The 221,673-nt window shown below is 33.2% G+C and overlaps 4 protein-coding genes across 15 annotated transcripts; 3 read left to right on the forward strand and 1 right to left on the reverse strand.

Moving 5' to 3' along the window:
• Window positions 1–2,815: 2,815 nt before the first annotated feature.
• LOC143249497 (angiogenic factor with G patch and FHA domains 1-like) lies at window positions 2,816–36,993 on the forward strand. 5 transcript variants are annotated; one of them, XM_076499427.1, is made up of 9 exons: window positions 2,888–3,050; window positions 3,395–3,455; window positions 3,932–4,321; window positions 8,017–8,063; window positions 11,548–11,667; window positions 17,568–17,843; window positions 20,034–20,250; window positions 21,174–21,328; window positions 36,853–36,993. In XM_076499427.1, exons 3-9 carry the CDS (start codon window positions 3,955–3,957, stop codon window positions 36,976–36,978), a joined length of 1,308 nt encoding a protein of 435 aa, XP_076355542.1. In that variant the 5' UTR covers window positions 2,888–3,050; window positions 3,395–3,455; window positions 3,932–3,954; the 3' UTR covers window positions 36,979–36,993. The 5 variants fall into 5 exon arrangements, with proteins under 5 accessions (XP_076355541.1, XP_076355546.1, XP_076355542.1 ...); XM_076499429.1 differs by having other exon boundaries at window positions 3,998–4,321; XM_076499426.1 differs by having other exon boundaries at window positions 2,816–3,455.
• A 5,735-nt stretch (window positions 36,994–42,728) lies between these two features.
• Window positions 42,729–58,182, forward strand: LOC143249499 (G patch domain-containing protein 11-like). Of its 2 annotated transcripts, XM_076499437.1 has the most exons (7): window positions 42,752–42,913; window positions 45,483–45,577; window positions 46,014–46,099; window positions 47,711–47,844; window positions 51,186–51,285; window positions 53,780–53,966; window positions 56,998–58,182. In XM_076499437.1, exons 4-6 carry the CDS (start codon window positions 47,837–47,839, stop codon window positions 53,921–53,923), a joined length of 252 nt encoding a protein of 83 aa, XP_076355552.1. In that variant the 5' UTR covers window positions 42,752–42,913; window positions 45,483–45,577; window positions 46,014–46,099; window positions 47,711–47,836; the 3' UTR covers window positions 53,924–53,966; window positions 56,998–58,182. The 2 variants fall into 2 exon arrangements, with proteins under 2 accessions (XP_076355551.1, XP_076355552.1); XM_076499436.1 differs by lacking the exon at window positions 45,483–45,577 and having other exon boundaries at window positions 42,729–42,913.
• Window positions 58,183–59,994: 1,812 nt separating this feature from the next.
• LOC143249498 (follistatin-like) lies at window positions 59,995–131,511 on the forward strand. 4 transcript variants are annotated; one of them, XM_076499432.1, is made up of 6 exons: window positions 59,998–60,162; window positions 100,456–100,644; window positions 111,735–111,953; window positions 120,757–120,981; window positions 123,183–123,416; window positions 129,578–131,511. In XM_076499432.1, the coding sequence occupies exons 1-6, from the start codon at window positions 60,096–60,098 to the stop codon at window positions 129,583–129,585; spliced, it is 942 nt and encodes a 313-aa protein (XP_076355547.1). In that variant the 5' UTR covers window positions 59,998–60,095; the 3' UTR covers window positions 129,586–131,511. The 4 variants fall into 4 exon arrangements, with proteins under 4 accessions (XP_076355550.1, XP_076355547.1, XP_076355548.1 ...); XM_076499433.1 differs by having other exon boundaries at window positions 100,459–100,644; XM_076499435.1 differs by lacking the exon at window positions 120,757–120,981 and having other exon boundaries at window positions 59,995–60,162; window positions 100,459–100,644.
• A 15,620-nt stretch (window positions 131,512–147,131) lies between these two features.
• Window positions 147,132–202,753, reverse strand: LOC143249500 (SHC-transforming protein 1-like). Of its 4 annotated transcripts, none has more exons than XM_076499442.1 (12): window positions 201,815–202,743; window positions 184,269–184,320; window positions 183,533–183,603; window positions 181,573–181,633; window positions 177,856–177,975; window positions 177,416–177,469; window positions 174,326–174,504; window positions 168,565–168,703; window positions 167,674–167,845; window positions 161,090–161,206; window positions 155,315–155,628; window positions 147,132–150,765 (listed from the first exon to the last, which is right to left on the reverse strand). In XM_076499442.1, the coding sequence occupies exons 1-12, from the start codon at window positions 201,838–201,840 to the stop codon at window positions 150,628–150,630; spliced, it is 1,443 nt and encodes a 480-aa protein (XP_076355557.1). In that variant the 5' UTR covers window positions 201,841–202,743; the 3' UTR covers window positions 147,132–150,627. The 4 variants fall into 4 exon arrangements, with proteins under 4 accessions (XP_076355557.1, XP_076355555.1, XP_076355556.1 ...); XM_076499440.1 differs by lacking the exon at window positions 201,815–202,743 and adding an exon at window positions 185,420–185,547; XM_076499441.1 differs by lacking the exon at window positions 201,815–202,743 and adding an exon at window positions 185,050–185,096.
• Window positions 202,754–221,673: the final 18,920 nt, after the last annotated feature.

The following is a 221,673-nucleotide window of genomic DNA, read 5'->3' on the forward strand; positions in this document are numbered from 1 at the left end:
CTTGGTAGCTCAAAAGGTAAGAGTTGCGAAGCTCTTTAAACTATATTTTCGAACTCTTTACCTTAACATTGCTGACGCCAGTCGCCCTAAACTTGTATTAATCGAGTATCTATCGTTCAGTATCTAATGGACATCTCTTATATTAAAACTTTAGTACATAGCTCAGAAAGTAAAGGTCAAAAAACTAATTCAGTTATTTAATCTCATAATCCAAAAACCATCCTAACTTTCAATAATTAAATGATAATCGTGCAATGTGGAACATAAATTGTACTTTATAGTATCATCCAATAACTAGGAATGCTACTTTGTTTCAATCATTAGTTTCTCGAAAATAGGACTGTCCCACTTTTTCTTGGGGTTTAATTGCTGCCATGGAAACTAGCAAGTTCTAGTTTGCAATTCCACAGACTATCAGAATTGAGTCTCGGATAGATCTGGCATTTTCTCATTTGATGCATTCAAAGCGTCAGTATAAGTACTCTCAGCTATTCCGTCTTCATCTTTAAGTCAGGAATGTGATAGAATACTGATTTCATCTTCAAATAAACGTTCGTCGATTAGTACACACTTGAAACACTCGTGTATTATTTTGCACATTATAGAAGTGTGCTCAAAGTGGAAGTCCATAAATCATGTCTAGAGGGAACAAGATTTCTTAGCTGAAGATTAGTATTCCAATATACAACTTGATGATCTCTTTAATCTGCGGTTCGCGATTCGAATTTCCATCACACGAAACATAGTCGCCATTTCAGGCGTGGAGACATCATAATGTCATGGTCAATCCCACTATTCGTTGGTAAGAGAGTATCTTAAAGGATGGTGGTGGGTAGTGATGACTAGCTGCCTTCCCTCTAGTCTTACATTACTAAATTAGGGACGGCTGGTACGGATAGCCCTCGTGTAGCTTTGTGCGAAATTCAAAAACAAACAAAATCAGTGTCGAATCAGTGTTGAATCCAGAACTTCGATCTGGAAGTTGTGTGTCTGTATGTGTAAAGTTGGGAGAGGAATTCAAATTCGACACACTGGAAAATACAGTACTTCGGGGGGGATGTTTTGTACAGGAGGATATTTCCCTATATATCCCCTGAATTCAACACTAGCGCAAATTTATGGAAAACATTAATAACACACTATCATAATAATGCATAAGTAATTAAAATGACATACAAAAACCTGACTAATTTCAAAAGAAACAGAGTAAAATTGCTTTCAACACCTTTGATGATTATATTTACTTTGGAAATACTCTCCTCCCAATGGCACAACTGTATGCTTGCTGATTTACAATACTACAAAACTAGGTTCGATGTGGTGGGCAGAGCAGAAATAGCACATTGCGTTGAGTTGCGCTTAACTTCAATCAATTAATTAATAAATCAATCTTCGGAAAAACAAATTACACCAAAACAACTGCCAGAAGGTGAGAGAGTACCCTGTTTCCAGAAGTCTAAGGATTACTGTTCATTATTATGTTTCTGAAAGGAGGCAGTTAAAAATTGCGAATACTAATTTAAAGATACTATCTGGGATACCCGTACCTTGGACGAAGGCTGTGTAAATTCATTGAAAAGTTATCTTAAGACATAGAAAGTTATTTCCTTTATGTATAATTTTAAAACAAACAAACCAAAATGCCCATAAAAATAGCAAAATACAAAATGTGAAACCGTAAGTTTGCATATATCTCCTCATGGACCCAACAAACCTTCATGCCAGGGGCGAAGTAGTGGTAAAATAACCCTTGCAAAAACACTCATAAAACCACACCCTGCGAAATATTTACATGGACATACAACACACAGTAGTACTATATTTATATAGATGGCGCCAGTGGATTAGATCCGAGTGAGACCTATTCACGACGTCATATCTTCATCCTGAAATGGTTTGTTTGTTTGTTTTGAATTTCGCGCAAAGCTAATCGAGAGCTATCTGCGCTAGTCGTCCCTAATTTAGCAGTGTAAGGCTAGATGGAAGGAAGCTAGTCATCACCACTCAACGCCAGCACTTGGGTTACTCGTTTACCAATTGACCGTCACTTTATAACGCCCCACGACTGAAAGGGCAAACATGTTTGGTGTGGCGGGGATTCAAACCTGCGACCCTCAGATTACGAGTCGAATGCCTTAACCGTCTGGCCATGAGAATGGAGAAAAATAAAGTTATCCGTGACGAGAAATGGAGGCGAAATTGGAAAATCGTGACCCCTATTGCAAATCTACATGTGTACAAGATAAACATTTCGCGAAGTTGGGGCTTGCACTTTACGTAATAAAAGTTTTTCCAGTATCATGTAAGCAAGAGTTCCGTTATAGTATGGTATGTATACATATTAGAACACGACTAGTAAATACAATTTAATTTTGGTTATTTTCTTAATTATTAGATTTTCAGCTGAATTACAGCCTATCCTTAATATAACATTTTCTGTATTTTTAAAGGCTATTTCAACACTGCTAAGTATATATTGAATTAAAAAATAATAAAATAATGTTTTTGATATCATTAAAGTGTCCTCAAGTTTAAAATTGAATGTATGTGCGTTTTTCTCACAGCAAATCCACATCAAGCTATCCAATATATCTTTGGTGGGGAATCGAACTCTTGATTTTTGTATTATAATTATAAAAACTTATCACTGTCTTAGCAGAGGACTATAACTGAACGATGTTGTAATGCATGCTTAAGAACTTTTACAAAATCTCAAATTTAAACACTTAGTGTACAATGAGAAACTTACACCTCCTTTTTTTTCTGCTTTATTTTACACACACAGTTCTTTCTTTGGTTCAACGGTAAGCCTGAATGGTTAAAAAGTTAAAATCTGGTTTTGATACTAACAGTGGGTACAGCACAGATAGTTCATTTCAGGTTTTTGCCGAACAACATTTATCTTTAATTTGGTTCAGCAGTAAGTCTACAGATTCAGACTTGCGACGCTAAACCTTAATTTTCGACAATTGTATTGGGCGGATTGCAGATAATTTTGTGCTTAACTAAACCAAACTCTGCTATTTGGCCTGTCCCATGGTAGATTAGCGGTACATTTATAGACCTACGGATCCAACATCCGTGGTTTGATTCTTTAGATGGGCAAATTACTGATAGCCATTGGTGTAGTTTTACACTATGAAAACAACAGTTTAGGCGGAACAAGAATGCGAAATTTCATGATAGTTTCTTAGTATTAAAATGTTAAACGTTATCAGAAATAATTATGCACTGCTCTTATTTTCTATTATATATATATTATATACCAAAGTAGTCGGTTTTGAATATATGAAACTTTAAATGTACTTTGCAAAATTCAGGTAGGCAAAGAAAAAATGGTGATATTTTCTGCGACAAATACTGCAACTTAATTGTATTTTTTTTCTGTATCTAGAATTATTCAGTCTGTATTACCCAGACTTCGAGCTCTTTGAACCAGCGGATGCTGCCTAGGTGTAAGTATGAATACTACACTTCAAGAAATATATAGTTTACGCATATTGAACGAAAAATATACTTTGCATAACTTGTGAAAAGCGCATTCTTTATAAACGGTTTGGAACAATAAATAAATATTATTTTTACAGTTTAATGTAAATTTCTATGTTTAAATAAGTCTTAAGTTGAAGAGTCGATTACATTATTCAAGCCATAATGAAGAATAATGATATGTTACATTGGAAGTAGAACAATGCTAATAATAGTATAGTATAGTGCCACCAAGATACAGCAAGGTTGCCTTCTATTTAGGAGTTAACACTTTGGAATGGGATTAATATATTTCAGTGTAATAATAATAAAAAAACAACAATACGAATGATATAATTTTATTTGAAAACTGAAGTGATAATTATATGCTCATATTCCCAAGTGAACATATCTAATGTATGACTTTTGCTATAAGTTTTAAATTAATTTTCTTCTTATGTAGAGATGATTTAAAAAAAAAAAAAAATGGAAGGAAACCCATCAGATGTTATTTTGACTCTTCAAAAAGATGAGATTGTTTCCAATGAAATGGAAGTAATCAAGCTGAAGAAAGAATTGGCAAGAGTTGAAGCAGTCTGTGAGAGGTATGAGAGATACAATGAAGATCTTCAACAACAAGTAGAAAAAATGAGTTGTCAACTACAAGAATGGAGAAAAAAAATTTTAAGTGAAAGAAATTGTGCAGAAAATCAAACAGGAATGAAAACATCATCTTTAAAAAAACTGTGTCTTAATGAAGATAGCTCTCATTGTTTTTGTCCCTGTCATCTAAAAGAAATATCTTTATTAGATGTTAGCACACAAACGTTTGAAAGTGACTTCATGGGTATAGGTAAGTGAAGTTGACCCTTATGTTAAAAAACTTTTGTATACACAATAGCTTCCACTTCGAGGAAGAAAAAAATTCATACATTATATGGCTATTATATAGCATGTACAATATAAATTTAAGAAACTTGATCCTAGAATTTTGTATAGAACTTTTGTTCCTTCAGATAGCAAGCTTAATTTTATGATCCTGTATTTCTGTAGAATCAGTTGTAGATTAACTTTTCATTTTTTGAAAATATGAATTCATAAAGCAAAATGTAACAAAAATGAAGCCTAAAATTAGCCTAATGGTAATACAGTAGTATATTGGCTTAAAGTATTAATAAATTTTTGCAAATGGCAACATGTGTTCATTTTCATTGTTTATTGTGCCAACATTTATGGCTAAAGGTGGTGTTAAGAAATAAATTTAGTAAATTTCTTTTTTATATCTCCCAAATTTCAAACAATGTAGGAGAGTTTCAGAACTGGAACTTAATTTGGCCACTTGGCTTAAAGAACTCATTTTTGTTATCTTTAAAACAACTAACTAAAACTAAATATGGTCCTTGAGATCATTCCATCTAACAAACAAAGGTTTCTATGATTTACAGTAATGTTATACAAACAGACAAAACACTCTGCTACAAGTAACAGTTGAGTAATTTTGTTTTACTACAAGCATAGGTCTGGGCTCACATACCATGTGTTTATTACTATTTTAATAATCTAAAATTCCTATTCTATTTTCGAGTGTAATGTCATTTAGTTTCTGAGTTGTTATGTTGATCAGTTTGTAGCCCAGTGAGTAACTATTTTCACTGGGTTTATAAATATTTTCTGTTACCCATGAAAGTCAAAATTGTGAATAAAACATAGTTTCTCTAACAGAATTTCATTACATATACATTGATTTTAGTCATAATTCTGATGCTGCTAAGTGTGGCTAAACGTATGTTAATAAATATAAAATTGAAGTTTGAAAGCCTTGTATGCTAACATTAGTATATATCAATTTAATGACTGCTTATACAATACATAGTTATTATATTCTTAACTTAATAGAAGCAAAACAAGCTATTTCATGTTTAAAAGTATCCTAACACTTTGCCAAAATGTGTCTGCTAAACTTTTGCTCTCTCCCTTTCTTTCTGTGTCTTTATATATATAAAGTGGCAGCCATTTTTGTTCTGAAAAATAAATTTTGAAATGTCTGAGGTTTAAAATTTTTCAGATTTCACCACATAATTTTCAAAACTAAACACTATTACCATGGGCCTGCAAACACTCAGTATATATATATATATAAACAAAATCTATATTAAATATAAGTATTTCACTTAATTTGTACAAATTTGTGTTGTTTTAGTAAAGTTTATGAAACATTATTCTGCTGTTCATTTGTGTGAATGTGGGGTTATGACAGGCAATTTAGTTGATATTATGTAACTTGACTGTCAGAAAGCTTTTGTAACCTTCTTTAGAACAATGGTGAAATATAATAATAATAATGTATACATTTTTGACCCAGCAGAAAATATATAAACATTCTAGAAAAATTTCAGAAACATGCCTTTCAATGGTGTTTGACTTTATATTTTTTTCCAACAGAGAAAGGCTAGAAGGTTTGTATTTGTTTTTTATGGGAGATATAAAAACTAGAAGTGACTTCATTGAGTTATTTACAACTGTTATGATTTGGGGTAATCAGCTTGTGGGATGTTCTTTATCAATAATTTAATGAAATAGGCTGAAATCCAAACTTAAGTATTAGGAGTAATAATTGTAAACTTTGAAAGGCCATATGGAAGGATTATATGTAACAAATTACTTGTGATGTTAGTAAAAATACCCATAACAAAATTATTAAAATATTTGATACACACATACATTTTACTGCTGGTTTACAGATATTTCTATGATAAAAATTAACAACATGATTGAAGTGAGTTTTGATATTTTTCTTTCAGTAATTATTTATCTATATTATGACATAGCATAAGCCTAGAAATAATCCATCAATGTATTCAGTTGCATAGCCAGAAAAAAATTAAAAAATGAGGAACTAGTTGTCAAATACTTTCATATATTTTGCCAGAAAATTGCTTATTTTTGGTACTGTATTATTTAATATAGCATGAATAACAACTTTTTGAGAAAGTATTATTGTTCTGTGATTGTGTAACCCTTGCCTGATATTGCATAGATATATAAGTCTACATTATTGAGTGTGTGAAATATCTGAATGGTTTGTTTCTGTTTGTCTAAATCATTACTTGAGCCTCCCCATTTTGAAGATGTAATACAAGAAAAACTACATGTTAACATTAAGGAAATAAAAATTAATTATACTGCTGTTTTTCTTGTTGAAAGTTGATGTTCTACAGTGAATCTTGAAAACTGTGTAACAGTACATTATTATACTATTCAGTTAGTCATACATGTTACTTCAAGCACCCAAAAAGAAACCTCAAATGGTTATCCACAGAGTGCCAATGAAAGAAATAAAAATATTAAGAAATCTGCTTTGAACAGAGCTTCAGCTCAGAACTCTAATCTTATATTAATTCTTTAAGACTATTGAATTGTCAGTTCTAAACATGCTACTTCCATCTTGGCAATTACAGCACTTTAACTCTGACTTGTTTATCATAATATAATTTACCTGTGTCACCTTACAATTAGAGGTCATTGTTTGTAAATTAACCAGCAATTTGTTACTTAATTGTTTTCTGTTTCTATTGAAAAAGCTACAGTTTTATTCATTCAACACGTTTTTTAAGGCACGGTACAAGGTTTTATTTAAACAAATTATGAATTTATGTAATTTCAAGATTTATAGACAGTAAAAGCTTTTGCAATTTTTGGAATTGCATAATTCTGTTATGCTCTCAATTTCACGATTTTAAATTATTCACAAAAAAGAAGAAATTCCTTCTAATTTATGATGAGCCCAGTTTATTTACATTATTTTGTTCTTCTGTATACATGTGTCTACTCATATTAATTTGCATTATTTTGTTCTTCTGTATTACATGTGTCAACTCACATTAATTTACATTATTTTGTTTTTCTGTATATATGTGTCTACTAACATTAATTTACATTATTTTGTTTTTCTGTATATATGTGTCTACTAACATTAATTTACATTATTTTGTTTTTCTGTATATATGTATCTACTGACATTAATTTGCATTATTTGTTCTTCTGTATATATATGTATATATTTTTTTTTCTAGAACTTGTGGCTTTTGTACTGTATTATCCATTCTTTACCACAGTTTATTTTCAGTTTTATTTTCTCTATCTTCTTTAAGTAACAAGATATCTTTCATGCTTTAAAGCTATCCAGGTTCACAGCTAACTGCTCTTTCAAATACACCATTTGTCTGCTTGAATCATTTTAATATTTTTTCCCCTAGTGTCTGATTTAATTTTTTGTTACTTCTAGTGTGCATTAACTTTTTTAAAGATAGTTTTCCCCTAACATATGGAATATTTTTGGGAACCAAATTGTATAAAGGAAAATTTTCATGTATTTATTCTATAATCAAATTAAGTAAAAATTCACAAGAAACACAGCAGTGAAGGTACTTAAGACGCTAAATTGACCACAGTCACTTTTGCTAACAATTGCAAATGAGAATACTACATTTTGTGAACAAACTATACTGTTTGTAAATTATCAATAAAAATTGATTTATCTTCTGCTAGATGAACAGGGCTCAGTTGAAGATTGGACTCTTCCAGAAGGATCCAGAGTAAGTGCCAGTTTTTCTGGTATATTTTTAGTTTGTTTCATTAAATATTTCTTTCATAATCAGTTTAAAAGTAAAGAAAAGCCAGAAAAAAGTGTATAAAAATAAATACAAGTTCTACAGGTATTAATTTTATTTTCCAAATACTGGATGAAGAAGCATCTATGTTAGTTCCAATCCAATCTTTTCTTCATTATTAATATTTACAAAATTGAGTAAACATTGTTGATATGCTAGACTTGTAATGTAGCTAAATAACATATTTATATTGCCAAGGATTATAACCCATAGACTCTTAACTACATTACCTTTTAGCATTATACCAATTATTGTTATTCATGCTAGGTTCTTTGAATACTAATTTGTAGCTTTTACTAAATTTCCAGAATCATGAAAAATGTTTTATTGCTTTAATAACATGAGTCATGTTTTTCTACACTTTGTTTATATTATGAGTGTGTGTGAGTTTGGCTTACTAACTGAAATTCAAACTACAAGTAATGATGATTATACAAATATTTTATGTGATAGAGTTACCAGTTTTCAAAATGCTAAGACTGTTACTTTACAATATAGCACATTGTGCTAAAGAACTATAGAAACCATATACAATGTTTATAATTGTACAATTACAATTTTAGTACAACTAAAGAAAGGGCTATAAAGCTCTACATTTATTTTAGAATTAAAATCTTGCTTAAACTTATTGTTCTTTGGAGATTATTTTGTTGCAATAAAATTTTAATTGTGTAATTGTATATGTATATAGTTTTATGGTATGTTGATACTGGTTTACATCTTTTTAAATAGCTTAGTACAAATGAATCAGTCAATGCAGTATTTGTAGGTAACACAACTGCTAATATACAGTACTTACCATATGAAAACAATGAATAGTAACTGGTTCTCTTTATTTAATGTGGCATGGCATGATATAAGCAAAGTAATAATTAATGTTGTAAAATGCAAGAGGAAAAGAAGACGGGGAAAGTTCCGTTTATATTATGTTCAAGATTTGTATTTAAATTTTGATGTGTATATATTTCACAGCCTGTAATTAACCAAGCTATATATACTCTTCAAAACAAGAAACGCAAAAGGGATATTTTTGTTATTTTAAAGAGAAATATATGTAATAACATTACAAGCTCGCTCAGAGTATGTGATGTTACATGTGTTAAGGCACTGATTGTCAGACCAAAATGACAATAAAAGTTGTGCACTTTGAAAACGGAGGAAAACATCGGATTTTTCACCAAAATGCATGCGTGTATAATAAATTTATTTGAGAGATCTGCATGTTCTGCAAGTGCAACATGTGCAAAATCCCTATAAAAGTGATGGGTTCTCGTTTTCCATAGCTCAGTGTTAAGCCACCGACACGCAATACAGTTACGCCAAGACTGACTGAAGCACAACACAACAACGCCATTGGTTGCTTGGAAGCAGGCAAATTTCAATCAGATGTTGCCAGAGCTGTGAATGTCCACCCAAGCACCATCACAAGGCCATGGAATCATCACCAACAACATGGATCAATTCGTGACTGTCCACAATCTGGCACACCTCGTGTGACCATGCCCACACAAGATCACAACATCCAGTTACGTCACCTTCTGGATAGAACCACCACTGCGACGTCTACTGCCTCAACCATACCAGGGCTGCGTAGGATTTCCGATCAGACCAAATGCAACTGTCTACGAGATGTAGGAATCCGACCTCGACGTCCAGTCAGAGGCGTCATCCTCACCCAGCAACATCGTCAAGCATGGCTGCAGTGGACTCGGGCACATCGGGTATGGCCTCATCGACGATGGAGGCATGTTTGGTTCAGCGATGAATCACGTTTTATGCTTCGTAGGCAGGATGGAAGGACCCGTGTTTACCGTCGCCGAGGTGAACGTTTTGCAGCAAACTGTGTGCAGGATGTTGACAGATTTTGTGGTGGCAGCATCATGATGTGGGCTGCCATCACCTACAATGCCAGAACAGACCTTTTGCACATTCGATGGAATCTTACGGCTCAACGATACGTTGACGAGATTCTTAGGCCCCATGTGCAACCCATCATGGTGAACGTCAACGACGTTTTTCAACATGACAACGCTCATCCTCACACAGCCCGAATCATCACTGTCTTCTTGAGACACCACAACATCAGCGTTCTTCCCTGGCCCTCCAGATCACCAGATTTAAACCCCATCGAACATCTTTGGGACGAGTTGGACCGACGTCTACGACGGTGACAACCTCAACCGCAGACTCTACCTCAGCTTGCAGCAGCTTTGCAAGCTGAGTGGACAGCCATTCCACAGGATGTGATTCGTCATCTCATCACTTCCATGGGCAGGAGATGCCAAGCAGTTATTGATGTCACGGGGTCATACTCGTTATTGACGTTGAGTGACGTTAAACTTCAACTAGTGAGCGTGGACTTCGCCTTTGCAGACTTTGGATGTTCAGCAGTGAATGTGCAAAGTTTCACACATGTCATACAGAACTACTCGGAATAAACTTGTTAACAATTTGTCTCACATTTTGCCTTTTGCGTTTCTTTTTTTGAAGAGTATGTTTAACAACATAAGTATTTTACCACCTGTGTTTTGAAAATGGATGTGGACAAAGTCATTTTCAATAGTGATATCTTTATAGACAGGTAAAAGGACAAAAAGAGATAATTTTTTCCATATGTAGGAATTGTTTAAGTACAAGATGCATTATGTAACCAGTTTGAGGTTATCAGTGCATCTAAAACCTCCACACATCATCACTAAGTGCATTGATACCTAACCTAAATCTGACAGATGAAGCAAAGCACAAAAATGTATCACAGAGTTAACTGGAATTTGACTGTGTTTGAAGCAGAAAAAGAGAATAAACATAGTGCAAACAAAATGAGCATTAATCTTTATATAAAATACTAGATTCAAATCAAATAATTGAGTATATATGAAAATCAATAGCACTTGTGCTAAAAATGTGTCTTTCAACCTGAATCTAAAATAATCTGTAATCTCAGTTCTGTATTCCATTCCAGAATTATAAAGGAGAGCATTATATATTTTTAATAGTGCCATTCCTGTCAGTGTGTAGGAAATATTAATGTCAGTGTTGATCATTACAATATAACATAAGATCTCATTCTAAACATATGTAACTCAACAGTATACAAAATGTCTGTCTTGACAAAGTGTGTTCAACAATACAGCAGTTTTTCCTATGAGAAATTATACATGTTACCAAATGGAGGAAGTTTCATAAGAACAGTAATTTGAGAAGAGGTAATTTAGCCTAATTTCATAAGGAAAATTCTGTTGTTAAAACTACACATATGGCTAGAAATGACTTTATGCAAAAAGAAAAAGAAAATTATAATCAAACAATAAATATATATATATATTAAAGGAACATTGTTGTTGAATTTTTAATTATTTTGTGGTCATTATCAAAAGCATTGTGGAAGCTAATATTTCTCTTCTTTCAGGCTTCTGTAGCTGATCTAGTCAAACAAGTTGCCAATGAAGCAGTACAGTCTTCAGAGTATGTGTATGACATCAATTCAAGCATGTACTACAGCATCAATACTGGGTATTATTATGATCCTGTAAGTAAAATAATTTATTTATAACAATACAAAAGCTGTAGGGTTCTCTGTGCATTTATATTTTGTAACTACTGTACCTTAATAGGTAATTTTTGTAACACTGTTGACTTTCTAGTTTTTATTTTCTTGAAAATGCCTTTTTCGAGTGAAATAATTTTTTTGTATCTGATTGGCTCAAACTTCACTCTGAACAACTTTGGTCAAAATCTATGAATAAAGCGGTTCTTGAAATTCAATTTCGTACATAACAAAAGCTTACATTGTAGTATTAGAAGAGGTTGTGTTTTTTCACATCACTTTTATGCTGTGATAAAATATCTTCAGTGTTGGATAGAATATTGTAGTTATGGACATGTTACTTAACTTGGGTATATTACAGCTCATTGGATTAGATTGCAGTTCATAGTATGTTGTCATATTAAAGTTAACGCTTTTAAGTGTATAGAACGTTTCCTTAATTTTTGGGTTTGTGTTGAACTAAGAAATATATTTTAGGTTTTATCACATGCATACATCATGAAAGTGGAGATCATCCATATCAAAGAGATGACTTATGAAATTCTTTTGTTTCAGAGGTGTTTGTAGACTCTCATGAAACTTGTAGCTGTGTAAATTACATACATTTCGATAGTAATCTAATCTTTATTATTTTCTTCCTTCCAATTTTGAGCTGGGCATGGCATAACAATGATCATGGCAGAGTGTGAATTTGTGGGTCCATGGATTGCATCTTGTTGACACAAAATTGTACTTCATACATTGGACCTGTGAGTGCATTTTAAGAATAACAGTTAAATCCCACTATTCAATCCAAGTATCCCAACAGTTGGTGGTTGGTGCCTTTGACTTGTTCTTTCCTCCAGTTTGTCATTTCAAAATTAGGATTAATTAGCACAGATAGGCCTTGTGTAGCTATGCACTGATATCCAAAATAAACAGACTTCCAACACTTCTTACCTTTCTTCAGAAAATTAGCTATTCTCTTTCAGTTCTATTGAAACCTGCAGAGGTTTTCTGTATGCATACCACAAGACTTCCTATACCCTATTGAAATATTACAATGTGTCTCATACAAATCATTGTGTCCTCCTTCTTCACTAATATGAGCATGACATGCTTACATGACATGACTTCATCTGTACTCCTCCACTGAACTATCACATCTAGTTTGGCAGTGCTTGTATTCAGATATACTTATTTATTTATTTAACAGTTTGTGTTCAGCTATAATATCCTCACAGAGTTGTCTTCTTTAATTTTAGTTTTCATTCCTATACTTTCTTCACTTTAAACTTTTATCAGTTAGTTCCAGTTGCATTATTCTTTTTTCCTGCTTGAGTTTGATGGACTTTTCTTCTTTATGAATTCTGATGTTCATGCTACTGCTTTGGGGGTAATGCCAGCTACTAGTTTCTTTCTTAGGCCTCAGGTGCAAGCAACCCAACTGTGGATTTAGCCACATTCATTCATTACCTTAGGGATTGAATGTTACTCAGTCAACCTTGTCCCCCAGACCTCACCCCAGTTTCTCTCGAATGGGCAAATCCTGTTCAAACTGATGAGAACTTTGATCATCTGTTTCTGCCTCCTGATTTTTTTGTACCTTCCCATCCCTCTCCTAAGGAATCAGTTCAACCTAACATGATCTTTTTTTATTTTATTTCTCAGATTTGTGACATTTTATCCCTTTCTTCTAATTCTTATGAGTCAAGTCTTTCTTCACTCTGTGATCAGTCTTCTCACCCCTTTAATGTTTTTTTCTCCCCCCTGATATTTAGGTTCATGTTGATGAATGTACCCTGGAAGTAAGTGATTAGATTAGTATGTCTTGTCCATGTGGGTTTCAGATCAGTTTGCACTTTCATACCCTCATGCTGACTGTCCCTTTTTGACCAAAAGTTATTAGGTTTTGTATAACCCAGTTGGGGAGGTCAACTACTGAATCATTCTGACACATGCTCAGCATCTTTGCTTGTGTTTTACCCTTACAACTGTTTTACAGTATCTTTCTTTTCTACACATCTTCTCTGAGGCTGTCTACAGAAATCCATGGGGATACCCTTTCCATTCTTTCCTTCACACTAGGTGGTTTGTCATCCCTGGTTCTGGCTTTGCATACGTGGTTTCTCTGTTGCTGATACCTTCTAGGTTGTGATGTGATTTTGAATCGGGTCTGTTCATCATAGACTCGTCTTTAGGATTTACCCATAGCCCCATTTCTGTGGCAATACATTTTTGACAAAATCCTGGAAACAATAGGGCCACAGGTGTCATCAATCCAACATAATTCTACCTTTATGTACCAATATTGTTGTTTGTCTGTCCAGTCAAAGCCCCATGTGACACCTATTACCGTTTTTTGCCCTTTTCCTTCCCAACCATTACCTGTCCCTTCTTCTCAGGGTGTCTCTTCTTCTCACTGTTTTCAACAATGCACCTAGTGGATTCTACTCTGATGAGAGTTCACCTTGCACATTTTCTTCATTGACATTCCTTTGTTGAGATCAATTGGTTCTTTAGGTTTTGTCAGAAGGATTTGTGTTTTCCTCTCTTTTCCTTAATTCTGTATCTCCTTTCCCCATTTCCTTCCCTCCTCCTCAGTATACTTTGCATATTTTCTTCATTACTGACATTCCTTTGTTGAGATCAGTTGGTTTTGCAGGTTTTGTCAGAAGTATTTGTGTTCCATTTTTTCCCTACATTCTGTATCTCCTTTCCCCATTTCCTTTCCTCCTCCTCAGTATTCCATGACCAGTCAGCATCTGTTGGAAGCTATTTGGGAATTACTATATCAGCTATCAAACATGTTCTCCATCCTTCAACAGGTTTTATTCCTAACTTTCAACTTTTTGTTCCTAAGAAAACCAGGTACTAGAAGCCAATCATAGATTTATCTTGTCTCAACTGTTTTGTTTACCTGCTTCAGTTTACCATGAAGTTCCATCACTTACTGCTCGCGAGGTTCTATTATGTTTAAGTTACATGGTCTTCAGTGACATCACTGGTCAATCTCAGTTGTGCCAACATAAGATCCCATCAGTGGGCTCTTCATAATCAATGGAAACTTGCACAGGATCCTCTTTCTACTCCCTTTACCCTACTTCTTATCCTGCAAAACAATCTGCTTTTCATCATCCATAAAGGAAATTTTACAATGATGCATGTGGGCCCCACACCTAATACATTCATTTTCTATTATCTACATTGTATTAATGTTTCTTCTTCATCGGGTTTTTGTCTTCCTTCTGTGGCTATTCTTCAGACTTCAGTGTGTCTGTGAGTTACAAGTTTCTATTCATACTTTCTTTTATTTCTTGGGTCTTCTCATCATTCTTCTTTATATGAATCATCTTTTGTGGCACGTGTTGCCTGACCAGATCTTCTTTCATATGAAATATTCATGGTACAGTCATGTCAACTCACTTTATATTCCATGGCTTTGCAATGCTCACTATTGAGATGGGGTGTTCCACAAGATCACTTGTAGGTGGGCCAGGTGGTTAAGGCACTTGACTCGTAATCCGAGGGTTGCGGGTTCGAATCCCTGTTACACCATACCTGCTTACCCTTTCAGCTGTGGGGGCATTATAACGTAACAGTCAATCCCAACATTCATTGGTAAAAGAGTAACCCAAGAGTTTGCAGTGGGTAGTAATGACTAGCTGCTTTCCCTCTTGTCTTATACTGCTAAATTAGGAACAGCTAGTGCAGATAGTCCTAGGGTAGCTTTGCATGAAATTCAAAACAAACCAAACCACTTGTAGATGAATAACTTCACAATATTTTGATTCATAAACATACATGTTATGGACTGTACAACTCATGGACTGTATTGGTAAAACAGAAGGGGATTGCAACCCATTTGTGCCATGCCTGTAGTGAATAGTTCAGTATGGTCTGCTTTTCAAAATTTGATTTTCTGATCATCATTTTCACTGTTGCAGGTGATGACATTCTTCTAGACTTTCCACCATCTTTTCTTCTTTTTAGTGGAGTATGAGAGTCCTTACCACTTTCTAGTTTTAAGCTCTTGGGGTGATGGACCACAGAGGTACTCATCTGAATGGGTTCCACATAAATATGGCTATAACTGCTCAGTGCAGGGTGGGATAGTGGTGTTCTGTGTGTATAGATGACATAATGTTTTGCTTTTTGTAATATACAATTACAAAGAAAAAATGTGTCAGAAAATGCAGTTCACCCTTCATTTTGGAGCCCTCGTTCTCCCCCTTACAGATGTTTGTAACCCATAGATAAGTTTTGGATTTAGAGTAGAACCAATCAACATAATTCCTCATATATACTTTGGATTGTCTATCCTTCTCCCTCAATTTCCTCCATCTCTGTTGTGAATCACAGAAGTGGTACATGGGATTGTTATAGTTCTGTTCTATTAGCTCCCTTATTTTTTCTTAATACAAGGATGTAATTGCCTTTTGGATGGTTAAGGTCAATTCCCAGTGAAGAGAATTGATTGCATGTGATTATAAACATCCTTTCCATACCAGATGTGGGCTCTCCAGATCAATAGCTCAGTGCCAATAATTGAGACATATTTGGAACATGTAGTGATTCTAAATTCCCCATTTTCTTGCATTTGTGGTGAAGACAGTATGATTCTCGACGTATCCCCACATAGATGTCAGTTCCCTGCAGCATGGGTTTTGGATGTAGTTGACTTACCAAGTAGTGACCATTGCTCCTTAGCCACTACACACCTAAGGGCATATCCATTGTTTTACCCACTTTTTCGTTTGTGAGACTGAGTTGTATTTATTTTATATGGTTAGGAACATGATCTCGACACTGTTCTCTCCTGCTTAAATGTGCTCCACTACTTTACCTCACTTACCTTCTCCACATCTCATAGTGGAATGAAGAGTATACTTCATTTGGATGTAGTGCATTTGATCTTTGGATCTGACTCATTTCCAAGGGATCCTTTGGACATCTTTGGAGGGTACTTCTATCATTACCTTACTCAAGTTGCTCCTATTCAGTATGGGATTCAAGCTAATTAAGTAAGCACTGCATTGGAAGTTAAAATTTTTTCTGTGCTAGAAATGTATTTCCAATAGATACCTCCTGTCATACTTTCCACCTTTCCTCCCCACTTTAATCTGGTGCTTATGTCTTCTGCCAAACTCTGAGGTGATGGTTCGGTAAAGGAGTATAGAGATAGAGGGAGTCATGTGTCGCATGAGCACGTCATGATTCTATTTATGGAGAAGTGACATATGGTAATTTGGATGAGAGGCATGTCAAAATCTTTGAATTCTAATATGGAGTTGCAGAAGGCTTGTGGCATGTGTATGCAAAGTGTGCATACAGAGGGCAGCACTGAATGGGAATAGCTAATTTTGTGTGTAGGAAAATTATAACTTTTCACTTTATTAATATCTAAACAAGAAATTTTGACAAATTTTCTAGTATAAGCTTTACTGAGTGCTCTGTAGTTCTGATTATGCTTGCATGTTATTCAACTAAACGGGTTATGTTTTCATGAGTTATTTGAATAATTTACACTTAATTGATGCAGAAGATTATTTATCTTTGTGGTTTAATGATGAAACAAATTTTTGTTAGAAATATGGCTATATATATGTTTAATTGCTGAAAAAGGCATTTTTAATTAGTTATTGTTTCATTATTTATGTTCTCTATAAGCACAATCCAGCTATCTGAGAGGTTGATAACAAAATGTGTGTTTTTTATGTTTTTTTTAGTAAAGGTTAAACTAATATTTTATTTGCTTGTGTAAGCCTAATTGGAAGATTCTATTTTATACTATATAATTTGATTTTTTGTGCACATAGATCTTACATTATAATGATGAAACAAACTGTTTCAAGTATTTATTTACTTTTTTAAGCTTTTAAGTCTGTTCTCCCACCCTCTAGGTAAGCACTTTGTTTTATGAGCCTTACTCTGGATCTTATTACATGTATGATGAAGCGACAAAGTCCTATCACTTTCACTCACAAGTTGCCCTGTCTGAGCATGAAACTAGTCATACAAGACACCATAAAGTATCTCACAAAACTGTTCATTCTGGGGAAGGAAATAGCCATTCAGAAGAGACCGCTAACACCTCTAACCAGAAACTACATTCTGAAATGTCAGAATTGACCCATAGGTGTCATCAAACAAATTATAGAAAGAGGACAAGAAAAAAGGTATTTAATTAAAAGCAAAAGAATAAAGAACTCTTATGTTACATTCTATGCTTACAGAATGTTTTTGGTAGTTTGCAAACTTTTCTTCATGTTCAGAAATGTTTTGATCTAGATATATGGTATTTAGAAGTGAGATGCATATGTTTCAAGTCTCAGAATACTGGATCCTCTGACATTTTGTTTCCCAAAGAGCAGGCACAGATGAGCCACATATTAGAGCTCCTGATTTTGTAGGTGGCAAGTCATGACCAAATCCATGTGATACCACGAAACTTTCACCACACTTTAAACTGTGGGCTCATTATAAGGGTGACATTCAATTCCTTAGCATAGATTTTGTATGGTATAATACTGTTTACTGGTAGTTTTTCTTCTGGCCAGTAGTTCAAAAATAAGAACAAAATTTTGTATGTGTGAGTTGATGTTTTGTTATCCTGTTTCAGGATTTAAAAAACACTTTCCAATGGATTAAGGGGTATATGTAGCAATTTAAGGTGTTTTTATATTGGAATAATGTTGCAGCAACCTACCACTACTTCATGGATTCTGGTAAATATGTATGTGTGAGTGTATGTAAATAAATCTTTTTTTTTTTTTTTTTTTAGGTTTAGTGAATTTGGCATTGGCAAGATTTATTCCAATGTGATTAAGTATCAAGCTATGGTCAGTCTTTTAATACAATGCAGAAAAAAGTAAATTATATGCTCTTGGTGATATAATTGTCAAATTGTGTAATGATTGACATAAAGTATATAAAAACTTTCCTGTTTAGTAAATCTGTTAACCATTTCGAAAATACGGATGATAAATCCCCTTCTTCTTTCCTGTTCTCACAGTGCAAATACTTAATTAAATTTCATGAAACTTGGTAAAAACCTAATAAATAGTGCCAATTTTAATATGGAGAAATTAGTTAAGTTTGGTTTTTAGTATTCATCTTATTGTCTTAGGTTGTAAAATCTCCAAAATTTTAATGCGTAAGACAGTTTTCAAAAAGACAACTAAAATACTTCCCTTCCTCTTACATTTTCTATTTGTTTTATGAATCATGAGATAGTTAAATGTTACATATTTAATCAGTTTTCACGTGTCTGATGTTCATAAATATATTTCTTTCGATATTTTATTTTGCTAGTTCAAGCAGTTGATTTTCTGCTGTAAATCAATCAAACACAGTATAATTGACAATGATTTACTGGTAAACCTTCCTTTACAATATAACAACACTGTTACTTTTGTGATGCATCGTAATGTATTTGCCCATAATATTTTCAGTTGAAGTAAATTTACATGTAATAATTATATTTTGTGTTTAATAAGTAATAAGTTCTTGGGTATTTGTTAATGTTGTTTGAGCATTATAGACTGAACAATATATTCAACAAAAGAAAAAAGATTATATCACTTAAATAGTTAGCCATCACAAATATTATTACTAAAACTCTGTATCTTCACCTCACATGTCATCATAGAATAATATTCCTGTAGTTTTCAAACAGACATAATATTATAAAAAGGTATTAACAAGGATACAGATAACATCATCAGAAACTATAAAAAAAAATCTAAAACCTATAATTTATTTGGAACAATTTCAAACTTCTTCATCAGTTTTGACTGTATGCAGTTTTGAAAGTATAACTAACTTTCACACAGCATTATTGGAATTTAACTACATAGTGTCAGAGCTTTGTAGTTTTATTGAACTCATAATTCAAAATTGGCATAATTGAAAAATGTTATTAAATTGTGAAAGACAGCCTTAGAGGAAAAGTGTATTTTAAGTTGGTTAATTAAAAAGGATGCAAGTTCTAAGAAGCATTGAGTTAAAGATGAGAAACTACTTATGATTTTTCATTTGATCTATGAAGATAATAATCAAAATGTTAAAGAATTTTACTTCTCTTTAAGCACCTTTGTGTGAATTGACAAGTGGCAAATTAATGGCAGAAAAAAAGTAATTGAGAGAAGTTACCAGAGTTTACAGAGAAAGAAAGGGTTATGTACTAAGAATTTGTTAGTACTATCAGCCTTTCATTTAAAAGAAAATAGAAGATAAGTTCATATTTTTCAACTTTTTATAGTGTGATGAAGTATCAGAAATCACCTCTACCTTGTCTTCATTAACCATTCAGTGTATGAAGGAGGCAGTAATAGGTAATTACCCTTTCTTTATATTTTGTTTTCTAGCCTAAACCTCAGGGCAAAAATCGAAAACTTGAACAAGGGGATACAAACATTGCAAGAAAAGAAATAAACGATGATACAAAGATGTTGGGGTCAGAAGATTCAAACAGTAGTAGTTCAGTAGAAGAGGGGGAGCTTGAAGACACAAATACTGAATTATCAGGCTCAGAAAACTCAGGGACTGAAAGTGATATAACTAAATCTGTTTCGGAAGATGAGGGTGAGTTCTTGAAAACTATCAGATTAGTAACAGAAGTTATTTTAAAGTTCCTATGTTATTATTCAACTAAAATAAATATTTTGATGGGGAAGCATTTCTACTTTTCTGTTGCAGTGTTGGTTGAAATCAACATTTTTAAAATATGAAATAACTTTTTAAAGTTTATGTTAAAAGAAAAAAGTGATATTATTTTAAACTTTCAATATAGTCTTGCTGTTGGAATGATGTTTTAACACTAGCTTCTTTACTATTTAAACTTTTTTGTTGTGATTTGCAGTTTGAATCAGCTTTCCTTTTATTTTAACATGGATCTGCTCTTTCTCTTGATAATCAAGAAAAATTAAGATAATTTAAGAAAACACAAGTTCATTATACAGGGTTAATTTTGCTGAAAAACTTGTTTCAATCAGTAAGGAATCTTTCTTATATGTTTTGAGTTCTGTCTTTAAATTCTTTACTTCAAAAAATATAATTATATTTTTATGTCTGTAGGTTAGCTGAAGTTAAATTCTCATAAGAGGAACTTGATCAGTAGTGATTTTCTGTGAAAGATCATCCAACATATAAAATTTTTATTGTTTCTTTTCACAAATTAGTTATTCACCTCTAATGCCCTACTTGCAGATTTGAGGTGGCTTAATAACTGTTTACAATTTACAGTTATAGTTGTCCTGAAATATAGACCTATATTTAAAAAAATACTGCATTTGTAAGTTTATAAGTTTTGGATATAACTGTACTGCTGTCAGTATTATTTTTTTCAATATTAGTACACTATTTTCAAAAATATTTGTATGCAAGATAAAAAACATTACCATTATAAAAAAAATAATTTATAAAATATAGTCATTGCAAATATATTGTGAAAATTGGGGATTATGCAATGTAATGTTATTAATCAGTTATATCTGAATTCAATTTAGAACAGTGTGATTCGTTGCCACCTTGTATACGACTAATAGTAGTCAACTCAGAAAATTTACTTGAAGGAAGCCTTTTGATGGTAACGTGTTCTGGGGCAACAGTTGGTCGAGAGGAAAAAAGTGGTCTTTGTATTCCAGATTCTTCTGTTAGTAAGGTGAGATTTCTTTTTGTAATTTATGCATGGTTTAAAGAGCACATGACAAAGTAATTTACTATGTTATGATTGTTTGATTTTAAATATAACATCAGGGTAACCAAATGAGATGACTTTGTGAATGCATGTTATATGTATAACCTCCAGATTTCTTCTATATATGTGGATGCATGACATTTAACTTCTAATTTATTATTTGCTCATAAATTCAACACAATTCTGCAGTCTTAAGAATATATGGTGTTAAAATCAATAAATGATGTAACATTTTAAAAAATCCTTAACCTAATTTTAGTTTGTTGTAACATAAATGAAAAATCTACTAATTAAAAATTACTCTTTACCAAGTTACCCTCATTATTATAAAAACAAAATTTTCTGGAAAATTATACGTGATCTTCAAATTATTTCCAGAATAAAATTATAACTGAGATACTGAGATTTAAATTTCCATCTGATTTAAGTTTTATTAACATTTATTTATGGTGAAGTAATAAAAAAATAAATCAAAACTACTACCTCTAACTTCAAATTTTCTCCTTGTTACACTTATAATAAAGGTTGTAGAAATCATTAAATTTCCCTCCAGCAGATATACAGCTTATTAGTGTTCAAAACTAAGCCACAAAACTTGTAACCTTAAAATTATTTGAGGTTTATTTTTTTAAGTCAAATATTTTGGAATCTGAAATCTTCAAGTTGCTGATATCAAGTACTCAAAATTCAACTATTAACGTATCATTTTATGCTTTTCAAGTTTTTGAAGCTGAAATTATTATAAATATATTGTCTGGTATCTGTAGTTATTTTCTTTTTGATATGGTACATTACCTTCCCTCACAGATATAGCTATTGTTCAGTGCTGCCCTCTATGCAAAAAGTTTTTTCCACATGCCACAAGCCTTGCACTCCATAATCATCATGGTTCAATTGTATCTTTAACAACCCTCCATCAAAAGGAGTGCAACACACTCTCCTTTATTTCTTTTTCAACAAGCTCGGTGTAATATACATGAGTTTGTCTACACATTTGCACATGTTAAGTATTTGCACTATAACCTTTGATACAGCATGTGTATCTTCACAAAATTTGGTAGACTTTTAGTAAACATTACAAGTATTTTATATACAAAAAAATCAGATTTTTTAATGAAAAATTTTTACTAAAAATTTCTTTATGAAAGTAAGAGTCTGTTTCTTTACTAGTCTGAGTGCAAAGTGAATTCATGTTATGATTAAAAAAAATATTCTTCACTTCCAAAATCTCAAATATTATTTGTGTAACCTCTAAAATCTCCTAAATATGTTTGAAATGTTTGTTTTCAGTAAATCTTTACATTTTATGTTATTTTCTGTATTCTAACTCTGTGGGGTCTGTCATTTAACCAACCTTGTAACCATGTGTGTGTGCTTTTCTTATAGCAAAGTTACATCAAGCTATCTGCTGAGTACACCGAGGGGAATTGAACACCTGATTTTAGCATTATCCATAGACTTACTGCTGTACTAGCAGGAGACACTTGTAACCATCATAAAATATTAAGAAATAAATATAATTATGCTTTTCTCATGTTAGAATGATTATATATTATAACATGAAAATGCATATGTTTAGTTCAAATAGCTTAAGTCTCATAACTGTATATGAACATATATATATTTATTATTCTTTATTATATAAAGCAAACAATTACCTTTCTTGCTATGACCTTTATGCTTGGTTGCTACTAGCATAGGTTGCTTTTTAAAATGTTGCACATGGAGGATATGAATCAAAATATATTTTTTTAGGTTTATGTATACAGTTGAATAACCAAAATATACGTAATTACACTGAGACCATAGAATTTCACCATAATTTATAACCTTAGTAACTAAGGTTCATTTAGACTTTATAAAATGCAAAACTTTGAGCAGACTAAAGATGCAACCTACCTCCTTGAAATCAAAAGAGAATGGAAGTTATGGAATTTTATACAAAATTATAGACTTAGTATTTTTACATCACAAACATTTAATTTTAAACAGTGCTGCATTCAACATACCACATGACATACTAAAATGTGTATTTAAATGTGTTCTTTTAATATTTACTGTTAAATTAAAAAAACTAACTAATATATAATATTAAAATTTAAATTATAATCTACAATTTCATTCCAAACTTATTAACATAAATTTATAAAATAGTAGTTCAATAAAATTTTGAATGCAAACCAATAAATGTGATGACGTGGCCTTTGAACCCTGACCCATTGCAAAAGGGTTAATGTGACTACCTCTATTTGACTCTACCAAGCTATTACATTGTATTTGGGCAAAGAAATGGAAGCACTGATTTTCAGTTGGGAGGAAAGGTGGGAAGTATGGGAGGGTAAGTCCCTATCAGAAATGCAGTTTTAGTGTAGGAAAATTATAACATCTGATGTGGTACTTTACCTCCACTCACAAATATATCTAGAACCCCATATTGAATAGATGGAGGGACTAGTGCAAGGAATAGAAAGAACTTTCCTTCAAAATCATCTGAAGAATACCCTAAAAGCGAGATATTTTTAGTAGAGGACCATATGTGGGATTCTACATCACTTCTGTACCATGTATATGATGTACCTCTACACCACTGTGGAAAGAGATGCTGCAGACATTTATGTAAAATGGTAGGAGTGCATTCAAAAGAGGGAACTGTAGCAACTTTCATGTTCATCCACCATGATTTACAACATGTTAGCAATGAACCTGATACCAAGTGAGGGAACAGAAATACCAGTAATACATGTATGAAGACTTATGTTGATTGGTTCTGCTCTGAATCTAAAATCCCGCTGGAAACCGACACTCATGTGGGGTTAGGATGAGGGATTCAAATTGAAAAGATGAACTGCAGTTTTGAGGACTCACTCCATAGCTACAACTTCCTTTCAAATAGATCTGTCCAAAGATGGAGTATCAGATAGGAAGACTTCTCATAATCCACACCAGCAGAACACCTTTGCCCAACTCTCAAATGAATGAATTCATTATTGTTTATCACTATCACATTCAGGATCTTATCTTCATGGTTTACCACTCCAGCAGCTTGGAACTAGAAAATGGTAAGGATTCCTATACTACACTAGAAGAAAATGGAGATGAGAAAACATATTGGAAAGTACAGAAGAATGTCAATATTGGAGACAGTGCAATGAGTGACCACAAAAACCCTCTCTTCAAAAGCAAACCACTCCTGATTTCTTCTATCTAAGGAAGTAGTAGGAATGGGCAACTATTCCCTTCTGATTTACTTGTGATGTTCATGGGTTAGTATGATTCAGAATGAGTATATTAATGAAGCAAATATACATAGATAAACCTATATATGATCTTATAGAACACCTAATCTAAACAGTGTGAGCTTTGTGGTCATTTTTATTAATTAGTATGGTCTTACAAAGCAAATTGGACTAGTTGAAGTATACCTGGACAGGCACTACTCACCATAGAGCAGGATCCTTGAAGAAAAAAAGGGGCATTTCCCTGCAAAATATAAGGTATATATAAAAAAGGTAACTAACTCAGTCACAGTCTCACCAAGGAGAGAAGAATGGTGATAGGTGGAATATGGTAGCCAAGTGAGGAAGAAACAGCTACACAAAGCTGATAGAGATTAACATATAAGGTGTAGTTCCAGTACTCAGTGGAATAAGTACTTTTTACTTATGACAGGATGAGATACATATAAAAGGTGAGATGCCCAATAGAAGTGAAGACACTAAGAATTGATTATGGGAAGGAGACAAAGGAAAATAAGTCAATCAAATCAAAAGTCAAATCCAGTTGGTAAGAGAAGAAGTAAAAAAGTTACAAATAGAGAAATGATGCCAGGAAGAAACTGCGAGAAAGGGAACTAATGGAAAAAGCCTTGAAGGCATTGAATCAACCCAAAGCATGTATGGGACATTAAAGGTCATCTGGATCCAACCAGGAATATAGGTTGGAGGTGAAAGGAAGCAAATATGAAGTACATTCCACACAAACAATCAATGTGTAAGTGAGGAGGAATAGATTGATAACAAAAAGAACATACTTGGCTGAAGCAACTGAGAAGATCTGACATGTAGTAGTATGGATCAACAAAAATCAGTTAGGCAAAATTTCAGATGAGATGACAAAACAAAAACAAAAGGGAACTTGGAATCAAGGAAATGGGCAAATACATCCCTTTAAGTAGAAACCCACTGGAGGTAGAGCCACCAGAAATTTTTGAGGATCAAGAAACCACACTGTGGGATTAAGTGGGTCAGAACAGGAGAGATGATCTGCAATAAGATTGAAAGCACTAAGAACATGACATTCCAGGAGATGTATGTAAAGTGTTTGAACCTAAAAAGGTCAACCACAAAAGGAACTTGAATGGGTGCCTGCTTAATGAGTGATATAAGCCACCATTATCAAAGTTTCTTAATGGATCATGATTAGTTAAATTCTCACAAGAGGAAGAAAGTGGATCAAAGCATGTTGGACTGCTGGAATTTCCAAGATGTTAACATGGTAAGACCTTTTGCCCATATACCATTGCCCTAAGACCTCATGCTTATCAATGCAGTGCTTACCCCAAAATCTTGGAGGCAAGCATCAGGGAATACAAACAAATCCAAATGAAAGAGATAATGTGAAGGTTTTGTTTAGCCACCAAAGCATAACACCATGAAGGGAAAGAGGAAAGTTATGAAGAGAATCCCAAGGATCCATGGTTTATGCCACATCCTATCAAGAGATCACATAAGTACCAGACCCAAGGAGAAAGGTGTTTCCTTAAAAGGCACATCCATCAATGCAGTAGAACCTCATGAGCAGTAAAGTAGTTAACAGTAACGGTATGGATAACTGACAGTTCTATAAAATGTAATCAAAGATGAGAATGGTGGACCTATTGGAGTTTGGTGTTGCAAAAGCCAACTCTAAAAGATAAGATTGTTAGATAGTTAATTGGAAAGATCTTTCCAACTGGAAAATCTAACCAGCCAAGGTGCATGTGTAAAAAGCAGACATAAATGTGACAACCACAATTTGGAGTGAGATAACAGAAGCCAGATGATCAAGTTGTGGTGTAACTATAATTCTCCATCATGCTAAAGTCAAGAAAAACTGATCACCCACTAAGATATATGGATCTGAAACAAGCACAAAGAGTAAGATGCAAAACTTTTACCCTATCCATTGATTTTACCCCAAGATAGCATCATGAGGGATGAACTATAGAAATGTGAGTAGAAGAATATGAAACTTTTATCATGGGCATCCTTAATGTTGGAGAAACTGCCCTCCAGACAAAACAGTAAAATGGGAAAGAACCAACAAGTGATTGAGTTGGGACAGACTGATCATAGAACCTCAGTCTGCATCAAGAATACACAACTAAAGGAGAAACTCTTAGAGGTAGAACAAGTAAATGATGAGAAGGTGCCAGACATGAAACATTATAAAGATTGCAGTGACTGAGAATGACACAAATGAGCAACCTAAAGAAAACATATCAAATGTGCAATCATGGATACCCCACATGTTGCTAAAGCCACAGGAGTAACCCTCCAAGAAAAACTGAACAGTGGAGAAAAAAGCCTGATTAAAAGTGAACAGTAAACAAACTTGGTACAAAACAGTGTCCCACCCTAAAACATTCCAAAAGCAGAGAAAGAACAGAAGATGGCAATCACCATAACATGTAGGAAAGGAGGGAAATGTGTCCTATGAAAATCCTGAAGATATTGGTGAAACACTCCCAAAAGGTGGACAGTTCCTGTAGGAGAGTCACTAGGTTGAAACAAAATCTGGAAAACGTGATGAGGAATAAAATGCTAGGATTATTGTGGTTTGCTCCCCATTCAGGCAACAGAAATTCTAAGTGGAGAGAATTAAGTATAAAAAGATGAATCTGGCTGATGGGAAGCTAAAGCAAAATGAACCAAAAACCTGTGGAAGGAGAGGTATAAAGCATCCTCTCTCAGAAGAGAGACCAATAGATTCATCATGAACCATAATGTCTGGAGAAGTAGGGGTTAAAAGATATTGTGAAATGTGTCTAAAAAGGCTGAAATAATGCTAGTAGGGTCCCTAATAGAGGCCTGAGAAGTCAAGAAATAGTCATTATACTGTAAAATTAAGTAAGTGTATATAACAATTCAGTAAATTGTATGTGTTAAAGTAAACAATATATTGAACCTAGTTTACAATTTATCAGTAAGATTAGGTAAGCCTACAATAACAAAGACACTTGTTAAGCCTAATCCAACATTGTAGTACAGTGGACTCAGCAGTTTGATCCCTATACTTCAGATATGTTTTCTCAACCTCAATTTTCTCATACCTCCCTTACTTTCTCCTTGCTCCTTTGTTTCCTTTGCTCTCATCACCTTTTGCCTGAAGTTGTTCATCATTCCCCTTAGGGTTTTTGGTGAAGACTTATGCCCCAGTATTTTTCCACTGTGGTACAGTTGTTGTCTTCTAGCTTTTCACCCCCTAATATGGCTTTTTCATTTTGGGATCTTTTGATCCAAGATGCCTTTTTGCCTTATGCCTTTTTACCTCATACTCCTTATGCCTCTTGTATATTGCTCCCTTTTTTATGACAAAACGTTTTTGGGATCTTTTTGGCTTATTAGAGGCCAAAGTACGAGGGCTGTTCAAAAAATACGTGGACTGACGTCATAAAACAAAATGTACTTTATTTAGAAGTTACAGGTCTGGGACCCCTTCAAAGTACTCTCCTCCCCAACACACACACTTATCCCAACGGTGTTTCCACTTGTTGAAACAGTCCTGGTACGCTTATTTTGTAATGTCCTCCAGCTCCTTCGTCGCATTTGCCTAAATCTCGAGAATCGTCTCAAATCTTCTTTTTTTCAAGGGTCGTTTGAGTTTGGGGAACAAGAAAAAATCTCAAGGAGCAAGGTCAGGTGAGTAGGGGGGGTGGGGAAGAACAGTGATCGAGTGTTTGGCCAAAAACTCACGAGTTCTGAGGCTGAATTTCACAGCAACGCGGTGCATCTTCAATTTTCGGTCAAAATCTCGTAACAAGATCCAGCTGATATCCCACACTCTTCAGCAAGCTCCCTGACAGTCAGACGTCAATTTGCTCGCACCAGGGTGTTGGTTTTGTCGACGTGTGGGTCGTCAGTTGACGTGGAAGGACATCCAGGACACTCATCATCTTCAATGGACTGTTGACCATCCTTAAAACGTTCATGCCGCTTGAAACATGCCGTACGCTTCATAGCAACATCACCGTAAGCCGTGTTAAGCATAGCAAAAGTTTCAGTCGCAGATTTTCCAAGTTTAACACAAAATTTCACAGCAAGTTGTTGCTCCTTCAGGTCATTCATTCTGAAATCCGCCAAACGAAAAAAATTGCACTTCACTTAAAACCACGTAGCTAATACACAAATGAAGATATCTGCAATCGGGAAATGGCGTCATAATCAGCTGACCTGTGTGAACCTAGCGACACCAAGCGGATTCCCCTGGAACCAACTGGAGCCGCGCAATTCAAACAGTCCGTGTATTTTTTTAACAGACCTCATAGTCTGCCATTTGAACACTTCCTTTTCCTAATTGGCTTTACCCAGCATCTTTCTGAGCTTGTTCCTGTGTCTATTCATCCTCCTTCCTCTTCTTTACAAGTTCCTGTTACACAAGTCTCCAAGTTTAATCATCAGTTTATTTGTCAATGGCTTCAGCACCTCTGGCAGTCCAGATCTGATTGGAGCCTTACTTTAGAATTTTGTATAGGATTCTTTCACCATAGACCCCTTGAACTCTGCTGCTTCTATCTGAAAAACTCATTTTTTATTCTCCTCTACCTTCTCCCAGTCATTTCCCCCCTCCCCTCCTTTGGATCACTTTTTCAACCAGAATTTGTCCATTGTAGTTCTGGATCTTCTTTGCAAAGGCATTGTGAAAAGGGTGGATCCTTCACAGCCAGGTTTCTATTTCCATTTATTTTTTGTCCCTAAGAAGACCAGTGACTGGCACCTGTCATTATATTTCTTCCTTGAACTGCTTCCTAGACCTTCCTTGATTAACCATGGAATATATATATGTATCTTTGACAGGTTTTTTGCTCCTGGTCTTTGGATAACAAAGGTAGATGCCTCTTTTGCTTATCTCTACATTCCAATCTCCCCTGCATTTTGGTGTTTTCTTCACCAGAGTAGTGTATACCAGTTCCAGACTTTTTAATTTGACTGACTTTGGCTCTCTACAATTTTGTCAGGTGATCAAGGCCTTTGCTCATCTTCTCCATTCCAGGAGCCTTTGTTTCTACTATTACACTGATGACTGGCTGCTCTTAACTCTTTTGCATGCCACCACTTCCATTCATACTCAGTTTCTCCTTTAAAAAACTACATGGGTAGGTTGGCAGATAAGTATTTTCAATACTTGTAGCAGCCAGGCCCAACCTTCTCCCCTTTGCCTGTGATCTGTGGAACTTCTGATTTGGACTGTTTCTTCCTCCTCCTTCTCCAACTGTGTGAAAGATTCTGTCTTTTGAATATCAGGTTATTTGGAGTTTCTCATTTCCCTCAGTTTGATATCCCTTGAACATCCTCACCCATCTCCTCCTTTCCTTGCATATAGACTGTGAATGATGATTGAACCAGGACAACACAATGGTGCATGTTCCTCTTCCTCCTCCTCATCTGGGAGTGCACCTCTTCATGGAAGCTTCTATTTTGGGTTAGAGTATCTGGACATAAAGGAGATATTGAATGATGGTCCCAGCAAAGTCATCTCTGCATATCAATCTCTTCAAACTGTTCATTATTCATCAGCCTTTGGTTCTTTTCCTTCATTTTTTCCAGAACTAGTTGGTTATGTCTCATTCCAACAGCTCCATGGTTGTCGTGTGCATCATTAGCAGAAATATTTTTTGTTGCCACACATTGGAACTCCTGTTTTGGGTCCACAACCATGAAATTCATGTACAAGGTGCTCTAATTCTTGTCACAGATCATTTATAGGTTTTATTCTCTTATTCTATGTTCTTTGGGTGTAGCTGTTGATTTCTTCATTTAAGATTGGGGCACCATTATTTTTATGCATAGGCTCTCATTTATTTTCCTCATGTAATTTCTGTTGTACAAACCACTTCATGTTAAATCCACTTTGGGCAACACAGCAATAATTTTCACTTCTGCACCCCCTCATACTGACATTTCCTCTTTTCCTTTCACCCACCCTACTCAGACAACCTCATTTGGGCGTGATACATCTTTCCATTCCCATGCTTCATCCTTATGCATGGCTTTTGTCCAGTCCCATGACAGATGGGCTGTACTGTCATTGAAGATTGCTTCCATAATTTCTCATTCAATGCACTCTTCCTCCATGTCAATTTACAAATGTAAGTGGTATGTCTGGCTTTGTTTGTCTTCTCATCATGGTTTTCCTCCTTCCTGTCTTATTCTCCCACCCTGAACTTCCTTCCTAACCTTGTTTTTCAACAAGTCCATACTACTGCTGGTTATCATGCAGTATTGTAAGACACATTTTGTTTCACAAGATTTCACCATGTCATTACTTCTTTGATCATCACCTTTTGTTTCATCTCTTCTGCCTTTGCACTTCCCACATACTACTACTCTCCTTGATTGGAATCTCAATGTTGTTCTCTATACTCTCACACTTCCTATCTTTGAATCCATGCCTTCCTGTTCCTTATATCATCTCTCCTTTAAGATATTTTTCATCCTTCTCTTGGTACGTGGACACTGACTTTCAGATCTGTTTGCTTTTGATGTGTTTTGCACATTATATTATCAGCCCTATATTGTCCTCTACCCACATTGGTTTTTCCTACCTGAAACTTTGGCTGCATATGATGCAAAATTGTCTTCATTGCTATTTCTCTATGTTTTGCCTGAGCTTTTTACTGTTATGTGGCTCACACTGTCCTCTTTCATGGTTTTCAATGGTTTATTCATTGGGACCATTCCCTTTCCTGTGATATTTCTCTTGTTAATCTTACAGGTTGGATTTGTGAACTAATTCTTCCCTGTCTTCTGATAATTGTCTACTGTATCAAATCCATCACCTTACCTTGTCTGTGGCTGTCCTATTCTGTTGTCCTTTTGTGCTGGCATGTGAGCCACTTACACATTTATCTCACATTATCTGCATAATCTTGCCATTTCCTGCTCTACAGGTTATTGTCTATCTCCTATTGTCATCTTGAGCTCCACATTTTCTGCATGAGTGGGCATATGCTCTTTTTTATACCTTTTCTTTTTTAAGGGGCTTCTTTCAAATATACAAATCACAATCAGTGGTGAGCATTGCCTGACTGGATATACTGTTCTTAAATCTGACTTTGCAGCCATTCAGGTCAATAGCAGCCACTTGTGAGTAGTTTTTTGTTTTTCATGCTTGTAGGTTTTTCTCCATCATATTTTGTTTCATAAATATATTTGTTCCAGACAATACACTCATGAACAGGAAAAGGGAATCGCTGCCCATCTTTGCTGCTCCTTGATTTGACTCTATGAGGAATGACCTGCTTTTCAGTATAAGATTTCATGGTCATCCATTGCACTGGCTCTGGTGTTGTGTTTCTCTGGACTCTCTTTTGCATTTTCATTCCATCTTTACAGTGGAATACAAAGTTCTTACCTTGCCACTGGGGTGGTAGACCATGATGGCTTCCTCTTAAGTGTGCCCAATTCCACTGAGTTGAGAGTAGGATGGTGGTAATCTGCTGGTGTAGATAGCATATAGACAATCATCCTATCACATATCTGTTGTTCTTTTCCAGATGCTGCCTAGTTATGGACTGAATGATTTCTGCTACCATGAAGCTCATCCTCTGGTTGTCTGGCTGGGCACCTTCCTTCTTACCATTGCCCAGATGCTACTTACTAGGGGCTACTGGTATTGGTTGGAGTTGAGCCAGCTTTATAAGTCCTTACATTTAAATGGTTCAGGTATTCTCCTTCTATTATGGGCTGGATGGTTCATTCCCAATGCTGTATGATTCTCAACTAGAGTTGAACTGCCAAACTGCTATCCTCCTTCCTACCATCATCCATATGTAAGTTTCTGGGTATTACTGATGTTGGTTTTGTTGGACATGTACACATGATGATGCAGATCCTTATAACAGAAAATTTTCTTCCCTTCCAGTTCCCATAACAGAGTTGAACACTAAAGGGACCATCTTTCTACCATGGATCAAGTATTTCTATCATGGTACTATTGTTGTTGGTTGAGGTTTAACTCCCATTTATGGTACATCATGCCCTTCTCTTAATTTATGGGATTCCACCTATGATTCTGTCCCTATTGTAACACATTGATTTCATGAGTGAAGAATGTGTCTTGCATACTCTAATTACACACCCCATGGGCTTCCTTCAAGGACCTTCTGAATGAGGGCTTACCTATATAATGTTATACCAACCCCTTCACCAGGTCAATGTAGGATTGTAGCCATTATGTGTGTGGAAGTATGATATTGCTTCAAAAGTTAACATTTTCTTACACTTAAAATATACCTCCAATAGATTATTACTTCTCATACTTTTCATCCTTTCTTTCTATATCTGATGTCTTTGTTAATATTTATATTTTAAAAGGTCCCATAGCTATCATGCCATGTTTTTGAAGTGTGTGTTTCAGATATGATGAATTAATTTTATGCATTGTTAACTCTTATTAATGCCAGCTCAGAGATGGTATTATACTGACAACGGGGCTGTAAATAACATCTCAAACTGTTATGCCCTTAGTATCACAACCAGGCTGAAAAATACTGGTGTTGAGTAAAAGTCTTTATCCATGGTAGATATAGTAAAATGTAATGTGATTCACATATTATGCACTCTTTTTTACATTCACTGAAAGTTCTTATTAATAATTTTGTATTTTTTATAACTACCCATGCATGATATAATATGAAATAATAGGTCCAATGACAAGGGGCAGTGCACTGTATTGCTGCAACTGTTTTATCTATTAATTTTGTTGTTATTTCTCTGTAGATCATCACACCTCTGGTTAGACATGAACTCATATTCTGGTGCTTCTTTCAGTATTTTTTTATATACAAGTTTTTTAAAGCTGTCTTAATATTGGACTATTTTTTGTAAGTTAATGTACATTAAACATTTCACAAGAAGCATGCCAACTATAAATTATTTAACTCATTTGAAGATGGAGTGTGAACTACTTGGATATAAGTTAGGGTCTTTTTACACACATCTGGATTTCATTTTCTGTTCTGTTTTTTATATATATTTTTCTCTCTTTTGTTCACTTCCATTCAGTGGATTTGATTTTCTTTCTTGTGTTTTTTGTACAGTTTTTTCTCTTTTATTTTATTTTCAACAGTTAAGTGTGCAGTCTGTATATATATCATCAGTTTTAAGTGTTACTCACAACTCTGCTGAGCCACTGGTCTCTATAAATGTGTGATCTAATAACTTTGATTGATATGAAAATGTGAAGATAGATTTACTAGTTTTTAAGGGGTAGCAAAACTTTTATTGTAATATTAATTCAATATACTGTTAACTAAAGAAATTGATTAAAGCAAAAATGGCAGGTGTTTTTGTTATGAAGAAACACAAACATTACAATTTTAGTAACGTATGTGATATACAATTTCACTGTTATGAAGAAAGTGGGTTAGTTAGATAATTATGGATGTGTATTTATTTTAGATCTACAATTATATTAGACATATCACTGGGATTGTTCACTAACAATCATACAGATGTTGAATTTATAGCATGTTATAAACTACATTACATATTTGCTTTTATGTTTCTAGGATATTGAAGAGCTGTAGTCTTGATGTCAGTAAAGTGTAATAAAGTGAGAATTCTGTTAATATTAGAAGTAATAAAATATTATCTAACCTCTACTAGAGTGTAATTGCTTAATTTAAAAGGAGGAGTTATAACAGATTGGAATTTTGGGTGTATATCATTGTTAAGAATCAATTTATTAAGATATATTCAATATACAGATTATTTTAAAATTCACAAAACTCTTACAACAGTTTAACTTGGCATATTGAGAATTAAACAAAATATTATGTTATCACCATAAAAAATGGTAAAGTTTGTGCTATGTTTCTTTCTTACAATAAAAATCATGCTTTTAACAACTTTAATGTATTATTATGTGTGTGTGTGCTATTTGCTGACATTTTTATTTTACACATTTGAGTTTGTTTTTTTTACTCTGACTAATTCCAACAGAATTTAAACTGTTTTATGGATTTTCACCCATTTTCATGCACATGCAATTGGCCTATACTCAGTATACAAAAATATGAGAGCCTATTTATTGATCCAATCAAATACAAGCTATGAATATTTGTGTGCTTACATTTTAAGTTTTATTTTCATTATTTTCATAATTCTAATAATAATATTTTTACTGATTTCATGATAATTTTATTTATATTTTGTGTAGAATTTACTGATTGTAAACTTAAATTCAAAAAATTGTTTATAGATTTTGCTGTATTTTAGGTGTTAACAAAATACTGATTACTTTTACAAATTCAGATGTTACTTACTATCCTCAACAAATAGATCATATGAATTTTTCATACTATGGATTTTCTGAATCCATATATTTCTTGTTGTAGCTCAGTCTCATAGCATATTCTGAGACAATTAAGCACATTAACATATTGTTATCTTTAAGTTTTCTTTGTGAATCACATGCCAATTCAGAAATGCTAATATGGTTTATGTCACTTTTAATCATATTGCTCAATACATTTACTTTCAGAAACCCTGGATTAAATTTTCCAACTTAGCTTGTATTATTTTCCGTGTTATGTGGTTTGGACTGCAGCATACATCCATGAAACCTGTACTTGTTTTGGTATCCTAACTGTTAGCAAAGTTCCTCAGTGGCACAGCAGTTTGTCACTTACAGATCTAAACTGTTACCTTAAACAAAGGTTATTCATACACCCTTACTGTTGTTATTTATTTATTCACTCACCAGCTTAAAGATCTGTTTTTTTTTTAACATACATTGCTTTTTTTCCTTAACATTTGCTCCCACCTGTGACATATTATCAATTAATTGCCCATTCTTTATAATTTTGTAAAATTAGATTTATGATAAAAGAGTATTTTATACTTTCATTTTTTTTCTTCTACTACAGTTTTGGGATTGAAGTGACAATGGTTCAGATTGGCATTTTTGTATATCACTTATGAATAGAATTTGTGAGGCATGGGTGTTTGTTGGTTGGTAATTATTTGGGATTTGAAAGGGAGTTTGAAATATGAATATTCTTTTAAATCTTGTCTGCATACTATAATCTATTTGGTATCTTCTTTCAAGGGAAATGCATGGTCTTTTAAAACATAGTTAAGCAAAATATTTAACTTGCATATTTATATTACATCTGTGTAGACAGCGAATCATACACTTAAATATTAGGAAACAAGGAGGCCTGTGCATAGGTTTCAAGTGTAACCATGAGGATGGTCGTCAGTAGAATAGAATCAGTGAATAACTTGAAACTCAATGAAAACATAGCTAACCAAAAATGGTTATGTTAAATGAACATGAAAGTAAAGTAAGAAATATATTTAAAAAAATGAAATAAGTCTAGCCACTTAACTGCCAAATTTATTTTATCACTTTTGTTTTTTGAGTGTAATTTTTACAAATACTTGACATATGTTTTGAATTCACTTCATATAATTTCATTGTTTGAGTTTTATTGACATACCAGTTAAGAATAATATGGTAGGTTATAATATACGAACTGGTACCATGTCATCTTCTTTTTATAATATTTTTACACAGCAGCTGTATCAAAAATTAGTTTTATATGTTGTTTAAAATTGTATAAGTATTTTATGAACAAGATACATTTGATAAAAAACACTTTTGCATTTTCAAACTAATTTTTCCCAAGAGGATAAAACTAGAATCAATATACTCATAAAACAATGCTTATTTGTTATGATGGCTCATTTCATAAATACTTTATTTCTGCATGTAATTTTTAAAATACACTGTTTTTGTGCAACATTAATGATGCATATGATCTTATAAACATCAGATATGTTTTGATTCTCATGGAGGTCCCAACAGTATCTTCACATTAAAGAATAAATCCTTAGGCTACTTACATTACAGTGTAAGGTTGTAAAAATGAAAATATCTGTTTGGATCTTAATGAGGCCATGCAAGTTTATTTCTCTGTTTATGTTTAGAAAATCAGGTGAATTACAACCATATTACAGCTCAAAAAGCAAACTTAAAGTTTGAAAAGTTATTTGTTTATCTTTGTGTGATGTCATCATAAATATGCTATGCTTATGAAGTATCTATTATTGTTTGTTGGGGTTTTTTACTGCTATCAAGCTTATTAGATTTATCTAAATGCTTATATTAGTTTTCAATAATTAAAATTGTATTTTACTTGAATTGCTTTGTTGATCATTTCTATTAGATATGAAACATTATCTTATGATGCATACAATACTAATGATTCTCCCTAATTACAGGAACATGCAGAAATCAGTTTTGAAGAGATTTATGAAAGATACACGATTCGAGACCTTGGGAGTCAGAACGGGACATTCATCAATTCTGTTCGCCTTTTCGGAGGTATGAATTATTATGAAACTTAGTTGCTGAGATTTCCCTTTGTTGCTTGTATGGAGACAAAATTGAAAATTCTAGTAAGATACATTACTTACATATGTAGATATTCTCATTCTGTACTGCCCTCTACATGCCATAAGCCTTCCAACCCAACTTGCATACAATTATCGTAGTTCCACTGCTTCTTGCATTCAAATCGTCTGTCCACCAATAGAAGTGCAACACAAGCTCCTGATGGATGTGGGTCCCTGTATTTGTTTCTACCAAACTGTCACTTTTCATTTAAAGTGATAAAATCAACACATTTTGCTTGTGCTCTATTCACGTTTTTTTTTTCTTTATTAATATACAAAGTGGAAAGATCCAATTTCTTTCCCCACCACTTATGTTTACTGTATCCCTATCCTTTCCATTACCTCAGGATCCTATTACAACTCAACATCTGTGCAAGGTGATTCAGACTTTTCTATCACAGAGAGCTATCAAGCCTGTCAGCTTTCCTTCCCCAGGCTTTTACTTCAAACTGTTACCAAAGAAAACTAGGAACTGGCTTCCTGAGATTGATCTGTTCAGTCATAATCAATTTTTGGTTCTATGTTGTCTCACAATGGAGTATTTTCTCACATTATGGTGGGTTTTCTCTCTGAGATTGAGGAAGATAAAGGTAGATGTCTTGAATGCCTACCTACACATACCTCTTCATCATCACTGCATATGCTGTCTTTGGCTTGTCCATCATGGGGTTGTGTACCAGTTTCAAAGCTTAGGTTCCATACACCTTTTGTCACATGGTCAAAGCTTTTGTTTGACTTGCTCAAGGATTGTGTTTATGCTACTACATGGAAGACTGGCTACTTTTAGCTCATTCTGAAATGGAGCCATCCTGTCACATTCATCTTCTTTCAGAAGCTACTTGAGTGGATTGGGTTACCAAGTTGATGGAGTCTTTCTTATTCTGTATCCAAAATCTTTTCCAGTTGGGAGGTCTTTTTCATTTCCCACTTCCATTGAGCCTAACCTTTTCTTCTTTGACTATATTTGATAGAGCTTTTAATTCTCCATACTCTTGCTGTTTCTTCTCATCCTGCTTGTGAAATTCTGTCACTTTTGTGAATCTAAGCTTCTATGGAACCTCTTATCCCTTTGGGTTAGGCACCGTTGTAGTTTCTTCAGTGGACTCTGTGCAGCAAGTGGAAATGGCATTTTGCTTAGGGTCCTTTGGATTCTCCCATTTCCCTTCTTCCTTTCTTTGTTGATGATCTGCATTAGTGGTTGAACAAAGCTTACATGTCATTGGGTGTACTACTTCCCTTCTTGGTTGGGAGCCATGGATCAATCAAGAGAAGGCTTCCAGACTATAGTTTTTGACTGATCAGTCTTATCATATCAATGCCTTGGATTTTTGAAGATATGAGTTTTGCATCACTTTTTCTCTGGTCAGGGTTCAAGTTGTTGTGATCTATTCCAACAATTCTACAGTTGTAGCTTATATCAGTTATCAAGGTGGTACCTGTTCTTGTTCCTTTTAAGGTCATACTTTGGATGTGTCTCCTGGTGTGTCATGTATCACTTGCTTTCAACCTCAAGGTGTATCATCTTTCTAGACCTGACAAAATGTATTCCCAGAGTTGTTCCTCAATTCTCTTTTTATTTTTTATTTTTTTGTTGGCTTGCTCATAATGGGTTATGCCTCCTCGGGATGCATTTGCCACCTTTCTCAATGCTAACTTCCCTCTTTTTTTTAATCTCTAGCTCCTCATCCACAAGCCCTAGTTATCAATGCATTCAGCCAGGATTAGATAACCAGTCACTTTGTTTATTTTCCTATCTGTCTTCTTCCCAGGATGATTTTAATACTCCTTAACACTCCTGATTTTCTCAACTGCTTCAACTCCATACTACTCCTCCTTGGCTTCTTTTTTCCAAAATCTGTTCTAGGTGTTCTAACATTAGATCAAGAACCTTACCTTCTCCCTTGTGTCTCACCTCTGTGGTACATTGTATGAATTTCTTCAAGCAGGTATGTAGATTACTACTCTTACATTCATTATTTGCATTGTATGACTGTGTCTTCCTCATCAGAGTACAGTCTTTCATCTGTTGCCATTCTTCAAACTTTGGTAACACAGTAACTGGGTAAGTTCTATTTCTTATATACATTTTACTTTTTTTATGCTTGTCCAGGTATGTTTAATGCATCACAAATCCATGCTGTATATACATGCTTCTCTGATAAAGTGCTACGTTCTCATTGCATATAATGCACACTGTTGAGATAGGGTGTATCATAAAATTGCTCAAAGGTTTTTTCCCTTGTGATATATTTGCTTCATAACTATGCCCATCCCAGATCATATAACCCATATACTTAAATGGCTAAAGCAGAAGGGAATAGCTCTCCATTTCTACCATCAATGAGTACAGAATTGTATTCCACTGCATTGGTCTTTTCCATTTTTGTGTAACTTGGAATCTTACTTCATCTCTGGGATCACAACTGAAATGCCTTACATGAGCCATGTATAATATGCTACACCCTAACCACTCTCACCTTGCAGCACATCCAGTTTTGCTTTCTCCCTCATTATACATCTTTCCAACTAAGTGGTATCAGATTATATTTCACATTCCTGCACACAATTGTTTAAACTTACATATCCATCTAATTAGAATCACTTTATGTGAGAATCCTCTCCATTATCACTAATATGCAGACAGTGATAATAAATAAATTAATAAATTAGAAGCTAGTTGTATTTCAAAATAAAGTTCTTGTAGTCATTAATTGCACTTTCTCAGGTGTAAGCATTCCTCCAGACTCTCCACCATATTGTATCCTCCCTTGTTCTTCAAGTAGAATACAGGAATCTTTGCCACTTTTTAGTTCCAAGCTGCTGAGGTTGTGGACCATGGAGGTATCCTTTGGAATGTGATCTTACATAAATAACTAAATATACAACTACATTCAGTTGAGAACAGGATGATTGTGTTCTCTGGTGTAGATGATACTGGTCCTCCATTCAGGTGGACTCTGAGAGTTGATGTTGCACCCAGCTTTTGTAACTGTGCAGGGGGTGGGTTGTGTATCATTTATAGGTGAAATCCACTTCCATCCAATGATAACCAGAAGTTGGTGGTGTGTTCCAGTGCTATACACTTGTCTAAGGGGAATGAGGTTTCACATGTGCACTAATAATAAAATCACTCCATCTCTATACTGTGGACTCTGAGGTTTGATGTTGCACTTGGCTTCCATGACTATTCAGAGGATGCAGTTGCATATGATTTTATGGACAATCCATTTCTGTATGATGGTTTCTGGAAGTTTGTAATAAACTCCAATGCTGCACAGCCCTGTCTGAGGTGGTGATATTGCTTTGAAGTTGGTCTATCATAATGCAGTTCACTCCTTCTGTTTGGATTCCTTATCCTACCATAACGTGGATGTCAGCTTTTGCCGACTGGTTTTGGATTTTGACCATGACCACTTAACCTAAGTCTTCATACTTGTTGCTTGTTATTACTGTAATAGCCTGTGCTATTGTTTGAATAAAAGAGTGGGATTTGGGAATACAAGGCATTAATTACAATAGATTTATTTAAAAACCCAAGCCATGGAGTCACAAGTTGGTACACAAGTCAACAATTTACAAGTAAAGCAAGAAATAAATGATACCAAGTCCATACTTCCCCAGAGGACATACACTTCATTAAAAATGAATGAAAACCAGCAACATCAGTTGCATAAAAGTTTATGCTTTCAGTAACTTATATTTGATCCATAATGTTTCTGACTATCAACATTACTTATTTAAGTTTTAATGACTTTTGTATTATACATCATATTTCCACCTGGCAATATTATTAGTGAAAGGAGAGTAGCAATTTAAACTTAATGGAGTTAGTGTAGCGCAAGTCTTGAATTTATAGATATACCACTGTTTTTAGTCTGTATGTCTTGAGAACTTAGCTAAAAAAGCTAAAGCCACTATACAACCCTCATGTTGGGGACAACCACACTTTTTGTTCAGAGACATTAAAATTTTTATATGGTTTGGCAGCATAATCCATTCAAACTCATGGGGATAAACATTGAGCTAATTGGTCCAGCAATTAGAGTGAACTTGTCTTCTTTTAGTAATTGCTACCCAGTGATCAAGGGTTTGACATCAAATAGCATAAAAGGTTACCTGTGTATACAGTTTATCATACTATATAGTTTTTCTTGAATAAACTTCTTCCAACTAAGTGGTGTCATATTATATTTCACATCTCTTCACACATTCATCTGGTGAGAATCCTCTTCATTATCATTAATATGCAAACAATATTAGTTGTTCTTGATATGAATGTTGAACATTAATCTTTTGTTAACATTTCACAACTATTATTTTTCAATACATTCCAAGCAAGTTCCCTATTTAACTTGGTTGAAGCATTTGCTTATTCTAAAGTGGCAGTTCAGCTTGTGAAAAAGAAAGCTGAAACATTTGTTTAATGTTTCAGTACACAGCCATAATCTCAAAGACTGTAGTTAACCCATGAGAAAGTATAGTTGAACAGTTTGATTACTTTAGGGTGATTCAGTACCATCATTCAGATGTTGGGTTCCAAGATTTCTAATTAGCTGTGGATTGTACAGAAATTGGGTTGAAGATGGTGTGAACCATCCTTCTACCACAGATTGGTAGTTATATTCCTAATACTGCTTGGTTTTGAACTGGAGTTGATTAGTTGTTTATAGTCTCCTACACTCTTTACACTTTGGAGCACATCCAGTTTTGCTTCCCCAACATTATCGTTTGTTCAGGATTCACAGACGGTTCTTTATTATCAGGATCATCAGTATATGGTATTCTTTACATGCTTTCATAGAGTGCTTTTTTATATCCCTCACACTAGTCCCTTCACTTAATTAATGTTGGATTCTCTGAAAAGATAATATACTGTATCAGAAGTTATAATTTTCCTTTACAGTAAATATACCTATACATACCTTCTCTCACACTTCCCTACCAAAAATCAAAGTTCCTTTTCTACCTAAACTTGAAGTGATAATTTTGCAGAATCGAATAGAGGGAGCTACATGCATCAGGAAATTGTGTCACATTCCTCTTGGTGGAAATTTGCTGAAAGATTATTTGCATGCAAGACTCAGTGGAACCATGAAAATCATGGATAAATGAGAGTGCAAGGCTTGTGGCATGCAAAAAAAGTTTTTATTATAGAAGGCAGCACTAAACTAGAATAGCTATTTATGTGAGAGGGGATAAGTATCTATTGGAAATAAATTTTCAATGTAAGAAAATTATAATGTATAAATATTTTAGTGAAACTCTTGTGTGAGGTCTTTATAATCTAATTCTGAAAAAAAATCAAGTTAAAGTTATTTGATTTACTTTTGAGTAGATAGAATGATTATACTTTAATAGCCTTACAATTGTAGATATGATTTTTAATTTGGTTTTAGTAATGAATACCAGAAGTTTGAGATAGCATCAAGTGTATACATATTTATTAACAAACAAGATAGTGATATATTCACTATCTATATTATAATATGTGTCAGAAGAAACTTCATAATGCTAAAAGTTTTCATCATAATTTTTCAAAATAAAAGTATTATTTCCACTCAAAAAGAGGTTATGTTTATAATCTATATTAAGTTTTTTCCTTAAATCTTTTGACATAAACATAAAGGTATAATTTAATAGAGAATAATTGTTCGAACAGAGGAAGGCAAAAGTTTTTTCAGCTGTTTTGTGCATGTTGTCAGAATATGTTTTGTCTTATTACCAGCCAAAGCAGTCTAGTGAGTCACATCCTTTAAACCATGGTGATGAGTTAAAATTGGGAATTCTACACTGCTAATACATATTCATCAAAACAAAGAGACTTGTGATGATTGTGAGCCAGGGCTTGTTCAAGCTGCCTTAGCTGCCCAAAAATCAACACTGAAAGGTTTGTCGTAGCTGTGAAAGCAATCTTATTTCATGTATATCTTCAAGTAGAATTGGTAGTTTTAAATATATATCCTTGGAAAAGTTAAGAGTTTTTGTGTGTGTATTTAGGATTCCTGTGACATAGCTTTATATAAAGTGTCATTTCAAACTACATGAGTTTTGTTTACTAGTAGGTAAGGCAAACAAAGTGCATCAAAGTGTTGTATCAATAAATGTTTGAAGCTTTTGAGTTAATATATAATTTACAAATTAAAATAATATTGTCTCATTGGAAACTATAAACAATGGTAGTATATACTGGTCGAAATAATCATGGAATAATATGAGATTTCTTTATTTGAGCTATAACAAGACACAACTATAGTTCTTAAATAATGTAAATGCCAGCACTTAAGTTTTCTGCATTGTAGATATTTAACAATAGAAACTTACCACTTTTAACAGTTACTGATTCATTAGTCTATAATAACTAAAATATTGTATAGTTTTCTATAGAGAAATTCTGAAGATGGCAACACCTAATATAATTAAAATACAATGTGATAAGCATACTAGTAGTTTAACAGCTGTATTCATCTCATTAAGTTATGGTTTTAGTTTACTGATCAGTAATGTCTTTTACAGGTAAGCTCTTCTCATGTTTATATGTACAGAACTCATTGTCAGTTATTTACATGTTCTTTTTTGTGTGTGTTTCTACCACTTGATGGTGGACCAAAATAACTAGAATTACATCTCGAACATTTAAATTCATATATCATTTTAGTTGCTTTTATATATAATTATTTATGCTAATATTATCCTTATTAGCTCAGATAGCCCTCAAATAGCTTTGTGCAAAATTCAAAAACAAATTATCCTTACTTTTTGAAAAAATTAGTTGTATAAATATTGTCATAAATCCTATCCACAAATTGATTAAAGAGTAGTTTCAAAACATAAAATGTTTCAAGATATGTGGTGTATGTGAATGTGTGTGTGTGTGTATATATATATATAAATGTGTTTATGTGTGTATTCTAACCATCAGAATTACCTGGAAGTATAAATCTTTTCAGTATAATTCAGTTGTTATTTTGTCTTAAAATTGTTGTTTCTTGTTAAAGCTGTACTATTCAGCATACTGGTAAATAGTTTGTTATTATACTTTTCTTCTAGTAATGATAATAAATAAAGCATCAGCATATCCATTTTAAGAAATATTGCTCAATTATTGAAATTTATAACTATTTCTTATTGTTCTCATTGTCTTAACATTATAATGCTAACCCTGTTGCAGTTAGTGCTGTAGATAACAAGTTTTTGTACTGCTTGGGAAAAATATTTTTGATATATATGAAAATGATAGAAAATGGGATGATTAGAGATGTTGATCTATATATTAAAAGAATTTATATTTTCTTTTTGTCAGGTGAACTTCATATTTGTTTATTTTACATTTAGGTCTCGAAACAAGCTATTGTTTGGTCACTGAAAAACTATCAAAATTATTGTGCTACTAATTACGGTTCCTGATAAATGAAAAAGTTATGTTAAATAATTTAAACACTTCTTTAATTTCTGCTTTAAACTTAAAATTTAAACTTGTGTACTATCCAGCTGTATAGATTGGTCAGCTTTTAGGAGCTAAATAAATTATTAGATTTTTAACACATTACTTCACTCACAAGATTGGCTATTCTTATTCATTGCTGCTCCTATATGTGACTGCACTTGGTTTTATGATATTATTCCAAGGAGCTTCTCCCCAATTGTTGCTCAAATAAACCTCACATGTTGATCTTTATTTCTTATGTGAGGCACTTCCACTAGATGGACCTCACTTTGCATAATCCAATATCTCCCCAAGCACTTCTCCTGGATGAACCACACTTAATGTAATACAGCATATCCCAAGGCACTTCTGGACATTTTTTATCTAGATGGTCTATACTTGGCTTATTTATATACAGTCGATGGTCTTTCAGCTCTAACCACAATTAGTTATATCATTTTCTGTTACACCATACCAAGACTTGTTATTACTGTGTTTGGGACTATGGCATGCTATACATGTAGACAAGGTATGACATGTCTGTTGATAATGAACTAGTTATGAAAACCATCAATATCACACTCATGACCATGTTTTTCTTTACTTCATCCTATGTATCCAATGTGCTTGCCTTTGATGTGTTTTGTCCTAAGAGAACTGTACTTGTTGATATCAATATCCTATACAATGTATTTCTGCTGGATATTTTGCCTGAGTGGACCACACTTGGCATACGGTGATGTAACCCAGGGCACTACCCTTGGCACAATCTTATATAAGCCCTGTTGTCACTTTCATGCTAGACTTTCCATGTTTGTTAATGGCATGCTGTTTTAAGTCATGGTCCTACAGCACATTTTCACTGATTTGAGGTTGTTTTTCTCTTTTCCGAATCCATTGATGCCTGCCAATTCAGTTATACCTTCCTTTTGTTCCTGTGTTCATCACTGGCCAAAGAGCATCTGCTCCACAAGTAGTGCTACATTCCTCAGGTGTGCTTTCTTTTCATGTTCTTGCTCACTTTTTCTTTCAGTGCAGTCAGTGATTTTCCACTTGATTGGGTACTGATGAGCCTTCACCAGCCCCTCCACCTTTGCAATGTGGGATTCTAGCTTTGGGGAAGAGGAGGTAAGACCATTATGGAAGTTAACATTTTCTTAAGTTGAAAATGTATTTCTGATAGGTTCTTACCTTCTCTTATCCTTCCTCCCCACTGATATCTCAGTGTTTCTCATTCGTATCTTCCCATTCTTGAGAGTGAGCTAGTTACACTAGTATAGAAAGTGCATTATGATTGGTGGAAAGTAGTCATGTGATCAGTATTTGTTTTGAAATGGTACAAAATAAACTGATGAGTAATAAAAGACTAGTGTGCTGTTAGTGAAATATTTTAGCAGTGCTTAGAGGACAGTCCAGGATTAAATTAGCTTTGGATGAGAGGGATTTGTATCTGTTGGAAATACATTTTCACTTCAAATAAGTGTTAACTTTTGACTGTGTTATTTTAGTGCTTGTTCAGGATTATTTTGATGTAGCTTATTTCATTTTCTCCTGGTACTTGCAGACCGATGGATCATAAGATCTAAAGAGGAGAAAGAAAAAGAACGAAGAAAGGAGCTGAAGGAACTTAAAAGGAAATTTGGACTTGAGGTATTTTTTATTAGGCTTGTTGCTTTTTTACATTAACATTGATTTGTCAGAAATGTATTTGATTACAGTTTTCACACAAATTAGACCAAGGTAGAAATAAATATTTCAGTTTGTAATTATTTTAGTAAAAACTGAAGCATTTTTGATTTGTTTAAATAATTGGATGACCTTTGACTTTACTTCCAAGTGTTTCAGTTATGTACCTTTATCAAGTGTTTGCAGTACCTAAATGTGCACAGACATTTGAAAATATATATCATGTTCTAATATGAAGGTTTGTTAAATATTAGAATTAGAACATCAGTTCCAAGTTTAAAAAATCTCTGTTATGTGGTTTTTTTGCCTTTAGAAAAGGTGTAAATCAAAATATTGGGAAATGAACATTTATTCCATATGAAATCAAAATTATTTCAATTATTGAAGTAAGTATTGTTTCCAAAGGCACTTCTGGACATTTTTTCAAACAAGAGAAGCCAGATCTTCCCATCTCCAGTGCTGGGGATCCAGCATACATTTTGATCCCAAAATATATCAATATGTTTCTTAACTTGATTTGAGTTTTTGCTTATAATAATGACCTGCCATAACTAGATGAAGATTCCAAACTTAATTTGGTAGCTTGAAAAAAAAATTGTAAAATTTAAAATAGAGTTTGAAGTAAAAATAAAGATATTTTACATTATCCATTTAACTGCTTATTTTCTCCATTTTTTTTTCATATATTAACCTCCATTGTACCAAACTAATTGCAAATTGCTACTATTATTGTAAATATTTTCTGGGAGGCAGTGCCTATGATTTTTAAAATGTGTGATATGGTTCACATAGTGAAATAAATTCAGAATAGGTTAAAACACAATCCAATTATCATTTACTTGGAAGAAAAATGGTTAAATAGGTAAATATTCAGTAATGACAAATTATTAAGGTACAATTTTTGCAATATAGTGAACAACCATTGAACAGAAAGGAGAAAGGTAATTATTATTGAACCATTGTTTTAAAAATATGTCATTAGTATAAAATTAAATGCATCTCATAAAAATAATTTTAGTGTAAGAGAATTTAAGGGTGAAAAGAAAGCAACTGTATATAAAATTTAAAATTTACAATATTAAAAGTTATGTAATTTTTTTTTAAATCTATAAACTTAAAACAGTATTTTAAAACTACAACAAGTTTTTACAGAGTCTGGTTTGTCTACCAGTTGATCAGATGATAATATTAAGAAATTTATTATTTGTTAGTTTTCCTCTTGCTATTTTGAACTAACCAATTATTTATATTCTTAGTGCCAACTATTTTAGTATAAAACTCTATAGTCAGTAAATTACCCATCCATGACCACTGTACAAACTTACATTGTGTAATCCGTCTCTCACTGTATTATGCATTAATAAGTTCTAATTTAAGTTTAATGATCTTTGGAAAGTATGAATTACAGTTAGTTACAAAAGGCATTTAATCCAACCACTAACTAAAATATTTGAAACAACTTGATTGAACAGCAACTTTATTTTAACTTAAAATATGAATTTCAGTTAAACATATATTGTTTTATTTGCTTTGTTTTTTATCACACTTTGTGATAAACAGAATTGTATTTGTTAGAGATCAAATTACCAGACGGAACAATCAAATAATGTGGAAAAGTTAGGATATCAGGATCGTGCTGAACACAGGAGGAAGACAAAGGGAAGTGACAACCCTCATGAGAAAGATGCTACACCAACTTCCATGGATCAGTAAGTTTCATAAGTGGTTATAGGAATGTTTTATTTAAATCGAAATTCTTAAAAATGTTTTGTTGTTGTATATATCCCAAATAGAATAAGATTACAAGATAAAATACAAACAAATGGAAAGTTAATCGTACAGTATTTAAAGGTAGGGTACACATTTTAAGTATTCATGTCTTCAGCTTGTGTTTATGTAAGTTTACTTGGTTGTTTTTCCTAATAACATGATACCAATAAAAGTAAGATTTTTTTATGAGTTTGTTTGAATATAAGATTATTTATAGTTGTTTAAACAATAAACCAAGACAAGGATAATATTGTAGTCAATAAATTACTTGTTGTACTGTCAATATTTTGTTCTAGCACTTTGAATTAACTATCTTGTTTGTTTCCAATTGTGTCATAAAAAATCAAACCTGAGTGACCAACAAAAGAGGTATTGTTGATATTCTGAACACAAAAAAACTGAGAAATTTAAATGGTGTTTTATCTGTTTCTTTTTATTAGAGAGAGATCATACAAAAAATATGAATACATTTGCCAATGCTCACTTGTTTCTTTTTAATGACATAAGTCATATTTTTGGTGTACTAACCTTTTGGTGCAGGTGCCTGAATTTGTAGAAAATTGTATGGGAATTTCACCTTTGCAGCAATGCATATTGCAACTTTTAGATTTCTTAACATATGATCACAAAAACTGGTAAGATTAAATATCTTTTGCATAAAGAATGACATTATTTTAACTGAGTGTTTCTACTGTAAATATGTTATATATTTATTGTACTTATTTGCACTCACACTGAATAGTTTAAGTGCAAGGTGATTTTCATTTAAAGTATAAGAATACTTCTCTTCATTTTATAGTTTTTATATTTCATAGAAACTCTTAAAATTTTTAAGATAAATTTTTATATTTTCTTTTTCTTTTTGCTCTACAACATCACTAACTGTAGATATTATCATCAAAATACAGTGCAATACAATGTTTAAAATCAAGAAGTAAAAACATATGCATACATGTCAATTATTTTGTAGAATATCTTAAAAGATTTTCTTTTAGTTATATTTGTAATCTCAGGTATTTTTGTTTATAGTTAACTGTAATGTTTTATTTTCTTATCCTGACCCTATCTTTTATTACTCATCTCAGCACAAGTCAGTGATGACTTCAGAGTCTAACACATTATCTTTAGTAGAGATGCACAAGCCTTCAGCAAATTATTTTCCCTTTGTACAAGATCTTAAACCTTGAGAATGGATGCAAAGTATGATATATATTTCAAAGAAAGCTTAAACACTTCAATTATGTATTTAAAGAAACATAATACATGATTGACTAAGGTATAAAAATAATACCTAAATATATATGAGACACATAGCTATGAAAAAACCTAAATACTATTGCATGTGAAGCAGCCAACAATACTACATGCAATTACATCTACCTGATGACAGCAGTTTAGTGACAATTTCAATATAAACATTGTTGTATTATAGTATAAAATGAGCTTTTTCTATTGCCTATAAACATATACAGGTAGAAAGTACTTGTAAGTTATAAGTCTCTAATATATGTATAGAGGTGTGCATGGCACCTGTAAAAGGTTGACAGAATTTATTACTTGGTTTCTACTGCATTCAACCAGAAAACTTTGAAACTTACTTGTCAGTAGGGCAACTGAATGTTCATAGTTGTCTAGACATACATCCACAGGAGTGGTATGATCTAAGTCTAAGACAAAATGTAAAAGTAGAGGATTTTTTTCATAGCTCATGATAACACAAAACTGAAATGTAAATATTTTTTTACAAGTTTCTGGAATTATAACTTAGATAACTTAAAATTTTGAATGTAATTCAGTTACTTGTGCAGAAAAGTGTTTAAAGGGGTTCTCATCACGAAAGGGTTAAATCAGTTGTATTCACAATAAACTGTAAGTGATATACACTAGAATTTCATAATAAGTCTTTTTTTTTTTTTACTCTAGAAGAAAGTAATAAAGTTTTGATACTGTCTTTCATGGAGAATTCCACTAAAAGAGATAAAAACATTGTATCATGATTTTTAAATAACAAGTTGATGATATAAGTAATTTTGTGACATTAACCTTTCTCTTGTTCTATAATGAATGCAAGTAGAATGATCACATGATGCTTTTATAGCCATTAATATACATTAAAAGTATCTTGATCAAAACAGAGGATCATAAAAGAGTTAATATTGAAATATATCTTACCAAATCCTAATGAAAAAAAAGGAATGTATTATGTACATCTTAACAAGTACAACATCTTGATAAAACTAAAGTTTCCAATTTTCAGCAAAATGTCTTGTAACTACCAACAATCTAAATGTTTTCAAAAAATACTTGAAGTATCCTGTGCAGTTTTGAGTAAATTGTGTTTGTTTCACTCCTTTGGGCACATTTATGTATATTCATACAAAGTAACTTACATTTTATATCCCTTATCTTTTTGATAAAGATAATTTGTTGATATTAATATCCATAAATCAGGAATAAATACAAACATAAAATCTAACAATCTGCAGTTTGTTTTTTATATATACTTGCTTTCTTACCCACCATTGGCTCAGTGGTAAATCATTAGACTTACTATGCTAAAAATTAGATTTGGATACCTGGTTGGGTAGAGTGTATTAAGTCATTTGCTACTTACAATAAGGAATGTTTATCATACCAGCATGAGTGTCCACAGAGAGAAAGGATCACTTGACTCCCTGGAAAATGAGGAACCTTTTTTCATTCATTAATCATGTATATATAATGTTGCTTTAGATTTTTGTTTACTCTCCTGGAAATATTCCAGGAGTATTAGTACCGTCAGATTATTGATGATGTACCAAAAATGACTTCATTGCAAAATATCACTTAAAAAGTTTTACCATACAATAAACATAAATGTGTACATTTCTTTTAATGTAAGTTTTAATACTGTGTGTGTAGTGTAATGGTCATCTACTGTGCATGTAATCAGATTGAAACTTCTATATTGTCAAAATAAAAACATCAAAATTTGAAAGTTTTCGGAGCAGCTAGAACCATTTTGTACGTTAGATCATCTTTACATATTCCATGAATTTTGGAGAATTTAAAGTAAGTGCACACTTTATTATCCAATATCTTGTGAATCTGTACACAACTAATAGAAATTAACCATAGAGATAAAAATAAGGTAGCAGTGCAATAGTGTACACTCTTGTTGTAGTAGCTGGAATCTTGTGCACTTGTCTGTATTTATAAGCTGTCTTACTTAGCTAATAATTTTTTATTCATGGTTTGTGAAAGACTTTGTTTCTATACATTATTCCTTGCTGATTTATAGACCACTTCCTTCAGAAAATAAAGGATTTCAAATTCTTAAGAAAATGGGATGGTCTGAAGGACAGAGTTTGGGAAAATGTCAAACAGGAAATCTAGAGCCAGTAAGTTTTTTTTTTTTAGAGTATCATCAAAGTAATATACAAAACCCTGAGACACATACTAAATAATTTTGACTCATATTGTTTTACTAATGTACATCTGGTGTATGTGATTATAACACAGCTCAACTAAACAATTAAATTCTACTTTTAAACAATTAAATTTCAATGTATTATAATTGGAGGTACAAAAATGTATACTAAAAGTGAATATTTTAATAGTAAACTTCAGTACTTTTGGAATAAGGTCATTAAGACTGGAACAAGCATTTGGAATTTTTTATAATTTTCAAAATAATTACCATCATTGTATGTTTCTTAAATAATACTTTAAGGCATTTACAGGTTTGTTGTGGTAAAACAAAAGTTAATTGTTTTTTTTTCTATAGTCATTTTTTCATATGTGATATAACTTAAACTTTTTGTTATAAGTTCAAATGAAAATCAGTGTAGTTTGTTGTACTATAAGTTATTTTTTAATATCTATAAATGCTTGAAGTGTCTAAATACTTCATCACAAAAATGTTAGAATCACAGTACATTAGTGTGGGTAGCAACAGAAACATCAGGATATATGCTATAAATCATATTAAATGTGTTGAACTTTCTGCATGACAGTAAAGCTATACCCAGCTGTTCCAAAGTTATTCTGATTGTTCTAAACAAGAAAGTAATGCAAAGGGAACAGTAACATTATTGAAATGGAAAATTACTGAGGTAACATGTAGTTAAAAGGATTTTTGCCATAATGTGAATATGCGTCTTAAACAGCACTGATCATATAGACATTAAAAAAAACGTTATCTATGGAAATAAACTTTCTGTTCTTTCATCTTCACTGTACACCATCATCAACCTCATCTTCAAACAAACAGAAAATGAATGTCAACTTCCTGTTCCAGTTTACTAAATACATCTTCTGAAAATAACATCCAGAACATGTTTTGGAGATTGAATACACTCTATAATCACAAACACATTCTTATTGTTTAATCGGTTGAATAATTTATTTCAGTCTGATTCCAAATGTCAAAAACATATATAAACAAGGCTTAAAAAACTTTGTAGAAACTCAGCTGATTTATAATATCATTGGAGTTGTTAACTTCACTGTTAATGTTCTTGTCATTGTAATATCACTGGAGTTGTTAACTACACTGTTGACATTCTTGTCATTGCAATATCATTGGAGTTGTTAACTACACTGTTGACATTCTTGTCATTGCAATATCACTGGAGTTGTTAACTACACTGTTGACATTCTTGTCATTGCAATATTATTGGAGTTGTTAACTACACTGTTGACATTCTTGTCATTGCAATATCACTGGAGTTGTTAACTACACTGTTGACATTCTTGTCATTGCAATATCACTGGAGTTGTTAACTTTACTGTTGACATTCTTGTAATTGTAATATCACTGGAGTTGTTAACGTCACTGTTGACATTCTTGTCATTGCCAATTGTCATTAAGGGTGTGTGTGTGTGTGTGTGTATATAGTTTATTTTAGAGTGTAGAAATAATAAGATTTCATCATTCTTTTGTCAATTGTGATTATATGTTTACTCTATCTTGTTTCTTTCTATTTTAATTAACCAGATTGGAAACCCTTTAACAAAACAACAAATGTGGATGGTAGAGATTTTTAATAATTTAAAGATCAACCAACTTTTACTAGAAAATTTTGTGTATTGTATATTGTTTTTTGTCTTCAGTTGTACAATAAACAATTTAATGCTCTATTAAAGAAATAGAGGAGAACATTTCATTCTATTAAAAATCTTAATATTTATCTCTGTATATTTACATTTTTAAACATACACTTCTTAACATTTTGAATAATTTGAAGGTGATACTTGAAACATTGCAAAGTTTTAAATTGATGTGTGTTATTTTATACTTTGAAAAATAATTTTAAATTTAGTGACTGTTAGCACTTTGATATGGATTATTTCTGTCCTGTTGTTATTGCACTTAATAGTAACGTGTGTGTGTGTGTGTGTGTGTTGTTATATATATGTTATATATATAAAACTTTTTCAAGCATCATTTATATTTGGTTGATTTCAGTTGTGACCTGTTAATGATCACTTCTTCAAATCATTATGTGAGTCAGCTGATAAGACTAAAGTAAACAGCTCAGTGGAGAAGAATATAATATCAACAGTTTTTAATTTTTTTATTTTGAAAATTAAAAAATTATTTTTGGAAAATAATGAAAATTTTAGTTCATATTTATGAGCACAAATTTATTTTGCAATTTCTAACTCCATTCTTCACAATATATAGTACTCACTGTAGAAGAATGCTGGATTTACATTGCTTAGACAGAATATTTTTCATCCAAACAGAATTAGTGTTTTACCTTTAATGGTCAGCATAGTTTAGAATCATATTAATGTCAAGCTATATCTTATTTTTTTAAGATTCTGTTTCAAACAAGTCATTTTCTCTATTTCTTATAACTTGTTTTTTGTTAATCACTTGCACTTCAGATTCCAATAGAGATGAGAAATTCCAAAGCTGGACTAGGTGCTACAACTATCTCTTTTACTACAAAACCAACAAATAAAACTAAACAATGGAAGAAGGCACAGCAGAGGTTTTTGGAATTGGCAGAAGATCAAGCATCACCATGAATCATAACTCTGTGCTTTTTGACAGGAAAACCAAAATTATTAAGTGAGTATTGAATGTGAAATAACTGTTTTGATTTAGAATAATAAGTGATTTGCATAACATCAGTAGGCATTATCATCCATCTTATCATGTTCATTAAACGTGATGTGATGTTTTTCTTCATTTTATGTGTATTTAAATATGTTCCATGGATGGATTGTGTAATTTATGAATACAAATACAGTTATTTAGCATTTACAAATGTGAGTTCATATCAGGACTTATCAAATCCTATTTAGATTAAGTTTTTTGTTGTTTTTTTCCCCTTACATGAATAACAAGTAACATTTCAGTATTATTCATGCTGGGACATGCATAATTTTCCTGTGTGTTGAAGTAATATACTAAATTTAAGCATAAGTAACCCATATATTATTAAAAGAGACAGTATTATTTTACTTTCTCCTGTTTACTCATATTTTTTACAGAACATATGTTTTTTGCAATATAAGAATCCTATCAATTAATTTTTCAGAATTAAGAATATATATTTTATCAATATGTTTTATTTTTGTAATTTTAAAATTATTTTATGCTTTTCCTGTTTATAGAAAAAGTTTAATACTTATTGCATTTATCAGGGCTTAGAAAACTCTAAAACTAGTGCTTCTGTGCTAAAAACTAGGCCATGCATGACCTAATATGTGGCATACCAGACTGTAAATTTGAGTACTCCTGAAATCCCACTATTTGAGTAACCTAATTGTCAGTGGTGGATGCTGCTGACTTAGCTACCTTCCCTCTAGTCTATTATTATGGATGGTTGATACAAATAGGCATTGCGTAGCTTTTCAAGAATATCCAAAACAAACAAATCTGAGCTAAAAAACATACTTATAGACTTGTTAAGATGTTTATAAAATAAAAACAGTTTTAGGTCAAATGAAAAAATTAATTATTTTTTTTAATTATTAAAGTGATTGTGCCAACACAGTTGCAGAATCTTTTCCCAGTTTAGATTTTTTTCTTCAAAATTATGCATTTGTTACTCAATTTATAATCTCCAAATGTGTATATTGTAACATTGATATTCCAGTAAATAAAACATTAGTATCACAATACAGTGTTTTGTTTCCAAGATTGAATAATTGACAATGCTGTGTGTTTGATCACTACTCTGTATATTGATACCAGTAATATTCTGTGACACTGTCTAGAGTTTGTATTTGTTTGTTCTTTTTTTGCACTCTTACATCTCTATGGCTGTATAATGATAAATTTGAGAGCTTATAATGCAGGGCTCAATCCCTATGGTTAAACTTTGTATGTAAAGACAAACGAAGGTCCGACATGATGAGGTGATTAAGGCGCTCAGCTCATAATCTGAGGGTCACGGGTTCGAATCTCTGTCATTCCAAACATGCTTGCCCTTTCAGCCATGGGGGCATTATAATGTGACAGTCAATCCCACTATTTGTTGGTAAAAGAGTAGCCCAAGAGTTGGCAGTGAGTGGTGATGATTAGCTTCCTTTCCTTACTCTGCTGAATTAGGAGTGACTATCAAACAGAATTTGTGTAGCTTTGTGCAAAATTCAGAAACAAAAATCATCAGTGTGCTGACAACTTATTGTATCAATTTTTCATTTTTCATTTTTAAATCAAATACAAGATTAAAGTGTTATTTAAAAATTGAAATAAACTATTTTCAGTTGATAATAATTCTAGTAGAAAAATAAATGTAAGTACAGTACTTGCTTAGCAACTTGAATGAACACACATTTAAAAGTTTAAATTTGTCATCCATGAAATTACTTAAAGTTCAGTTTAATAAGTTGATTTGTTTTCTTGTGGGAGGAATAATTCTGGTTTTTAAGTGGACTGTATTTTTATTCACCAAAATATAGATGAAATTTGAAATTTTTACATTTAATTGTTATGAAGTAATGATTATATGCTAGTAGTATTCTGTATATGATGGTGAAAATTTTTAAACACCTTCGATATTGTGATGTTATTTATAAAACCCAGAAGAAAATTGCTATTTTTTTGTAATTAAGTGTTGGAAGTGCATGCATGAATCACACTGATATTATATATCCATATGTATATGTAATTTGAATACTCAAATTATTTGATTTATTGATATTTTTGAAAGAAAAAGTTTCATAAGAAACTTTTTTTTTGTGGACATAAATTTTGATATTGAACATTTCAACACTAAGACTGGTGTAATTCACACATGTGCTGTTGATACAGTGTGTCTTTAAGATCATGTATGTTATGAATAATGCTTATCAGTCCACTAAGAAAAGTAAGCTAATAAATAAGACTCAAAATTGAAAATATGAATAAATACAAAACAATTGGCTTCCCATGTTTAAGTTTGCAGGCTGACTTTAGACCTTTAGGAAACTGATGAGTACCTCTATCAGTTTGTTAGTTTAGTAGCTTCAATGACAAATATAAAAGTTGAAACCCCTTTATGTTTACCTCATAAAAAAAATCTTAATATCAGTGAAGAAATACCTATAAAGTCAATGAAGTGTAACCATGAATAACATTACATTTGCCAGTATCTGAACATGAAGAAATGTAACCTCATAAACTTCAAATTTGGAATAACAAATTAATCAAACAGAAAACAACAGTTATAACATTAGTATGTGAGCTGCTGAAAAAGCATTTTTCATTAAAAGTGACCAATGTGTATATCATAATGCAAAAATAAAATTAAAGAAAATAGCCTTTGTTATGGTCAGCATAATTGTGTATGGCATATCTTATGAATAGCTTACAAAAACAAATTAAATTTAAAATTCTTTGGTGACGCTTCATAAATTGAAATAACATTATTAGAAGCTTACTGTCTTTAGGTGCTGGGTAGCAGTTTTATAAATAATAATGTTTCTTGGGGTAAACTCTTGAATCCTTTGTGTTATAGACTACTCACCTTCATTGATCCACACAGATATCTTTTTTTTTTTTTTTGTTGTTCCTCTATGCAGTTGTATCATTGTGCATCATTAACACATACAAAATGATCCAATCATATTAAGTTAGTTACTATAATAAAGTAATTTATTTGATTTTATAGCTGAACTACAAAAGATATGACAGATTCTCCAGTATTTCAAGTCACACCCAGAGATTACATTGACAGTGGATGAAGTAAAAGTTTAGACTGAATGATGAAGAAATCTGTGCCTAACATATCTTCTTCACTAGGTATCCCAAGAACAATACTGAACGTTTCTGGTTCATAAAAGTTTGAAAAATATAGTTTCAGTAGTGATGACATGTCTGTACTCTATCATAAAATTTTACTTTTCTTCTTGTGATAAAGAAAGGAAATTTAAGTACGAATGGTATATGTCATACGTCTTTTCCCACTAGAGACATATACCTGGAGCTCTAAGGAGTTTTAAACATTTATGTTTGGTGAAAGGGTTCTTGAAAGAGAAAAATTATGCCCACATCACAATACATATGATAGATAGTTGATGTTGAACTTTTTCACTAAGCTATTACGGAATAATTTAGCTTATGTCATAAATAATTTCTTGTGTAAGAATTACTCTGGACCCCTGGTGGGTTATGGTAAAGTTTCATGTTGAAACTAGAGGCATTCAATTTAAAAATAATATTAGTGCTGAAGCTGGCTTGTTGGCACAATTCTTGTATTCAGAGGAGTAATAAAGATGCTGAAACATCTTTCTTTACATTTTGAAATGAAGTTTAGTGAATTTATTTAAAACTTACTGAAGAGGCCTAGCAGTTATTCACCCCTTATATTTATTGTTTATATTAATTTCTCGCAACAAAACATTTATAAACTAAAAATGTTATAAATGTAATGACTATGATAACAACGAAAATTCCACATGCATAAAACTTTCACGTTCAAAAATGTTAAATCAGTTAGTTATACCTGCAGGTGAAATTGTTTTTGATAAAAATCAGTGATATTTTATATTTGTGGTTTGCCATCATGCAACTGAAAGTGTCTTCTGATCTTATACCTAAAGTATCAGAAGAATCTAGTTGACAATATGAGGTTTTATGCATCCTGTTATCTAAAACTTTCCCAGTGTTTCTAAAAAAAAAAAATAATAATAATTAGTGAAAAGCATTATTTTCAATAATATCAGAAGCCAATACCTATAGTTTTTGATAACATGCAAACACAAACTTGTTTTCATAAAAAGTCAATAAATAGTGTATAGTATGTATTTTTCAATACTTAAATATATTTAAATGGTAATAAATATATTTTTTCTTATTAAATGAACAGAACTTTAATGTTTTGGCTGTATATGCAATAACAACTGGGAGTTCATGAATGAATATAGTGCAAGTTCATTGTTTCAATTTTTTGTTTATAATAATGTCACAGTAATTTAACTCCTATAGAACAAAAGCTAGTTGAGATATTCATGTGTATGCTCTACAAACAAAAAAGGAGAAGAATGTAAGTGAAAGATATCTGAGCATAACGCACCTTGTTCACATTGTACCACAAAGAGAAAATAAAATTATTATAGTTTATCTTGCAGTATGCTTGAAAAAAGCATTGTTCTAAAATAAACGTTTTTTGCAGACTTTGAAACTGTATTCTTCATCCCAAAATATGTCCCTTTGTCTTGAGTTGTAATATGCATATTGCTTCCTGGAGATTGTTCTGTACTGTGTTTAATGAAAATAAATCCCCATTATTGAGAAATTCTGAGGTTCAAAAAATTGGACAGTTTTTCAAAATATGATTTTGGAAAAACCAAACAGTTTCAGTTTTGTTGTTCCTGATATTCATGTGTGGGAGGTACATTGTTAACAGAATATAAATTTGGTACATATAGCCATCGTGTTATGATTTAAAGTGTGACAAAATTTTTTGTGCACCAAAGGAATTTTATGAGATTTATGGACTTTGCTATACAATACAGTACTGTAAAGAGGTGGATTGGAGATTTGGACAACAGTGAGTACTTGGAAAAAGTCCTAAGTGGGAATGTGTATTTATGAAATGAGCAAAAAGTAATACTGCTTCAGAATTGAAGAGCTACTCGACATAAAGCTACTACAGAAATGGTCCTAGCTTTGTGTGCTATTTGAGACTATCAAGGGTACATATGCATGGTTGGTAGACTACTTTTCAGGTTACTACCCTGGAATGGACTTGGTGGGTATTGAAAACATGTTATATTAGTGTAGTTGCTATGGGTATACAAATTTTCTGGTAGCTGTCCTTGATTGGATTGGACAGATATTGAAAACATAATTAATGTAGACTTTTCAGGGTAAATTTATTCTCTGGTAACTGCTGTGGAGTGGATTGGGCAAGGATAGAAACTTATACAAGCACTGTTTGTATGTTATGTTTCTTGTTAATTGTTTCTTCAGTGGACCAACCAGACGTAAGAAACAAATTACTATTGATGTTCATTCTGTGACCAGTGTTATCTCTGTTACTGTTACTGTACTGACGAATTCAATATAATATATTGATATGGATTCTTTCAGTAATACTATCATTTCATAAGAGATTCTGGAATGGGTCGTCTAGAAATAATTTAAAAAAAATGACGTAATTACTATTGATATACACTTCGTGAATAGTCCTACCTTTTCTGTAACTGTATTGTTTTAGGCAAGGATGGAATGTTTGTTATAATGACTGGAGATACAGTTTTTGAGTATACCAGTCTTCTTTTAAGTCTTCGTGGATTCGACTGTGCAGATGCGGAATAAACATAAAAAGATTATAATTAATACCGTCATAACATTTGTGGGTAGAAGTGACGTGCGATAACTTTTCTTTTATTCAATCCTGTAAAACCGTCAATGGCAGGTGGTTTATAGCCTTATTTAGTCGCTACGTGCAGACTAGCTTGGTAACCTCTCGCCTAGAATTGAAAGTTTTCGCTTCAGAAACTGAGAACCAATAACCTGTGCGATTCATAATAGAAAAATCCATTGGTGGAATGTTAATAGCCGTAAGGTGAATGATCACTGTGTTGTAAGTGAATGGATGGGCGTAACCTCTCAGGCCACACCTCTAGTAATCACGTGTTAGCAACTTCACAACCGTTGTTACTATCATCTCTACTTAGTTAAAATACTGGTGGGGTTCCTCGGCTTCAAACCGGGATCGGTACTAAGTGATCTCTGCATCTTTCTGTTCTCTTATAACGAACCATGAAGCTTGGAATTATTCTTCTGGCAGAGGTATCAGCAGTTTGGTTCAATTGTGCATTGGCAGGAGGTAAGTAGTAACCCCTAATTAAATGTAACATAACCTATCATTGGTCACAAGTAAGAAAAGCCACAACAGAATGTTAAAAATCACACGTACACATAAATTGTTAGACCAGACACCGCGAACGCTCACACATAGCACTGCCGACGACCTTGACTACATCACTAGAAAATTTCTCTTTCCACGATGGAAGAGATGCCATCCACGCGCAAGCACTCTGCGTCAGGTCGTCTCTCAGTTTGCTTAAAGACAGGTTAGGTTTTCAACGAAGTGATAACTTTACTTGCAAACAGATCGTGAAAGAATGTTATTTCTATATGCAAAAGTGCTGCTACCGATTATTAATTAGCAGTGCATTCACGAAATCACTTTTCATCTTTATAACTGCAAAAAGGGAAACATATGGAGAGACCACACTTTATAAAATTTGTTTGTTCGATGCATCCTATTTATAACATAATAATTTGCACCGTTGAATACATATATTTTAAGGAATTGTATAAAATGCTTTCATACTGCCTATCTAATTGTTGATTTTCCATGTCAAAATTAAATGTGAATTTTTGTGTAAAGTACGGTCACATCAACACAGTTATTTGACAGCCACATGACACATAAAAGTTTAGTCACTAGAACTTGTTAACTTATACATAAAACTATCGCTTTATATTCTGTCATTTTTGTCAGTAATTCGTATTTACTTTTGTTGGTGTTGTTGAAAATTTATAAGCATGCGTTAACGTTTTATATTATTACAACCAAAAATCAGCAAAGTTAATAAAATCTTATTGAAACAGTTTTATCTGTTTTTAAATTCGGTTCATATATCGTATAGTTTCACACATTTTAACAAATTACTAGGAATATTTTGTAAAAATTTATTATATACTTTTATTGAAAATATATTTGCATATGCAACAAAGAAAATTTCCTACACATATTAGAGTAAGATGTTTTTTCAAACATAAACAAATATCTACGTTAAAAACCAAAAGCTATATTTTTCACTGTATTCTTAACTTTCCCATTACTAGTGACCAGGTGGTTAAGGCACTTGACTCGTAATCCGAGGGTTGCGGGTTCGAATCCCCGTCACACCAAACAAGCTCACCCTTTCAGCCATGGGGGCGTTATAATGTGACGGTCAATCCCACTATTCGTTGGCAAAAGAGTAACCCAAGAGTTAACGGTGGGTGACGATGACTAGCTTCCTTCCATGTAGTCTTACACTGCAAAATTAGGGACGGCTAGCACACGTAGCCTTCGTGTAGCTTTGCGTGAAATTCAAAACAAACCCATTACTAGTTCTTGTTGCTGAAACAGCTGAGCTCATCAAGTCAATTAAGTTACAGTACTTGGAGGCTTAGCAGAAACATTAATATATGAGTAATAAAATGTGAAGCTGTGATGAGAATTGCTATATAGAATTAAAGTTTTATCACGTTCGCTTACGCAGATAGCCGTTGTGTAACTTTTCAGGAATATCCGACACAAACAAACAAGCAGTTACAAGACCGAAATACAAAAAAAAAGCTAGTGATTAATATAAAGTTATAGTTTGAACTGTCTTAACAATAAAAGGTTATTCTTTTATTGACTATTTAGGGAGAATGTTTATGATGAATCAAGGTGAAAAGGGCAGCAACTTCCTAGTAGAGTGACACTTGTAGGAAACGTCTTGTAGAACTTATCTATAAAAATCGCTCAGGTAGAGCAGACGACGTTTCGAAAGCTCTTCATCTTCTTGAGACGGAAGGTTTTTCAAACATCATTCTGTGTTTGCTCGGTTGTTTGTTGAATTTAACGCTAAGGTACTCAGGGCTATCTCCGTTTGCCGTCCTTAATTTTGAAGTGACAGACTAAGAGGGAAGGCAGCTAGTAAACAACACCCATTCTTGGACTACTCTTATCAAATATGAACTTTGACATTCGATCTTATAACACATCATCAGACAAAGAGTACGGAGAGCAGTATTTTTCTATGGGGTGGGGGGAGGTAACGGGACAGGAACCTCAGATCTGTAGTACGGCAAGCTAACCACTGAGTCGTGCTCGACCATATAAAGTAGTATAATAAGTTCTGGGTTTCTGTAACAAATATTTTCTCTGGTTGTAATACTTTATTTATTTCTAGAGTCTGTGATGTAAACTAAAGTATTAGACATGCATGTGTTCAAATTGTATATTTACAGTATTATTTTGATGAGCATGGTACAACATAAACTTAACTATATGGATATACAGTATGCTACTATTAAGTGTACCACGCATTGTTTTAATTATTTTTTTCGTTTTATGCCCAAGGTAATTTTATCACAAGCGTCAGAACGGCGGGTGCTGTGACACGCCCACTTTTACATATTTGTCTTGTATAGCAACTGTAAAATCTGCGTGTCTAGCCAAGCAACCCGCTTTGCAACACCTTCCTACACAACTGCTTTACAACACAAAGCCTGTGGCGTTTAACTTATTTTTGTGAAGCTTTAAACCAACTGTTACACAGTCCGATAAGAATTAATCCTTCTGATACAAAGTGGTTAGTATCCAACCAATCAAACACATTTTTTTCATTCTTATACTGGGTTCGTATCCCAGTCACACTAAACAGGCTTGCCATTTCAGTCGTGAGGGCGTTATAATATTACGGTCAATCCCACTATTCGTTGGTAAAAGAGTAGCCCAACGAATTAAAGAGTAACAAAGTGTAGGTAAAAGAGTAGGCGGTTGGGATTGATGACTAACTGCCTACCCTCTAGTCTTACACTGCTAAATTAAGGACGGCTAGCGCAGACAGCCCTTGTGTAGCTTTGCGCGAGATTCAAAACAAACCATTCTAAAACTTCCCTTCCATGTTCTTTAGTGTTACTTTATTTTATAGTGGTTAGGATACCTGTCTTTCTCGCAGCAGGCGCGGGTTCGATTCCCGGCATGAAAATTGACATTTTGGTCCCTTGCCAGTACAGTGGTAATGAGAAAACACACAACTAAACGGTAATTCGAATTTCGAACACACACACACACTGTGTTACTTTATCCATTGTAATATCTAGCAACATCACCTTCAGTTGTTTCCTTTATTTTTCTATTATCTTTCACTGGGTCAACTGCAAGCAAGTTTACAGATCTACTACGCTAAAATCCAGGGTTCGATTCCCGGAGTGAACGCATTGTATAATATTCCACTGAAAAATAACAACCGTTTTTACTCGATGACATTACCTTTTACCCATTTTAAAGCCATTTTTTGTATTTTGTTTTGTCTAAAGTTTTTAAACGCGACATTTTTCTACAGACATTGATTCAGTATTTTCGTGATCTATATGTTTTACATCTTACTTTTCTAGCTGTCAGACCTGTTGTTTTAATTAAACATATCAATTTGTTTCCAAGCATACATACAATAGCGCTTTCACTCACGAGCATTTATCAATTTGTGTGACTCCGAGCTTGATGTTAAATCTATTATTTATGCATTTGTCTGTCAAACGTAACATTCCCTCGAAGACTGAGTTTTCTGAAATGTAACTTAATCTTGTATAGTCTCTTTCTTTCTGTACAAAAAACCTTACCTTTTCTTTCGTATCAAATACGTATACTCATTATAAGACAAGAGGAAGATCTTTGTGGTTAGCGAAATGTGTATCTGAGGGTTCTAGGTTCGATCCACATTACCGAAAAATTCGAGCTTCCACTTTAGAGCTGTGTGCGTTTTAAGAGTGGTAGTTAAGTCTCATTGTTCGATCAGTAAAACTCAAAATATGACAGCAGATATTAACTAGCTACCTTCCCTCTAATCTATCAGATCAAAGTTAGGGACGGCTAGTACAGATAGTCCTTATGTAGCTTTGTGTAAATATCCGAAGCAAACAATTAAAAGTGCGAAATAAAGAATTTTGAAATATAAATACAAACTAGGGTGTTATGGATCTGATACACTTTGTAATTAATCTAATTTGCATCTGCACTCAGATCAGGCGTAAGTCTCAAAAGATACTTAAGTCCTAATAAGGTGGCCAGCTATAGTACAAGTTATGTCAATGATCTTTTTTTCTTTTATAAAGATCCGTGTCTGATCCATAACACCCTAGTTTGTAATACAAAGCCTGGGATAAATTAAGTATTAAACTAAGAAAATGTTCATTACAAAAATTCACAATTTAGGTTCTATTTACCATCAAGACGCTATAAGTCAGATTTATATATATTAGAGGTTAACTTATACAACAGATGCATTTACCTCATTTATAGTGCTGTAGGGATCACCTGATAAACTTTATAATTAATCTAATTTACATCTGCACTCAGATTAGACCTAAGTCTCAAAGGATACTTAAGTTCTAATAAGGTGGTCAATTAGATTAATTACAAAATGTATCAGGTGATCCCTACAGCACTATAAATGAGGTAAATGCATCTGTTGTCAGTGTAACAGATCTAAGATAGTGGATGCATGTTTAACATGCTGCAGTGGCAAGACAGTTTCATTGTCAAGTTGTTCCAAGACATTGTTCAATCAAATTTATCAGAAATGGCAAAAAAGTAAGTAGAATGGCTCCTCCATGACAGAGGAGAAAGGCAACTATACAAGATTGCAAAGTCTGAGAGTCATCAAACTGTACAATTATTAACATTACGCTCAAAACAAGATTATCCGTACATTGCAAAGGACATTACAACAAAGGCACTTTGACATTAGGGGACAATTGGATATATCACTAGACCTAGCTACCAACAAGAAAAATGTACCGTGAGGATCGTGTACATTGAAGTAATAAGGACTATTGAATTGAAGTAATAAGGACTAAAAGGCAATACAGTCCAGTGAATTCAATTCTTTTTTTTTTTGCACAATTGGGAGAGGGCAGATTTGGAATAAGTCACAAAAATAACACACCACTTTTGTGTGGTCCAAAATATCTAGGCCTTTGGTGGTGGATTCATTGCTTGGGCTTGTTTCATGGAATGTTCTTGGCCCTTCTTCCCTTTAAAAAAGCGAAATAAGTGCCACAACCTATCTGAGTATAATTTCTTATCAGGTGTATCCAGCAATGCTTTATGTATACACTGATGGGAACAACTACTTTCAAAACGATAATACTACCTTCCACCGTTCCCATATTTTGCATGTACCGTTTGAGGAAAATGGGAGATTTGATGTATCTTCCATGGCCACCACAATCCCTGGCTCTCAATCCAAATGAGCATCTCTATGATGAACTCAATTTGAAAGATATTCGACATCATTGTCCCCTACCTATGTTGCTCTATGAATTACATACATTATCTATGACTGAATAAGGAAAATATCAAACATTTTCAAGCAGCTTGTAGATCTTATATTACGTCGTATCATGGATGTTATTCGAGAAATGGTGTTCCAATCTGCTATTAGGTACATCTCCTAATAAAATTGCCAGCATTGTTTAAACATATGTCTTAAGTACTGATTGCTTGGAATCACATTCTAAATATTAAGTTGTTTTTACTAATTTCCATTATGATCCCCAAAGTCTAACCTTAAGAACCTATAAATTTTCCATTAAAGGAATACGCATTTTCTTTTTTACCTTGAGAAAGCTAGACTTTTTGAATGGTAAAAAAAATGCCTTTAGTTTATTTAGTTAAATAAGCTTCGTTGGCTTGGGTTTCAAATTCCAGGAAATGCTGATGATGACAGCTTATGTTGCTGTTGAACGTGAGATGTGACTGGCAGTCTTATCTTGATGAACCCATACTCTGTTGGCCTCGTTTCTAGACAGATACCCTTTTTATCCTTTTTTTTTCTGTATTGTTGCCTAATACACGTGGATGGCTTTTACCATTTACTTTTTTATTCGTGGATTTTTTACTTGTTATAAGTCTCCGCACTTTACTTATCATTGCTGGGGCACAATTTGTTGTAGGTCTCTTTCTGGATGGTCCAGGATTCCAAGTTGATTCATATTCCCTTATTTTCCAGTACCATTAAGTGCAAGGAATATCCCTGTTTTAAATATTGTAAATCCCTCATCTAAACACGTTTTTATGATCTAAGTGTATGAATATCTTGCATTGGAAAGAGTTGTTATATAACATTCCCATCAACTTTCATAGCATTACACGACTGACGAAACGCCAAGTGATATCAAAGTGTAGTTCTGATACACGTTATCCCACCACGACGTAATTTTGACTGTGGTTATGTGAATTGCTTATTTGCGTGCTCAAAATGTTTTTAACATAACGTAATTAACCCTCTGCATATATATATTCACATAAATCATGTAGCATAGCTGTTATGTTTAGCTAGAGGTTATAAAATAAACAAATATTTGAGGATATATTTCTAGACAAAATAGGATTGTAGACTACACTTATGGACACGTGTAAGGAAAAATATACAAAATTGGTTATGTAATCATTCTATTGCCTGTAGCTAGAGATTTGCCTGTGTTCCTTGTGTGTGTGTGTGTGTGTGACAGAAGTGCGTGTTTATAAAGAGATTATTGTAAACAAGGTTATTTTTGGTATTAACAAGTCGCTAGCCTTGTCCACGTGCTTACGATTTATATCTTGTCATTCAAAAATATTTCGTCAAAAATAAGTGCATGCAATTTTTTTATTATTATTATTAATAGGAGCATATTTCGAGCATTAACCTCATGCTATCATGGGAAAACATCCTGTTAACAGAAAGATTGCCTGATACTATATAGGTGAACTTATTCCTGGCGTCGTTCTTCTCGGCATAACAAAGACATTGTGCACAAAAAAACATACTCAAGAGACTGTGAGACGACGACGAGGAATGTGTCAAATCACGAGTATGCCCTTAGGACTGATAACCTCATATCTGGTTTCAGCAGTAGTTTGTGGTGATGCGAATGATTGCAATAAAGTCTTTCTGTGAAATTGTTTTGTGTTTGTGTAATGCCATTAAAACAACAACAAAAATATATATAAAACGTCGTAACTTTGAGGATTGTGACCTTATCGCATTCAATACATGACTGAAAACTGTATTTTCAATAAAAGGGAACTGACATCAAAATTGTATTCATCAATTGATATTACTGGTATTTGTATATCAACTTTCTCTCGGAATATTTGTTTTGCAGTCGTGATTTGTAGCCAGAAACAAAAATTCTTATCTTATTAGCCGTAATTGGAACGTACTTGGCGCTGAACCAGATGTACAAATAAGAAAATATATAATTAATTTAAGAAGAAGTCGTTTTTAACCAAAATGGAGCTATTGTTTTTTATTCCTTGACTATCAAAATTATTCCGGCTCATGACCAAAAAGTTATTTCTTGTACAAACGTTTGAATACGTATGATATGAAAAACTGATTCAGTTTAGGTATGTTACGGAACAATAAAGCCTTAATTTGGCAAAAGCTTGAACTTAAGAGCATTTCCATTTACTTAAAAATGTGGAGAATACACACACGTTCATGAAAGCAGTGATTTTTATCATTTGCTAGATGTTAATTTGAAATAAAGTTACATTAAACATTGTTTAGATTGTATTACTCCTATTCTGATATTATTATCAGTCAGAATTAAATAAATAAGAATATACACGAGTGGTGATACCAAAAACTGTTTTTTATGAAATTCCTATAATAATTGTTCGTTTGGAATTTTACGCAAAGCTACACGAGGGCTATCTGCGCTAGCCGTCCCTAATTTAGCAGTGTAACACTAGAGGGAAGGCAGCTAGTCATCACCATCCACCGCCAACTCTTGAGCTACTCTTTTACCAACGAATAGTGAGATTAATCGTCACATTATAACGCCCCATGGCTGAAAAAGCGAGCATATTCGGTGTGACGAGGATTCGAACCCGTTACTTTCAGATTACGAGTCGAGTGCCCTAACCACCTGGCTGTGCCAGGCCTATTATGAAGAATCATCTCAAAATATCCAGAGACTGCAGAAAATGTTGTTACTGAGTAACCAAGAGTATCAACAACAGCTAATTATTACTTGAAAGAATGAAATTTTAAACTTCGATGCCTTTTATGAAGTTTGGTAAAACCTAGTTAAATGTTTCTGGATTTTTTAAGTATAAACAAAATTTTTGTGGTATTTTTATTTTTCATGTTTAACCTTTAATTCCCCTCACTCAAAGAAAAAACAAAATCTCGATTATAATAAACTTAACTTTAAGATAAGCCATAAATGGTATTTGGGTTTAATTTTAGAAATCAAGTACTAAACCTGGTATTTCAATAAATTGCATTAATAAAGTTGAGCCTTGCTCTAAACTAAAAATTATTAAATATTTTACTTACAAGTAAATCAGATCCATAAAATATTTCTATATGAAAAAAATAACAACATACTATTTAGTTTATTTTCCTCGTGATAAGAAGTTTAAAGTAGTCGAATCTTGGCAAAACTCTGCTTTCCACGATTCTTCACAATTAACAAAAAACTATGGTATGAAACTTGTATTTACTTTGTTTGTATGTGCATAATTTTAAAATATTTAGTTTCATTCTTATATAAAAATATGTTTTATATTTTATTTTTTTAATTATTGTGTATTAGGTATAAAAGGTCAACATTCAGAAGCAATAACCAACCAACACAAGAATGACAAAAAATGGAGTTAAAAAACAAAGATATTACGTGTAATTTAAAATTAAAAAAAGGAAATCACATTAAGGTTCATATCAAGTTGTATACCAAAAATTAACACCACATGTTCTGTGTGCTTTTTAAAAGTCAAAATAATAAACCATACAAAATTTACAATTGAAAAGATAGAGTTTGAATTGAAAGCATAGTAAATTATCAATTGAACAAACGCAGGCAGATATTGGCGACTCATTTTATGTTTAAAAGTTAAAATTGATGAAACACTCCATCATTACACACAAACTGCTTAACCTATACAATATTGCAGATTGTTAGTTAATATTGTAAAGGAACAAACTACCTATAGATACAAAATTATAGTAGTACTTTTCTCCAATAAGGAAGAATATTTTATGTAGGCATTAAATATATGCATATATATATATATATAAAGAGAGAGATCTATTGGTCCTTCGTAAAACTACTGTGAATTCTGTTAAAATATGAACAATATTTCAAATCGTTGGATAGTTTTCCAATAACTCTTTTAAAACTTATCATTTGATTTTGTACTAAGTTGTATATTATACTCTTCAAAAAAAGAAACGCAAAAGGCAACACATGAGACACATTGTTAACAAGTTTATTCCGGGTAGTTCTGTATGACATGTGTGAAACTTTGCACATTCACTGCTGAACATCCAAAGTCTGCAAAGGCGAAGTCCACGCTCACTAGGTGAAGTTTAACGTCACTCAACGTCAATAACGAGTATGACCCCGTGAGCATCAATAACTGCTTGGCATCTCCTGCCCATGGAAGTGATGAGATGACGAATCACATCCTGTGGAATGGCTGTCCACTCAGCCTGCAAAGCTGCTGCAAGTTGAGGTAGAGTCTGCAGTTGAGGTTGTCGCCGTCGCAGACGTCAGTCCAACTCGTCCCAAAGATGTTCGATGGGGTTTAAATCTGGTGATCTGGAGGGCCAAGGAAGAACACTGATGTTGTGGTGTCTCAAAAAGACAGTGGTGAGTCGGGCTGTGTGGGGACGGGCGTTGTCATGTTGAAAAACGTCGTTGACGTTCACCATGATGGGTTGCACATGGGGCCTAAGAATCTCGTCGACGTATCGTTGAGCCGTAAGATTCCCTCGAATGTGCAAAAGGTCTGTTCTGGCATTGTAGGCGATGGCAGCCCACATCATGACGCTGCCACCACCATATCTGTCAACATTCTGCACACAGTTTGCTGCAAAACGTTCACCTCGGCGTCGGTAAACACGGGTCCTTCCATCCTGCCTACGAAGCATAAAACGTGATTTATCGCTGAACCAAACATGCCTCCATCGTCGATGAGGCCATACCCGATGTGTCCGAGTCCACTGCAGCCGTGCTTGACGATGTTGCTGGGTGAGGATGACGCCTCTGACTGGACGTCGAGATCGAATTCCTGCATCTCGTAGACGGTTGCGTACGGTCTGATCGGAAATCCTACGCAGCCCTGGTATGGTTGAGGCAGTAGACGTCGCAGTGGTGGTCCTATCCCGAAGGTGACGTAACCGGATGTTGCGATATTGTGCGGGCGTGGTCACACGAGGTCTGCCAGATCGTGAACGGTCACGAGTTGATCCATGTTGTTGGTGACGATTCCATAGTCTTGTGATGGTGCTTGGGTGGACATTCACAGCTCTGGCAACATCTGATCGAGAATCGACTGTTTCCAAGCGACCAATGGCGAGGTTGCGTTGTGCTTCAGTCAGTCTTGGCGTAACTGTATTGCGTGTCGGTGGCTTAACACTGAGCTATGGAAACCGAGAACCCGTCACTTTTATAGGGATTTTGCACATGTTGCACTTGCAGAACATGCAGATCTCTCAAACAAATTTATTAGACACGCATGCGTTTTGGCGAAAAATCCGATGTTTTCCTCCGTTTTCAAAGTGCACAACTTTTATTGTCATTTTGGTCTGACAATCAGTACCTTAACACGTGTAACATCACATACTCTGAGCTTATAACGTTATTACATATATTTCTCTTTAAAATAACAAAAATATCCCTTTTGCGTTTCTTGTTTTGAAGAGTATATTTGTTTCACTTATATTAAAGAATTTAGAGTCATATTTTTTGTCGTTGACCAAATGAATATGACAGTCAAAACTGATATTATGTGCAATAAATAAGACATATGGCAAACACAGTGAGAATTAAAAAATAAAAATTAATTGCATTTATTTTATTCTTATGAAAAATGAATGACGGTTATGTAAATTTAATAAATTAATATTGACTTCCAATCTTCCAATCTATTAACTAGTTTTTGTAAATAAATATGAAAATGAACGTGAAATATTTTCTGACTTCCAATCTATTAACTAGTTTTTGTAAATATGAAAATGAACGTGAAATATTTTCTTTTCCTAAACATATAAGGATAATAAGTTGATTGCAAACGTTGTGTGATAAGTATTGCAAAAACAAACGGTAGTATTCTAGGGAAATATAAAAACACAATGAGTTTTGTTTGTTTATTATTAAGCACAACGCTACACCAAGTACCATCTGTCCTCTGCCAACCATGGGTATCGAAACCCTGTTTCTAGCAGTATAAGTCTGCAGACATACTGCTACGCCAATGGTGGAGGCTAATGAGTCTTGATTGTCTAACACATCCTCGAACTGAAAAACAAAAACATTATTCTGTATCTTGCATATTTAATGGAGCTATTAATTACAATATAGGAATCGAAATATTACAAAGGACATTTCACTTTCTATTCTGGTGTTACAAATAAGTTTCATTTGCTGCAGTGAGATTAGTTACTTAAAAATATAATATTTTTATAGACAAATTTTATTTTATTAATTATGCCTAATAAGAACAGAAACGAATATTTCCGTTTCTCCATAATTAGAGGTTGAAATTTTAATTTTACACGTAATGTTTCCAGTCGTTTATAAAACTGTAGTTTGTGGAGAAAACTACTGAAAAATAAATGTTTGGTTCGTTACATATTGCATCACCTTATATAATATATTGCTTACCTTTGAAAAACTTCAACCTTAAATTCAGTTCTTATGAATGTTCCTTATACTTTGAATCGATAAAGAAGTTTCAATTTACATAGAAAATGTGTATGTGTATTATTTTTTATTATCAGGATAAGAATATATCTCATCAAAATAAAATGCTTTATTCTTACCAATTTGGATAAAATGTGCCATTTCTAATATATACAGAAATATATTATACATATTATAAGTATTTTGAATAGGCAACTAAACAAGTCACGTGAGAATTACATACAATTTAAGGTTTCAGTAGAAACGAATGTATCAAAACTACATTTTGATAATGTTTGGATTTCCAAGGTAATGTGATGCTTCCGGCAATTGGTCACTTTTTCGAAGGGCATGTAATAGCCCTTTTTGACACAAAATAGTCAGACACTCAGATAATAAAGATTATTCACATTGGGAATTTCCTATTTCTAAGAATGTCAAAGTGCAGTGTCTTGTAACAGGTGATAATCCACAAATACAAATATCAGTAGAGAATTTTGTCCCTTTTCCTGAGGCAATAGTTCCCAACAAAATCAGCAGAATACGTATTTAGTAAGTCATAGCTCTTATTCAACCACTGCATACGTCAAGTGGTTGGAAAATGAAACTAATATTCATGATATTCCTTACAAAAACGTATCTGTCCAATCGTCAGGTGCAGCCCGTATGAGTTTCTGTACAATTGCATTGTTGAAATGGTTGTTAGAAAATCTTTGTCCTCCTTATTGAAAAGAATTCAGGAGGAGATGATGTGTATGCTGTGGACATGACGCCCTTATAACAGAGCCTATAATTTCAGATCGGAAATTAAAAGAAAGGAAATAAAAAGACTATAGTAAATTTTTGAAGTACGTAAAGTGATTGATTTTATCTTGAAGTAATTTAGTTTCAGATCAAAGTATTGGTTTTGTGCTGTTATGGAAAAGTCTACTAGTGATATAACTTGTTATAAATTGTACAAGTCAAACTGTATGTACGATTTATGTTGTTTTATCAAAAACATCAGTTGATAAGATTCTAAAAAGTTATAAACATAATTAATCATAAAAATTAAAAGTAAATTTAAATATTAAGACTCCCATAGACTACACAACTCTACTTTACAAATATTTGATGTAAAAGTGTTATTTCGAAATACAATTAAGTATGCGACAGTTTTTGAAATTCGATAAGTACTCAAAATGTTATTTATTAAAGGAGATATAGAACGCAATATATATGAAAACTTCAATAAGAAAAACAAGGTAAGCTAATTGAACATCATGATTTTCTAAGTTGTGTATAGAATGAACGGAATGAACCATAGCCACGGTAAGTGCGTGAAATACATTAAACGTATAAAATATTTGTATTACAAGAAGAATAAAACGCCACAGCACATGGACATTAAATGTTTAACTAAAGTAACAGCATAAAAAGGCAAAACAGTTCGTCATTATTAAACGGAGAGACATGGAAACAAAAATAAAAATATGAGTACTTTCCCACTATACACCAGTGATTGACCGCGCACGTAATACTCACATTCATGTCATTAACCTTCAAGTTAACCACACGAATTACTTAGTTTCTTAGAACTGAAATCTTGGATAATTAATGAAATCTTAATATCCAATTATCAGGTGTAAGCTCAGTACACCCTTGTGGATGATTCACTTTAGTCTGCTAAACTTACTTACGACAGTCGGCATGGCCTGACATGGCCAGGTGGGTTAAAGCGTTCGATTCGTAATCTAAGGGTCGAGATTTCGATTTCACACATGCTCGCCCTTTCAGCCGTGGGTGCGTTATAATGTGACGGTCAATCCCACTATTCGTTGGTAAAATAGTAGCCCAAGAGTTGGCGGTGGATAATGACTAGCTGCCTTCCCTCTAGTCTTACACTGCTAAATTAGGGACGGTTAGCGCAGATAGCCCTCGTGTAGCTTTGCGCAATATTCATAAACAAAAAAAGGTATGTTTTGTCTACCGATGGTAAATGCTATATAAACAAGTCAACAATTTAAAAACCTGCTTAAGTGTTTGTTCGCTTAACCCTATTTTACTGGCTTTCTCTCATCTGTATTTGACGTATCTCTCTGTAACAAGCTTGTTTAACAAGTTGTTTCTTGAAGTTTATGATTTTAAGAGCAACATCAATGTTTTTAGGTCTTCTACACAATTCTCATACGGCTCTGTACTATGACCCGTTACGTTACTGATGACGTTCCTGTGACGTAAATAGACCCTTCTCTCAGAAAAATAAAACATCTTCGCGTGAAACATTTCATTAATAAGAAGACAACGTCTCACGATTGGAATCTTGATGTAGTGCTTTTCTGTGTTCGACACTTCAGTGCATGTTAAAACGGCGTGGAAATTATCTGACCTTTGTTTTCTCACTAAAGAGAAATAAAGTTATTATTATAATGTCTATCAATCACAGTTCTATCTTCTTTTGGTTTTCAGAAATAGCCTAATAAAAACAAAACACTGTTTAGTAATCTTTAGATTGGCATTAAGTTTATCGAAGTTTAGCAGCGGACATACTTAACCGTTTCTTTAGCGCTGGTGAGTGCTCTTTCTCTTTTCAGTTATTTCAGCAATAAAGAACACCTGTCAATTTGATTTTCTGTAAAATTTTACGCATTGACCAACCACTCATTTTCTAGACATGTTTCCAGACTTGGTATAATTACATTATGTGGGTCACGGGCTCGAATCTTGTCACCGAATATCCTCGCCTTTTCAGCATTGAGGCGTTATACATTTACGATTAGTTCCACTAATTTTTGATAAAAGAGTAACCTAAGAGTTGGTGGTGGACGATGTCGCCTACTCTGCCTTTTCACAAGAGAGTAATTGAAATCATTCAGCTTCTCGGCAAAAATTAACAGAGGCATTTGATAATAAAAATAGTTTTTCTCTTGTGTTTTTTTTTTCTGCCAAACATTTATTGCTCTAACTCATTGAACAATTAAACTATTTCTTGTGCAACTCTTATTTTGTTATTCATTTTCAGTGTTCAAACGCCGAAGAAAAAGATTCAGTGGAGTTACTTTATTTGTGTTTCTTTATATAAATTTGTGAAAATGAATTCAATAAGTATGTCAGTATAGTCTTCATAATCGGTCAAAAAATTAGCAGTAGCCTAGATTTTATTTTGTTCAATATATAACAATTTAACAATTCTCATAACTATCAAGGTGGAACAATTGTATTATAATTAGAAGTTAACAGTTTGTTGAAATATAGAAAATCTTTATCGTCTATCATTTAGATCCTTGTCATTTCGTCTGCAAAATAATCTTATTGGATTATTATTATTTTTAATTATATAGATATGCGTTTAACATTTAGTGTAAATAAATCACTACGTTTTCAATTTAATAAATAATGTAAAAATGTGTATTACTAATTGCCTTGCTGTTTTATTAAGTCAGTATGACCTACGTTGCATTTATATGATTCTGAGGAATATTTTGATAGCTAAACAAAAGTGGGCCCGGCATGATCGGGTTGTTAAGGCGCTCGACTCGTAATCTGCAGATCGTGGGTTTGAATCCCTGTTACACCAAACATGCTCGCCCTTTCAGCCGTGGGGGCATTATAGTGTGACGGTCATCCCACTATTCGTTGGTAAAAGAGTAGCCCAAGAGTTGGCGGTGGATGGTGATAACTAGCTAGCTGCCTTCCCTATAGACTTACACTAATAAATTAGGGACGGCCAGCGCAGATAGCCCTCGTGTAGCTTTGCGCGAAATTCAAAAACAAAACAAACCAAACCAAAGCCTCCTCCCAGTTCAGTGGTAATCTTGAGGTCTTGTACCCTAGAAATAGTGTTTCTGTATTCGTGGTGGGAACAGCGTAGACGTAGATAGCTTATTGTGCAGCTTTGTTAGCTTAAACACAAACCAACTGTTAAATAAGATAACATTTCTGAAGTATTTGAAAGTTAAAATTGAGGCACGGATACTTAATAACTGAACAGTTTTGCCTTTCGTTGAGTAGTAAACATAGTTTATTTTATTTGATCACAGGTTGCGTATTATGGGTTTTCTCAGCCAGTGAGAACAAATGATGTCATGTTAATATATTCTGTTACATCGTCTTAAATACAGTTATTTCGATAGTTTTTACCATCTTAGTCTAGCTTTTGCGTGAGTATTCCAATTGCAAAAACAACAACAAAAAACAGAGTTATTTGAACATACAATATATAGACGTTTTTCTTTTTGAATTTCGCGCATAGCTACTCGAGGGCTATCTGTGCTAGCCGTCCTAATTTAGCAGTGTAAGACTAGAGGAAAGGCAGCTAGCCATCACCACCTACCGACCGCCAACACTTGGGCTGCTCTTTTACCAACGAATAGTGGAATTGACCCTCACATTATAACGCCCCCGTGGCTGGGAGGGCGAGCATGTTTGGTGCGACCAGGATTCGAACCCGCCATCCTCGGATTACGAGTCGAACGCCTTAACACGCTTGTCCATGCCGGGCCCCATAAAGACGAATACTTCTCTTTATTAAAATAATGCGTTACTAAAACATTTTACAAAAAAAAGACAAAGTTATGACATAACATAATTATGTTTAAGCTTAGTTATTGATCTTCAGATCGCAAATAATTTGAGAATTTGTAATATCAATAAAAAAAACTAAATTTAAACGTATTTGTATTTCACTTATTTTGTGTCATTTTTGTTCAAGTTTTTTCTGTTTAGAAAAAAGTTCAAATACTAATTTCTACTAGCGAGAGTAACACAGCTCACAAATCACAAATTTCTAGATACTTAGAAATAGCCTATGTAGTAACGATGCAACACAAACGTGCTAATACGATAAGGAAACTAACGGTATAGGTGAGTTAAAGTTCAACACATTGAGTTTGAAATTTGTATTTAATTCAGTGCTTATTATTGTTTTTGTTTGTTTTGAATTTCGCGCAAAGCTACACGAGGGCTACCTTTGCTAGCTGTCCCTAATTTAGCAGTATAAGACTAAAAAGAAGGCAGCTAGTCATAACCACTCACCGCCAACACTTGGGCTACTCTTTTACCCCGAATAGTGGGATTGACTCTCACATTATGACGTTCCCATGGTTGAAAGGGCGAGCATATTTGGTGTGACAGAGATTCTAACCGCGACCCGTAGGCAACGAGTTAATCGTCCCTAACCACTTGGCCATGCAGTTATTGTTTATTTAGATTGAACAACGTAAATTAGATTTATAAATGGCACATTTATGAAATTAACTACATCTTTATACAGTATTTATATGTTGGGGAGTAACAATACAGGAATTATTTTCAAAACATGTCGTAAAGTAATAACGTCGTATTTAAAGTAATGTAAGTTTTTCATATTTAGAATTAAAGTTTATTTTTATTTTTTTGGCCTTTAAAATATTGTAAAGTGTGTTTAGATATTTTATACAGACCACATCACTTTTTAAACTGGGTTCAACTGGGTACCATCACTGAAACCAAATTCTTTCTAATTATCTCAGAATTGTTTGTGCTTAACTGTAAACAGAAGTGCGCTGAAGGTAAAGGTATATTTTACCCATTTTGCACGCAGTCAATGGCGTCGAAACTTGGGAGTCTGAGTTGCCAGCTTCTTCGAGGAGAGATATCACGTGGTTGTGTTCCACCCACTCTTTACATATAAGATCTGGAGATTCAAAACATAGATATGAATCATGGTATTAATATTTAAAAAGAATGCAAATAGGCAAGATATGTTCTCAGAACTTGTATCAGATTCCACAAAAAAGTGCACGGGCTTCGTGGGAACATATCTTATGAAGCACTCACATAAGCAGATAGATGCCTAAATAGAAATTCTCAACACGATCGAACCTTATCTCGTATTTTATAATACTTTCCTTTCCTTTGAAAGCACACTGTTTGAAGTGTGTTTATTTACTAACTTTGAATCTTTGCTACACTCTTCATCTCGGAAAGTTCTTTCATCAGAGCTCTCTTATCACTTGCCAATTGTTAGAGGTCCTTGAATAAATCCGTAGACTGGTTTGCTTTTTATATTGCTCTTTTATTTAGCAAAACGTATGTTATAAAGAAAATTACCACTTAAAATAATATATATATATATATATTAAGCATTTGTGTGTGTATGTTTTCTTATAGCAAAGCCACATCGGGCTATCTGCTAAGCCCACTGAGGGGAATCGAATCCCCTGATTTTACCGTTGTAAATGCGTAGACTTACTGCTGTACAAGCGGGTGGGGTATAATCCTTTGTATAGCCACAGTAAATCTAGAGGAAATTGACCGATGATTATTCTTTTGAGATAAGACGCTAATAGTTGCCTTAAACCTCTGTAGCAGTGATCCACGTAGGAAAAATATCTCGCGATCATTTTTATATTTCACCGACAAACAATTCTAAAATTCGGGGTGCGATGCCACGCGATGAACACAACCCATAGCCCAATGTGACTTTGCTCTAAAACAAACAATAAATACTGTGTGTTACACCTATTAATATTTATTGCTAACACTACATTTTGTTACAACGTGGACAAAAAAGAGAAGCCAAAATATAGGGAAAAATATACATGATGTGTGTGTTTGTTTTATGAGGTAGTCTGCTAGAGCGGAGCATGACTGTAATATGGATACTTACATGGTCGCTACGTTTAATGGTTTTACGTAAGACATAAAAAAAAAACATTATCAACATAAATAATACAGTCACAAGGTCAAGGTATACGTATGTTATCCTTAAATACATCTGTACCTAATTAAATACATTTAGCCGTCTGAAAGGTCTTCTGAAATCTAAATAGAATACCTCGAGCGACATCTGGTTTCTATTCTGACTCTGAGGGAAAATTGTTTACGATATTTACCTAGGATAACATACACGAAATTAAATTATACAGAGTTATTTTCAGGTCAAATAGCATTATAAGGAAAAATAAAATTACATATCTTTAATTTTTTGCAAAATTGCAGCTGGTATTTTGCTTACAATGTTCATATTGTTTAAAAACAAAATCGTGTCTGTTTGTATCTTGTTTTCAAGGTTTATAAAAATATTCGACGAGCTGATAGCCATCAACAAGTATTTGACAAATTTGAGAAAAATAAAATATGTTTATTAATGAAAACTCATCTAGCATCAAATAAAATATCAGGTCATCCCATAATTAATGTCCGAAAATTTAACACAGAAAGTACATCATCATTTTTGTCTTTGTAGAAGGCTTTGACTAAAATATGTAGTAAGACGTGTATAAAAATGTTCAGACAAATAAAAGAAACTAACCCAACTCCACTTTTTGAAATCATTAATCAAATAAACCCTAATGAAGATTGATGTGTCTGAGAAGCACATTAGCCATATAATGCTTTATGAATCTAAAAAAGGAAATAGTGCAGCAGAAACTACACGAAACATTTAAGGTGTTTATGGCGCGGCGTCTCTCAATGTCGAAGGTGGTTTCAGAAGTTCAAATTAGATAACTACAGCTTAAGTGATGCGCCACGTTCATGTTGTCCTGTTGAGTTTAATGGTGACCTGTTGTTGGCTGCACTTGATGAAGATTGTGCTGTGACAAACGAAGAACTAGTACAGAACTTAATTCAAACCATTCAACAGTTCACCATCATATTCAACAGCTTGGAAAGGTATCAAAACTTGGGAAATGGGTCGTTCATGATTTGACAGGAGTCAATCTTAGAGAAAGAGTGGACATTTGCACTTTTCTGCACTCTCGTGAACGTAACTCACCTTTTTTGGACAAGTTAGTGACTGGAGATGAAAAATGGATATATTATAAAAATGTTAAACGCCACATACAATGGCTCAGTGCAGATAAACTGGCTAAAGCATGGCCCAAAATGGACATCCACTCTAGGAAAGTCTTGATAAGCGTTTGGTGAGATATTGTTGGTGTGATCCACTTTGAATTGTTGCCACTGAATGTAACGATTACATCAGACTTCTGTTGTCAATAGTTAGAGCGCTTCAAGATTGCACTGAAAGAAAAGAGGCATGCTTTGATCAATCATAAAGGTCTTGTGTTACACTAGGATAATACAGGCCGCATACAGCAACGATCACATCTACAAAGATTGAAGAGCTAGACTGGAAAAAACTTCCACATCCTCATTATTCTCCAGACCTTGCCTTATCTGATCATCTCCTATTCCGAAATTTGCAGAACTATCTTGAAGTAAAAAGAGCTTGGAACACATGAAGATATCAAAACTACCCTCTCTGCATTCTTTTCCTTCAAACCCAAAGAATTTTATAAAAGTGACATTCAGAAGCTTGTGAATCGTTGACAGAAAGTAGTTAATAATAATGGAACATGCATTATTGATTAAATAACATTAAAAGCGTTTGAAATTCTTTTCTTTTTCTAAACCTAAAATCGGGCATCACTTGAGGAATGACCTGATAGTTTCAACACAATTTCGAACGATTTCAAACTGAGAAAAGTTCATGAACAATTCTGGCATGTTTCGGGAAAAAAACTTAAGCTTTGAACAATCATTACTCCTTTATGCCTAACATGAACGTAATCGATTTCTTTAAAACGTGTGACTTGATCCTTCATCAGGAAAATCGCTTTCGAGTGTGACCATTCAGTTCATGTGCATCCAATATTTCTTCTTATTTGCATTTATAACAAATATTGTATTAGTAAATATGGTATTAATCAATAAAATTCTTAGATCAAACGCCTATCACATTATAACTTGTTCGTATTTGTCTTGTTTTTTCTTTTCTATTCTTTTGAGTAACTGTAATGTTGCGCTATCTAGTGGGAATATGTACAATTTTTCTAAAATTAATACTTACAAGTTCTACTGTTCGGAACTGTTATAACACTGCAGTATTTAATATTCGTCGGTGGCTCGGTAGTATGTTAGGGGGCCTAAAATAATAAAATAGGAAGTTCAGTCCCTACGATGGGCATACCATAAATAGTCAATTACGCAGTTTTATGCTTAACAACAAAAATTATAATATTTGGATACATGACACACAAATAACCGAGATAATACCTGGCTTCAAATGACCGTGGGAGTCGGGTAGGTCGAACACTGCCTAAAGCGTCCATCCCCACCTGTTTTGAATTGTTTTACTCATCTGACTACAGTCTTGAAAACAAGACATATTATTGAAAGCCAATAAAAATATTCTAATAACGTTATCAAATATTACTTTGAAGAATCTGAACCAGATTTCGTTTTGAATATGAATATTTCAATAACTAATCCCTAGAGATTAATGTTTTTGCTGCATAACATACCCTAACGTAAAAATACATTGTCTCATACCTTGTGCTATTCATCATTTATTTCAGTAAGTTCAGTATTAAAGATAAAACAAAAGACAGTTTGAATTAGAACCAGTATCAGTAAGATGTTACAAGAGCCTAAAAAGCTTATATTACTTTTATTGAAGAAAGGAAAGGACGCCCTTCGAAAGTTCTCTTGGACTTATAAAATCAATCTTGAAGAGAATCATCGAAAACTTATTAAAACTAAATTCTCATTAACTGAATTAATAATTATACTACTTGAACCGATGCATTCGAATCTTTACAAATCCGTATTTTAACCATAGCGTAGACCACTTGTATCTTTTGCTTACTTGGTCAAGAGCTCTCTTCATTCCGAGTGTTCATGTAAAACTATACTAAGTACAAATAATTTGTAATAACGTCATTTTGTGTGTGTTGCTAAAGAATCTAAGGAACAATATAGCATTATTGGAATAGTTCAAAACAAAATACGTTGATGGATTGTTAAACTTGTTGCAACCCATTGATATGCCGAGAGCTAAAAAGCAAATTCCTTTGTGAATTGGGCTATTTAATTATATAAGTATAAATATACTTACTTATATATTCTAGACTTTTCAAACTCAAACGTAACATGTGTACGTGTTCACAATGCGTAGAAAAACACTTTTGCACAATGAAAAATAAAAAGAAACTATGAGATGTGTTAACAAGGACGTTGTGTTCATACACGACATACAACTTAAATAAAAGTAAAGTGTATGCAAATTATTACTTAAATAACATAGGCTATTGGACAACTCTGTATATGTTCATTGGCTTGATGATTATAAGTGCAATAGATCGTGTATGCTTTACCATTTGCTAAATAAAGGTAATACTGTAACTAACTAGTTGTGGATAATCTGATCTTGTGTTTAAAAGATTATACGATTCAAGTTACATGGACTGTTAGAAAAATGCAAGTTAAAAGGTTAAAGATATGGCATCCATTCTATTACCAACTACTGGAAACACTTCAGCTGGTATTTAAAAATCAGATCATTCTAGTCTATTACTAGAATTATTTTATCACCATCTCGAAAAATATAAAATAAATATTATATTGAAAGTATATCTTTGTTAATAATAATGTTGACATTAAAAACACTTTTACAAGCACAAACTACATTATAAATTATATATTTGCCTTTATAGCTCGTTGATATTAATCACACTACTGGGATTAAAGACAACAGCTTTTATTAATTTCAGTATAAATGATATTGGTTAGTTTCATTAAGACATTTGCCTTTATTCATGACTAATGAAACTGCTTCGTAGACTTTCCTAAATCGAAAGCTTTCGATTTATTTTAAACTTTGGGAATATTATATATTTTAGATTTTACGGAAGCGAGATGTTATATGGAACCAAAGTTAGCTTTAGAATTGTTCGTGTGATTTCAGCAATCAAAATGCTTCTAATTGTTTTAGGAAAAATCTTGTTGGTTTTCAAAGTCGACAACCTTTGGTGCATTATTTTTTAGAAGAGTTTCAAGGATGAAGACTATACCAAATGTTTTTCCTCACTAGTGTACTATATAATTCTGAATTTCTTTTCAGTTTTTTTTTTTTTGGAATGTTGACATTTAGATAGCGCTGGCCAAGGAAGAAACTGTGTAATTTACAGAATGCTTGTTTTTTGAAACACTGAAATATAATGCAAATTTGACCTCCACAGAAATTCACGCTTGACTTGACAGTAGAAAAATGAGTTCGATGTGCCTTGCTCGATGCAGAAAATTACGAATTGACGTCATTTTTATCGTATTTATGTTGCATATGTGTGTCGTTTACAAATGGTATACTTTAATTAGTTATTTCTGCACTGCAATTTATTTTTATTGAGCTATTTCGATTTAAGAGACTATATTTTACATAACATTTGATTGCCTATAATAGATTATTAACAGTGCCATAATATGTATCGTTCGAGAGAATAGTCATGTAATTTCATTTTTAAATAAATGTAGATATATATGTTGTAGTAAGGTTTTTGTAAAAAAATGAATTACTCTGAACCGGTATTTCAAGTAAGACTGATAAATAACAATAGGGTTACAGAAAAAAAAATCAATAACATCGTAAAAAATTTAAAATATTAAAAATTCTCTCGCTTAATGCTTCACAATTCAACAGTGCAAAATAATGAAGGATACATTTTCACAATTTTATAACAGATGTAGTCATAAGAAAGTTATCCATCGTACCGTCATTTTTGTGGCGAAGTATTCTTGCTAATATTACAATGTTCGTAAATCGAGATATTTGGTAATTTCATAACGTCTAAAATAAGTAATAAAGATAAATATTATTAATGTCACTTATGCTTTTAATTTTAAACTAGTGAAATGAAGGCTCTAACTCAAGCCTACGTTATTCACCGCGTTCAGAATATTAACACGGATGACATTACCTCTGTCCTCAAAAGATAGAGCGCCCTCCTAGAAAAATTACTCGTCATATCATTTGTGGCAATAGGTCCAACGGTTTGTGAGTTCTAAGTAGACACGATTAAAGTTAATTCTTTTAATAAACATATATGGTTTTATTTCCAAACTAACAGACCTTTTGCAACCAACAGTAGCATTCCTTTTTCGTTATACTCAAATGTAACAACTCAATAACTCATATTTTGTTGAACTGATAATGAACTTTAGTTTTTCATAATAAAAATTATTAGATATATTAAAATTTACTTATTTAATAGTAAATATTATAAGGTATTCGTCGTTATTGTAAATGGTGTAACATACACTAAAATATTATGTACACTTTATATAAGACTGCCAAAACTGTAATAATGATAATAATAGGAATATCTAAACTATTATTTTATAAAAGTCTGTGGACGCTTGTAAGAGATGATCCATTGAACCAATTGTCACTAAACTTGGTATGTACCCTTAGGATCCCCGGAAAATGCTAATCTCCCTGACTTACCTCTTCCTACCTCACCTAACTCGAGGACCTCTATTCTTCTCAGTGCGTTGATCGAGTATGTAAGCTAATAAATATATTTTCTTCAATAACTCTATGTCTAATTTTTGCATGAACAACCTATCAAAGTTATTGCACAGTTAATGTAAGCGTGTTGAATAAATACCTTATTGTTTAATTGAAAGCACACTTTAACAGTGTAGTAACCAAAGTAGACGGTTGGGTGTGGGTTTGTTGTTTTCGTCGTCCCCCCTCTTATTTTGGAAAAAAAAGGAGGCATGAATATTTTTTCTTTCTTTTTATAATAGCAAGCTTTAGCATAGGCATGTTCTAAATTATTATTATTATGCCGTTCAAACAGGACTGTGAACTTGAGAAAAGTTGTATTCGTCATTTCCAGTACTGGAGTTACAGTGATTTGTGTTATTTTCAGTTTTGTAATCCTGTTTCGTTAGAGGCAACTATCCTCCCACTGGTGTCTACAGAGGTGAATGGTAGGTTTTAGATATGTGACTTAGTGAGTATTAACATCCTTATATAAAGGATTAATTTATTTTCTCTCCACATGTAAGTTTTGCTAATAGAGGTTAAATATGATAGATGACGTATCCGTATAGTTGTGGGGGTCTTATATCCGCAGAGACTTCTAGTACTAATATACATGTTAATCTTCCCACACCGTAGTTTATAGTCAAGTATTAGTTTTCTTTTATGTTCGTCGATTTTTATTTCCAATCTTGTTGTTTGAAAAAAACATCGTTGTAAAACATAATTCAAGAAAAGATGTTACTTTTGCTTTATTTCTATTTTAGATCTTAAAACGAACACATATTTTGTGTAATATCTATAAACTAGCCGCGATACGCAAAACATTTGCAGTATTTTTCATTCACTTCTCCTGAATTTTCCTTATTCTGTTATTTTCATGCACGCCGTTTAAACTATGCTTTCTTGCAGGCATTACGTGTTAGATCGATATATCACGATATATTTGAAAAAAAAATCACGTAGACCTAACTTTATTCAACAAAACTACACGTAAATTAAACAATTAAATAAAGTGACGGTATTCATAATAGTGTACAGAGTCTGAAAAAGTTATCAGTGTTCAGTCTATGACACAGTTTTACAAACTGAAACAAAGAAACTCACGAAAACGAAGAATACAACGTATAGTAAAGAAAAAATCTAAAAAGTATTTATAGCAGTCTACGGAACGAACCGAAACTAAATTATTAAAAACTAAAGGTAAATTCGTAATAAAAGAAAACTTAGCTGATTATTCAAAAACATTTAAGTGAGAGATTACGAACTGATAAGCATATGGTTTTGAACGAACTGCGCATGCTTATTTTGGACCTGAATTAGTCGAGAAAGCCTGTAGAAATCGTATATAGGATAATGTTTATTTTTAAAAGAAATCACACGTGAATTTAATGTTGTTTGTATGAAATAATTTGAAATCGAAGTTTGTCGTTACTAGACGACAACGATATTGTACCGTTGCGTACCATACTCGTTGCAAAGATTTGACCAAACTAAAGACTCGTCGTAGCCAGGTGGGTTAAGGCGATCGATTCCCCGTCGCACCAAACATGCTCGCCCTTTCAGTCGTGAGGGCGTTATAAGGTGCGGTCAATCTCACTATACGTTGGTAAAAGAGTAACCCAAGAGTTGGCGGTGGGTGGTGATGACTAGCTGCATTCTCTCTAGTCTTACACTGCTAAATTAGGTAAGGCTAGCGCAGATAGCCCTCGTGTGGCTTTGCGCGAAATTCAGGAACAGAGTAAACAAAAAAGCAAATATGAAGATTTTAAATTGAAAATTCAATATGCAGTCCGGAGTCTTGAAACAAAGGCCTTTCTAACAATATAAAATCTGTAACGTTTTATGGAGAGATTTGGGAGAAAAGTTCCGGATAGACAAACGGAAGCGTTTTATTTAAATATGCATATGTACTCGTAAATAACTTTTTTGGACACTTGACAACGACAAAAGTAAATAAGAAGTTTAAACATGGTCAAATGCTGTGTTGTTTTGCTAATTAATAGGCATTTAGAAAAACATAATTACATATGATACATGCTCAGACAGGACATGCATGTGATTTCGGAATAATAGCACTTTCAAGTAGAAAGTAGGCCTTGCCTAAGTTGGCTTCTTAGCTTGGCACAGAATCACAAACCATCTTCTTAGCCACTTGGGTAACTAAGATTAAGATAATCTATTTGCTAAACTTATTAAATCTAAATAGTATCTGAACGACAGAACAAACTACTTGAAACCAAAAATCATTTCAAATTACACTTTCCTCACTCTTCTCTTGCTTTCCTAATACCCTTTCCAACACATCATCTGTTGACCCTATAACACACTTTTAAATTTCTGTTGGTACACGGTACAACTAAATAAAACTAAAGACAGTATTGAGTATCAAAATAATATCAATACTAAACATAAGCATTATAATTACTGATGATACAATGTTTACAATACTTACTGTACTATTAAATTATGTAGTAATTTAAAAATTCTGAGATACTAAGTACTGGTGTAGATTTTCAACAAATTCTTCCCCTTTTTCACTACGTGTTACTAAATTATTAGAATAACCAACTGTATAAATTTAATGTTTTATTGAAAAAACTTAACTAAGCTGCCCAGAATGGCAACACATCATAACAAATTTTATTTCCATTGTTTTGAATGAAAATGTAAAAAAAAAAAAAACGTTATTTTATATTTTACCTTTCTTTGCCTTATCTATTAGAATATTAATTTTAAAGTTGTTCTTAATGGTCTGTTTTAGACACTTTACTTAGTTCTTGTACATTTCCACTCCGTCATATATTGTTTATAATATAGATGCTTGTCCTCATACGACACGCGTCTCGTGAGCGTTGCAGTCTCATGCAATGAGTATCTCCAGAGATGCCAACCATTACGATTTTGGTGTATACATTACGATTATACGCTCATACAGACAAATATTACCACTTGTTGCAACTCCCAAATTATTATATATTATATAGGTCTGTATAATAAAGTGATAAATTGTTCCCCCAGGGCTTGAAAGGGGTGAAAAGAAAATTTCTAGTGAGATACAAATAAATTTTGATAATAAATAAAAGACATAGTCCAAATGGCTACCTGCGATAATCATGTTTGTGCTTTAAATAATAAAAAATATTTGTATCTCCAACGTCTACCAATAGTTTGAGTGCGGTGCTTCTCCATACTGGATACGTGGGGTAATCCATAGTTACGTCATCAGTGATTGTCAGCCAATCAGCGCTCGCGTAGATGGATATTTCTCGTTTTCTAAGCGGCATAGAAACACCAATGCGATCGTTCACAAGATGGAAAAAAGAGGCCTCGTTCACCAGATTGTCTTGTTTCTGGCAAATCTAAAAGGACTAAAACTGTGAATCAAAAATTTAGGAAAGAGTATAGTCCAAAATATCCGGTCATTGCATCAAAAGTCAGTGACAGTCATGCGTTTTGTATAGTTTGTCATATCGATTTTTCTGTGGCGCATGGCGGAATAAACGATTGTTCCAGACATACAAAATTGGCATCTCACCAACATAAGGCTGAGGCGAAGACAAAAACGATGCAGATAACGACATTTATGAGTAAGAACTCAGAATATTAAACCATAAATGCAGAAGTAATGTCACGCAATTCGTCATTGCTCATAATTTATCCCTAGCTGTAGCCGATCATGCAGGACATCTATTCAGAAAAATGTTTCCAGACTCTGATATAGCGAAAAAATATGGCTGTGCTAGAAACAAAACTACAACCATTGTACAAATGTTGGGTTGTGAAGATGACAAAAAGATTTCAAGCATACTTACTAACAGTGTATACTGTGTATCCAGTGGTTGTACAATATTTTGACCCTTTGCTTGAAAAAATTGTTTGTTCTCTTTTGACAATGGTGGAATAGAAAGAAGCTTCAACGGGAGAGAATATTTTCAAGCTTTTGGACCACGAACTGACAAAGAGGAAAATTCCATGAGAAAACTGTCTTAGTTTTTCTTCAGACAATGCCTCAGTTATGTCTGGTATAGGTAAAGGTGTAACGGGACACATCTCAAGACGACAGCCTAGCAGAAAACAACATTTCAAAGAGTTTCAAGGATTGTATGACAAAAAACAAGAAATATTCTACAACTTATTAACACAAGATGGCTATCACTTGGAGTGTGCCTCAACAGAAAATTGGACATGTGGAAGTCATTGAAGAAGTATTTTCACTGTGAAAAGGAAAAACTAGATTCAAAAGGATCTAAACGTGCAGCTCAATCAGGCAGCAAGACTTTAACAGTCAGGAACTCCTCTCAGCCACACAGGGACACACTCAAGATATCCTCTCAGCCACACTGGGACACAGTCAAGATACCCTCCCAGCCACACAGGGACACACTCAAGATATCCTCTCAGCCACACTGGGACACAGTCACAAGATACCCTCTCAGCCACGCAGGGACACAGTCAAGACACCCTCCCAGCCACACAGGAACACAGTCAAGACATCCTCTCAACCACACAGGGACACAAGACAACAGTCTCCAAAAGCAGACAAAGAAACATTTGTTATAACTCAATATATGTTTAGGCAGTCTGACTTTCAACTAAAGAAGAGACAATCAATAAAAAAAAGAGAAGAAAACGAAAGCTAGCAAGGAAGTAACCAAGAAAAGTTATGCGCAGAGCAAGTTAGATAAGTTAACAGTTTTCTTGGACAGCAAAATGAACTTTTTATTTTGTCTTTTTCTTTAGTCTGCAATTCCTCTATTTGAGCAAGCCAATTTGATATTGCAGAAAGGAAGAACATTGCATACACATTATGCATAGAACTCTTATTACACAAGTTAAAAATATACTTGTCAGATACATCAAGCCAGAATATCTTGAAGGCAACATCACTGAACTTGACTACAACAATGAATCCTTACACAAATCTGATGAGACAGTTTCTATTGGAAATGCTGCCAAGGAATACATTGTTAAATATGAAAAGGACCTGGATCTGATCAACTTCTACACCAGTATCAAGAAATACTGAATTGCAGCTACAAATTACATGATGAAACATTTCCCTCTAAATGATGAACTTCTGATTCATGCAGAGGTTGCTGATCCAAAACTGAAAGTCAGCAAAGATTTCTCTTCTCTACTCTTCTTCACAAACAGGTATATTGTCCTTGTGAATTCACATGAGCACGACACTATTGGCAAGTTGGAAGGGCAATATTTGAACTATCAAATTGATACTTCCTCAGAAACTGTCCTTCAGTTGAATGTTGACAAGTTTTGGGTTCAGCTGTCTACAGTTAAGGATGAAAATGGCAACCAGAAGTATGACATTCTGTGTAGAGTTATGCTTGGAATTCTTACAATCTTCAATTCTAATGCTGACAGTGAAAGAATATTTAGTTTAGTGATTAAAAACTAAAGCAGGTTCAGACCAAACTTGAGCACCTCAGTTTTGACCAGTATTATAACACACAAGATGTGTATGCAGTCAAATGGAGAATGTTGTTATAACTCCCAACCATCCAGAGACATTCTCATGAAAGCAAAGGCTGCAACAGCTGCAAAACTATTACAATAAATGTCATAAACATAATATAAACTAGTCCTTACACAAAGACTTTTTCTGCTTACTGTTTGTACATGTTCAATGTTGTTTTACCAGTATGTTTGTTACTCTGAACTAAATAAAAGACATAATTTCAAAATAATTTTTTTAAATTTATTTATTAAATACACAAAACACAGTCATAAATGAGCAATCTATAGCAGTAATAAATAATAATAATCATAATAATAAATAGCTTAGAGACATTGGTCAAGCCTAGTAGCCGCAAGTGATAAAGGGCTCTGTCTACAATCATTACGCTCAGTCATTTGAAATAGTTGGCATCTCTGTATCTCGTAATTAATAGATCATTCCATTCTTAATACCACATACTTAACTAACCAAGCATAATTCACTCCTAAGAAGAGATTAATAACAGAGCATTGTGAACTGAAATATTAACAGTCTCAGAAATAATACTTAGCTTTAGAAATTCAGGAAGGAATCTGTAATAATCACAGCACTCGGAGTATGTTTAATAATCAGACTGTTCAGAATATGTATAATAATCAAAGTGCTTGAAGTATGTATAATAATCACTGTGTTTAGGGCATGTGTATTAATCGCAATGCTCGGAGTACGTTTAATAGAACGTAGATTAATTAGAATTAATTATGTGTATGTACATTTTATGTTTTTGAAGAACAATTAGCTATTTAAAAATTTTGGAAAGTTTTATCTATTCGAAATCATATACTTAGGTAGAATAACAGCATGTGTTTCCAATACTTGTCTAGTTTTATTTATTTTTCAAAATACCACTGGATGGTTTGTTGTGTAGTGCAGTTCTTTCACGTGGAGGCAGGCACACCTTGTTTATCGAATAGACAGCAGCATAAACATTCGGGTTTCTAGTCACGGAAACGACCTACGACGTAATTTTAAAGCTGCAATAAAAGTGTTGTTGAACGGAACTTAACCTCTATGTCTCGTTCGTTAACCTTTGAAATGCGTCTGAAAACAATAAATATGTAAATAAGTATAAGTAACAAAATAGTTAAATTTCTAGAAACTTCTGAGTCCACGCATGAAAGACAAGAAAACGTTATTCGATGTTAACTCTCCCATCTCTTTCTCACTTCGAGTTAACAAGTTACTATCACAGATAAGAACACTATCAATCACTTTCACACACAAAAATACGACCCTAAAATGAATATCCTTCAGGTATCAATGTTTTATCTACGATTATATGTTATGAATTGTTTAAATTTTTATTACTCCTGCATTTCTCACACTAATACATAACTATGCCTCTTTTTTTATCTTTGTGAGCAGACGCACCCTATTAACACTCAATTTTATACAACTAATAACAGAAAGTTTCCTATAATTATTCATATATGTCACCAAAATAAGTGGAACTTCGGCTCAAGAAATTACGTAATGTGTTTTTCTGAATGAAATAGAAACCATAAAGTTTGCTAGTGTTTGCAAACATGTGACGTTGCATCTGGAAGATATCAGCGTAATAAATTAAGTTAGCGTAATTTAAAATAAAAGCCTGTTTTAAGCTCTAGAAACTTTAGTGCTATATCATTCGCTACCAACTAACACACCAAAATTTAAACATAAAGTAATTCATATTATCAACGCTTTTGTTTGTAGTTTTGGGAATGAGGGTTGACCAGAGTCAGTTGCCTGGCGAATTGCCTCCAAATACGAATTATCTTTTTTATCAGTTTTCAAGTTTATCGAAATAAACTCTATTGACCCTGCTAATGATTATTACTGTTCACAAAACGAAAACCATAGATTAACTTATCTAGCATTTTAGAAATCCTTAATCTGAGAAAATCCTTGTAACGGTTTCAAGTCAAGTTCTTTATGAAATTTTGTCATTTAAAAAGGAATCTGCTATTATAACGGATTATCTTTCGAGGTATTTGTTTAACCTAACAGCATCAACGTTTGGGAAAAGGTATTTTGTTGTATTTTAATACAAAACGATGTCCACCATGGTCAATCGAACTCCAGATTAAGCATTTTCAAAGAAAAAAAAAGAGAGCTATTATTTACAACACTCAGAACAGCGTGCTTTCTTTGTTTGTAGCTAAGCACAAAGCTACACAATAAGTTATCTGTGATCTGCCCACTACAGATATCGAAACTCGGTTTCTACGCTGTAAGTTTGCAGACATAGTACTGTGCTACTGGGGGAAGAACAGTTCTTGTTTAAGATATATTCAATTTAAAAGGAAATGAGAAAGGAAAACTATAGAAATATAATGTATCATAAAAATATTTATTTATAGTTTGTAGTAAGTACTTTGAAATTTTTCATTCGTTATTTTGCTTACGAAATTTGAACTTCTATATACATTCGAAAGTATGAAAGAAGTAACACTTTCCTCCATCAAGTATTCCATATTTATTAAGAAATCACTAGTAGAAGTTATAAAAAAGATACATTTCAAAATAATTACCTTAATAAATCAAATATTTTTCTAAGTTGATGTAAAAACAAATGCACTACACGACATTGATTAAGTTTTCTTACTTTTAAAAACAATAATATATATTGTCTTGCTAAAGTTAAAGTAGACTCTCGCTCTGCCTTGACCTCCTCAGCGGTAAGTTTAGGGACTTAGAATACTAAAACCGGAAGTTAGCTTCCACGCAGTGGACAGAACGCAGATAGCCCCTTACGTTTGATTCCACATAGTGGATAAAACGCAGATGGCCCTATTTTAATTTGAGCTAGAACAACAACAACCGCTGCTTCCCTTATTGTGCAAACCAAATTTAAACTGCCTGTTTGTAAAACTATTATTAATCATTCACTAATTTCATTTGAAGCCTAAGAACGTTTTTGCAAGTATTTCAGTTTAAAAAAATAAATGTATAACTTATTTAAAAAGTATCTGTATTTAAATAAGTCCTTAACGTGTATATACTTTCAACTATTACCTTACTGTGAACAAAATTTAACAAAAGTTCTTATTTCTCGAGGGAGACACATATCTATTCATATTTATAGTGAAGCCCATCCCGATTGACTCTCCTTTCATAGAAGCATAGTAATTATTTGAAGAATACTATCCTATTAATATTGGGGTCGGCATGGCCAAGCATGTTAAGGCATGCGACTCCTAATCTGAGGGTCGCGGGTTCGCATCCCCGTCGCGCCAAACATACTCGCCCTTTCAGCCGTGGGGGCGTTATAATGTGACTGTCAATCCCACTATTCGTTGGTAAAAGAGTAGCCCAAGAGTTGGCGGTGGGTGGTGATGACTAGCTGCCTTCCCTCTAGTCTTACACTGCTAAATTAGGGACGGCTAGCATAGATAGCCCTCGAGTATCTTTGTGCGAAATTAAAAAATAAACAAACTATTAATATTTAGAATTGTTAAACGTAAAATCAAGTATAAAAATGTACACATATTCCTGAAAAATACCAAAAAAACATCGAACACGGCAGTTTTCTTGAATACATTTTCTTCCCCTCACTGAGAAATCAAATATTTATCAACTGTTTTGTTTGTGGAACTTGTTTTCAATCTCTCAAGACAAAGTGGTTGGCATAGAGTTACGATACTAAATGTATAAAACAAGAAATATACAAATTGTTCCCCACGATTTATTTAACACAACTTTCGACACATGATACGTGAATAAGCTTCAGGCTCGGAAAACATAGAAAATAGCCAGTAGGTGGCAGCTTAATTATTTCTTTTTTGAACTGCAGGTAGAATAATGACATATGAAATTTCACCAATGTAAACATTACCATACGTTAAAAAATACTAACAGAATACTTTTGCCTTCTCACTGTCTTGAAATCGGTATAATTTCAAAATTAGGGTTTGATACTTTTATTCTTATAATATCCGATACTTTATATTCCGGAACGTTAGTACACAAATATTTCTGGTCTCTAAACATTATTTGAATTTAACATGCGCGTTTAATTTTCTATAACAGTGTACTGTAAAGCTAAAATCCGAGATTCGAGATCTCGTGATGTATAGTATACATTTGATCATTTTGTAGCTTTACACGAAAACCTACCCACGAATATAACAATTGAAAATGACGTTCGCATAAATGTATTTTAATCTCAGCTTAAACTATTCTAAAAAAATTCCGCTTTCTGCCTCCCGTGGTACCCACACAAAGACAAAGCAAAAGCTACACAAAATGTTGATTATTATGTTTGTCTATTTCTTTCATCTCACAGTTTAAACAAAACGCAAAATACTTTACTGTTTCTGTTTTGTGGCATTTTAACGGTCTTCAAAGAATATTTGATATATATATAGTTTTATATCGTGCTAACTGCCACCTATCGTATTAACCTAAATGCGATGCAACTTACCGCAAGCGCACTTAGTAATACCTAATGCTCTTTTTTTAAGTTTAACTTGTAAGATTTTGAAAATTAGTTAATCATTTTACACCAAACTCTCAACTGGCGTCATATATTATTGGTTAATAGGGTGGAAAATAACATTATTCTTAGGTATGTATACATCAATAAAAATCTTCGATTTTTTTATTATCTATTGGGTTGAGGAATAATTCGTGAGCGTTTTTTCAAGTTAAAAAAATATATCCATAAATGAAACGCTTTCGCAAAATATTTCATGTCATTTGGTAGATAATTTTTTGCTCTAATAGATGGTGTATTTGATTTTCATATGTCTTTAATTTTTGCTTTCATTTTCAGCTCATTAAATGGAATGTCAAGTGGACAAAATCGAGCATTTTCGACACCATCTGCTTTTCGCATTTAATTTCTGGTAATTTCGTTTAAAACAATGCATACTGTATACCTAGGTATTACATGAAATAAAGTATCATAATAAATGTTTTGGGTGTAATGTGTTCATGCATTGAAGTATTGTATAGTCTTGCATGTAATGCTTGAATGAAATTATTTAAAAAAGCTCACGAATTATTCCTCAACCTAATAAATAACATTTTTCATAGACCACTAGTTTCAATTGTCATAAAAGTTATAGTTCCTTAATTTATTTATTAACAGAAGTTTCACAAAAGGTGACAATAACACAAAATATAATAATCAGATATCTTTAGTACTATTCCCAACATATATTTTTGTTACAATCAACTTTACCAAATACTATGTTAATTCATTAAGAAAGAAATCCTTAAAAAACAATGAACTAGACAAAGAGCCAAAGCCGATGCTAAGTCCTTAAAATATTCGAGGCTAGAGTCCAAAAACATGAGAATTTTGGGCGTTTTAATGTGATATCAACAATGATTTTATATTCTGATTTTTCAAGACATCAACTCCTTAGCATATGCATACATATATACGAATTTTGTGTCCATGTTTGAAGCTTTCATATCTTCTGTGTTTGTATTGTTATTTTAGCTTCTCAACTAGACTTTAGGGAAAAAGTCGTGTTAAGTAATATTTAAGAAAGTCCTACGAGTCTACAATTCATTAAAAAAATTGTCATCTCAGCATGGTGATTACAGAAGAGCCTGACTGTTGCAGGATTTGGATTTTTCAAACCGAGGGGTATTTGTGTAGTGAATAAACTTGGCTAGCAGCCAACATCTGTATATATATATATATATTGAAAACCAAACAAGCTGGAAAAATGGTGCTGTGTACATGTATATAATCAAAAGAACAAAATTAATATTCGTTCAATATATCTCTAAAATTCCTTACGTTTCTTCTATTATTTACTATAGTCTTAGCTGACCTAACAGAAATTTTGATTTACGATTTTTTCTTCTTTAGATTTAGCCTTCTGTATTTACTTCGCTACATATTCAAGTGGACGTTTAACTCGTGTCGCAATTTTCGTGGTTTGGAGAAGTTTGTTTTCTTTGGAGTTTACTTTCTCTTTGTCGGGAAGTTTCCTTCCCCTTATAATATTTACTTCCGGCTGGATCAAGCAATGCGCGATTTTAAAGAAGTGGCACAGCAATTTCTGCTACATAAACAGAAGCAAAGTGCCATTAAACCCGCATGAGCTCTTAATTTGATATGACAGGATTTTGAAAATATACAAAAGATATCTTTTTCTTCAGCATATTAAAATACAGAAACTTAAAAGAAGTTTAAACCACAAAAATAACAACATAATAATCGAATAGAAAAGCTCATCAAACCGTTTAGATTATTAGATATTCATCATGATTTATTTGACCATTTTTCAAGCAATTACACAATTTTTCCTAAACTTTTAATAAACATCCTTTAAAATATTTATCTATGGCTTATGTAAATTTAATTTGTAGCCAGACTGTGTATAAATACTGTATGCACGGAAGATTTTGTTACAGAACGATCAGACATGCACTACATAATCTAAGGTACTGATGAATCAGATTTATTTTACTGTCTGAAATACCTATAGAGATATTTCTCTGAAGTACCAAGAAACGTCAATAGAATCCAGCTTTGATTTCACGTTTAGCTTCTTTGCACAAAAGTAAAAGTTTAAGAAAACGTTTCTATTCTGAGAAAAAGGAAGGGGGATTGCATTACTGGAATTTTCTTCTTTGCTTGTACCCCGCTGGTATCAGAAGAAGTCTACGGATTTACAACGCTAAAATCAGCGGTTCGATTCCCTTCGGTGAACACAGCAGATAGTCCAATTTGGCTTTGCTATAAGAAAATTCTACACACAAATACACACTTATTTGCTTAAATTTAATAAAAAAAAAAACATATAATTAAATTGAAATAAGTTCAGTGTTAAAAAGAGATTGCCAAAAGAAGGGCCCGACATGACCAGGTGGTTAAGGCCCTGAACTCGTAATCACACACAATAAAAAACACACAAACGTAAAACATAACTTAAAACACTAAATCAAAAAGCATAACAATTATGACAGTCTGTATAAAGTAGGACCGTACATCGACAGTGATATAACGTGTGTGGATTATAACAGTCTGTGTGGAAGTAAGACCGTACAACGACAGGGTTACGTATATTCACAAGATATGAATCATACAAGTTCAAATAAAGAAAATTAAAATGTAAACTAAGAGATGCTTTTAATCAACTATATCTCACTCTTACTTGGCCCGGCATGGCCAGGTGGGTTAAAGCGTGCGACTCGTAATCGGAGGATCGCGGGTTCGCATCCCCCTCGCACCAAACATGCTCGCCTTTTAAGCCGTGAGGGCGTTATAATGTGACGGTCAATCCCACTATTCGTTGGTAAAAGAGTAGCCCAAGAGTTGGCGGTGGATGGTGATGACTAGCTGTCTCCCCTCTAGTCTTACACTGTTAAATTAGGGACGGCTAGCACGAATAGCCTTCGAGTAGCTTTGCGCGAAATTCAAAACAAACCAAGCTAAAAGAAGATAGCTATTTCCTACGAACTACCAGTTTCATAAAAAGAAAAAAAAAACTTGTTAGCTTTCAAGATTTATAGAAATTCAGTTCAGAAATCAGGCCTTAAACAAATTTTTCTCTGTCAAAAAGAGTTTAGTATTTTGTTGGTGCAAAGGTTTTATCTTACTGTAGCTCATATATTACAAGCGAAAGCATGGCAACGTTTATTTAAACCAGTGTTTAAAAAAAAGTTAGATAATGTTATGTACACTGGACTACGTGATTTAAGTCATCAACACGTTTGATACAACGTGGGAGCTTCAGCTGCTTAAGACGTCACTAAAGACATGAACCCTGATACGATTCCAGCTTTAATATGATAACAAACCTGCAAGGCGACAGGAGGCGGTAAGCAAAGAAAACTCCCTGTCTCATAAAGAGCTACAGCTATTACCGCCAATATTATGTTTTACTAGACCAGAACGTTTAAATAAGCAATCTGAATTTTACTCTGGGGGTTTAATTTTAGAGTCCTAAGCTGACCTGTTCGTATTAAAATGATATGATAAATGAACAACAGGTTTTTCTATTCCTCATGATTTCTTAAGAGTTGAGTTACATAACTTGCCTGTTTGCATCATCTGTTTTCTGCATCAGCTACAAATATTAGTGGTTTGGGATCAAGAAAAATCCAATGTTAAGGGTTAAAGGCTGTCATTTCAGGGTTACTTCTACTATGAGATTTTTTGTAAGCGCGTTTTACGCTATTAATTTATTCCACTGAGGAATGAGCTTCACAGTTTTACCAAGGTCAGTTTATTTTACAACAGAATATTGTACGTGGGTAGAATGGTAAACCAAACATCTGTTATATGTTGCGTCATTCATTTTGACAGTCTTACAAACGAACTGATGATGAATTATTTCTATTGTAGAGGTGGTAGCAAACAGTCTGTTTTGCGTTGAAAAGAAGCTTTTGTAGATTATGTCATAGCCCTGCTGTGTGATGAAAAGAAACATTTTTGGATTAGCTGCTACCCATTTCGAGAGCTTACAAAACAAAAACACTTGTAGATCAGCTGCTACTCCTCTGGTGCATATAAAAAAAAAAAAAAACATTTGTAGGCCACTTGTTACCCTTCTTGTGCGTCTCAAAAACAAAAACACTTGTAGATCAGCTGCTACCCTCGTCTTGTGCTTAGAAAACAAAAACTTGTGAATCAGTTGCTATCCATCTTGTATGTTGAATTATTTGTTTTGTTTATTGTTAAGCTCAAAGCTACACAATAGGCCATGTGTAGTGTGCCCACTGCGGGTATCAAAACCAAAGTTTTAGCGTTACTATTCTCATATTTAATGCTGAATCAGCGGTAGGCTATGTGATTCTAAGAGGTACTTGTTTATTGGGTCAGTGGTTTTTAAAGTGTGGTCTGCCGCCCGCCGCTAGTAGTCCGAGAGGGACATCTATGTGGTTCGCGGGCTGGTCCAAAATGCGAGGTAAAGAGATAGTGAAGGACTGAAAGTAGTTCGTGAGAGTCCTCTAGTTGTGAAGAACTTGGAGGTAGTGCGTGGAATCTTTTGCCCTATCAAAACTGTCTACAGACGGAAAACTTGGAGGATCACTATATTACGTCATGCCCTGTTGTAAGGTTAAAAGTAAAATTGTGAATCACCTACTAACCCCCATCACGTGATAATAAAAGACACATATGAACAAGGTGTTACTTAATTGTAGAAAGAAAAGGCAAGAAATTCAGCTACTATGTTGTCATCATTTTGAGATTTTCTTTCTCCTACAGCGAGTAAAATATTATAGCTGCTAGTTTGTAATATCTGCTTATGGCACCAAGTTGTTTTTAGAACTGAACTAGTAAACGTTTAATGGTATGAGTTGTTGGGAGAGGTTTACTGTACTATGGTTGTGTTGCATAAAAATAAAATATGTCCTTGTTTATGTGTATATTCTGTTACTCTTAGATAATCTTTGCATTTGGAACGTAAATTCACCTTGTATATAGGACTAACTGTCCAATTTCAACATGGATGTCGTAATCCTATTATTTGTAGAGATAATACAGAATTAACTTAATAATCTGTAACTTGTTTGGTGAGCTGAAAACAATAAATATATTTTGGGAAAACACTGACTACACTATAAAAGTGTTTAAAATATTTTTTGGGAAAAGACAACTTGTCTGTTTAAAACATGTATATTAACTCTCTCTTATTCGTTTTGGTTTAATGATACTTTCATCTTGAGTAGAATTCTTCCTTTCAAAATCTTCCCAAATGGTTCAGAAATATACATAAGATATTTATTGTTTTCCCAATGTATTAGTGTTTAGCATACGGAACTGGGTATGAGACGGTTTCGGGTTCGAGCTGTAGTTCTACAAAATATGTTTCGTTCTTTAAACTGGGGGTGTGTTATAAGAGTAACAGCTGACCTCTGCATTCGGTCAAGAGTAGGCACTTGAGGCAGTAGCTGCTACCGACTGGTTACTTGACCGCCGTTCAAATTTGGAAAAGGGTACGCTTGACACACTGGGGTCTCTGACCTGACTGTTCAGCTCATCGTGCGGATAAGGTGTTGTTCAGGTAAACAGATAAACAATGATCCATAGTCTGAACACAAAACTTAGCATCAGCATTCTATCTGGTAAATTAACCCTTACTTGGATAATGCTGGTTAACAAGAAGCGTGTTAAGATAATGTTCACGTTTGTAATAAAATTTTAAGTATGCATCAGAAAATTTGCGTTGGGGCACTGTACAACATTCGAAAGATTGGGTTTAATACGTGCATGAGCTGGTATATTTTGAAAGCTAATAAACCGATATACACAGAATATAAAGTCACTATAAGACAGTCCTTCCTAAATTTGGTATGGATCCAAATTCAGATTTCAGATTAGTTTGAACAATTTTTATAATAAAGACGAACGTTTGGAAGGTTTCAGGTTAATAACTCTGAAAAGTATGATCGTATTTGTAATAAATTTCATGGACACATTAAAACTGAAAATTTTCATAACAATATAAAAAACGATACGGATCGTTTATCATTTTGGATCTGAGAAGGATTTTTCTGAGTTTTCGCGGATAAAATTTGACATTATTTAATGTAAACGCGTACAATCTCGAAAATGAGCTGCGGGCGAGAGTATGTGATTTTGTTTCTATTGCTCTTATTGTATAAATGTATGTACAGACTTCTACCTTAGCTTAAAAGTAGAGCGGCAAATATAAGTTAATCGAGTATTATAAGAAAATGAATATATACATCATCTTTTGATATCATTATATTACAGCAGATTAAAAATTCAAATCCTATTTTGTGCTCTTCTAACTTCTTTCTTTATTTGCACGTAATCGAAAACTGGGATTTTAATAAATGCAGTTTTCATCACAGTATGTTAATTTACTTCCCACAAAATTCAGTCTTATTAAGTTTTCAGAACCAGAATAAATTTCTTATAGCATAGAGTAATGTTTAGTTTTCCGTAGCAGGTCTTTGTTGGAGTTCCATGGATCGTAATGACCGCTGCACTGCGTCCTTGCGTACCAATGTCTCTAAGGAAGAATGTTGTGCCGACAGTAGCGCCACTACTGCTTGGAGTTCTAAAGATTTACAATCAGGAGACTTATTTTTCTGGAGAGTACTTGGTGGCGGAGTACCTTGTCAACTTTGTAAAGGTAAATGTTTAAACACGTGTATGTTCTAGAATTTGCCTATTTTTACTTCATATAGACCTGAATTTTTTTTTCGTTTTCTTTTAATAATGCCATAGTAATTTTTCTATGCATTAGATTTACGTCATTATGATAATTTGGTTGGGTTGTACAATGAATGTTAAGTTAATCAAAAGCTGGGCTGGTTAAATTAATGTGTTAAAAACTCCAAGTATGAGTTCACTCAAAGAGGTCATGCTGACGTTGTGTGATGTAATCTTTTCATTTTGTTACTGCGGTTGTCATGTTACACAGTCCTCTTGGATGTTTTTCTCTGCTTATATTTCACGTGCCACTAGAATTACGTCATTGAAAAGGAATGCAAACCGTATACTATAAAATAATCTTGACGTCAACAGAATTACGAATAAAGTTGCGCTAAAAGTATAGGCATGAAAAAGTAAAGTAACCCCTCGTGTTGTACGAAAGCCATTGAACCATGAAGCTGGACTAATTTCATAGAAGTCTGTTGCCTGTTTGGTTTTGCCCAACCCCAAGAGGCACAGCGAAATGTCTGCGGACCCACACCACTAAAAACCAGGTTTCGATACTCGTGATGGGCAGATCACAGATAGCCCATTGTGTAGCTTTATGCTTAACTGCTAACAAAACAAACTTATTTGGTTTTAAAAGCACACTACACGTACATTGACAATAAAATTTTATTTAAATTTATAATTTCAAAAATACCACCAAACTGATTTTCATAAAAATAGTTAACCTTCAAGTTTTGAGGTCGCACACGATTTATAATTAAATATGTGTACTTATTACTTAAGGGATCATTAATTTTTTAAAATTTCTACACACTTGTGAACACTATTCCTTAGTGTGACGAACTTGCTGTTATATATTTATTTTAGAGTCGATGTTTTAGTTAAATATATATTTAGAAATGCATGTAACTTATATTGTTAAATGTGTATTAATGAATCCCAGTATATTCACTAAACTTGTTGAAGATTCTCGAGTGTAAGAATCAACAATATGCTATGTCTGTCCGTAAATACTAGTGATTGTTAGTATTGTTGCCAACTGGAATTTCGAGAATCTCGTCTGACAATTACAAAAGGTAACCATTGCAACACGCGGAGAGTTTGTTTTTGAATTTCGCGCAAAGCTTCGGGAGGGCTATCTGCGCTAGCCATCCCTAATTTTGCAGTGTAAGACTAGAGGAAAGGCAGCTAGTCATCACCACCCACCGCCAACTCTTGGGCTACTCTTTTGCCAACGAATAGTGGGATTGACCGTCACATTATAACGCCTCCACGGCTGAAAGGGCGAACATGTTTGGTGCGACGTGAATTCTAACCAGCGATCCTCAGGTTACGAGTCGAACGCCTTGTTAACCTACCTGGCCATGCCGGGCCATCACGTGGAGAGTAAATATATATTTAATGTTTTGTTACAGTTGGTATATTGTAAACCTTGGAAGCTATAACTGCAATTAACATTTGTTAATCTGTAAAATATAGATACTTGACAAGAAAAGTTTATAGACTTCGAACATTACAAACCGTTTAACTTCAGCGGATTAACTTCGGCCGTTAGCATTTATACAAAGACATTATACAACCAGTGGCAGACTTAATGTTGTGTAGGCCCAAGGGTTAATTATTTTTGTGAGCCCTACATCCCATGTAATCTTATATAGAATAAAATAATCTATGGGTCCCCTTTAATACCATGGGCTCTAGGACTGAGCCCCCTATAGTTCCTACCTGAATACGCAACTGTGTATAACTTCAGCTGTGAGAAACTATCATGTGAAGAATTAACTAGCTTCCAGTTAAGTGAATCTTAACAATATAAACTCAGAATTAATTCGCTCGTCGTGAACCCTCGATAAAATATCAAGGAAGTTCCTGATCTGATAGAAGACTCAATATTTTTGTAAGTTCGTAAAACTTTAGTATATAAATTATTATCTGTAATAACTATTTCTAATAACCGCTGTTAAAACTGTGTAATTGTTTATATATTAAATATATTTGTATTAATAAAGAAAATTGTGTGTATCAATCTTGTTGGCAAACATCCTAAAGTTGATGCATCTCTGTGTTCAATTAACTTCTAAGATCGTATTACAATTTAACTCAATTTCAAACTATTTCAAGTTGTAATACGTAACCTAATAAATCGGAAGCTTCTCCGAGATAAATTAAAATACACAACACTAAGTATTTTTATTTAATAAAAAGTTGCTGTAGCTGTGTAGGCCGTGCTTAATTTTTGAACTACTGGCCATAGGAAAGACAGCCAGTCACCAGCACCACACTACTTATCATTTATGCGAACGGACTGATTGTCACTTTTGTAATATTTCCCTCAGTTTAATGAGCGAGGAATACTTTGGGACACAGCAAGAATTCGAATACAGCTTGCTAGCGCTAAAACTCAGAGATCTGCCCCAGGATTCAGCATTGTTAACTACATAAATACCACAGTTCAAAGAAGAACAAAAGACAAAATGGAGTTCTAAATGTTATTCTGTCATCAAGAGGTCCATTAATTGTAGTTATTTTAGCTCTTCCATTAAAAGCAACAGTTGGTGTAACTGCAACTTTTAATTGCTAATCGTTGTTAGACATTACAGTAGAGAACACTGTAATGACATTTGAGTTATGTTTATTTATTTGACACCTTTATCAAATTCCTGAGCGTTGACAAAACACTATAAATACAAAGTATAAATTTCGTTTAATCGATTTCCATGAGAATATAAAAACAAACATATTTTGTATTGATATTGTAAATATTTCTTTATTCCAATCTGTATACTAATTTTTTTTTTTGAATTCGCAATAAGATATAACCAATTCATTCCCTGTAGACAAGGTATTCAATTACATTTGGGTCACCTTATTATGTACATACTTTGTACACATAACTGAATAACTGTTTGTTTGTAATTATGCACAAAGCTATACAATGGGCCAGCTTTGCTCTGTACACTACGAGTATCGAAACCCGGTTTCTAGCGTTCTAAGTCCATAGATATATAGTTGTGCTACTGGAGGGGGGCTACAAACTAATAAAAACAGCACTCAAGTTGTATAAACAGAGATGTTAAAACATTTATTTTTTATGTATGTAACCTAGATGTGTTGTTCCTATTTGAAGTGCTATACAAATATGTTTGAATATATTATCACACTTAATGCCCCATTTTATAAGTGAATACAAGCGTTGTTGAATGTATTTTTGAAAGTCTTGTTGATAAACAGCTGAGAGATTCGTGATATAAATATTTAGCTAAAGTTTATTTGTGTGTGTGTTGTTGGTTTTGTTTTTTCATTTCGCACAGAGCTACACGAGGGCTATTTGCGCTAGCCGTTCCTCATTTAGCAGTGTGAGACTAGAGGGAAGGCAGCTAGTCACCACCATTCACTGCCAATTCTTGGGCTATTCTTTTAGCAACAAATAGTGGGATTGGCCGTAACATTATAATTCCCCTACGGCTGAAAGGGTTTAGCTAAAGAAATATTCATAATACGGAAAAACCTCTATTTAGTGTCAAAATTTCGAGTTCACTTAAGGAAAACATAATAAAGTAAATTAACACAAAGTTTATATTTCGTCTTGGTGTAAAATAAAGATTTATCTTTGAAATATATTCAAAACCAGCAAGTGGTCTGCTTAGAATTAGCAGTCTCAACAATGGCATTGTGTATACCTGAAGCTGTGAGTCGATGTAAAGTTCAGTTCTTGGTGGATGAAGAAGCCACCAGGCTTTGTTTGACCATGGAATAAATCAAGCACCACTCAGATTCAGTAAAAATCAACTTTGTCTTCGCTTATGGAGCTGAGATAGAAGTGAAAAAAAAACCGATACTGTCTCGAAAGAGTAAATGTATTTGTAACATATCTTGGTTCAAGAACCGAAATATCTTAGGGTTGGACTTACTGTATGAGCTACCTACAAGCATGGTCCATAAAACAATCACTGTGTGGACTTCACTAAGATTATAACAAGTATCAAAGTAGATTTGATTATGAGGAAAGAGCCACACAGTTGCCAGCGAATGTTTGTTCATAACATCAATGGTTGTAATGATTGAAAAACTGAAGCTAAATACTTGTGTTGAGTTTAGACAGGTGAAGCGATAATACATTCGTGTCCTCTTTGTTTACATGCACGGATGAATACTTGAATGTATTGAAAGGATAATAGTTCTAGAGTATAGTTGCTGAAAAGTGGAGTTAGATAGTAAAATCAGAAGCACTGTGCAATATTCCTATAATATGTCATGAGTCAATAGATAAAAGCAGTTCGGACAGCATATACTCGTCAATGTCGGAAAAAGACTTTTTCAAACATACGGATGGACTGCCGTAGTAAAAACTAGTAGTAATTCAATCCACTTGTGATTTACATTTTTGCCAGTTCGGAGGCCGAATTTTTTACAGTAGGTGTTTGTGACTTATTGTCTAGTGACAATATTTACACAGCGAGAAAAACTTACAAGTTTCGAGTAAGATGACGTCAACAGTATTACAAAAGCCTATTACAACAATTAACTGCACAAACAATGTAGCACTTGTGTAGAATTACATAGCATTTATATCAAATGTTTATTATTATTTTGTTAAATTAATCAATAATACAGAAAGTTTTACGTTCAAAGTTTAGTTATTGCTACATCGTCCATATTAAGTTTGCACTAATACTTGGTCGAATAACTGGATCTGATAATTCTGTCACAGGTCTGGGAATAAGCTGAAGTGAAACTGTACCCATGTTTTAAGTTTGTACCAGTTTAGTGTTATATCAAACACCAACGTGTGAGTCATTTGGTTGGCATTTATCTCTCCAGTGTTGTACACTAGGTGCAGAAATGTCTTAAATAAAAAGTTTCCTCAACTTTCAAATATCATTAGTAAGCTGTCTGATGTTTGGTTCACCATAATTTTATTTGTTTCATTCTGGTAATCGAAGTGTACTTGCATTTTGTTTCTGTGTTGTTGTGATCGTTTTAGTTTGCCAGTTATTTTCTGTTTAATTTTATTAATTTCAATAAAAGTTTTAATACCCATACCATCTGTCTCGATATACAGATGAATAAGTGTGTATCTGAGTGGGTATAATTACAAAATGTACAGGTGTAGAAGAGTACTTATATTCTAACCTAATCATATCACACATACTATAGAAATTTCATATGCTTTATCAATTATGGATCATGGACACATTCCCTTGCCTTGCGTTATGGTGCTCGACTCGTAATCTGAGAGTCGCGAGTTCGAATCCCTGTTACACCAAAGATGTTCGCCTTTTCAGCCATGGGGGACGTTATAATGTTATGATCAATCCCACTATTCATTGGAAAAGAGTAACTTAAAAGTTAGCGGTGGGTGGTGATGACTAGCTGCCGTTGCTCTAACTTTACACTACTAAATTAGGGACGGCTAGCGCAGATTGCTCTCGTGTAGCTTTGTGCGGAATTCATAAACAAATAAACACATTCGCTAGGCGACAACACCACTGTTAGCATTTTCCGATTTAAATTTAAACATTTATTTGATCAAACTAGTATCTTGTGAAAGAAACGTAAGGCGTATTCCTGCGCAAAATCAAGAATAGATTATTCTGCACCAATGCTCTATGTCAAAAATGGATTGTTATACCCTGCTTGCCAAAATCTTAAGTTCAATGAACATAAAGAAAAAATATGCATTTTGCGTTGTTAGACTCAACCACTTATTTGAGTAGAGCTTCGAAAGATGACAATAAGAAAAGGGAAAATAAAAAAACTTTTTTAGCATTTAATAGGGAAAATATGATCACTATAAAATTAGCCTAAATACTAGCTGGTCAAAAGTTTAAGACCATACTGAAACGAAGCGTTAATCGTCAGACACGTAACGAAATTTAGTCATTTGTGTTCAAGCATTAGCATTGTCAACATCTCCCACTGACATCTCCTGTGTTACATTGGGTAAAAACATGGTAAAGGGTAAAAAGTTGACAGAGTTTGAACGTGGCAATATTGTCGAGCTGCAAAAGCAAGATCTCTCTCAACATGCCATCACTGGTGAGATTAAGCGTTGTAAAACTGCTGTTGCAAATTTCTTAAAAGACCTTGAGACTTCTTGTTGGGCATTTTCTACCCTGTTTAGAACTTTTTTTTGGTATGGTCTTAAACTTTTGACCAGCTAGTATTTAGGCTAATTTCATAGTGTTCACATTTTCCCTATTAAATGCAAAAAAGGTTTTTTTTATTTTGCCTTTTCTTATTTTCATCTTTCGAAGCTCTACTCAAATAAGTGGTCGAGTCTAACAACGCAAAATGCATATTTATTCTTTATGTTCATTAACCTTAAGATTTTGGCCAACACACCTATAATAATCAGTTTGATTCAATTTTAATGTACAAGTATATTGCTAAATCACACAAATGTCTTAAATTTTAGTATGGTATATATATATATATATACACACACACATGTATCATATATAAAATATTTTTAAAAATTATATAAAAAGGAATTTTTGTGAGCTTACTTTTCCCTTCTTGTTGCTTATTTTGAGACCAGCAGCTTCACAAACCCTGTTTATACATTCCCTAAAATAAAGAAATGGGAGACAATTTGTCCAGTTTCAGCACATAAACTGTATCTTGTTTAATCATTCTAATTCAAAAACAGCCTCAGTATACGATACTTAAGCCTCATCAAAAGGACAAGCTCTTGTGATAAAATGAATACAGAAACACATCTTATAAATAAAAAATATTTCACACTGGAAAAATAAGTCTAAGAATTTCAAATCATACAAAAATAAAGATTAATTTTCTGTGGAAAAAACAAACAATGCAAATATGCCATATTTGAAAACTATAACACACCAACATGATGAACATTTTTTCTTTATGTTCATTGGCCTTAAGATTTGGGCCAGCAGTGTATAATAGCATGCTATGTTAAGAATACATTATTTTACGCTAACACTAACGGAGCTTTGAAAAAGGTGAGCCAAACTTAGTGGACGCAAATCAGAGCTCATAGGTTTCTTTTGTTTACAGAAAGATTGAATCGTATTTCGAAATTCGTTAGTCAGACATTAATAAATACGTCCACGTGTTTTGATTTAATGTGAAGTTGTGTGGAAGTTATAGCTGCATTTCAGGAACATGTCTAGGTTGTCAATATATACATATAACCTATGGACCACCACGGACTAATTCATCCATCTAGGCCATTCCATTCAGTAAACTATACATTGAAATAAAAATAAAATACTCAGAATTAGCTCTTAGTAGTCAAATATTTACCAAGTTTTCCTTCTTAATCTCCCTCACATGAACTGCATCCATCACATCTGAAGACAACCCATCCCAAAAACAAGACATTCTGTAAGAAAGGCAAACTTGTCTTTGCTGAAGATGAACCCTACTCTACTAAAATTATAGCTTTATTAATTAGTTTCCAATCTCATCTGTTCCCAATGGTTTAGGGTATGTCATGCGTCTTACAATGCTAAAATTCGGGTTTCTATTCCCCACTTTGGGAAGAACACACATAGCACCTTTTACTGTAAAGACATAAAAGTCGCCGTTTGTCATTCATTTCTCGGTTGAATATTTTTTCTAACTCCTAGTAAACAACTTGTGAGATTAGGCCTACCTTGTAGTACTTGCTGATTATATTTGCGACAAATTAAAAAAAAAAGGCATTTTGAAGGCATGAGAGGTAGAAAGCAGGTGCTTGAGCCTACCCGGCCACTCTCCGGCCAATTATGTTGTGTACAGATGAAGAATTAAACAAACTTTAAATAATTACGTTATATAAATTATTCAAGGTACTGAACTGTGGAAATTTTATATACTCAATTTCTTTAATTTGTCACTAAGATTTATTATAAATGATGCATATATACTCTTCAAAAAAAGAAACGCAAAAGGCAAAATGTGAGACAAATTGTTAACAAGTTTAATCCGGGTAGTTCTCTATGACATGTGTGAAACTTTGCACATTCACTGCTGAACATCCAAAGTCTGCAACGGCGAAGTCCACGCTCACTAGGTAATGTTTACCGTCACTCAACGTCAATAACGAGTATGACCCCGTGAGCATCAATAACTGCTTGGCGTCTCCTGCCCATGGAAGCGATGAGATGACGAATCACATCCTGTGGAATGGCTGTCCAGTCAGCCTGCAAAGCTGCTGCAAGCTGAGGTAGAGTCTGCGGTTGAGGTTGTCGTCGTCGCAGACGTCGGTCCAACTCGTCCCAAAGATGTAAGATGGGGTTTAAATCTGGTGATCTGGAGGGCCAGGGAGGAACGTTGATGTTGTGGTGTCTCAAGAAGACAGTGGTGAGTCGGGCTGTGAGAGGATGAGCGTTGTCATGTTGAAAAACGTCGTTGACGTTCACCATGATGGGTTGCACATGGGGCCTAAGAATCTCGTCGACGTATCGTTGAGCCGTAAGATTCCCTCGAATGTGCAAAAGGTCTGTTCTGGCATTGTAGGCGATGGCAGCCCACATCATGACGTTGCCACCACCATATCTGTCAACATTCTGCACACAGTTTGCTGCAAAACGTTCACCTCGGCGACGGTAAACACGGGTCCTTCCATCCTGCCTACGAAGCATAAAACGTGATTCATCACTAAACTAAACATGCCTCCATCGTCGATGAGGCCATACCCGATGTGCCCGAGTCCACTGCAGCCGTGCTTGACGATGTTGCTGGGTGAGGATGACGCCTCTGACTGGACGTCGAGGTCGGATTCCTGCATCTCGTAGACGGTTGCGTACGGTCTGATCGGAAATCCTACGCAGCCCTGGTATGGTTGAGGCAGTAGACGTCGCAGTGGTGGTCCTATCCCGAAGGTAACGTAACCGGATGTTGCGATATTGTGCGGGCGTGGTCACACGAGGTCTGCCAGATCGTGAACGGTCACGAGTTGATCCATGTTGTTGGTGACGATTCCATAGCCTTGTGATGGTGCTTGGGTGGACATTTACAGCTCTGGCAACATCTGATCGAGAATCGACTGCTTCCAAGCGACCAATGGCGAGGTTGCGTTGTGCTTCAGTCAGTCTTGGCGTAACTGTATTGCGTGTCGGTGGCTTAACACTGAGCTATGGAAACCGAGAACCCGTCACTTTTATAGGGATTTTGCACATGTTGCACTTGCAGAACATGCAGATCTCTCAAACAAATTTATTGTACACGCACGCGTTTTGGCGAAAAATCCGATGTTTTCCTCCGTTTTCAAAGTGCTCAACTTTTATTGTCATTTTGGTCTGACAATCAGTGCCTTAACACGTGTAACATCACATACTCTGAGCTTGTAACGTTATTACATATATTTCTCTTTAAAATAACAAAAATATCCCTTTTGCGTTTCTTGTTTTGAAGAGTATATTATTAGTAATTCTTGGTTTCAAAAATCATTGTTAATTCTTGGAAATTTATCGAAAATATGACATATATTTGTCACTAAGAAAAAATTTAGATAATAATAATAATTGGTAAAAACTAATTCAAGTATACAAAATATTTACTCACGAAGATATGCAAAGAAGTATTTCGAAAAATATTTCATTTTGATAAAAGTTTCATAACACTGGCCACCCAGTCGTACAGTGGTATGTCTGAGAACTTACAACGCTGAAAACCGGGTTTCGGTGCCCCTGGTGAGCAGAGCAGAGATAACCCATTTTGTAACTTTGTGTGTAATTAGAAACAAACAACCTGATAAGACCTGGCATGGCCAAGCGTGTTAAGGCGTGCGACTCCTAATCTGAAGATCGCGGGTTCGCATCCCCGTCGCGCCAAACATGCTCGCCCTTTCAGCCGTGAGGGCGTTATAATGTGACGGTCAATCCCACTATTCGTTGGTAAAAGAGTAGCCCAAGAGGTGGCGGTGGGTGGTGATGACTAGCTGTCTTCCCTCTAGTCTTACACTGCTAAATTAGGGACGGCTAGCACAGATAGCCCTCGAGTAGCTTTGTGCGAAATTCAAAAACAAACAAACAAAACAAACTGATAACGCTGAACGCTTCATCATTAGGTGGCATAACAAATACGGTTTATTGTAGTATATTGTTAAATAGTTTATCACTTTATTTTTGCACAGTTTCTTAACTTTATACGTTATCCTCCCTCTAAGTTCTATTGTTAACGGGTAAATATTCCTCTCTGTATTTTGGTGAGATTTGATTACGGTACATTGTTAACTCAAAAAATATTCCTCCTCATCTATGAAGCATTATTGTAATATGTGGTCAACATTAGACAAACTTAGGGAAGTAGCAATACAAGGAGGGTCGAACGACCAACCCAATATTCTAAAAGGTCCAGTAATTTTTTATTTTTAAATAAACACTTTACTTTCATGTAAATCATTTAAATTATTTTTAAAAGAAAATATCTACACTTTATTTGAAAAAAAAAAAAGATCACCACTACCCCCATTCTCACTCTCTGGTGCTGGTCACTCACTCCCCTGATAGTTCTTTCTATCCGCAATGCTTTGTCAAAGCTTCTATCGAGCGACTAAATTAAACACTAAGATGTGTACATTTGTGAAATTACTTATTACGATATTTTATGTAACTGTGCTTGACAGTCTCACCAGCTCATTCAGTTCACACGGATATCACTCGGAATCATATTCCTTTTGTTGTTTATTTTACGGCAAAGCGCTTTGATTAAATTACAGATATTTTCTTATATTATTTTTTTATTGCTAAAGCGTATTATTTAAGAGAAACCTGACTACTTTTTTCATATCTATAATTGAGTTCATTGTTTTCTTTTAGCCTTATTGCTTAGGATTTTCATATGGTTCTTTATTAGTTTTATATATCATCACTCTATGAAATTACTCATTGTCGTCTTTGTGCAACTAATTCATTTTATTAAAGCGATTGAACAAGAAAGTAAATTTTCTCCATACTCTTTATGGAAACTAGCTGAATTAAAAACAATGATCTTAGTATAAACTTATTTTATGAAGACATATGGGAGGAATCGTTAAACATAACATCATGAGTGTATTTTTAAAACTTTTTATTTTATACTTCCTGTATTTTCTGACAGATTCATGTGAAGGTGTAAAATGTGGAAAAGATAAGGAATGTACGATGAAAAAGGGAAAACCTAAATGTGTCTGCAGACCTAAATGTTCTAAAAGTCAGCGACGCCAGGGTACGGTGTGTGGAAATGACGGAAACAGTTACAAGCATATCTGTAAGTTATTGAAGGTACAGTGCCGGAAAAACAAAAACCTGGCTGTCGCGTACTTTGGTCCATGTCAGGGTAAGTTATTTATATTAGAGAAAAGATCAATAAATTGTCAAATATATCTTTAAAAATTGTCATGTATATATATATATATATATATATATGTAGATCGTTTAGAAGAAATATTTTCATTATCACTTCTTTCCCATTAGACATTTAGTTCGTTAAAATGCAGAACTGCATCACTTACTTTGAACACTTTATTAAACTTACATTTTATCAAACTTCGAAATAGTAAAACTTTAATATGCTCTAAATTACATATTTTCAGCTACTGTATTATTCATAACAAAATATCTTGTATTATGTAGCTCTTAATCCCAAAACTAAAAATACCAGTACATGAAACATTAAGAAAAAATTAACTAGCCTTTACAGGTATCTCTTCGGATACAAGTTAAATATCCTTTCTATTCTCCCCCCCCCCACAATTTAAACAAAATGAAAAACAATTAAATTCCTTCAAACGTGTTTGGAAATAGTTTCTTTTTTTTTACAACTTAAGATTTCATTCAACCATTCTAAGAATTCCCAATCAAGTTTAGAAGAGTTGCTATAGCCATTTTGTATTTTTAACTTCGTTTAATCCTGCTAGATGATGAATCAGAAAATATAAAAATAACCAGCAATGTACTCTCACTATACGCTGTCATAAACACTTTACCAGATCAAGAATAAACTTTATGGTCTGCTGTATTGGAGTAATAAAAATTTTATTTTATTTTTTTCTTTATAATAAAGGACTTTTCATGATTTAGATTATGATCTACAAAAGCTTGTCTGTTGTATGGGTGCGCTAGTTTGTGTGCTACTCCATCTAATCAGAATAAAATAAATAAACATACTGGCTTTACGAACACAAGATGGTCCAAATGGTAGTTTTGTTATTAGTAATACAAAAGAATATTAATTCTGTAATATTGTTAGAAACTTTTTTGTGTGTGCGTTCATGTAAATCTAGTCCACAAATTGTACTGACGTAACTATGGTCGTTAAAGATGCCCCTTTAAATCCACTTACTTACGTTTGATGCTATCCCGAGTAGCTTTCACAGAAAACTTTATTCTAGATAGAGAAACTTAACTTATCAAAATACTATTATAGAAGGAGATAAAATTTATTAAATTGCAAAGGCGAAAAATATTATTTCACTTAACCTATGATATGTTACCATGTAAGTTAGAAGCCCGAAGGAAATAATAGAATTTTGCTTTTCACTGGATGCATCTTTTAAAAACCGAGGAAGAAAACGTCGTGTTCGCAAATAGTTTTCTACGTGATAAAGCTTATAAAATAACGCATTCACGTGTGATAATACAGTGGAATTAATACGTGATAATACCGAGTCAAAGGTTTTGCTTTGAATTCTTTGTTTTTGTTACTGGTCGAATAAACAAGGTACGACATAATTCATTAAACTAAACACACACTGTTAACTCTTCTGGTTCAACAAAACAATAACATATATATATATATATACACTGTCATGGTTAACAGCCTATACGGTTACCTAAGTCTAATAATTAATTTGTTGTTTTTTAAACTAGATAATAATTAAATCATTTATATCTTACATATTGGCTGTTAATCTACTATCAGTTGCAGTGAATCCCTAACTAGGATTCAACCTTTGGTCTTCTTTATGGAATTCTTGTGCGTTATTTACGCTGTTGAAGACTCCCCTATTAGAATTTGAATCAAATTTCAATTGGATATTTTTAAGAGAGGATATCTAAATTTTATTGACTTCTATGTTAGGTTGACCGTTATCAGGTGAGTTGATATCGAAAGCTTCTTTTATCCTCCTATTTCGTATCTTATTATTTTGGTATTATTCTACGACATGACGAGATATTTCAGATAGATCAACATTGCCAAACTTGTATGTCTATTATGTTCCTGAATTATGAAGTTTGTCAGTTGTTGTGTTGTTATAAATGTATTGTAAATAACATCTACAAGGGATACTATAAATGGTGTTTTCTGTCTCCACTGGCTCTTTAGGTGGATTGATATATTCCAGATGTTATTTTGGATTCTCAATGCCATTCTGACTTTATGTGTTTTATATATCCTCAATAAATTTTCAATGAAACCTCTGGCATAAGAGAATATAGAAGTATGGTTGTAATTTTGTTCCTGTCCGTTCTTGATGTTCATTTTTCATCTTCGTGTTTTTGGTATTACAAATATTGTTCATTCTGGAAATAAGACAGCCTGTCTTTACACTGTTGGTGATTTTATTTATAGTCAAGGTGTTTACCCGTAAATGTGGGCTTCCAGAAAACTTCTATGGTATATGAGTTATGTATCTCGCTAATCATTACGACTAGGAAATGGAGTTTGTCATATTTTTCTTTATTTCCATTGTGAATTGTACTCCAGGATGTTGCCCATTTAAGTAGTTCATGAACTCCTAAAACTTATCTCTAGTTTGTGGCTATATTACGAAAGCATCACCAGCATATCTGAGCTAAATCCTGGGGCGTATAACGACTATTTTGAGGGTGTTAACTTGAAAATGTTTCGTACGTATGTTTCCGAGTGGTCTTCATAGGGGTGAGCCCATAGCTAGATCTTTTTATCGTTGTTGGTATTTATTTTGAAATTGGAAATAGGTTGTGTTGATATAGAAGGTGGTGAGTTCTGTTATAATGGAAATTCTCAGCTGGGTGTATTTTTAAGTTTAAAATAATTTTAAAGGTGTTAATTCTATGTCTACCAGATATCTAACTAAGGGTTGGCATGGCGACTTTATGCAGTTAACTATGAATGAAGAGGGTGTGTGTGGGCTTTCTTATATCAGAACCACATTGGGCTGTCTGCTGTGTCCACCGAAGGGAATCGAACCCCTGATTTTAGCTTTGTAAGTCCGAAGACTTGCCGCGGGCGACGAACGGAGAGAGTAAACTTGGTTGTGAATTTTGGGTGAACTAAAATTTTTTGGAAGATAACTCCGTTCTTTACTGATAATTTGCAATTTTCTCTTCCAAGTTGTATCTGATGTTTCTTGAGGAGTTCATGATTTTTTTGTCTCTGTGTTAGCAGTTGGGCTAGACTTGATAGTCATGTAGGGACAACTTCATCTGGAATTTGGAGCTTCAGTGAATATTCCTGTTTGTCCATTATTACAATGACATTCCATTACTCTGTTAGTAAAATTGATATAGTGCTGTCTTCCTTTGCAAACATGTACCAAATATTACAAATAAATTATATGCAATTCTGCGAGGCCCGGCATGGCCAGGTGGTTAAGGCACTCGATTCATAATTCGCGGGTTCGAATCCCCGTCCCATCAAACATGCTGGCCCTTTTAGATGTGAGTGCATTATAAAGTGACGGTCATCGTAGTATTCGTTGGTAAAAGAGTAGCCCAAGAGTTGGCGGTTGGTGATGATGACCAGCTGTCTTCCCTTTAGTCTTACACTGCTAAATTAGGGACAGCTAACACTAGAAAAGCGTGGTTTATAGTCCATGGCTTTCTAAACTGATGATTTTATTTTGTCTCTGGATTAAAATCTTCTGTTGCTTCTGATATAGATTGTAAATTGTGTCTTCTGCATTTGTGGCTGTACCTAAAATTGGCATTTTGCTATGTGTTAAGGCTAAATTTCTTTTTTCAAGTTGTGTTAATGGTTGTTTTTGTGAGCTTATTAGGGTACGATTAGGTGTATATTTATAGTGTCAGGAAGCTTTTTGATCTGCTCATTTAATTTATTTATATGAACTTATATTAGTTGCTGCGCGCATGTGTGTTGGTGTGAATTTTAAATAGTTGAGCGTATCTTGATATATTTTATATTACAGGTAATTATAATTAATTCGGTTATTTACATTTATGGAGGAAAGTGAGGTATTTACTCTAGATAATTTACTGCTAAGTTTTCCAAATTCCTCTGGAACCGTACCAGGTCATCAAATACATACATGTGTGTATGTGTTTTCGCAAATGAGACCTCAAGTCCATATAATTACTATAGTTAAAACAACAATTTAAGTAATAGACAGTTCTAAGAACCTTAAAAACTGACATGATAGCTAACCGTCAACATGTTAGGGTACAGTACCGCCTTTTATCAGACACAAACAAGATAGGGACTTTCCCCCTCCTTCCCTAATTGTTTGTACACAATACCTTTAAGGTTGGAATACCCATGTTCGACCATGGAGAAGGGGAGATGTAAGTCAATAAACCTAAGTCAAACGTAAGTATGTTACCGGCAGGGCAGGAAAACATAAACAGAGAAAAGCAAATACCATATATGTAGTGGAAGCGGTGCGAGCTATTAAACAGTGACTGGAAAATAAATTGACAAATATACCTAAACCAAGGAACAATGTCTAAGTAACGTATTAGTAAACACAAAAATATAAACTATGTGGAGAGATATCCCTCACTCAAAACTAATGTATGAGCATTCCTGCGGGGGCATAAAAAGCTCGTTTCAGTTTTCACACTTTATAAAACGATATTTTAAATATTAAACACTTGCAGTCATATCTGCATGTTTACAGGTAAGTATATAATACATATTACTTATTAAGACTATCAAATAAACTGACATTATTGTTTCCTGCAACGTTATTATTTGCGTCTTTATTGTTTCCTTCTAGAAGCTGAAAATACTTTTCATAATTAACAATAATTACAACAGGTCATGCGTTATATCGTAGAACACAGTAGTTAACAGAGTCATGATTATAACTGCACTGTAGTAACTCTTTCGTGGATTTCATAAAGTACAATGAATTCAGAATACTGTTTTAAAAGTGATCTGTGCATCCTTCGTCATAGAGGTAATTAATTTTGCTAATTTAACTAAAACCTACGAGGATAGAGCATTTTCTTTCTCTAGAAAAATGTACATAATCGTAATATGAAATTAATCCAGCTCGATGTATAGGTAGCGGAACATATCTTAATGTGAGGGAACACCCACGACTAGGACACCTTATTTGATATGGTAGCCGTGACCATTGAATTCAAAAAAGAAACAGCGACAGTTGTACATATGTCTCTATTCTCCATTTGAAGGGACACTTTGCTACCATGTCAAAATTGATGGCAAGCGCCCTAATGCTTCCTAGCTCTGCTGTTTATGGAATAACATAGCATTGTTTAAACGCCTCCCTATAGCTGAGACAAAAAAAAAAAAAAAGCCTAGAAGTTACTGTAGCCAATGGCGTTTATTGCAGAGAGATTACTTACTGGCTAATTTCTGTACGCTTCCGAAAAGTTTTGAGCATAGTGAGTTTGCAATTTTTAACATAGTGATATAAAGACTGAAAATTGAAATTCTCACAAATTTCACCCTTTCATAACAAGTTTAGAATGTATTCTTAGTGAGGTATATTCAGGTAATTTTTCTAAAATTTCGTACACGTGTTCTATATGTCATGTACCAGTCTTGTCATGTCGAAATTCAAAGTTTTTTAAGCATTTACTAATCTTCAGGTAACTACCACTTTCACCGCTGAAGAGAGGTGAACCCTTCTCAAAGGGTAATTCGGTTACTTGTGCAAATCCTTATGAATTAAGAGATTTCTCCTTTATAAATATTACTTGAAATATCATGCAGCTTAGAATTTGATACATCGCACTATTGAGGTTTTCACTGAATTTTGACGGTAATTTAGAATTAGCTTTGTCGTTTTGTCCGCACATATTACTCTCAGCTGCAGTACTTAATAAGAGTCATGGGAAAGTTGTAAGCCGGGTATCAACTAAAGTGAACAATTATTTATAACAAAGATTTTGTTTTTGTGATAGTGTTTTGCAGATATTGGTAAAATAGTTTTTGAATTAACAGTTAAACAAAAGATGAATCGTCGTCGAAATTTAAACATAATGTTATAATATTAGTAATGTGTTTCTTTTGTTGTAACGCTTTTAAATTGATTGCTATAAACAACTAGCGTCAATATATACGAAGTATAAGAAAGTGGTTTAAATATTTAATCTTTTAGTTTAAATATTATGAAATAAGAAACACCAGTTTTGTAGTTTAATTTTCAGACTTACAGAACGATTTGGCGCTAGCTAAACGTAGTATTAAGATGGTCATTTCATGATTTGAAAAAGCTCCCACAATGTGCATCATACTAAAAGGTAAACACTTAGAACAAGTAGAATAACTTACTAAGTTGGGACAAACAACATAAAGTGAATGATAGTAAAAGCACATAAACAGCATTATTCTGTCTTCGTGAAATTCTCAGGAGAGATGTCTTATTTATCTAGGGGATGATTTCTGACTTCCTAACTAGAAACGAAAAAGAGACTACTAAAATGTTATGTAAAGTGAGTCCTACTTTAAAGGGTGGAAACGTCTGCTGAAACAAAACAACTGAAAGCGTTTCAATCATAGTGTTGTAAACGACAACTGAAGGAAAGTTACATAGAAAACTAATGAGGAACTCAAAACAACGATCGAAAGCACTTGAAACATAGTGTTGTAAACGAATAATAAACGCCAGTGACATAGACAAATTAATGAGGAATTCCTGAAACTCAAAACAACAATCGAAAGCATTTGAAACATAGTGTAAACAAATAATAAAGGCCAGTTACATAGAAAACTAATGAGGAATTATTGAAACTCAAAACAACAATCGAAAGCACTTGAAACACAGTGTTGTAAACGAATAATAAACGCCATTTACATAGAAAAATAATGAGGAAGTACTGGAATACAAAATAACAACTACTAAATATTGGAGGAGATAATGCTTTAGGTGTTAATTTGATCTGAGGGTAGTTTGGTAGAGGGTCTGATGGGTAAAATAAAAGGAAGAAGAGTGAAATGCAGATTCAAGTGGCTTAGTTATATTAGGTTATATAAGGTTATATTAGGTTATATTAGGAACTGGAGAGGAAATAGAAATCGGGAAGGACACCACAGCTGATAGATATCTACCAGTCCAGATGGCGTGGAGCCGCAATATTCTGTTTGATTTTAAGTAGTTATTTAAAATGTTCCTATTGTAGCTATACAAGTCGGCATATGCGTGTTATTAAACATTACGGCCTTAGTCGCCTGCAGTGGTGGACAAGGGGGTACAAACCCCTACGAATTATCAAATTTGTGTTTCTCTCGTTACAACTTTAATATCATTCTGTTATTTTGCCCCTCTCTCTAATATATCCTGCGAACACTCATACTTACAGCTTTTGTTATTATTTCTAGATTCTAAAGAAATACTAAAATATTTGAATTTATAAGAAGTAACACAGGGACATTGCCAGGAGATGGAGTGAATGAACCTCTTATGGACCACAAATATGCTAGTTACTAAGAGAGACCTCAAAACATTTGCAGTCATTAGTGTCTTTATTGCAACAGTACTTCTGTAAGTGCAGGAATTCTAGAATAATAGAAAATAATTTTAATCGCAGACCTCCAAATCTATAAGTCCATTTGTCTTAGACCAAACATTAATTAAGTCTTTAATTACGTACGGCCTATATTCGATAATGAAATAAATTAACACTGTAACTTGTGTACGTTTTTTGCTTTAGTTTAGTTAGGGCTATACTTTACCCTACAATAAATAAACTTGTAATATTATTCTACAACCTAACGATGACATTTTAACAGCTTTGATAAGTTTTTAATACGTACAAAATGAGTACAAATGTACATTTACATCTGCATTTCGATAGTAAGGTGCAAAGGTATTTTTAAAACAGACGAAAATTAATATTATTATGATAGATTATACTTACAAGTTAACATCGAAATTAATGTCCTCAGCGCAACCTTAGAATATTAAAACGTACTGAATGGCTAACAGCTCCATTTCTCAAAACACTGTGAATGGGCAGGTACAATACCGAGTAGACTACACCATATTTAAAGTCACATTCTGGTCAAGGTAAATCTTTCACATTTCCATTTAAACTACTATGAATAAATACACTTCGAAAGGTTGTGGCTGTTTGTTCACATCTACATACTTATAGCAAGTTCGATGCGGTGCTTACTGGCTGAAAGAATGAAATGAGAGTGTGTCTGTCTTATGTAAAAAGGTGAAAAAATAGTTATTAAAAAGAGGTTAACGTACATGCAATTTCAGCTAAGTAGTTTGAGTTTAAGTAGTATTCCGTTTATCATGTTCATCATCAAGTCTTCATCATAACGTCTATAGTTTTAGAGATTCTGAATAAATCGAATAGAATGGAGTAACTTTTCACTTAGGTGTTGTCGCCTATTGTATTATATTTAAAACTATCCTTTAAAAATGTTATAATCGTACATACTACTAGAATGGGCACGTATCAGTTGATAGGGTTATTTTGGGGGAAGTAATATTTTTTTTTATATACTACAACACCTCAGGGATTTCCACTCCACAGTTTAGGAAAATCTGGTAAAAGTAGTGGATACTTCTGAAGCAATATATTGTATAATTTAGGTTAGATCTGACAACAAACATAAATCTAGATAATAATTTGGAGCATCAAAATAATTAAGCAGCTATGTATTAGGTATTAAAAACAACATAATACATGATACATTTGTATATGAAATTTGATTCTTACTAATTCTGTTGCATAAACGTTGTCAGGGTTCGTGATGCATCTTTCTTAGGTATGTGTTCATGTATGTATGTTATATGTATATATATTTAAAGTCATAAACTAAAATTCTTAGAACTGGTTTAAATCATTTTCAAATTTTGACTATAAGTTCGTACTTGCGATGTTATTGTATCTTGAAAAAGAATCATTGTAAACATACATATCTTTCGTGAATTTACAAACCACACAGTTACATGTTTATATTGTTGTTGGTATGATGTCACTATATATTCTAGACAACGGGTGTAAGAACGTTATGTGTCCTGGAAAGAAGTCATGTGTTGAGGACCAGAACCGTCATCCTTATTGTGTTAGCTGCAACAAGATCTGCCGTTTGAGATACAGGTCACAATACGTTTGTGGCTCTGACAATGCCACCTACAGCAGCTACTGCGAACTTCGACGGACCTCTTGCTTTAGTGGGCATGTTATTCAAGCTGCTTATTATGGAGTTTGCAGAGGTAAAAATGGAAAAGGAAAACAACATGTTTCTGTTTTCTGTTTGTTTTATGTATCTTTCAGGTTTGTTGGTTTTCCCGCATGTTTAATATAGTATATGTACAGTGTTATACGAAAGAACACAGTGCTGAGCCTTTAATATTAAACGTAGCTTCAGTGAAAACAGGGTGTTAGAGAAGTCTGGTAAAACCGCTGAAAAGAAATATATTAATTTTTATATTTCAATTCAAAACAATCAGCACCTAATGTTTGAAGCTGAAATTCTTAGAACTCTAAACACTACTAATCTGAGTAGCCTTAAGTAAAACTTAAAATTACGAATTATTATAAAAAAAACTTGAAACATTCACCCGCTAAGTCTTAATTAGCACTCAAAATCATCACCTGGTTGAATTTAAGAAGAAAAATTTCATTATTCCACGAGTTAAAATCGCACTCTCAAAAATTAGGTTGTTTTGAATTTCGCGTAAAGCTACGCAAGGGCTACCTGCGCTAGCCGTCTCTAATTTAGCAACATAAGACTAGAGGAAAGGCAGCTTGTCATCACCACCCATCGACAACTCTTGCGATTATAACGGTTCCACCTCTAAAAGGGCGAGCATGTTTGGTGTGATGGGGATTCGAACTTGCGACCCTCAGATTACGAGTCGAGTGCCTTAACTATCTGATCATGCCGGGCCCTCCCCTAAATGTTAGTGTTGGAAGTCGATCTGTTTACCAAAGTTTTCGCAAAGTGTATGGTTATCTATATCGAATAGTTTTTTAGTAGTGTACTAATGGAATAGATATTATAAAGGGAATATAAATTTACATTATTAACACTTTGAAAACATTATGAAGAGATTAAAATTTTAGGGAAAAATAACATTTACACAGATGATTTGGTACAGTATAAAAAAAACTAATTTTGAATATCTAAATCGGCAAGTCACTTCACAACGACAATCTGTATATATTCACAGCGGAACAGAAAGTATCATATTTCCATTTTGACACTGTGTGACCTTTGATAAGTGGTGTGATGCTATTGATAACTGATCACTTTTAGAAAGGTACGTAAGAACCATTTCTGACGCAAGATATTAATACACTCAAATCGGGTACAAAAAATTCTCAGACGGGTATATCCATTGTACTTAATGGCATTGGAATATAAACGAATATGAACCACCGACGGGCACCAGAACATCTTGAAAGAAAGTGCAACGTATTACAACAGATGAGAATTTACGAACACAAAGGTCAGTGGCAAAAACCGACCATGTGTCTCAATTTACAGTACAAAATATAATGAAGAAAAATCCATGTGGAAACGAGGTCAACAGAGCAATGGTTTGCCAAGATACAGCTTTCATTCATTCCACCCGTTCAGCAGGTGCATACCTGAAGTAAAATATTTACTTGATTCCATACGAATACACACTGGTCAAGTTGCCCTGCAGAGTAAGTATAGATTTCTGTGTCATCGGAATCTTGGAACAGGTGCTTAGAAACCATCATCATCGTACACCAGACCTATTATGGAAACCCCCGTAGGAAATAGTGACGTGCCTTGAACGTAAAAGTATTACGATAAAGTATTTTGGAATGGAAGATAAGCTTTAGGATTATTGTAAAGATGTAATATCGTCATACAGAGCTTTATTGGACGTAGTAAAATTATCTCACAGAAACTTCTCTGAAATGTTATTATTACCGTTATTAAAGAAGAAACCATTTTGTTAGAAAAACAGAAAATTTCAAATGTTACTTGTAATCCTTGCTAGTGTATTTGAAGTTATAACTAAAGCGTAAAATATTTTGAAGCATATGTTTTGAGGTCCAGTAAATTCTTATTGCATATTGTGAGATTATCATCTATACTCCTAAGTTTGTTTTAGTTTCATCTACACCAAAAACGTACTTTCGTTTTAGAGGAACCTTGTAGTTTTGATTGATTGTTGATTTTTGTACTTTTTTTCTTTATGTTTAAGAATGACAATTGGTACTGCAATATCTGTTAATTGCTGTGTAGCCTTTGTATTTAATTTGTGGCACATTTAATCCCATTTTCAGATAAATCGACGTATAGCTGTTAAGATGGAACTTAAAAATAAAACCACGAGAGTAAATATCCTATTATTAATAATATCACTTTTTTATATGTAAATATTGTTTTCTCTACATTACCAACCAATGAACAACCAGAAAATTTCTTCCATAGCGAACGCCACATGTAAGAACATCAGGTGTCGACGGACCAAGAAGTGCTTGATCGACCCCCACACGAGAGTACCCAGGTGTACCACCTGTCCACCCGCATGCTCTTGGCAACCTAAGATCCCAGTGTGTGCGAGTAACAATAGGACCTATGCTAGCTGGTGCGATATGATGGTCGACTCTTGCAGATTAGGGGTTGTTTTGGAGACCAGACAAAGTAGACCCTGTCAAGATAATGGTATTTATCACATGTTTTGTAATAAAAGTTAAAACATAGAGAGATCAGATAACGAAGACCCTCTAAAGATAATGCTGACAACTGTATATCTGAAACATAGCTCAAATTTTTATAGAGACCAGAAAAATTAGACCCTATACTTGTGTTAAAAGTAGGTTAGGCTTAGATATCTACAGTGTTTATATTTTACACATAATAGTAGTAGCTACGTGTCAAAGCAGACAATAAAGATGTAGTAAGACCAGATAAATTATAACCTGTCAAGATAATGACAATATAGGCTCACAAGACTAGACAAAGTTAAATTTTCAAGATTGCAACTTAGCAGAAATCACTTGTTTGGTAGGTAGACCATCTTAAAGATAACAAAGGAGATGGAAGAATTCGTTTATAAATAATATCACTTACTATTTGTTTTAAATACAAGTTAGACTAAAAAAAGTACGTAAAGTAGACTTCGCTAAGACAATAGGAGTAACCACCTGTTTCTTACACTTATTGGCAAAATAAGTTAGGTATTTTGTAAGAATCTAGAATAGACTCGTCTTTTGCTTATACTTTATAGTAAGTAATTATATCATCTGCTTGTTACATAGTAGGTAATGAGGCACAATAAAAGTAAAGCTCTTTCCACGTTAGTAGAAATATGTCTCAGTCGTGTCGCACGAATCCTTTCCAGGTGAATAAGACAGTTTTCAACGCATATAATATTGATTACGTGTGACTTTTCAGAGAATCGGGGTAGGGGATAGTTTTAAATTGTTGGTCAGTCTTTTCTATAGAATTTTAATTAGTCCATAATGGTTTCACAGTTCGAATGATAAGAATAAGAACTATTTTTATTTTGTTTTTATGAAGACAGAAGACAGTTGTTATTTGGTAGTTAGTATGCCGGGTTGCCTTACTGAAGGTCTAAAGCTTGAACCACAGTAAGGCACAGAACGTGTTCCATACCTTCCGCTTTGGAGTTTTATGACTGTAACAGCCAATCCTGTATTCCTGTTAAAAGTTGTGACTGATTACCTTCCATTTACTAAGCGTTTCTATACAAGGAATGGCTGAATCTTAAGAGTCTAACATGGATTGGATAAGATTCATCTCTAATTGTAAAATACCAAATATAAACAAAGGAGATGTGCTAAGAAGTTGGCAGAATAATACAAACAGTAGCAATATTGTTAGAGGATATTTATAATTAATTAAAATGTTCTAATACTAAAACGAACAGACCTTATAAAAATAAAATATCCGACACTTTAGAATATGTTATTACTATGATTAAAATCGAGTTACTTTGCTGTTTTCAAGCCGAAAAGTGTTATTGTTATGGCTAACATTTTATAATAATTTACAAAATGAATAAGAAACAATTAATTAAAACACTCATTTAACTTTTGGTATTATCGCAGCTAAGGAGTTTTGGTAAATGATGAATTACCACATGGATTTGATACTTTGACGAAGAAATAGGTGGAATTGTTCTTCCGAACAAAGATTTATTCATCCAACATGAGTGATTTATACCAAACCTAATATTATAATAAAGAATGTTTCAGAAACATGAAAAGACAAATTGAGTATATAAGTTTTTCTTTACGATAACAAATAAAACAATTTATGATTCCTCATTAGTTATGATTTCGTAGTTAGTACAAACAGTGTGCTTCCCTGGATTACATCTTCTCCGGTAATAGCAAGTTATGTTGGGGGTGGGGGGAGTCTACTTATATCCTCTATTAATACATAAACTATGCAAAGTAACTATCTACAATTTAAACAAAAACCATAGGACTTATTTTACAGTGAACTTCTGTATACTCGAACAGCGGTAACTTTTTACTAATCACTAGAACTCAAACAATACTCTATTTGTATCCTTTTTTTTGTACCTAATTCAAAGGTCGTGGGACGATAAAGAGTCCTCCTTTCCAAAGATCACAATAACTTTAATTTGAGTGTTGAAAGCCAGTAATTCAGGCTTTAATTAGAACCTTTCAAAGAGGTGGGAGGGTGTAAAATCGTTACTGTTAGCACTTGGAGCACGTCACTCATGGCGGTCTTCTGTCCCCAAAAACTTCCTTAATTAACAACCTCTGTAGAAAAACATGTACTTATGCCTGAGGATTTTACTATCGGCTTCCAAGAATAGTTGATGAGAAGAGAAAAGAAAGAAAACACCAAGATGTTGTGAACGACATTAAAAACATGTTTATGTCTGCAATTTGTTATGATAGAAAACAAAAAAAATTGCTTGCTGAAAAAGAAAAGATAAATAAACGGTCAACCGGTTAGCCTAAAAATTCGTAATATTGGGAATTGTTTAGAAATTTAACCGTTTGTTATCTTTAAACCAATTGTGTGTTGCAGCATTTAGCTGGGTCAAGCTAGTAAGCCTTTTAATATTTTCACATAGCTGAGTCAAGCTAGTAAGCCTTTTAATATTTTCACATAGCTGGGTCAAGCTTGTAAGCCTTTTCATATTTTTATTTTGCCATCGGACTCTTAAAAAATTACTCTGGAAAAAATCAAAATCTCGACCGCTAAATATTTCATGCTTAAATCTTTTCGTGAAGGTACGTGAAATTTGTGAAATATATTTCACAATGCAAGTAACGTCGCCGCAAATGGGATGAGGCCTGGAAAGCTTTCAATGTACCTCAAGAATTAAATAGGAAAGCAATGTATGTGTTTGTGTAAAGGGGGAAAAATGCCAAACTACTTTTAATGATGTTGGATCAAAATTGTTTAACGTACTTACGTTAGGACAAAATAAAAATGTGTGAAAGTAATTTGGCTTCATTGTGTAGTGGTTAGGACACTCAACATGTAATCTGCTGACTTCGGGATTGAGCCTTAGTCACGTACATACCTTTTCAGCCGTGGACATTGTACAGTGACTGTCGATACAATTATTTGATGATGAAGAATAGCCTGACGTTGACAGTGGCTCATATTGAAGGCTAAGTAACACGGACAGCCTTCGAATAGTTTTTACGTAAAATTCAACAAACAAGTAAGAAGTAAGAAAGTATATTGTCTTAGCATCTTTATTTTTTGGTACAAAGATTAAATACTATTTATTAAAAGTCTACTATTATCTGGGTTTAGTAAGTCGAGCTCTAAATTAGCACCTCCTGAGAAACGTAGTTTACACTCTGATGATGGCATGCCAAGATATGAGCTTATAACGTTAAAATTCGATCTCTGTATTTAGCACAGCGCAAGTAGCTCAGTATGCAGCATTGCGTTTACCCAAATAATTCGAGATAAATCTTTTGCTGGGTATTGAATTAAAAAAGAAATTACTTAGTGGTTATAGTTATTACGAATGAGTCATTGGAAAATTTCCACCTATGCTTCAACTTCTTCGGGTTGCAAAACATTCTCAGTTTCATCAACGCTAATATGATACAGTCCAAAATAAAAATACAAATATTCACGGAGTTCTTCTGTGAGTTATGTTCATGTAACTGCAACAATATTAATTTTATTGATAAAACCAGTTTGAACTGGTGCTCTTACTGGATGCAACTGTAGGAAAAACGTAACGTATTGCAACGGACAGGAATGAACACATTTTATTTAAATATGCTTTATTTAAAACACATTGAAAAATAGGTGCAAATACGAATCTATAACGGCTCATATCAGAGTTGAATGAAAATTTACACAAATATAGTAACATCAACGGTTATAACATTAATTCACAATATTGTAGCCACTAAGCTGTGGGAACCAATATATTTGTTGCCTGTAACATTTATGTGTGTGTTCATTACTTTTGATATAATTAACAAAGGTTATATTATAACCATATAAGATAGGTATATAATCATATATATCACGTAACATGGTGCTACAAGAAGATGTTTACAATGTTGTCCTTCATTCTCCAAGCACCTACAGTTTTGACCAAAATGTTTGCATGTTTTGTAACAAGATACAGTACAATGGAGTACTTTACTTTTTGAAAATGTCCGTATGCTTCATGTCATTTCTGGACAGTCAAACAATTTGACGACTTATAACTTTAGCCTGTGACGAGATATGACTACACAAGTACATTGTCCCGCGAGTACAGCGGTAAGTCTACGGATTTACAATGCTAAAATCGGGGTTTCGATTCCCTCGGTAGACTCAGCAGATAGCCTGATGTAGCTTTGTTATAAGAAAACCCATCCACCTGCACAAGTACAGAGAAATTGTATGAACGAAGCGTTGATCTATTTCGAAACGATTATAACAAAAGTACACCCTTTTGTACGAAACAGGTGTGTAAGTGTGTTTTGACGAATCAATGTTTAAAACAACTTATGCAAAACAGAATAACAACTCCTGCATTTTTATCCGATCAGGCACCGCCTTCTCTGCTACTGTTTGGGAAATTACTCGTTGACTGCCCCATGCATGTAGACAATAATATCAATATAGAACAGTGTACAAACATTTTGACCAAGGCTGTATGACAAAATGAGCAAACAAAATATCGGTATTTGTTTCCTGTGCATCCTATTATATCAATTAGAATCTTTAGCTTCATGTAAACATCGCAACATTCCAATAAATCCACCGTATTGGTGTTGCTATTCAGCCATCTGAGTCGTATGCAAAACTCTAGTTAATAAATTCTTAGTTAGAATCAAGTGCACTGAGAATATGATTCTTGTATAGTGTTGAAAGTGAGCAAGGTTGTGTCCTGGTGACAGTGAAAGTCTAGAAACTACAAAGAGATGAGAGGACATCACATTATTCTTGCTCCTGAACAACATATGGATATGCTACTATTAAAATTACCAGCAATGAAGGGCTAAAAAAGCAACGCTATAAATGCACGATCAGTTCAACCGATGCAAAGGTACCACTGCTACGCGTAGCGTTAAACGTCACTTTCCTTTGGCGTCGGCTTCGCATATTTTGCTACTGATACGTTCATGTTTAGTTGACTGTCTTTCACAGCATTACGATAGTAAAATTTGCACGGCTTCATATCTTGAATTGTTTACCCAATTGCTCAGCAATTTACATTCGATCTTTAAAGAGTTCACCTCAGATCCTTAGCAACATATTCATCAAATCTGTTCAACCAATTCCTCAGAGCAACGTGTGCCATAAGACAGCATAATGGACGACCTTGCTTTATATGGGTATAAATTTTCCTTCTTTAAAGCCGACTTCTCATTGTGTATTTATATACTCACTATTTCAGTGGCATATTTAGAGGTGGTGGCTGGCCACATCCCCCTAAATCTGACACTGTGACCCCGAAAAGTATTAATTCCGTTCTCCCCAAAGGACTACTCAAGTCCCCCTGGTTCAATGGCAAGTTTACGGGCCTATAGTGCAAAAATCGAGGATTTGATTCCCCGCAGTTGACAGAGTATAAATAGTCCATTGGGTAATTGGGATGAAGAAATGCGTATTAAACAACAAAAAATGACACTTCAAATTTGATTGTGTTGTTGTTATACAGTACTTGTTAAAAAACAGCTTTTGGGCATGCTACTATCAAAATTGCTTGCACAACATGATGACCTTTTATTATTTACGATAAATAACATACTTAACATTAGTTACAGCTGTTTAAACCCCATTCTCATCACCTTTCATTTCTTCTAATACGGTGGATCGTTTTTGTCTTTTAATGACACCCATATTTTTCTTAAGCTCTCTCTGAAAACTGTGGTCTTTCGTTTTATTGAAAGCTAGTTAAGATGATGCTTGTAGAAAATAATTGTATGAACACAGAATCAGTTTAACTTAATCAGCAGGTTAACTCAGTGCTTATAAATTTACGATAAATGTAAAGTATAATGCTACTTTCATTTGAAGATCTTTTGTTGTCAACTTGTAAGATGTATTCAGGAATATAAATATGTGTAAGGTGCTAAAAATATCACATCAATATTTTCTTTTAGATCTATTTGATGTAACACGCACATACATATAATAAAACACCAGTTGTTTAATTTTTACAGATAAACTTACTCCTTTTTTCAATTATTGAATTATTATAAGTAGAATGTTGCCTCACATTATTTGTATTGATATATGATTGTTATGGAGAATTTATAAATATATTTATATTCGACACTACAATTAATCAATTGAATATATATATACATCAGTGTGTATATTTGTCTTTCTCTCTCTCTCTCTTTTAGATTCATGAATGAGTGTCACAAAAGATTTTTCTTTGAAGTTGAGCCATCGTTAGAAGAGGTCAATGAATGGATCTTTCTTTTTTTGTTGACCCTTTTCGACCTTACGTCTGATCAAATAATATTTGTTTTCATAAATATCCTCACATTCCGGCGACCAGCTACTATAGCAAAAAAGAGACTTCCTTTTCCCGAAACGTGATCATAGAAGAACATGCAGAGATCAAAGGTCAAATTATGGTTATTAAATTATTTATTACTGTTCCAGATTCACTGGTTTCAAAGTGACAACGCTGGTGTTGTTGTAACACATGTAAAATCAAAAATGAAGGTTAATTTTGGTTTAAAATATTTAACAATAAATTGGCAAACATAGAAACATTTTATGTTTATGACTGAAGTAACTTTTAAAATTTTGACAATTTTACACAACTGGCATCGTAAATATACTGCCCAATTCAAAGTCCTAGGGAAGTGAATGGAAGTATTATATTAGATTATAAAATTTATAAGTATAGATAAAAAGTATGAAGATCAATAATATATGTTCTAAAGAGATAAAAATATTTCAGTTATATTCTGAAATTAAAATTCAAAATTAACTTGACGTAATCTTATCCGACTTGCATACTTATGTAAATTATATTATTATTTTCAAAGACTTCTATTATAATACGTAACTTGGTAGTAAAGAAAAAAGCATTGAACTATAGTATTATGTTTCACATGAACCCTGTTACATTTCTTTATTTACAAGAAAATGTTTCGAGTTATGACATAAGTGATTTAAGTGAAATTTTATTGTTAAGAGTGTTGTACTAGGTTTTAATGAGAGTTTTAATAATTTTAAGCTAATTTGAAAGTTTTCCTGTCAAGAATACAAAGAAACCCTTTGATGAACAACTGTATAATATTTAACAGCATGTTTAATGTCATTAATATCTTATTACTTATCTGAAAATCCATTTATGATTCTGACGTTGATTTAACATTAACACCTTGGGCTACATGATACTACTTTTAAGGTTAGTAATAGTGAAGATCATAATAAATTGTATTTAATCATTAAAAGTAGTTATGGAAACAATGTAGTGATTTTTGTTTGTTAAAATGCGAATTTTTTATTCAGTTTGTATAAGTGATGATTTAGCGACGTTTACTCATTATGGCCTTACCAAAAATATATTTTAGCTTTCTATAAACTTTTTTTTTCATTTTACCTTTTGATTTTAAAAAGTTTGCTTTGATTAATTTGTTTAAATTTTCTGATTGGTTAATCTCACTGCAGATTCAGAAATCATCTGATTAAAGTGCAGTCGAAATACATACGGGTCTTTGGAAATTAACGTTGATGTGACTACATTATAATTAGGTAGAAGTTATTTTATTTAAATTTGACTTTTTTATCATTTGCTATTAAAACGGGTATTTGACGCCAGTATGTGTATCTACAAGTCCTTTATGGAGGAGGAGCAAGTATATTGTTTCTTTTTTATATTAATGTGATTATTATTGGCAGTGTTTCTATAATATAAAATATTTAAATATGTTATCAAATAGAATCATTTCCGGTTTATTAAGACATGCAACTTTATATAAAAATCACTGATTATGCTTCAGCTTCTTTAACAAATTTTCTATATCTGTTCGTATGAATATGGTTAATCAGGGGAAAAAACAAATTGTAAGCCTATTTTAATTAATACCAAGTAGTATTAGTAAGTAACTTAATTAGTTAGCCACGCGAACTGAAACTAACTAACATGTTAGTTGGCACTCCATATCTTTATGTACTGTGGTGCAACAAATACATTTAAAAGGAGTGGGCATGCAGCTACCATATTTGTTGTTGTTTTGCTCTTATTAAAACATGTATGTATATTAGCATGTAAGGGTAGGGATAGTAAATGCACGTATTAAATGTTCAGTGTACTGGAGTTTTGCGATGATTTATTGAACAGTTAAAGACTTAATATATTACTACAGAAAATACAAAAGGCATATATTTTTTATTTTTTACAGATTACACTAAATTTAAGCATAAAATTTATATTTATTAATTTTCAAACAACTTCCCATAAATAAAGGCATCATTCAATATGTGTTGAATGTCTATGATACTCCAGTTTCTGAAAGTCATCTCAAAATATAATTTATGAAAAACGATTCCATGGATAATTAATGAGCACCCTTACAAACATGAATCTACTACTAGCAAAACAGTCACAAATTAATAATAAATGTATTAACTTCCCTATTCCCATTTGATGATTTGATTTCATCACAAGTTTAATTATCATATTTATTTTTCATCAATTATGATCCTGTAATCTGTGGTTTCCCAATAGTAACTACACAAAATATCAAGATTAGAGTTTATTTGGGAAAAAAAAGACGAACTATATAATGAGTATCTGAAGTATTTTACGGGCTGAAACCAATCAATTTTCTTATGTGCAAATAACTTGAACTATCAAAACGTTACTTATTAAATGGCTTAATCAACACGTAAAATTAATTTAACTGTAATCAGTATTTGTTACAGTTACAAAACCATATAGAAGGGTTTGCTTTTACGTAACCCTCTTCTCAAATAAATCAGTTACGTTGTAATAATAGAATCAATAGGAAAACGTTTTATTATATTTTTTTTTTAGAATTTAACACAATCAGACATCCCTCGTAGATATTTTATTTCAAGACCATTTTCAATAATGTCATCATATTCGTAAGAACTTGAGCTGGTATTTTTTTTTTTTTGATGAAATAGTGAATGACGCATTAAGAGAATAAGCGTTGAATACGAAACTAATTGTTGTTGCTTCTCTTTGGTAACTGATTATTCAAAATTTCTCAAAAGACTAGCAAATCAGTAACCCCAACTAATTTAATACGAAGTTTGTTGTAATCCTGTGCCTAGCTTAGCATTAGGCTTTTTTTCATTTTTTCCAGAAATTGACGTTTTTACTCCTAAGTCCGAAGGGACTATTAAATACACCTTATGTTTATTTACCGGAGCAGTGTACAAACAATTCAGTACATAATTTTGACTGTGTAATAAAGATCAACTAAAACGCTACAAAGGAGTTCGTAAACAGACGCAATGCCGCGTTGGTTGCAGATATATTTTACATGGACGTAAGGAAAAAGTTATGCATCTAACAGGAAGTAAACGAGGTAAAAAACTTCATATTAAAGTAGTAAATTGTATGCGAATTCGAGGCAATTGTTGTTCAACGATCGCTAATCGTAGATTATTAGTCTACCTGTTTTCTGAAGATATTGTTCTTTTTACTATCACTTTAATTTTTTGGTGAGGAATTGTTCTCTCGGTATATATTTTACAGCTTATTTTAAAGTATGAACATGCTAGATTGGACTTGAATTTGAAATATCATTAAACACCCTATCTACAATGCTAGTTTTGTTGTCTTTCAAAATCATTCAATTAGGCATAATAGGTGTTTATTTAAAAAAAAACCTTTACATTATTGAAAAAATAAGAATTTTGTTAAGAACTTTTAGTTACTATGGCGCAATTCGCGCACATTTTCAGTAAGAGAAAAGACGAAAACATAAAATAATAAAACACCAAAAGTTATATTAATATGTACAACACAATAGAGAACGCATGGTATAAATTAATATACACTGAGCTCCTAACAAACTACAAACAACTATATATATATATATATATATATATATATATATTGAAAAACAAGTAAATATTATAAAAGTTTAAGTACAATTATTTTACTTAACAGTTATTTTTGTTTTGAATTTCACGCAAAGCTACTCGAGGGCTATCTGCGCTGGCCATCCCTAATTTAGCAGTGTAAGACTAGAGGGAAGGCAGCTAATCATCATCACCCACCGCCAACCCTTGGGTTACTCTTTTACCAACGAATAGTGAGAAACAGTATGTCACAATAAAACTAACGTTACGCTTAAACTCTAACTGTTATCCTTTAAAAATAAGAAAACTCAATAAATGAAAAAAAAAGAAACCGTAAATTACAATTGTTCAGATAATTATAAATAATAATAAAGTTTTTAATCATTTAAATTTCAAGTTTAAAAGAGCCAATAATTAACTTCTGGGATGAATTCTTGATCTAGGAGTATCTTTTTATTGGTTTTTATCACTTCAAATTTAATGTTCTCTTTTAATAAAAATAACACAGGTCATATTTCAGGAAGTTTCTTCAATTTTCAGTAAAATTCCAAACAGGTAAAAGCTATTATTTATTACAAATGAGCAATGTATTTAACGACAAATTAAGCATAAGTAGGCATTCAAACTAAAATTACAGAAAAGGTGTTTGATGAAACTAGAAAGTAGCTGTGATATTTTTCTTGCTAAGTGAACAGATATTGTTAAAAAAATAAATAACTCTACTAGAGATACTTTTTTCACATGCAATAGTTATATTTCAAGCTACTTTCGAAGAACAATAGAAGGTAACTCATAGGTGAAACATTAATATTTCATTAATCTTCATATTTAGTACAACATAAACTCGGTGAAAGTGTTAGAGTTAAGCAAACAGTTAATATTTTGTGTCCCCCTTTTTAAGTGGCTCTTTTTAATCAACGTGTTTTTCTGAGATTTTACTCCAAATATTTCTAATACACACTCCCATAAAGTTTCTTTGGAAGTAACTTTTGATCTATCAAATCCCAAATCTGTTAAATTGAGTTCAGATCGGAGCTTTATGGGAATCATTGCATCAGTTGAATGACTCCAACAGTTTCTTTTTTAGTTAAGTAATTTCTGCACACTTTCGATGAGTGTTTGGGGCCATTATTTTCTTGATAGTAGAATCCTTTACCAGCAATACACAAACCACTGAGTATACTATGACGGATCAGTATCTGATGGTACTTGTGCTAGTCCATTATTCCGCTTATTTTGTAAATACCTCCTATCACCTCAGCAGATACACAGCCCCAAACTATCATATTGCCGCCTCCATTTCATGATAGGCGCGATGGATCAAGATAAGTATCTAGACGACAATCAACGCTTTGAACCAAATATTTCAAACTTAGAATCATCCGGTAATACTTAATACAAGTATATGAAATTCTCAATACTTAAGTATTCTTACCATGGCTCATTAAATTCTTAACATAAATCAGTGTTGATATTTACATTCTGTAATGGCATGAAAAATTAATACCATAAAATGGAAAAAAGGCAAAATATTTTCTTATTCTGACACTTTTGCACAATACTGTACCGCTTAATCTGCCCATTATGGCTAGAAATAATACATGTGTAAATAACATTTCACATTTATCTTTTGTCACCTGAAAGTTGCTGCCAAAGAAGCTTTTAGTTCAATAGCAGAATCCATCACTTGTACCGGACAATGAGAGAGAAAAAACTATATGAAACTTTATATGTATACGTGTGTTTATTGTTAAGCTCAAAGCTGCAGTAATAACTATATATGCTGTGCTTACTATGGGTATCGAAATCTGTTTTTTATCAGTATGAACCTTTGGGTTTGCCGCTGAGCCACTGGAAAAATGTATATATGTAGTATATCACTTTAAAAGTTATAATTTAAACTCCCCCTCACCCATTCCAGTCACACAGTTGTAAATTTATGGACTTATAACGTTAAAACACAGATTTTAATATCCTGCTGGTCAAAGCACTGATAACTATTTGTCTAGTTCTGTATTTAACCACAAATAAACAGTTTAAACGCCAAAAGCGACCGAAATATTGGCCTAAAATTATTATCAAACGAAGATAATTGCTTTTTTTTATCTTTCCTGTTAATCTGTCTATTGTGGCTCAAAATCATTAATGTATATTAAAAAAATAAATTTCAGATCTTTTGTTTGTGTTCCACAAGTCAAAACTCGTTGTGGTAAAAATCTGTTAAAGCACACTCAAATTTTACAAAAGCAGGTATTTGTTCTTCTTTTGAAAGTAAAAGATGGGTTACTTGCATTACTGTAATCCCCTGGTGGAGGGGTGTAAGTTTACGGACTTACAACGCTGAAGTCTAGACTTTGATTTCCGCGATAGACACAGCAGATACCTCATCATGGCTTTGCTATAAAACAAACAAACGTTACTGTAAATCCTAAAATTACTTATCAATTTATACCCGATAATTTCTATGTTTAAAGTCATAAATTTTTCATGATCAAGAGAAAACAAATTTTGACTTTTACTTAAACAACTGCCATTAAATATTTAGATATTCGTTCGCAACAAACCGACTCAAATTTGGAGGAAAAACGTCAGAGCCGAACAACGGAATTGAAACGCCCGACAACGCAACCGTAAACTAAGTGAAATTTGTAAAATTCCTTGTCAGAAACATAAATCAAGGAGAAAATGAGACTGTGGTGTTTGTAGGCGCTGCTTATCTTTTGATTCATACTTGAATAAAACAAATCATATCAATTAGAAGTGAAGAAATGATGCTGAAAGTAGAAAAAAAAAGTAATGAGAAAGAGAAGTGACCTGAGAGGTCAAAGTTAAATTAGATTAGAAGAAAGCAAAGTATATGATATTAATTCTGGAGTAGGTGGAAACGTTGAAACCTCTAAAACCATTACTGGTACATATAGCTGTATCTTTTTTCATACTTCATGGATTTCAAAAAAAAGATTCTGAATAGTAGCGTCGAGTAATTTCGTTCTACCAGTCAGCTCCTTCTGGGATATAATATTTCACAATTTAGTTAAAGAGAGAAGTTTTTCGTTCCTGGGGGTCTTTAAAATGTGATTCGCGAACTCGCAATTTCCGTTATAATTTAATTTGGGTACTTGCGGTACAACTTACCTTTTCGAATTTTTTAAAAAGAAAAATATTTATTATTTACGAGCTGGATTTGTGTTACACCTCCCTAATTAAAAAACAAAATAAAGTCTAACATCGTAAAAACTGATATAATTGGAACATTTATTCAGAAATTAAAACTAGATTCGTTCAATGTTATACCATTTTGTATATAGCTAGAGAACAGAATAATGCTTAAAAGCTGTGGCTAAGGTAATTTTCATTCTTTGATTAACTAAGATTCAAGGCCTAAGGTACATGTTAGTGTATGAAAACTACTAGGCTAATTTGTATTTAACGGTAATAAACAAAAAAGACTAAAATGTTGCAGTTAATCTTTCAGGCCTAGACAGCTATGAAAATCTTTTCTCAGTAGTTTTCCAACAAAAATAATTTTGCATTACAGTGTCTTATTGTTAAGTCTTAATTTCAGTAGCAATTGACCCTTATAAAGTGCCATGTTGTCATCTTCTATGACTTTCACAACGACTTTTTTAAGTTCATATAACGTGAGAAGTCGAGTTTTTATTCGTTTTAATGAAGAAGATTGTTATTTCATAAAAGGTGAATGTTAACATTTCAGCTGCATGGGCTATCTGCGTTTTGACCATTATGAGGAATCGAAACTTAGATTTTAACTTTCTAAGTTTGTAAGCCTCACTGGGGAATAATCAAAATATCACTCTTGACTTTCCATCGGATCTAGTAGGAGTACTCAGTTGTTATAGTCGAAATACACATCAATTTGATGGGTTTTGATGATTCGACTGCCAGGAAAAATGTGTATTATCCTGCAGAAAAATAGACCCGATAAATCCTGTAGTGCCCGGCATAGCCAGGTGGTTAAGGCACTCGACTCGTAATGTGAGAGTCGTTGGTTTGAATCAGTCACACTAAATATTATTGCTCTTTCAGCTGTGAGGGTGTTATAATGTGACGGTCAATCCCACTATTCGTTGGTGTAAAAGAGTAGCCCAAGAGTTGGCAGTGAGTGGTAATGACTAGCTGCCTTCCCTCTAGTCTTACACTGCAAAATTAGGGATGGCTAGCGCAGATAGCCCTCGTGAAGCTTTGTGAGAAATTCAAAACAAACCAAAACCTGTAATTACTATGTTCTTCAATAAAATTGTTATGCTGTAATCGTGTTTCACATACTAGAATATGTTTTATCCAGGAAGATTGAAATTAACTAGTGTTTTCAAATTCTTTACGAAAGTACTCATCATCTCTAACTTAAGCAACATATTAGCAGTAATGTGCATGCGTATGACGTCAGCAAAACAATAAAACATTCTCATAAATTACCTCCCCCCCTCTGGCACAGCAATATGTATTCTGACTTACAATGCTATAAACCCTGTTTCGATACAACACAAATGGCCCGGTATGACTAGGCATTCAACTCGTAAGTTGAGGATCGCTAGTTCGAATACCTGCTGCACTGAACATGTTCCCCTTTTAGCTGTGGGGACGTTGTAGTAATATAAATCCTACAATTCGTTCGTAAAAGAGTAGCCCAAGAGTGGCGGTGGGTTAGAATGACTAGCTGCCATCCCTCTAGTCTTACACTGGTAAATTAGGAACGGCTAGTGCGGATAGTCCTCGTGTAGCTTTGCGCGAAATTCAAAAATAAACAAAAATCTTTTTGTCGCATCCACCATAAGACTTTACTCATGTTAAGTAAAAAAAACTAGCTTTGCGCGAAATTAAAAAACAAATAAACAAACCCATAAATTACACTTCTAAAGCGTGATGTTTTAAAAAAATGTTACTGTTATCATAACAATTTAGTATCGTTCAGTTCACTTAATAAGAGTATTTTTGCTTATTTACTCGTTTTAAATCAAAAATATTTTTAGTTGCATTATAGCAGGTCATAGAACAGCTCTGAGCTTTTTTTTTTTTTTAACCGCGACATAGCGACTCATATAATGGCTTTGAGTTTTTATTTTTATTTCGCCTCTTACTGGCAAAACGGTATGTCTGCAGATTTATAATACTAGAAATTGAATTTCGATACCCGTGGTGGATAGAGTACAGATAGCCTATTGTGTTGCTTAGGGCTTTAAACAAGCAAAGAAACTTTTTATGTTATTTTTGTTCAAATACAAACTTTTCGCTAATAGCTTCGTCATCTCTTGACCAATTTGAGATCGAATTACAATTTTGAATTCAGGAAGTAAAACCCTTTTTATTGATATATTTGATAATGCGAAAGGACTCATTGATTAATTGACTCTTATCTTGCTTAAAATAATTTCAGTTTGAGAGTAGGCCGGTAGAGGTCTTGATGGATAATAAAATTGAATCAAATGTGCACACGTCCCACACTTGGTACTTATTGGTGCCCAAATATATAGCTAATAAGTTTGGAATTTCGCGCAAGGATACACAAGAGCTATCTGTGCTAGCCATCCCTAATTTAGCAGTGTAAGACAAGAAAGAAAGCAGCTAGTCATCACCACCCACTGCCAACTCTTTTACCAACGAATAGTGGGATTGAGCGTACATTATAACGGCCATGGTTGATAGGGCAAGCATGTTTGGTTTGATGGAGATTCAAACCCGCCTCTCCCAGGTTATGAGTAGAGTTTAACCACCTATCCATTCCGGGCCTAGCTAATAAAAAGGAAAATATACCTCGTATATTAATTTACTCTAATACTGCCTGAAGGAATTCCAAGTGCCGCAGCTATTGAGGATTCTCTCTTGTTGCTAATTGTACTTTTATCTTTGGTCTCTCAGTTTAATCACCTAATTAGTGTTAGCTTTGAATTTGATAATTGTGTCCTGTGCTAGAAAATAGTCCACATATGGTTTCGGTCCCCCGTTGGTATGGCGATAAGTCAACGGATTTACAACGCTAAAATCAGGGGTTCGAATTTTCCTCGGTGGACTCGGCAAATAATCTGATATGGATTTGCTACAAGACAATACACAATACACCCAAATATTGTTTCTGACTTCATCCAATAGGATTTTTACTAAGTATGAAGGAAAAGCCCCAGCGATGTTCCGATTAAACAGTAACAGACATTAACAACGATATCATTTCATTTCATTGGTTAACAAAATTTAAACACTTAGCCTATTTACTATACTAAAACTTAGGTAGACTTATTTGTAAGCCCTATCAAATGTAATGCATTTGCTTTTCTTCATGTGACCTGACTTTTCCTCACATAATTTTACTCTTCTAGTTATTTACACATCTAAATATTTGACATTTAACGTTATATATTATTATTAATTTTTTCATTTATGTAAATGTTATAGCGACACAAAGTAACAGCTAAACTAATGTTAAGTCTACAAAATGTAATGTATTTCATAACGTAGTAGTAATTAGTTTTAGAACTGATGGTAAAGTTATTGAATTTCCATCACTGAAAGCTTATTTAGCTTGAACTTTATTTGCAACCAGTTAATATTATAAAACCTGGCTCAAATATGCCGTAATTTACAAAATATAATCGTCGTTTAGGCAAGCGTTTTTCAGCCGTTGTAATCATTTGATTGTAGAACATGACTAAAACATTTCGTAATTTACAAAATGTAATCGTTTAAAACCGCATTTCTTAAACTTTCTAATACCAGGAACCGACTCGCTGTTTCCCTAAACTGTGGCGGACCACTAAAATGAAAGTACAAAAAACATCGCAATTTACTTATGAATATTCCGTCATTTTTATTTGTTTTCCTGAAACCTCATAGACCAACGTCTGTCTATGGACAACTAATGTGCAAACTTATTTACGGCACACACCCTTTCTGAACACGCGTTTTGTTGCGCTCCTTCCATCATCCTGTGTAACATATTCTTGGTGTATACGCTATTCATGTCGTTCTTCATGTTAATTGCCGTTACTACGTTATATAATAGTGACAATATCTGAATAGTAGTTTTTAAAACTTCTTCATTAATAAATTTAAACTTACGGAAATAATTTATTTACTTTTATAGTTATAGTTTTGTCCACCGATGGGATAGCGGTCAGTCTTCGAATTTACATCGCTCAAATGAGGAGCAGTGGTGGCGCCATGGGGGAAGGGGCTTGGGGGGGCTGTTGTTACCTACACATATTCATAGAATATGGAAAACACAATCGTCGTTGTTGCTTAACAATTAACATCAAAGAAACATAGATCTGTAGAACTCAACGTCTTCATTAAGACGGAAGTATGTGTCAAGCGTCCCATAGCAACGTACTAAATGCACTGAAACTCATGCGCTGTATTACCGCTCCCTGTGGAATGCCATTCTATCTTGAGCTTTGACGAAGATTAGACAACCACGTTGATTTCAAGTTACAACAGATCATCAGGGATTTTACTTGATAAACCAAAGGTTAATCTTGATTTTCTTTATTATTATGTATTACCTTGGGTGGAATTTAGGTGAGCTTTCTCTTTTACATATACGCATATTTTCATAAACAGATTATTTCTAATTTGTAATTATGAATTATTAATCAGAGTTTGAGTTTCTAATGAAAACTGCATTGAAAAGGCAGTTCAAAATAGCACACCTTTCTGAAATGTACCTTGGTATTTACATTATAATAATTTACCATCTATACTTCATATTGATGGCATTTTGGGAAGCCCCCTCCATAGTTTATCTCAGCCCTCCCAATGAAAATATCCTGGCGCCGCCACTGATGAGGGGTTCGATTACCCTTCGGGTGACACAGCAGCTAGACACAAAAACACAGTTATAGTTGCGTCTCCATCCGGGTGGTGCGTCTCAGTCTGTACACCACGGATTTAGACAACCGTGAAATTACCAATAAACTGAATAAACTGTTTGTGAATTGATTAAATAAGTTGAAATGATAAAGTTAACTCTACGAACCGCTGTAATGCCAAATTAATGTTTGAACTACTAATTTATGCTTGTTTTCAGTTTAATAATCGTTGCCGCCATAAGTAGGTCTACTTATTTACATGTTATATTGTAAATAAATGCCATATTCAGGATCCGCTTTTGGGAAATATCCGTAAAAACGTTTTCGCGAAATACCCGTGTTAATAAAGGACTGGGTGAAAGGTTTTACTTTGTTGAAAGTTCGAGGCCATTTAGCACCATTTAGAAGACAGTGAGACCGGCAGTGTGAAGGATTTTTGGGAAATTCTCAAATTCTCCAAGGCATGAGGTGGAAAATTTTGCTAGTGTACAAACATCAGGACTGAGAGAATTCGTTTTGTACCATATAGAAGCCAATGCTACCAGCGGTTCAGCAGGAGTTACATGGCGCACAGACACCGAATTTTATTATAAAGATACTTGATGTATAATTAACTTTCATTACATACACAGTAAAGGTACTTGACATATAAATTCTTTGTTCGCAATTTCAAAACAAATTGTTGATGCTAGTTTTCATTAATTTTTTTTGTGCTTCACTTGATATCGAAAAAACGATCGTTTCAAAAACCAAAACTGACTGGTTTGATTTTCATAGTTCTTTCTCGATTTCGATTTACCTTTCTAACCTTTAGTTTGTAATGTATAATATGTTTACAAGGCATTTCGGTTCGTTTGGAATTTAGCGCAAGGCTACACAAGGAATAGGTGAAAGAAGAAACTAGCCGTCATTACCCACCGCCAACTTTTGGGTTACTCTTTTAGTGAAAGGGCGAGCATGTTTGGTGGGAGAGGGATTCGAAACTACTACCCCCTGACCACCTGGCCATGCTGGACCCGTCTATAAAAGAAGCCAAGCATGTATATCAGTATTTAAATTTATTTATATTTAAGTTAGTGGAACCAAAACGCATGTTTTACCCAAATATCTTCAACAATAGGGTCAAAGATCATAAGTAGACACACTCTATCTATCTTTATAAAGCTGATGTGTCGTCCTATATCTATTTTCGAACTTACAATTGTAGCACAAAAATGTTCCAGATACGCATTAATGAAAAATGCTTATTACTTTCGAAAACGTGTCAAGACTAATACTCCTTTATTTACTCACCGAAGACGACTGCTTAAGGACTGACATCATATTGACAAAATAAAACATTTTTTTACTATTATTAAGCTTTCAAGAAATCAGAGTTGAAAATGCCAAAACTCAAGAACAAAGTGCAACTTTTTTTTTTCTAACCACGTAAAATGAAACGAAATATTCCATGTTTTGCAAATTGATGAGAGAGTATCACCACTGTAATTTCTTATGTCAGTTGGTCAACGGTTAGAAATGTTCTTTCCTCCATGGTTACAACAACAACAAAAACGATAATTTGACATTTGTACACTTCGTTATTCTTCTCACCAATGATATAAAACATTCACGTTTTCTCTAAGATATTTCTGATTGTCGATTGTAATTTTCCTTAGATATCTTTCGAGCAGAATAAACTGGCTTTACAAATTTATAAGAGGCATTTAAATACTATGTCGACAAATAAGAGAGAACTTTATTAAGCAAAAATGAATAGTGATGTTTAATGAGCAGTTATTTTTGGAAATATGTTACTTCTATTTTACATTTAGTACTTCAGAGACAAACTTCGTATAATCTATTCTTACGAGTGCAATATTTATACTGTCTACTGTTGATATTATTTTACTTCTTGCAATCGTAGTATTTGTACTTAATATTTAATGCTACAAATATAAAAATAACATTTATAATTTCTCTGAATTAAACTTATTGTTATATGAGAGAAAATTTCGGAGTTAAACGCTACAAAACTTCAATAAAACCCGTATAGTCTGTTAGATCTATCATCTGCGATCAAAATCCTAAACTGTTTTTCTTTATTTTAGATTATTCTTAATCAGATCAGATACAGATTTTAAATCAGTAGAGTATAAAAATAACAGAGTAAAATGCAACGCTCTTCTTTATTCTAACCGAGTAAAATAAAACGAAATATTCCATGTTTTGCAAATTGATGAGAGAGTATCACCACTGCGATTTCTTTTGTCAGTTTGTCAACGGTTAGAAATATTCTTTCCTCCATGGTTACAACAACAACAAAAACGATAATTTGACATTTGTATACTTCGGTATTCTTTTCACCAGTGATATAAAGTACAAAAATTCTTTAATAAATTGTTTAGAAAGAGTATCAGTGATGAATATTGCCTGTTATATAAAGGACGATGTTTCGAAAGATTTTCTGTCTTTCATCTTAAAATCAACGGGTGCTTTATGTTGGCAGTTATTTCCATTTGAAATCTCCTGGGGTTTACTAAGAACCTCGAGAGATAACTGAAGATTGTGAAACCAAGAATAAACAACTAATCACAACACGTCCTCAACAATTAATTCACCAGCATACTATAAAAGGCCTGCAACAGTTTACATACACTGACGATAGTTTATTTCCGAAAAATTATAGTGTTAACAGAAATTGGTTCTTTTAATCCCTAAACTTTAAAAGTAAAACGTGCTGTAATTGGTTACTATGGTTTGTTTGTTTATAAATTTCGCGCAAAGCTACACAAGTACTATCTGTGCTAGCCGTCCCTAATTTAGCAGTGTAAGACTCAGAGGAAAGGCATCTAGCTAGTTATCACTAACCACCGACAACTCTTGGGTTACTCTTTCGCCAACAAATAGTGAGATTTACCGTCACATATAACGCCCCCACGGGTGAAAGGGCAAGCATATTTCGTGTAACAGGGATTCAAACCCGCATCCCTCAGATTACGAGTCGAGTGCCTTAGCCACCTTGCTATGCCGAGCTTAATCACAGTTAGAAAAATTTTCCTACGCGTGAGGTTGAAGGGGAACAATTGTTCCCCCAACACCCCTACAGAGAAGAACAAGCAACTATTACATTGTTTTCTCTTCTTTCAAACAAAATTCCTGCGATGTTTAGTGTTTGTTTGTTTTGTTCACGTACACTTACCTGAGAACGAAGGGCTCGAAACAATATATTCTGCACTTGTATTTTTTTATACAACAGGCAGTTGCTGTCCATTCCAATGTACCCATCATAAAAATCCTTGTCACTAATATATACCCTTTTACAGTGTCTTAGTGATCATATGTGCAAAAGTATTACAGTACTAAAATATGTTTTGTAACGCTATATCATAAAAAACATTTTGATTTTTTAAGAACGGTTGTTTTCTTGTTGTTATGCACAAAGCTACACAAAGGACTATCTGTGCTCTGCCCCACTACAAGTATCAAAATCTGGTTTTTAGCAGGACTTACTACTATATCACTGAGGATGGAGGGGGCATTGAAATCACCATGTTCCCATTTTGGACAAATAAAGCTTTTCTATTAATCACATTAGTTGATTTTTAAATCTCCACTTTTTGTAGAAGGAAATATATTATCATTACATAATAGTATACCATTAGGTAGCTTTAAAACATAACTTGAAACTATTAAATTCGTTTTCACTCTTAAAACATGAAAAACAAAGGAATTTCGTATTCAGTATCACCTATAATTATTAAATAATGGTACCAAGCGTAAAGAATATTTTTATTTTAAAATGAAAACGAGTTTCAATAACCTAAAGTTACGTTATGCATTAAATTTAACACTACAAACGACAAATAACTTGTTAAAAATAACACGAATTAGCTTTTATATTCAGCACTATAAAGTGGACAACGGTAATGAGCTACAGGCATTCATATTACCCAACAGCAGATTAAAACATTAAGGTATAAGGCACTTTTTATTGCTAGTGTTTGATTGGGATCTCGGGGTTTAACCAGTAACGTGTGCATTATTTCACAATTCCAAAACAAAATGGAAATAGCTGTTTCCCCCTCGATAAAAAGATCAATTATAATCTGTATTTCAATATTTTCACTTTTTAGTTGTACGCCTTACATGGTTTAGCTCCCTCTCCCAAGTTTCCTCGAGTAGGGTTTTGATACTCGTGGTAGATTGAGCACATATATTTTGAAATATGTATTTTATTTGAGTTCAGTTTGAGCGTGCAGTCATTAAATTAAATTCATCTTACTTTATTATAGGAGAGGTAGCTTTAGATGTCCCAAAATAGAAAACCGTCTTTTCTGTTGTCGAATAGGCTAACAGCCCAGAGTTCCTTGTCCTTACATTAAGTTGTAATAAAAATAGCTCATGTGGTTAGTGACGTGTAAAATCTCGCTTTGTATGATGATGTTGTATTTTCAGTATTAAAAGGCCAGATATATCTTTATTTAGCAGATATTTCTTTAATCAAACCTGAAGCAGACTTTACGATTTTAGTTCAACTTCAGAGTTGAATCTCATGTGTCACCTAACTTAAATTTAGCTTTTATTAGAGCATTCTTAAGTATAACATTTTAGGTTTGTTTTCAGTTTATAATTTATAGTGTTCTTTTACCTTCAGGTAAGTGGGGAGGGGGAGTACAATGGGCTGTTGAGAGAGAGCTCAAAAAGGTTTTACTTTCCTTCTCTCTCGCTAGTCCAACATGCCACAGACCCATTTGCCCCTGTTTTGTTTTGACGTCTTGTGTAAATAATGATTGATGTGTGTCTTCCATATTTTGGATTTTTTCTTCACTATGGAGTCTGTCAGACCTCGAAAACAGAGTCAAACGCACTTCATGACAACTCTAAGAAAAATCCAGGGGATACCACGTGCGTACAACTGCGAAATACACAACGTCATCCTTTGTAAGAAGGTTAAATTTAAATTCTACAACAATTATAGAGAGACAGGTGTAAATCGTAAAATATAACGAGTTTATATGTTGCAAACTGATGCACGGTCTTACGCAGGAGTAAGGGTTCGGCAGAACACCCTATTCTTGTGATGTAAAAAAAAATCTGCTTATATAGTAATAGCGCAGCTGCTTATAATATTTAACATTTACTGTGTTTATGGATGTTATCTGAACAGCCATGCAATTATTTAATGTACATTTCATATAAACTTACTTCCAGATATAACTCGTAGCACCTACGTTTTATATATTTTCTGAGGGAGCATGCCCCCAGATACCCATAGAATTAGCATACTTTGATGCTATTTGTACTTTGCACAATATACGTAAGCTTTTAATCTAAAAAAAATTAGAAACCCACTTACAAACATTTCAATGTATGAGTGTGCAATGGTGACTAGATTTAAATATATTTACAGTTTGCAGGATTATTTTCATATTGCTAAGTAATTTTCCAATATATTAATTCTCTAAGATATAATTCAACTACTTATTTGTTATTCAACAAATATACATGACAACTATACAGAGTAAGATAAAGAAATATGACTTTTATACTGTAACGTGCAGAGGACATTAAAAGGGCTTGAGCTTCTTGACAAAAAAAGGGCACTTTCCAAACATTGGAAGGCGATACTTTTTGTGGGAAGGAGTGTATTAGGAGAGACTCCGGGAACCCTCTGTGTGTGTTGTCTCTGGTACACGTAGGTTAAAAACGTCACGAGAAGTAAACACATCCTCTTTTATTCCTATTCAACTGACCTTGAAAACACTTTTAAAACCTGAAACAAAGCAGGATTAGCACTTAATAGCATATCGTTTTGTTTTACTGTAAAGATCGACAAGTCTTGATGTCGTTCATTTTAAAGTTATTTTTTTAAAACTAATAACCTGTAGTGTATGAAGAAAGGTGTGGAATTTAGTGTATCTTTTAGTAGTTGTTGAGAAAGTTTTTATGACTACAAAAAAGAAACATAGGGGCTTGAGCCCACTCAGCCTCCCCATCTGTGCACTGTATGGTTTTTGAGTACATCTTTTTAATATGCCAGTGTAATGGTCTTTTAAACAAAAAAAAAAAACACATTCTGTATGTGCGAGAATATTTATTCATTAGCATCAGTAACTACCAATTAGTTGGAGCCAAACATGATTGTCCCATTTCACATACACATGTTTTATATATGCATAATTATTTTACACTTACTTACAACTATTACACAGATCAACAACAGTATTTACATTTATCTTATGTGATATAGATCTACTAAGCAAATTCTTTAGAAACAAGATATACCAGTAAGTACAAGTCAGACACAAAGTAATAACAAGAAAAATTCTTATTGATTCCTCAATTGAACAATGTTACTTTTAGGTGATGTATCCATTTATAACTTACCAAGATATATTTTACATTAACATTTTTTTGTGCAATGCAGACTTATCTAAGTAAGAAATTCAAATAAAATATTTTTTTCATAATGCATGCAATATAGAATTAAAACCAATTTCAGAAGAAAAACTATGAAACACTGACAACAGAAAACTGTGTTTTACATATAAACGTCATACTAACTAATTACAGTTGAAACAAGCTTTGCTGTCACGACTATACAACAAAGCATCTGATAAGTTAACTACAAAATGGTGTCAGTACTCACATAAGCATCAGATATTAATATAATTCCATTGGTAGATCTTATATAATATGAATAATTTATGTTGAAATACTACAATTTAGTTTATTACGTAAACACTATAAATATGAGCTGTCAAGTAAGTACAGGTTATGTGAATAATTAGAATATAATTATGTAAATCAATAAACACGAGTAAAATATTTTAAACTAAGATATTACTCCTTGGTTAGATTATTAATAAAAATATCCAAACCACCTATATCTTTTAAATATATAACTTAACTATATGAAACTGCACATTGTGTATTGTAAACTTTGTTACTCGTGAATAAGACAATTTTTAAACTAGGTTTTGACATGTTGATATCATGCAGGATTGTGTCAAATGCAATTCAATATTTATGATTATTTTTAAGACAAGTTCTTAATCTCTTCATCAATAAAAATAAACAAATTCAGCACCACCATGTTTATCTTCTAAACTCTCTTACATTACCTTATGATAAAGTTAAAATAATAATTTAAAAATAATATCAGTTTCAAAAATCTTTATAAAAGGAGCATTAAACTTGTCTTCATATATGCAAGCTACCTGCATGAGATATTAACCATGTCGATAAAACATGTTAAGTCACACATTTTTGTTGGTTAGCTACTTAACATTTTAAGTTTTTGAACCAAACCCTTCAACATTCATTTACATATGCTTTGAATATTAAGATTATATAGTTCATTCATCCTATTAGTAGCAGAAGGTTTCTTGCATCAGAAAAATCCCTGTAAATCAGTCACATTAAAGCAAGATAATTTATAATTGATATATGATATATTTTTTAAATTTTGTAGAAGTATTAAATAACCAATCATCTATGTATTTTACTGCATTATTAATTACATTTATATTAGTTTATGAGTTTCCATGTAAAACTTATGAAACATTACTTCTTGAACCTTGAACCAACTAAAAACAATCCACCAATAAAAAACCTACTAAACATTAGCAACATTTTGGAACAATGAGCATTGATTAAGCAGTATTAAGCAGTAGGCTTTCAACGTTACTGGTGTTATCACATTAGAATAGGAAGGAATAGCAGATTATATATTACATAAAAAAAAAAACTATATACCAAAATAATAACTTTTCTTTCAGATGTTATCATGCTGCAACTTAAGGTTTTAATACTAACAAAATTACATCACTTTTTACTTGTTTCTCACAAAGTTCACAGTTGAATTTAAGTTATTTTAATTAAAAAAGTTACAAAACTTGTTGCAATTACTGAAATATAAGAAGGAAAAAACCTTATCAATTTCATTATAAATTAACCTTCATAAGGAAAGAAATTCTTTCTTTTTGGTAAGTGATCATAAGATGTTTTTAACCCTGAATGCAGGAACAACAGTGTATGGCATAAAACTTGTGCATAAAATGTTCTATTTTATTCCATTCTCTCATTTACTACAAACAGTTTGCTCAACAAGAAAGAAAACCAACCATATTAGAATAATTTACTATATTAACCTAAACACCTAATGTCTATTTAGCTGTAATATGTAGTTTGACTTCATTCAACTCTAAGGTGTGAAGAACTTACTGGTGATTGAGTAAATATATAATAATCTTAGTATAATTTTACTAAATGTGGCAAAAACTGGCACTGTAGCAAATAGTTTAAGCTCCTGTTTAACTTGAATCCAAGAGAATTTCAAAATCTGTAGAAAAACAAATTAAATAGATTTTTAACACATATGGTTTTAGTAAAATATGTCAATTATGCAAACCAATGACATTGTTAGGCTCATCATCATACATTATTTGTTCAGATAATACCAATGTAAAGTCAAGTGTTGAGTATTAAATATTTTAAAATTTAACATAATAGGAAATGTTTTTTGCAAACTTCAAATATTCATGAAGTAGAACAAAATTTATAAAATACTTGCCTTCAATTTAAAAAGTGCACCAGAACACTGATAACTAACATATGAAGAATTCAAAATGAATTTACTAACTTCTCTGGCTTCTTGATATATGTTTAAATAAAATCAACAAATGAAAGAGGAATTTAAAAAACATCACATCTGTTGGGTATGGGTGGCTTATGATCAACAAGGAATGCACATCATCCTAAAAAATCCAACACTTGTCATATATCTCATCATAAGAAAACATATGTTTCACACAATTTTCCAAGTTACTTACTAAAATACTTTGTAAAAAATATTTCAAAATTTAGTTAACAATTTGTTTCCATATCTTCTTAAACACATCTCTTCCTGACATAAAATCTGAATTTTGTGATAATTAATTATCTAAAAATTGAAATCCTTGACATCAAATAATTAACATAATTGGCAAAAATCTGAAAATAAAAACAAACAAATACAATTTACCTATTAATACTCCTTTTGAAAAAAAAACAGTTCAAATAAATTCTCTTAACTAAAATTTTAGACAACATGGAATCAATTTACAAGGAAACTGTGGCTCTATTTTATAAGCAATAGTAATTTAACCTTAATGTTCTTTACATTGGAGCAGTTTCAGTGGCATTTCAGAGATAAAATAATGGTCAGAATATTAATTTTCTTTTCTTTGTCTTTCTACATGCCTTTTTTGTGTTGTTATATCAAAAACACAAATATTTGTGATGTTTATTTATCCACAAAGTTGTAAATAATTTATTCTTCCATTGTTTTTTTTAACACCTACACTTTTTTCACCTAAATATGCTTTTATAACTAGATTTTTTGGCAACTTAACAAAATAAAATATTAATACTTTACAAACAACATCTTTATTAACATTGTCATACTTGGCGGTTTAGGTGACTGTTCACTAAACTTTAAAACTTAATTACGCTCTCAGTATTGTTAAAACTTTGATTGGTTCATATTCAATTAGAACACAAAATAACTTCTTGAACTTCAAGAAGTGGTCATTTCAACAAACAGGCTTTCTTCTGGAAATAGGTGTTTTCAAGAAAAGAGTACAGTCTGCAAAAATGATTGGAAAGCTGTTATCATGATGATAATTAATCAAATGGCTAACACTCTCAAAGGACCTGTCCTTCGTTCTTACCTGGAATTGAGAAATAACATTCCCTGAAATTTTATTATAATTTGATAAGTCTGAATATATGAAAACTGCACTTCAGGTAAAACAAAATGAAGAGTAACTGACTGAAGTGAAATAAAATAAAACAGTTATATGTACAAGATCATCGACTATGACATAGTTTTCTATTCTTTAACCCTTACAATATTAATGAAACACATCATTAGCCAAGAGCACCATTTTTATATTAAGTTGCATCAAGCAATAAATGTCTGAATGGTTAAAGATAAATATTAGATTGAAAAGTTGTAAATACAAGTTTTTAAGCCTAATTTGTAGACTTCATCTTTTTCAATTTCCTTCAAGAAAAGAAGAGGTATATGAACCAAATACAGTAACTATATATAAAAAAAGGAAAGAACTTGGTACATTATTTGAATGAAAAACAAGATATTACATGATTCAAAATAAATCTGGAAATAAGCATAAAATACTCATGCTCTTCTACAGGCTTCAAAGGTACCTTCATGATTTATAAAGACCCCAGTGTACTGATCAAGTTCCTGTTATTTCTGTAATTCCTTCAGGAGAGAGTCTGCACCCCACCAAAAGTGTTAAAACAACTGCCTGTTATACATGAATAAGTGTACAAAGTTTAGTCCCAATAGCTTGTGAATGTAAATTTTAATACCCAAAGAGGGTAAGTAACACAAAATCTGATGCCAGATTTTGGTTCAACAAATTTAAAAATCTACTCCTAGACCATTATCATTCCTGAGTGGCCTTCTGAGTAACTTTAGTATGAGGGCTATGTTGTATAGATAGATAAACAGATACACACACACCCCTGGCCACCCTGCATCTGCATTTCATGTTTAGTCTTGCTAGCTCCAAAATTGGGGGAAGTTTACAGACATACAACACACAATCTGAATCACTTTAAAATTTCAGGTGTGGTAGAGCACTCTCAGATATCTTTGAATTTTGAATGATAGATTATATTGACTATTATACAAAACTTCTTTTACATTCAGTTGTTTAATAGTAGATTAACTTTTTAATCTGTTTATTTACTTATAAACTGTTCATAAAGAATCATGAGTGAGTTTCAACTACAGAAAATATTTATTTGCTAATCTGATTGGTTTTGATTATCACAACAGGTGTCTCTGCTAATTGGCAAAAAGAGAAAGGCCATTTATAAAATCAGAAGGCAGTCCTCAAACACTATTCACAGCTGATTTTAATGTAAATAAATGTAAATGTATTTTTCAAGCTAGGTTATTGGATTGATACTGATAGCTTGTATCCAGTAGCCAACAAGATCTGTGCCATATAGAAAGCTCTCAATTTCTCACGTTACTGATTAAAATTCACACCTCAGGTTCCTGATTTAGAAGATCTATAAGATAACACTGGAAAACAAGGCACATTGAAGTTTTTAATTCATCAAAATAGTTCTTGAGTTCTTCCACAGTACTTTTGGACTATGATTCAAAGAAAGACCTACTTCTTGCTTGTGATGGCTCACTATTTAGCATTGATAGAGTACTTTTGTACACAAAGCCTAACAGGTTTAAGATGTCCCTGAATTTGAATTATGAACACTAGATCCAGCTGCATAAAAAAGGGCCTGGCAGTAGTCATCAGAATCATAAGAAAAATTTCATATCCATCTTCCTATGGCAGAAACTGACATTTCAGTTTACTATAAGTCAGTGTAAACTTTTTTTGTAATGAGACAAAAGGAATGCCAACAGTGGTTTTATCCAGAATTCAAAGATGGAATTCAACAAAATCTGCATATGTCAATTTCTTTTGTATAAAATACAAAAGAATATGGACCATGTACATGCCATGAGTTGCCTACAGATCCTACACTACAAGATAACTATTGCTTAGAGAATTCTTGAATGTTTCTTCTGTCATAGCAGATAACACGAAGCAGTGATATTTTGGGCATGCCAGAGACATTTCTAAGCACTGGCACACTGAGTCAGTATCTTGATCCTACCTGACAGTTCCCCAAATCCCCAGCTGCTGTCTTGAAAAATCAGAATAGAAAACCATGAACAATATAATACCAAAAACACTGAAAGCTCCTGCACTTGTGGTCTCAAGCTCCAAATCTTTTAATCACTTAGAAACAATTCTGGAGTATGCAAAGAAAACATCTGTGAATTTGGAAGACAATGTTCATGCATACAAATTTTGTACATGATTTTAGTGGTTTGAAGGCATGCAGATTACCTGAAAACATTGAGGTCTGACACAGTAGTGAAATGGTTCTTAGTTTCTCTACATTAACACCTTATATTTAATTATATAATAATCATATATGTTTAATGTACTGCTGATTCACAAAAGAAGATGCAGGTAGATACAATGTGTGTGTGTGTGTTCTTATGTCAAAGCCACATCAGGCTATCTGCTGAGTCCACTGCAAGTAGCGGTTTCCAATTAGAATTGATCTAGAGTATGAAAGATGGAGAAATGGTCAAACCCTTACCTGTTGTACATATCGAACTTGTTCTATGCAAATTAAATGTCACCTAGTTGGTCAACTAAACTTGTGAACTTGAGTTTATATTTAGCTTAAAACAACAAAGTTTTTGGGTTTTTTTCACACCAATAATTACTTCGAAAACTGAGAGTATCCAACAAAACATTTCAGTAATGGCTTTATTTTTATTACTTATTATTTTATTTTTATTGTTTATGGTATCTTTTAAATGTAATGTAGTAGATTGACCCTTTCACAATGAGTCATGGGTCAAAGGCCATGTTATCACCTTTGGTGACTTGAATTCAAAATTTTATTGAACTACTATTCTATGAATTTATGTCAGTAAGTTTGGAATTAAGTTGTAGATTAATAATATTCAAACTTTAATATTATATATATATGAGTCAATTTCTTAATTTAAAAGTAAATATTAAATGAACACATCTTAATATAGATTTTAGTGAGTCACTTGGTATGTTGATGCTTGTAATGTTAAAATATTAATTCTATAACTTTATACAAATTAGGAACTCAAATTACTAATACTGACAAGCTAGAATATAAAATAAGAACCTTACACCTATTTATTTTGCTGAGATACAGCATACATACTGAATCAAACATGATGGCCCCATTCATTTCTTTCCACTTTTTGAAACAGTCCCTTATATGCACTCATTTCAATATATGACATGTGAATAACCAATCAACAGCTCAGAATATCCCAAGAGTGGTTTTCTCAGCCATTTTCATTTTTGAAAAACCTACCAGATTTTTTCAATCCAAGATTTCAATGACATAGGGTGTGTCTTTAGTTTGCTCGAAGTTTCAGATTTTTTAAAATCTAAATACATTTTAGTTAAGCTTAATAAATTATAGTAGTATTCTATAGTATTAGTGTAGTTATTTATGATTTTTTTGGTTATTCAACTGTTTATATGAAAGCTAAAAATTTTTTTTGATATCCTTCAGAATGAAAAATGTTTAAAATCTTAGCAACCTATGTGCAACAGCAACCACGTTCAAAGGTTGTAGTGAGAAGAGAAGTTATTGATTTACAGATTTATTGTTCTGTATTTTAAGAAAAATGTATTTAATAATTTATTTCTAAATAGTAATAATTTGCATATATAATGTATAATAATTAAAATGTGACTATACTACAAAATAGTAGTCAACTAAAACACAGAGAAGGCTAAAGGTCATTTTTATATTACTGGATACATAATGTTAGCCAGGCATGACTTGAAGGTTAATATAATAATAATAATAATAATATATATATATATACAGTGTTATGAGACTTAAGCTACTTTGACTAAACATTAGTACTTTCATGGTAAAATATGTAATCATTCTAGTACAAAAAAGCATAATTTATATTTATTTCCTAATTTTTTATGATGGTTATGAGGTTGTTCATGTGACAAACCCAACATAGAGTATAGAAAATAACATCAAATGTAAATAAAGTCTTACTTACAACAAATGTTTGAAATCTATTTAAAGGTTTTAGATATCATGCAAAAAATATTTAAGATTTTTGGGATGAAGAATAATTTTCTTAATCAAACCATGAAATCACCTTGCACTCAGACAAGTAACAAAACAGATTTTATATTCACAAACAAATCTTTAGTAAAAATATTTTATTAAAAAATCTTAGGTTTTGTGTACAAAGAACTTGTAATCTTTACTAACAGTCCACCAAAATCTGTGAAGACACACATGCTGCATCAAAAGTTTTAATGCAAATATTTAAAGTATGCAAATGTGTAGACAAACTCCTATATATTATACCAAGTCCATAGTGAAAGGGTTAACCACAAATTTAATCAATAAATTTCTTTTTAGTTAAATTTAAACCATAATTACTAAGGATTATAGTGAATTTTGTTAATGGTATCTAAATATGGCAAGTGGATTTAGTTTTTGCCATTGAAAGATATGAATCAGGACAAAACTTAATTAACTTCAATTTGTAAAATCAAAATTGAGGTGAATTATTTTTTCATTCCATATGCAAAAAAATAACTGTGTTAATTTTTTTTGCCTTACTATACTTACAATTCCTTCAGGATCCACCAAAAGTAGATGTTTTCGTTCTCCATTTCTCATACCTGTCAGAATATACTGACGAGGAAAGCCCGAAGATTCCCTTACTAGAAAGTCTCCATCACGTACAACTAGAACTTCACTATCTTTCCGGCTAATTTGCCCATGAAACCACTCTTCCAACTGAAGCATATCTTTTAGGTTTGCAAGTGATACAGATTCTGATGAAGAACCAGTAGGTGTTTTGTTAAAACATAAGGATCCACGACGAGGTGGTAGTGGTGGGAGAGGATAATGGTTTGACGGAAGACTGTTATCAAGTGGCTCTGAAAAAGTATACAGAAGTTAAAAACAAAATTATGTGAGATGCATATTTTACTACAAAACATATGGATTACTTGTCTTGTATGTAAAATGTCTTCAACACTGCCAAAACTTAATCATTATAATTTTGTATTTGTAGATTTAAACTCTTAATTTCAAGTTATCCAACAAAAGTTAAAAAGAGAACAGTCATCTTTAACAGGCAAATAGTTTAAATTAATATTAGGTGCAATACACAATGGGAAGATTTATAAATAAATATAGAAATAAAGGTTGTACATATCTCTTTCCTTCCTTTAGTACATGTTAATGTCCCAAACACATACATCTGATATAATGCTTAAACTAAATGAAATTGCATAAAAAACTAAGCTACATTAACACAAGTATATACATACACACAATGAAATAAAATGAAATAAAGCTCCATCATTATGGAACACAAGTATATAAGGATACAAGTTTTGACACTTTCACATATCACCATCAGTCCAACATTTGTTTGTAAAAGAATTATGTACATAATTTACATAAAAACAAGTTCCAACTTTATGGCACAAGACATCAAAAAGGAGTTTGGCTCAAATTGACTGTCAGAGATGTTAAATAATGTCTGTCAATCTTTGAGTTTTAAAGCTTTCCACAATTCTTATCTGTATAAATAAACCTCAATATGCGAATGATTATCTCTTCTTTATACATTTCTATATTTCTTAATCAGTCAGCTTTAATTTCATATTTCATTTTGGAAAAAACTGCTAAATTAACACAGCACAGTGATACAGGATAACATGAGAAAGGCATCAAGGGGGGGTTACCAAACATCTAGTTTTACATGAATAGAATGCTTGAAAATCAAGCCTTTTTTTCTCAGTATTGGTGTGTATTTTTATTGCACTTTTAATATTTATTATGTCATGAAAACAAAAGCACAATTTCTAACCTTCATTACAAACGAGTTTTGATTTCACATGTCCAATGGATTGGTATTACAGATAGTTGTAAATAATTTCTAGTTTTATATATTATTTAACCTGATTTAAAATTGATTTGGTGATCAAGATCCTTCATGTTTAGATAAGTAGCATTATTTGTTTGACCTTTTGTTTTTGCATTCCACAGTTCTTGTGTGTAAATTTCTTACTATTTTACTAGCAAACTATTTGCAGGATTGACATGGTACTTTATAGACACTACTCAGGACTTGTTCAAATTTGAAATGGTATTGAGATATTTATAACCATTAAAAATGTTTTTAAGATACGTCTCTAAAGTAAAATAAGAAATCTGTATAAAATACTAAGTTGTTGTTGTTTTCATAGGTAAATGGTGCTCATTTCTTATTGTTATTCTTTAAAATGTTTTATTTTTGCCTTTTGATGGCCATTTTTGATAAAACATAAAAGATATTGTATCAGTTAGCAAAATTTTATAAATATGTTTCAATTTGTCGTCAAAGGTCATTAATGAAATATTCTATAAGCTCTAAGAAACACAGAAGTTATCATTTATGTTTTATCCATTTGTTGGTGGCATAAGAAAAAAGTGAATATAACTTGGAGGATTTGTTGGTTTTCTATAGATAAAAAGGACAGGTAACTGTTTTTGTGCTATTTATAAAAATCTCTAAAATGGGAGTAAATTATTGGTTTCCATAAAACTTTAAATGTAATAGCTCTGTGAATCATTAATCTGTTGAAAAAAGGGCTTGAAAACCATTTCTTTTGTTTGTCTAATCTAAAAATGAATTCTGCATATCAGAACCATATTTGAAAGTTAGTTAGAATAATACATAAAACTAGAAATTATGTCAAAAGTTAAAATTTTCTTAATCTTATAATATATTTCTCATAGATACTCAATTCCACATACAAGTGTTATTTCCCTTGTACATTTGTCTCTGAGAATCGCGTGCCACTAGCCTAATGTTAACTTCCACTTAAATTCACTTGTTTAACATGAAATGTACTGATGTATGATGACATCATTATACAACAATAGTACTCCACCAATAGGAGGAAGATACAGTTTTTATACACAATAGCTCTTCCTAAGCACGTGTACTTTTGATGATGTCATTTTCATGCAACACAAGAAAAAAGTGCATCACAAGTGTTAGGAGGTGAGTATCCATCAGAAATGCATTTTGAAATAGGAAAATGTTAATTTCTGAGATAATAACTCTCCTCTATGCAAAGACATGCTAGAATCCCATGTTGAAATAGTGGATGGGTCACTGCAAAATTTCAAATCTAGATGATATACCTTCAGAAAATACCCAATATTAAACAGATGAGCAGAATGTGATCATGATTGGCTAAATATCTGCATGTAAATGACTGCTGAACCAATATATGTAGAGTGATTATGGCACAATCAGATCATATGATGTGTGCTCACCATGACTCTACCAGATAGACTCTAGCTGCAAGAGGATATATAAGTTGTGTGAGAGATGACCTCTCCTACACTTACAGCATCACCACTGCCCTATTTTTCAATGTATTACATTAAACCCATTGGTGTGGATTCTCCTCAGTGTAGGAACATACAACAACAGAGGCACTGAATGAAATAAGTCAGTGATGAGTAACATCAAACAGAACAAAGAAAGTGATCTGTCTGGGTTTGAATGACAGAGGTGAGAGAAAGAAGAAAGGAAAATAATATAGAAAGTACAGTTATCTTCTCAAGCAGCAGAAGCCTTAAAAGGAAAGGCTGTTCCAGGTAGAAGAGTATATATGAGTAGTGGAAGAGGGTGGAGAAACATTAATAACATAAACATTTGAATGATGGTAACCACAGGTGAGAAGGCCAATAACTTGAATAAAGCATGTATGAGAGCATGTAAAACCATATTAAACTCACCCAAGCATGAGAATTAGACAAGGAGGTCAGCAAAGAAGGAAGGAGTGCAATAGATTGGAGAGGACCAGGGGGAGAAAACACTCTGTGGGACTAAGAAAGTTATATCATAGTGTTTAATGACACATAATAACAAGCAATGGTGGAAACTGGCAAATCATGGTCAAACAGTTAAGTAAAATAGGTACACATTCGACTTTAGGGAACCCACAACTGTGCACAGAAGGAGGAGGAGAAATGCAAATCTAATTAACCAGATATTTCAAGCCTCACAGGGAAAGGCTGTGCCTATTTGAATTTGACAAGAGTTGAATTAAATGTCCAGTTATAGCAAATATTGTGTGTATGTGAAAAAACGACTTGAGTATTTGAATACATACAAGATGCTAATGTTATATCAAAGGGAAAAGCATGGAATTCAAATATGTAATTCTAATGGACGAAAGGTAGAAATGTCTAAAGGACAGGGCAATCAGAATACATTTGACACATAAACTTTGGACCTCCACACACCAGGTTAAAAAGGCCTCGTAGAGAGAAATAAATAGTGGAACAAACAGAAATTCATTGCAAGACGATAAGTTGATCACTATACATTAGTCCCTAGTTTTCTTTGGGATCACAAAGAGGCAAGAGTAAAAACCTGGAGAAGAGGTATACATCCTCTTAATAGTATGCTTGGCCAAATTATTTTATATCACAACCTTAACATGCTGAAGATTGATTGGATCAAAGGGAACAGAAAAGGAAATGGGAAGAGAGTAGCAAAGAGAATAATTGTGGTGAGAGAAAACATAAAAAAATCTCTCTGTTGGCAAAATGAAGATACCAATAAATGGCAAAGAGAGAGTATTTGATTATATAAGGTACCAATATTATATGAAAGGGAAGAACATGAAATTGGAAGATGCAATTATAACAGGTGAAACGTAGAACAGGTACCCACTAGACTCAACAGAATAATCACCAACATGAAGAGTGGTGAACCAGCTTTAGGTAAGAGGAAGATGAAAAGAAAGAGGAGGTACTTAAAGTCAGAATGGGTAGGGGTAAACTGATCCAGTGGAGGAACAGACATTGAAAGGCAAGGTTGAAAAAAGGAAAAATTAGAATGATAAGGAAGATCAAAGTCTTATAACTTCAGCCTAATTCTCCAGTGAAACATAAAAACTACCATAGACTTCCAGTCTATGAAAAACAAGTAGCATAAAGAAGACCACATACCCAAGAAGAAAGAGTGTACATTAATGAGGAGTGTATCTATACCCAACGAGTTCCAACAACAGAGGAACCAAGTACACAGGGTAAGAGCAGAAGAAGAGAAACAGACAAAGGGGTCATAAAGAAGAGAATAAACCTCTTCAGAGAACACCACTTGAGCAAAATGAAGTGATCCTGACAAAATGTAGAGGGAGGAGACGTAACATAGAAGGGTGATAAGAAATTTATAAAAATGTAGAAATATAAAACCGAAAAGAGTGAAGTAAAATGGATCCTTTCCTCAAGGACAGAAAAGTCACAAACACAAGTTTGGAGATGTTTGAGAAAGGAAACAATATAAACTGTAATAACAATGGAAAAAAGATTGACAAAGCAAACCTGAAAACTGGATTCATAGAATAAAACATGAGAAAGTAAATTACATAGGCAAAAGATAATGAAAGGAGCACACCTATGAAAGCATAATCAGAAATATTTTCGAAGGGTGGGAACATTTCAACATTGGTAAAAGCAAATCGGGTTAAAATATATCTCAGGATGGCTGGTATGGCTATTAACACTTTTACAAATAAAGCAGATAACAACGTTTTGAACTTTTTAGGTCATATTCAGAATGACCACAACATGTTGAATAAAGGCTGTAACATATCTAATAGTTAACATGCTTCTAGAAGTCATAATTGAAATAGGGTCTATGTGTTTAAAGTTGTCACTCACAAACAAGTAGATGTCACTGTAAATTGATAATTCACAAAAAAATTAAAGCTTTTAAAATAAAAGCCAAAGAAAATAAAAACCAATGTTTTATTAGCAAATTTGTGGGTTTTAGTCAAAAGCTAGTGACATGTAAATTTCATGGACAGACATACAATGAAAATGGCATTTGGAAGAAGAATTGTTGAAAGTCACTCTCTTCAAGCTTACTGATGGCTTTGGTATCAAAAATTAGTTTTAGCATCATGTTGAATTACTTTAATGATTTCTCAGCTACTCTTCCTAATTTTGAACAAATATGGTAATTCTCCTGACCTAGACACCTGACACTTTATTAAATATAAACTTTATGATTCTTCCAATATCATATTAAATTTCATATTCGATATTCCTAGAAGAGACAGGTCAGGTAACATAAGTAGTCTTTGTGATATTTTCTTAAGATAAAATGATAACGAATTTAAGTAGTTTGCATTTATTTAGAAATTACATCACTACTGAACTGCTCTAAACCATGCTCCTAAAACTATACTCTCTCTGACAAAGTTTAAAACAGTAACTGTATACTTACCAGTTTGAATGATGCATTTATGCTTTTAAATTTCTCTTGATAAAAAAAAAATTGAAATGCTTTTTAGAATTCCCTTTATCTTTCAGACTTACTCATGTTAAAAGCATCCCTGGATATATGAAGTTCTTGAGGGAGGGGAAACAGTGTAAATACTGAACCGACATTACTACCTCCTTTATTTTCTATACTGATGGTAGTGTTCACATATTCTATTGGGAGAAAAAAAAAATTAACCAATTTTACTCAAATCTAAAATAATTTTGTTTTTTACACTCATATGATATCTAAGATATAAAACAGCTTATGAAGTGGAATATTTAATGAATTCATTTTGTCTACAAATTTATGTAGACAGGATATAAAATTTTCCACTCAAGCTTTTATTGGAAGATAGAATTATTGACACATCATTATCTGTTTCTGATTATAATGAAATTAATAGAAAATATAGTGAAAATCTCCAAAAGAACCAAAAAGAAGTTGACTGAAAATTTATTTCTACTTATACTTATCTTTGCTGACACCACAGTTATTTCTTGATCTCCAGGATTTTCACTCTTTGCTCATTTAAGCATTGAGAATGCTTGCTCCAGTCTTTTACATCACACTTGAATGCCTTAAACAAATTCTAATTTGCAAATTTCTCCACCAACTTCAATGCACCCTCTTTCTAGGTACTATATACAAGTACCTCTTCCCATTAACAAAATCACTTTTTTGAGACATAAATTAGCTTTCTGGTGGGGAGGTAGGGTAGGAGAGTTTTAGTAGAGATAAGTTTATTGGGAATACATTTTTAATTTAGGAAAATTTTAACTTACAAAACACACTAACCATCAGTTGACACAATAGCTACAGTTCCACATTGAGAAGGTGAATGAGTTAGTGCAGGCATGATCCATACAGAAAGTGTTTGCATATAACAGGAGTGTACCAAATAAAAAATGGTATGAAAATTGGCAAACTGCACTACATCCATAACAGGTATGCTCTTCACCAGGAACTCAGTTCCCATATTGATATGACAAGACCATGAATGCCATATTCAACCAAAGGAAAAGAACTCATCCAGTCTGTAATTATGAGCATTTTATCCTCATTCTCCAATCAAGTGAACAAGGAATATTAAGTTTACTCCTTGAATTATGGAGAGGATGTAAAACCTATGCTCAACCAAGAATTATAAGGAAATAGGAGCCCACTTTCCATGACCAATATAATAAACCAACACTGATCAAAGAGAGGGGCTATTCACTCTCCAACTTGATAGTTTTGTGTCAAATCTGAATCAGAATTATGAGTAGACTCCTCTGAAGACTGGTGTCATCCCTACTGACATTTGAAAAAACATCTAAGGACCCTAGTAGAGGGACCCATAACTTTACCCTCTTTTCCAAGAATGGAGGAAACACACTTAAATATTCTGGAAGAAAAGTCTTTGTCCTTCACCCAAGCAATTGGAAACTGTGAGTGGTAAAGACTCTCAAGTTCCACTAGTTGAGGCTGTTAGGGAGGTAGGGGGATAAATGTATTGGGAGTGTGGAACAAAGAGAAATATTTATTTCCTCACACTTTGTAGCTGCAAAATGAATAACCCTCTCCTCAGTTTTGTTGTTCGGATCTTCCAGAAACGATTTTGAAGCATGGAGCTTCACAGTGCACTTTTCAAGATTAAATCCAAATGTTTGCAATTACTTCTGTGTGAGATTAATTTCTTCCTGGACTTCACTTCAGAAAGAAAGATAACTCATATAAAAGATAAATCACATAAAGCAGACAGCAAAATATGAGCTGATCCTTTGCATTCAAATATCTTTAGGATTGCACAGTACCTAAAGAGTTGAGGTCAACTTTTCAAAATTTTCCTTCACTGGGTTCACAGCATCATAATGAGCATCCATCTTGTCTAGGAATGTCTTTTGGCTGTCATGCCTACATTCTCCATCAGCATTTCCCATCAATGAGGTGAGATTGAAATGAAGGATTAGACTCTCTCCAAAGTTCAACAAGTAACACATGAATAATTTTTCCAAATAAGTGCACTCTGTAAAGATTCAGAGAATGGCTTCCACAGGACATTAGTAAAGCCTTTGGAAACAATTAATTATCAATGCCATTGCATTAACACTAATTCAATAAAGTGTGGTATAACATCAGTTATTATAATTGATATCATTATTTATTAAGCAGCAAGCATTAACAACATATTAAATATATAATGGTACTATACTGGACTTTGTAAAATTGCTGAAACTAAGATGACTTGACTAAGCTGATAAGCATTAGTACTAATTCAATATAGAATAGTACTGTAGTCATTGACCTCAATCTTAAACAGTGTTTACTATATTAAGCAGGTAAGCATTAACACACTTCCTTATAGTCACATCATCACCCTCTCTGTCTTAACTGCAATAAGGACCCTATTGGTATTTCTACTATTAAACAATTTTATTTGGTATGTTTGAGAAATTGTAAAAGATTAATAATACATACCACATTGACCCAACTATAAGGCAACATTTTATATTGATAATTAGGCTTTAAAATTCATAGTCACCTAATAATAATAGCTGACCACAGGTTCCTTCCCCCCTACTCTAGCTTAAAAAATTATGCATCCATATCACCACCACCATTATAAGATCACCACATAGTCATTATAAAAAAACTCTCAATCATACACATCATTGTTACTTCAGTGGTCATGGTTGTAGGAAAAAAAAAGTTCAAGTTTAAAGTTAAGTGCAGAGTGTGAGACTACTATTCATAAACATGAGTTTCTTTAACATTATGATGATGCATTTATAAACACTTACACACCACTATGATACCACATTGTCAAAAATTATTGGACAATGGTATAAGTACCATGATATTGTATTAAATGCCAGCAATTTATGCTTTATCATAATTATTTAATGAAACATTTGTCACATATGTGGAGTCACAGTGTTTAAAGAACAAGACTGATGACTAAAACATCAACACACATTCTTTCAATGTAATTTTTATCAAGTATTTAATTTTTGGTTTCTAAATTTTGTACTGCCAATAAAAAATAAATTTATAATGGAAATGAACATTAAGCTATTGTAATAGTTTGAACTTTTTTTTCTTACTTTGACAAATTTTTCAATTGATGTGAAAACTTATACTGGTATTTTAACTTTCCCAATTCCACCCCCCTCTTAGCTGTCACCCAGGGCAGACCACCCCCTTTGCCCCCTCTTAGTACTTCACTGCATCTATTTTAATACTTCCAAGATTTTTATTAAAATGGTATTTATTCTACTTGTAATAACAATAATAATAAAAATGAACAAAATCTGTATCTTTTAAATTGTTTTTAGCCCTTGAATTACCAGTTTCTTTCTAAACCATTCATTACTGGTGAGATCATGACATAAATAGTGTAGAAAAATGTTTTTCAAACACAGATAGGATCAATATGGACCCTATTGGTAATTCTACTATGAAACAATTTTATTTAGTATGTTCGAGAAATTGTAAAAGATTAACAATGCATACCACGTTGACCCAACTATAAGGCAATATTTTATATTGATAATTAGGCTATAAAATTCATAGTCACCTAATAATAATGGCTGACCACAGGTTCCTTCTCCCTACTCTAGCCTGTTGTATTCTTGTATGTCCATCTATGCATGCACACCAGATATTTGCCCATGGTCATCACTCATTCTTGCAACCAATCCACCTGCAGGCTGTTCAATTATAGCTGATTTTGCTAGCCTTTAAAAGAACGTTATGACACACATTTTTTTTCCTCTCTCATGACTTCTAAAAAGGTGAGTCACCTTATGTTCATAATCACCCTATAATTGGGCCAATATGATAATTAAAAGCAACATGACTGAAAGCATGAAAAAATGTATACTTCTCCTGTACTGAAAATGTATTTCCAATAGGTACTTACCTCCTGTCACAAAATTAAATATTCTCATTCAGTGTTGCCCTCTATGTGAGAACATTTCTTCATGAATGTCACAAGCGTTCTGTACCCCTCATCTTGGAAATGGAAAATTCCAACGTCTTTCATACAAATCAGTAGGAGAATGATATGCTCAAGTGATAAATGTGGCTCTTTCTACAATTCTCTACCAATCCTTCATTTTAAAGTTTGGAAGAGGGTGTGAGCACCAGAAAAGTGGGAAGGAAAGGTTGGAAGTGTTAGCAGATGGAAGTACCTATCAAAAATACATTTTTCAGTATAGGAAAATCATAACTGCTAATGTGGTACTTACCTCTCTCATAAGATTAGCTAGAATCCCACATGGAGGAGGAGAGGGGTCTGGTGTGAAGAAATGACAGAAGTACCCCCAAAAGCATACAAAAAATACCACTGAAAATGTGAAAAATAGATCCAAAGATTAGAAAAGGGGAACTGTACCACTTTGGAGCCAGGTATACTCTCTGCCCATGTGTATAATTAATAAAATATAAGGGCAGAAATTTTGATGTGTAGAATGGCTAGGGCATTTTAGACTGTACTTGTCAAATCAACTATATCCAAAACTTCCTTGCTGAGAACCAACAACTATATAAGGGTAGGTTGAGAATAATACTGTCTTCACCTCAAACCCAAAAATTGGGGATCAAGACCCTCACCAACTACTGAGTATGACACAAGGATAATTACGACTTCATCAATCCAATAATTGTTGTCAAACATCAAGAAGATAAAAGACATTTGCGTGAGGTCTTATGTTGATGGTTCACTCAAATCCAAAAGTAGCCAAAGCAAGTCTGAAGGGGAGATGCCAAATTGCTAAAATACCCTGACATGAACAAAGTGAAGAAAATGTCGAGATTGAAGTGCTATCAGGATGTGGAGGCAAGCATTATAGACATCCATTTTTGTCATTCACAACCCTAGTAAAAATGCTCATCTCTGTGTGAGAAAGGAGTGTAATCAAGTAGTTGAAGTAAGATAAAATGATGACAAGTTTCCTTTGGGACTGGTTATCTTTGGGACCACGAAAATGCGTGAATAAAAACATTCTGGAGGATGGTGAATCAATTCAATAGCCTGTTGTAAAAGTAATTCATGAACTACCTCTCACAGATGCTGGCATGTCACAGGATCTCAAGAAAAGAAATAGGGTAAAGAGAAATGAGAGATGAGGTAGGGTACTTGATAGAGAAACCCTCAAAAAGAACCAAAAGGGCAATAAAGGGAAGCCAACAAGGAAAAAATCCAACAGTGAAGCTCATACTGGACCCAAACCCACAGAGTAGTTACCTGCACCGTTGGTAATAGGTGGTACCTTGTCAATGACCCAGAAAAAAAGGAAGTACCAGGAGTCAAAGGAACAGATAATGAGAGGAAGGATGAAGAAAACAGGAATGGAAAGCACAGAAGGCTCTGACTAAAACAAATGAGCAACTAAATTAGAAATGATAGACTGCTGGTGGGCTGATGCTATTTGCAGTTTGATATTGTCATGGATGGTATAAAAGATGTAACATCTTAGAAAAGGGAGCAAGAATTGTAAATTAACACAAGCCAAAACAGAGGCCTGACCTCTAAGGTACCAACAACAAACAAACCTTGTATGTAACACCAGAACTGAGGACAATATATAGGTTAATGTGGAGAAAATGAAGTGAAGGATCCCAGTAAAAATTTCTCAGGTTTTCTATGAAGAACCTTCAAAAGTCGATGTATAGAATCAAAATACTTGAGAAGGTGAGAATATTGGGCATGTGTGAGACTAACATTAGATTCAAGAGCCCCCCTCCCAGAAAGGTAATAAGGAACCCAACTACTGTTGATTCAAAAACAGAAAGTCTATACCATAATAAGAAAGAGTGCACTGGTCAGAGGTTCTCAGGGACCATAACATGCTGATTTGAATTTCAGGAGAGGGAGGATATACTGAATATAATTGAGAAGAATGCTCACACAACAAGAAAGGATGAAGGGTGTAAGATAAAAGGAAAAGAGACAAAGCATCACAAACCTCAGATGTAGGCCTAGGGGAATTTTCTGGCTGAAATTAGGAAATAGCAGTGAACTACAGAGAGGGAAAAAGATGATCAAAATGCTCATTATTTCAGCAGAATCCTGAGGAGTCTAGATGATGTCAGGAGATAAAGGGTGATCCATGTAATGTTCAACCTCCTGACATATAAAAAAGAAAGATTCACTACTGTGTTTCCCCCACCTGAGGCCTAAGAGAAATATTGGTTGGTGGTGTGATATCTGAAGCAGTAATGTTGATTTTGGAATTCATAACTCACAAAATCCATATTAACTTGTCAAGTGCAAAAACAGAGCAACAATAAACTGGGTTTAAAGTATATAAACAAAAATTAAAGTGAAAATTAAATGAAGTATTACAGGAAAAGTTCTAAGCAAAAAATAAATGTCTGTACTTAACAGCTGCTGTACAAGAAGTGAAGGTTTGGTAGAGGAACCACATCTGACATCTGATCATGTCAAGCTCCTATTGATTAAGAGGTAACACGTGATAACTTCCATGAGAGACATGTCAGAAACTTCCAATCCAAATAGGGGCAAGCAGAGAGCTTGCAGCATGCATAAAGAAAAAGTTTTTATATAGAGGGCATCAATGAACATGAATAGCTACTATTATCATACAAGGTAATTATCAAAATTAAAGAGATCACTTCTGATTATAATCCTTACCTGGCTTGGTTCTTTTGGGAAGAAGAGGAGATTTTTCCTGTACAATCTCTATATGATCATGTGAACTAATATTCTCTTTCTCTTGTGATCCTGTATATTGCCTTGATTGGCTTATCGAATATTTAAGAGTGGAAGATAATGGAGATTTTTTGACTACTGAATAATGTACTGCCTGCGAACAAAGAAAAATTGAGCAAGATGTCATATCTTATATAGTGAGTAACTCAGCCAATCTGCTCTTACGTAAATAAACAATTTCACTGGACCAAGCTATTTATTTATGTAAGAAATCTTAAATGTGTGCTATTATTATTTTTCTTTATTCACTTTTTGCAACTTTGACATTTGATAAGTAATAAATCTACTTGAAACATTTATGTCCATGTCAAAGATTAATTAAACAAACTTAAGATAAAACTTCCTTCTAAATGAAATAATATTATTCAAACTATTTCTATAAAATAAAGAATGTATGAACAGAAATTATAATTACATGTAATTTTTTAAAGGTTTTGTAATATTTAAATTATAACTTGTGTATAAATTCTAATATATTTTAAATACACAACCAGCATTATTTTATTATTTTAAATCTCAAATTTGAAACTGGATATAAATACTTTGTAAACATATAATGATGCAATAGAATAAAGATTCTTAAAAACAGATTTTCAATCAAAATGTTTTATTGGAGTTGCTATTAATCCAATCCAGAAATCATCACCACCTTGATGATGACTTCCAAAGTGGATCAAACAGCAGCTGAAATAAAAGTTTAATTGTATATATATGAATGCTGTAAAAGCTATTTTTATAAGAATTTTAATTTGATTTCATGTTACCCAAATTACAGAGCAACTGAGATGATAATATTTCAACTCTTCAACTTACTGACTCTCCAACGTTTTGGGTGGTTGTAAAGTAATTAGGTAAGGGTGGAACTGGAAGTGGTTTATCTGGGAGGTCATTACAGCATTCTGAGTCATCTGTGCAAAATGGTTTACCATCACTGAAACTACGATTCTCCATCCTGTGGTTGTGCATAAGACAAGCAAATAATCAGTTTCAATTTGTTCATAATCTAATATTTAATTTATACTCTACTGTAACTGTTTTACAGTTATAACAATAAACCTAAGTACATTAATAAAAATCAATTTAACTGTAATGAAAAAGCCTTCCACAGTCCCCTTTATTTGTCCATTGTGGCTCAAAATCAGAGGTGTGTAAACATAGCATTTCAGGTTTATCTTCCATCTTGTACTTGTTGCTGTCCAAAAAGCTTTTCATTCAATACCCAAACACATCAACTGAGCTGAAAAATGAGACACACAATACCACTTCATAAAATGTTATTTCTATATACATTATAATACTTTAGAAGTTGTGGTTTAAACATTAAAAGTTGGTGAAGCATTGAAAACCAAAGGCCATAATGGAAAAATTAGGAGGAATGGGGAAAACATATCTGCAGTTAACTTGATTTTTATAATAATTATTACACTTATTGGTTTACAACAATTTGCTGCCTTTTGGCATTTAATCTAAAACTTTATGATATTATATGTATAAATAGTGTTTCATTGAGTCTTTTGTCTCTCTTCATACAATTTAACTGATGCATTCTGGTATTTGTTAAAAGCTTTTTGGGCAGTTACTGCTAAAAACAGAGATCTGATATTAATTTTTATACACTCCTGATTTTGAGTCACCATAGATAAGTAAGAAGAATACAAGGAAAAACATCTGGAATTGACTTGATTTTTATATCAACTTTCAGACTAACTAGTTTCCAATTTCAACATTTACACCATAACTTTTACAACTGTTTTCATCTGTAAAAAGTACTTTAATAATACCTAAGCAAAGGATAAAAGTTGACAAGTTAATGCAAATCTTGTCAAAATTCACTTTCACACTTGAATGTATACAATATTTAATTTTCATACATTGTTTGTTCTTGTATTATTGTCTAAAAGGAGACAAACAAGTTTATTGCAGAACCTGGAGAACTGCATCATGAGAGGCAATGCAAAAGGTGACCATAATACCCTATCTTGAAAAGCAGAGCAACTGTGCCAATGAAGTCATTCAATCAAAATCTGGCAGCATCTGAAATTGTACATAAGGTTCACGGTAGGAAGAGTCTCAATGTCACAAAGCATCAGAGATGAGCAGAAATCTCCACCTTCTTTAATATTTAATCTTCTTTAATGTTGGGGCAAACATATTTATGAAGAAAAAAACCACTAGAGAGAAATGCTTGTGGTCCTACAGAACACCCACTCCTACACTGTGCATAATCTAATCTTACAATATAACTAGGTTGGCATCATGCCAATTGACTGTACACACACAACCAACACTGGGGGCATCAGCAATTGTATGTTAAGTCAATGGTAGAAAGAGTTAAAATGTATCTGATAACAATATGGACAGTGTGGGTTTTAAATAAAAATGTATACCTGGTCAGACACCACTTGCCACAAAATGAGACCCAAAATACAGTAGCAAAAGACTCCTGCAAATAAAGAAATAATGAAAACAAAGTACTCACCAGTCATAACATTGCCAGTGTGTAAAATGAGAGGTAAACAAAAACTTCCTAAGCAAGAAACAGCCATGTGATATAATGTGAAACAATTGTATAAAATCCCTAATGATACCCTCCAAAGGAAGATGTAAACAAACAGCCAGGGACATGGGGAGATGATGGATTTGATGAGAAAATACCATAAAAGGGTAACACTTCTCAGGCAAAACAGAATAATTCATCAGTGAATTAACTGGTGGATCCAACCTGAAAGGGTACTGGGAGAGAGGTCACATAACATGGAAGGATTCATGGAATAAACAAAGAGTTATGGGAATTATGAAAGGGAGCAGGTGCAATGAGATACCATCAGGAGGCCTGAACTAGACACAGGAGGCTGTCAGGATCCAAATTATCATAAATGTGGTAAATGAAGGATAACAAAATGGGAGAGAAACTAAAATTATCCTTCCTAACAACAAACGTTTTGGGCAAAAACGAATAGTTATGGAAGAGGAGAAAACGGGAACTGTGCAACAGCACAAGTTGTCAATCACAAAAATTTCAGAATGCCACCAGCCACCCAGCCAATAATAAGAGAAATAGGAATGTTAAGAAAAGGTGATTAAGGGAACACAAAGACAAAGGTTCAAAAAAAGGACAAGTAAGGGTGGAAGGAAAAGGAAGTGAGATCAAAAGTCTGCTCAGAAACCAAAATTACAACTGAAGCTGTGTATTGTAATATGTGGCAAAACCATCCATATCCAGAATACCCCAATGAATCCATAACTCCAGAAACATCTGCAGGCCTAATTATCACTCAGAAGAATAAAGTTGGACTCAGACAAATTATCTGTGACCAGATTTAGAACAGCCAGAATATGGCATGCTAACAATCTGATTTGATGGCTGTGTGTCTAGTAGAAAAGATTCATAATTTGGAAACAAAGAACTTATAATATAAAACACCATCATAGAAGTATACCCCCAAATATTGAACAAGTGAAGCAAAGCATGGTGGATTGCCAGCAATTCCAAGATGTTGGTATGCAGGGACAAAGTGGCCAGTGTCCAATGGCCTGAAACCTCCTGAACATTAAGCTACAAACCCCAACCCAAAAGTGAAGCATTTGTAAAAATATATATAATATTTTGAAAAAGTGGAAGAAGAACTCTGATGATAGTATTATTCTGATCCAACCACCAAGTGAAGCCAGCCAGTAGATGAGGAAGCACAACAGTAGAAATATCTAAGGGACCCCAAATGAGGCTCAATTGGTTAAGTTAATCTGGCACTGTTTACAATATCTTGAGCAACATAATTAGTTGTGACAGTAACAGTGCCAAAGTGAAGGTTTCACTATTATTACTCGTTTGTGCTTGCTTCCTCTACTCCCAGTATGAGAATTCTTTTCTTGTAAAGCATTTCCAAACAGGAGATAAATGTGACAGAATAGAGAATGAATATTTCATCGGTAGGATAACACTCTCCTTACAGGAGCTCCAACCTTACCCTGCATGAAATACCATGATTTATGAAATGAATATACAAGCCTCAATTTGCACTTCTAAAACTCTGATCTAACTGCATTTGGTTGGCAAAGACATATAAAAAACAGGCTTCAGGATTTGTATGGCATTTGTTTTCCCAATAAAACACGATCAATCTGGTGGATATTTTCAATTTGGGGCAAATACAGCAGTATTATAAGCAGTTTCCTTAGCACTGTGTTGACCATCTAACAGTGTTTGTGGAATTTGATTATCAACCTCTGGCAATATTGTAATAGTGGAACTAAAATTACCTGTACTGCCAGCAGTATAATAGATAAACTCAACTCTTTCTTTTTTTCAGAAAACACAGCAGCTGTGGTCTTGGTGCAATCATCAGCCAATTCCTCTTTTTCTCTGGGCTTCTCTTTTGTTCTACTGATTACTTGTTTCGAATTGACCAATTCTAACTCACTCTGAACTTCAACATTTTTTGATGACATTCCACACACCTCATGTCATGTTGTAATAAATCAGTTGATATAACTAAACACATGATTATCCTCCTTACCTTGTGTAAGAGTATTTTCTTCAAAATTCAAGTATAAAGAGTTGAAGTTGAGGTATTCTTTCTGTTTTATATCTAACTCTTGTGAGTCTTGCTCTGATTCTTTAGTTTTTGACAGCTTCTATTGTTGCTAGAAAAAAATATTCTGATGCCCTATCTGTGTGGATTCATGTACAGCCACCTCGCTCTAGGACATCTACATGATACTTGCTTCATGTCTCTATGGTGTTGTTGTCAAACTGGTAACTAAACACTCCACTTTGGTCCTTGTAAACTTTTTATTGCGATACTCATTGATCAGGACTATAGCAAAAAAAAAAAAAAGAGAGACCCAAATGTTGTGCCATTCAGCAAGATCTATACAGAGGATCGCTGTAGCTCATTAAATGACTGTTACTGAATAGAACTCCAGTATTTGTAACTACAACAATAATTTTTGAAATACTGAAAACATGCAGTTTCAAAAACAGTAGAGACAGACTTTCAGACACTTTTTATGTTTTTTTAAAAAAATGCATTATATACCTACTGCAAGCAACAACACTAACATATCAGTATACAAGCTTTAAACACTAGCCACTTAATATTAGAATGTATTCCCACACATAAGGTTTTGATAGCCAGGAACAGAATGGACTCTGAATACTAGCATTATTAACAACCAAGAGTGTAATAATAGGCTATTTCAGTTATGACAATATCAAGTGAATCACATCGACACAAACTCATGCAGTTGTACCAAAGACCAAAAGAGTCATGATAAGTTGTCTATAATTAGGCTTACATCAACAAATATACATATGCTATTGTATGTGCCTCTTTGTTTGGGCATAAACAGTTTCTGGGAACAGTCAAACATTTTTTTGAGCATTTTATCTTTCATTCTCATTTTTTTTATTTGCCTAACAGAAAGCCAATTTCTCAACAGACCTAAAAAGATGATTGGAAGTCCTAGCCCTCCTTTTTTATGCCATTAGACTACAAGAACTGTGCTATAAAAATAAACATTAGAAATAAAAACTTACAAATGTACTATGTTTGATTTTTAGCCGAGTTTAACTTAATATTAACTAAAGCTTTGATTTTTTTCTGCTTTTAAAAAAAAATATGATTATTAAAAAAAAATCTGAGGGTGGATTTTGAAGTTAAAAACTGAAGAAATCTATTAACATTAGAAAAGTTGGTAGATTTAGCCTTTATGAAAAATTAGAAGGGTTTTTAAAATCATCTACTTGTTGTTCTATATTATCAGTATTTTAGGACACAATTTTCTTTATTTATGAAAAGCTTATCATCGTGTAGATGATCATGTATCTGGACTCCATTTCTCAAAAACAAATTAACATTCAATACATGAAAAATTTTAAAGAATACAACATTTCTAATGCATAAGAACATTCTTAAAAAGCATTACACATGTTCAAGAGTTTACTATGTATTAATTAACCGTAGTTTCACACAAAACCCATAAGATAAATCTGTTCAACATGTTAATACAAAACTTGAGTATACTAAACTATGTTTTCAATTCTGAAAACAATTCATTAATTGCTGTTTAGTATATAATTTAAACAGCCAAGCCATTTCTGCTTTTTACTCAAAAATATTAATGGTATAGCCCTTTTTCTTTCCCCAACACAAAGCCAATTTCTCTACAGGTGAGTATGAAATACGATTACTGAAACTCTAAACTTAACATAATTTACGTCTGTTCTCATAGTTCATTTTAAACCCAAAAGATAAATCTGTTCAACATGTTAATACAAAACTTGAGTATACTGAACTATGTTTTCAATTCTGAAAACAATTCATTAATTGCTGTTTAGTATATAATTTAAACAGCCAAGCCATTTCTGCTTTTTACTCAAAAATATTAATGGTATAGCCCTTTTTCTTTACCCAACACAAAGCCAATTTCTCTACAGGTGAGTATGAAATACGATTACTTAAATTCTAAACTTAACATAATTTACGTCTGTTCTCATAGTTCATTTTAAATTGTATGAACTAATTAAACTAATCTTCTCACTTTAATGTTTGATAAACAATATGGAATTTACCTTTCATGTAAATCTATGGCATGAGGCACTCTATGGAGAAATTCTTTAAACCTCAAATCAAAAGCTTGACCTATAGTTGTAATGACTTCTTGTGCTAAACCACCACCACACTCAAGTACAAAACATGCTCGGCCAAAACTCGGATCTTTAGCAACATAGGCAACAAAATCTAATGCATCCTAGGAATAAGACACAAGGTTAAGCTAGCAACTTCAAATTACTTATTACTGGTGTTTCAAAAAAACCTAATACATAAATATGTAAACTCAAAATGTTTACAGAATAACACGAAAGTAGTAGGTTATAATATCTTAATTTATAAAAGCTATTGTTATCAGGTAATCAGGAAATTGAAAAGGAAACAATATGTGGTCCACAGGTTATTTTTAACATCTTTAATATTTCAGATAACATTTATTACAAAATATGATTCAAAATAAACTCTAATAAACTTTATCTGACAAAAGTTCTGACAAACATAGTTGTTGTTTTGAATTAAGCACAAAGCTACACAATGGTCTATCTGTGCTCTGCCCACCACGGGTATCAAAACCTGGTTTTTAGCGTTGAAAGTCCGCAGACATACCACTGAACCACTGGGGGGCACAAACATAGTAAATAAAATGTATTTTATCAGTTGGTATATATTCCATTCAAGGATCAGCATGATTTGTTGTTTTTCTAATTCTACACATTTATCATTATGAACTTTAGGATTCTATTCCTCTCCTTCTCTATGCCCAGGTTTACATAGTTGCAATTGATAACAAATTATGCACCTGTAAACATATTTGTTCAGTTGGAAATTCACCTATATAAGTGAGTTCAAGTAGCTAAATATTTAAAAAACAAAACATATCTAAGATTAGATAATTCCATTCCAGAGATGGCAAATAAATGTATTTTCATTATTTGGATCATTTCTTATTAGACCTTTTATGTAATGTATTAAAAAACGATGAAGATAAAATATCCTTGGGAAAAGATCTGCCCCAACTGGACATTCTCTACTATATGATACACCTCTGCTATTTTTCTAACAGTTGAAAAAGGTGCTAATTAGCTCATTAAAATACATTTTTTTGTGATTTGAAAAACCACAATAATATCTTTCTTCAATTTAAAACTCCACCTTAAGATGCTCATCATGACTATGGTACTTGAATGCCTTTTCCTCCTTATTTTCAGCCATGATATAAAAACTTTTTTATTCTCTTTTTAGCCATAATGTATCAGAATAGGATTCTACCATTTTATTTATTCCAGTTTCTAAGCTACCAACATCTTCTTATTCCTATTTATTTCAATTCAAAAGAAGTTGGAAACCAATTTGTGAAAAAATGTTATATATAATGTTATGCACATTATCATTCCAGCTAGTTAGTAGTTCTAATATTACAATAGAATTAGCATTATTCTAGTATTAGTATGTGAACAACTATTCTTACTATGTTTTATTTCTATTTCTATACTACCACTTTGAAAGAATTTTAAGAAGCTATCTACTTCCAGTTAGATCTAGCACTCACAATTTCTAAACCTACGAGTTTGAAGAAAGTAATATAACATATATTAACCCCACAATAGGTAACACAAACCTATACAAAAATCAGCTAAGTCTACAATTAAGACCTATATCAGTCATGATAAGCGTAACTAGTTTGATGATAAAACAAGATGGAATCCTCAATATACATAGCACATGAAATTCTTTTAGGCAGGATTAGAGTAAATTAATTTACAAGATCTTTTTTCCTTTTTATTAGCAGCAATACTGAACATATAGCATGCACATACCCAATTTGATTATATTATTCATCAGGATCTCTACCAGCCTACCCTCAAACTGAAACTGTTTTAGGCAGGATTGGAGAACCATAATATATGAAACCTAGGGGTAAAGCAAATACGTCAATTGAAAGGGTTTGACCTCCTGAGCCCAAAACTGTAATTAAATCTCAAATTTATCCAGAGATGATGGAGCTATAAGCTAAAAATTTATACTTGAGAAACTCAGAGCCATTTTATGAGGTGCTATGCCAAGGCTAAAAATGCCACCAGTTCCATACAACAACCTACCAAGTAAGTGCAAAATTAAAATTACCTATAAAGCTGTGAAGTCATTGCCACTTTCTACATGTAATTAAACACTTGTAAAGGCAGTGTACAAAAACATGAGGTCAGTTAGTATATTTCACTAACTGGTGGGTGATAAAAAGCTTCAGTTAATTATGACATTCCTTACACCAACTTAACTAGATTGAAGACAACTGATACAAGTCAAAACTATAGCTCTAAATTAGTTATAACATATCTTTCTATAACTTAATACACCCAATAGGTTTAATTATACATTTATTTTATTATAGAAATAAAACATTTGAGGTAAGTATAAAATGACAGAAATAATTTATGTATTATGTGGAATAGCTAAGAAGCTACAATGTTGAACTTCAGTTGCTGAACTATTTTTTAATGACTTATCACTTGACAGACTGTAAATTATTTAGATATTAAGTTTTTACTCCGTATTTATACTTATTTTAAGATCATACACTCATAATTCTATTTAAAGCAACAAAACTTATTTTATTTGCAATAAAAACCTAAAAAAATTAATCATGCAGAATATAGAATAGCAAAAAACAAAATGGACCAATCATTATACCAGATTTACTACAGAAACATGAAGTTAAAACTTGGGAATCTTAAAGTTAAAGCCTTTAAAAACCTATACATTGTGCTTCTTTTTCATTCCTTCCCAGTAGAATATTTTGAAACACAATTTGGCAACACAGTTTCCATATATTATATATTACCATCAAAAGTCTAGTACTAAGCACGAGTTAAAATACACATAATTTTCCTTCATTACTTCAGTAACCTACAAATCTGTTTTTGTTATTTATTCCCAAGCATTAACTAAACCTGAAACATTTTATTTTCATTATGTTGTTTTAAAATACGGTTGTAGATAAATCTACTTCTTGTAATATTGAAAAATATCACATTCCAGTTCAAAAAATGTACCCACACTCACACATATACACTATTTTACAAAATCTAAATGTATATTTATTATCAACTTACAGCATCTCCTCCTGATGCAAAGGAAATGTTTGGCATTTCATGGTTGACCATAATCTGTAAATATAATATTTTGTCATATTTTAAGTTAATTTTTGTTTTAATGTTATAACAACATATTCTAATATTCAGAAAATTTACATTAATTAGTTTCTTTGAAAGCAATTTTTATGGTTTTTTTACTTTGATTTTATTAACCAGGAATTTTAATTATCACATATTAAAAATACTTATTGTATTCTTTCTGAGATGTGAAAATATAAAATGCAATGCTTTTAGGTTGTATGTTATTAACCATATTACATAAAGTCTAAAAAACAAGAATATATAACTCATTCCATAACTAGTTCTAAACACCTGTATAACTGAAATTCAAATATATCTAACAACAGAACAAGCATAATGAAAACAGAAATACTTTAAGACACTTTTAAACTACTAACCTCTCCTGATTCTATGATTACCAAATTGAGGTAGGAACTGGTGATTGTAAGGTTGACATTTACTCCAGCATAATCTATGTTTGGTTTCTCTGCTAACATCTGATTTATTCGTTTATCAACCTATTTGAAATTTCACAGACATAAAAATGTTAATATTCCACTTGCTTATTTCCAACTTGTTTCAAAACTTCATAGATGTTAAAATGCAAAGGTTCTGTACACCAATTCATGCACATACATTTTTAAACATTAATCACTAGCTTGTGAAATTAAAAATCAAAATACATTTGATCAACTGAAGCAACAGCACCTGTACACAAACATCCATATAGATACCACTCTGTTTATTAAAACTTCTATATATTTTATAGTCATCCAGGTTTTTCATATCCTTGAATCAAACCCTGTGTCTCTTGCATATCAAATACATATGCTTTACCATCTATGATATAAGATTAGTCCCTAGCACAAAAGCTAGTGGATCATTTTTTTAACATCTTAAGTTACTTCACCACATGACTAAAACATCTATCTTCTCTCACTAACTAGACCCATCCTTCAGCCACACCCTAGAGCCTTGGATGGCTACTGGCTTCTCCCAGATTAGAATCTGTTATTGCTTGTACCCCAAATGAGCACTAAATTGAGCAAAAAAGTGGCTACTAAATGATTATTTATGGTAACTTTGAACAACTCATATTATCTTATTACTATTATTTGAAGATTAAAATATATCTTATATTAAATTGCTAACACCTGATACATACCTAGTGTTTTACAGATTGAACAAGTTAGATAAGAATGGTTTAATACTTGTAGACCCATTTAATCATGTTTTAAAGCAAGAACACATAAAATATTGAGCTCATTTATCCAAAAGATTCACTGATTTACCAGTTTTAAATATCAAAGAAACTGAACATCAGTACTTTCACCTTGATGACATTTTAAGATACTTGCTATAAGTATAAAACATTGTACATATAAATGCTAGCAATAATAAACTTTCCTACCCAGCAGGTATAATTTATCAGTAATATCTGAAGACAAACTAGTTCTACTATTAGAGTGAATTAAATCAGTATTTATCATCCTGTACTTGTTGGTAAAAATAGAAATCAATAAATTCTAATTTATACCTATATTGTTTATTCATGCCTAATTTAAAAAATAAATTAGTAAAACCAAAATTTAAGCCAAGCATTTTAAACTGGACCTTTGGTAAATCTTTTGTTTATAAATTTATACACTGCTGGCCAAAATCTTAACACCAATGAACATAAAGAAAAAATATGCATTTTGCATTGTCAGACTGAACCACTTATTTGAGTAGAGCTTCAAAAGATGAAAATAAGAAAAGGGAAAATAAAAATAAAAAACTTTTTTAGCATTTAATAGGGAAAATGTGAACACTATGAAATTAGCCTAAATACTATCTGGTCAAAAGTTTAAGACCATACCAAAAAGAAGTCCTAAACAGGGTAGGATATGCCCAACAAGATGTCTCGGAAGTGAGCTGCACAGCCATCATTCCGAGTAACTGCAAACATTCACTTTGACATGGTCGATATAAGCACTTGCTGAAGGCTGGATGGATTGTTATTCCAAGTGGTGAAGATAGTTTCACGAAGGTCATGCACTGTTTGGAATTGACGTCCATTTCTATAGACTTCCCTTGCCATTCACCCCCAAACATTTTCAATGGGGTTCAGTTTAGGCAAACATGCTGGATGATCCAAAAGAAGTGAGTTATTCACCATGCAAAACTCCTTTGTCCTGTGGGCATTGTGGATTGCAGCATTGTCCTGCTGAAAGATCCAGTCATTTTCACAAAAGCAAGGGCCTTCAGTCAATAAGAATGCTCTCTCCAACATGCTAACGTAACCAGCTGCTGTTTGACGCCCCTGTATAACCTGAAGCTCTATTGTTCCATGGAAGGAAAAACCACTCCAAATCATGATGGAACCTCCTCCACTGTGTCATGTAGAAACTATCTCTGATGGGATATCCTTATCGTGCCAGTAACATTGGAAGCCATCTGGACCATTCAAGTTAATTTTTTCTCATCAGAGAACAAAACCTTGATCCATTTTTTATGTCCCATGTTTGATGCTTCACAGCAAAGTTTAACCAAGCTGTATCGTGGTGTGGGAGTAGACATGGCCTTTGAAGATGTTTACAGTTTTTAAAGCCTTTCTCTCATAGATATCGTCTTATTGTTCTTGAGCTGCATTCTGCGTACGTAAGGGCCTTAATCTGGTTCGACGATCGGCTGGTGTCTTGCCGAACAACCCGTCGAATCCTCCTGCTCAACACCGGCGAAATGTTATTGGGCCGACCACTTGAAATTCTCCTTCCGTATCCCTCAGGGTCTTTTAAGAAATTTGCAACAGCAGTTTTACTACGCCCAATCTCACCAGCGATGAGAGAGACCTTGCTTTTGCAGCACGACAATTCTGCCACGTTCAAACTCTGTCAACTTTTTAGCCTTTGCATGCAAGACAGGAGGTGTCAGTGGGAGATGTTAACAACACTAATGCTTGAACACAAATGACTAAATTTCGTTACATGTTTACCTATTATGATCAATCCCACTATCCAGTGGGTGATGATGACTAGCCTTTGCTCTAACCTTACACTACTAAATTAGGGACGGCTAGCGCAGATTGCTCTCATGTAGCTTTGTGCGGAATTCATAAACAAATAAACACATTCGCTAGGCGACAACACCACTGTTAGCATTTTCCGATTTATATTTAAACATTTATTTGATCAAACTAGTATCTTGTGAAAGAAACGTAAGACATATTCCTGCGCAAAATCAAGAATAGATTATTCTGCACCAATGCTCTATGTCAAAAATGGATTGTTATACCCTGCTTGCCAAAATCTTAAGTTCAATGAACATAAAGAAAAAATATGCATTTTGCGTTGTTAGACTCAACCACTTATTTGAGTAGAGCTTCAAAAGATGACAATAAGAAAAGGGAAAATAAAAAACTTTTTTAGCATTTAATAGAGAAAATATGATCACTATAAAATTAGCCTAAATACTAGCTGGTCAAAAATTTAAGACCATACTGAAACGAAGCGTTAATCGTCAGACACGTAACGAAATTTAGTCATTTGTGTTCAAGCATTAGCGTTGTCAACATCTCCCACTGACATCTCCTGTGTTACATTGGGTAAAAACATGGTAAAGGCTAAAAAGTTGACAGAGTTTGAAGGTGGCAGAATTGTCGAGCTGCAAAAGCAAGGCCTCTCTCAACATGCCATCACTGGTGAGATTAAGCGTAGTAAAACTGCTGTTGCAAATTTCTTAAAAGACCTTGAGACTTCTTGTTGGGCATTTTCTACCCTGTTTAGAACTTCTTTTTTGGTATGGTCTTAAACTTTTGACCAGCTAGTATTTAGGCTAATTTCATGGTGTTCACATTTTCTCTATTAAATGCAAAAAAAGTTTTTTTTTATTTTGCCTTTTCTTATTTTCATCTTTTGAAGCTCTACTCAAATAAGTGGTCGAGTCTAACAACGCAAAATGCATATTTATTCTTTATGTTCATCGAACTTAAGATTTTAATGTACAAGTATATTGCTAAATCACACAAACGTCTTAAATTTTAGTATGGTATATATATATATATATATACACACACACATGTATCATATATAAAATATTTTTAAAAATTATATAAAAAGGAATTTTTGTGAGCTTACTTTTCCCTTCTTGTTGCTTATTTTGAGACCAGCAGCTTCACAAACCCTGTTTATACATTCCCTAAAATAAAGAAATGGGAGACAATTTGCCCAGTTTCAGCACATAAACTGTATCTTGTTTAATCATTCTAATTCAAAAACAGCCTCAGTATACGATACTTAAGCCTCATCAAAAGCACAAGCTCTTGTGATAAAATGAATACAGAAACACATCTGATAAATAAAAAAATATACTGGAAAAATAAGTCTAAGAATTTCAAATCATACAAAAATAAAGATTAATTTTCTGTGGAAAAAACAAACAATGCAAATATGCCATATTTGAAAACTATAACACACCAACATAATGAACATTAAAAATAATGGATTAAAGCTCTAACACGTTATTAGTTGAATTTATCTCCAGCAAGGAGTTAGTGAATAAGTTCTGACAAAGTGTAAATTCCTTGCAAAAACAAAAATGGTTTTTATTACACAAAATACCTTTCATATTTATAAGCTATTCTCTTTTTGTCCATGGTATTTTAACAGAAATGACTTTTACCTAAAGCATCCATTTACCAACAGTTATGATATATGATAATAATATTATCATACTCAGTTATTTTTATAGACAACAATCAGTTCATGCTATTAAATGCCAATAAACAAAATGTTTCAAAAAAATAATATATTTAGTCACTATCTTCACCTGTTTCTTTGTACATGTTCATGAGATAAATGTGAACAAACATAAATCAAAGGTAGACATTTCTTAATTTGCAAATTGAATAATTATATTAAGAATAGTATGTTACACATTTTTTCTGAAGAAATTAATATTGGATATTGGTAAATTCCAAACTCAGATTTTATGTTTTAGTCATTTACGCTGCTGCATCTTACATGCTTTAAGTCTTGGCTTTCTCTTCATTGGATTTTGAACAATATAAAATTATTGCTGTAGATTAAGAGTCCTGCCAAACACTGCAATTAATACTATGAAATGAATACTGAAACTAATGGTTGGGATATGTTTCTTGCTTGTTTGGAATTAAGCACAAAGCTACACAAAGAACTATCTGTGCTCTGCCAACCACAGTTATCAAAACCTGGTTTCTAGCTGTATGAGTCTGCAGACATATTACTGTGTCACTGGGAGGTTTAGGATATGTTAACTCAGCTGTTAAGTCACAAAATTTCTAGGTTTTTGTGATGGTGTGCCAATCTTAATATTTCTATAGCTGTTATATTACACATGTAGTTCTGCACTATAAGTTGATTCAACTTACAGCTTAAATTATGTATTAATAAAAGTACAAAAAATCCTGTAGAACAGGACTTTTCAAAACCTAATTTTTTTCATATCTAACAGTAAGAATAGAAGGACCATGGGACACAAATCTAAATTTTGTTCATGTAAGAGTCATCTTCAGCAAAGACACATTTTTCTTACAGGGTGACTGACCTTTGGAATAGTTGCCTTCAGATGTTATGAAGGCAGTAAATATGAGTTTAAAAGAAAGCTTGATAAGTATATGAATGATGAGGACTGAGTTTAAGACTTTTTTTTCATTTATTTATTAATATTTTTAGTTTACTTTAAAGGATGGACCAATAGGTATCATTTTGTCTCAGAATGTTATGTTAAAACAATTCCTTGGTTCTACACATTACAGATCTGTGAGTGTTATGATTAACCATAGTTGATATTGTACAATATGTAAAGTATTAAATAAAATATGAACCTAATATTCTTACACACATCAAACTGACTGTTTAAAAAGTTAATGAACCTATGAACATGCAATAAGTTAGTATTATAGCCACAACTAACTTTGAAAAAAAAGTATTATAATATAGTTAGTTAAGTATATAATAATACTATAGTACATACAATACAATGAATGCAATAATGTATACACAAAAAATAATAAAATGTAAACAAAAGTAAATTAAAGTTGCCAGTTAGTTCACTTACTTAGCTATCTGTGATCTGGTGTCAAAATATAAGCTCTTCATAGATGTCTTCACCTCAAGATAACCAATATACTGAAAAAAAAAATCATGTCAATAGTTCGAAATAATGATAAACAGTTTTTCTCAATAATCATAACTAGTTCTTGTAATTCAGGATGACCAGTGGCATTGCAGTATGTCTACAGGCATATACTACTAGAAACCAGGTTTCAATTCCTATGGTGGGCAGAGCACAGACAGACCTTTGTAAAACTTTGTGCTTGTTAGCTAACAATATTATAAATTAGAAAACACCTACGCCAGCCTATATGTAAAATGGAAATTATTATTTAAAGAATCCTTTGAGTATACTGATGTGCATGCAAAGATACCCAAACTCTTTTTCTATCTAACAAGATTACATCACAAACAAAAAGAGAAAAAGAGATCTACCGAATATTCTTTACGCTATATTACTGATAAGAAAAAGTTTTTAAAATGCACAATTATTGTGTTAATAAAACCTTTAACCAGTGTAAAAATGTATAATAAAAGAAATATTTTTTAAAGTATAAAACATTAAACAGTTTTTACCTGCTCTAACACATAGAAGTTTTTTTCTATACTTTGAAATGCTTTCTCAGTCTAATAAATCAAAATTCATTTTACTCAGTATACATTCAGAATCAAAACATTTCTTGAAATTCCAATATTCTGAACTAATATTTTTAAAGTATAAAACATTAAACAGCTTTTACCTGCTCTGATACACAGAAGTTTTTTTTCTGTACTTTGAAATGCTTTCCCAATCTAAAAAATTAAAAATTCATTTTACTTAGTATACACACTGAGTCAAAGCATTTCTTCAAATTCCCATATTCTGAACTACAAGTGTAAGTGCAACTGTTTGAAATTTCATTTTAAAAAGTTAACTGCCAGCCACATTTCCACATTTCTTTAAATTTTCATCATCATCTAAGTTTAAAGTCATAAAAATAAGATTTGTTCAAATCTAAAACTTCTTAAACTGGAAATAGAAGATCACTGGAAATATAAAATTTTCTGTGTATACTAAGTTCAACAGCATCCATTCAGTGATATTAATAAAGGAATTTACATGTTGTTGTTATTTTTTTTATCACAAATGTTAGACATATATATTGATTAATAAGTTTCCTTGTTTTCAATTTCAAAAACAATATAGCCCATCTCAAGGTATGGGAGTATAAGAAAACTCTGCAAAGTAATGTAAATTATATCTTACTTTTAAATAGACAAAATGTTACATTAAACATAAAGAGTCTGTTTCCATCATAACTACCAGAATAAATATTATCTGTAGTGTTATTTAGTAACCTAATATTACAAAATAAAGATGAAAGATAAATTAATTCTTTTACCATGCAGTCTCAAGCTGACTTTATATCAATTAAACTTAAGTAATATTTTTATTACCACCTTTACTGATAGGTCAAATTAATTATTAGAAGTTCCATGAGTATAATAGTAAGTATCTCATGAACATACTTGTTTACTTACTTATTAAGCACAGATATACTTTTATGATACATTTGTCTCATGCAGTAGCTTCTAATATGCTAAAATCTTGGCTCTGCTAATCCTATATGCATACAACAGCTTTTAATACAGTGCCATTCAATATGTATTTGATGTCAGTTACCAACTATTCATTTTACTCTACATCACTTATTTAGCAAAAATATGTGTTAGAGGAAGGTAAACACCAGATATAAGACAATACTAAGAGAGAAAAAAAACTGTAGATATTTCTTGGTTTCTAGAAGTTATACAAGTACAATATTCAAACTGTATAGTGATCAAAGTACATTATTCCACCTATGAACATCATCTTGCACTACAACTACTGAGTCTGAAATCAGCAACTCACAGACATGTCTCAAACAGTAATACTTTTGCAATTGGAATTCTTGTGGAAAGGTATGTACATTTTACTAAAATCTTTTCAAGTCTTATATAGATACACAATAAATTTGGAATCATAGTCAAAATTCTTCCTCCAAAACAACCAACTCCAAGCACATTCACATATGGCTTCACTTTCAAATATATTTATTATTTTAATTTAATACAAATAAGTCTAATATTAAAATTTGACAAAAAAAAAACAGTTTCATGTTTGAGTGAGATTCTGTATAAATAAACTTCACAAAAACTATGATACATTTTGTCTTAGGAAACCTAATTAGATGAAAAGTTATATATTAACGTGTACCATAAAATTAGTTCTAACTTCTAGTGCTTAAAGGTCAAGACGAGATACAGACAGCATTTTACTTCCACAAAACTTATTTTTCTCATTGAATTCCCTCTGATTGCATACACACAAATATACCCTGTAGTTAAAGCCTTCTGTGACTTACCAACTAATTGCAATGTACCGAAAAACTACAACACTGATTAAAATTGTTCTATACATACTGATAAAATGCAATTACAACAACATGTCACGATATGTCAAAAATGTAGAAAATTATCAAGGTTTCAGTAAAGTAACTGAACATATTTTGGTGCTGAAATAATTTTATAAGCTTCCAGCATCTAAAAGTATGTTACCAGATTTTTTTTTACTTTACAGTTCTCAAACAAGCAAATTTCAAAAACTTGTTTTACATATTTATCTAGCTTCATTTCTTCAATGTTGAAATATATTTTACTTTTAAAACTGCTAAAAAACTGTTGCACAAAATGCTTGAAGTGGGGAGAAAAAAGAGTGACGACTTATGAATTTTTGAAGCTGAGTACGGTATTTCTTGGTTTTTACGAGTATTCGTTATTTATTGTCATAAAAGTAGGTAACTGAAATCTTAAAATTACAAATTTATTAAATTAGTTAAGGTTAGACTATGCAATGTAATAAAAAGGTAATATTAACAATAATCCTTGATTGTGTATATATATACATACTGCTATGAGTTATATGGTACGAAAACTCTGATGGTTACGAACTTGGTCACACACATTACGTTCTAGCTGAGCCTGCATCGAGAAGGTTTATTTTCTCCATCGCCCCCCGCTAGTACAGCGGTATGTCTCCGGATTTACAACACTAAAATCAGGGGTTCGATTCCCCTCGGTGGGCTGAGCAGATAGCCCGATGTGGCTTTGCTACAAGAAAAACACACAAAACACATTTTCTCCATCCATGTACTATTTTGTCTCATTCCTCCCTCACTCAAACATAACATTTTAAGAAAGAAAACAAAGTTTCTTGTCCCATTCCGTTGCTCCTGTAAATCTTTTAATGCGTTAGCTATTGAACTTTTACCTTCTGAAAAGGCCCGGCATACTAAGCGTGTTAAGGCGTGCGATTCGTAATCTGAGGGTCGCGGGTTCGCATCCCCGTCGCGCCAAACATGCTCGCCCTTTCAGCCGTGGAAGCGTTATAATGGTACGGCCAATCCCACTATTCGTTGGTAAAAGAGTAGCCTAAGAGTTGGCGGTGGGTGGTAATGACTAGCTGCCTTCTCTCTAGTCTTACACTGCTAAATTAGGAACAGAAAGTCCTCGAGTAGCTTTATGCGAAATTCAAAACAAACAAAGAAAAAAACCCTTCTGAAAAGCTTATAGTCTACTAAAAAGTAACAAGCTGGTTTTAGTCTTACTCCACTTACTTCAAATACTGGCTCTTAAGAATCTTTGTTATCACGTTGTTGGATATACAAGACTGTTTAGTGTAAAAATTATGTATTTTGTTTTGTGATTTAGTATTTAATGACTAATTTTAAAGACAGGAGTGTTGAAGATAGACTGTTTTAAAAGTGTTAGTTGTAACAAATTTCGTTATGTAACTCTGTACCAATCGCATGTTGTGTTTGCAATTATATTGTTCTGTAGGTTTTACTAATATTATTAATGTCACATTACTCAAATTTTCCGTATTTTTACTGCTATTTTAAGTGAATATTATTACATTATAGCGACGCTCTCGTGGTTTATGGAAAGTTCAAGGCCTCAGTAAATAAGTACAGGTGACCAAGCAAGCGCGAGTCAAGAAGAGGAAAAGTGAAGTTTAATCAAAGAAAAATAATTAGTGAGTGAGTTTGTGTGCGTTTTTATAGCAAAGCCACAGCGGGCTGTGTCCACCAAGGGGAACTGAACCCCTGATTTTAGCGTTGTAAATCCGAAGATTTACCGCTGTCCCATGGAAAAGTAATTTAGTGAAAGAAAATATAAAGTCAGCCAGCTTGTGCGTGATTATCCTAACCGGCAATAGTTTAAAGTGGATTCACAGTCTAAAAAAAGATGAGGAAGATAATTAATCTTGTTAATTGGATTCTAAAGTAATTGAATTAGCCTAAGTGGAGTTTTGACAAAAATAATTATTTTATTTTAAATACGAATGTGATATTCTATAGTGTAAAATATTTTTGTATATGTGTTTGGCTTATTTTTAATATGTTAATTTAAAATAATTGGATTGTTTGGTGTCCATTTATTGTTCGAATTTATCACCAATAAGTTACAGATACCTACTATAGAAGAATCCCAGCACAACACTCATATAATAAACCTTATCATTCGGCAAGCCAGCTAGAATTATACAGTGGTAAACAGAAGTAGAAGAAGACATTAACGACACTTAAAAAAAAAAAAAAGTTCTACATACACACAACTGTAGCAGTAAAATAATGTAGATTTTGTAATTATGCTATACAACTATGTTAGGCATATTTGATAAATGGGCTGAAAGAGAAGAACATCTTGGGTTAAAATACAGTGAACTACAAAAGTTTGTTCAACAAAAACTAGAGAGACAAGAGCATATGCAGAGAAGAGAGAAAGAAAGATTGAAAGAAAAGAAGGAGAGAGAAGGAAATGAGAGAAAGAAAAGACTGGAAAGCGAGAATGAGAATACAAATTGAGAAAGAAGAAAACAGATAGAGGATAGACTGGAACAAGAGAGAATAAGAGCCAAAACTGAGATCATCAAGCTTATCCAACAGAAAGAAAGAGGATTTAAGAATGACAATGGGGTCAGAACCAGCCTACCCAAACTGCCCAAGTTTGAGGATCAAAAAGATAACATGGATGCTTTCTTGGAAAGATATGAGAGATTCACACAAACTCAGAACTGGGATAAAAGTGACTCACTCGGCAGTCTTTATCAGCCCACTTCTTACAGGAAAAGACCTACAGGTATAAACAAACATGATACCAGAAGATGTCATGGGCTATGAGAAGTTAAAAATTGTCTTGTTGAAATGATTTGAACTAACAGAAGAAGATTTGTTAAGAATTCAGAGAAGTCAAACCTGATATTGGAAAAACTGTATTACAGCAGTATTTCGCAAGATGGACTGACATGGCCAAATATGGAAATAGTTTTGAGGGACTGGTAGATCTACTAATACGTGAATAGTTTTTGATTACATGCTAACTGACATGTCACTATTTCCAAAGGAGAGAGCACCAAAAGATACGGACGAAATGATCAAGCTAGCAGAACAGTATAGGGAAGCCCATGGAGGAAGTAGAACCGGCGAGTCCAAGAATATTCAGTTAAAGTTGAAATCAGTGGTGGTTGATCAGAAGCAGGAGTGTGCTGAAGGTGATAGAAGGTTAACTGACAAATGAAAGAAGATATGCTATATTTTTATAAAATAAAGCACATTACCAAGGAGTGTAAATCCATTACTAACAAGCAACAGCAAAAATGTAAACATAAAGCAGCTTGAGCTACTTACAGAGATAGTGCTAGCAAGGAAACAAGCAAAAGTGACTGTCAGCATGAATGCTGCTGCCAGAAAAATATAATCAAGAAATCACTTCATATTTTGCACAAGAAGGAAATGTCCTTTCCCTGATTGATAAGTGCATGACTAATGGTCACCTTAAGTTAGTTTGTTTGTTTGTTTTTGAGTTTCGCACAAAGCTACTCGAGGGCTATCTGTGCTAGCCGTCCATAATTTAGCAGTGTAAGACTAGAGGGAAGGCAGCTAGTCATTACCACCCACCGCCAACTCTTAGGCTACTCTTTTACCAACGAATAGTGGGATTGGCCGTACCATTATAACGCCCCCACGGCTGAAAGGGCGAGCATGTTTGGCGCAACGGGGATGCGAACCCGCGACCCTCAGATTACGAGTCGCACGCCTCAACGCGCTTGGCCATGCCGGGCCATCTTAAGTTAGTAAATGGATCAACAAAGCCAGCAGTGATTGAAGCATTTTAGAGATATAAAAAGGTGTCAACAAATTTCTATATACCAGTAGGTGAAGGCTCTGTTGAGAAAACGAAATTGAAAGTTCTACAAGACACTGGGTGCAGTAATACAACAGTGAGAACCAGTCTAGTATCTGATGACCAGTTGACAAGCAAGGTATGCCTGTGTATACTAATTGATTAAACACTGAGAAAGTACTTCATAGTAAAACTAAAGGTGAATACTCCATGTTATATAGGTGACCTTGAAGCCATATATGTTAAGATATCAATATACAACTTCGTGATTGGAAACATACCAGGTAGTAGAAATTTGGAGGAGCTATACAAAAAAAAGATTAATGTGGAATGTGCAGTAACCACAAGAGCTCAAGAAAAGAAGAGCAATAAAGGTATCAAGCCTCTTAAAGTCTTGAAAAGTGACATTGTAATTGTAGGTTCATGGGAGCTGAAGGAAGTGCAGAAGACTCTTATCTGTATAAACTTCAGGAAAGTGCCTGAGCAACAGTTAAGCACAAGACAAAGAAGAGAGAGACTTACAAACAAAGAACTAGAAAGAAGTGTCGTACAGAACCTATCAAAGCAGTTCTACTTGTCAAAGGTAGTAAGAAGTACTTGTTTAACAAGAAGGTCAAGAACCAATATTTTGAGGTCGAACAAAAGGTCTTAGTTCTACTGTCCACAGCCAACAACAAACTCACCTGGCAGCGGAAAGGACTTTTTGCAGTACAGGAAATGGTCAACAGAATACACTATAAAGTGAAGGTGGGTAGGATGACTGAGGTCTACCATGCCAATTTGTCAAAAAAGAACTTTGAACGGAAGTAATACCTTGCAGGTGCAGCTATTAAGGTATAGATGAACATAACAGGTGTGGCTGTCAAAGAAGCAGAATCTGAAGACAATTACTTTGTTATAGAATATGGAGACCTACTACACCTAAAACTACTGGTTGGAGATGAGACGTACAAAGACATCAGCATAAGTAAATTATTGATTGGCACGAAGAAAGAGGTACAAGATCTATCATGCCAATATACAGATATAAAAGAAATTCAGACCACAGACAACACAGAATGAAGCTGACGACATGAGATCCTGTCAGGATGACGCCCATTTGGGGTCCTATGCAATGAGAGTGTGTGTGTGTGTGTGTATTTTCTTTTAGCAAAGCTACATCTGGTTATCTACTGAGTCCATCGATGCAATGAGAGACCAACAAGGGAACTGAAAATGTTGGTGCAGACTATTCGAGGAATCTTTGTGTAAGAACTGAAAATAAACTTTGTAATAATGAAAAAAAATGTACATATTCTTCTTGAAGAGGGGTTTATTGTTAGGTATACACTATTATATCGTTTAAACTTAATATGAAGGTTATGATTTAGATAATTATAAGGTGCGAGTGTTAAATTTAGTAATTTTAGAAACAATAATTTACTGCAGAATCGCTTACATGATTATTTACTTATCTCTCACAGTTTGTCCACCACTGTCTTTTATAGTAACTAAATCTCAATATCAAGGCTGATATTTGAATAAGTTTTTGTTTGTTTGTTTATAGTTTGACTTTTTATATATTATGAAATTAAATGTTGGAAAATTACTAAACTTAGAGATAAATGGAATTACTATAAGAAATAATCCTACATGCTCAAAACTATGAATATAACAGCAGTGTTTTCGTTTTCGTTTTACGATGTAATAGAGTGATTTTGTGTTCGTTTTTAAAATGCCCCTAGTGGCACAGCGTTATGTCTGCGCACCTAAAACACTACAAACCGAGTTCACGCTACAAACAATACCAGATAGACTTCTACATAGTACAATAAAATATTTTGATAAAAATTGGCGAAAAAATGAGCTGTTATGCGAACTAGACAGATATTGCATATATGATGAAGAGAGACCTAAACACCTCTCCCCAATAAACTTGTGCATTAGATCTTTAAGCTAAAATCAAGTTAAAAATAATAATAATAAATAAAAAATAGAAGATTCGGTATGTTTGTTTGTAAAACTTTTGTATATAAACCATTATTTGTAATAATTATTTGTAGTAACCGTTATTATAAATTGTATTGCTGTTCGTATATTAAAATATAATTGTGTTAAGAAAGAAAATTGTATGTATCAATCTTGTTGATAATTATCATGAATTTAATACATATCGACATTCAATTAAATACCAAATTAAAATTAGAATTTCCGACTGTTTGAAATTGTTATACGTAACGTATGTAACAAAATAAATTGGAGCCTCGTCCGAGATAAATTATGAAACGTGACATAATAGAATAAACAAAGGTGTTTAAGTTTTAATTTTTAAAATGGATACGTATTACAAATGAACACATTTTCTGCTACAACTATAAAAACAAATTTCTGATTAAATATGCATCTTTCAATTGGCTAAAATATTCAAAGTGATCAAAAAACAAAAATGCCAGTGTATAAAGAAAGATTTGACTTTTAAGGCATCTACGCCTGTTCATTTCCAGATTTTATGGTCTTTAAGAAAAGGCCATGTATATATATCATATATATTTTGAAGCTTTGTATCACCTTAAAACATGAAGTTTATCTTGTAACAAGATGACGATAGCACAGGCTTTACTTTCTTTTCTCTAAATTACGCCACAACCTCAAGTCAAGCATTTGGAGTCAACGGTACCTCCAAGAGAAACGTAGGCACAGCATACTTTATTACTTCCGCTGAAACGTTAGTGGAGAGAAGCACATACCTAAAGCAGGAAGGTCAGGGACGAAATTATACACAAATATGAATCTCACGTTACTGAAATCAGGTTGTTTTTCTTCAAAACAACTTCGCCAAAAATGAATTTAACTTCATAATTTTCATGTGAAAACTTTGATCAATGTAAGAAATATTATTAATGAACTTGGTGCTGTTAACTGTAGTCCGAGGTATTTATATTTCAATATTTGCTTGAGGATTTGGTTTTAATTTTATCCTCATCATTCTTTTAATTTTATCGTTTAATATTTCTGTTTATTATTTCAGTTGGGTAGCTGATTGATACCTGCTTAATATTTAGCATAGTTACGCACAACTCCGCATTTTAGGAGTAAAAGCTGTTTCAAACTAGCAGAATATCTGATATCGTGCTACAAAATAACCAAAACATGAACCTAGGCCACTCAGAACTCATATACAGAAAAAGTGAACAGTGAAAGAAAAAAAAGATGAGCAAAATAATCGAGGGGAGAGGGGTACATGACAAATGTGTTAAGTGGTTGGAATAAAACAGCAGGAAATGTTAGCAATGCAAACCAAGCCAGGAAACTGACTCAGAGCTTCAGGTTATATTGAATCACATGGTAAAAGTCGAGATTATTGTTACAGTTAGGGCTAGAGTTATGTACAAAAAATGTCAATATTCGGACATGTATAAACATTTATAAATAAATTATACTTGACTAAAATATGTAATTTATGGGAATTAAAAAAAAACAATATCTAAAATTGCTGTAACGAGTAATAATAACAATTATGTGGTCAAAACTTTGGCCAAACAACATTCAGTGCTTTGTATTTTTAGTGTGCCACACTTATTTTATTGTTATTGTTTCTGTGGGCATGTTTAAGCATGTAAGTCCTCCAGCTTACCGCTGAGTCACTGGGATGAAGGTTATCACACTTGTAACTTTATTTGATTGTTATCCATGTTACAGTCAAATTGTTTTATAATTTAGTATTAAAATATGTAACGTATTTTCCGATGTCGAAGACGCTATTCTATCCCTAAAATAAGTCTTAAAAATTTACCCTGTCTTTCAGGCCGAAGGTTACGTTTCTTGGCATAGAGGAAGCGTTTCGATACCAGACAGCAATCCAAGGCCCTCTATATGGCCCTGAATGAAATGTATAAGTTACTTGGTATTAAATAACAAATAAATATGGTGCTGTAATGCCGGCACTCTTTCTAACTCCTCAGGCTTAGAATAGCGTTATTACTGGTAATAATACAGATATTTCAGTGGTAACATAAGGTATCAAAGGTAGATATGATAAGCATATAGCTCACAAAAAACGAGAAGTGGGCAAGAGGATTTATGTGTGTGTGTGTTTTCTTATAGCAAAGTCACATCGGGCTACCTGCTGATTCCACCGAGGATTTACGTGCCATAAGTCACTAAACAATCCACGAAACATCTTGGTAAGATTGGTGAATTGCTGCGACCTTATTCTCATGTTTATCTTTTTTTTATTTTTTCAAAATTTATCTAATCAAAATGGAGGGTGCGTCTTCGATACCGGCGCGTCTTTGACGCCAAGAAATATGATAAATAATTTGAGCAAAATGCATCGAAAATAATATTCATTTAAACAAATGCAAGCAAGGTTTGTAATATAACTTTTAGTTAATATCATAAATATAATCTAATAAATTTTAATTTCTTATTGTCTGAAGTTCTCTCTTTTTCACTGAGTTTAACAAATGAAACGTTCATTTTTTTGTTTGTTAAGTACAAAGCTAAAGAAAGAGCTATGTGTGCTTTGCTCACCGTGAGTATCGAAACTACAAGCAGCTGGACCATCGAGAACACGTGTTCATGGTTCAGTCTCATACGTTGTTTGTTTTGAATTTCACACAAAGCTACTCGAGGGCTATCTGTGCTAGCCGTCCCTAATTTAGTAGTGTAAGACTAGAGGAAAGGCAGCTAGTCATCACCACCCACCGCCAACTCTTGGGCTACTTACTCTTTTACCAACGAATAGTGGGATTGACTGTCACATTATAACGCCCCCACGGCTGAAAGGGCGAGCATGTTTGGCGCGGTGGGGATGCGAACCCGCGACCCTCAGATTACGAGTCGCACGCCTTAACACGCTTGTCCATGTTGGGCCCAGTCTCATACTGCAAATTAATTCTTCTTTATAGGTAAAGCACCTGGTGATGTTTTTCTCCTCACATTTTTCTATACAGATGAAAACTTAATAAGCCAGAATACAGAAAGTGTGTATTTTCTTATAGCAAAGCTACATCGGGTTATCTGCTGAGTCCACCGAGGAGAATCGAACCTATGATTTTAGTGTCGTAAATCCGTAGACTTACCGTTGTACTAGTGGGAGGCAAATACAGAAAGTACGTGAAAATAGCAATTATCGTTTAAGTATCCTTGAAGACTCCTAAAATATTTAATACGTATATCATGAGCTAATCGGTACTTGTGTTAGCGATTTACCGTTATCTGGTTTTATACAGTTTCCTAAACTAGAAGGCAGAGAGAATGACTATTGTTAGCACAAATGGAATGAACGTATTTTTAACATTTTGTGCATGCTTTGACTTCACTGAGGTAAATCATCAAGTGATCTCAAACAATGGTGTGTAAAACTACCCAAACTGCGACAAGATTGTACATGAAGGTTGTGTTTGAGGATATTATACCCTCAAGTTATTTATTCATTTTACCATAATAGTTGCGTACTCTTGTAGTTTAACTCGTTCCCTACCATTAGACTGTCTCTTGTCGTGATTGAAAATCTGTATTTTGACGCTATAGTAAACCTCAAAGAGGAACTATTTGGTGAGGAAAGACTTACAAGACAAATACTTTGTCGTCAGATGAAACCTTTCTGCTGACTTAGGCAAAACTATTCTTTAAAGAGCGATCAAGAAATATCACAGAAATTATAACAACACTGCTTTATACTCTATCGCTATCCCATTTACAGCTAAAGAGGTTTGTTTGTTTTTGAATTTCGCGCAAAGCTATACAAGGGCTATCTGCACTAGCCGTCCCTAATTTAGCAGTGTAAGATTAGAGGGAAGGCAGCTAGTCATCATCACCCACCGCCAACTTTTGGGTTACTCTATTATCACCGAATAGCGGAACTGACCGCACATTATAACACCCCCCCCAGCTGAAAGAGCAAGCATGTTCGGTGCGACGGGGATTCGAACCTGCGACCCTCAGATTACAAGTCAAACGCCTTAACCCACCTGGCCATGCCGAACCATTACTAAACAGGAAATAGACATTTACATTCACTGAAATTGTGTCATTTTAAACATAAAAAAAACAGATATGTAATGATACATTCATGTATATAATTCAAACACTGGAGCTTTAAAAATGTATATTTACTCAGTTTTTTTAATAATTTAGTTACCCGATTTAAATGTGTGTGGGTAAGTAAGATACAAAAAATAAAGAAACATTTGTTCTTTAAGGCATTTCTAACAAGATGCTGTTGAAAGAAATAAAAAATATACCTAGTACTTTAAGACGCGGGCATGAAAGGGTGGGTTCTGGGTGCAACTGGTTTGGGAAAAACTTGTAGCTGGTTTAACATTACAAGGAAAATCATATCCATACGCCCAAGTGACGTCACCTTGGTTAACCCAATCTTAATGTCACGAAAACACACATGCACACAGAAAAAAACAAAAATAAAAAAATGACAAATTACATCACAGTGTCGTCTTGGGCTAGTGAGGTCATCGATTCAATCACTCGTTAAATTTGCAAATAACTGAGTCAGTAACCGAGTTCTTTCGAAATAAAATGAAAACAAAAGTACTAAAAGTTTGATGTTATTTTTTATTCACTAATATTAATATTCACGTTTAAGATTGAACTCGTCAAACTATTCTCTTATTATGACCAAGTATGTTAATAATCGTTTCTATTCAACGTCATTTTTCATGTAAAACACGAAGGTAACTTATCACCAATTAGTGGTCATTATTGCACCATATTTATGTCTCATACTTTTGGAAACCTGGACTAAATATTATGTAATTATTATTCATACCCAGTTCTTCTCTAATTAATCAGTAAAATGTGAAGTAATTAACTTCTTCGGTGTTTGTATATATATATGTATATACGACTTTTTTATCTGGCCATTTTCTTGTAATAAGTACCATACAAAGGCGCTTAAGAAGATAATTAACAAAACAACCAACCTCTTTGTAAATGTTGAACGTTCAAGAAAACTCACTTATTTTTTATTTATTAAACACAAAATACATTCATACTAGTCAACACAACTACGGCCTTTGGTAGACATGTTAGTCTCTCAACCTTATTATCTGGGCGTTGGGCATATAACAGTAGTTAGCGTGCCCGAAAAGTGAGTCCAAACATCCATGATTCACAACCTGTTGTTGCAAAAACATGCTCCATACTTTGGTGTAAAAGGACCGTATATTTTTGTTTCGTAATACATGCAATACCTAAATGTTTCTGTTGTCTTAAGTGTGTTCGAGTCTATTTAGAGTGGATATACAGGCATCAACCATGCTTCAGTAAACAAGATAACCTATCTTTTTTTGCGTAACACTTTAAATTTGAATTTTAAAAGAAAATGTAGAATGAAAATGTCATTTTAGACAGACCAACAGTATGTAACTGAGGACGTGTTCAGTCATGTTTTCTTTCAACTGGTATGAAACAGAAACATTCTGGTCAATGATGATCCGAACAAATATGCAACAAACTATTACAGTAACAAGAAATGTCAGTGAAGCAACTCGCATTTGTGAACAGCTTTCTTAAAATTGAAATAACATAACAATAGCAATATATAATATTTTATGAAACCATATGCCCCTACTTCAGTTTGTCCCAGCACATTTATTAACATTAAGATATCAGGCCACGTACTTTTTTTCCATACTCCTAAGTATATAATTGAAACTTGAAATCCAGGGACTATTTGTTTCACACCTTGGCAACGATAACAAAATTTATTTCTAAGGTGATACACAAGTACACATTATGTATGATATATGTTTCATGTCCCCCACTAGTACAGCGGCACGTCTACAGATTTACATTGCTAAAATCAGGGAATCGATTCCCCTCGATGAACTCAGCAGATAGCCTGAGGTGGATTTGCTATCAAAAAACACAAACACACATGTTTCATATCGAAAATTTCGTTTTGGATTTTTTTTGTTTGTATGAAAATGTGCCGAGTTTTTTTTATCAAGTCGCTCCTCTTATAAAACGCGCAGCGTTTTTTATTATATACATGATAAATGGAACTGCTATTATAAAAACAAAAAGTGTAAAGTTATTTATGACATTCAGAACTTCGAGTTATATACATTTCTTCATATATTATGGATAGACTATATACAGTGCTATAAAAATACTGAGAATTGTTTAAAACACGTGGCTTTATAAGGAAAAAAAAAAGAGTTTGAAAAACTGTTTCGTATGTTTTTATGTGCTTTTCTTATACCAAAGTCACATCGGGCTATCTGCTGTGCCCACCAAAGGGAATCGAACCCCCCAATTTTAGCGTTGTAAATACGTAGCTTACCACTGTCCCAGCGAGGAACAACTATTTCATAAGCCACGGTTTTTTTGAAGAAAGATCAGTGTTGAGTATGCTAGGCTATAAACATTTTGATACTGAGATCACAGAAGAACAGAAACGTCTTTGCGAAACGACAGAAATGTGACAATCTTATTATAAAAAGAAGAAGAAAATTGTTGAGGTACCATAAAACTACATCAATTTTAACAACAGTTTTCTTTCGTGAAACCTTATTTAGAATCGCGCAGTTTATAACAACTGTACCATCTGGAGGTTTAATCCGGGTCTGCAGCTGACGAATCTACAGGAACCCATAAGCGATTATTTGCATTGTTAAAAAACAAACATATTATAGGACATATTTTCAAAACAGTTAAAATGTCGCAAGCCTAAGCACGTGCAACTATATCTAATGTAGTGTACGCATGATCTAATAATTCAAACCAACACGAGCGTATAGAATATCAACAATCTCTTTTGACTAACATAATATGTCAGTAAAAACGGAAAGGGAGAGACCGGATATCTCCGTAAGGGAAAAGCTGCCGGAAGGAAATTTATTTCTCGTCCGGTTAGCTAACGTATGAGCTCTGTGCTTAGTCAAACTGTAACGGCAGGATACGAAGGTGGACAAAAACCTTTTGTTTAGCCTTCTATCGCCTGTTAAACCTGAAAAAAAAAAAAGAATGACCAGTCTCTTACAACAGTTATTTACTAAGTTTTATACGTTCGCCGTAAAAACACTTCGCCCTATGTAATTCTTCAAGATTTAATCTGTACAAAACCTATGTCAATACAGATTACTAAAAACATTCTTTCCAGGTGTCTTTCCCATGGAATTTCTTTCTCTTCCAGGCGGCTTAGCGGTAAGAAAGGAGCTTATAGCCCTACTGTTCGGGATTCGATCCCTGCGAAAGATGTATAATACTTTCGATTAGCTCATTACATTTCAGCGTTAAAGTTTACTGTGGATTCACTTTTGGCATCCGCTTCCTATTGAATACATGCCATGACTGCTTTGAGTCATTCTATCAAAGAACATCTGATAAGACCATTCAAATACCACTGCCAATGAGTATGTGATAAGATGATACATATAGTGGAACCGTATAAAATCTGATAGTATAGCTTCTGAATCTGGTTTAAACATATTCAATATCCAACCATTACATAAGTATCTACTAATAAAACAAGAATTCGTAATAAGTATTTTCAATAACTAACTAAATATTAATGAAACGTGATAAGGTTATTCACTAACTAATGAACTTATATCTGAGGTCACTGTATGATTATTTGAAGAACTATCAATAGTCAGTCGAAAAATTAAAACATGACTATATTAGTCCATTGTGCAGTACCTGAAGAATCTCCAATATATATTACTATCACGATTCACGAAACAATGTAGCATATGAGGTATTTACATTCTCATGGAACTTATTTAGTGAATGATATTGCATAGCCCGTTGCAGTACCGAGGGTGCAGTGTGATTATAAAGAGTTTAAGAACTAATCCTGTCATAAAAGACAGTATTTTTGTATTTTTCATTATCAGTACTACGTATATCTCAAACTTACACCAGTAGTATATTTAGAGCAGAAAAGACAAAGATTTTCTATTTTTTCTTGTGAGACATGTTTGGTTGGAACTTTTATAAGCTACGTCAATCCAATATGCTACTCTAGTATTTCACATTTAGCCCTTATTGACCCGGTCAGGTATTTTTAGTATTTCACATCGACTCAACCTAATTTCTTTAGGGCCTGACGTGGTCTGGTAGATAGGGCGCTCTACTCGTACTCTGTGAGTTACTGGTTTGAATCCCCTCACCGCAATTCTTGGTAAAGAATAGCTCAAGAATTGTCGATGGGTGGTATTAATTAACTGGCTCCCTCCCTCAAGTCTTTCACTTCAAACTTAGGGACGGTATGTACAAATAGCCCCGTGTAGAGTCTAGTATTTTTGGATAATTTTTTTTCAAGTCCCAATTCAACACAGTTGTATGTAACAACGTTAACTTATGTATAAGGACAAAAACAAAATAAAGTAATGTATGAGACATATCAAATAATGCTACATTTGGAGTAAAATAGTTTGGTATAAAAGTTTGTATTAATACTTCCTTCATCCTCTCGGTGTGCTTGATAATGGCTCAGCATAGCCAGGTGGTTAGGGCGCAGTCAGAGGGCCCCAGGTTTGAATCCCCGTCCCACTAAACTTAATCGATATTTCAGTAGTGGGGTGTGTGTGTGTGTGTTTTCCTTATAGCAAAGCCCCAAAGGGCTGTCTGCTCAGCCCGCCAAGGATAATCGAACCCCTGATTTTAGCGTTGTAAATCCGGAGACATACCGCTGTACTAGCGGGGGGCAGTAGTGGGGTCAATCACACTAGTAAAAGAATAGTGTGATAATTTCTTGCAGGATTCCCTCTAGTCTTTCGCTGCTAAATTAGGGACAACTAACGCAGGTAACCCTTGTGTAGCTTTGCACAAAATTCGAACCAGCTTATCAATTAAGATTTTATTTCCAAACTCAGATATTAACAGCAGTTTCTAGTATAATTCTAATAAAACTTATAGTATTTAATTTTTTTTAAATAATTAGTTATGAATATTTTTACTTGCCCTACTGAATACTGGATATTAAAATATTGAAATACAAACAACAAGTTCGCAAGGAAAAACATTCAAGGTAGTGCTGCTCAGCTTGGTAGTAATATAGACTTTGTTAATAATTAGAATACGTTACAAATGTAAAAAAAAAAAAAAAAAAATTATTAGTTTCTTCCAGGTGGGTTTTTACCAACAAGTGGTAGAAAAACATTTAAAAGAGTCTTTCAGAAAGACATTAACTTACCATAATTTTTATAACAATTACTTCCTTTCACATATACCTTTCTTTCTTTAATTATTATTTTTTAAGTATAAATAAAGAAGTAAAAGGGTGTTTCACTGTAACTTTTGACATTTCGTAATGAGAAATATCTCTCGCTAGTAAAGCTTTTATTTTTAATAACAACTCAAACTGTCACAGTCTAATAGATTCGTTTCTGAATATTACAGAAAGTTTAAAATTTTGTTATAGTTTTGTGCCACATAGGAACAGTTGCCAGGATCCAATAAATTAAGTGTATTACAGTTGTTACTACAGTTTTCGTACTTACTATATATATATATATAAACCGGGTTTCGATACCTGTGGTGGGCAGAGCACAGATAACCCATTGTGTAGTTTTGTGCTTAATTCAAAACAACAACAAACATATGAATTTTGAACAACAAACAATTACATATTTATAAAAACAAAATAAAAAGTTTATCTACTATGACGAAATCATCACATAAATTTGTTTAATTTCGCGCAAGAATGTTCAATGGTCATTTGCGCTAGTTATTTCTAATTTAGAAATCATAGATTAGAGGAAAGACAACTAATCAACACTGCTCTCACTGATTATTGAACTCCATTAGTAAAACAGTGGAATTGTTCGTTACATAATAAAGTCCCTGCGGATGAAAAGAGGAGCGTGTTTGGTGGAGGGATTCGAACCAACGACCTGAACATTGTGTATTGAGCACCCTAACCAATACTTGAAATATCACTAGCGAGTCTGTGAACTAATAATTTTGAGTGTCACTAATCATCACAATTAATAATAGCTGGTACTTACACCTTGCATTTCATAAATGTCACTACGCAAACGAATGCAATAACAACAAATAAATGGTCTTCACTTACATATGTGGCCGATAATTTTAGTGGCTTTGCCAAAAAACAAAAATTAGCTACACTTACACGTATCCTGTAGCATACACCACCATCTCTGATCTTTTGATCCGGATGAAGCCAATCCCGTGGAGGGCTACTGATGAAAGCGTTAGGTCTATCAGTATCTGAGCTTCTAAAATCACTCTCGTCTCCCTCCCATTGGATTTTTGAGCGATTCATGGAATCGATTCTGTGACGGGATAAATCGAAAAGTTGGGGCGATGATCCAGAAAACCGAGTATATCGATACGAAAGTTCTGGACCCTGGTGTACCGAGATCAGTTCCGTTGCTCTACGAAGAGCCTCCTGCTTTTCAATATGTTTTGTGTTCTTGGATTTGGAAGTTGGCAAGGGCTGAGGGGAAGTCGGTAAGGATTTGGGCCTCGGCAAAACAACGTTGGGGTTCGACTTACGAAACGTCCGCACTGGCGAGTTTTCTAGTGGCACATGACAATAATCGTCTTCTTGTAAGTTATGGTAAGCGAAAGGAAAACACTTCAACATTTTCACGAATATCCTTACGCCATTTACGGTCACGAAATTTAAAATGTAACAAAAGTTGATAGTTTCACAATGTCAAACACTAACAAATAGCCGAACATTGTAACAATAACAACGGCTATAGCTAAGAAGGTCGGATTCGAAGAGAAACATAACACAGATATATATCTATATATATATTATCCATTCGGGTTTCTGCACATCTTCCTTCGCACACTTCGTAACCTAGACAACGAGACTATGAACTGCAGCTCGAGTGGCCGCCTACGCTCTCTTCTGCTGGCTTAATACTAGTATGACTGAATGCAGCTCGCGGCGCCTGTTGGGACAGGAAATGAACTGTTCGAGTCTCGTAGCTGTAGGGATTAATGAGAAAGGGAGCGGAAACTGACCTGCTATTTCACACCAAACATCATTATTTGTACCACGTTGCTTACTATACACTCTGAGAACACATAACAGATCTGCAGGATGTAACTAAATGAACCGTTTCCTACATTTACTCAGAAGGTGCGTGTGTGTGTTTGTGTGTATACAGTCGGTCTATATAAGACCAATGTAGATAGTTGCCTCGCACTGACAATCTGTTTCTGTTGTGGCGTCACTTTCACATCTGTCCTTCATAAACTTTAGAATTGCTAATACATTCCCGGATCCGAATTAATAGGTTCCATTTCACCTACAAAAATTGCGACACTATTATCTGATACCCAGTTCTGTGTATATGTTGTTGATAGAAGTGACCAAATAAACACTTTATCTCCATTTAAAGTTCCTTTAAAATAATTAGTGTGTGTTTTCTTATAGCAAAGCCACGTCGGGCTATCTACTGAGCCTATCGAGGGGAATCGAACCCCTGATTTTAGCGTTGTAAATTTGTAGACCGTCGTACTAGCGGAGGTTATTTAAAATAATTAGATAAAATCACACAAAATATATAGAAACCGGTGTGTATTAGTTTGTGACCATATTTCATTTACAATATAACAACGGTATAGTTAATTTTCGTAAGTTCAATAACTAACCAATGCATTTCTTCTGACAGTTACATATTAATAAAATTTAATTCAGCATATGAAAATTTTAACATACTCAACATATAAATTACACTGAATTCAAATATATTTTTCTAGCTCTACAAACATGTACCAAATATTAAAAATAATTTATATACAATTCTGCGAGGCTCGGCATCGCCTGGTGGGTTAAGGCGTTCGACTTATAATTTGAGGATTGTGGGTTCAAATCCCCGTCACACTAAACATGCTTGTCCTTTCAGTTGTGGGGGCGTTATAATGTCACGGTCAATCCCACTCTTCGTTGGTAAAAGAATAGCCCAAGAGTTGGCGGTGGGTGGTGATGACTAGCTGCCTTCCCTCTAGTCTTACACTGCTAAATTAGGGACGGCTAGTGCAGATAGCCCTTGTATAGCTTTGCGCGAAATTCAAAAACAAACAAGTGCGAATCAATGGTTAACAGGAGAGTGCGTAATATTTAATCTAGAACCCAAGAGCCTCTAGGACATTAAGGCGAGCTATGGACACAGGTCATAAGAGGTACGCCCGCAACGCATATTCCCTCTTCACTCCGTTAAATAAACCTTGTCCTCAGCTTTTAATCTTTCCTCTAAACCTCCGAGTAGTTGCATTAAATTGTTTGATTATAGCTACAGTATTTGTATTTGTACTTTGAGTTGTTAAAATTAATAAAAACAGACTAGTGTATTAATTTTCTATATCGGTTGTGCACTTGTCTGGTGTGTAACAAGTCTCAGGTTCGGTCGCAAACTAATAAAAAAAACAAACGAGACCTCCAGTAGAAGTCGTCCCACGTCCCTAAGACAAGACCTGAGATGTACATTTGTGAAAATGGAAGAATGTAGTAGTTTAAGTTGTTCAGAAAAAGATTGGTATTTAGTTAACGGTTTAGTTTAGTTGTCAGAGTGTTTTTGATGACGAGAATAGTCTCGAGTTCAAATCATGAGTCGTAAAAAATTTAATTTATTACACAAACACTTACTTATTCACTTTTTTTTCTAATTATTGAGTGTATATTACTTTTCAATGTCTTACATTTTGTTATGAACTTTTTGTATAGATAAATAGAGTAGCTCATATATTTTACGAATGACCGTAACTAAAAATTAGTATTTATAAACATATATAGTACGTTTTTTGTTTTTTCTCTCTTTTTCAAACTCATAACATTTGTTTGTAAAGAAAGTGGTTTCTTCTATCTAATCTCCACGTTTATGCTTTTGTTTTTTGTGTAAAATGCATTTTATTTTTCTGGTTAGGAAATAAATTATGTGAGAAAATTCGAATATAATAAAATGTTTTAGAGAACTGTTATATATAATTATGAACATTGCTTTGATGACATTTCTATTCATGTGAGTTTCATATAAATTATATAAAAAGGGTTACATGAAAAATTAATATTCACTAACCCACACTTATCAATAATCATGCGACCGCTTGAAATATATGCTAATTCCTTGTTTGGCAGCAGTCACGCTATCACTCAGAAAAAACAAAACAGGCAGACGTAAGAAACTCTCATTTTAACTAAATAGAGCGACTCTTTTTAAACCGGAAGTTAGAGACCAAATCCTCTTCCTCCAAACTCGCTGTACCAGAAAAAGTATGTCAAGAAGTAGGCACGTATAATAAACGTCTTTAGACCGTATAATATACGAACCAAATAATATGTTTTTTAGATAATTTCTAGAGCTGTATTACTACTAGTGCTCGTAAATAAAGTTAACCTTAATCGCAATTACAGTGAACGAGGTGATGTCAATTATTCTCAAGATGTTCATCTTTTTCGCGAGGACCTATGAATACGGCGTGGAATAACTTCCCCAGAGGTGTCATTTGTCAGTATACGGTTAGTAACATGTCATACTTATACACAATTAAATGATATTACGACTGAGAACAACTGGAAGCTGCATTGAATTATATAGTTATACAGAAACAAATCTATATGGGAGCAAAAATGCAGAAGTGCCTTCCGTATCTATTCGAAGTTACTAAGAAAAGTGTATTTAATTCAACTAGATTAAAATCTACCATACCGTTATAAAAATTATTGATCATTGAAATACATGCAGTAATAACTGCACCACAGATGTTACCACTAGTTATTAGAATATACATAGTACGAAATCCGCTACTCATTCTATCCCTAATCAGTACAGTTTATACAGTAAGAACTGCATCGCTAATGATATCACTAATCATTGGAATTTATATTGTTAAAAACACCTGCACAGAGGTTGTTCCTAACCAGTTGAGTCCATATAGTAAGAACTGCACCACAAATATTATTGTTAGTCATTGGAATGTGGGATCTTCACCACGAATGTTATTTTACACATAGACACTGGAATCTACACAATAAGAACCGAACAAAAGATAGTATATCTAATCACCAGAAACTATAAAGTAAGAAGTGCCAAAAGAGTTGTCTCTAGTCATTAAAATATATTCAGTGAGAACTGAACCACAAATGTTATCCCTAGTTAAAAGAATCTATACAGTAAGATATACACCATGGATTTGACCCTGTAGTCATTAAAAATATATTCAGTAAGATCTGCACCATGGGTGTTAGCCATCGGAATCTACACAGTAAGAATTGAAAAAAAAATGTTATTCCTAATCAGTAGAATCCATACAGTATAACGTGCGCCGCAGATGTTTTCCCTAGTCATTATAACCTGAACAGTAAAAGCTGTACCAGAGTGTTATCCCGAGCCGTTAGTATCTTTATATGAGTAATAACTGCATCATGGATACTATTCTTAATTATTAGAAGATACAGACTAAGAACTGCATGCAACACAAATACTATCTCTAGCCTGTGTAGCAAGAAGTGCACCACGAATTTTACCATTAGTCAGTAGAGTCTGTTTAGTAAGAGTTGTACCACGACTTTGTCCCTAGTCATTAAAATACTCTCAGTGAGACTGCACAATGGATGTTAACAATAGTCACTAATGTCTATACAGTAAAAAGTGGACCGGATGTTTTCACTAATCATCATATATTATACACTAATAACTGCACCTCTGATGCTTCTGTGGTTATTACTTTCCTTGTTCGTTGGCAAGAATGACACATTTACAAATTTAAGTAATTTACAAAGATACGTTTTACCACTTTGTCGACTTTCTTTATATTTGAAACTTACTAATATTATATTTTGTAATAAGCTTTATTATTTAAAAAAGCGTACTAAGACAGAAGTAGTGTTTAGACGCAATAAAATATATTCCAAAAATATAATCTAAATTTACAAAACGGTTCATTAACTATTTCAATCACATCTCGATCGCTCCAGGGTGTGAAGAGGTCTGTTTTTTTTTTTTATAGCAAAGCCACATCGGGTTATCTGCTTTATTCACAGAAGGGGATAGAACCCCTGATTTTAACGTGTAAATCCGAACATTCGCTAGCAGTGGGAGACAAAGAGGTCTTTATATTAGAACGTAAAATAGAGAATTCCCTATCTTCTAAATCATCCCTATCATCTGTCTAGAATAACCTTGTCTAAAAGACGATTGATATGTGTAATAAGTAATGAGGACAAAAAAAGAAAGATAGTGTCCATAGAAAAGAACCTTTTGGCAGAATACATGAAATATTTTAAAACGTTGACGTCATCAATTAAGAGAGTAAATCAATTAGACTGACATTCTCTAAGATGCTGATTGGATTCTGCCATCTTTGATACTGTTTTTATTCAATCCAATCATCATAAAATACAGTCTTTAGTTTTTTATATCCTTTTCTTACCTTGCCCTCTATAAACTTACCCATTTATGTACGCACACAGCACACAACAATTAAAGGATAATGGAATCTGTTTAAATCTGTATATATTTTTTTAAGATTTCTTTCTAATTCGGTTCGCTTGTTATCGAAGATTACATTAATCCTGTCCGTCGTTTGCAGGTTTGATCCTCAATGACTCCTTATGTAAAATAGGTCTTTATGAGAAACGACCTTAATTCCGCAACGTAAAAGGTTATTTTGGTTCATAAGGAAAGATATGTACACTTGATGTAATGCTATATTTATGGGTATTTTAATGGTATTGACTTTCGCAAAGATTGTGCAAGCTTTTAGAAACTAAGTAACTGAAACTAAAGTTTGTAAACCCGTCACACTCATTAACCTTTAATTTGCGTATACTTTTTCTTATACATAAATGTTTCACTATTTCACCCACAGTAAATGTTTTTATAATTACTTATGTTCGTATTTTAGTCTGTAACGTGGAAATATGTTTTATTTCTCTATTTGTTATACTAAAACACAATTCAACAATAAAAAAGTACGAAAAGTCTTTATACGAAGTTTCAGGAAATATCAAAAGATAAAGGTGCATATAATAGTAACAAAAACAAAATTTAATTAGAAAATAAAACTAAAGTTCGAAATGAAGACATCGAAAACTGCCACACAAGTAACAAAAGTGTATTGTAAACAATACATTCGTTACCCTGACAAGAATTTTTAATTTTATAAATATTTCTTGATCACTGTAGTTGCTAATCCAGCCACTAGATGGAGAAAAACAACTTTATCATTACGAATTGCAAATTGTTCCACGGCAAAAAAGAGTAGCTATTTGAAAAAGGAACATCACTCAGAGGAAACATCTTTAAAATAATTTTGACCACTAGTTTTCATACATCAGTAGAATATATAGTGGAATGGTATTACAATTAATATTTTACCAAGGTGAATGAGATGAGAGACTAGACAGAAGAAAAGAAAAAAATGTGAAGCATCACAACCATCAAATTCTCCATTTGCGACAAAAGGGGGCAGGTGATATATCATGTGTTCCTTTAATGAAAAAAAAATGCTTAAGTTATGAATGCCACCAAGCTCAGCGATATGAATTTATTTAAAATATTAAAAGTTTGTTTGACTTCATGTAAAATATTGAAACACATGAAGTTGGTGTTAAAATACCCATACTTTTGTAATATTATCCTTATGATACAAGAAGTATTAGCTTTTTGCTTTTCATTATCGTTTTCTATAAAAGAGTCATTCCTTTGGAGAAAAACGTACTAAAATAATTAAAAACTAGTCCATTGCGTTGGTTTTAACAGTTCCTTTCAATATAATGATTTCAGATGGATTAATAACTGTTTTGGATCAAATCAACATTTCTAGGCAATTGAATATGTGAACGGTGTCAGCTTATTTTACTCTGATAAGTAAGCAACAAGTAATGACTAAGAAATATTATATTAACTTACTTTTACAGTATAAGAAATTGTGATATTGGATATATCATTATAAGGTTTAATCCATACGGAAGACAGTGCAGCATTTTCTGAACTTCATTGTAAACAGTTGCAGTTTTCTAGGCTTGTACACAAACCTAAACGTCATTACATATATTAATGTTGTTACTTTATAATTAGGACCCGAAAATTAAAAAGTACGCTCCTTGTTATTTATGAGTTTTTTGGTATAAATATTCAGAATATTGTTAACCTGTTAATTAAGTGAATACATGGTTGTTGAAAACGTACGATCAAGGAAAGGAACGTTTAACTTTTATCTTGCGTATCAACATTCTTTTTGCACGAATAAAAATACTATTTTTTACGAAATATAAGGTACTCTCTATTTTTATTTCTTTAGGTTAAACTCTGGCGCTATGGTGTGTTGCGCATTGTCTGGAGAGTTCGTGTTTTATCAAAAGAGCTTGAGAGTGTGAGTGTGATTTTTCTACATGAAATTTTCATATTTCGTAAAGTAGACAGTTTCTAATCAGATATATATGACCATCTCTTATGCTAATTGGTTAAACATGAAGCACCAAACCAATAAACTGTGTACGATTATCTTTTTGTGCTATAGAACTGCTCTCTGTACTTCGATTGTAAAACAATTACGAATGTTAACACACTTAAGTCCGTATACCCATCAAGTCACACTTAAAATAACTTAAAAGGCATAGTAAACACTTTAAAAACGTATGTTGTTGTATTTTAATTCCGCGCAAGACCGCACCAAGGCTATTTGCCTTAGTCATCCATAATTTAGCATAGTAAGACTACAGGGAAGGTAACTCGTGACCATCACTCACTGCCAGCTCTTGGCCTACTATTTTACCAACGAACAGTGAGATTGATCATCACATTATAACGTTCCCACGGCTGAACTGACTACATATTTTATAGGACGGGGAGTCGAACCCGCGGCCTTCAGATTGCGAGTGAAATGCCCTAACCATTTGGTCATGCCAGGTTCTTTAGAAACGTCACGAAGTAACAGGAATAAACATTTAATTCATCATAAATATCATTACTGAAAACAGAGTACGTTCACTTGACATAAAATCAAACAGGAGATATAACATGAGATGCTTTGTGCTAGTTAGATGTGTGTATCCATGCACATAGACTTAAAATTTGTGGAAAAATATATTTAGTTCGTTTGGAATTTCGCGCAAAGCTACTCGAGGGCTATCTGCGCTAGTCGTCCCTAATTTAGCAGTGTAAGACTGGAGGAAAGACAACTAGTCATCACCACCTACCGCAAACTCTTAGGCTACTCTTTTACCAACGAATAGTGGGATTGACCGTCACATTAAAACGTCCCCACAGCTGAAAGGGAGAGCATGTTTGGTGTGACATTTATTGTATATCATCTAGAAATTACAACATATCATTTAAAAATTGTTGGATTGAAAGTGAACCTTTAAAAATCCTGGTTCCACACATTCATGTACTTTTGATTATCCAGGTTTAAATAAAATTAATAAAACAAGACAACCTATCTATGATTTAAGGTTGTTTATAGGGCAATTAATGATGAGTATTTCACGTTATTAAAGTTAACATGTTTAAACAGGGTAAGAATTGATAGAGGTTATCAACCTTAAATCAGAGAATGTAAAATAAATATTTTAAAAACTTCAAACTTCAGGATGTTGTAAATTTCAAAGAAAGAAATGGGAAGCGTGGAATGAATATATTTGGCCTATGTTTCATATAGTCAATAAAAATAGGTATGTTTAGGAAAATAACATTTACTGCTCAATTTAAGCCACAAATACGTGAAACTTTAAATTATTCTGGAAAGACAAGTGGGAAGTTTAAATTTAGAATAAAAGCACATTAAAATGAGGTGAATAAATTAAAAATGGAAGAACAAGCTTTGGCAGAAGACGTGGCGAAATGTATACATGTCATCGACTGGAATAATAGAATAATGTAAAAATACTTAAACAGGTAACGAAAAGAGATGAACTAAATATAACAGAATATTTAGAAATTGTTAAAAATAAGATTAACGTAAATACAGATTTAGGCATAGAAGCCAAGGAAATAAACTTCTGAAATCGTTTTAAATATCGCCACTGTAAACATGCTAATTATAGGTTTATAAATAAATTTATGTGTACTTTTTGGTTTATTCTCCTGAAGATGGTGAAATTATTTCCGTCAAAACATGTAGTTTTTCAACTTATATGTTTAAATTTTAAAAATTAATTTGATGTAAGTAAGAAACGTTAATGTCTTGTTTTTTAATTTTATTTAAAATGTTTTGCACAAGAACTATATGTTTTACGTATTTCGTTATCCAGTTACCATTGCAAAGAAAGAGTATAAAATACCATGCTCTCCTGACATCTGGGAGAAAGGATGTGAATCATGTTATCTGAGAAATAGTTATGAAATACGAAGTAAACCTACATAATACTTCTATATGAGAATGAAATTCGCTATAAGAATGTCATGCGACTTACTTTGAAGTTTGATGCATCATAGTTTAAAATGCGTTACACCCACGAGTGTTACTGGTGCAAAACATAAACATAGATGTGATTTTTAATTGACGTAAATATAATTTTTATATATACTCTGTGCAATATAAACGTGTTTTTTGTTGTTGTTTTTTGCAAAGAGTATACCAATTAAATTGTTAAAATTAAGAAAGCTTTGCAATGTGTATGTAAAGAGAATCTAATTACCTGGTAGAAAGGAAATGACCTCCAATGTGAGTTTTTTTTGTTGAGTCATACAAATAAACTGTGCAAAAGTATATATTACAATAATTCTGAGCTTAAAGAACAATTGCATGCCTGGACTAACTAATATTTGCCCAACGGTCTTGAAGATAGTTAAGGATTGAATATATGAACCACTTGCTACTATTTTTGTAAGTTCTTCAATAATGGGCAGGTAACAAAGGATTGGATGTTAGCTAATGTAACTCCTCTTTTGAGGTAATAAAAACTGTCCTAGAAATTATTGATCCATCAGTCTTACATCAGTTGTGGGAAAAGTTTTAAAAGTCTGTTAAAAGATGCTTTTCAGAGTCATTTAACAAAGTTTAGAATTTTATTGGATTGTCTTATCATGATTTCACTAAGGGAAAATCTTGCCTTATAAATCTTTTGATATTCAGTTAAAAGGTTATTGCTTGCGTAGATATTGGTAAGAGTGTAGGTTTGGTGTATCTGGATTTTCAGAAAACGTTTAACAAGGTGTCATCTAAAAGGCCTGTAAAAATTCTCTTTACGTATAGGGGATGAGTTAGCAAAATGGATGAGTAGCTGGATAGAAGAAAGCAAAGGGTTGTTACAAATGAAGTTCAGTCACACTAGATTAATGTCATAAATGAGATACCTTAGGGCCTTTGCTGTTTTCCGTCTACATCAATGGCATATATTCATTAAAATTCCTGAAGAAACATATTAAATAAATTCCATAAATTTGCTCATAATATTAAAGTATTGGGTGTTGCTAGCTGTGAAGAGGATGCTGCTGCTTCAAAAAAATGATTTAGATCAGTTAATGAGTTGGAGAAATAAATGGCAGATGTGTTTTTATTATACTAAATGCAAGATGATGCATATAGGTTACCATAGTTTAAATCATAAATATTATTTAGATGTGAATACCCTTAGCAGTGTTACAAATGAAATATATTTGCCACAGGTTAGGCCAATTTGGAATATCATGTTCAATCTTGGGATCAGTACATCAGGAAGAATATTGAATTGATGGGAATGGTTAAAAAGATGGTACTAGAATGGTAATAAGGATGAAAGGTTTGTCACATCAGAAAAGGTTAAGATATTTGAAATTATTTTCTCTTGAAAAAAGGTAGATCTGACTGAAATGTTTAAGAGTGTAAAAGAAATTGATAGTTTTGATGCTTGGTCTTTCAAAACTATCAGAGTTAGAGGACACAAATATAAATTTCAATATATTACTTGTCATCATCAACTAAGACAGTTTTGTCTTAATAACAGGGTGGATAGCATTTGGAATGGGTTGTCTTCGGATGTTGTAGAGACAGTAAAATGAAGTGGGTTTAACAGAAAGCTTGACAACGATGTGAATAATGACTACCTCTAAGATTTTTTTAAAAATTTATTGATTTAATAGTTTTAGTTTAATTTAAAGGATGAGACAGTCAAGATGGGCCAGTACGTCTCTTGTTCTCCTTAAATATTATGTTTTATATATAAATGGCAGGCAAAGAATTAAAACACATAGATGCACATGAAAATAACTTAGTGATATGGAAAGAGGTGTTATTGGCCTATTCTATCAAAGTATCATTGATATCATTCAAGATAATGTCCTTTGGGAATTTTATTAATATGAATCATACGCGTAATATGTTAAAAGTCGTATGCAATACCAACTGAAATATTTCAAACAAATTTACCTAAGACGCTTTTCAAAAACAACAGATATATCACTGCTCTTTTTCCATAAACGTCGAGTTACGTGTCACAAAATATCGAAATCTGACCCTCGTAAAAGGTTGTTATCCAAATGTGTGGAGGTGTAAAGAGCAGAACTTTGCACGAGAACGTTATAGCAACTTTGAAATTTCCAAAAGCATTAAAGTATCTACATAAGGTAATGTACAAGCATCATGCTGCAACTGCTTTCAAATCATCTAAATAACAGCACAGTATTCAGTTGAAGAATAGCCTAACATGTTTTCACTATGTGGAGGGGCCTAGCATGGCCAGGTGGCTAGGGTACTTCATTCTTAATCTGACCGTCGCGAGTTCGAATTCGCGTCACACCAAACTTGTTTGCCCCTTTCCGCCATGGGCGTTATAATGTACGGTCAATCCCACTCTTCGTTGGTAAAAGAGTAGCGGTGGGTAGAGATGACAAGCTGCTTTCACTCTAATTTTACACTAAATTAGGGACAGCTGGCGCAGATTGTCCTCGTGTAGATTTGCGCGAAATTAAAAAACAAACACACTGTGAAGAGTATACCAGAATCACAAAATTGATATAGTTACACTATACAATTAATAATGCGTCCTAGAATAGATGGGCTGCTAACAGACTGTTTGCTGAACGGCTTTACATGAATGTTGCCCTTCACATCACACGATGGGAGATGTATCAGCGGCTGATTTCTACATGCTCGTTTACATTCGAATAGATGCATTGCGGGCAAACCAAGAACACCAATTAGAATTGAAAACGAAAGCACCGTATTGGTATTATTATGTATGGATAGGACATTGAACAGTTACTGATTGCATACTACTAATCCTAAGATTTTTAAACGCCTCAGTTGTTGAAAGAAACTGATATTTAACATTTACCTTATCTGCATTTACTATACCTTTAACTGTTAAATACGGGACAGTTTTGGTAATTTTTGCTTTAGTATTTTGTTATTGTGTAAACCTATGGAATGTACTTATTGGTTGTGCGATGCACATTGGTAAAAACTTCGAAATATATGACTTCATTGATAATTTCAAAGTGTAAGCTCACAACATCTCATTCCATCTCAATAAGAATTATGTTTCTATAGTTCTGTTTCTGATTTACTTGCAAATGAACTACTGAATTACTTTATGCGATTAAAACAGTTATCGGTAGTCGAACCAATTGGGCTGTTTTTTTTAATGGTGTCAAAAACAGTTAAATATACAAAACGCATGAGAAATATGAGAGTGAAACTTGTATATTAAGTTCTCACAGAGAAAGGAGGGATACTGGGGAAATATTTCGTGAGTCATAAAGAGTTATAATAATATCCATAAACAAAATGCGAAAGTATATTTGCTAAAACACACTTGAATTAACTTACATGTGTTGTTGTTATAGCAAAGCCACTTCAGGCTATCTTTGTCCACTTAGGGGAGTCGAACCCCTAATTTTAGCGTTGTAATTCGTAGACTTACCGCCCTTCCAGCGGAGGAAGAATTAATGTATAACACACATAGCAACATTATTTCTCATTTCCAGTTATAGTTGTTAAAGAACTGTTAAAGTTGAGTTAATAAATATATACAGTTCTTTTAATGTTTGCGTAATGTAATCAAAGTCCAACTTGAATACAGTTGTCAAAAATTTGGACGTAAAAATATTCATAGTCCTACAACTTTCACTCACCTAAGACGAAACTTTAAGTCATAAGTTCCAAACAGAAGTATTTATGGGATAATAAAAGCATATAGAAAAAAAAAAAAGGGAAACCATTGAACTATACAGGAACAAGCATGCCTTTCTACTATTATTCTAATTATTACGGTAAGTAATTAACTGAGGAATCTTGGTTAATAATAGTTTAGCACTTTGTTTTCATGGATAGAAAGATCGGCTTTATTACATGGTCGTCGTAGTTAGAAAGCAACGAGTTGATAATGTCAAAATGGAACAGCTAAGTTTTGATAAGTTCAGTTACTAGACATTTATTAACGAATATTGTACATTTCTCTCTTCTAAATATTAATTTGAAATGAAGCCAAATCACCCTTGGCAACAACACGATGTCTAATCATTAATGTCTAAGATTCTTCATTTAACTTGTTACCAATAATTTTATTAATAATTTGTCGATAATTGCTTTGTTTACAATACACGGGTTTTAGCCGTTAATCATACATAACAAAACTTGAATTTTTGTTATGACGTTAAGATAACGAGACTGGTTTCTATCGCCATACAAAACTTGTTTTCAAGAACGACGCTAGGGAGGCGCTGAGGTGGGAAGTGTACCCCCTAATTTCACTCTGGCCAAAGTTCATTCTCTCAAATGGTTTAAAATATATATTTTTTAAATCACATTATTTATTTAAAAACATTAATAAGAATAAACAAAAGCTCCACTACTCCCCTATCCACCCCAATAATAAGTATTTCGCCATGTAGCTCTGTAGATTTGTATATGCAAGAAATCATATTTTAAACTAACAGGAAAACTGGCAGTAAAGTTCACAGACCGTGTGAAAAACATGTGCAAACATAAGTGCATATGTTTTGCTTTGGACCTCCAGTGGCACAGAGGGATATCTGCTGATCTATCTGCTAGGAACTGGGTTTCGATACACATGGTGGGGGTGGAGCACAGATAGCTCTTTGTGTAACTTTGTGCTTAACAACAATAAAGATACACACTTGTCAGCACGAGTGGGGTGAGCCACTACTTGATGTAAAACCAAAATAAAATTAAATCTTTGCTTTCATATTTATTATAATTGATAGTAAACACATGCACATTACATCTGCTTCCACTACTGAACTGTACGGCAATTTTTAATATTAAGAGAGTTTAAACAAGCTATGTTTAACGAAAGTTCTAAAGCAACATCGAAATTAAGGGTATTGAACAAGATGATGTAAAAATAAAGTAAGTATGACTGTGTAGCTATTATCTATCTTACAGCAAAGATAACCACGAGCATTAAGACACATCAAGCCTAAAAATAATGTACTTAAAAATAGAATCAAGATTAAAGAGGCCAAAATTCGCGGACAAGTGCAACATATCTCGCCATGTAACCTTCAGACAAAGTGAGCAAAGAAAAAATCAAACATTGTCTATATATATCTGTTCAGGGTGTGTAAAAAGCACCTGACAACCAAATCCCACGTAAATTGGTCGAAATACGACGGAGTAACTGTCAAAAATACTCAAATTATCTTCACATATTGACCTCCTATCACTACCAAAAATAAGCGATTCCGATATTTTTGTTTGTCAACGTATGTTGCCTATAAAAATATGCCTTTGTACTAAATTCCACATAAATTGGTCTAAACAAAGCTTAGTAGTTGTCCAAAACCCCTAAAATTAGGGGTTTATTTAACTTCATGATCCCTCCTAAAATTACCAAAAATTGATATATCTTATATGTGTGTATATATGTTTATGGGACCCGTGAAAAAGTACCTATGTATCATATCCCGTGTAAAATGGCCAACATAAGGAGTAGTTACCAAACAATCTGAAAATATGCTTTTTTTCTTCTGGCATGTCTACCACCCCTATAACTACTACAACATGGGTAACTACACCTTTAGTCTCTCTCCTTTTTTTTTTTTTTGTCATTATGCGAGACCTGTAAAAAAGTATATTTGTACCAAATATCATGTAAATTGGTCAAAATATGATCGAGTAGTTGAAGAAACCCCCAAATTGATGATTTTTTTTATAAGTTTTGACTCCCTAAAAAGAATCAAAATGGGCAAATCCAATTTTTTTCTGCCAATGTGTTGTCAAAGAAAAACTTATATTTGTGCCAATTTTCACTTTGATTGCTATTAGTACGACACATAGAAGTCTTAAAAATACATTTCTGGGTTCGTGATGACGAGAAACCCAATGGAAGTAAAAATGTATTTTCAAAACGACTGTTATGGGTATTAGAAATTTAATTAAAATAAAATACAGAACAACTTTTCGACCTTCTCAGGTCACTTCCTTTGTTAACCTGAAGATGACCAAAGAAGGTCGAAACCTTATTCCATACTTTATTTTAATTAAAGTGTTAATACCTATACCAGCTGTATTGACAATACATATTTGGGTTGTTTGATACTTAACCCCAAAGTTTTTAAAAAGGAAGAAATATTTAAAATATTGGATCAAGTTCCATGTGAATTCACAGAAAAATTAAGAAATGGCAATAAACTGAAAAATATTTGAAAGAAAAGGAAACAATAGAAAATCAGCATGTCACTCTGCAAGGACATAAAAATGTTAATATTGAGGTAAATATGTTTTGTTTTTCTCTGTGCTCCTAAATGATGCAACCTACAAAAGTCATAGATACCGGTTTCATCTAACAAGTGTGTCAGGACATGTTTTTTTTATACAATAATTGACAAATAACTATCTGAAATTAAAATGTACTTTAGACATACATAGAATCTTTTAAGAATTCTATCTTTCTAAATATTTTTCCCTTCGTGAAATTAATAAGTCACTTAGTGTAAAATGTACAACATGTAATATTACACTACAAAGACTATACAATATTAAATTATACACCAGTTGATTTAAAAATCCATTGTCAAGCAAATACTCAGAAACGGAATGATAGAGAAAAATAATTTAGTGGTACATACAAAAGTGATGTGGGTTTACATTGTAAGGAGGCCCGCCATGGCCAGGTGGTTAAGGCGCTCAACTCGTAATCTAAAAGTAGCAGAATCGAATCCCCGTGGAGGCGTTATAAAATGACGACCAATCCCACTATTCGTTGGTAAAAGAGTAACCCAAGAGTTGGCGGTGGGTGGTGATGACTAGCTGCCTTCTCTCTAGTCTTACACTGCTAAATTAGGGACGGCTAGCGCAGATAGCTCTAGTGTAGCTTTGCGGGAAATTCAAAAACCAAACTAATATATATCGTACCAAAAATGAGAAGAAATGGTATACAAGCCATTCTTCTTAAAAAAAAAAAGACACTGAAATTATTTGAACATCTCACAGGAATTTTTAATTTATCATTATACACTGGTTATATCCCGGTTTCTTGGAAGCATGCAAATGTATTAATGCTCCATAAAAGAAAGAAAGGCAGCCAATAACCCAAATAGCTACCGACCAATCAGCCTGACCAGCTGTGTAGGCAAAATTCTGGAGAGAATAATCAGTAACAGACTGTCCACGTTCCTGGAGATAATATCAAAATTACCAGAAGAACAAAATGGGTTCAGAAAATTCAGACAAAAAACAGACCACTTGGTCAGATTAACTGAAGCAATTGTTGATATTTTTAATAAACGAGAATGCACTGTCGCTTGCTTTCTCGATATCGAGAAGGCATTCGACACTGTATGGCATAACGGTCTCCGGTTCCGAATGCAAGAAATGGAATTATCGCGGGGAACTATTCGCTGGCTGTCAAAATTTCTAGAAAACAGATCGTGTAGAGTAAATGTTGAAGGAACCTTCTCTGAGAGTTTCACTCCAGAAGTTGGTGTCCCTCAAGAAGGGGTGGTTAGCCCTATCCTATTCATCATGTACGTGAATAATATGCCTCTGAAAGATCCAAATAATGGAGACGATGCAGTTCGCAGACGATGTAGCAATCTGGAAAAGTGCACCAACACCAGCAATAGCAGCCACAAACATACAACAAGTGAATATTATCAAAAATATAAAACTAAAATAAACACAACTAGTAGTATTCACTAAGTTAACTAAACATAAAAAAGCGCAGTCACAGAGCCATATGAATGAAGAACTACTTCAGACTGCTGCATCTGCAGAATTTTTAGGACTTACATTCGACTAAAAACTGACGTGGGTAAACCACATAAATAATATTAGAACAAAAATTTGGCGAAGAACAAACTATGCTAGGAGTCTAATTGGCAAAAACAGTGGAGCTACGGCAGACATCATCATAAATATATACAAAACATACATTAGACCCGTCATTGACTATGCAGCCTATGCATGGATAAACGTAAGCAACAAACTACTATTTAAAACAAAAGTACAAACAATACAAAATATACTATTCACAACAGCTTATAAAGTACCCAGAACAACATCATCAGAATTCATGCATAAATACGCACACATGGAAATAATAGCAGATAGACTCCTACATAGTACAATAAACTATTTTGATAAAATTGGAGAAAAAATGAACTAGTAAGCGAACTTGATAGGTATTGTTTACACGATGATGATAGACCTATGCACTTTTCCCCAGTGAATATATATTTTCTAAATAAATAAATAGATAAAAGGCCACCTATAAACTAGACTCCACATTAGTTTAAAGATTAATTACTAAATATTGAAAGGGTTTGTTTGTTTTTATGTAAACGTTTTATAGTTAATACCTAACTAATGAAAGTGCAAATAATTTATGGAACTATAAGAAAAATTATTTATTTGCACCAAGTGTATGTGTAGACAGTGCATGGACATTGCTCTGAAAGGGGCCTGAGTAAATGCGGGTTACTCTGGCCCTCGTGTACCATATATAAATACACTTGACAGTTGTAAAACCAAATTTTCAAGGAAGAGGTTAATGAGACCTGACCCTCCTGCGTAGATAAACATCAATATCCAAATACCTATACAGGAGAGAGAGAGAGAGAGAGAGAGAGTACCAAAAATGCTAATTACTAAGGTGTAGGTAATAACAAATGAAACATTTTAAACCAAAAACTACTAAATTAATTCAACATCATTTTACAGGTATTAATATAGATGAGGTTGTGATCCAAATAGCATTATACAGTGATGGCAAACAATTTATACTCGAGTTCGAAGTGCATTGTCTAATGCAGAGGCCTTTATTTTAATACTTAATTTTTGAACCATTCAAAGATGTAATAATATGACCTTTGTACCTCAAACCTCGGATTGTGTAACAGCCTTTGCTATGGTCAGATTTTTATAGTCTTTGGCGTAATCCAATATGCATGGAATAGGTGTATTTATACTTTAAATTGTTGAATTAGAACATCCATGACAGTAATTTGTAGTTAACATTGTTTCATTTGTTATTACTTAAAACTTTGTATTTAAGAACTTAAGTGGATGATACGTATTAAATAAACTTTCCTAAGGACATGAAATTGAATGGTCTCAATGATATGTTCATGGGGTAGGCCCACAATATCTTATTCCATACCACTAACAATTTGTTTTCTAGACTTTTCATTCCTGAATAGAAGAAATGCCTGGTCTGTATCAATGACGTCTTGGTTTTTGACCAAACCTTTAAATCTACTGCTGAAACTCTGAACCTAGTATTTCAGGTGATAAGAAAACAAATCTGAAATAGTTGAAGCTAGAAACGTGTGCACTCATGTAAACACAAGAAGTTTCTTGGCCATATTTTTGGAAGAGATAGTTTCTATCGATCTTATGAAAGTCTGGCTTAAACTCGTGATCAAGTGAAAAGTCTAAAGTTGCTTGGTTTTGCATCATACTACTGATATTTTATTAATAACTTTCCAAGATCAGCACGCTATTACCTGCTTTTATTAAAGCATTTTAATTGAAGCTGTGGTTAGTACATTCACGACAAGATTGTGTATTTGTTGTGGATACCGACGCCAATGGTAAATTAGAGCATTATTATTGTATTGTAACATTTTTTAATAATACATTGTCATCTCTTGCATAACAAAGGAAGAATTGGGTGTTGTTTTCATGAAACACTACTGAAATTACACATGCGATAGAAATCTCACCATGTGTTGATCATGTTTCGCTGAATTGGCTTGTGAAATGTAAAAATAAAATAGGTGATTGCACATTAGATGCATCATTGCAAACACCACCTATACCTGCAACATGGAAATACCAACAGACTGTCTCTCGGAACAGTGAGACCTTGTCTATTTATTGAATTATCTAACCCAGAACATTGTGTAGAAGTTTAAGCCAATCTTCCTGTAATGATTGTCAAACCATAGTGTAAGAAATTCACTTAGGGACTTAATTCCATGATTAATGTTCAAAAACTACAGGAAACACAATAGAAGAACGGAGATCTAACTTACCTGGTCCTTGTGATGATCCAAAGAGACAAACTTGCAAAAGCTCTCAGCTAGTTATATCTGAAGGAGAATATTAAATGGAGTAATTTGCAGCGGATTATAGTTTATGACTATTGTCTTATTCATGAACTGCATTATCATTTTCTTTAAAAAAGCACTGTCTCTTGTAAATAATAAATATGCAATATCTTAGTAAAACAACCCAAATTGTTGTTAATTCTAATTCCTAGAACACACAAAATTTTGTTATCCAACAAACACTTACCGATCTATTGTTTATATACTTATCTTAGTTGAGACATTTTCGTACTTGATATAGTTAGCCCTCGTAAAATCACTTTCCATTGATATGATTGTATAATTTTCAGTATTTTGTTAAATGTATAAAAACATGAGGAACGCAATCATGATGTTAATTTCTGAAAGATTATGCACAAGCATGTGCTGAATGACAACACAACATTGAATTACATCAATCAATGGTCTACTTGTGCTGTGCTCATTGCGGATATTAAAATCTAATTGTTAGCATTAAGAACCTTGACTTACTTCTAAGTGACTTGGAAGATATCAATCAACAGTATAAATCATGCTA

This window comes from Tachypleus tridentatus, chromosome 4, assembly GCF_004210375.1.
Source record: "Tachypleus tridentatus isolate NWPU-2018 chromosome 4, ASM421037v1, whole genome shotgun sequence".
Lineage (NCBI taxonomy): Eukaryota > Metazoa > Arthropoda > Merostomata > Xiphosura > Limulidae > Tachypleus > Tachypleus tridentatus.

Coding starts and splice junctions, on each gene's coding strand:
- LOC143249497 (XM_076499426.1), top strand. CDS start 3,955: ATGGAAGGAAACCCATCAGATGTTATTTTGACTCTTCAAAAAGATGAG. Junction 17,844..20,033: donor GAAAGAGGACAAGAAAAAAG/GTATTTAATTAA, acceptor TTTGTTTTCTAG/CCTAAACCTCAGGGCAAAAA. Junction 21,329..36,852: donor CAGATTCTTCTGTTAGTAAG/GTGAGATTTCTT, acceptor CCCTAATTACAG/GAACATGCAGAAATCAGTTT.
- LOC143249499 (XM_076499436.1), top strand. Junction 51,286..53,779: donor AAACAGGAAATCTAGAGCCA/GTAAGTTTTTTT, acceptor CTTGCACTTCAG/ATTCCAATAGAGATGAGAAA.
- LOC143249498 (XM_076499432.1), top strand. CDS start 60,096: ATGAAGCTTGGAATTATTCTTCTGGCAGAGGTATCAGCAGTTTGGTTC. Junction 100,645..111,734: donor ACCTTGTCAACTTTGTAAAG/GTAAATGTTTAA, acceptor ATTTTCTGACAG/ATTCATGTGAAGGTGTAAAA. Junction 111,954..120,756: donor GTACTTTGGTCCATGTCAGG/GTAAGTTATTTA, acceptor TATATATTCTAG/ACAACGGGTGTAAGAACGTT.
- LOC143249500 (XM_076499438.1), bottom strand. CDS start 202,291: ATGTTGAAGTGTTTTCCTTTCGCTTACCATAACTTACAAGAAGACGAT. Junction 177,976..181,572: donor TAAGCAACAAGAAGGGAAAA/GTAAGCTCACAA, acceptor AATTTCAAATAG/GTTGATAAACGAATAAATCA. Junction 168,704..174,325: donor GCCATAGATTTACATGAAAG/GTAAATTCCATA, acceptor GCACAACCACAG/GATGGAGAATCGTAGTTTCA.